Here is a 285,471-nt window from a genome sequence, read left to right on the forward strand (position 1 = left end):
ACTCTATCTTAAGCTTTCATTCTGGGAGTTTATTGTGGCTCTTTTTATTCAGCGCTGTAAACTGCCTTGCGGTTTTCAAATAAGCAACGTGTGAAACTTTCTTTAGGCACCAATCCTCACACTTCCAGGGTAATCCTCCTCAGACGTGTAACCTGCAAGGCATAGGCACCACCATAAGAAGCTGCAAGCTGATCTTTGACGAAGAGGTGGGTGACCTAATTAGAAAGAATCAGCTAATGAGGAAGCCTGTTACATTTTAATCATTCTCAATGTTATTATGGGATAAAGCTAGAGCACATGATGAAATAAGCTTCTGCTCTAATAAATGAGTTAGTCTCTAAGTAGGTTCTCCGTTGGGTTGCTACAACAGATTAACAAGCCTATTCTTTGCAAATATCTCTGATACAAAGATTTTAGTGGTGCACCACAACAGCAGAGAAAAATTAATTGGGTTTTTGTTGGCATGGAGAAACCACAAATGTTTCTGTTTACTGCCCTTCTCTGTGTCATTTTGGTTTACTCCCTTTCTCTGGGCAAGGAAAAAGGATATTGTGGCAGGACCCTTCAAGCAACTAACTTCTTTTAACAAATGTAATCAACAGATATTTATTTATTTATTTATTTATTTATTTATTTATTTATTTATTTATTTACCATTTATATCCTGCCTTTCTTTATAGAATCATAGAGTTGGAAGTGGCCATACAAGTCATCTAGTCCAACCCCCTGCTCAATGCAGGATCAGCTTAAAGCATCTAGGACCAGAATCTGTCCAGCTGCTGCTTGAAGACTGCCAGTGACAGGGAGCTCACCACCTCCTTAAGCAGCCGATTCCACTGCTGAACTACTGAACTATGGGTCAAGGAAGCTTGTAATATATAATGGAGGCATCATATATCAATTAAAACCCCAATTCCTTTCCCGGTTATGTTGAACACACAATAAGATGTCTTAATGAACCTATACTTCATTAAGAGTTTTAGCAAACTCTGCAAACTCTGTAGACCAAAAGTTCCTAAAAGTTTCCAAGGCCAGAGCCCCTCCCCTGTTCAGGTAGCCTGCCCCATAAAGTGGAAGCAACCACAGGGGAAGCACAGATGCTTCAGGATACTATGCATTGCCAAATCAAAACAGTGTTAACAGACCATATACCAGACATGCTCAAACTATGTGCTACAGTGCCTCAATGGGACTTGAGAGCACAAAGCACACTTTTCTTTTAACAATGAAAGATCTCTATGATGCTCAAGTTATGCTAGCCAGATTCCAATGAGGGCTAGGTTGAGGGACTTGGGAATGTTCAGCCTGGAGAAAAGGAGGTTGAGAGGGGACATGATAGCCATCTTTGTATTTGAAAGGTTGTCATTTGGAGGAGGGCAGGATGCTGTTCCCATTGGCTGCAGAGGAAAGGACACGCAATAATGGGTTTAAACTACAACGATATAGGCTAAATATCAGGAAAAAAGATTTTCACAGTCAGAGTAGTTCAGCCGTGGAATAGGCTGCCTAAGGAGGTGGTGAGCTCCCCCTCACTGGCAGTCTTCAAGCAAAGGTTGGATTTTCTTCGATGCTTTAGGATGCTTTGGGCTGATCCTGCGTTGAGCAGGGGGTTGGACTAGATGGCCTGTATGGCCCCTTCCAACTCTATGATTCTATGATTCTGTGTACCTCTGAGACAGTCATGCTCCAAATGTGCCTGCTGCTAATTGGGAGTCAAAGAGAAGTGTCCCCTTCCTCCTTTAATTCAGAAAAACAAACCAAATGCCTTGTTTATCAGAAGTCTGGAAAATAGTGGGCCCGTGGATGGTCATTAGGGCAGCGTCTTTCTTTTGTGATGAAAATAATTGATTACAATCACCATAATGTTTGGTTTGTCTGCAGACGTACGCCTTGACTGTTACAGACTCCATCCGCCTAGTTGTGCCTTGTCACACGGGAGAGAACGAGAGAAGAGAGTCGAGTTACATGAAGCCTTTTGAGAACCGTGAGTGGGAAACACTAGGGTCATAGTGCTTGAGGATGGGCTGACATCTAAATTGGATTTCTGTGGAACTTTGAAATGGAGTCACAGAGACTTGCTGCTACAGTATGACTGCCAGTCTCCATTGGGAACCCATGTAAAATGTAAGGTGTAGTTAGTCCATAGGTAGCAAGTACCCTATTGCCTTGCGAATACTGAGAATAAAACCCACTGCCATGCAAGGCTGCCAATAGAGTGAACTAGATCCAATTCTATACGCTTAGGTCTGATCCTGTAGAGCAGGGGTGACCTGATTGTGGTTCTCCAGATGTCCATGGACTACAATTCCCATGAGCCCCTGTCAGCAGCTGGAAGGGGCTCATGGGAACTGTAGTCCATGGACATCTGGAGAGCCACAATTTGGCCACTCCTGGTATAGAAGGAAACTCTTGTTTCTTCCCCTCCTCTTCAAAAGGAGGCTGAGCAATTTGTCTCAGTAAAAATTCTGTCAGTTGATTGGGCTGCTCCTTTTTGAGCCAGATACTTATACAGTGTGAAGGACTAAAATCTGGCCATTTATGGTTGATTTATACTCGCTGGGTCTTTGGAAGAAAAAGTCTCATTCGATTATGAGGTATCACCATCATGCAATTGCTGCTGTTACTTATTTATGGTCTCTAAAGAAAACAAGAAAGCTGGGGCCCATTGTGCAAAGATGCATCAAGGCAGCCATAAATGATGCTCCCTGCTGCTTTTCCATTTAGGAAAAAAATCCATTTCCCTCTCTCATATCTCTTTATTTCATAATATCGCAAGTCTTTTGTCACGGATACTACAGGAGCTTGCTTTTCCACGTCCCCGGAGATTACAAGTCTCAGATCAGGATGGAATGCAAGATGAGAGTGATCAAAAAGTTCTGACCGACAAGGTCTACGTGTCCTAATTAGAAATGTGGTCATTTCTAATTACTATTATGCCACCTACTAGGGTTTCCAAACTCCAGGTGGTAAGCAGAGATCTCCCAGAATTACAACAGATCTCCAGGCAACAGAGATCAGTTCATCACTCCCAAAATCTCCAGGTGTTTTGAAACCCAGAGCTGGCAACCCTGCCATCTACCCACCAGCCCGCAGATCAACTTCTGCAGTACTAACCACAGTGCACTAAGGACAGGTTCAATGCAGAAATCTGCTAACAGAGAAAACACACAGGGAATGGGTAAATTGGGGAAGGTGTCCCGAGAGAAAAATGTATGAACTTTAATGAGAGAACCTCCTAACAGGAGAGTGCCAATTTCCAAGACTATTTTCAACAAACAAGTCCTGCTGAATTACCCTTGTTCTGATATACTTCCTCAGCATATAATATAACAATCAATGGACGAAATGTGATACAGTTAGCAAATGCTCTGTGTTCTCTCTGTCTCCGGAAACTTGCAGTGACTATAGCTCATGCCGTTCCAGTGGGGATCGCCTGTTATTACAATTGATGATGGAAATAATTTCCCCTGGAGAAAATGGCTGCCATGAAAGGTAGACCCTGTGGCACTGTGCCCTGGTGAGACCTCTCGCTTCCCCAAAGCCTCCTCTCCTCAGGCTCCACCTCCCAAACCTCCAGGTATCTTCCCATCATAGCTATGTCAGTGTAAAGTGTGTGAGTCTTAGGTAGCCAGCTGTAGGTTGGGAAATAGCTGGAGATTTGGGGGGTGGAGCCTGAGGAAGGCAGAGGTTGGGGAGGAGAGGTTCTTCAAAAGGGTTTTATGCCATGGGGCCACCTTCCAAAGCAGCCAGTTTCTCGAGGTGAACTGATCTCTGTTGCCCAGAGACTGGTTGTAATGGAGGGTGATCTCCAGCCACCACCTGGAGGATGGCAACCCTAATGTGTGGGGGAATTAGTTTTTAAATATATAGGAACACATGAAGATGCTTTCTGCTGAGGTAGACCACTGGTCTATTAAGGGCACTAATGTTTATTCTGACTGGCTCTCTCCAGGGTCCCCTGTAGCAGCCATTCAGATCACCTACAACAAGATCCTTTAAAGTGGAGATGACACAGTAGGAATGCCAGTCTCTTGGAATGACAGCTCATCTACATATGACAGAGATAATTCCCCTGGAAAAAATGGCTGCTTTGGAGAATGGACCACTGAGGTCTCTCCCGGCCCCAAATCCCACCCACTCCCAGCTCCGTCCTCCAAGTGCCCAGGTATTTCTCAACCCAGAACTGGCAATCCTATGCCATGGATTGACCCTGGGGCTTCAGTACACCAAAGAGATGCTGTGACATTGATCCATGGTCCCTCCTGAGCCAAGGGCTTCTATTCATTATGCGTGAGATTCCAGTTACAGGCCATCATGAAACATCACCTTTGGTCAGGACACTCTTCTACCTAATTGGTTATGTTCAAATACCTTTTGCAAAATTGCAAATCAGAAACTAGGGAGGGACTGCTAACAGTTCAGAAACGTCATGTGAGTCCCCTTCCTTCCAAAGGTGTATGCTATCAAAACGTCCCTTTGAACCATTTATGAGGCCCAATGGCTAGGCCTGCTAAATTGAAGTTTTGATTCATGCTGCATGCAGGGCACTCAACGGATCAGAAAACAGTTTGGTGGGACACAGTAATGCTTACAAATAGGCCCTACAAATATTGCTCAGCACACAAGTTTCGATGACTTTTCAACTCATTAGGGAAGCGAGTGGAATTTCCATCTCTCCCAAACTGGCTGGAAGCTTCTTGAACAGGCTATTTCACTACGACTGTAATGTGAGTGTGATGTTCCACCGAAGCATAAAAGCTCTGTTTTAAACAATCTGAACAAATTGTGTGAGTTATCTGCATGAAAAGAAATTCATTACACTTACGCATTTAAACAGCTGATAGGTCTTCTTTTTAAAAGCCGGCTTCAAGATAGGCTTAATGAGCAAAGTAAAATTTCTGTTCTTGCCAACTGCTACTGGAGTTAAGAAATCACATAATGCCCTAAAATGCTAATCTGAAAGAGGATTTTGGAAGGATTTTTGTTGCTTTGACACTTTCCCTGCTTGCTTAAACCAAGACAGGGACTGTGTTCAGCCGAGGGCCACTGCTCTTTTGGATGAGATCAGCAGTGTAAGGATGCTCTCTGTGCTCCAAGTAGGGTAACTGTTTCTCTTACCATGGTGTTGTGCTAAGTCCACCAACCTCCAGGTGGTGGCTGGAGATCTTCTGGGATTACAACTGAAAGAGATGGCAGAGATGAGTTTTCCTGGAGGAAATGGCAGCTTCAGAAGGTGGGTTCTATAGCCCCAACCCCCACTGAAGTCCCTCCTCTCCCCAAACTCCTCCACAGGCTCCACCTCCAAAATCTCCAGCTATTTCCCGACCCAGAGCTGGCATCCCTAGTTGGGACAACGCTGACCCTGCAATCCAGGCCAGTGTTACAGACTGCTTGAGTCCACTCCTAACCACTTGGAGTGTGCAGGAAGGAGGAGAAAGGAGGCATTTTCCCCAGGAGCTCCAGACAGAGAAAGAACTGGATTGATCAAACCGTGCTCCTGTTGGAAACCTTGCTGCCTGCTTATTCTTATACAAAGCATTAAGGACGGGGCATGTATGAAAATAGCAGGGCACGTAGTCCTACTTCTAGCCACATGAGAATGTACAACGTTGGAGGGCGCACCAGCAGCAGGCACACACCAGCCTCCACAGAGCTTGACTTCCTGTGTTCAGCAGTCAGTCTCCTTGGGGCAGGAAATTACTTCTTGTACTCACCGAGCTCTGTAAATCACAGTCTAAATCACTGTCACTGGCCCTGCTCGTGCTGCCATATCAATCAATCCGTCTTCCCCACCATTGTCATCCAGTCGTCTGGAGAATATATTCAACATGGATACCCCAAACCACCCAGGAGTTTGGGCAGGAGGCCTCTTTGCATTCAGCTTCTGGAAGGCAACTAGATGGAGAGCAGTAGGGCAAGGTGGCCTCATTCTATTAGGTGCACAGCTGCAGAGCTCCACCCGGTTTTGGGGAGGATGGGGACTTCAATAGAGTCCACCCTCCAAAGCAGCCATTTTTTCTAGGGGCACCAATTTCTGTCACCTGGAGAGGATCTGTAAACTGGGGGAACTGGCATCCCTAGGGCCTAGGTACAAGTGGAACAAAAGGGAGGATAGGACAGATGGCCACTGAAGTTGAAGAAGGAGTGGTTCTCTCGTTCTGCATTATGCTCCTGTCCTATCCATGACAGCCATCAAATGCAAACCACAGGTGTGGAGGGGGTGCATCTTTTTCTATGTCGCATAAAGCAGGGGTAGTCAACCTGTGGTCCTCCAGATGTCCATGGACTACAATTCCCATGAGCCCCTGCCAGCATTTGCTGGCAGGGAATCATGGGAATTGTAGTCCTTGAACATCTGAAGGATAAAGGACAAGATGAAGGCCTGTCCAGAAAAGGCCCTTGTTAGAATGGGGAGGGTTGCTGTGGGGTCCCAGGGCTTAACAGATTTGCTTCTGTTGCTGCTAGTGATGGATACGGTTCCTCGCTTGCTCTCTTCCCTTCCAGTCCAGCTCAGGCCTCCTCACAGTGTCCAAATGGAAAGTGACAGGAAGCCTTCTTACAATTTGACGTGGCAGCTCCACAAAGTCTCTCATTACCTAGAAGGGCAGCTGGAGTATGAAGTAGCTTACAAGAAGCTGGGGAGTCCCGATAAGGTGAGTGTGAGGCAGCATCCCTACAAAGGGCAAAGACCTGGGAAGAATTGTTGTTTCTGAGAAGTATAGCAGCAAAGTCATGTCTCAAGATGGGAAGGGGAGAGAGATTTTCAGAATTTGGGTTTCTCATCAGATATGTAAATTTGGTGATATTCTGCATAGTTCCAGGTGGCTTAGAGGGTTTAGGCCTCCAAACATTTTGGCACTACCAAAATTTTCAGAAGCTGTCTCAGGAGAGTGTGCAGAAACTACAGTTTGGTACAAAGGACGTCTGTCATAGTCTGGGCTGCAGCTTGTCTTACAACAACTCTATTGTACCAACTCCTTTGGCTTCTAGTAGGGTTACCTAGTTACCTAGTCTGGGTTTGGCTGCTACTAGAGATTTGGGTTAGAGCATGAAGGGAGGGTGGTTTGGGGAAGGGGGCCTAAGCAGAGTATACAGAGTCCACCCTCCAAAGCAACCAGAACTGATCTCTGAAATATGAATATCGGCTGCAATTTTGGGAGCTCTTCAGGCTCCACCTGAAAGTTGATGACTCTTGTTCTTAGTAGAGTTGCCCACCGCCAGGTAGTGGCTGGAGATCTTTTGTCATTATAATTGACCCTTAGGCAATAGAGATCAGTTCTTCTGGAAAAAATGGCTGGTTTGGAAGGTGGAATCTGTGGCATGATACCTTGCGAGTTTCCTCTCCTCTCCAAACCCCACCCTCCCCAGGCTCCACCTCCAAAATCTCCAGGAATTTCCCAACCCAGAGTTGGCAACCACATTTCCTAGTGCTCTGCAGACTGCTGGAGTTTTATTTATAAAAGCCTAACAATTTTGGGCCCAGGTTATTTTTCCTGTCTGAACCTAGCAGAACATTCTTGGGCTCAGCAGAGGTCCTGCTGAGATATGGAGGGGGAGAGGCAGGGTCTTTTCAGCAGTGACAAGCAAATTCTGGAATTCTTCACCTTGGGAGGCCCATCTACCTCCTTCCATGGCTGCCTTTAAGTTCTGAGTCATGGGGTGCTTATGACGGCGGGCCTTTGATCTGATATGGTATCCTGTTTGGCTTCCCTGCTGTTGTTTATGTTGATGAGCCTCAGTGAACACTGTTGCTTGTTGGACATGCTATTGTTTTCATATTATTTCATTTTCCTCTTTCATTGTTTTTATTGTCTATGTTGGCCAACTAGAAGGTATAGAAAGGAAAAGGTGGGAAAGATGTGGATAAAATATGGCTAAATCAATAAAAGCAAAAAGCATCTGTAAAAGTGTTCAAATCCCATCAACCAACTGGTGAGCCCCAATGGAGAACACGGCAAATTAGATGAGGGTTCATAGAACCTCAGGACTGCGGCTGGGAGCTCTTAGCAGATGTCAGGACTGTCAAAGAGCTGCTTAGGAAGCCAGCCAGCCACATAACAGGGAAACAGAAGCCTGATGTTTCACCCACTGGACCAAGGGAGTCAGGATGGGGTGCGGGTGCCACAGTCCCTATATAGAAGATTGCTCCGCAGATCCCCATCTCCTTAATCTAGATGTGAAAAGTCAGGCTTTCATTATCAGCACATAAAACAAATAGAGCAGTTTGAAATTATATTTATAAAACTGTCCTTGGCCTCAGAACAGACTACAAAACAGCTTTAAAAAAGATGAGCCCCTTCATCACCACCACCGCCATCATCATTATTATTAATATAGTTCGTCTTCCTCCTGCAACTCAAGATCGATTACATGATAATATCCCATAAAAAACCATTAAACCCTCAAAATCTTAAGATGGTTAAAAAAAGACCCTCCTACCTCCCCACAGTCATCAAGCAAAGGGTTTGCCCATTAGTACAGCATAGCCTGAGGGGGACCCATTGGTCTTAGGGGTACAGAGACACAGCCAAAATACTTGGACTCAGAGGAGATGGACCCAGGGCTGTGAGTCCTACAGGAACACAGAGATTAAGTCTTCCAAATACAGGTACATCATGAACTCTCTCAGGTTTGAGTCCAGTGGGCCCTTGAAGACCAACATGCCCACAAAAGCTTATATCCAGAATTAAATTTTGTTCTATTGCGTCAGACCAACATGGTTGCCCAGCAGAATATACTCCCAAGTCTATCCTTTTCAGCATACCTATTGAATGCCTCAGCTGTCAGACGTTTTGCAGAAAAGAGATAGAAATGGCACATATAAAATCTAAATAGGAAGAGAACCCACACAGCTGACTTGCTATAGGATATTTGCTTTATTGAGATGCTACCAAATTTTGTGGTCTGCACTTTTCTGTCTGCCTGTTGGTTTCCTCTCTGCAAACAGCACCCAAGAGTTTTCCCTTTTGTTGCACTTCCTGGATCTTTATGCAGAAATTGTCCTGTGAAATATGTTTACTATTCAACATAATTCTGGTAACAATTGGGTATAAAATGTGCATGATGTATAAATGGCTTTGAAATGCTCTAAGAATGCCGTTGGGGAGAGAAAAAGGAATGAATTTGGAACGACAACAATAAAATGAGCTAAAATGAAGAAAGTTGACAATGACAAGCTATGCTGAAAAGAAATGGAAAAGTGGTTCTATATTAAGGTGACCAGATTGTCCCACTTTTAGAGGGACATTTTGGGGGTACCTGGCAAATTGTACTTATGTTGAAATTATATATATATAACTATATATATATATATATAACAATAGTATTTTTGCATTCTAAGCATTCTATGAAACTTTTTGTTGCTCCATATAGACCATTTTTTTTATTAAGAACGCCCCCTCCCTGGTCAATGGTGTCCTGCTTTACCAATGTTAAAATCTGGTCACCTTATGCTATATGCAATTGTTGGAGAACCAGATGCTTAGATGGAAGAAGTCAACTAAATTCTGAGATACCCTGAAGCCTTAGAACAGTGGTCCCCAACCTTTTTATCACCGGGGACCAGTGAACGCTTGACAATTTTACTGAGGCCCGGGGGGGTAGTCTTTTGCCGAGGGACATTGCCCCTGTTTTGCTTGTTTTCCTGCCGGCTTCCCGCTGCCTGTTGGGGGGTGCAGCCAGCAGCAGCTGTGCAGTACCATGCCAAGGGCGAGCCCCAGCCATGGTGGCTGCCAGAGAGCACCAAAGGTGAGCCAGCGGCAGAGTGGCAGGGCAGCTGGGGAGGAGGACGAGGAGCCACGGCCCGGTACTGACTGATTCATGGACCGGTACTGGTCCCCGGACCAGGGGTTAGGGACAGCTGCCTTAGAAGGCAACAAGGTGTAAAAATATTGAACAGTGACTGCCCCCAGTCCTTACTCTCCTTTCAACTCCACCACAGGCTGCCACAATCTTGCCCATTATGTATGATCAGCAGTGGATAGAAATTGAGAACCTTTCTCCTGATTCAGAGTATGAGGCGGCTGTTCGTGTCAAGGTGCAAGATTACAGCGGTTTCAAGAGCTTATGGAGCCGCTGGAGTACCCCGTTAAAGTGGAGGACTCACCCAAAAGGTAGATCTCATAGTTTGTCTTTGAAATTAACAACCCCTTTCTAACATTGCAATCATACTGAAAGCTGGGTTTGCAAGGAGGACTGTGTATCATTATACTGTGCTGAGGTCCCTGCCCTCCCCAGGCTCTACCCCCAAAATCTCCAGGTATTTCCCAACCCAGAGCTCCCAAGCCTACTTGTGGTCCTCCCAACATGCATGGCTGCCATGTAGTGTGAACAGGGCCGGGTGTATCTACCAGGTGTGTACAGCCATGGTGTGCGTGAACACAAACCCAGAAGCTAGTAGTCACTTCATACACCCCAAAACTGTATGTGCATGATACTGCCCCTGAAATCCCTCTTCCATTAATTTCTGCTTTGTTTTTTTCCTAATTATTCCTGAAGAACGACCTTCGCTTAGCCTCCGCCCAGTTCTTCTAGGCTTTGGCATCAGCTCGATCTTCATCTTGCTCATTGCCGCTGTCTTGGTCAAAACACGGATACCAAAGTGGTAAGAGAGTACTGAAATCTCATTTTCACTTTTCTCTTCTGGGATATTTTGGGTGCCCTTTCAGACAGCTGTCTACCACACTGACCCTTTCCAAGAGCCCCCATCTCTCCAGAGTAGATGTAGATCCTCACCTGATTTGCAAGCACTGTGTTTTTCCAGTGGAAACTCAAATTATCAGGAATTGTTGAGATTTTGACCACTGTGTTCACAGTACAGAAGAGAGCATAGGGGTATCTCCCTGTTGCAAACTGATAATTCCTGTGGAATGCCATGACTACGACTTTGCTTTTCTCAAGCTCTATTCAGATTATCTAAGTGCATAAAACATCTTAGGGCATAGAACACAGAAGAAGAAGAAGAAGAAGGACGAAGAAGAAAAAAGAAAGAAGAGTTGGTTTTAATTCCTGAAGGAGTCTTAAAGCAGCTTACAACCATGTAAGAGAGCCCTGACAGAACTGCTCTGTGAGAACAGCTCCAACAGGACTGTGACTAGCCCAAGGTCACCCAGCTGGCTGCATGTGGAGGAGCAAAGAATCAAACCCGACTTGCCCAATTAGAAGCCACCACTCTTAACCACCACACCACTAATTATAGCCACAAACTCTGCCTTGACTTATATGGAACACAGGCACAGCACCTACATGTGCATCCTTCAAAACCCTGAAAAAGTTGAGTTCTCAATCATGCAGAGAGAGCCATACTAGCAGAGAGTTTATGCAACTGTTATACAAACAGAGTATAAATATGGCAGAATTTGCCACTACGATCCCAATCGTACTCCTGCCTCGGTCTACATCCATCATACATATACTGTTTGAAAGGGGTGTAAGAAAAGGTATGACAAGTCTGCTGGAAATGAAACGAGGGTTTTGGCTGAGCCTTACAGCGGCTACAGATGCTTGGTCTGTATGGTAGTTCCCTCCTCACTGCTGTCAGCTGTCAGGGCAAATGGAGGCTGCCAGATGGCCGGTCAAACAGAAGCAGCATGCCTTTGAAAGCTGTATGCTGGGGACAAATGGTACAGTGTGGTTATTCCACCAAACCCTGCCAGTGAGCTTCATAAGGCATCTGTCTGGTTACAGTTAGAAACTGCGGAGTTACTGGATTTGATGGGCTTTTGTTCTGACCAGATACTCAGACCAAGTATGGTCCCTCCCTCTACCCCAAATACATGATGAAATCATTGGAAGAAGTCTGAATTATACACTTCCCCCACCCACCCACACATACAAATTGCACTCAAATCCCAGCCAGCCCTAAAAACTGTGCATCCAAAAAACAAGAAACTAACTCTGCGCACCAAAGACCAATGCATCCCCATCACAAAATTAAGAGTTTTCCACCTGCTTAATTTATTGTCTGACTCCAGAACCCAGGAGTGTTCATTCAGCATTCTAGATTTGATGTCGTAATATTTGCAACAGGATGGTGTGATGGCAGCTCTCAGTGTGGATTTTAACACACATGTGGTGGAACAAAATGCTCAAATCTCAACTTCCTCTTCTCCAGGCTGAATATCCCAAAGTCCCTCAGCCTTTCCTCCTAGGGCTTGATCCCCCAGGCCCTGAATTATCCTTGTTGCTGTCCTCTGCACCCTCTCAATTTTGTCCACATCTTTTTTGAAGTGAGGCCTCCAGAACTGTGCCCAGTACTCCAGATGGGGTTTGACCAGTGCGGTATTCAGTGGGACTATGACATCTTGCAATTTTGACGTGAGGCCTCTGTTGATACAGCCTAAAACTGCATTTGCCTTCTTTATCGCCACATCACACTGTCTGCTCATATTTAGCTTACAGTCCACAAGTACCCCAAGATCACGTTCACACCCACACACTGCTCCTCAGAAGTATACCTCCCATCCGGTATGCATGTTTCTCATTTTTGTGACCCAGATGTAGAACTCTGCACTTCTCCTTACTGAATAGTATCTTGTCCTCATTGGCCCGCTTTTCCAGCCTAAAAGTGGCTCTTTTAACTCTTTATCACAACAGCTGTCATAATGGTGCTGTCTTCTGTTGGACGATCCTTCTGAGTGTGCTTGTCGGTGGTTGTTGTTTTTGTAATGCTTGGTGGCTGTTGTTCTTCAGAGCTATATTCATTCCCTAACCTTCTCTGCTCTAGGCTTCAGAAGGTGCTCAAGTTCCATTTGCCAGACCCAGTCATGTTCTTCCCATCTCTCACTGCTGTCCATGAAGGAGATGTTCAGGTAAGGAGGCTGGCTGATTAAGGAAATGAGGATAAGAGACCTAACCCAGAAGAGGACCGGGAGAGCAGAGACAACTGGGAGCCTCTCTTCCATTGCAGGCTACGGCAGGAATGCTTGCAGGACAGTGTTACCAAGCCTGCATCTAACTGGGGTCTCTGTTTAAACTTAGTTTGCCATGGCCCGCTATGCGTAGCTAAGTTGCTTTTACAAAAATAGAGTCCAGTGGCACCTTTAAGACCAACAAAGATTTATTCAAGGTGTGAGCTTTCGAGTGCAGGCATCCTGCCTCAGACTACTTTTAGTTGTAGAAGCCGGCATTTCTTCTCTGTGTTTGGCTTTGTGGTGAGGAAGTTGCAGAGTAGCAGGCCAATCAGTCATAAACTAACCTACACATTGTATGGGAAATCCAGGCTCAGATTCCCTGCCATACCTTTAATTTTATATAGCACCTCTGGGCGGAAGAGGAGGAAGAAAGGTTTATCCATCCTTTTCCCATTTTCCTGAAAAAGGCTCAGGAGCACAGGGCTTGATCTTTTTTGGGGAGGGGGGCATGTGACCCCATGTGGCTGCTTTGAAGACCAGGGCCCCAGCAGATGTTCCGAGTCGGTCAGCCTTAGGCAAATGCCTGGTGGAGGCTTGCAGGCCCTGCGGAATTGTGGAAGTTCGGGCAGGGCTCTGATCTCCTCAGGGAGCTCCTTTCACCAGGTGGGGGCCAGGACCGAGAAGGCTCTGGCCCTTGTTGAGGTCCAGCGTGCTTCTCTGGGGCCAGGAATCTGCAGCCAGTTGGAGGTGGCAGAGCGTAAGACTCTTTTGGGGGTATAGGCAAGGAGACGGTCTCTCAGGTAAACTGGGTTCAAACTGCATGTGGCCTTAAAAGTGGTTACCATAACCTTAAACTTAATCCGGAATTCAACCATTTAGTGGTTGATTACTTTCTTTATTAATCCCAGATTCAATAAAAATTTAGCTTTTTAAAGCAATAATGGAATTATAAGAAACTGGGGATAAGTTAGCTTGAGTTAGAAGTCAGCTTTTTGTTGCGGTAATGACAACCAGGCATACCCCAATTTTGATTTGCTTACTGCAACACTGTATGTTATAGATTAAATCATTATAATGTTCCATATAAATATTTCATAATGTTCCACGTAAACCACCCGGAGCTGTAAAGAATGGGCGGTATGAAAATCCAAACAAACAAACAAACAAACAAAGTAGTGTTAATAAAATTACAACAAACCATGAAGAGATTAGGACTAAGTTCTGTGGTAGCAATAATTTGGACATACGATCATTAAAAAAACAAAACCTTGACAGCTGAAGAATAACCCAGGGTTCCATATTCTGGACTGGTTTCCAGCACCAAAGAAAACTTGTCAAGGCCTGCCATAGAGGCATTTCATGCAGCAATGTTATGGATCCACTTATTATGGGAGTGGACAGAGAGTTCCTAAGTCTGAGCACCACTCTTGAGATGTTCTGAAGATCATTCTTTGTATTTTGTCTATGTTTCCCCCTTAAACTGGACAGAAGTGGCTGTCTTCCCCATCATCCATGGATTCCTTCCACATCACTGCTACATCCCCAGAAGTCTCTGTGCTTGAGGTACTGCAGAAGGGCAGCCAGGATCCTTGCCTCCTCCTCCCCAAGGATTGTCTTACACCTACAGAGGCTCCGGAGACCAGTGGGCATTCCTTATCCAGCTGTTTTATCAACCACGGCTACTTTTTCTTCCACCACCATCATTCCCTTGAGGTTGAGCCCTGCAAGGTGTACTTCACATATGACCCCTTTGCTCAAGAAAACAGCAGCAGTGAGGATGATGACTCCTACCAAGCACTCCACACAGCAGGTGATCACCCATCACTGCCTTCTGACAGCCTGGTTGGGATCAAGGAGGATGTTTTACTGCTGCCAGAAATGAAGGAACCAACTCAGAAGGTTCATCAGACCATCAGCCCACCATCCATGGAGAGATCCCCACCTGTATTAGCAACAGAACAGGCTGAGACCCAAAAAGAGAGTGAAGCCATCTTTCCAGTCTCCATTTATCTGTATCAGTCTTCCACGGGCACTTCAAACATCCACAAACAGCCTGCCAGCAATGTTAATGAAATGGAAGCAGTTACGGATGTAGCATCTCACATCTCTACAGAAGACAATGCAGCTTCATTTCTCCAGCCCGTGATTCCGTATCCAGGCAAAGCCAGTGATGTCTGCCAAACCACATCCTGTAGCCAGGTCCCTAACTCTGAGGCCTACTTGTCCTTGAGGGAGCTTCAGAGCCAATACAGCCATCAGTCTGCCTGAGTTCTGTTGGAGGAATACTTGGCCGCTTCATGGCCAGATCATCTGTGAACAAATTAAGTAGTCGTAACACCAGTTCACAGTTTGTGGTTGTCATAGATGAACTGCAAATAATTGTTTGTTTTCTTTCCATTTGGTTTGTGCCTTGGTCAAGAAGGATTCTTGCTCTGGCCTAGATGGCCTAGGCTAACCCAGTCTCTTCAGATCTTGGAAGCTAAGGAGAGTCAGCCCTGATTAGTACTGGGATGAGAGCCCACCTGAGGCAGGCTATATCAACCCACCTCTTCCCTTGGAAACCCTACAGGGTTGCCATACATTGACTGCAACCTGACAGTGCTTTCCGCTACCACCACAAGGAACCTTCCTTGTACAAAGGCTTATTTTGACCCCAAGGGACAGATCACGCAAACGGTGCAACAATATATTGTGGACACAGATGGACAACTTAATTATCTGTGCACTTGATCTGGCCCAACCAGGACCCTTGGGGGGTTGATTTTCCTTACTACACAAGTGCGAAAGCAGCTGCAACATGGAAAGAAACCAAACCTACCCAACATGGCTACTGTGCAGCCACATAGCTGACTGCCTCAGGGCTCCAGTCAGACAGCAAAGTGCAGGGACAAAATGAACTGATCTGAGGCTTGGCTCACAGGTAAGGAGCAGCTGCTAATGAAAATATTTCACAGGATAAAAAGTGTTTGGACAGAACCTTCTCAGCAGGTCTGCCTGTAACCTCGCGGCTTCCTTCAGTCCTCTGCAAATATGCTGCCGTTACTCCCACTTAGTGCTTCTTGTTGTTTCACCAGCTTCTGATCCAAAAGAGAATCACTTATCCCAGGATTGCTAAATTGATTTGGGGGGTCTTGGAAAAAGGTATTTGGAAGGCAAGGTATGTCATGATTCCCCTTTAATGACATGCATGTTAACACTCCTGAAAAACTCCAAAACGGATGGTGAGGCAGGATTTCCCTTTGCAGAAGTCATGCTGATCCATTGTTTCTACGAGTGCTTAATCATCCTGTCTTTCACCATGGGTCCTATTGATTAGCCAAGAACAGGCATTAGGATAACTAGCCTGTATATTTTCTCGCCACCTATGAATCCCCTTTTAAAAATCTGTGTCATGTTTGCCACTCTCTGATCCTCTGATATGGATCCTGATTTTTAGTGCCAAATTGCAGATTATTGTTAGTAGATTAACATCATTGCACCAGAATTCTTTACGAATCTTTAAGACATGGCAAAAATGAACATATTGTCCTGTTATTTGTGATTTGTCCACTAGTCCCAGAGCATCATCTTTCATCATCTGTAATCAGCAGTTTTCTTGTAACTAGCAGAAGTTCTTATAACTCTCTTGCTATCTTTAAGAGGTTTTATATACTTAGATGTGAATAATTCTCCCCCCCCACACACACACACACATCGAAAACCTGCATACTAAATACAAGCAGGTATTCAAATACATAAGCTATGTACACATATAACAAAATCTTTTCTTAAATAGAAAGAAGTGACTTATTAAGTAACCCTTTCACTACTTAAGTATAAAGATAACAGGGACATGGAAAAATGCATTCTGAGCCAGGGAGAGCCCTGGATAGGTAGAGAAGAACTGATGAGATGGATGGAGTTACAGTGCAATTCTATGTCTCAGGTAGATGGTTTACCACTGAACACATGAAACTGCCTTCTGCTGAACTGGACCCTTGGTCCACCAAAGTCAGAATAGCCTACTCAGGCTGCTAGTGGCTCCCCAAGGTCTTCAGTGGAGGTCTTTCCCATCACCTACAGCTTGATCCTTTGAGCAGAAAACGGCAGCAGTGGAACCTGGAACCTTCTACGTGCCAGGCATACGCAAGCTTGCTTGGCCAGGGTGCCCATCACCCCTGAAATTTCTATCCTAGAAAGCAGCTCTAACTAATTTCATGCAATTGATTACTTTAATTAAATTGATACTAATTATAAAGTCCTTTAAAAAAATTTTAACGGGTGAATCTGCACCCCAGGTGGGGTGCTGCTGTGTGTGGCTGTCCTGGAGGAGCCACCGCCGGGTGACTCTTTGCAGAAGAGCAAGTGGGCAGCGGGAGAAGCATTTTGCTAAGCAGATATTGATGCTAGATGTGGAGATGTAAAGGCTTGGGGAAATTCAGGAGAAAATTGGGTCCCCTTCCCCCATTTTCCCCAAGGCTGTTTTTCCCATGGAACATAGGAAACTCCCTTATACTATGTCATTATACTGCTCCCTTATAGTCCCCTTATATGAGGTTAGTATTGTCTACTCTGTCTGGTAGCAGTTATCTAGGGCAGGGGTAGTCAAACTGCGGCCCTCCAGATGTCCATGGACTACAATTCCCAGGAGCCCCTGCCAGCATTAGCTGGCAGGGGCTCCTGGGAATTGTAGTCCATGGACATCTGGAAGGCCGCAGTTTGACTACCCCTGATCTAGGGTCTCCAATAGATGTCTTTCACATCGCTTTCTACCTGATGCTTTCCACTGGAAATTCTGGAATTTGAAACTGCTGCCTTCAGTATGCCGGGCAAATGCTCTAAACTGGAAAATTCAGAACTTAAACAAACAAATAAAGCTCCTGCCAAGCAATATCCCTTTTAGAACCCATAAAATGCTTCTTAAAGAAGTCCTCAGACTTAAAGAAAAGTCCAATTAAAACACTGGGAAATTTGGGGGGGAAGCCGGAAAAAAATACCCTCCTCGGAAATATTTTCCTTTTTGTGAGAAAAATCTTGTCAAAAAAGCATTTCCAGAGCTAAAATTGGGAAATTTGGGGAACACTAAAAAAACAAAACTCCCCTTCCCCCCTTTGGGCTGGACCGAGTGAAATAAAAGGCAAAGGGGGGTGGGGTTCCCTTATTAGTTCTGTCCCCAAAATGCTTTTGTTGATCGCATTGTTTCCCCACGTTCTCTTCAGCTAACAGTTTTCACTTTGCTCTTTCCCCCCTAGTTCTTTTGAGACTACTATTCCTAATTACTGATTTTGAGCCACATGTATTCATTTGTAATGGGTTTTTTTGGGGGGGGATTTGTGTTGGTTCTTCCCACTTCTCATGCATTTTCTGAAGACTGGACTGTGACTGTGGGACAATCCCACCTGTACTCCCCGCCCCCCGTAATATTTTTTATATTTTATTTTATTTAGTTATACTTTGATTTATACCCCGCCACTCTCAACAATGTCATCTCGTAGCGGCTTACAACATAAAATCAGAATACAGAATACCCATAAAACTCGCCTTAAAACATTTAAACAGTAAGAGATCAAATATCAATAATCTCTAGATGGCGGTATAACTTTAACAGGCCCAGAGACCCAACTCCACTGTTCCAGCCAAGCCAAGAGCTCCATCTTCTAGGCCCTGTGGAACCTAGATAACTCGTCAGGTCCCTCAGCTCTTCTGGGAGCTCATTCTATCAGGTTGGGCCCAAAGTCGAAAAAGCCCTGGCCCTGGTTGAAGCCAAACTAAATAATATGCCTAAGAAGGCCCAAAATCACTTGCTGCTCTATTCAGCCACGCAGCCATCATGCCTTGCCTTTGTTCCTGGCTTTCTTGATACACGCCTGACTTCACTTTGCCTCTCAAAGAAATAAGGAATTTTTTGCCTTATGGAGGCAAATATCTGTGTGTTTTTTTCTATTGTGTAAAAACAAACCATTAACTGATCAAGATATATCACTATAAGATGTGCCTGTTCCTTGACATTCACCTTTACTATCTTTCTTTTTTTGGTGAGAATTTGATATCATATGGGTTTAGAGGGGAGTATTTATTATTATTTTAGATCCTGGTGGAGACTGTCACAGGTTGGCCTGCTGGCCTGTTTCATTACTCTTGGCCTGACAAAGACATTTGTATAACTAAACATTAAGTACTTCTTGCAGGCTAGATGGGAGAGCCATTGACTCCCCTCCACTTGCTGTTTGTCGACCATAAAACTTGCTAAAATCTGTTTGCAACCCCAAATGCATTGGAGGGAGGGATTCATTTCTTTGCAGGGGCAATATAGCTATTCTCATGGATGATCTGGGAGGTGAAAGGAAGGGCCTAGCCCCATTTCTAATGGGAGGTTGACTTAAACATGGGCATGTTCATTAAAGGAGCAAAAAGGGGTGGTTCTGTGGCACCGCTGATGATGACAGCAGCCTTGCACAAACCCAAACAAACTTCGGAACAAGAAAATAAACAGAAGAGGGATGGAGACACCGCTCTCAACACAATTTGGCTGCTATCAGATGGACGGCGAAAGAAAATGTAGAACTAGGGCTGTCGTGTGGAAAACCCAAAGTTTTTATTCAGAATGTATAGTATTTTAAAGACAATCTGCATTCTTTTATAACTGTAATGCCTGTGTTTACATGCATTTTTGATATTTTTTAAAATTATAAATAAGTTTAGCAACAGTGTTTTTAATGCTGGCTGGTTGAGGGGATAAATTGATGTATTAGTGCTGCCATCTTTTAATTTAATAATTTTAACAATGTAATCGGGGTATTTTAGGGGGTTTATTGTATTTTTACTCTTTTATTTTGTAAACCACTGTGAGCCTGAATGGGAACGGTGGTATATAAATTCAAGTAATGAATGAATGAATGAATGAATGAATGAATGAATGAATGAATGAATGAATGATATAACATTGAAGAGTTCAGTGTTTTCAACTCTATTAAGTTCAGCTGAATATCTAGACCTGCTGGCAGTCCTATCAGTTGTGGCTGTCCCAGTCTTTAACATTGATATTTTCTTAAGACTCAGATGGCAAAAAAATGATGCCCAATGAGACAGATATGCGGGTAGCATAGGGTATAGCAGTTTGGAGCTTCCATTCAAGTGGGTATCTTTGCCTTTATTCTTAGATGCCATGTAGGCTTTTGTCCTTTTACATTTCATAAATATGAAAATAGAACAATTATGCATACTAAGTTATCATTGTTGTTAAATCAATAAAAGAAGTTTCAGTTTGACATGAAAATAAGTATATTACATATCTTTTCATTCACCTCACCAATTTTTACTTCCCACCCCACACTCCTGAAAGGGTGGGGGGGGGGGGGTAAACAGGCTTCATAATTTCCAGAAATGTCACATCTGTAGCTTGATATCATCTTCACATTAATGCATGAACTAACTATTGGATATTTGCCTGAGGATCTAAATTTTGGATGCAATTATTGACAGACTAAGGAATTTATTTCATTGATTGATGAGCTAATTAATGTACATATTTCTTGACAGATTGACTCAGGTGAACTAGTTCCTGGGCAGGCCTTCTGAGAAATTACCTTGTCATAAATCACTCACTCAGAAGTAACATTTAAACTTACTTAACATTCTGGAACCTATAGAGATTATATATTAGAGCATTCTGTACATGTTAGATAATGCAATTTCAATGCACTCTAGATGCAGATTTTCTTGTTCTGCGCAGGGAACTCCATCTGCAAAAGCTCACTGAAAGTGCATTATCCTATATGTGGGGTAATGAACTTACTTATCAATTAATTATGCTTGTAGAAACTTTTAATGGTTTGACCTATTCTTTAAACTACATTTTAGATTAATTATTAAAACATTGGATTGAGGAAGTAAGTGACAAATCAAGTATTGGTATGAAATTTAAGTGATATGCCCTTGATTTTATTTTAATCAAGTACAGCAAGTCACTATGTGCAAACAAATAGAGAATTCAATTATGAATACACTGACATGATGTAGATCTAGGACTTTAATCAGCAGCTTATTACTTTTTGATGAACTGGTTTTCAGTGCTGCTCAACTTGCTATGTTTTAAATCAAGTTTAATGAGTTCTGAAGACAAAGCCACATAAGGAGAACTGCATCTTCCTTAGGAAAAATAGGGCCCAGAAGAGGGAATAAAAACTAAGATCAAAGAGTTGAGCACACTTACATCGGATATGGTCACAGAAGTGTTGAAATGAAAATTTACCAGATTTAAGGAAAGCAGCTTCTAGGTCAGAAGACAGAAAAGTCATATACAGTTTTAAAAAGAGAAAGGAGAGAAATTAGAAGAAAAGTGGACAATAAAATTAGATAAGGGAATGATAGGACTCATGGGGAAAATTCCTTTTGGATTAGGTAAGATTGAAGCTTGGGCTCAGAAGTTCTTGAGAAAGAGTAAGGTGAGGATTAGGGGACAAGCCAATCCTTGGCATCTATGACTCCGCAGCAGTGGACCTCCCAGTAACAGCCAACTTTACCGAAAGGCTGAGGAGAGTGTTGTGATGTACAATAGATTCAAAAGGGTAGCCGTGTTGGTCTGAAGTAGCACAATAAAATCAGAGTCAAGTAGCACCTTAAAGGTGGTCTTAAAGATGCTACTGGACTCTGATTTTATTGTGATGTACAGTGCTTCACTCAGCCCAGGTTTTGGCAGCAGCCATAGCCCAAGCCCCTGATTCCCAGGTACTCATTTTGGAGTGTTACCTAATTGCCAAAGCTCTCTAGGCTGAGATCCCTCCCGTGATAAATGAAATCCCCAGAAATAAAAGCCTTGTGATTTATAAAACTTTTAATTTAAAAAACCTCTCTACCAGCAGTTAAACCTACGCTGAATATCTTTCCACACTCGAGTTCAAGAAAAGGTTTTTGCAATAAAAAGTAACCTAATTTCCCACTTTGACTGGAATAGCATAGTGATGCCTACCGGCTCTTTGCCTCGCAGAACAAAAATAACCCGCGATTTGATTATGATATGATTGCTGAGTAGTGCAGCTCATAGCCTTTGCTAATGGAAAATTGTCTAATTGATACTGCCTGTAGCTTCCCTCATTTGAGGAGATCATCACCTAATTAGCAGCAAGGATGGATGAATGAGCTCATCCAAGTCACTATCGTTGCCAAAAATTAATTTTCAAACTATTTATTCCAATCCAATAAAAGTTCAATTAATATCTGTGCCGCTTCTTCCTTGGTTGAGGCTGATATACTCTGACTGCGGGTTAGGCAGTATGGAAGTACTCCGCTTGTGATGCAGCAAAGTTCAGGCAAATGGCAAGAAATAGTTCACATATCTATTCTGTCTCCCAATAGCTTTCTTTCTTAGTTGTCCACACTCATCTTCAGACACAGAAAATCCCAATGCTAATCCCTTCCATTAAAGGTTTTCAAAAAGATAAGAGCAGGGGACAAAGTTCTGAGAATCTTTTGCAGTCTTTTGGGGGCATGTCTTCCAGTTTTCAGAAATCTTCACCACTTACATCAGCAAAATTTTCACTTACATCAGCTAAAGGGAGGGGGTAGGTGTGGGTGGTGGAGAAGGAACAATTGTAGATTCTGAAACAGAGAGAGAGAAGTAGATAGACGCTGCTGTGAGTTGGCCAAAGCATTTTCAGCATGCAGGCTCTCCCTCTAGGATCTGATATACAGTAAGAGATCTGCTGCTCTCTTGGAGTCCTTCCTTGCCTCCACCTCTTTTCCACTTATATAAAGATAAAGGTATCCCCTGTGCAAGCACCAGGTCATGTCTGACCCTTAGGGTGATGTCCTCTAGTGTTTTCATGGCAGACTCAATACAGGGTGGTTTGCCAGTGCCTTCCCCAGTCATTACCATTATATAGTTTGTCAATAAAAGCAAATATTGTAAAGTGTAGAATAAAAGAAATGTCAAGCCCTTTCCCCTCCAAAGAAAAGCAGCCCTTGGAACGTCTCACAACTTGGAGAAATGATGAGGGTCTCAGTTCTTCCAGCTCATGTCCTAGGGACTTATCTGAAGCTAGCAGGCAACAGGAGGGCCAGGTTTTCCACCAAAGGAGGAGAGGATAGTATGCAAGGAATCTAGAGGACTCATAGGCTGAATCTGCACAGAGCTTTTATTTCAACCCCTGCCATCTATACTGAATGTGATTTCCATTTTGATTTGGGGTGATTTAAATTTTTCATCTGCAACAAGCATGATTGATCCGGAGTGACCATACCTTTTCCCTGCAATATCCTAGAGTGGATATAACCCTCACTATTTGAAAAACCAGCATGAGAAAGCATGCAGCTGTCTGCTTGTCTCGAACTCACTTGCTGCTGAGTCTCCGATGCTATAGAAAAGCCATGATTGGCCAGGGCATCAGTTCAAAGGGATCCTTGTTCCTAGGTTGCAAGCTTCCCTTAAAGAGGAAGCCCTAACTTCTCTCAGCAGAAGCTGCAGAAGCCCTAACTTCTCTCGGCAGAGATTTTCCTCTTGGATTTATTTCCCCTCCTCTGCTGTCTCCAATCCTCTCCCCCACCCTTCAAGAAAAGAAACAAAGAGGCTCCTGCTGTGCTTGGCTCCCCGCCCCCCTTCTGAGCTTCTCTAATCATGTGCAGAACACTGTTTCAATGGGAAGGGGGAGGATAGAGGACGACCCAAGTTCAAATCGATCTGAATTCAACAGGATCCACAATGGAATAAACAAAGTAAGTGTAGAATCAGCCACAGTGAAGGATGACGTAGGAAACTATGGTTCTAAGTGTGTCCATTGATCCAACTAGCCCTTTACTCTTTATTCTGATTGGCAGCAACTTTCCAGACCTTCTACCTGAGACTTTAAAATCCCAGAGATTGGACTGTATCTGTGATCTGTGATCTTCTGCATGCCAAGCTTGCATTCTGTCGTTGAGCTATGCCCCCTCCTTGGCATTCTAGAAAGCGAAGCCCCTGAAATCTGGGGAGGATGCCAGCGCGAAAAGCCAAAGACTTTAGTGTCTGCATACTGCCATTTATGACATATGGAAGTTTCATGCAGAAAGGCCCCAATGACTCTGGACCTGTCAGGATGCAATGCAAAGAGGAAAACTGCAAAGGATAGGACTGTAGCACAACACCTCACTGTCGTTGTTGCCTTTTTTTTCAACCCAACTATAGCATAGAACAATCGTTCCTCTCTTCATCTTGGGCACAAGTGCAGTCCAGGCAGAGGCAGTACAGCCTTCCCGTTTAGCAACACCTTGACATCTTTGCCAATGTCCCTTGCTGGTGGTGTAAGTAGTGACGTGCAACGTCCCCATGGAAACATGGCTGTTGAGAACCAAATTCAGTTCCAGTGGGTGGGTGGAACTCCTTTGCAACCAGCTCTAATTTTGGCCTGCTGTGTCCTTGTCTTATTCAGATGCTCGGATGCCATGGTGATGATGATGAATTTGGTATGAATGTTTAAATGAATTCATTTTTCTTCCCTTCGTCAAGTAGCAAAACCCCAGAAAGAATAAATTCCATGAGAAAAATCATGTCTTCTGGGGATTTGGCACACGTGCCCAGCAGCACAGAGGCCAATGTCTTCTTCGCTCTACTGCCTAGGCAAGGTCCTTTCACATGGGCCCATTCTGTTAGACGGGGCTAGTAAGTATAAGCTCCCAGCCAATATATTTTTATTTATTTAAAATATTTTCCACCTATCTTTCTACCCAATTAGGGCTCTCAAGACAGTGGACAGTTAAAAAGACATTAAGAAAAAGTTTAAAGGCAATACCTGCATGTACTAATATCTGTCTATCATCTTTCTATCTAAACATTAAAAGAGCCAGGCAGGTCAGAATAATGAGCCACCTAGTCTATCATCCTATCTCACACAGTGGCCAACCAGTTCCCCTGGACAGCCAACAACAGGGCACAGAGGCCAGGACTTTGCCCAATCCCAGGCTCTGGGATTCAGAGGTTTAGTGCCTCTGAATGTATAGATCCCCCTGATACACTAGGGCTAGTAGCCAGCCACTGATAGACGGATCCTCTAATAATCTACTTGATCCCCTTGATCCCCTTTGTTTGTCTGCCTGGAAATCTGTCTCTGTCTCTCTGTCTCTCAAAACAACAGTTTAAAAAGAAGCAGGAAGGAGGAGCCAGCTTGGTGTAGTGGTTATCACACGTCAGACTGTAATCTGGAGAGCTAGCTTTGATTCCCCACTCCTCTATATGCAGCCAGGTGGGTGACCTTGGGCTTGTCACAATTTTCTTAGGGCTGTTCTTGGAGTGCTGTTCTGTTAGAGTTCTCTGAACCCCACCTACCTAACAGGATGCCTGTTGTGGGGAGAGGATGGTGATTGAGTATTAAAAAAGGCAGAGTATTAAAAAAACTCTTCTTCTTCTTCTTCTTCTTCTTCTTCTTCTTCTTCTTCTTCTTCTTCTTCTTCTTCTTCTTCTTCTTCTTCTTCTTCTTCTTCTTCTTCAAGAACCCCATGGAGAGTACACATTACACCTGTGCTCTCCCAGCTCCACCGGCTGCAGATCGGAGACTGAATCAAGGATTCAAGGTTTTGACTCTTACGTTCAGTGGTCTGGGACCACTTTATCCATGGGACTACCTATTCCTCTATACCCTTCAAAGAACATTAAGATCAAGCAATCAAATATACTTAGTGTCTCTGGCCCCAAAGAGATAAAACTGGCTTCAACAAGGGCCAGGGCTTTTTGGGCCCTAGTCCCAGCCTGGTCAAATGCTCTTTCTGAAGAGATCAGGGCCCAGCAGGATCTTAAACAATTCCATAGGGCCTGCAAAACAGTGCTGTTCTCCCAGGCCGGTAGCCTTTCTGCTCGCAAACTCATCCACGGACGGGAAACCCCTCCAAACTCCCCTCATTCCTCATAGGAACTGCAAGTGAATTGCAATCAGGAGATGGTTTTATGAATGATATACTGTTTTTATTATTGTTAGTTGGGATTGGTTTTTTAAATGTTGTTAACCGCCCTGAGTCAACAAGGATAGGGCAATATACACATTATTTATTTGTTTATTATTAAAGGAATGCCAGTTATTGTTGTTATTATTTTAAAAGAAACTTCATCCATTCATGGAAGGCTCACCTAATTTCTCCCATAGATCCAGCTGGCTTCCGTGGCCATTCATATTTAAACAGCAATAAAGGCAGAGTCCAAGATCGTTTTCCACCGACAGAACACTGGAGCGAAACGGTGCCCAAATTAGAGATGTAAAAAGAACACACTGCTGAGGTCTCCCACGGGATGTAGGGCCAATTAAGATAAGCTTGTGACTCTTGTTCAACTGAACTGGAGAAGCCTTCGACAGAGATTTGCACGGCAGATAATCAAAGAGCTGGAAACCGAGATGGCCCCAGCGGCAGCGCTCCAGGGACTCCGGCCCTGAAACAGACACCTTATTTGTTGCAGAACTGCTAGATCTGACTCCAGCTGCATCTTTGAGCCCAGCAAGAGTTTCGGGATTTGAGCTGTTGAGAGCCACAGCTCTTTGGAACTTTTACTCTGGGAAACTCGTATCTGCCCCCAAAATCTTGTTAGGCTTGAAGGCACTGCCAAACACAAGCCTAGCTACTCCACTGCAGACCAGCAGTGCTACCCCCTGACTTGTATTTGTTGTGACCCCTGGCTGGAGGAGGGAGTGGCTTGCCTGCACTGTCTCAGCAGGTGCAGGTGGCCAGAGAAAGGGATTGCAGCTGTCGCCTCAGGGTCAGGTGATGTCCCTTGTGTCCACTGAGAAATCTGCAGTAACCAGCTGAAAAGAGCCCTGCTGAGTCAGTCCTATCTAGTCTGGCATCTGGTGTTGCCAGCTTCGGGTTGGGAAACACCTGGACACTTTGGGGATTGAGCCAGGAGTGGGCAGGATTTGGGGCAAGGAGGGACCTCAGCAGGATCTAACGCCATAGAGTTCACCCTCCAAAGCAGTCATTTTCTCTAGGGGAACTTATCCTGTTTGTCTGGAGATCAGAAGAAGAGTAGGTTTTTTGTGCCCTGCTTGTCACTACTTAAAGGAGCCTCAAAGTGGCTTACAGTCACCTTCCCTCAGGTGGGGCTGAGAGAGCTCTGAGAATAATTGGGGCTGGCCCATGTGGAAGGGCAGGGAATCAAACTAGGATCTCCAGATGAGAGTCCATCATGCTTATGCTGGCTCTCAGGTAGAATAGAGGGAGATTCCCCAGGTGCCATCTGGAGGTTGCCTACCCTATGCAGTATCCAATTCCTGCAGTATCCAGCCAGATGCATTCTGGAAGCCTGAAAGCGTGACCTCTGATAGCAACAACCTTCTCTTGCTACTCTCTGTCTCAGCAACAGCCGCTTGAGGCATGCTGCCACTCACCATGGAGGTTCTCATTTCCTTACTGTGGTGAGTGGTCATCGAGAGGTCTCCATGAATGTGCCTAAGCCCTTGTAAAGCCATCAAGGTTTCACACCAGAGATGTTGCAGGGAGATCTGTGAGTGGATCTCCCCAGCATGTTCAAAAGGGGAATAACAGCTGAAAGGGGTCTCAGCTCAGAGTAGCTATAGTCTGCAAGGAAAGAAGGATTAAGCTTCTGCCCCAAAGCAGTTTTACCAGTCAGTGTTTTGTTTAATGGGGTTGGGGTTTTAATGGGTTTTATGTCTGATATAACCCGCCTCATGTCTTTAAAAGAGAGATGGGCTAAAAATCGAATGAATGAATGAATGAATGTGTCACCCTGTCAAGCTCTCACTAGCCCTGAAAGGGACAGAAGACAGACACTGCCTCTTCCCCCCTCCCTTCCAGAGATAACAGCCTTTGGGGAAGGGTGCAATTGAATTTGATCCATGAAACCACAAGGGGGAAAAGCTTGTCCCCTTCTCCCCTCCCCAAATAATGCAGCTCTTACCTGAATTGAGGCCCTGCCAAACTGCTGTTCTTTCTGAAATTGCTGGAAGACACTTCCTTGGGTCTCTCAGCATCACAGTTTGGACCTAAGCCACATCCTGTGGCCATGAATCCCACCAATTAATGGCGTGCCGCATAGAAGTTTATTCTTTCATCTAATTTGTTGCCATAACAAAGCACATTGTTTTGCAAGCCAACAGAGACTTCATGTGGCTTAAGAGCATAGTCTGAAACCTGTTTCGTTGACTGGCAATAGTTCACTGTGTTGGACCAGTCGAGTCCACTTCCTTCCAATCTGCCTTTAGATGAAGAATATAGTTAGACTGCTTATAGGTAGCTGGTGCTGTACTACTTTGCACAATTAAACTCTGCCAACACACTAGTGGTCCCTTTCTAGTGATAAAGGAGCTACTATTCAATTTAGGGTGGTCAACTGTTTTTGTCAAAAAGCTCTTGTGTCTTTAGTAGCTGCTTAAAAACCAGAAATTCCATATATGCCACCTGCCTGGCATGCAGATACGTGTAGGGCAGCCACTCTCCAGGTTGGGGTTGGGGATCTCCCCAAATTACAACTAAGTTCTAGGCCACAGAAATAGTTTCCCTGGAGAAAATGGCAGATTTGGAGAGTGGACTCCAGGGCACGATACCCTGCTGAGATCTCTCCCCTCAGCAAACTTGGCTGTCCCCAGGCTTGGCCCCAAATATCCAGGAACTTCCCAACTTGGGAGTTGGTATACCTGTATCTTCTAAGGCAGGGGTAGTCAACCTGTGGTCCTCCAGATGTCCATGGACTACAATTCCCATGAGCCCCTGTTCTAAGGTGCACCTTTATCTGCTGAATTGCTGCCAGCAAAAGAAGTTTATCAGACCATCTGGCAATTTCCAAAGGCCTCTGGGATAATTACGCCATTGCAGGCAGCCCATAAATCTCCTGGGGATCACATGGGACTCCTGGCGATGACCAGGTTATTTGGGTGCCCTCACTCAGGCCGCATCTTTGAGCTGAATAAGAAATGAAGAACCACAAAGAGGCCCCGTGTGTGATTACTATATCCATATGTTTTCTGCAGAATGGAAAAGAAGGAAGCTCCTCTCTTATCAGTTTTGTCTGTTCAGAGTCTGCCGCACAACATTCCCCACTTGCAAGTTTGCCACCCCATCCCTGCCTCTCGTGTGGATCAGGGCTGCCAGCTCTGGGTAGGGAAATACCTGGAGATTTGGGGGACTGAGCCTGAGAAGGGCAGGCTTTGGGGAGGAGTTTCATAGTGCTATAAGCCCATACAGTCCACCTCCCAAAGCAGCTGTTTTCTTCAAGTGATTTCTGTCCCCTAAAGGTCAGTCGGACTCTCAGGAGAGCTCTGGACACCTCCTGGAAGATGGTAAACCTACATATGGAAAGGCAGATATTGTAGAGGCAAAGTCTTTCCCATCCCACGACCTCCATGCTGGGGGAAGTGGCATCTGTTGACTTTCCATCTAAGTGTGTCGCTTTTCTAGCAACAGGAATTTCTGTGACATGCCCAGCTAAAGAGGTGGCCTCAGACCCCTTTGTTTGAGAGGGAGGGTATGGAAACAAGCAAATCTTTTCCTGGCATAGAGACACACATTTTTTGCACAAGAGGGCTTTTTTCCCCATCCATTCCAATTTGGGCTTTATTCCCCTGGAACCAACAGGTGTAACTAAGGCAGGGAAAAGTTGCCGGGCAACTCCACAGCCCTTGAGGTGGGGGGACCACAGGGAGGAGGGGGAGGGCGGCAGAGGCAAGCGCTATGTCGTCCTTGCTTTTCCTTGCATCCTCCACATCCTGCCGGCCAATTCCCTTCACTCCAAGCCCTCCCCTCTTGACCGCTTCCATTTGGAAAAGGATGCCTTTCCTGTTTGGCCCGGAGAACTGCAGCAATGTTTTCACCAACTCTAAATAGGTAAGGGAACGAACGCCTTTCAGTGGCCCCGTTTCGGGAACTTTTATGCAGCCATCAAGCTACACAGAGGTCTTCTTTAGGCTGACCAGACCAGGAGATCCCATCTGGGACATGCAAAGCTTTCTGTGTAGAGCTGCAAAGGGGCAAAGGCCAACAGAAGAGGCCGGAGCTTTGAATTATTGATTGCAGGGCAAACTTTAGGCCTGAGTAAATAGTCCTGGCCCAGTATTTGCATGTGGTTATGTGTCTGTGTGTGTGGCTGCATGAGCCCACCAGGCCCGGAGACAAAGGCAGCAGAGGAATCAAAGGTAGGCCTGCCGTTACCACCTTCCAGATTTTTCCCAGTCTAAAGAGGGAAGGTGTTTGGCGGATATACTATTTGTGTGGTATTTGGGGTGACTGTACAGAAGAGCCCAGCTTCTTTCTTATGACCCTGTTGGATACCGGGGTGGTGTTCAAGGGTTGCCAGCTCCAGGTTGGGAAATACCTGGAGATTTTGGAGGTGGAGTCTGAAAGGGGTGGGGACTGGGGATGGGAGTGATTTCACTGGGGTATAATGCCATATAGAGTCCACCTTCCAAAGTGGCCGTTTTTTCCAAGTGGACTGATCAGTTGTAATAGTGGAAGATCACCAGGCATTGCCTGGAGGCTGGCAACCCCAGCTAGGGATGAGAAGGTAACCGTGTAGTGGGTTCTTCCTGGGAGCAACAGCACTGCTGCTTCAGGCTTCTGCTTCTCTCAAATTCTTTTAAGTGGAAACTCCTGGTGAGTTAATGATTTTCTGACTTTGCAAAGAACTGACTGGGTATCATGAAGTCTCCGATGGGAGAGTGGCTGACAGATATTTCTGCCTTTTGTTGCTTTGGCTCTCCCCCATTTTGCATTTATCCATTACACTTCTGTCCTGTGTAAATCAGGCTGCCAACTCTATGCTGGAAAATTCCTGGAAATTTTGGAGCCTGGGGATGGGAGGGGATGTTTGAGGAGGTGGGGAGCTCAGCAGTGGTATGACGCCAACCCATCCAGTCCCTCTCCAGGGCAATAGGTCTCTGTAGTCTGTAATCCCAGGAGGACTCCATGCTGAGAGACAAGACCCCACCATGCATCTGAGCAGGGACTTGAACCTGTTTATCTCTCCACACCACACAGCACTGGCTAGAAGTCAGAGGCCTTGGCATTCACGCACTGGCACGTGTACTCCAGCCAATTCTCATTCAGTCACCTGATCACAGGAACCACAATAGGCCTACTGATTCTAGGAATGCCCGCTCTGGGTTGGGAAATCCTGGGAACTTGGGGGAAGTTGGAGTTGGCAGAGGGGAGAAAGCTCAGTGGTAGGGTTGTCAGCTTCCAGCTGATGGCCTGAGGTCTCCCAGACTTATAACTGATCCCCAGGTGGCAGAGATCACTCACCCAGGAGAAAATGGCCTTTTGGAAGGTGGACTCTATGGTATCAGAAACCATCGTACTCTCTCTTCTCCCCCAACCCCATCCTCCTCAGGCTCTATTCCCGAAATCTCCAGATATTTCCCAGCCCAGAGCTGGTAACCCTACTCCACTTGGGTGTGAGGCCATAGATTCCACCTTCCCAAGCTGCCAGTTTCTCTATCGAAATCTCATCTCTCTACTACAGTCTGGAGATTGGTTGTAATTCTGGGGAACTCCAGCCTCCACTTGGCAGCCCTAAAGGACACATGTCCCCACAAAACAGTGCAGTACAACTTCCCGTGGTATCTGTCTAGTTGCTTTCTCCCCAGCGGTGTCCCAAAATGGCTGACAACATTCTCCCCTTCTCCATTTTTTCCACACAACGATCTTGTGAGGTAGATGCTTAAAGTGTTTGTCTGTCCCACAGTCAACTCAGCATGCTTCCATGGAGGCTGGAGGTTCAGATCTGAGACCTGCAGATTCTAGTCCAACACTCTGAGCACTAGCTACTCCATAATGGTTGTTCCATTAGGGTGCAGCCAAACTTGCAGTTTAAGAAGTTCAAACAACTCCAGTGCCGTGTCACAGTCTATAGTGATGCTCTCTCAGGATTAGTGCTAATATACTCTGCTTCTTACTGCCTGATGATGTTGAGTTCATGACGCTGACTGCTGAAGGAGTTGGTTTGTTGCCATGGTCTCTGTGTCATCTCCATAGGTTCAGGCCAGCCCCAAGACCTTGGCAAGGAGTATTTTGCTAAGCTGTTCAACAAAAGACATCCTTCCTACCACCACCACCCCCACACCCACACCCACGCATTCAGTTATGAGGTTCAAAGGGAGTGACACTGAGTTCCAGCACTGGTCTGCCATGGTCAGTTCTGGCTATTTAAAGATACAAATAGCATTTGTTACATGGCGTAGTGGTTAAGAGTGCGAACGTCTAATCTGGCAAGCCGGGTTTGATTCCCCGCTCCCCCACATGCAGCCAGCTGGGTGACCTTGGGCTCACCACAGCACTGATAAAACTGTTCTGACCGGGCAGTGATATCAGGGCTCTCTCAGCCTCACCCACCTCACAGGGTGTCTGTTGTGGGGAGAGGAAAGGGAAGGCGATTGTGAGTCACTTTGAGATTCCTTCGGATAGTGAAAAGTGGGGTATACAAAACAACTCTTGTCCTTCATATGGCCAGAGGCCATTACAATTACAATCAGAGCGTAAAACAGAAGTCCTGAATAATAACGCTAAAATAATTGAATCTAAATAGGCTCATTTTTCAGATTTTCCTGAGCAGATAAACGCTCTTGATTCAGACTAGCAACAACTCTCCAAGGCGTTGGATAGATACGGTTGACAACTCTGGATAAGCAAGTTCCTGGTGTGTCAGGATGACAGACTCGAAAACAACAGCTTCTTTCAAAAGCAAGCGTTTATTTCAAAGCAGTTCTATCCAAGAAGTTCAAAGCCGAATCTGGCTTGTCAATTCGAAATGCAGTTCTTATCCCCCAACCTTTCCTGCCAAAGATGTTCACCCACAAACACATACACAATAAGCTTTTCATGTCCAGGTATCGTCTGGGGAAACGGCCAACAATGATAAGATGCCCAGCATTGGCCTTGGAGCGTCCAGTGTTACTACTTTCAGTGATAACAGCACTTGTAAATGTACTGAATGCTTAGCAGACAGTTCAGGGTTAGAGAATAGACAGGCAACATGGCTACACAAAGGCTAAGACAGATTAAATCATGCCCGTAATCAGTGGATTCTGACAGGGTGGAGCCTGGGAAGATACCTTGGCAGGACAAAATATGACCTGATGTGATCATGTTGATCTGCCCCCTGCTCTCAAAATGGCCACAGATGGGCCTGGAGGGGGTGGGAAGGGGAGGGGCCTTGAGTGGGCATGGACACATGTATGCTTCTGAGCCATATTCTGCATCATTGTGCCACTTCTGGGGTTTCTTGAAGCCTGAAGAATATTTCAGGGGGTTCTCTATGGTAAGAAAGTTGAGAAGGGCTGGTCTAGAAGGTACTTTTCTTTTCTTCTGCCCAGCTTCCAGTCACGCACTGTTAGCTTAGCTCTTTTGTCTCTATGATACCTCAATCTGAATTTACTTAATTGTTTGGGTTAGGGAAAGATTCCCACAAGGCACACCTCAGGCTGCCCAGGGGAGGGAGAGAAGGAAAGCTGGAGAGGAGATAAAAGTAGGTTGGCTGGAAGAAGAAGAGGAAGCAGGAGAGGGGGAGAGTCTGTGGAGGGCTGCCATGAAAGGAAAGAGGATGTGCAGAGAGATGGGACACAGGGGTAAAAGTGGCCTGCAGATCCTCTGGTTGTTTATTAACATTACTGTGCTTTTATCACACCTCCCTCAAAGGAGCTCCAGGCCATGTACACCGTTTCCCCTTCCTCCATTTTATCCTCACAATGAGGTTGGGTTGACTGTGAGAAAATGACTGGTGGTGGGTTACTCAGGGACCTTTGTGGCAGGATGGGAACTAGGCCTCAGTCCAGCATCCTGCCTGGTCTTTACACTGCACTGCCTCCTCTTGAATGAGCGCGGCTTATTCAGAATCAGGTTGTAAGTGATGTGAAAAGGCCTCTGCCAAGGACCTTGGGGAGCTGAGTAGACAACAGTGACCTACCTGGATGGACCAAGAATCTGGCTCACTGAAAGGCAGCTTCATGAGAAGAGAAACCTTTTGTGTGTACACATTCTACGAGGGGTGACATGAGCATTTTGCACCTCATGATTTGATCAAAATGGGCCATGAAATGGCATCCCAGCTCTAGAGAAGAGTCCCTGTTCTTGGATCCCTGTTTAACTAGATTCCCATGATGGAGGGTGAGGACCAGGAGGAGGACCCAAATGAACCATCTCAAGATGAACACATCTACAGACGGCGCAGCTGCCCACGCTACCTCTTGTTCTTGGCTGTCTTGGTGTTGTTGGGAGGAGCTGGAGCAATGACCTGGTATTTCTTTGGTAATTATTACAATGATTTGCTTTTTCTTCTTCTTGTAATGTTTTGACTGTGGGGAAACAAGGTCAGGATCACCAGGCTGCTAATAATCTGGTTGTTCCCGGAGAATTGATTCACTGCATTTGTATTTTGTGCCATCAAGTCACAGCTGACTTGCAGGGACCCAGTGAGGGCCTGCCTCTGTGTCGCGACCCTGGATGGCCCTCCATCCAAATACTACAGGGCCCATTCCGCACACATTGGATAATGCCCTTTCAATGTGCTTTGGCAGCTGGATTTTCCTGGGCAGAACAAGAAAACCTACTTCTAAACTGCACTGAAAGTGCATTATCTATTGTGTGCAGAATAGGCCCAGGATTGACCTGGCTTAGCTTCTGAGATAGGATAATATCGGGCCAGCCTGGTCTGAGAGAGAACCAGCAGACCCCTGGGTCATTGACTGGTTCAGTGTCTTCCCCTTGTGAAGAAGGCGATGAACATCAGATGCAGAAAAAGTATATCAATCCCTTTTTTGTTGACAGGCAACATGAGTCTATTGATATGAGACAATCCACAAGACTACAGAAAAGCTCTCCAGGGTTTCTGCCAGAGGAATTCCTCCCTCCCCAATATAAATTGCAACCCTGTGCAAAGTCTGATGAAGTCGCAGCTGACTTTGCACAGACACAGACACACGCACACAAACACACACACACACATTACCAACTATCAGAACTTGCAGTGCAAGTGCCAGTGGACTCTACCGTGCATTCTGTACACTCAACATGTTTCCCTAGGTTTTGAGATCATGTGACTTCCCCGTTTTTCACAGTAGCTCATAACACAGCAGAGAATCCCCAGTGCTCAGCAATATGGAAAATGGGGCTTCACAGCTGCTTGTCACTTACAAAAGTCTTTCAAAAGTTTTCATATCCCCCCCTTTGCCTGCATTTCTTTCTGTTCACTTTCATTCCATGCACTGATGCTAAAATGCATGTGTAAAAGATTTAAATGGAAGGTGCTTGCCAGATGCTACTGCGCAGCTGTGATAGGGCAATTTGGTGTAGTGGTTAGGAGTGCGGACTTCTAATCTGGCATGCCGGGTTCGATTCTGCGCTCCCCCACATGCAACCAGCTGGGTGACCTTGGGCTTGCCAGGGCACTGATAAAACTGTTCTGACCAGGCAGTGATATCAGGGCTCTCCCAGCCTCACCCACCCCACAGGGTGCCTGTTGTGAGGAGAAGAATGGGAAGGCGAATGTAAGCCGCTTTGAGCCTCCTTCGGGTAGGGAAAAGCGGCATATAAGAACCAACTCTTCTTCAATTGTGTAATTAAAAAAAAAACCCCTCAGATGCTATCCCCACATTTCACAAGTAATATTCCAGCCCAATTCAGAAAAGTTTTATATAGATATAATATACTGTAGCTGCAGGATAAATACACCGGAGGAAAAAGAATGGTGCATAAGACAGAGTCAAGATGAAAGGCTTACTGCTCTGAAAATCTGCAGTAAAATGTGTGTGTGTAATGGGCCAATGAAGGGTGTTAGCTCTGTTTAGGAATACTCTGTTAATTATTTAGGACACATTTTCATTCAGATCAGTGGAACTGCCTCTCTTTTTTGTTTTGTTTTTTGAGGTGCATTCTACATTTTCTCTACATTTTCCTACCTTTGTTGTCTCTTGTCAGATTATAAACCACGTTTTTGGGAGTCAACTTCCCTACATTTTTACTCTGGCAGTTTGAGGATCCTCAATCGACAGTATTCCCTGGACCATGGACGGATGGAATCCAGAACCTTTTGGATGGAGACGGCCAAGTCCCAGAAGATGGTGGGGCACTGCTTCATGAGTTGCAGGGGGTATTCAACGTGAGGATTATGGGGGCTAGCATTTCTACTGACCCATCTCCTGTGTCTTGCTCAGCAACCAAAAGCATAGAAATAAAACAGATATCCCATATTTTGAATTTCCCTTCCAGGAAAAGCTCTCCTTGCTAAATTTCTGGATGCCAAGCTATGATAAAGGCATGGAAGTACAGCCAGTCAAAAACACGACAACCTTGGTGGAATGAAAGTGATTCTTTGTTCTGAACGGTATAGCTAGAAGAGCAGGGAGGGATTTCATTCTGTGATGCTGCTGCTGGTAATTACCGAATTGCCTTTTCTTTATAGCTGAAAGAACTCATCCACGCCACTGAGCTGGCTCCATACTACAACTCCAGTGCAGTCTATGCCTTTGGGTGAGTATTACTTTCACACCAGTTTACTCTGATTAATTATTCAGCTATTTGAAAGTTCCCTTAGATGTTGCAACATGTTCATCTAAAAACACTAGAAAGAATCCCTCTGTTAGATTGGCAGTGACTCTGGGTTACACTCTTGTTGATAGAAATGTTTCACTACTCCTATTAGCACTTGCAGGATACAGAGATTAAAATAGGCAAGTGACAATAAGGATGGTTGTTTGTCTCCATAACAGGGAGGGATCTCTGACCTGCTTCTTCTGGTTTGCTCTTCAAGTCCCAAAAAGTTGGAGCAAAGAGATGACTGCTGAGAAGGTGAACGCCATGTTGTATAGGAAACTGCTTGCCAGCACTAATCAAACAAGCCACCTTGCTTATTGGACTGAGTACAAGATTGAGCCTAAATCTTTGGTTCTCCTAGGTAAGAACTAGCCATTATGCACTGGGGAACTTCGTCAGAGTTATTCTAGACAGATTGAAAAGCTGGGGCCATCTGCTATTAAGGGAGGTGATCAGTCAAAGAACTACATTTGGCTCTCTGTACATAGACTGCAAACCTCTGTTGAAAGGGATGACTTCTGACTAGTCTTGATTAATCGATACAGAACATTGTAAGATGTGTTTGTTTAAATAAACACATAAATAAAACACATGTTCATGGGGCAAGATTAGTACATGGGGCACGATTCAATCAAATTCTTTTAAGATCCATTGGTTTCAAGGGGAAAGTTAAGTATGTAGTCCTGTTGATGTGAACATTGTTTATCCATCCTGGAAGCTCTGTGGGTTTAGATAAAAGAGGATGTATCATCTTTCACAAGGAGATCAGGGTTGCATTCCTGGTTCTCTATTCTCTCATTTTCTCTTCACTTTAACACTGTGAGGAAGGTTCGCTAAGGGAATGACTGGCGTATAGTCAGCCAGTGAGCTTCACTGAGCAAGATTTTGTTAGACTTTGTCTTTTTAACAAGAGTCAACCACTGACGGTCAGTTAAAGGGTTAAACTGTTTGTTTACACTTGTTGCTAGTGGGAATGGGCAATGTGGGTCATATAACTTGTATATTGAAGTGTAAATTGTTGACTCCATTCTGTACATACCTGTTCTCATGTCGCAAATGTAACAGGAAGAGAGGTTTCTCCTTCCTCCCTTGATTTGAGAAGAGATCTGCTTCAGGCAGTAGAAGTCCCATCTTGAATCTTCACCATGTAAACAGCTTAGGTGCAGAGCTCCTGATTAAGCTCTTAGGAGGCAATGTATTTTTATTGTTTTATCCTCCAGTTTCCCCTAACCTGTTAGCTAGTAAAATAGTCTTTTTAATATACTTTAATACTGCCTTGTCTGGTCTCATCATTTATATAATAACTGTGCTACTTTTACACAAAATATATTGTGCTATGCAACCTTAAGTGATGGGCCCAGATGTTTTTGCTGTGAACATCTGATTTTTGTGAGACCTGGCAGTTAAAATACTAGAACAGAGTAGGAAGCTTTTTGAATGCAAAAGTATTTCTTGCATTTTTCCTTTTATTTAAAACTGTGTACTGGAATAAAACTCTAACCTGTATCCCACACTAGCTATAATATGAATCTGTATTAAATCAGGTGTCCTCTCTGCGTTTTGTGGTGGTGTTTGCCTTCTATGGGTATTTGTATGAAAGGATATAAATGCACATGCACTCACACATACGAAAGGTGGCCAACACAGGATACAGTTTTCGGCAGTGCAGATTCTCTGTTGGATTAAATCCTTTCCCCCAACAAATGCTGAATGTTGTCAGCTCTGACTGAGAATACATTAGGGGATGCTCACTGGGCCCTGATCTACCATCAGACAAAAGCTTATATGCCCAACAGCTTGTCAGTCACCAAGGTGCTATTGGACTCAAATCTATCAGATATATGATGTCACCAATTATTCGTTAAAACATTTAAACATTCCTCTGACAAAGGGATTAGATCCAGCGCAAAACTTCCACTAGTGCTAGGGCTCTTGAGCAAGTGAAAATGCAAGAAAATGGTCACAGGATCTGCTTCCACTAAGCCAGACTTTTACTCTTGGACATTAGACATACTGTTTTTTTCTCTTGTAGAAGGACTTGTCCAGCAATTTGTGGGCACTGTACTATAAAGGGCGGAAAGCACTGGGTGCTGCATGAGATCTCATGCTCTGTGGCACCATGAATCACATACATGGGCAGATCACACACGAGTATCTTTTGGGAAAAAAATACCAGTCTGTGCAACATTCTGCTCTGGTGCTTGTTTCTGGATGGGGATTACACTGTGGGTGCATGTAGATAATCTAAAGAACTATTAAAAGAATCCTTTTGCAGCACAGGTTTCCCCTAAAGTTTTGCACCATCTCATGTCCGAGTTGGCAGCCTTGCTCATAGGATTGCCGTTGTTAGCTTTTTGTCTATTAGATGTTTGTTTCCTTGACTGGTCTCACTGTCAGCAAATGATTTGTGGGGGTTTAATTTCTCTCTCTCTGAGCACTGATGAAAGTGCTACATGAGACTGAATTGATCGTGCTACTCAAAGTCTCTCATGGCTAATAGGCTGTCAATCAGTTATCTTTTATTTAGAGCCTCCCCCCCATTTCTGATGTCGTCTGCCTGACAGTGCTATGCGCTAACTAATTTGTTCATTACAGTGTTGCAGATCAACCTTGACAAAAACTAGAAGAGAACATTTTGAACTGATCAAAATGGCAAAAGCTGTGCATTGACATGGGGGGGCATATAATTAAGTCCCAGTGTGATTACAATGGATTGCAATCACCAATGCATGTAAATAGTCTTCAGGGGTAGCCCCATATAAAATTCGATGCAGTAGTCAAACTTGGTCTTAAAATTGTGTTAGACATTATAGTGACAAAATCTGAGGACCCATGTTCTTTTTTTAAAGCATAGATCTTTGTATGTATTAGAATCTTTCATTTTAGCATTTAGCTCCTAGGCTATGTATGTGGGTGAAAACAGGAGCATGCAAAGGTGCCTTATAAGAGATCACAGTTTAACAACGTCAGTACTATTAACTACGTCTTAATAGGACAGTAATGTGGGTCCCATTAGGAGATATGTAACTGATAGGGAAGTTTAGCAACCAGCAGAGTTAAACCAATCTTGCCACAGAAAAAAAAAGATTGTGTTGATAGGTCTGTTGTTTCAAAGACTCTTATTCATATTGGTAGTTTATAGTTTGAGAAAGACTGCTTCCTAGCTTGAGTTAGTGCTGTATGGGTTAGGTACGGAGCAAACATTATGTTTACTTTCCTTGGCCTATAGGCAGCACTGCTGATTGGGGGGAGATGGAATACAGGCAAATGTACTCCCCCCACCCTACCCCGTGCAGTGCTGCAGGTAGGGTAGATAAACAGTTTGCTTGCATCCTCTGGAAGTCTGCCCCCTTCCCTGGATAGCAGGTAACATTTGCCATCTTTTCACAATATGTATTCACTGCAGCCAGTAAGCCGCAGAGAGACTGCATCACTCCAATGGGGAGAGCTCCATTCAGTTAAAAAGAACACAGTTTGTTGAGATCACAGAACTATAAACAATGTGTAGTTCTGCTCTTGAGCGTGTCAAGTGCCATGAAGTTGCAACTGATTCAGGATGACCTCAGCAAGCAGCGTTTAAGGCAAGGCAAGTAGAGTTGGTCTGCCAATGCCTGCCTTGGTGGTCTCCCATTCTAGTACTGTCCCTGCTTGGCTTCCCAGATCTGATGAGATTGGGTGACACAGCCTGCCATCCCGTCCACAGTCCTGCTCGAAATGATGCCATGGAGCAGGGCGTGGGGCTATGTGATGTCTCTGTCCTCACACAATGCCCAGGGCAGAGACGGCCCTACCTTACTGCTTAGTATGGAGCTCAGCAGCATTTCATGTATTATTGGCACCAACTGCTAGACTACCGACTTCCCTGTTGCTTTTCCAGATCCCTCTGCCTATACAGGAGGGATGTGGATCTGAAATCTGGCAGAGGGGACAAGGGAAGGGGACAATCCCTATGCAGGTTCGTTCCATTTGGATGTTGGCTTGCCACCTTCCAGGTGGGGCCTGGAGATCTCCTGGAGTTACAAGTGATCTTCAGACTACAGGGGAATAGGCTGCTTTGGAGAGCCCAGTGTACAGCATTATCCCCTGCTGAGTTTCCTCCCAATCCCCCCCTCCCCCCCGAGCTCCATCCCCAAATCTCCAGGGATTTACCAACCTGGAGTTGGTAACCCTATTTGGATGGCTGTAGGAGCCAAAATGACAGGTAGGAAACTGAAATCCATGGAAATGAAGAATGAATTGAGTGTACAAAACGACACAAGCAACAAAAGAGAACTGTAGCAGGGAAAGTGTTTTGCTTCCCATCTTTTGCTCCCCGTATTCAACCAGTTGCATTATTCTTTGCTACATTAAGTGCCGTGCGCCTTAGTGATGCCACATAAATTACCATACTGCTGTCTAAAATGCTGATGAACACGATAATAAATGCTTTCCTCCACGAGTGGGTGTAGAGCGGTTTGAAACATTAACTGGAGAAGGATTTTGTATCTCCTGTGGCAGGTGGCACAGAAAACTAATTTCAGACAGCAAATACTCTTAATGCCCTAAGGGCTTCTGATCAGGGGAGATTTGTCCCACATTAACTCTCCTTATTTTGATTTTTAAATCAGAAACACACATTTCCGGGAAAACACATTTTAAAAGGACAAAGGAATCCAGATTCAGGTCTTATGCATGTTCTAATCGCATACGGTTGTTGCAAATCCAAGTTGCTTCCTAAGAATTCTGACTCCGTGGGCACATTCCGAACCACCCAGGGATTACTACAGATAAAAGACAGGGGTAGATTCAGGCCCAGATCAGAAATTGTCCTAATCATGTGGCCACTGCAGAACAAAAGAACAACAGCCTGTGTCTTCATGAGGCTGCCTCTATCCCATGATCACGGCACCATCACGGCATTGCAAATCGAACTCGGATCTCAGCTAAGCAGGGTTGTCTTCGATTACTATTTAGATGGGAGACCACCAAGGAGGTTCAGAGTCACTAAGCTGAGGCAGGCAGTGGCAGGCCACTTTCACTGGTCCCTTGCCTTGAAAGCCATACAGGGTGCCAGAAGTTAGCTGTGAGTCGACAGCACTTAACACACACACAGCATCCAGGGCATTGGTTGCCATCCTCTGGGTCAGGGGAATTTGCAGCATCACTCATTTTGTAATACTAGCAGGCCAGCTTGGTGTAGTGGTTAGGAGTGCGGACTTCTAAGCTAGCATGCTGGGTTCGATTCTGCACTCCCCCACATGCAGCCAGCTGGGTGACCTTGGGCTCCTAACGCAGCACTGATAAGGCTGTTCTGACCGAGCAGTGATATCAGGGCTCTCTCAGCCTCACCCACCTCACAGGGTGTCTGTTGTGGGGAGGGGAAAGGCGACTGTAAGCTGCTTTGAGACTCCTTCGGGTAGAGAAAAGCGGCATATAAGAACCAACTCTTCTTCTTCTTAATGGAGAGGGAGGACAAAAGTTATACAAGACTGCTGTTTTCGGTGGCAGCCATGTATCCCAAAGTGTTTTTGTACTGGCATAAAGGTGACCTGATGCAAAGGAGGCTGAGCTTCAGTGCCATATGTTTTCCAGATAATGGGACAAAGTAAAATAACAGGCCAGGGAATGCAACTACGGTTTCCAGGGAAGACTGGCAATCTGCAGGAGGGTAGCCTGCATTGGCCATGCCATGACATCAGCAGTGGCAAGTCTAGCAACAGCTGTTTGCCCCTGATAATGTATGGATTTCCAGGTTCTGAGGCAGTCCACTTCCATTGGCTAGTGCCTGGGGATGCTCACCACACCCACTTTATGCTGCAATCTGAAAGTTTAGTCCCACTGAACTTGATGGAAGTTATTTCTGAAGAAGCGTGTGCAGGGTCAGGCTATCAGGTCCATACACTGACAATGGGATGAGACAAGGTTCCCAGTGCCTGGGGGAAGATGAAAAAAGGAGATGGGCAGGGAGCATTTTAGGTTTCAGCTCTTGCATCAGCTCTTATGTTTGTTTTTCTTTATGTATTTTCTTTTCTGACAGAATCCAGTGTGAAAGACATAATAGTGCTGAAATCCACTTTGGGTAGGCTATTTGTTTCCCACTTATTTTATTTTTTTTAAGTTTGTTACATGGCGTGTTGTTCGAAGCATCTAGGACATAGAAAGCACATAAATGAATGGGGAGGTCAGGAGCCAATCGGAGCTCTTCAGAACCTTCATGCTTGCTGATATGACCACCATGCAGCCAGCTGGCTTAATGCAGAACTTCCAACTTCACTGCATCCTTTTGCCTCTTGTACTGATGGGGAGAGTGCCCAGAGAAAAATCAGAGTCCTTTCCTCCAAATCACTCTTTTTGATATTTTTATATCAAAGAGAACCAGTTCGGTGTGGTAGTTTGGAGTGCAGACTTCAAATCTGGTGAGCCAGGTTTGATTTCGTACTCCTCTTCCACATGCAACCATCTGGGTGACCTTGGGCTTGCCACAGCACTGATAAAGCTGTTCTGAACGAGCAGTGATATCTGAGCTCTCTCACCCACATCACAGGGTGTCTGTTGTGGGGAGAGGAAAGGGAAGGCGGATGTAAGTCGCTTTGAGAGTCCTTCGGGTAGAGAAAAATGGCATATAAGAACCAACTCTTCTTCCTGTATGTACTTCAGCAGAGCTGTGTGTAACTCAGTTTGTCTTGTCTGGTCAGGTTGCTACAGATACAGTTACATCATGCCAGACAAAGCCCTACGGCTGAAGCGCCCCGATTACCTGGCCTCCAGTTGCCTGTGGCATCTACATGCTCCCCAAGGTCACATGATCAAGGTGCGCCTGGAGTGGACCCTCTCGGAATGCAGGGACCGGCTAGCCATGTACGACGTCGCTGGGCCCCTGGAGAAGCAGCTCATCACTTCGTAGGTAGCCTTGATATTGGGGGGGGAGGCCTTCCTGGCGACAGGCAGTCTAGTCCCAAGCACCTCCTCTCTGGTTTGCCACTCAGATGTAGAGTGCAAAGCTGGAACTATACACAGAGGCCGGTATGCATGTTAAAAGCTCCTCTACTCCCCAGTGATGTTTCCCTGGAAATTATTGGCCTAAGAGTCGTAATCTAGAACGAGGTGTCACCCTTTAACTCTAAATTAGGCTAGTTCAGGCCTGATTGAAATGGGATCTTGCCAGGACAGAAGGAGCCATGCAGATGGCCAGCAGCCTGTTTATATTGGGCATATTGAAATATAGCTTCAAGCTTGTATCAGGTGGATGTTGCTAATATTGCACACACTTTTTCTGACATGACACATGTGAATGCACTATTGAATGAGAACCGGGCAAATGCAGAGAATGGTGGTCATCGGAATTATATTTTAAACTCTGGGCTCCAAACCAGACATTTTTTATATTTCACATAATTTAGTTGCAGCAGCACCATGCAAACTTTCTTTACCACCCAGCAAGGCCCAACATTTTGTGTATTATCACAGAACCACAGAATCATAGAGTTGGAAGGGGCCATACAGGCTATCTAGTCCAATCCCCTGCTCAACGCAGGATCAGCCCAAAGCATCCTAAAGCATCCAAGAAAAGTGTGTATCCAGCCTTTGCTTGAAGACTGCCAGTGAGGGGGAGCTCTCCACCTCCTTAGCCAACCTATTCCAGCCTATTAGTGCATTTTAAAACAACCTGACGACTGAGGAAGACCTTTTGGGCCCAAACGCGTTTGGTCTCAGTTCCATGGATAGTTGTGAAATAATATGCAGTATACAATTGTGGTTTACTGACATTTTTAATTTTTAACTGGTGCATTATATTGTGATAAATATTTGCATTTTTAAATTATAATTGTAGCTTAGACTTGTGGTCCCTAATTTCAGTCTAATCAAGGCCACGTTCTTTAGGTCCACATTAATAACTGGGTTTAATCCTTAGCAGAAGAAATTCCAAATAAAAAACCCAGTGGGATTCTGTGTGGAGTATTTCCATATCTGCTTGATTAATACTTTAATTCCAGTGCAGACATTTGCTGTTGCAACACCGTATAATTTAAGCATTTCTCCTAAATGGCTAACAATTGGTAGTGTTATTTATTTCATTATTTAAAACATTTATGTACCTCCTGTTTCAGTAATTTTCAATCAAATAGTTTAAAAGACTTCACACTTCAGTAATTTTTGGTCAAATAATTGAAAAGGCCTCACACTTGAGTAATTTTCAATCAAATAGCTAAAAAGGCAAAACAGTAAAGATTACTTAAAAATAAAATTACAGGCTATAAAACCAGCTCTAAAATTTCACAGTTCATGGCCTTTATAAGTAGTTGTGACTGTAACTAAATAAGACTATGCTTTGCGAAGGACTAGCTCTTTGTCCTACATGCAGGCTCTGCAAAGAATGTGAAAGAACCTGACGATGAAGCAGAATCCTAAGAATCTCAACTTAAAAACAGAATTCTAGCCTTTAATGCTTGAATTAAGAATTGGAACTTCCATATCTTGTATGACTACTTGCCCCTCTTGCATAGTTAAATTGTTTGTATTTATAGAGTGCCTTTCAAGCCCCCAAGATGGTTTACAATATAATTTAAAAAAAAACAGTAAAATAGAATAACATTTCATTTAATTGTTTTAATTATTGTTTGTATGCCTTTATATGTTTTTAAGCTCTGGTTTTAATTGTTTTAATGATAATGCTGCCGGGTTCTTGTTGTTGTTGTTGGCTTTGTTGGTTTTGGTTGGCTTTAATGATTTTTACAATGGAATTTTATATTTTAATTGGTTAAGCTGCCTTGGTGGGTGTTGTGAAGGCAGAAAGGTGAGATAGAAATGTTGTAGACTAAACATGTCAATTCATTTGAAGTGCAGTAAAAATCAAGACAATTCCCTTTCCAGTTGTGCCACTTCATCTCTTACTAATCCAGTTCAGAGGTTCTCTAAGAAAGGCTTCAGCCCCACCGAGAACAGGTGGCTGTTCTCAGCTTCTTTGTGGGAGAGTTCCCAAGTTGGGAGATGATACCTGAAAAAGCTCTTCCTTCTGCTAAGGCTGCTTCCTGAAGAAAGGCCCTTGAGTAGGGCTCCTAACCTTTAAGAAGGCCTGGAGTCCTCCTGGAATTACCAGATCAGTTCCTCTACAGAAAATGGTTCATTTGTAGAGTAGACTAACACTTCCAAGTCCCCTTCGTCTTCTCTCTAAATCTTTCCAGCTTGTCAATACAAATGCTGGTGTATTTTTTTCTATGTGTTCTGCCTCAGGCTGTATGGCTGTAGTCGTCAGGAACCCGTGGTGGAAGTCCTCTCCTCAGGACCCATCATATCTGTGGTCTGGAAGAAGGGGATGTACAGCTACGATGATCCCTTCATACTCTCAGCCCAGGCCGTGCCCTTTAAAGGTAAGATCACAGCAACAAAAGGGCATGGGCATGTAGAGATGGCCCGAAGGAAGCATTTATACGGCTGTTAGCTCCCATTGCAAATTGTTGTATATATTTTTACAATCTGTTTTTCAGAGACCAGTCTTATAGCTGAGATTTTGCAAACTGATATTTAGTGCAGTGCAGCAATGCTGCACAGGGACTCACTCTTCCCTGGAAGATTACACTGAGAGAGGGACAGCCATTCAATGGGAAGATAGGGCATCCAGTGACCGTATACTAAATCAATGAGCAAGACGAGAGGGACTTTCAGTGCTGTGCACGCTCAGGGCTTTGCATTTCATGTATCGTTCTGTCATCGCAGCAGGGAGAACGCCATGAGTCTCGAGTTCTGTGACAAGTTCTTACCGTTCCAAACCGGCATGAAGATACACATTTGCTGAAAGGAAAATAAATGGACGTCAGGCCATTCCTTCATTCCTTAGTGGCTTGCTTCGTTCCTGTATGCCGGAAGAGAACACGGCTTCCCTTTTGGCTGTACTGATAAGGAGGGTTGCCAGCATTTAAGTTAAGGGTCCCTCTAGCTGTCCTGACATCAGTGTGGGAACTTTATGCTGCAAAAAGCTTCAGCCGCCCATTTTGATGCATTAAACTGCGCTTAAAGGGACGGGACATTTTTCTTCCGGCCCTGTCGGAAGGACAGCTCTCCTCACCTCCTGCTGGCTGGGAAATCAGGGTGCCAAAACAACCACCACATTTCTGTGGATGTTCTAGCTGACTGTCGATAGCACGTTATTCCTTGATCTCTGCAAAGAGACACACGCCTCTTTGCCTTTCAGCTGAAGGTGTGCTACTCATGACAAATATCGATGGAAGCAGCCTCTCGCTGTAAATCAGGAGAATAAACACCAGCAATATGTTTCCTGCAGTTTGTCTGGCGTGAGAACATTTCTGTCTTTTCAGCCTGCCAGATGAATCTGACGCTGCGGGAAAGCCTGGAACTTCAAGGGAACATCAAGACTCCCTGCTACCCCAGCTACTATGCGCCCAACACGCAGTGCACTTGGCACATGATGGTGAGATCTCCTTGTCCCTTTCCCACGCAAAAACAGGCTGTGTGTGAGCTTAAAAAAATAATTCTGTACCAAGGAAATTGTCATTTCGTGAACAGTATACATTGTGTGCTTTAAGAAAGGTGCATGTGCTTTCTTGGTTTGCCCCGTTTCCTTGGCATATGAGGGCGCCTTATGTGGACTGACTGTTTGTTCCTTGGGTCCAAAAATGTCCATTCTGGCTTGTCGGGGTCTTTCCAGACCGGCTGTCGCAGAGATGCGGAAGACTGAACTCGGGGCTCTTTAGACCTGCTAGACAAGTGCACAAGAAAGGCCAGGATTGCCTGGAGTGGATCCTGGACCCAGAGAGTCGGACCAGAACCAATGGGATGCAATTAGTTCAAAAGAATTTTTGGCTAAACATCTGGAAGAAGTTCCTGACAGTTAGAGCAGTTCCTCAGCGGAACAGGCTTCCTCGGGAGGCGGTGGGTTTTCCTTCTTTGGAAGTGTTTAAGCAAAGGCTAGAGAGCCATCTGACAGAAATGCTGATTTTATGAACTTAGGAAGATTGTAAGTGGGTGGGCAGGAAGGGATTGTGTTGGTGCTTGGCTCTTGTAGCTATTTCCTGCATTTTTAGGGTGTTGGACTAGATGACCCTAGAGGTCCCTTCCAGCTCTACGATTCTGGCAACCGCTGGCTTGAATTGTGTCTCTGCGTTCAGACTTCACAACAAACTGAGCTCAAACTGCAATTAGACGTGGATGGAGCTTGTTCCCACATGCTCCCCTCACTCTCCCCCCCACTTCTCTCTGCCTGGGTGAACTGGAGTTTGTGTCCCCACCCACCCTCATTCCCAAGTGGAAGCCCCACTGATGGGAGAGAATACAAACTGTTGTTCACTCAGGCATCTGCGTTCAGACATCAGAGCAAGCTTGATTCCTGGATGTCCAAACCCAGAAGCCTTCAGTAGTACTTCGTGATGGGAGGGAAGAGTACGAGAACCTCTGTCAGTCAAGTTGCCCGAATGGTGTCACACACACAAACCCTGCATCTCTCCCTTTTGTGTTCTTATTTCTCTGTTTGAGAACAGTGGGCTGAATGCAGAACACTGTTCTTGGGCACCGGGATACAAACTCCATTTTTGGACATTTCCATTTCTGCAGGTTCCATCTCTGGAATATGGTGTTGTCCTGTGGTTTGATGCTTACACTCTTAGAAGACAGAGAAGTGATCAGCCATGTACTCAAGGACAGTGGACCATCCAGAACAGAAGGTATACCAATATCACTTCAGCATGTGCACTTCATGGACCTTCAATGAAATGGCCTTCTTCTGCTCACATCTCGTTGGTTCTGAATTCTCTCCCAGGCTTCAATATTTCTTTTATTTTTATTAACTATCTTTCAGGACAGCAGCTGCTAGGAAATGTTTTCTCCATCTGCCTCTACTGTGTCATCTCCTGGGTGTTTCCCTTTCTGACTTTGTTCTGCATGGCAGGCAGACATTCAAGAGATGCAGCTTGCCCTTTCCTTGTTCAAAGAAATCTGCATTTGGTTGGATTTTTGCTGACAGTGCTGCTTTTTTTTTAGAGGCACCAGGCCACAGTTGGGAGAAGTAGCATCCCGGGTTGCCTGACGATCTGTGAAAGGGAAGTGAAAATTCTTGAAAGCTTTTGAGGTTCCCATCTGATGGTTTTAAAAAACAAGCCAGGCAGTGCAATCCTCCAGTCTAAGATTACTGAAATCATTTAATTGCTTCCAGATTGGCAGTTTCCACTCCCCATTGCTGACACCCTTCCCATCCTGGTCATTCCTCCAAGCTCCTCACCTCCCAGGAGAAGCATTCCATGGAGATCAGGGGACTGCAGTGGGAAGGGGCAGAAAAGTTCCCTCCTGCCAGGGGAAAATTTTGTCTAGATCCAACCCAGTGTGTTTAGACCAACTCTGCACTGGACAAAACTCTAAATCTCTTTACATGTGAATCAGTCCCGAGAGAGATCCAAATTGGCATCCAGTTCCCAGTAGACCTGGACTCATTCCTGCTCCCTTTCCAGAGATACCCTCCCAATACCAGAAGGCTGTTCATCCTCTTTCAGGGAAAGTTTCAAGCCCCAGCTCCTGTTTTTCGAATCTAAGGTCCCTGCTATGCAGGAGACCGTGATGGGATAATTTAGAGCCACAAATGAGAACAGTGCTGGAATCCATATCTTTCAAGCTCACATGAGCAGCCATTCACAAAAGCTCATGCCCTGCTACAAAGTTTGTTGAGGTCTTTCAAGTGCTACTGGACTCTTGATCTTTTCTGCTGCTACAAACAGATTAACGCGACTGCCCGTCTCCAGCCTGTTCATCATCTCCAGCACTATGCATTGCTCGGCTCTTAACCTCACTTTTAAACAACCAGCCCGTCTTCAGGGGCATGTTAGATTCTAGTCCAGTTGCTCCTTAAAGACCAGCAAGATTCTCAAGTGTATAAGATTCTGATAGTTGAAGCCCCTTGACCCGGAAGGCAGCTATGACTTTTGGAAGCTTAAACCCTGAAAATCTTGTGGGTCTTTAAGGTGCTGCTGAACCTGAGTCTAGCTCAGGCATTTTCAGCCAGGGTTTTGTGAAACTCGGGGGTTTCTTGATGGCCCTGGCAGGGTTTCCTGAATGGACGGGAGTTAATTTTTAAATATATTTTTAAAATTTGTGAAACATTTATTGGGTGATATGACCATATGTGGTCATGTTGACCCCCTCCCCCCATGGCCAATGATGAGCCAAAGAAGGGCTGGGATGGGGAGGGGCCCCGGGTGAGCATGTTCACAGCTATGCTTCCCAGTCATATCTGATCATGCCACTTCTGGGGTTTCTCAAAGCCTGAAGAGGTTAAAAAAAGTTGAGAAAGGCTGTTCTAGCTTCTCTACTGCAGACTTACACAGCGACCTACGTGAAACAAACTTCCTAAAATATGTTGAAGAAGAAGAGTAGGTTTTTATACACTGCTTTTTCCCCCTACCTTAAGAAGTCTCAAAGCAGCTTACAATCTTATTCCCTCCTCTTCTCACGGCAGGCACTTTGTGAGGTAGGTGGGGCTGGGAGAGCTCTGCGAGAACTGTGACTGGCCCAAAGTCGCCACCTTGCAGGCTTCACGAGGAGGAGCAGGGAATCAAACTCATTTCTCCAGATTAGAGTCCGCCACTCTTCCCCACTCTTCCCATGAGACCAGAAGGCAACAACCACTGAAAAACTCAGGGGCATTTCCCCGCCTTTTGTTTTAAAAACCAGGCTGTGCGGCCTGCGGAGCTTGCAAGCCTTTGCGGAAAGGATCCCTGTCGTGTCCAGTGCCGGCATCACCATCAACTTCACCTCTCAGATAACCCTGACTGGGCCTGGAGTGCAGGCTGCTTACAGCCTGTATAATCAATCAGACCGTGAGTACTATCTCCTAAAAAATGCAATTCAGCTCAGTTCGGTGAAATATTACAGAGCAGTTAAATCACACCCTGTGGTTAGGAGTTTGGCTGCCGATTAGTATGAATCAGGGGCCTGTTGCCGTGGTTGCACCTGACAGACTAATGGGTAGTAAGGGACTGAAGAGAACATTAATATTCCTTAATGACGAAGGACGCCTTCTTTAATGGCCTGGAAAGCTCTTTCCCCGATGTTCGGAATGTGACTTTCCCGAGAGCGATTGAGACAGGCTCTCTGGTGCAAGTCAGACTCAAGGGACGGGGAGTGCAGCAGAGCTGTGGGTTCAGCTGAGCTGGGAACAACTGGGAGGGCCACAGGCAGTCTGCTCTGTTGCTTTGGGAAGCAGTTGTGAGACCGGTCGCTTTCCTGCCTGTGGTTATTTGCTTTCATTTTTCTCTGCTTATACATGCATTGCACGATGCTGTAAGACTCCTGCCTTGTCTCGTCTAACTAAAGTAAACCATGTAGTGCTACCCTCACACCAGGGGTCACTAGCAGACCATTCCATCCGAGCAGTTTCTGAGTCATGAAAAATGCTCCCTCCCATGCGCACACAGGCCTGCCAGCGTGTTATCACGTCTTTACAGAAGACGGGCTAAGGAAAGCACCGGCTATCAGCTAAGCCGCACAGAGAAAAATCTAATGAAAAAGAAGCTTTTTAAAACCCCTGCAGCAGATCTTTTTGTAAAGCCCTCCTGGGCCTTGGGATTTGTGGACGATTCTGCAGCAGCTGGTGAGTTACTAGCAACTCATGACCAACCTCGTGGTGATCCCATAGGGATGCCAATCCCCAGGTGAGATCTGGGGAGCTCCTGGAATTATAGCTCATGTCCAGATGAAAGAGATCAGTTCCTCTGGAGGAAATGGTTGCTTTGGAGGGTGGACTCCGTAGCATTATACTCCACTGAGGTCACTCCCCGCCCCACGTCGTGCCCACCCCCCAAAGTCTCCTGGTGTTTCCCAAACCAGAGCTGGCAACCCTACTGCCACAGCTTTTTCAGCACTTAGAACTGGAGGGGGAAGAGGAGTGGTTAACCCAGGTGAGAGGTTTTGCTATCTGTGACATGATTGAATGTTTGAGGAGGGTGGAGGCTTTTTATCCCTACTTGGTGTGCTGATTCAGCATTTCAGATTATATTTACAAGAAGTGAGCAATGTTGACGTAATATTGACCAATGGCTTATTCTAAAGTGCCAGGTTGAGCCATGATCTGTTCAGGGACATCACTGCTACTCAGTAACTACAGTCCCCAAGGATAACAAGTACCTTTATTTGAGGTACTGCCAGGTTTAGAAGAAGAGTTGGTTCTTATATGCCGCTTTTCTCTACCCAAAGGTGTTTCAAAGCGGCTTACAGTCGCCTTGCCTTTCATCTCCCCACAACAGACCCTGTGAATTGGGTGAGGCTGAGAGAGCCCTGATATCACTGCTCGGTCAGAACAGCCTTATCAGTGCTACGTGACAAGCCCAAGGTCACCCAGCTGGCTGCATGTGGGGGAGTGCAGAGTCGAACCCAACATGCTAGCTTAGAAGTCCGCACTCCTAACCACTACACCAAGCTGGCCTGCTAGTATTACAAAATGAGTGATGCTGCAAATTCCCCTGACCCAGAGGATGGCAACCAATGCCCTGGATGCTGTGTGTGTGTTAAGTGCTGTCGACTCACAGCTAACTTCTGGCACCCTGTATGGCTTTCAAGGCAAGGGACCAGTGAAAGTGGCCTGCCACTGCCTGCCTCAGCTTAGTGACTCTGAACCTCCTTGGTGGTCTCCCATCTAAATAGTAATCGAAGACAACCCTGCTTAGCATCTGAGATCCAAGTTCGATTTGCAATGCCGTGATGGTGCCGTGATCATGGGATAGAGGCAGCCTCATGAAGACACAGGCTGTTGTTCTTTTGTTCTGCAGTGGCCACATGATTACTACAATTTCTGATCTGGGCCTGAATCTACCCCTGTCTTTTATCTGTAGTAATCCCTGGGTGTACCCCACTTTTCACTACCCAAAGGAGGCTCAAAGCGGCTTACAGTCACCTTCCCATTCTCCTCCCCACAACAGACACCCTGTGAGGTGGGTGAGGCTGAGAGAGCCCTGATATCACTGCTCAGTCAGAACACCTTTATCAGTTTTATCAGTGCTGTGGCGAGCCCAAGGTCACCCAGCTGGCTGCATGTGGGGAAGTGCAGAATTGAACGTCACATGCCAGATTAGAAGTCCGCACTCCTAACCACTACACCAAACTGGCTGTTCCTGGGAAACCTGAGGGCTAAAGTAGCTCTTTGTATCATCTAAAGTTGATTGAGGGTCCACTTCCCAGTTCCCCTAAAAATGCAAAGTATGGTTTTGACTATGTACTGTAATGGTTATATAGTCCTCCCTGCCAGTAGGTAGTGCTGTTACACAATTAAGGCCTTGGATAATGCATTTTCAACACACTGCAAAGGCCCATTTAAAGTGCGTTATCAGGGTGTTGTTCTGTGTTCCGAGGGAGTTGACTGCTTACCAGTCGTAGCAGTCTTAAGACCTGTGCTGGGGATGAGGTTATCAACTCTGGAGTTGGAAATTCCTAGAGATTTAGTGGTGGTACTGGGGGTTGGCGTGGGATTTCGGAAGGGACAGGAGTATAGCAAGAATATGATACCACACAGGCCACTCTCCAAAGCTGCCATTTTCACCAGGGGATTCTGGGAGTTTTCAGGCCCCACCTGGAGACTGGCCATTCTAGATGTGCACGTTTTATTAAATGCCACCCAGGAGCTCTTGCAGTGTTCTCTCAGCGGTATACCTAAGTTTGTGAGCATTGTGAAAAGGCTCCAAGGGTAAAATGAGTCCTCCTATCCACAACTGGCTCTCCCATGGCATTTTCAGCCGTCTCAGTGAGAACGATTGGCTATAAATGAAGTAAATAAATGAAGAGGCATCAGAGGAGCCGGAATGAGTCTGACAAAGTGCCATTGTGACTCTAGGACAAGGGTGGCCTAACTGTGGCTCTCCAGATTTCCATGGACTACAATTCCATGAGCCCCTGCCAGGACATCTGGAAAGCCATGGTTGGGCCACCCCTGCTCTAGGATAAACGCAATAGAATGGGAATGAGGATTTCCAGTGGGAGTGTAGCCGTCTTGAGGTTCATTTGCAAAGACTGAACAAACAGCCATGTAAGCACTCCAGCTTGGATTTGCTTGTGTCCCTGCTGATTTAAGGCTATGTGTCTGTGGAGGGCAGTATGTGGAGGACATAATCCATTATCTATTACACTGTCCTCTTTACACTGATCCTAGATCTAAATTTTTGGGAAGTTTTCTTCTGGAGTACAATGGACTGATAGACATAGATAAAATGTACTTGCTTTTATCAGATACTGCCCCTCATGTCACTCATAAGGTGTCCCTTTTCGCAATGACTACAGAGAAAATCAGGGCAAGATTAATGTTTTGGAGGTGGGTTCCCCACTACAATATAATTCCAATGACCACCATTTTCTGCATTTGCCCAGCTCTCATTCAACAGTGCATTCACATGTGTCATGTCAGAAAAATATTATAGTTGGGACAACATGCTGACCCCCATATATGCTTCCTTTGCCCCTGAGGCATGGGTTGGATAGAAGGGTTGCTTGAGCTATGAGAAGTGGGTGGGGTGGATTAGTTTGGATGCCACCAGGGGTTTTAAGAGAATGGCATCTTTTATGCATTTTATTGTGGGTTTTTTAAAGCATTGTAACCCGCTTCAAGCCAGTGAGTAACTGGGAGTGGAGAGTAATAAATTGAAAAATGGATGGATGGATGGATGGATGGATGGATGGATGGATGGATGGATGGATGGATGGATGGATGGATGGGTGGGTGGATGGGTGGATGGATGGGTGGATGGATGGGTGGATGGATGGGTGGATGGATGGAAATTGAGGAAATAACTCCAAAATATATAATACCTTCCAGTCATTAAGCTGAGATGTGATTTAGCAAACTCTCTTTCGTTTTGAAGCGTGTCCCGGGGAGGCCCTTTGTTCTGTGAATGGCCTGTGTGTCCCAGCTTGTGATGGGATCAAAGACTGCCCAAATGGACTTGATGAGAGAAACTGTGGTAAGTAAACTCTTACTGGTTAGATCCAGTGATATATGAGCAGAAACATAAATAGACTTGGCTCAGTCCCACTGCCGCATCATCTAACACTTTCTTCCCTCAACATTATAGTGCTGGAAAATTTGTTGCACAAGATATTGCAAAAAGCAGAAACCCAAATGGTGGACAGAGTAGCTTTGATTCAATACAAGCAGCTAGTGCCATCTTTTCCTTGCATTCCTTCTTGCTCAAGAGCTTTAGTGCAAGCCGAAAGTTTGCACGGCATCCAATGCATTATTTCTACTCCTTCCTCCATCACACTGTGGCTGCTTTCTCTAGCAAATGATTCCGTTCATCTTCAGGCAGATGTTTTGGTCTGCTAGACACAAGAATAAACTCTAGAAAAGAGAGAGGAACTTGGGAGAGGCAATCTCAGAACAAATCTTTCCCAGCTGTCCGGTTCAAGCTTTCTCCAATTAAAAGATCCCAGGCATGGGGAGCAGGTGCTGGGGAACAGATGTCTGAGATGTTGGAGACCCACCCCAGTGAGAGGATACAAAACTGAGCCAGATAGACCAATGGTATGACTTGGTATACGGCAGCTTCAGATGTTGTACATATAATTCCAAGAAGACCATCTGTTCTGTTCAGAAAGTGGCATTTGCTGTTTCCTGCATTTCATAATTAGCAGGATATTATAGTTATTCTCCTATTAAAATAATAAGAAGAAGAGCAGGTTTTTTGTATCCCACTTTTTACGACCTGAAGGAGTCTCAAAGTGGCTTACAAATGCCTTCCCTTTCCTCTTTCCACAATAGACACCCTGAGGCCCAGAGAGCTCTGAAACCACTCTGTGAGAATAGCACTATCAGGACTGTGATTAGTCCAAGGTCACCCAGCTGGCTGCAGATGGAGGAGGAAAAGTGGGGAATTAAGCCTGGTTCTGCAGATTAGAGGCTGCCACTCCTAACCACTACACCAAAAGTGAAGGAACTTGTACTCACTGATGGTTCATGCGCAGCCACTCTGGGGGTTGGTTTTGGATATGGGTGGAGAGTGTTGGTTTTGGATGCGGGTGGAGAAGCTTCTGATCTCATTCTCTGCCTAAGAGCAAACTAGGTGAGATGGCCACTGTAATTGCTGCATGTGATGACTCCTTTTGCACTGCAAGACCCACCCACTAGATCAAAAACCTTTCTCTCATTGCATCCAGAACTGCTTCCACCTATATCCTATAGCCTTTTCTTAGGCCCCCGCTTTCCCTGCCCGCATCTGCAGAGGTTATTTTCTGAGTCAGGATGCTGCTGGCATGCCTAGCACTCCTCAACTCCAGTCAAAAACACTTCTCTTCACCTAGGCCTTTAACTAAAGGGTTTCAAATTTTAAAGCTATTTTTTTCTTGTTCCAGTCGTAGCCTGAGGACTTTTTAATCCATGTTATTTTAGAGTATTCAGTTTTGCGGGTATTCATTGGCGTATTTCCATTGGAGTTGCTTTTATTTATTTGTTTCATTACCTTGTTTTTATTGACTCATTTTTATTGCCTTCATTCGTTTTTTTTTTAATTTATCAGTTGCCTGAAGCAGGTCTGGAGAGGCAGCGGCACACTCATGTTCTCAATAAATAAAAAATTCAGGCACCACTGCATGTGAGACTATCTGGGCATATTCTCTTTAATGCAGCATGATACCTTTTGACACAAAACACTGACAGAGGCATAGTTTGTGATGTTTATTGTAAGAATGCTCAGGCTCATGTTGCAAAGGTATCGTTCTCAATGAGTGCTCCTAGCTCAGAGCACAGGTCCAGTCAGTCTAGCTCACAGAAGCTGTTCATGGCCTTACACAGTGGTCTTTGAAACATGCCATGGCATTCTACTACTGCTGCCTGTGGTCTGGAGATGAAATGAGTTTGCTGCTGATAAAAGTGACCTCTCTCTAAGCAAGTTGTCCTGAATTTGCTATCTATGGTGGTATCATTGTCAAAAAAAACCCTCTTGTTTTCCCTTTGTTCCCTTTCTCATGTACTTCTCTCTTCTTGTGCTTTGAAATGTGTCAGTATGCCCTGCGAAATTCCAGTGTCACGAAGACAGCACATGCCTAGAGTTCTCCAGGGTCTGTGATAAACATCTGGACTGTATCAATGGGAGCGATGAGGAACAGTGCAATGAAGGTACATGGCACCATTTGAACCACCGCCAGGGGGGGTCAGTGAAGCTTTTCCTCAGGGCGGATTGCCTTCCATCCAGCATAGATCGCAGAATGCATTCTTCTGAATCTGTTATAGGAGAAGAATTCAAATGCTGTTACCTTGTCATGAGCAGTCCAACTGGCCATACCAGCCAGAACCAATGTCCTCCCTGAGGGTAGGCTGGACCCAAAGAAAGACTGGATGAAACCAGAAACTCAGAAACAGTTAAATGAATTCTCAGTAGGGGAAAAAATATCAGTTGCCATCAGAAGAAATCCAGGGTATGTTCACAAAACTCACATCTTTGGAGTGTGAATTAGGAAGGTGATATCCTGTAGGTGACCTGTATCTTATCTGTCCTCGAGCATCAAATCAGGAATGTCAGAAATAGGATAGTAGCCTGGTTGATGGATTTGGAATGTTTATATGGAACATAATACAGTGATTAATCAACACTAGACTTCATAATTCTCTTTGTATCTGATATCCAATCTCTGATTGTATCTGACATCCAATCCCAATTGAAGAGGGATGTTGACAAACTGGAACATGTCCAGAGGAGGGCAACAAAGATGGTGAGGGGTTTGGAGACCAAGACGTATAAAGAAAGGTTGGGGGAGCTTGGTCTGTTTAGCCTAGAGAGGAGTTCAGTTCCAGTATACTCTACAGAAAATCCATACAGTGCCTGGTTTAGTCAATACTGTGTCCGCATGTATAAGGAGGACTATGCTCCCAGTATACATGATTGTATACCCCTGAATATAGTGACCAAAAAGCCTATAAAAAGACTAGGAAATCAGGAAGACTGCACTGGGAAATTTCTTCCTGATGTGTTTGTTTTGCTCTAGAAGGACACTGTTGATTAACATGTTTGCACTACTACAATGGTCAGAACTGCTGCATAATGAACATACAGTCGTATAAACAACAAACTAACAATAACATTCCTTTATAGAATCCATCATATCAGTAACGCCCCCCCCTAAGTAATTCCACCCCCAGCTTTTAATTTTTTTTTTTAACTGACAGCTACCCTTTCCAGACAGGGAATTCCTGACTCACCATAATCATACAATCCTCTCTGAAGTGCTATAGCCTGAGGAGGGCTGTACCATATGATTTTCTTCTGAAAGTACAGGCCTTTGATACCGATTATAAGGTCTTTGGACAGTAGCTTTGTGATTTTCATATTCACAGCAACTCACACTTAGTGTTTGTTAGCAGGAACTGTTTGCAGAGTTTGAATATGAAGAGGCAGTGAAGTACCACGCTGCTTAAAGAATAAAATAGTTTTTATTCAGAAGATAAAGAGGGAGGGAGAGAGACCTGCATCTAGCTAATTGATTGTCTGCAGTCATTCTTCTGTTGCTCAACAACTGTTCTGGAGGCAAGATGGGAGGAAGTATGCTGAACAAGTAAGAAGTCTCCTGTTGGGCCAATCAGGTCACTGAAGGAGGTAATTTGAAAATATCAGGAAGTTCTTCCTATTCTAACCACACATCTCCTCCAGTGCCCCCTGCAGGACACCCATTATATTCTGCTCAATAATGCACACGGCAGATCTTGCATAGTAATTGTAATAATAATATTTTATTTTTAACCCGCCTTTCCCTGAAGTCTCAGGGCAGGTAACAGCATATAAACAACAGTATAAACATTAAACATTAAGTATAAACATTAAAATCATTGTAATGAATAATAAAATTAAAACAGATTTCCTAAGCCCCCTCCTCTCTTTTTGACGAGAGGGGTGATGCAAACATAGAGCAGAGATAAGAGGAAAGATGGTTTAGCTGGTCTCCTGAGCAGACTGGTGTTTTGAACAGGGAGTCTGGATCTCAAGCATAGGCCTGGCGGAACAGCTCTGTCTTGAAACCGTACTAGCAACAACACGCTTAGCAATTATAAGAGAATAAGTAACCCATCTCATTCCTCTCCCCCACATCTCTAGGAGTTCCCTGCAGCCCTTTCACCTACCAGTGTGCTGACAAGAGCTGTGTAAAGAAGCCCAACCCTCGGTGCGACTCTGTTCCTGACTGCCAGGATCGCTCGGATGAGATGAACTGTGGTGAGAACTTAATGAGCAGGGACGTGCTTGATTAAGAGAAAGGTCATCTCACTGCTATATCTAAGATGCAACCGAACAACTCCAAAAGGAGTGAATCCAGACCATTCACAGACCACATTGGGGAATTATGCAGAAATACAGGAAAAGGCCACTTTGTAAATGACTGAAGCAAAATGGGGGAATAGGCAGATGAGCACTGAATGTGACCTAGAACAGGGGTAGTCAACCTGTGGTCCTCCAGATGTCCATGGACTACAATTCCCAGGAGCCCCTGCCAGCAAACGCTGGCAGGGGCTCATGGGAATTGTAGTCCATGAACATCTGGAGGACCACAGGTTGACTACCCCTGATCTAGAAGATAAAGAATATGGGGAAACAAATGAGTCAGTTAAATCAAAAAGTGAGGGTGTGGTCTGAGATTTGTATGAGAGAGTTTGTACAAGCATGGAAAAAGGATTACCAAGTTGTTTTTCCCGCAGAGCTCCTCATAGGCCTCCAGCCTGTAAGCAGTTAACAGCGCAGTCCCAAGGAGAGTTAAACTCTGCAAAGTCCACCGAAGTGAGCTTAAGAACTAAGGGTGTAATTCTGCGTAGGATTGCACTGTGAAACAAAGAAATTCAAGGTGGTGGCTGGAAATCTCTTACTATGACAACTAACCTCCACGTGACAGAGATCCATTCTCCTGGAGAAAATGGCCTCTTTGGATGGTAGACTGTATGGCATTATACCCCACTGAAATCTCCCCGTTGCCCAAACCGTGTCTTCATTAAGCTCCATCCCCCAAATGTTCAGGTATTTACCAACCTGGAACTGGCAACCCTAAGAGGTTTCCATTTCTCTTGGTAGAAGAGCAGGATTGAAAAGCTCACTCAGTCGGTCCTAGGCTGCCGGCATCTGACTCCTAAGCAGTGATTGGTAGATGGTGGGGGTGAGTCTTTCAGGACAGCTGAGGTCCTTCAGGGAGGCCACACTGACCCACATGCTGTCGCCCTTTTGTTGCTATTTTTTGGAAGGAGTTGTCCCCAGGGCCATTTTTTATGGGGCACCATATCTCCTGGGCTCTTTTTGCATGGTAGATGAGACTAGTAACCGGACTCAGTGGTGCAGCGCCCCTGGGGTTGCCAGCCTCCAGGTGGGGCTTCGGTCTCTCCCAGATTTCCAACTTATTTCCAGATGACAGAGATTAATTAGTTCCCCTGGAGAAAATGACTGCATTTATGGCAGATTCTACAGTATCTCATCACTGCTATGGTCCCCCCTTTCTTCATACCCTGCCCCTCCACCCCCAGCCTGGAGCTGGCAACCCTAGCCTCTTGTTTTTCTGTCACGTGACTCTGAGCCAGCTTGGTGTAGTGGTTAGGAGTGCGGATTTCTAATATGGATTTCTAATCTGGCGAGCCAGGTTTGATTTCCCAATCTCCCACGTGCAGCCAGCTGGTGACCTTGGGCTCGCCACGTGCTGATAAAGCAGTTCTGACCAAGCAGTGATATCAGGGATCTCTCAGCCCCACCTACCTCACAGGGTGTCTGTTGTGGGGAGGAAAATGAAGGCGACTGTAAGCCGCTTTGCGCCTCCTTTGGGTAGAGAAAAGCGTCATATAAGAACCAACTCTATTTCTTGTTCCTGTTCCTGTTCTTCTTCTTCTCCTTCTTTTCCTTCTTCTTCTTGATATCACAAGGTGTGATGTCATTTTACTTCCTGTCACTTCCAGTTCAGTGGTCTCAAGGTGCTGCCTGGGGTTTAAAGGCGGGCCTTGGGTCTGGAATGGTGGAAGGCCACTCTTCTAGGAGATATAAAATCCAATTCTCATGGTGAAAGGGATTCAAACGTAATGCTAAAGTTCATCATTATTCTCCCCAAGGTATAACTGATGCCAAAAGTCTAGGCAATAATGTACTTTGGCATCTTCTGTGAGCAAAATATACAGGGATCATGACCTGATATATAATTATGAACTGGCTCACAAAAGAGAGCTTTCATTCTCCATTTTAGTGCATGAGTAGGCAGCTGTTTGGGGCCTGAAAGCTGTAAAATACAACAGTGGTATGCAGAGAAACAAAACACAAGTGCCTTTTAAAATACTTAACATTTTATAGGAGGTCCATTTTCACTTCAGGAACAGGACTTCTGAAATCAGGGAAGGGGATCTCTGCATACAATGAAGAAAGTTTTTTTTTTAGAGAACATAAGAAAGGCAGTGAGAAATGATAGCATGTAGTTTCTGCTCTTTTGCAGCGGTTGAACCTTGTTCCCTGCACACTCCTCACTGTGAACTCATGATGTGTCCCATTAGTCATAAGTAGAAAGAGAATGCCATGTCATCCATCCTTGGCAAAATACTACTGTGCTTTTTCAGAGGACCCAAAGCCAGGGCTTCGCCTCCTTTCGTCTAAGTAGTCCACACAGTATTCCTCTGAGAACATGCCAGTGTTATGATCTCCACGTAATAGAAGTGACACTGAGGGCTAGTAGCTTGCCGAAAGTTTCCCAGTGAGTTCATGGCTGAGGTGAATTTTGAGTTGGGGGTGGGAATTCTTAATTCACAGGCTGTTTCAGCCAACTCGTTTTACCTTGCACTGCTCAAAATCTGTCAACAAGTTGCTACTCTTAAACCACACCCGAAATCTGCCATTGGTGGCAGGGTCCTTGGTCTACGTTACATCTAGTAACTACTAATTTTTTAAAATAAAGTCGCAAAGGAAAACTTGCACAAGATTTCTCACTAGCTTTGGAGTCCCAAATTGCTTCTGTTACAAAGGTCCAAGAAACAGATGTCAAGCAATTTTTAAAAAGATCTGGCATTGTATCCTGTTCCTTTCATACTTCCTTCTGGAGAACTTTCCTATCTTCTAGGGTGTCTTTCTGTTTCCTCAGATTGTGGACTGCAGGGACCAATTGATCGGATTGTGGGGGGTGTTGCTTCACTAGAAGAGGAGTGGCCCTGGCAAGCCAGCCTGCAGGTTCGGGGGCACCATGTTTGTGGGGGAACACTGATTGCAGACCGCTGGGTGATCACTGCTGCGCACTGCTTCCAGGAAGACAGGTGACCATGGGAAGGTGGGCTGAGGGAATGTATTTGCTTATTTACTTCATTTACACCCTGCCTTTCTCCCCAAAGTAGCTCACATCCTCCTCCATTTTATCCTCACTACAACTTGGGCAGTTAGGCTGAGAATGTGTGTCAGGCCTCAGCTTCCATGGCATGAGTGAGGAATTTGAACCTGGGTCTCCCAGATCCATTATGCACAGGCCAGAACTCCTGCACTGGCGGCGGCAATACATCAGGGGAAATCCCTGATAATGCACGCCGTGTCCCGGCCCAGGCCCTTAGAAGACCCGTTAATGAAACACAGGTTCTTCCGGAGTCCCAGGAAGGAGCCTAGCAGTAACCACACTTGGAAAGCCAGTGTTGATTCCATGGAGAGGGGAATACTGCAGGAGGGACAGTTCTAAGAGTAGCAGAGGACTATATCATTGTGTATCATGCACCACTTGTCTTTACAGGTGTTTTCCTAGTATTTCATGCAGTCATCCCCCCTCACCCCCCTGGGAACTCTGAGAAGTGCCAGTTCTGGGACCTTTCTCCTGTGGAGACATAGAGACCATCAGGTCACAGGGCAAAATAGTGCCAAGCAGTCTTACAGCTTCTCCTAAAAGTCAATGGGCTTAGAAAGGCTTCACTATGGTTTGGATTGCACTGTTAGCTGGTTTTGAGAGCTTTCTGTGGGGGGAGGGGGGAGGGCACAAGATCCAACACATTCATGGATGCTAGGCCTATTAGTGACAAGTAACCTTAATACTTTTCAAGTGTACCAGATTCTGGAACAAACAGCTAGTAAGGTCTATCCCCGTCCTGCCAACCATCTTCCCAGGGATAGATCACAAGCTGCCACTGAATACACAATCCTTGGTTCACTGGACCTTTAGCTCTGATTCCACAAGGCAATTGGGCCCTATAACCTTCCATGCCACAGAACCTCAGCGATGGAGGTAAGCTGGATATCATCTGTGGTAAGGCATTCGTACGAGGTGGTCTCACATGACAGATTACACAAGTTGGGGCTGGATCCCCGCCCTGCGTCTTTAACTCAATCACCTGTGAGTTGTGGGCTCTTTTTAATTCCTAGGTGTAGAGGGCCCCATTTGGTGCAGGGCTGTAGTCCATATGACGAAGGGGGGCACTGTTGGGCTTGTTGGGAAAATATGTATCCTAGGGCATATAGGTTTCCCCAAATATTGTCCCCTCCCCCTCCAGGTTGTTTTAGGTTGACAAGGTGGACATCTGAAGCCCGTTGTCCACAAGCACTGCAGTTCTAGTTTTCATCAGGCACTGCACATGCAGGAATTGATGAGAATCTGCAATTCCCATGGGATTGGGTTACATCTGAGATGGGCTGGGGACCCCTAACCTACCCTGTGTGTTCTGAAAGGTATGATATGCTCAGAAAAAAGCAATCACAAGGCAAAGTATTGTAATAGTCCTCTCTGTATTATTAGTAAAAGTCCAAATAAGGAGTCAGTCATAAAGAGTCAACCAAAACGGGATCCTGGTTAACCTGCTTTCTGTCTATCTTCATCAGTGGTTGCTCTTCCAATGTAGTTATGTTATAATAATAGTAATATGTATCACATTGGCAAATGCTCATCACAGTCTAAGGATTTCATAAAGTGCCCCAAAGGTATGATATGTTATCACATGGTCCTGTATTTCCCCAGGCACCCTATAGGAAGATCATGTTGAAATCTTAGCATCCACATTGTACCTTGCAGACTGGCTTCTCCAACTGCCTGGACAGTCTACCTGGGCAAGTATTTCCTGAATGTCACCAGCCACAACGAGGTGTCCTTCAAGGTGAGTCGCATCCTGCAGCATCCTTACTACGAGGAGGACAGCCATGACTACGACGTGGCCCTGCTGCAGCTCGACCATCCAGTGGTCTATTCCTCCTCCATTCAACCCATCTGCCTGCCTGCCAGCTCCCATCTCTTCAAGCCTGGCCTCTTCTGCTGGATCACTGGCTGGGGTGCAGTCAAGGAAGGAGGTATTTGCAACGTGTGTCCCATTCTGTTAAGGAGCCCCAGCCAAATGTCCTTGTCTGAAACTAACCTGTCTGAAGATGCTGTGTCAATCTAAGCTTTACAGACCACGGAGTCTAGTAGCGATGCTGTATTGCCTGTTGAACCCAAAATTAATTCAGCAGCATCATAAGGTAGTCTATCATAAGGTAGTCTATAAAACCAGAATGTGGAGGCTTGTTCTTTGCAGCAAAGTGCTCTTTTGCTCCCCTTAGTGGATAAATGGCAAAAATACCCAGTAAGAATGTTTGCTTCAGTTATCAAGCTATTTCACTGTCAAAGTATTTGAGCCTGTGAATCTAAAGGTCTTAATCTGAGCACTCTGCCATGCAGTTTTTCAAAAGAAAGTTATAATCTTAAACACAGGTTTGAGAACGTTATTATTTATTTTTTTAAAAACCTACAAAACTTACCAATAGCTTAACTTTTGAAGATAAAAAGCCATTTAGGGCATTTTAAGTTGAAACACTAGGAACGTCAAAGCCAAAAAAAAAAAGGGGGGGGGGGATGTGAACGCTAACCCATGACCTCCCTTGGAGGTATTCCCCTTCCACTCTGGGGAATACCATGACTGCTACTTTTAAGTCTCTTCCTTTTCCCTGAGGCAGGAGCAGGCATTCTAGTGTCCTCCAGAGCCGAGTGACAGATACCAGTCTGGGAATATACTGGGCAGGCCTTATATCAAAGTATCCTAAGAGATGACAGCCACATAATGTGTTCTTTGAATGAAGCATGCGTGGAGGGGGCAATCCAGAGGAGATTTGTGCTGAGCAGGCCTACTGAATATGCAGAAAAATGTGTGCTGCGGGGAACTTCATAGGAAGAGGACATTTCGTTGTCAATCTCCAAGCAGTTACTGGCAATCTCCTGGGATTACAATGGATCTCCAGATGACCAAGATCAATTCATCAGGAGAAAATGGCTGCTTTGAAAGGCGGCCTCTATGGCAGGGGTAGTCAGCCTGTGGTCTTCCAGAAGTTTGTGGACTACAATTCCCATATTGGACTACATTTGCTGCATTTGCTGGCAGGGGCACATGGGAATTGTAGTCCATGACCATCTGGAGGACCACAGGTTGACTACCCCTGCTCTATGGCATTAGATCTCATTGAAGTCCCTCCTTCTCCAAACCCTGCCCAACCCAGGTTCTCCCCCCACCCCCCAAAAAAAATCTCCAGGAATTTCCCAACCCAGAGCTGGCAACTCTAAAAGGAGAGAAGGATTTACGCTGTGCTTTTTCACTCCAAATCTTGTGGCCCCACCCAGGTCCCACCAGTAAGATCTTGCAAAAGGCAAATATATCCCTAGTGCAACAGGATATCTGCAACGAAGTCTATCATTACCGGGTCACACCCAGAATGCTTTGTGCCGGCTACCATGATGGAAAGAAGGATTCTTGTCAGGTAACTTGAAGCCCCTGCCCCTCTTCTCCTATATTGCTCCTCGGGTCCTCCTCAATTGCATGTGACCTCAGCAGAGGGCAAAGTATAAATAAATGCTTCTTTCCACTTGCCTCCGGAAAAATCTTCCCTTCAAACTAGATGATGGTTGTTTTGCTCCTTTTCTAGGGTGACTCTGGAGGACCTCTTGCCTGCCAGGAGCCCAGTGGCAGGTGGTTTCTGGCTGGTCTGGTGAGCTGGGGCATAGGATGTGCTCGCCCCAATTATTATGGAGTCTACACCAGAATAACCTCTGTGATAGGCTGGATGAAGCAGACCATGATGGGCTAAACAATATCTCATCCCCACCCTGTCTTTAACCTGTGAGACAACATAGGCTGCATGGAGGCACCACCTCTAGGCCTCAGCATCCCTTTCAACGTTCTGGACTGCAGGGACATTCCACATCGGACCAAATCCCATTTGATTTTCAAGGGTTGAACATCAAGGCAGTTTCAGTGCAGGAGCACAAGAGGCCTTATGAGGCCAGGAAGGGTAGATTTGTTGTTGTTAACATCCAAAAAGTGGGCAGTCCTTACAGTGAGGAACAATTGTGAGGTACAGTTGTCTATCATTATCCACCATCCCTCATTTTGCTACCAAAACGTTGCAATCAGGGCTTGTTTATAAGGTAGTCAGGACTGAATAACCGAAAGATCTTGGAGGGGAGATATCTTCTGGAAGGGAAAGTGGAAGTCATAACTAGAAGCCCTTCTAGCCTCCCTTGTAGAAATTATTTGTGTGTGTTTTCTGTTCAAGTTGCTTTTATGACATGTAGTTAATAATTGGTACACTGGGAGATGAGAGTAAGGAATTCCCCTGAGCAGATACTGTTGGGGGTACGTGGAAGAAATGAACTTCATGTGAATTGTCTTGCGATGATTCAATTTAAACACACCCACATCATAGGGCTGCCTAAAGACCAGGTGGCAGCCTTTAAAGGACCTCGTGCTCCTCAGCTGAAGACTTTCTGAAGGTTCTTTCTCACACACATACCTGAAGCTGAGTAAAACTGAGTCAGACCAGTATTGTTTATTTAGACTGGCATCAGCTCTCCAGAGTCTGAAGTCTGCCACTTTACCTGCTACCTGATCCTTTTAGCTAGAGATGCTGGGGATTGAATCTTGGACCTTCCTCATAAAAAGCAGATGATCTGAGCCATAGCCCTTTCCCCTAACTTCTGCTACTCCGAATCTTTTTCTGGCTTATGTCTCCATCCATCATCAATGCACCCGTATCATCTCCACCCAGCCAACTTGAATATAGGTTCTCACAGTCATTTTGGGGTACAAGTGACTTGCTGCCATTACCTGATCATGGAGATACATACCCGTATTGGATCACGCTTTGAGATTTATTCTAAATACCCAAACTTCTTACTTATAGGACGTAGCATTAAGAGCAACTTAGTGTCAGCCTATGAAAACCACTTTGCACAAAAATGGTACCACTTGTTCCTTGTAACACAGGCTGACCTTGCCTCTTTGTCATAGTACTGAAGATGAAAATCCATTTCTACAGCCTGACTCCATCGTGTTTACTCACAGCGTTCAATAGAGTTTGTATTCAAGGGCAAGTGGGTATTTAGGACTGCCGCCTACTTCATTGCTTGGAAATGTGATGAAATAAAAGGTTCATCAACATATGGAGTTATAAAATATCATTGTACTGTAGCGATTGTTCTAGGAAATGTGAAACATTCTTTTTCTGTGAAAAGTCCATGTTTTACATTTGTTTTACTGTCATGAACAAGGAACATACGAGGTATGTAGTTCCATGAAAGAGCCCCAGAAAAATCACACTATCCTTCATTTCCTCATCCCCAAACACACGTAATCATTTTCAAGGCCTCTGTCAGAAACCACTGCCATTAAGCCAGTCAGAACCTGGGACAAGTGTATACTGACTGTGTGGACAAAGAACTTTTTGTCATCACAGTGTTAGTCTACTGCTCCCAAGAGGCTATCTTGTTGTACATTAAAAATAAAATTAAAAGCTCCCCAAAATATTGTGTAGTCTGAGCAACATCCGCAGCATCTGTCTTCCACATGCCACTCCAACATGAAATTTGACCCTGGGTGCAAGCAGGTGAGATTACAGTAATTTGCATTAAGTGGGGCTGCCTTTAAAAATGGCCCCGAAGCTTCAGATTCTACAAAATGCAGCCCGCAGGCTATTGGAAGGCTCAAGAAACAATGATCACCCATGTACTAGAAAATCTGCCTCTAATTTGTTTCCAGGCATAATTCAAAAGTACCATTCTGACCTTTAAAGCCTGGCTCAGAGCCCAGTTAATATCTGCTTCACAAGCCCTGCTCTGTGTCCCCACCTTCAGAGGTGAGGTGAATGACAACCAGAGACTGGGCTTTTTCAGTAGTGGCACCTTGCTTAGTTTATGGAATTCCTTCAGGGAAATGTTTTCTGTTCCGCAGGTAATAGGCAGATTAAGGGATTCATCATTTGATACTATTTTAGACTAGAAATCTGTTTAAGCCAGGCTTTCTCAACCAGGGTTTTGTGATCCCTGGGATTTCCTGGCAGCCCTGGAAGGATTTCCTGAATGGGAACCATATTCTGCATGACTGCACCACTTCTAGGGTTTCTGAAAGCCTGAAGAATGGTTCAGTGATCTCTCAAAAGTAAAAAAGTTGAGACAGGTTGGTTTAAACTATCAGTTTCTCTTTTTTTGGTCTGTGTCTTTATGCTGTGCTGGGTTTTCGATACTGGATTTTCATTACTATTTTAAAAATATTTTTGTTGTTTTTCGATTGTAAGCCCCATCAGGCAAATTCCTGGGAAGGCAGCATAGACAATTTTCTAAATAAACAGATACATAACACAATCTGTCGAGATGAGGAAACTGGACAGAAAGTCAGCTCTGGGTTTCCGGGCCAGAAGTGGGTGGGCCCAGATTCCTGATCTGGTTTAGCCAGGCTGTGATTTCTAAACCAGAAGAAATTCCTCAGTGGGTACAAAAATCTGTGCAAGGCAGACAAACTTCTCTGCCTCCGTCTGAGAAAGCGGTGATGACCAGAAGTTCCTAGAAGCAACAGCACAAGCTGAGGTGACCTAATCAATCAGGGGTCCACTCCCAGGACCTTCTGAGACACAGAAGGAAAGGGTAGCCTTTGTTGATTGGAGACACATGTATCTTGTGGGGCTGATGATTTTAATATAATCCGGCTTTAGCCAGTCCTGCTGTGTGAATGAAGCATACTGGGATGCAGAATTTGTGTCCTGCATAAAAACCAAGATGGTTGTCGAGGTTCACATTGTTTTATGGAATCAACTATTCTCAGGCCAACCCCTGCCCTCCCACCTTTGCCCACAAAACTGCCATAGCCAAGAAGACAATGAGACATTGATAATGATCTGTGAAATTTATTCACTACTTCTTACATGGAATCCTCAGGCACAATTTTATGGGTATGTCATCCCAATACCAAAACCGTCAGCAGACATCACCTTCCTAAATTGTAGGGCATTAGTGTTGTCTTCACTGCTGGAGACCACAGAAACATCTTTTCCTCTTTTCTAATGTTTGGAATAAAGCCTCCTCAATGGAAGTTGTGTGGGTTTGTTTTCAGGCTTCCAAGAGACCCCTCCCCCACTTTGCAAAGGGATGCTTCTGGCCCAGGGATAAGAAAAAGGATGGCTGCTTCCATGCAACAGTTGCACAGAGAAAGTAAAGGAGCAAACAACATCGCTGTTTGTTCCTACAGCCAGAGATTATTTTCATATTATGCTCCTGTGCTCTGATGTTTCCAAAAATCTGTTTGGGCATGACCTTTACAAGTGAGTTTCCATGTCATGTGGTTAGGAAGGTGCACATTTTTTTTAATGACTGGTGTCATTTTCGGGCTGTTCTCTCCTCACAGCCATCCCCCACATACCATTGCGAGGCTTTTTTAAAAAAATCAATAGTTGTTAATAAGGTGATAGCGAAATGCAGCAGCTACCAATTGTTTTTTCAGCTGGCAAGGAGCCCTTCAGTGGTGGTGGTGAGGACCCTGGTGGATGCTCTGCTGCCTCTGCGAAAGCCTCTGCATTCGTGGCAGCAGTGACTGCCTGCCAGAAAATTATCATCATGTCAAAGCGATCTCGGATGGACTCACGGATCAGTTTAGGCATGGCTGCAGCCTGCCAAACCCCACAATAAGGATCCACTTCTCCCTGACTTCTGATACAAGGGCCGATTGGGTAAGATACTTTGGCTCTGCATAGCTGCTGGCTAGAATGAACTCCACACCAAACTACAAGATGAAGACCACTGTGGGATGGTAGGTGAATTTCCTCCAAGCCAGGCTGGATTCTGGTAATTTTTGGGGGGGGGAATCACTTGGGCATGAATTTGGGTTCACTGTGGGTGGGCAGGTAGTTGTGAGTCTCCTACATTATGCAGACTAGATGACCCTGGAGGTCCTTTGCAACTTGATGAATCTATGACTTCAGTCTACAAGCACATCTCCCAAAGAGTGTGCACCCCAGCCTATTCCTTCATGTGTTGGAATGCCAGCTCAATTCGTGTATGGTGCTAACTGTGAATTCTAGGCAGCGGCAGCCAAGTATTCTGGGAGAAGGAGGAAATAGCTTATCCCTCCTCTCCCAGAACACTTAGTACATTCCTACATTCTGGGACATACAACTGAAATGGCATTCCCCATGTGCGCCCCCAGAAAAGACCCTGGGAATGGTGGATTATGGGACACTACACAAAAATCTTTAATCCCCTTTGCAGAACTACAGTTCCTACGGTAGTATGACTGGGAACCATGACAGCCAACCTGGTCTGAAAGAGGTTTAAAGCAGGCAAGCCTTTAGCTCTACTGATTAGGAGACTCCCTCCAACTCAGCAAGCATGGCAGAGAAAGTAAAAGCAAAACTGCAGCTGGTATGCTTTATTCTCCCTATTCAAAGTTGCTGGGGCAATTCGGAAGGCCAGATCTCGGGGGGGGGGGGGATAAAGAAACAATACACATTCTGTATTCTGTCTGCTTCAAAGGGGATGCCTGGTGACTGTAAACATGAGGACTATTTCGTCCAAACCCAAAATGTTACAGGTGGAGGGGAAAGGGCTGAGTCAACATGACAACTTGCAACATTACCCAAACTCCAGCCCCAGCCATATTTTTATTATTTTTCTTTCAAACACACAATATAAAAAATGAAGATATTTTAAAAAATTAAACACACACACACGCACAAATTGATCATCAGCATTACGTCCTGAGATTTCTGGTTTGTAACAGCTTGAATCGACAAGAACGATCAGAGCCGGAAGACTGAGTGAAGTCAAGTAAAAAGGAAAAAGCAAGACTGAGATAAATTTAAAAGGATGCAGAAAAGGAACACACAGTGGGTGGGAGGACAGACGCGAAAGAGGAGGCAAGAGAGAGGGAGGGAGGGAGAAAGGAGGAGAAAAAAGAACACTTCTGTGAATACCGAGCATTGAAATTCTATAGTGCTATATTATATTCAGGCTCCAGCTGAGAGCACAAAAGTACCTGCGCAGGAGGAGAAAGGTCAGCCGCCTATAGCGTATCTTCCACTCTTGTTCAGTAGGAGACAGCAAGTACCTTTACAGGCTCCCCCCTTATGTAGGACCCCAGAAGAAAGCCTCACCTGTGCCCCAGTTCCACAGAAGTGGCCAGCATGTCTGTAGGGCATGCTTCACAAGGCCAGTGAGCTACAACTCCTTACGTTAGCTCTGCCAGGCAATCTGTTTTTGCATAGAGAAAGGGGAGTGGAGGCAGAATTGTAGCCATTTCTAGCAGTCTCTTACTTGGCAGCCATTTCCAGGAAAGGCCTTTTGTCCTGGGTATGCTGGCAAGGACTGCTCTGCTCGCCCTTCTGCTTTGGACATCCCACGCAAATCAATCGTCTTAAGTGCACTTAATCCTGTCCTGGACAGGGGCCAGCATCTGGACTCGCTGCAACACCTGGCCGATTGAGAACCCCAGTTCTGAGACTTACATAAGAGGATAGGCAATACCCACGGGGGGGGGGGGGGGGGAGACCTTCTGCCATGTTCTACATAGCTTCCCCCATCCCCTTTAATTTGTCCCCAGTTCACATGATTTGCCCTCTGCCAATCACTCTTACGAATCCCAACCACAAAAATTATGCAGATACAAGCAAAATGCAGATCTGCATAATTTAGTCTAAATGAAGCAGTTGGGGGGTACAGAACTTGGGTTTGTTGGGTTTTTGTTTTTTGCTTTTCATCACACTATAAATTAGCCCTCTTTGCCGTCTTGGGGAAAGGCCATTGCAACTGAACGTTGAGCCCGTGCTTGGCATGCAAGCTGAGCTTCCAGCCCTAGTTTCCCCAGCTTAAAAAAAAAGGACCTTGGGTAGATAAAGATGGGAATGGGCTAGACGGACCACCGGTCCGCCTCACTAGAAAAGAAGCACAGTACATTGGTTTTAGTCCTGTACCAGCTGCTTCCCCCACCCTCCCTTTCTAGGGGGGTTTACCCTGGAAGACTAATTCAGTACAAGGAGTCAGTCCAAATAGTAATACCTCTCTAGAAGAGTCAATGAGAAGGAAGTAGGAGATCTATTACGTGAGCCTGAGAATGCAAACAGGAGTGGCACCTGAGTAGAAGAAGAGGGAAGAGGAGGAGGAGGAGGACGAGGAGGAGGAGGAGATTTTGACGAGGGAAGAATACAGGATTCTAGGCACGGGAGTGAGAGGAGACAGGAGCTCAGGCTTTTCAGAAGGTGAGGAAACAGGCATCGCGGAGCAAAGGAAAGAGTGCAGAGCAGAGAGAGTGCAAGCCAGGTAAAAGGAACTCCAAAAACAGCCGGAGGAGACAAACAGCAGAACCCTGGTTAGATGACCTTGCGACACACTGAAAAGTAAACGCCTGTTTGCACCAAAAAGCAGCAGCTGCCCAAAGGAAGCTTTCCTCCCCGGTCTCTCCCTGAGTCTTTGGCCCCAGCGTTCTGCGCGTGCCCTGCAGAGGCCTTCCCAGAGCCCCCTCCCAGAATGCTTCCCTGCCACCGGCTCTCACCCAAAGGGAGCAGATGGCATTCGGCTTGTGTTTGTCTGGGTCATGTCTTTCCTCAGGGATTTGCTGCACCTTTCTCCTCCGCTGTGTCTGCCTCAGCCTCCGCTTCTGTCTCCTCCTCCTGTTCCTGTTCTTCCTCCTCTGGGGGTTCTTCCTCCTCCTTTTGTTCTGGATCCTCCTCCTCCTCGTCCTCCACGCTCTGCATCCCAGCATGCAGTACAAAAGGAAGAGAGGGCAGGAAAAGTTGGCAAGCTGGCCTTGGTGCCTCTAGCTCCTCCTGACAAGTGGGGGCACAACATGGGGCAATTGCTGTCCTGAGGAGAGCTTCACCCTCCTAAAGCCCACTGAAGTCAATGGACTTAAAAACAGCATTAAGTGTACTTGGGCTGCAGCATCAATTGGTTAAAATCATGATCCTAATTGATTGGGCAGATTATTCCTTTTTAAAATAAAAATCCTGTTTTCAACCATTGCTTACATTACCTGTAGGTTGTAGGCACCATTTAAAAAATCATTCCCACCCACGCTCCTCTCAAACTGGAAGGGAATGATACTACACAATAGTAAAGTATTAAATATCTATATGAAGTTATGCACAACATTTATTTTCTCCTTATTCATAAACTGAAATGCATGCTGATTTAACAGATGAAAGCAGATACAATTAACTGACTGGAATTTGTTGATTCTGCAGCAGCTGTTAAAACAAATAGGAAGACCTGCACTTGGAAAAAGGTTTCAGTGCCGTTTTTAATTGAACGAAAGCTTTAAAAGAAAATTTGCTGCGTCCTGGAACACCAGCAAATCTATCCTACATAGAAATACAGGAGATACTTGCTTGCCAATCAGGCTGAGGGTGGGGGGGGGTTAGTCCACATCTTTCCAAACAGGTAGCTCTGCCTTTCTCCCAATTTCTCCTGTCGTAAGGTGACCACAACCTTGCTTCCAATGACCAAACCTCAGGTGCTCTTCATGCTCTCCAGAAGTCAAAAGGAGAACATGAACAGAGCTATCAAAGAGATATTCAAAATATTTATGGCACCTGTGTACCAATGGGACTGCAGGTGGAGAATGGAGTAAGGAGCCAAGCAGAAAAACTGCAGGTGCAACATGACGACCTTCAGAACACAAGGGCCTCCAGGTCTGGTCAAATCAGAGGTGTATCTGTCCTAGCACCCTGGCTCAGAGACTGACCACAGGACACAAAGAAAGCCCAGTGTGTATTCGTCAGTCATGCCTGATGCCCACCTTCTGTCCCAAACCGTAGAACAGGGGTAGTCAAACTGCGGCATTTGCTGGCAGGAGCTCATGGGAATTGTAGTCCATGGACATCTGGAGGGCCGCAGTTCGACTACCCCTGCCGTAGAACATCACCTGAATCCCTCTCAACTTCGCCCTTCCCCACTAGATTTGACATATGCTATTACAACTGCGTTAAACAACATACAGCCTCCTTCATCTCAAACTAGGGACAGATCCCCAAACGCTGCAGCCCGGAGGCATCGCATTACTGGAAACATACACAAGGCATGTTCAGAACACTTCCAATGCAATCAGGGCTCTTTTCTTCCCAACCTTAGAGCAGCCTCCAACCATTGGGTGGCCAACAATAAGCCGTCCAAAAGGACAACACAATGACAGAGTGAATCCATGTTCAGCTCCAGGTTTTGGCAGCTGGCGGCTCCAATATCTCCTGAAAATGGGATTGGACTCTTAATTAACAATCACACTAGCCCAGTTCTATATTGGGCTAGCGTTTATCAAATTATATTCCATACCTATCTGAGAGGAAAAGGTGCCTTAGCAGCCAGAAGTAAAGTCACGTGACTTTACATGTCCGCTTGACAAGTAAGCAGTTCAGGAGAGAAGGATGCCGAGAATGGCTCTCACCTTGGCTTTTCGACTTGGCTCGCAACCCAGCCCATTGGGCGAACTGCACAGTTCCTTGGAGACCACACACAGGAACTCTGACTGGTCCTCATTCCCGTAATTATAGGTTGACCCAATATTCACCAGCTGGGAAGCAAAAAGGAAGGGATTCATTCACCTGTTTTCATTGCATTTCTATCCTGCCTCTCAAAAAACAGTTCAGGGAGGTATACAATGCAAAGTAAAGAAACGAAAAGCAAAGGGCAAGAGAAACAATATAAGTTTTTAGTTCCTGCTTGTGAACACTCATTTCCCCTTCTTCTATTGAATACACATATGCCAAATATAATATGCCTGAAATCAAGAACATTTGGCTCAAATGCCAGTATGCAAATGCAGCATGTACTTGCACATAATTAATGATGCAGTACTAAAAATTCCACAGAACATGATGGGGAAATTTTAACACATTGATAGTATGGCACCCAGTTCTTCTTGGCCAGCAAAGAAACACTCTTGATTGTACAATGACATAAAATTATCTGTACTTAAATAGTGACCGTTTATCTGTTTTCTGTGGAATTTCTACTTCCCCTTCCCCTCTTAATTAGATTACAATGGAGAGAAATGGTTAGGAGTGCAGACTTCTAATTTGACAAGCTGGGTTTGATTCCCCGCTCCCCCACATGCAGCCAGCTGAGTGACCTTGGGATCATCACAGCCCTGATACTGCTGCTCTGACCAAGCAATCCTGTCGGAGGTCTCTCAGCCTCACCTACCTCACAGGATGTCTGTTGTGGGGAGAGGAAAGGGAAGGCGATTGTAAATCGCTTAGAGCAGGGGTAGTCAAACTGCGGCCCTCCAGATATCCATGGACTACAATTCCCATAAGCCCCTGCCAGTGTAGCTGACTAGATGGGGCCAGTGGTCTGATCCAGCAGGTTTTGCTTGTAAAATACATTTCACTATTTCTAATGGTATTGTGTAATGTTTGTACTTTATATATGTAAAAGCTATTAGTTGCAAGAATTTGTTTGTTTTTTGACAAATCTGGGGGAATTGAACCAATAGGAGAAAGTTACAGTACACGTACAGGTAAGCCACCTTGACCTTTTGCTCATTGAAAGGCAGTGGTGAAAAGTGTTAAAATAAATACTCTTCCTGTCATTGTTTGTCACTAAATCTATGGCCTATTTCTGTTCCATGACCAAATACAGACGACTCTATTTAAATGTCCACTAACAGGAATCTAAATCTGTCGTATTACTTTTGTCTAGAACTTTAGGTCTATGTAGTTTTCACTATTTTTTATATATGGCAAGTGGCGTGCGTGCAAAACCTTAAAATCCTGATGATAATAAATCTTTCTACAGCAGCTAGTTCCCTGTGAGTCATCTGACAGTTGCTCTCAGATGATTCAACTACCACATGAGTGGAGTGACTGTAGTTCCCTGTTTCAACACAGATGACAGTTATGGATAAACTTGAAGAAGACTTGATGTTTTGTACCCCACTTTTCACTACCCAAAGGAGTCTCAAAGTGTCTTACAATCACCTACCCTTCTTCTCCCCACAACAGACACCCTGTGAGGTAGGTGAGGCTGAGAGAGCCCTGATATTACTGCTCAATCAGAACAGAAGAAAAAGAAGAGCTGGTTCCTATATGCCACTTTTCTCTACACAAAGGAGTCTCAAAGTGGCTTACATTCATCTACCCTTCTTCTCCCAACAACAGACACCCTGTGAGGTAGGTGAGGCTGAGAGAACGCTGACAGATCTGTGACCAGCCCAAGTCCCCACAGCTGACTGCATATGGAAAATGAGTGGGGAATTAACCCCAGTACTTCATATTAGAAGCCACCACTCTTAACCATTACACCAAGCTGGCTCTCCACTACAGTCTAGGTGCACAACTGATAACGCAGTGTTAATCAGAATCTGCTCACCATATGTTTTCCGGTTCCATTGCGCAACTCAGGAGGGTAAGGTTAAAAAAACAAAGCATAAATCTAATAAACTTGAGATTCTGTGATTTTGCCATCTACAATGTTTCGCCTCCCAGAGACAAGTCAGAATCTTGCCTTGGTTGTTACACCATCCATTTGAAACTGTTACAACTCATGGCCTTGTAAAATAGAGGGACTAGTTCTGCAGGTCTCATAGCAGCCCACATAAGGACAAGCCGCTGGTGGAAAAAGGAGGGCAGAAATATCTAAATGCACAAACAAGAAGCAGAGACACTGGAAAGCTAGAAGGAAGGAATTATGCTCCCCATAATTATGCTCTTCTCCTCTTGGCTCTGCCACTATAACAAGAAAAAAGATGGTGTTTCTATTACTAATTACTCTGGATTTCAGCCAATCAAAAGGTGAGGCATAAACCTTTAAAAACAAATGATAGGGAAACAATATTCAAGATATCCCCTGCATTGGTTTGCACTGGCCACCATTTCTTGCATACCTGTTCAAAGCGCCATCCATCAGACATGGTGGAGACCATTTGGGTGAGTTCCTCCTCTTGACACTGAAGAACTCGGTACACGTGCTTTGGAGGCACCTAGGAGGAATAGAAACAGCAGTTTGTGTAATACATGAGCCTTCCTCCCAGGAAGACTTTCCGGGTTTGAAGCATCATCCTAAACAGAATTATGCCTTTCTGAGTCCAAAAGTCAGAAGACTCACAGTCTGCTTAAGAGGACATTGTCCTTTCACAACCACAGCATCAGGGGAAATTACTGCAGGTCTTCAAATAAAGATGAGAGGTTGCTGGCTGCAATGGCCATGGCTATACACTTAAAGAGCAAGACATCATCTATTGGATGTTTCTAGCCAATTCATGAGACTGCCAGCTGCAGCCTCTGGGATGTCACAGCACAATTAAAAGCTCAAGCACCCTTTCCAAAGGCATGAGTACATTCACATATTTCCCCATCATGATATTTTTCTCTTCCCCACTCCCCCAGACTTACATGGCCAGGACTCCTTAGGCATATTGACCAAGCAATTGTCTTTTCTACTTTGAGCCTAGGTAAAGGTAAAGGTATCCCCTGTGCAAGTACTGGGTCATGTCTGACCCTTGAGGTGACGCCCTCTAGCGTTTTCATGGCAGACTCAATATGGGCTGGTTTGCCAGTGCCCTCCCCAGTCATTACCGTTTACAAGCTGGGTACTCATTTTACCGACCTCGGAAGGATGGAAGGCTGAGTCAACCTTGAGCCGGCTGCTGGGATTGAACTCCCAGCCTCATGGGCAGAGCTTTCAGACTGCATGTCTGCTGCCTTACCACTCTGCGCCACAAGAGGATCTGAGCCTACCCATAAAAACTGTAATCCATGATAACAAATACTCAGAAACTCAAACCATCTGGGGGACAACCCCCACACCTGTTTCCTCCTACTTTTGCAAGACTGCCCATAGATCCCCACCACCATGGAATTAATCATTTTCAATGCCACCAGGGAGCATACCATCCTTGAACCTCCATCTTATACCCCATGTCTTTCTGCAGCTTTCCCATTTTTCAAGTAGGCCTTCTGTAGCCACATCCCATCACACCTGTGTTACAGTGTAGTCCTTCTCCTCCAGCCTGTCCTTTATTAATCTGATTAGAGACCCGATGTTGTAGAATTCAGCTTCTTCCAGAACTCCTAGAAATACAGGCAGAAGACATATGAGAGACTGTAAGGAGCAACTCTGCCTTGCAAGCTAGCGAGCTATCTCACTGTTGACTGGTAACAAGGTGAGCACCAACATCAGTTCTATATATCTTTGAGGTTTGTATGCTCATACTACTAGGAATGGTATGAAGATACTTTCAAGGCCAGTTTTGGAATTTGATCTGTATTAACAGAATCTCGAAGGATCTGTAACCCTCTAATCCACTTAGTCAGGAATACATTGCACTGAGCTTAATAGGATTTACTTAGTGGCACGGGTACTATCTAGGAGACCCAGGTTCAAATCTTCCCTCAGCCACAAGGCTTGCTGCTTGATCTTGAGCAAGTCACCCTCAACCTAACCTATCTCTTAGAGGTATTGTGAGGAAAAATATGGGCAAAGAACTATGCGCACCGCCACAAACTCCTCAGAAAGAGGGCAGGATTTTTTTTAAAGAATATTATTATTATTATTATTATTATTATTATTATTATTATTTAGATTTATTTCCCGCCACTCCCCGTAGGCTCGTGGCGGGTCACAACAGTCCTATACCCATTAAAATACCCATAATAAAAGATATGCCATAATATCAGAGGAGAAGAGAGGAAAGGCATAATGTGGCTCTTATCATAAGGTGACCAGATCGTAACATTGGTAAAGCAGGACACCATTGATCGGGGGGGGGGGGGGGGGTCTTGATTAAAAATTTGATCTATATGGAGCAACAAAAAATTTCATAAAATGCAAAAATAGTATTGTAATATATTTTTTTTTACTTTCAACATAAGTACAATTTGCCAGGTGCCCCCAGATGTCCCTCCAGAAGTGGGACAATCTGGTCACCTTATCTTATCAGGAAATTTAGGCTCATGAGAATGGCACCCCCACCCCCACCCCCTCCCCTCCCTTACCAGGCTGGAAAATGCTGTCATGTGTGTGCAGGAGAAATGCCATGCAGACATGGTACTTGAGGGCAGCAGAGTAGGGCCAGATCTCCCAGGTCCTGACTTCAACCAAACGCCTGGCAGAAGAGCTCCATCTTGCAGGCCCTGTGGAACTAAGGAAGTTCCATCAGGGCCCTCAGCTCTTCCGGAAGCTCATTTCACCCTGGCCCTGGTCAAAGCCAAAGCCTGGATCTCTCAAGGGCTAGGGATCTCCAGCCTATTTGTGCCAGCAGACTGCAAAACCCTGCTGGGGGCACAGGGGTTAAATGGTCCCTCGTATACATGTGTATGGCCTTAAAGGCTAATACCAAAAACTTGATCCGGTATTCAACTGGAAGCCAATGTAGCTGCCTCAGCACTGGCTCGATGTGGGCCCTCCATGATGCTCCAATGAGAATCCTAGAAGCTGCATTCTGCACCGGTTGGAGTCTAGCATCCCCTGAGCTATATAATTTGCTGAAGGCCATAGTCTCACAGCTTGATGGAGTTCAAGGCACAAAAGAAATTTCTCTACATTCTGGAAGAACACAACTGCAGACAGCATGATCAGCCATGCAATGCCACCTACAAGAACTTAAGTAGATAACAAATGGAAAACTGGAAAAATGGAGAAGAATACGATCTTGTGGAGGCTACACAGAGTTGATTTTGCCCACAAAGCAGAAAACAGTGTGTGTAGTTAAGAGGAAAATGTAGAGAGGGGAGAAAGAAAGAGGAAGGAAAAAGAATTTAACACGCGGCTGCAGACAGCAAGGACTGCAGTGTGGAGAAGTCCATACCAAAAGGACAATTAACGGCATCAGAGAAAAGTTCAGAGATAGAAACCTGAAGCCCAGAAAAACAACTGAAAAATGTAGGTGGGGAAATCTACCCCACACCCCCCTGTGTTAAATTTTTCTAATGGAAAATGCATTGAAATGTGGGGAAGCACTTTAAAAAACTCAAAATACTTTGGCCACCTCATGAGAAGGAAGGACTCCCTGGAGAAGAGCCTAATGCTGGGAGCGATCGAGGGCAAAAGAAGAAGGGGGCAACAGAGAATGAGGTGGCCGGATGGAGTCACTGAAGCAGTTGGTGTGAGCTTAAATGGACTCCAGGGAATGGTAGAGGACAGGAAGGCCTGGAGGATCATTTGTCCATGGGGGTTGTGATGGGTCGGACACGACTTCGCACCTAACAACAACAACTTTTTAAAAAACCTATGGAATATTTTTACAATGGGTGAAATGTTTAAAGAAATTATTTACTCAAAACATGTAGTATGAACATTTATGTTTGACAGTCTACAGCATTATCCAATGGTAATACCTATGCCTATAGATAACTCCTGAAGTGGATGGCCTGGGCTAGTCCGACCTTGTCATATCTCAAAAGCTAAGCAGGGTCGGCCCTGGTCAGTATTTGAAAAGGAGACCACTAATGAATACCAGGTCCTGGCACAAAGGCAGGTAACGGCAAACCATCTCTGGGAATCTTTTGCCTTGAATATCCCACAGGATTGTCAGAAATTGACTGCAACTTGATGGTACCATATTAAAGGCAAACATTTGGAAAAACACCTTTCTCATCTACATATTCTATTAAGCCAAAATTTTGACCCAATCCACTGGATCAACATTGTTTCTGTATCCGTGGTTTAATTACAATTGTTGTCAGACCCTTATGCTTCATTTCCCTATTTGCAATAACTTTATATTACAAAGTAATACTGTATATAGCCCATTTATTTAAAACTCTGGTATTTAAAAATGTCATAGTTTGGGGGGAGGTGTCAGTATTAAGTCTGAAACCAGATGTGGATGTTTTGAGAACAAATACTGAAGAAAGCAAAACTCATCCTGCGTGAAAAAGAAACCAACACATGCTCCCGTTTCCATGTTCACTTAACAAATGAGAGCCAGTTTGGTGCAGTGGAGCAGGAGCTTGGACTTCTAATCTGGAGACCCGAGTTTGATTCTGCACTCCCCCACATGCAGCCAGCTGGGTGACCTTGGGCTCACCGAGAAAGCTGTTCCAACAGAGCAGTAATACCAGGGCTCTCTCAGCCTCACTCACCTCACAGGGTGTCTGTTGTGGGGAGAGGAAAGAGAAGGCAATTGTAAGCCGCTTTGAGACTCTTCCAGGAATAGAAAAGCAGCATATAAGAACCAACTCTTCTTCTTCTTAACACAGCCTCATACTGAAATACGATTTCAACTTTATTAATATAGACCAATTTGATGTGACAAGACAGAGCCATAAAAATGTTACAGAAGACAGCACGTAAAACAGAAGCTCTGGTAGCAAGGAATTCTTTAAATACATCCATTTAAATCGAAACGCTACCTCATCACTCAAAAATTGAAAGTGTTGCCACGTACAGTAAGAAAAATTATTTAAAGTCAGCCTAGACACCTGAATATTCATAAAATCCATTTCATTTTAATGATATGACAGGTGGGTCTGAGGGTCATCCAGTATCTTTGAATAAATAACAAATGGGAAAGGGGTGAAAGCATCAAAATGGAATGCCTAGTAGTGAAACAAACTGGTACAGAGAGAAATAATTCTATCAATATATCAAGACTGATGAACAACACATGACAAACAAGGAAGGGATGCAAGAAACAGCACATGTTTCAAAACACATGCAGAACATTCCAAATTCAGTTCCTGCTGCCTGCACTTAGTTAAAAGGTACCAGCTCTGGGGGGAAACATCCTAGCCTGAGAAAAGCAGATGGAACAGATCATGCCCACTAAGTCTGTGACCCACCAAGCTGATCACAGTCTTCCTCTCCTAACCACATATGGCAGCGCACCAGAAAAGCTATAGACTTCTAGCTTGCCTGGGGCTGCAACAAGGATCTGATAAGATTGAGTTTAGCTTGGTGAATCACTAAACAGGATTAGATGGGGTTAGGCTATCAGAGAAGGAAAAGGAATCCACATGGTTGAACCATGATAGCATTGTGAGCTGTAGATCCGGGGTCACTAATGCAGTGCTATCAGCGGAGGGGTAAATGGGTCTAGGGGGGTGATTAGAAGGTACAAGATATAAGCATCTGGAGGCCCTTGCAGAAGCTAAGCTCTAGGCTTGGTTAGCACCCGTCTGGCAGCCTTCATGAAAACTCTATGTACAAATGTCCCACTCTGCCTGCCCACTCCCCCCCCCCCCCCTGAGAGAAAGGCACTATAAATGCGAATAAAAACCAATAAATCCATTCCTGGATGTGTTTTTAGGAGAATGCACACATAGAAGGGGAACATTAGTATCACTGCAGAAGACAACTTTTTAAGACTGTATCCATATTTAGTCATTCTGTTTAAAGCCGATGAAGAACACAACGAGACCTATTTGAATAAACAACGGAATGGGATGGATCGAGCTATTTAGAAGAACATGAGATGTGCAGGAGCAGCCAAATGATGCAAAGGGAGAAGAAATTACAGTGTTTGAACACACATTATGCAGGAACTAATATTGGAGGAGGCGATCCATTGCGGTTAAATGAGAACAAGGGAATGTACAAACGTCCCATTATTAGATTCTGGATTAATGAGAAAATGGCTTCCATGTATCTGTGGAATGAAATGCTGCAACAGTTTCTGCCCTCCCTGGGGCAATCAAAATATTGAGGCACTCAATCTGTCAGCACATTTAATTCTTTCAAATGCAGAGGAGTCTTATTGGAGTGCAGGAAGCTGTTTCCCCTGCTGAAAGGTTTTCTATCACAGAAGAGGAAAAGCTTGAAAACACGGAAACGAGATGTCAAGCACGACGGAACAGTTCGCCTTGGCTGGCTGAGAAGTACAAACAGTGTGGTCCCCATATATTGTGGAAAGAGGGCCCCTCCTTTCCTCACCCTATAAAACACAGCCTGGGGACCTGGATAGGGGCTGTGAGGAGGCATCCCCTGGTACTGTTAAAAGCATCCTTCAGTTACGTAATCCTCATGGATGTATTTTTGTTAAGCTTATTCTTCAGGGATAGCCACTGTTCGGCTCCAGCTCCCCCCTCCTGCCTCATCCTCAGTGCTCAAATACCATCTGGATGATCCAGAAAGGTGCCCTTGTATTCCACAGGCATAAAAAGGTAAAGGTAAAGGTATCCCCTGTGCAAGCACCAGGTCATGTCTGACCCTTGGGGTGACACCCTCTAGCGTTTTCATGGCAGACTCAATACAGGGTGGTTTGCCACAGGTATATTTGGTAACAAATGAACTTCAGCTGCGTTCAATACTTTAGGACCGGGGTAGTCAAACTGCGGCCCTCCAGATGTCCACGAACTACAATTCCCATGAGCCCCTGCCAGCGTTTGCTGGCAGGGGCTCATGGGGATTGTAGCCCATGGACATCTGGAGGGCCGCAGTTTGACTACCCCTGCTTTAGGAGGAGGCATATGGTTCGTTGGAAGGTCTGCCTTTGACCTCCTAAGGTTACTTCTGACAGTATGGGGGCTGAAATTAAGGGGTCTCATTCTGTTTTTAAGGAAGGTTCACTCCCTTTAGCACAAACTCAATAACGCAGCTGTAGCAACAAAGCTCCCCCTCCAGTTACATTCCAGTAACAGCTATCAGGATGCTGCTGCTGCCTTCGAAGTAGGTTTGCCCGCTCCTTTTGCTGATTTGCATCCTGCTTGTCCCCAGAGGCACACGTGACCCTCTTTGCTAGCAAGCAACAAGGGAAGGCAATTAATGAACTCACCGAGGAATCTGAGTGCCTAGGAACCAGCGTTCAGTTACTATCCAGAGCCAACTTGGGCTTGATCTGGAATTTTGCCCTCAACACATCTCAGTCAACTGAATGAGTAAGCAACAAAGGCCACTATGAGTTTGAATCCCACCAATGGAGTGGGAAAGAGAGAAATGAAGCAGGCTTCTATATTCTGACCCTCCACAATGGCCTTTCTGTTCTCTCTGCAACCCCCCTCCCCCCAACAGCATTCCAGCTCCCAAACATAGACGGAGATCACTCAAACCAAGGAGACCACATTCGGAAAACTAGGTGACCCTTTAGTCCAAGCATCATTTCCCCACAAATCTTGTTTTGTGATACAGAAGGTGAAATAAAAGCAAAAGGTTCCCGATGGAACACTTTGTGAGGAAGGGAAATGGTGTCATTTCTGTAAAAAACCCGGATCCCATGTGCAATATTAAAAACAAGGGATGCCACAAAGATCTTCCATCTGTAGACTATGAAGCTATTGTGCTTTGGAATAGGGGGCATTCTTTCTGGCATCCTTCTCACTGTGGCATTTGGGGGTAAAAAGATAGAGCTTCCTACCAAGAGGAGAGAACTTTAAACATTCAAGACATCCAATTTTTAAATTTATTTTCCTTCATTTGTACCATGTCTTTCTCCCCAATGGTGAGCCAAAATGGCCAATCTCATGCCCCTCACTTCCCTGTTTCCTAAAAACCCTGTGACAGGTTAGCCTGAGAGACTGTGGCAGGCCCAGGGTTAATCACCAAGCTTCCATGGCAAAGCAGGAAATAGACCCTGGGTCATCAAGATCCTAGTTCACCACACTAGCTCCTACACCACACTGGGTCTCATGGGTAGTCCTCAAGGATCAAGATAGGATATTGCCTCTAGATAGTGGTACCATTCCTTGGTCTTCCCTTCCTATCTATCTCTCTTAGCACATAAAGCCAGTGTTGTATTATTTATTTAATTCTATTTGTATTTATTATCTGCCCTCTCTCTGGGGACTCAGGGGCGGGTTACAATGAAACAAAATACATACAGGATACAAAGGAATATAACATTTAGTTAAATTTGTTAATTAAAAACATTCACTGATTAAACTGTTACAAACTTAAATGCTTAATTTTCTGTATTCTGCAAGGGGCAGGGGGAGGGTCATAAGACCCTTTAGCTAGAGTAAATTTAGTTTAATTTGGTGGGTTTCCAGCAGGGAGACCAGCACTTTCAGATGCTTTTTCAGCCTTAACCATAAGCCCAGCAAAAGAGCTCCAGTTTACAAGCCCTGCAAAACTGATTTAAGTCCTGCAGGGCTCTAATTTCATGTGGTAGGGCGATTCCAGGCTGGGGCCCTAACTCTAGTTGTGGCCAATATGATCTCCATGGGGTTGGAGATCCTGAGCAGCTTTTGGCCTGCAGATCTTAACGTTCTTTGGGGGAGTTACAGGAAGAATCAGTCCTGCAAGTTTGATGGCCCCAGACCATTTAGGGCTTTAAAGGTTATGACCAAAACCTTGAATCTCATTCGGTCTTCAATTTGGAGCCAGTACAGCTGTGAGAGGACAGTCAAGTATGAGCCCTCCACTGGGTCCTGGTAAGGACCTGTGCAGCTGCATTCTGGACCAGTTGATGTCTCCAGAGCAGGTTCAAGGGTAGCCTTGCACATTTAGCATTCCAAGACAATCTTTATTTCTCTGTGGAAATGCCACAGCCAGCTGGCTTTCAGAACCAACCCAATTCACAGCTCTGGGTATTTTAGACATTTTGCTGCCATCCTAGCCAGCTGTCCATTCCCAAATCCATTGAAGCCTCACCTTCTTCAGCCATATCTTTATCTAATACCAGCTTTCCATGTCGGAGGAAATTCAGGATGGGTCCAAAGTAAGTGGGGTCCCGATCGATGAGGTAGGCACCGGTCTCATCCTAGCCAGAAAGCAAAGAACAAAGAAGGAATGAGGATGAGTACCCTTTTGACCAACCACAGTATTCAAATCACCAAACTGAAAATCACCATTCTCTTGCCCCTGGGGAATCACTTCTCCCGTCTGACTCTGCGGACACAGAATATGTGTGACCAGCCTGGCAAATGAAAAGAAGACGAGTCATGGAATGTTACTGTGGAGAAGGAAATAAAAATGTTGGTCTGGATCAGATAAGAGCTTCCCACAGGGTTTAGGATCAAGCAATGTGTATGTGTGTGCAGTGGGGGGGGGAGTTAATTTGGAACCTAAAAGGAAGAAGATAAACAAATATCTTTTGGGTGATTTAAGAATATGGGCTCAATGTTGCTGATAGGAAAAGATGGGGGAAGTAAAGGCAGCTGAATTCTGTATATCAGATCAAAGCAAACCAGCTAAATCCTCAGCTGCAATGTGAGTTTCGCTCTTTTTAAAGTCTGGGCCTCCCAGACACCACCATGAAGGTGATGACCCCCGAGCATGGAGTACCTAATTCCAGACTGCTGGTGGGACCAGCCATTTCCTTAAAAAAAAAAAAAAACACCACACACAGTAGGCTTCCAAGAACAGAGTGTTTTTTTTTTAATGAGCTGGACTCGGTTTCTTCCCTCCAAGCACTCACAACTGAGGAAGCACTTTGCAAAACGTAAGACCTCGAATTATTAAGGAAGCTGCTCTTTCTTTTTAGGCCCTCAATTTCTATAAGCGCGAGATAAATTCCCTGATTCCCAAAGTGCAAATCCCAGGTTAGACTTATTATTTATTGTTATTTTATTAATCATATTTATATACCGCCCTCTCCAGAGGCTCAGGGCGGTTTACATAAAACATAGAAACAATACTAGAAACAATCCATAACTTAGATAACCTCAGCTGTGACACAGTTTACTAATGTAACAGGATTAACTTTTGCTTATGTATTCCTACTGTCATGATGGTCAGCTCATAGTCTGAGGAAGAGTGCTTGCACTCGAAAGCTCACGCCTTGAATAAATCTTTGTTGGTCTTAAAGGTGCTACTGGACTCTGATTTTATTATAGACAGCCATAACCATAACTTGGGAGTGGCCTTGTAGATGAGAAAGTTCCCTTCCATCTTGACAAGGGTACGTGACCGGGCCAGGGCTTTGTAGGGGAAGAAGGGCCTTGACTCATGGGGCAGAGCAGCTGCTTGGCTGGCAGCCATTCCCAGGTGCAGTCTTGTTTCAGCAGGAGCTATTCAAAGCAGGGGATGCAAAACACCTTTACCTGCCACCCAAGGTCAGCGAGTCCTTGGAGGGGGGTTGGCAACGACTCTGAAGATAAACAAGCACCACGGGGGTGGGGGGGGGAGAGAAGGGGGCGTTGCATCTTTCCCCTAAGACTCTCTTTCTGCTCACAAGCCTCCTCGGGAAGTCGCGAGCCACTGAGAGAAGGAGGAAACAAGCAGCCACAGCGCTCCCCCCGGGGCAACTGGGCGCCCTCGCCCTGGCCAAAGCAGCGCTGCTGTTGCAGCCGTCCCCGAAGTCATGCCCTTCGCGCAAAAAGGCCAGGATGGGCCCGGCAGACCCCATCCAGAAGCAGGAGGAGGCTTCTTAGCCCTCGGCTTCTCGCCCACCCTGCCGGCCCCTTCCCCCAAGGGAAGCGAGGGGGCGGGCGACGCCGCGGGCCCGGCAAGGAGGCGTCGCGCTGCCGAAGCCCCTCGGCGGCCCCCCGAAAAGGGCGGCTCCGCCAGCGCTTTGTTCTCTCCCCGCCCGCACAGGCCTGCCCGGCGCCGGGATGCGAGCCCGCGGCTTACCCGGTCCGATTGCAGCTCCTCCCCCTGGCACAGGCGGCAAAGGAAGGACTTCTGCTCGCGGCACAGCGTCTGCCGGGTGGTCAAGAACACGGTCCCGCCGACGTTCAGCCGCACCCATTTGCCGCGGTTGCTGGCGGGCAGCGGCGCCGGGCAGCTCTCCCACGCGCAAGCCGCCCTCTGCCTCGCCTCCGCGCGCTCCATCCTCGCCGCGCTGCGCCGCGTCCCTCCTACTTTGGCAGGCAGGCAGACTGGCAGGCAGGCAGGCGGCCCTCCGCTCGCAGGTGCGGCGCGGGCGGCCGGGCGGGCGGGAGGATTCTGGGACTTGTATTTCCCCCGGAATCCTCCTCGGGAGGGGTGTTTGGGCGCGCGGCGGCGCTGCGTGGCCGAGGCGGCAGCCCGCAAGCCCCAAGTAGCATTGGGTTTTGCTGGGCCCCCGTTTCCGCACGGCGCCCTATCAGAGGCGGTAATCCGCGAGGGGGAGTCCCACTAGCAGGTCGGGAACAAAAGGCAGCGGAGGTCCACAGGCACCCTCGAGACAAAATGTAGTCCCGCATCGTTTTGTATGACTGGGAGCGCATTCCGTCACCTGCATGCTCACCTACTTTAAGCACGTTGAATAATGCGTTTTCAGTGTGCTTCTTGCAGCTCTGCGTGCATTATAGAAGTTTGGTCCAATTTACGAAAGCTGATACTAGAATAAATTTTGTCTGGAAGAAACCGTGTTCCTGTTGGTGAACGAGGCGCGTTCATTTGTTTGCCACGTTGACTGCAATGCAATGTGGCCACAAGTGATCTCTGATGTCAACATCACCCTTTTTTTTAATAGGCATATCAAAATTAAACATCTTCCCACGAGACTGGGGTCTGCAAACTTTATGCCTAAGAACCAAAACTAGTCATAGCTTCTCAATGCAAGTGTATATGGCGGCAAACGTATGTGACAACCAGAGAATCTGCCATTTTCCACTCACTGCATTTTGCATTGCACCAGGCATTAGGAGCGGCAGGACCCCAGAAATCAAGGTAGTAGACTTGCATAGTTTTTATCTGAGTTGTTTGCTTTCCTTTTTATCATTCCTGATGTCTTTCTTCCAGTGCTTTCAACACCTACAAAGAGACAGTTAATCCTTTTGGGACTGCAGTAGAGAGACCTGTCCATTGCCAAACCTTCGTGTCCACATAGGAGCACTACTTATGCAATTGTTATCAAATGACAAAGACTCATGTCTTCTGAAGGAATTTGAAGGACAAAAGAGAACACAATAGTGATTTACTGACTCCTAAAGCAGGAAGGAATTGGCTAGGTCAGTTACATAAACAGGGACACTATCCTAACTCAAAGATTCCCCGCCACAAATGTATGCTCTGTCTAAAGTTCCCCAAACACTAACAAATCTCCACTCTGGTAGACAGCAGCAGGGCACTGTTAGTTTAGTTTGGTGCTTTTTAAAGCCGAAGAATAAACAGACCTTTCTTGGGAGGGTCAAGCATTTATTAACAAGGCTGAAATTTCTTCCTGGTCCTTGCCTGTTAAATATTGCAGCAAAGGCTTCAAAGAAGTCAACTTGCTCTGAGAAGAACATCCACCACATGCAAAGCTTCTCTTGAGGATTAAGATGGGGTGGGTTTCCTCAGGATTATGTGCTAAAATGCTGACCTTAGTTTGCAAGCCTTGGCTTGTTTTGCCGTGACATGCTTGTTTTCTTTGCCTCCCCTTTCAAGGGGAGGCAGCGTTCCCAGAGGCAACTCCCCCTATACACTTGGGTGAAATTCTCCCAGGCCACCCCCACCCCAGTTTTTATCACCATCTAACCTCAGGTAGGTGCAAACTTAAATGGACTCCGAGGAATGGTAGAGGACAGGAAGGCCTGGAGGATCATTGTTCATGAGGTCACAATGGGTCGGACACGACTTCGCACCTAACAACAACAACGAACCTCAGGCAGATAGGAGAAAGTGGTCCAGTGAACAGGACATTTAAACAACTCCTGCATTCAGAATAAGAACAGGGAGTTTCCTTGCAATCCAGGAAGGCAAATAGGAAAGTACGCTGCAATAAAATATAAATTGTTAAATATCCTGTACTGTCGGTATATAAATATTAACACAATGAACAGTAATATCAGAAGGTCCATTGCTAAAAAGGCAAGCATTTGTACACAATGATAATCTGGGGGGCGGTATTTCTGTGAGTATTCGACCTACATTTAAAGTGAAGGCTGTTTTAAGTATAAAAGAGCATAAGAGAGGAGCATTAAACCGTACGCACCTACCTATGTGGGACAACAATGCTCCCTATCCAGCTGAGGCCCTGGATAGTAATTGCATGGGGAAAACCAATGCTAAAAGGAACAGATCAGCGAGGTCAGACATGGGAGGAGACAGAGGTGAGGTCTCCCTCATGTACACAACATTATTGTTTAAAAGCAGACCCCCTCCCCACTTTAGACATGAACTGGAAGATAGTTGAAAAAAATAGATTCCTAACCCACCCGCACCCCCAATTTGAGCATGGGCATGCATATCCAGCATTGCCTATTAGAGGTAACTCGTAACTTTTAAGGAAGATTAGAGACAGCTCATGGCTGTCCAGCCATGCATCTGTGACTTTTAGGTTTGAATGCTGCAATGTGTTACTTTTTAAGGTGACTAGATAGCTGCCTCTGTTGTATGATGATAGAAAGGAATCTCATATATTGCACCTGATTTAATTCAAGATCCTGGTTGAAAACTTGAAAGTCCTTAAAACATCTATAACAGTGTACCAGAGGGATCGTTTCTTCCAACTATGCCGATGTGCCAACTGAGATGAGGTTTACAACCCTTGTACCGCCTTTAAAAAGAGCAGTTGCAACAATCAATGGTTTTTCTGGGGGTGGGTGGACTTTCTCCTTGGAACCCCCCACCTGAGAAAGTGTCACATAGATCTTGATGTGGCACAAGATCTGCAGCTCTTTTGTATTTCGCTTGGCACAGTAGTGAACACGCTGGCTGATCTGTAACCCAAGGCTTTATAATCCTTTGTACCTTGGATGAAAATGCTTTTTAAGGTATTTGTGATTTTATGATACTTGCGACTCGTTTTGCAATTGATTTATCGTGAAACTGCTTTGGAATGAAGGGAAGGCGAGATTTAATTTCAACTGTGCAATTTTAATATGAGAAATGCCAAAACAATCTCAAAGTATGTCCAAGAAAGGTTCTGAGAGCTTTGTGAAGCTTTAAAGGTAGTACACTTTATCCAGCACAACTCAATGAGAAGCTTACAAGTTAGGAGGGCGAGTGCCACTTCTCCCCTTAGGCTTTTTATCATTTACTGGCCTTTCCAATAACCAGAAGACACCATGGAGACAGCTAAGGTTCTCCTTTGTTGCATAATTCATCACACACACAAACACACACACTCCCTATCTTGGACGCCACCTTGTCCCTCTCTTGCTAGCCAAAGTGCAGCCTTGCACTCCTGAACTTCATACTCTGACCTGGGTGTACCAGACATAATATCAGTGCAGCCTAAGCAGTTATACACCATTCTAAACCTTCAGGAAGTTTAATTTTTTTTTACATGCCACCTTTCTCCCTAATGGGGACCCAAAGCAGCTAATGTTGTGTTCCTCTCCTCCATTTTACCTTACACCAACCCTATGAGGTAGGCTAGGCTGAGTGTGTGTGACTGGCCCAGCAAGCTTCATTGCTGCATGTGGGGATTCAAACCAGGGGCTCCCATATCCTAGTCTCATTCCACCACAGTGGCTCGCAATACATTTGCTTCGGGGGTACTTCTGCTTAGGACGGTATTGCATCAATTGGGCCATTTTGTTTCCACAGAGCAGTGCTGAACTGGGTGAACTTATGCTGTGGTCTATCTGGAGCTTCGGGACAATATGGCTCAAGGTCTGATCTACTTAGAAATGTGATTTCAGTTGCTGGAGGACAATACTGTAGGAGGTCAGATTGGCACAACTTGAATAAGTGCAAAATTAATCTCATGTTCACCCCTGCCCTGCTTACACCCAATGTGGTGGGACCCCTTGATTCTATCTATAGCCTGAAATTTCATACACCATCCTGTGACCCAGTGGGCTTCCCCCCAACCCACAATAAACTGCTGTAGAAAGAGAAAAAAACATCATTAATACCCAACGAAGAAGACCCCACCTAGATTCAATGTCAAAGACACTTCACTGGACCACAATAGCATCTTCTGACACCTTCTGACATCTTCGTGGCAGGAGGATGCCCCTTACTGGTTCTTCCCCTTTCTCTCTGAGATGATGTGTTCCGGCCGTGCCCGCATAAACCATTCCATCCAAGCTCCGTCATAAACGGCCACGTCAGGCTTGCCACAGAGATATGCCCCCAGTGCCACATGGCAAGCAGTGACTCCGGAGCCACAAGTGGCCACAAGGGGCTTCCTGAGATCCACTTTCTTCTCCTGAAATAAGCGTTGGATGTCCTCTGGACTCTTCTCCATGCCAGCCTCAGTAAGGAATTCTGTGAACGGCATGTTCACTGTTCCAGGGATATGGCCAGGTTCAATTCCTGAAAGAAATAGAGAGAAGAGAGGAAAAATAAGAGCTAGAGTTCAGGATGTAATAATACCAACAACCCTGCCTATACTCCCAGAAGAGCTCTATGCTCCGCCACCTCCAACATGCTGCGGATCCCTGGCCCTAAAGAGGCACGTTGGACCTCAACAAGGGCCAGGGCCTTTTCAGTCCTGGCCTCCACCTGGTGAAACAAGCTCCCCGAGGACATCAGGGCTCTGCCTGAACTTCCACAATTCTGCAGGGCCTACAAAAGGGAGCTTTTCCTCTAGGCATCTGCTTGAGGCAGACTGACCCAAAACATCTACATGACTGCCCCCCCCCCCCCGCCCCGGTCAGACTGAGAGGTCGAACCTACCGAGGGAGTGTCAAAGTTATTGTTGTTGAAATGTTGTTCTAGTTCTAGTTGGTATGTTATTGTTATATTGATATTGTTTTATGTAAATGTTCTAAAATGTGTTATGTAAACCACCCAGAGCCGTAGGGAAGGGCGATATAAAAATCTAACTAAAAAATAAAATGAAAATAAGCCCACTACCTACCTACTGGCTTGGGACCCCTGGTGTTTTGATGGTGGAAAGGCACAGCTGACTTATGGCTGGGTTTTCAAGGCAAGAGACATTCAGAGGTGCTTTGCCATGGCCTCCTTTCACATCAAACCATTGCTATTCCTCAGAGGTCTCCCATTCAAGGGCCATTTCTGCTTGGCTTCCATGATCTGATGAGATCAGGTTAGCCTGAGCCCCTGGTGTTTTTTCAGGACAGAAAGCTAATGTTTAAGGTAGCCTTTCCCAAGTTTCTAACTGTTGAGAAACCCCTCAAACATTTTTCAGGCTTCGAGAACCCCCAGAGGTAGTGTGACCAAGCAGAATATGGTCAGGAAGCATGGCCATGTACATGCCCACCCAGGGCCCTTCCCCTTCCTATCCCATCTAGGCCCATCAGTGGCCATTTAGGGAGTGGTAGGTGAGTCAACATCAGATCACCCAATAAATGGTCAGATCACCCAATGGTCAGATCACCCATGGTATATGGTCAGATCACCCAACAGATGTTTAACAAAATTTAAAGTGTATTAAAAATTAACTCCCACCCATTCGGGAAACCTTTCCAGGGCTGTCAAGAAACTCCAGGTTTTCACGAGGGCCTGGTTGAGAAAGCCTGGTTTAAGGCCTACCTCACAGAAATGGCAGATGAAGGGGCAAGATCTTTTCATTACCTCACTCTTTCAAATTGCAGGAAGGACATGAATTGGCTGAATGGCAATGCTTCCAAAGAGAAGTGGCTGAGATTCCCTATTTAAACGAGGTGCTAGATGGGCAAGAGATTACGTGGGCACTGTCTTCTTGCCTGCCACATCCCATTCATTGCAGCAACATAAAGACAACTCTTGGGGTACCTTTATACAAACTGCTAAATTAGAGTTCATCTATCAGTGTGACAGCATTTCTCAAGAGCCAAACAAGGACCTGAGATGCCTTCGCCATTACAAGGGTTAATCAGGTTAGCAAAACAAGGGAAATTGCGTTATCGCCCGTTATTGTTGTGGTGAATTATTTCCAGCAATTTTCTTGATTACTTGTAATTTTGCATAATCACATCCCGACCTGTTCTTGCTTGCACTCCATGGCCTTCCAAGCCTGCTGCTGCCAATTTGTTTCCATAGCTTTCTATATGCATCCGTCAAGTGATGACAGACTTCAAGTGAATTTTAGTCCATTAAAGTTTATGCTAGGACATAGTCTATAATAAGATGTCACTAGACTAGGGGTAGTCAAACTGCGGCCCTCCAGATGTCCATGGACTACAATTCCCAGAAGCCCCTGCCAGCAAATGCTGGCAGGGACTTCTGGGAATTGTAGTCCATGGACATCTGGAGGGCCGCAGTTTGACTGCCCCTAGTTTACAGTATCATGTATTGTGGGTCTATAAGGCATCCCAGGCAGTAAGATCAAGGATGTGCCATTCTGTACATTAGCAGAGGCCATATGGGGAATCTTCTACTCTTCTTTAAGTGAAAGACCTGATCTCTGCAACAGATATTGAGGACTCTGATCAAATTGCAATTAATTGAGAAACAGTTCTGTCAAGTAATCCTATCAAGTAGTCCTATCTTCTGGACAGCCACAGCTTCTCCTAATTATTTTTGCTTGGGAAGAAGTCGATTAGGTGCAGTGGTTAGGAGTGCGGACCTGGTGAGCCAGGTTTGATTCTGCACTCCTCTGCATGCAGCCAGCTGGGTGACCTTGGGCTCGCCATGGCGCTGATAAAGCTGTTCTGACCGAGCAGTGATATCAGGACTCTCTCTGCCTCCCCACCTCACAGGGTGTCTGTTGTGGGGAGAGGAAAGGGAAGGCGAATGTAAGCCGCTTTGAGACTCATACAAAGCGGCATATAAAAACCAACTCTTCTTCTTCCTCCAGGAGACTGGCTTCCAAAGGAGTATGACTAAGCTACAGCCTTGGCCTTCAGGAAGTGATTATGCTGAGTACCTGTGCACAGTTAGAATGTTCTGCATTTTCTTCTCTAAGCAAACTGTGTGAAAGGTACTTGGGTTTCCAAAGGCTTTGGGTAATGCTCCTATGACACATAAAGCAGTGGTCCCCAACCTTTTTTAGGCTGGGGACCGGCAGGGCATTGGGCCGCGCCCGCAGGGACCGCGCCCGCGCGGGCCACGCCCACGCTTCGGGCCGCGCCCGCGGCCGCGCCCGCAGATCGGCCGCACCCGCGAGCCGCGCCCGGCCGCGCCCGCCGGCCGCACCCGCGAGCCGCGCCCGGCCGCGCCCGTCGGCCGCACCCGCGGGCCGCGCCCGTGGATCGGGCCGCGCCGGCGCGGCCTGCACGGGCGCGGCCCGGCCCTGATTCCTCCTCCCCGCCCTCCCGCAGTAAGTAGCTTCCCGGGCCGCAAGCTTGCGGCCTGGGAAGTTTTTTACTGCGGGGGTGGGGGGGGGCGGGGAGAGGGAGCCGCGGCCCGGCGCCATGGCCTTTGCGGCCCGGCGCCGGGCCGCGGCCCGCAGGTTGGGGACCACTGACATAAAGGATCTAGTTAGTTGCAAACAGAGGTATTTGAACTGTTATAGCAGCCAGTTAGTACCTGTGCCTGTTCAAGAAACATATATGAATTTAAGAATAGGGAGAATGGTTTAAACATATTGCTTTCCTTGGGGATTTTCAATCAGATGTATTGGCCTCAACTTTAAATGGGTCCACTTGGGGCACCAATGGGGTACAAGGTACCATCTGAAGTACTCATTATCTGTGGGACTATAATCAGGATTCAAATCTTACATATGAAATTGAGTCTTACCTGAAAACCAAGGGCCTGAGAAAACCATGAGCTGTAGATATCTAATCTAAGGTTGTCTCCGGGCTGTGCGAAATCCACGTGGCCTTGGCACCGGCCTGGTAGAATGAGCTCCCAGAAGAGCTGAAGGCCCTGCAGAAGCTTGTAAAGTTCTGCAGGGCCTGGAAGATGGAGCTCTTGCGCCAGGCCTTAGGCTGAGGCCAGGTGGGACCAGAAGATCTTCCCCTCCTCCAATGTGCTGTTAGACCAACACCCTGGAGCCAGTGTACAGTGAGGTGGGATGGGGGGGGGAGAGTTGTCAGGACTGATGGGGGGTTGGGATTGGGCTGGAATTTTGGTTTTATTTATGAATATTTATTGTTGTGAGCTGCCACGAGCCAGCTGTGGTGGGATTTGGTGGCATACAAATATAATTAATAAATAAAGAATTTTTCGGCTCTGGGAGTCAGAACAGGTAATTACCTTCCCGGGGCTCTTCCTCTATCCCTTGGAACCGGCCCACTGACCGGGCATCCACCACCTGGAAGCGACATGATTCAATGTTCTCCTTAATGTCCTCGTGGGTCTTGACAAAGGATTTGTCTAGAGTGGCATGGAAGTCTGCAGGCACAGGCTTGCTCTTCTGGGAAGTCACCGGAAACCCCTCCCGCATCCAGTTCTTCAGCCCTCCATCCAAGAGAGACACAGCTTCGTGGCCAAAGGCTCGGAACATCCACCAGACCCGAGGGGCAGAGAACAACCCTTGGTCACTGGCATCGTACACCACGACGTGGGAATTGCGGTCCACGCCCAGCTTGCCCACATACTCTGCAAAGTCCTTTGCACTGGGTAGCATGTGTTCATACGGCGAAGTGCGATCGCTGCACTGGTCAATGTCAAAGAAGGTGGCTCCAGGGATGTGGCGCTCCTCAAACTCATTCCGAGGATCGCGTTTCATTTTGGGGAGGTACCAGGATGCATCCAGGATCCGTACAGCCAACCCGGTTTGAGAAGGCTTGATAGCTTCGGCGACCCATTTTGCAGACACCAAAGCCCGGTAGAGTAGTTGTTGAGACATAGCGCCTGTGTCCTGTCCCGATTTGGATCTGACCGTGAACAGAAATGTCATGTTTACCCAAGAATAAGGATTTCAGGATTTCCCTCCTCCCCACCCCACCCGAGCAAATTCACATATTCAGTTATTACCCAGTGAGCGAACAATGCACATGCTTGTGTGAACCACCCCATAGTTAAGATACTATACCTGACAATAACTAAGCACTAAGCCACTGTTAATCCCATGTTACAAAAGTACACTGTTACTTGTGCACAGTATATCCTGGAATTGCCTGCAGAAACTGGAAGAATCACTCTGAAATTATGTGAGTGCTTTTTTAGGTCGTTACACCAAGGAAAGAGCAATATGCTATTTAGCTAACACATTAAAAAAAGTTTAGATGTGTGTCAATGCTTCTCAATGATCTATATTTTTAAAAAAATCCCTGATAGAGAACAGTGTACACAGAACAGTGTACACAGAACCAGTGAGAAGCCACATTTGGTTCCAAAAGTGATGTCATGGACCAGCCAGCTCCAGCAGAACCCAATGACACAAATGACTCTGAGGAAGAGGCAGCCTGCTGGCCTGACCAAACCCACAGCCAGTAACAGAGTCACTGCAGGAGGGAGTCTCTGAAGAGCCAGACTTGGATGCACAGGGATCCCTGAGTGGGCACCAGAGAGCCAGCTACCAGCCAATTCACCTTCCCTGTCTCCAGAACCCTGGGAAGCGTGTAGAAGGAAGGATAGGAGGGAGCTGCAAAACAGAAGGTGCAGTGCCAGATTGGCAGCACAGCACCGACTCCCCATTAGCCATGAGGATGAGTGTTTGCAAGAGTAAGGCCAAAATGGCTGGCAGATGTTTAACCTGCTGTATAAAAGCAGCAAACAAAGGAGTGGCTGCCAGGAAGCAAGGTGCAGTTTAGTTCCTTACCCTGCAATCTATATTCCTGATTGACTCTCTGGACTCTCACCCAGTGTGCTAGAACTCTGCTTTTGAATTTCCCTTTGGACTTAGAGCTACGAGTGTTTCTTAACTGGTATCTGAATTTGTAATGGGATTTGGACAGGGCAGGTGCTCTTCTAAAAAGGAACTGGATTTTTTTTGTAAAGTTTGAAACGTATGAGTTTTAACCTGCACCAGTTTGTACAATGAATACTTTCACTTCCTTCCCTTGGAAATCTTTGGAAAATGCCCACTCAAGCCACACGCTGGAACCAACCCTAGAAAAAACACTTCTTCTGGTACATGAGGGACATCTCTTCAAAAATGGCAACTGTGATTTCTATAACTACTGGAAAGTCATTACAGCTAGATTCTGCAGGGCAACTGATTAAGAATGAGGTGACAAAAGAGCTCAGGTACTTGAATGGACTCTACTACTTCAGATAGCAAGTGGGGCCCAAGCTTGATGCATAAAATCAAAATATCGAAATAAAACCTGTACAACGGGGATAAAGGTTGGCTTTCTATTTGCAGAAAGTTTATTGTCCTATAAAAAGGGAGCATTTAAAAAAGGTGATCCTCCACTTACATTCTGCAGGGACAAGGCCTCAGCATTCTTCCAGCTGAGGCCCACCCTGAACATGACACTGCAGGGACTCTAAAACATACCCTCATAACTTTGCAAGCGCCAAACATCACGCTGAACCTGGGTACCAATGGTAGGATGCCGGAGCTCTGCAACCCAGTTGAGTGCTGCCCCGGGCACACTACTGTGGCCCTGTTTAAAGGAGAGGACAGACACCTACAAAATCATGCAGGGAAAGTGTCTTTCTGCCCCAACAGCACCCTTTTAGGCAGGGGTAGTCAAACTGCGGCCCTTCAGATGTCCGTGGACTACAATTCCCAGGAGCCCCTGCCAGCATTCGCTGGCAGGGGCTCCTGGGAATTGTAGTCCACGGACATCTGGAGGGCCGCAGTTTGACTACCCCTGCTTTTAGGCATCACATTGCTTCACGTGGGACACAGGACTTCAGGGACATATGGCTCCTGCCAGATTTTTCTTTGAGAGGGCTTTGGTCGTGGGATTGGGCCTTTTCGGCAAGCAAAATGCATGCTCTTCCCGAAGGCATTTGTACTCCTCGGCCTCAGAGAGAAAAACACCGCCGGGAGGGCTGGGCCCTTGGCCTGATCCAACATGGCTTCCCTTACGCCCCCCAGGGTGCTGTGGGCAGTGGCAAGAGACACATGCTCCGCGCCTTGTAGGGCGACCTAACAGCTGCACCCACTGGCACGCTCAGGACAGCGGGCTGCGGCGTCCGCCACCGTCTGGCTGCCTCTCCTCGCCTGTAGCGCTGGCCGGGCGACCCGCGAGCACCTGGGCGGCAGGCCCTGCAAACCCCGCCCCGTGACGCTCCCACGACCCCCCCCCCCGCCTCGACCAGAGGATCCCCCGCGGCACGATACCTGTGCGCCCTCCCTGCGAGTCACTCGGGATCACCGCGGCGCGCCCGGGCCGGCTCCTTCCTCGGCCATGACCGGCCGCCCACCGGCCCCTTGCGCCGACTCCTGGGAGGAGCCCGGCGTCCCACCCCCCTCCGTCAGCCAGCGGCTCGCCGGGCCAAACCAACGCGCGGCCGGAGCGCAGGGGAGGCGAGAGGGCAGCTGCCCCGCCTGGGTTTGCCTTTGGCCTGCGGAGCGGGTGGGGAGGAGGCGCGACGGCGGGCCTCTCCCGCGAGGGTCTCCCTTGCGGATAAAGGAGACCCTCGCCCCCCCCCCCCCGCTTCGCTTCGCTTCGCTTCCTGCCGAGCCGGGTGGGGCTGCGTGGGGTCGGGGTCTATGAGGAATGGAAAGACCTCGCGCTATGGCGCGCCGGCGCTGTGGCTCCAGCCGCCGCCTTCGCCCAAAGGCAGCTTTTTCTGTCCATGCCGAGACCGGTCTGGGGAACTAGTGAGGGAGTCCAAGGCGGGCCCCTCCTCCCCCCCCCCCTGTTCAAAAAAGTACCAATCCTGAAGTGGCCAACAAAGTGCGGAAAGTTGGTCCGCTGAGCTAAAGCGGAGGGGGAGCGGCCCCGGGATGGCGCTCCACGGTAAGGCTGAAGGCGAGAGGGCTGGCCGCGGACGGGGCTGGGGGCGGCCTGCCGCGAGCGGAAGCCACAGGTGCGCGCCGGGCTCTGCCACAGACCTCCTCTGCCGGCGGGTTTCATACCGTGGCGGGGTCGGGGGCCAGGCGCCCCGGGCTGAACGCGAGCCGGCTGTTTCGCAACTCCGGAGAGCGGGAGGGGAACCCGGCCGGGTTTGGTGGACTTAGCCCTCAGCGGACTCTCGTCCTGGGCAGCGTCCCCCGGCTTGGCCGTCATGGATGCTGTGGTGTTCCCCTTGGACTGGAGATTGAAGATTCTAGACACATACCTATGCTCGGGGCCTGTTAGGAATTTGGGGTGGGAGGAGACCATTTTTAGAGTCCCTGAGTCTGCAGAGCCCTCTGGTTTTTCTGCAGCGTCCATCATCTGCATACAGGGCAGCCGGCTTATGATTAGATAGAATTGTTGATGCCTGTTTTCTTTCTTTACTTCATGTATAATTTCAGTGAGAAATTGTAGACTTAAGCGAATTACATTTTGAACAATGCAAGAAAAAGCAGCGTAAGATAATGCAATCAGCTGTGTCATAAAACTACCCTTTCCCTTTTAATGGGCATTGAAAATCTACAACCTGATTCATGCACACAGGCCCATTCATCCAGAGAGAGAGAGAGGAATTGTTGTACAGGAGGAAAACTTATAGGAGGAATTTGCTGTAGTGACTCCTAATCCCTTTGGAGGCCGATGTACCCTGTGAGGTAACTGTTGTTGCCGGTACATGGAAGCACATACAGACGAAGGGTTCTTCTACTGCTGCGGTGCTCAGCAAGACCTGCACAGTACTATTGATTATTTATTGAATTTATATAATGCCCTCCTGTGTATTGATGGCTCAGGGAGGTGAACATCATAATCAAAGCAATACACGTACAAAGCGGAATCAAAAATAAAACATATTCTCATTAAAATTACAATTTCTCATATACAATATTAAAAAATGATATATTAAAACACTAGCAGGCCTTTTCAGAAACAATATTAGCGATATCCATGCATTGGCAGTACCCCATGAGGAACCTTGGCTTTACAGCAGATCAGAATATGTCCTTAAGTTACCAGGGTGCTATCCTGGCTCCTCTATAATGTTTCCTCCTATGGTTTCTTGGTACTCCCCCCTGTTTGGCTCCACATTCTCAGCCTTCCTGGGACTCATCTTGCGGTTTCCACTTTCAGGTTTGCACTCACCCCCTTGGGGACAAGCCAAGTACGTTACTGTTGCACCATGACTTACTGCGGAGCCCGAAACATTTAGACTGGTAGCAGCACGTCTTCCAACAGCTGTCTCGGAGAGGTAGAGAGGCAAGAGAAAAGGATACCGAAGGTTTGGAAGAAACTTGGAGAGACTTTTGTTCTCTCTGGACGCCTCTGGTTCAGGTTGTCGAAACCTATCAAGTGACAGGGAAGGGGGGAGTATTCTGGGGTTGGCTGTGTGTTGAGGGAGGACCTGTGACAGTCCAAAGTACAGTCCGGAAGACAGGCACATGCAGTCTCCTCCCCAAGTTAGTTGATTGGTGGAGAACCAGACACCAGAGCTTGGCTGCCAGCTGTATATTTCATCCTGCTGCAAAGGTCTCAGTCAAAAGACTCCTGGCTACTATGGTGCAGCAGATCCTATACAGAGCTCTGGTCTCCAACCGGTGGCTTGCAGAATGTATCCGGGCCAATAAAATTGGACCCGATTTGCGTGTGCTGGATACATCTTGGTATGAACCAGAGCAGAGGGATGCCAAGAAGGAGTTCAGAGAACGGCATATCCCTGGCGCCTCCTTTTTTGATATTGAGGAGTGCAGAGACAAGTCCTCTCCTTATGAGTTCATGTTGCCCAGTGAGAAACACTTTGCTGACTATGTTGGACACCTGGGCATCAGCAATCACACACACGTGGTGGTGTATGACGGAGATCACCTGGGCAGCTTCTATGCACCACGAGCCTGGTGGATGTTCCGGGTTTTTGGGCATCGAACTGTCTCTGTCTTGAATGGGGGCTTCAAGAACTGGGTGAAGGAAGGTCACCCTGTGACGTCGGAAATCACCCAGCCAGAGCCAGGCGTGTTTAAAGCCACCCTGGATCAATCTCTCCTGAAGACCTACGAAGACATGGTGGCCAACATGACCTCCAAGCGGTTCCAAATGGTGGACTCCAGATCTGAAGGAAGGTTCGAAGGAACAGAACCTGAGCCAGGGACAGAAGGTAGGATTGGTGCCTGGGACAGCAGTCAGCAACAAGAGCTTTTTACTGGCATTGTTTAAAAGGTTAGATTCAAGTGGGTAGCCGTGTTCGTCTGAAGTAGCACAACAAAATCAGAGTCCGGTAGCATCTTCAAGACCAACAAAGATTTATTCAGGGCGTGAGCTTTCGAGTGCAAGCACTCTTCATCAGACTAAATGAAAAACCATCATAACTGTGGAGATAAAGGGCAAAAGCAATTATGGCAAATTAGTAAGCTCCAATTAAACCATATGATGCCAGTTTACTAATTTGTCATTATTTGCTTTTGCCCCATATCTCCACAGTTATGTTTTTTATTTATTCTGAGGAAGAAGAGTTGGTTCTTATATGCCGCTTTTCACTACCCGAAGGAGTCTCCGAGCGGCTTACAATTGCCTTCCCTTGCCTCTCCCCACAACAGACACCCTGTGAGGTGGGTGAGGCTGAGAGAGCCCTGATATTCCTGCTCAGAGGAGTTTTATCAGTGCTGTGGCTAGCCCAAGGTCACCCAGCTGGCTGCATGTGGGGGAGTGCAGAATCGAACCTGGCTCGCCAGATTAGGTATCCGCACTCCTAACCACTACACCAAGCTGGCTCTTGCACTCAAAAGCTCACCCCTTGAATAAATCTTTGTTGGTCTTAACGGTGAAATTGGACTCTATTTTTGTTGTAAAAACATGTTGTATGGGAAATCTAATATCATGTCTCAAAACTTAAAGTAAAATGTTAAGCAGCTGCTGCGGGCCGCAAGTTCAATGGAAACAGAGAAGTGGTTCTGAACCTTCTTAATGCTGCAACCCTTTAATACAGTTCCTCATGTTGTGGTGACTTCCAACCATAAAATTATGCAAGTGTTCTTTCACAGAAATTAAGCCCTAACTGACCAATGGCATGAAGATCTATTGTTCATGATTGTATATTAATTGTTTTTTACTGGGGTTTCTCAGTTCAGTTCTGCCTCTTGTCGTACCATGCTGATCTCGCTCTTTTCCACTACTCCAGACAGATGAACGCTTTATCTCACCCCCCCCCCCAGCCAAGCAGCTCACCTTGCCACGATCCTCTGAAAGGGTTATTCGACCCCCAGGTTGAGAACCACTGCACCGGAGGAAGGATATTCAAACCTGTGTCTTTTCCCCAATCTAAATCTACCCTCCCTCCCCATGGGACTGCTGGTAGCTCCCCAAGGCCAAAATGACAGAAACATTCTTTGACCTAATTAGCAGGTTTTAAATAAAATCAAAAGTTGTCAGACTTATTTGTAAATCTCCCAAGTTCAGACTGTTCTGGACTAGTCCTCTGATGTAGCCACTTTATCGTCTTGTGCTGCTTCCTTTATAGTGTTATCGAAAGCAGAGTTACTTTCTCATAAGCCCAATTTCCCAAAATAAAATCATGATTTGAAAGCGTATTAAACAACAGTCCCAACCCTAATTATATATGAAACTGTCACCAGCATCCAGTGCATTTAATATATTCTCCATTCATAACACAGTGGGTCTCCAAATACTCTCAAATCTCTACATCAATAGATTTAGAATGGTCTGGCTCCCTTTAGGATGGCACTATTACAGTGCAATCGGGCAGTTCTGACCGGACAGTGATATCAGGGCTCTCTCAGCCTCACCCACCCCACAGGGTGTCTGTTGTGGGGAGAGGAATGGGAAGGCAACTGTAAGCCGCTTTGAGCCTCCTTCAGGTAGGAAAAAGCAGCATATAAGAACCAACTCTTCTTCTTCTTCTTCCTCTTCTTCTTCTATCGTACAAACTCTCTTGAGTAAGCCCCATTGGATTGACCTGGCTAAGTTTCTTAGTTGACCTGCTTAGGGTTTGTTTCCTTTATGCCTTTTGCATGATTTGGGGTGTAGGGCAGAGTTGGAGTGCTTAGCTGTAGGTAATTTTTCTCAGCTTGTGGGTGCCTTTAAACCACACTTTGGAAGACTATTTCAGCCCTTTACACTTTTCTCTTCTCTTTGCTTTATATGTCATAATTAGATAGTTACATACATTTATTGTCAGGGGGCAAAGGTTCCATCTTCCCCCAGGCCCATGTCTGGTACTTCTGCCTAGCGGGGATTGCTGCTAGCAGATGCGAGGGTTGTGGACAGTCGTGCTTGCCAGTAGCACACTGCAAGAAACTGAAGAACAGTTGAAACAGTTTGCTAGTAACTTGATCATTAAGCTTCTTTTTCAGACAGTGCAACTATCCTTTTTTTTTTTTTAACAAGAACCAGATTGACTGGTTTTGAAACCTGCCTTGTTTGCAACCCCCATAAGTTGCTCCAAAATTCTATCTCATCTTCCATCTCATCTCATCTACCACCACCCCAACTCTCTTAGTAATGTCTATGAAAGTACACCGCTATGACTTTTGCTCAATCTGTACAAAGGACTAGAGCCAGAATAGTGAGGAGAGGAGGAAAATTGCTCAAGTGTCAGGGAGGATTTGCAGTCTGACATAGCAGAATTCAGATAAGCCCCAAGAGTGCCTTCCCTAAGCAAAGTCTTACCTCTCTAATCGCATCCTTATCTTAGAAGGGTGTAGCTGTTTAAGAATTTCACCACCCAGCCAGAGGAATTCCTCATTCCCAACAGAAATCTTAGGTCAAGGGTCTCTAATCTCTTTGGACACATTCTGACATTGCATTGTGGATGCCACAAAATGGCTGCCGGAGCTTACCTTCCGTCACACAGAGAAGGTGTTTTTTCTGTTGTGGCAGCTGCTGCCAAAGCAACATTCTAAAAAATCTCTGTGGCCAATGAAATCTCCACTGGCTAAGTAAAGACACTGATGGTAAGCCACAACAGCCATTTTGTGGCAACCGTCCTATGGCTGTGTCCACAGTTGGGGACCTCTGCCTTAGGTGAAGAGACTGCTTCACTGCTTAGATAGCTTTTGTCTTAAAAGGAGAGAATTTCAATGTCAGGAGAAGGCTTAAAAAGACGTGTTGCCACACGATGGTAATGCCTGCATCTGTTTTGTCACACACATGGCAGTCTGCATGTATTTATTTTATTTATATACCGCCTTCCCCGAGGGCTCAGGGCGGTTAACAGAAAACAGGAGGAGACACATCTTCCTTAATGTGTACCTACCTGCACAGAACCAATCTGCCTCTACAAGTTTCCCTTTGTTTTTCACTGATTTTTGCACTAAAGAATACTGAGAACTCTGTTTTACTGAGTGCTGAAAATTCTCAGGTATCAAGAGGGTTGCCCAGCTCTCTGAAGTGCAAACCAGCCATGTCCCTCTGATAGAAGCTTAATGAAATGTTATTTACCAGGCAGCTTTATTACCCTTACCATAAAACAATTCATCTGCCCATGTCTACACCTGATGCCCCTATTAAAGAGGCAGGACATTTTACCCCAGGCATGTTGGTAACCTCAAGTATAGGTCCCTTGTTTCTCACGTAAAGCTGCAGATGACAAAGTGGTGAAGGAATGGATGCAAAACACATAGGCACACACACAACATGAATGTAGCTTGTAATGCCAGTGTCCATGGCCTTCTGAACACTCGACATGTTCCCCCAGATCATGAGATCATGTAGCTCTTTTTTTCTTTCTTTTTTTAACAGTGGGCAGTAACACAGCAGAGAATCCCCTAATACTTGGCAATATGGGAAAGGGTTTTTTTTTACCAGCTGCTTGTTGATTTCAAAAACAAGACTGGTCAGTTTCAACATCAGGTTTCCCCTCTTTGCGTGGGTTCCTTTTCACTTTCATAGCACTAAGATGCATGTAGAAAACCTGAACCAGGAGGATTTAAATGACTCTCATTGTTCTCAACCATGATAGCTTTGCTCAGAGTTGCCATGACTCTGAATGCCAGTTGCTAAGAGGACAAACGGTGAGGGAGGAGTGGCCTTGCTGCCCGATTTGTGCCCTCCCCAGCGGTGTCTGGCCGGCCGCTGATCAAAACAGGTCACTAGAAAAGATAGATCAGCCTTTTTCAACCTTTCGGTTGTGGAGGTACCCCTGAACTATTTTTCAGGCTTTAAGGCACCCCAGAAGTGATGTCAGCTGGCCAGGCCTACCTGCCACATCTCCAAAGTGATGTCACCCATACACTCCCACAAACCAGCTTTAGTAAGGTCCAGTAGGACAAAAACAATGGTGAATGATTTAGGTCTGCTCTGAGTAGGACCTGTAGACCAATGGGGGAAATGGGCTGCTGTCGTCAGCAGCCACCTGAACTTTCAGGAAAGGTCACAGAGCCGCTGGTGAACTTTCAGGAACCCCTGAGTTGGACTCTTGGTCTGACCTAGCAGGACTTCTAGAGAAGCTGGCTGGGCTGGGAGTTAGTGGTTCCACTCTTAGGTGACTGCCAGATTCCAGAAGGTGGTGCTGGGGGACTGTGGCTTTATTCTGAGGCATTTATGCTGTGGGGTTTTGTGGGGTTCCATCTTCCCCTCTGCTGTTTTGCCTCTTAATGAAACCACTGGGAGAGATCGTGAGGGACTCTGCAGTCAGGTGCCACCGATACACAGATGACGTTCAGTTCTACTTTAATATGTGAGTTAGTTGAGTTTGTGGGATTCCTGAACGGTGCCTTGAGACAGTAACGACATGGGAGAGGGCCAAAAAACAGAAGGTCAATCAAGCAGAGGTACTCTTGATCAGTGGAGAAACTGCTTGGGAACTATGAAGTGATCATCTCCTGGGGGATGTTGCATTCCTCCTGAAGGAGCAAGTTCATAGCTTGGGGATCCTACCTAATGATGGCCAACAGCTGGAGGCTCAGGTTTTCTTTGTGCCACATAGCAGCTGTAACTGCTTTGGAAGCTATGATGGTTCTTCAGAAAGTGATCGGGCCACAGAGATTCATGATCTGATCACATCCAAGTTAGATTAATGCCTTTGAAAATAGTTTGGAAACTTCAGTTGGTTCAAAATGGCGGCAGCTAGGCTGCTGCCAGGGGTTGATTACAGGGACTGTTTGACTTTGGTGCTTAAAGATCTGTACTGGTTATCTCTCTCAGATGGGGCTAAGAGAGCTCTGACAGGACTTCTCTGTGAGAACAGCTCTAACAGGACTGTGACTAGGCCAAGGTCATGCAGCTGGCTGCATGAAGAGGAGCAGGGAATCAAACCCAGTGTTCCAGATTAGAGGCCAGCATTCTTCTCCACTATACCACACTAGCTCTTAAAGACCCTAAGCAGCTCGGGGGGCACGGTATTTTGAAAGCCCTTCTCTCCATGTTATCCAGCCTGCCAGTTAATATCTGCCTCTCAAGCCCTACGTCTTTGGAGAAGAAGTGGGTGATGGCTAAAGACAGGCCATTTTTGATGGTGTTGCCTAGCTTTTGGAATGCCCTCCCCCTTGAAGCTCATCTGGCACTTACATGACTGTCTTTTTGGTGCCAGGCCAAAACACTTATTTTTATCCAGGCTTTTAGTCATGGTTTTTAAACATCTTACCAGCTTTTTTAATGACCTGTTTTTGGTTTATGGGTGGTTTTTATGATGTGTATGTTAATATCGGGAAGATTGAGAGCAAAACTGGTACAGCTTATTAAAATACATTATTTCTAATTGTCTTTGGACTCTAGCTCTCCCTTTTGATGAAATGAGCCTGGGCTACCTTCTAAAAGTAGTGTATTGCTGAAATAAAGAGCCATCGTGGTGTAATGGGTTAAGAATGGTGGGCTGTAATCTGGAGAACCGAGTTTGATTTCCTACTCCTTCACCTGAAGCCTGCTAGGTGACCTTGGGCCAGTCACAGTTCCCTCAGAACTCTCTCCCGCCCCACCTCGCCAGGTGCCTGCTATGGGGAGAGGAAAGGGAGGCTACCTTGAGACTCTTTAAAGCAAAAGAAAACAGAGTATAAAAACCAACTGTTCTGAAATCACAGTCTTTGCACAGCTGCTTGAGGCCAGCCATGCTGGCAATAAGCATTCTGCTTTGATGGGTGAAGGAAGGTGTTGCAGGAAAAAGTGATGGGCTGGATGCCTCTGTGGTTTGCAAGTCAGCCATTCCTGCATTAAAGTGGTGTGTCTGTTTTTTAATCCCTTCATTTTAGTCTTCCTTGATCATCTTGCTACACTCACCACAGGTGTATGACTAAAGGGTGAATTTTTTCTAGTTCATTCAAGGAGAATAGTGATCACCCAGGATTCTTGCATACCGTTAACCTCCTTAATTCTTATGAAACAAAAACGACACCTGCCATTTAGGTCAAGATGTTTGTAACTAGTTTTCTGTTCCACTTGATTTCCACAGAGTGTGCATAAGCTTATCTGAATGATTTAAGGCAAGTGTTTCTTGTAAACTGGGATAAAGCTTCTGAATTAACAATTGTTGATTCCTCACACATTTCTGGCACTATCACACTATCAATCCACAGATACACCTAGATAGCTTGGAGCTGGCAATGGGGTTTTCTAGACTATGAAAAAAATCTCTGTTTTCGTTTCTTTAAAGCCCTGTCTGACAAAACAGCAGCTACACACAGTTTGGGAGGACGGGGACTCCTGAGTGTAACATTTATCCATATAATCTGGCTTTTAGCATCTCTTACAGTGCCCATCCTCAGTGGAGTCACCCCTTTCTGAACATCCAAGATATAAAGATTTGGAGATCTCCATTTCTACTTGTGTCTGAGAAAGGGAGTTTGTACTCTTGAAAGCTTCTATCCTGGAAATCTTATTGGTCTCTGAGGTGCCGCTGGATTCAAATCTAACTAAATCCTTTGACTTCAAGGGATTTAGAATAGGGTACTTCTGCTAAGGATTGTATTGTTAACTTGTTTTGTAAAAATTGAAAGCTGTTTAACTTAAAGCAGGCTTTCTCAACGAGGGTTTTGGATATCCTGGGGATGCTTCATGGCACTGGAAGGTTTCCTGAATGGGTGGGAACTAATTAATTTTTAAATATATTTAAAACATTTGTTGAACATTTATCGCATGATATGACCATATATGGTCATGTTGACCCCACCCCTCCAGAAATGGCCAATGATGGTCCTGGAGGAGGTGGAAAGGGGCGGGACCCCAGGTGGTCATGTATACAGCTATGCTTCCCAACAATATTCTGCACAATCACAGCACTTCTGGGGTTTCTTGAAGCCTGAAGAATGTTTCAGGGGTTTCTCCATTGTAAAAAAGTTCAGAAAGGCTGGCTTAAAGGGAAACTAGTGCTGGTTGTCACAGTTGAGCTTTATAAACTGTTGCTTTTCTAGTTCTCTTTAATGAGGGGGGACGTGGCATTGTTGTGCAATTCCAAGCTAGTCAAAAGGATAGCATAAATACTGTTCTCTGTTCCAAACTGTTGTCCCTGGGTGGCTGAGGCAGTGTCCAGAGGAAGCAGAGCCAGGTCCCGAGGAGCACAGAGGAAGCAAATCAGCACTCAAATGAGATGAAAAATGTCCAGCTGGAATAGTGGGAGAGCGACAGTGGCAGGGTTCCAGTCCAGCTTTTGGCAGTGCTAGCTGCAGAGTCAGCATCCCAGTGTGAGGAGGAAGCCCAAGATGCTGCTGGTCTTTGGAGCATTTTCATTGTGATGCAATCCACGCTTTGGCATAATGCAGCAGAGCCGTGGCTGAGGTCACAATGGAGTGTCCTGGCAAGACAGAGCAGAATGTTTGGCAGAACAAAGAAGTACTCGGCTCAGATGAACGGCTGAGCTCCCACAGGGTAAAGGCTTTGATACGCTAGTTTGAATGTTATGAAATGTCACACACACACACCCTTTATAATTAAAAGAGTGAAACTACATCAAAATTCAGAGCAAGAGGTCAACCAAAAGACAATAAAAGAAATAATTTGCAGAATTGAAACTGTACCGCTTAATAATCTTTAACCCGCTCCTAGCAGAGCGGATTAAATAATTCGGTAAGGGCCCTGAGGGCGGGCCCTGTTCGTGATGAGGAAGGGTGCCAATAGGCCCCTTCCCCCGTCCTGACAATCAGGGGGCCCAATCGGCAGGCGCTTTGTGCCTGCCAATTGGGCCCTTTGATTGTCAGTCCGTCGCGGTTCGCAATTGCGGACAGACTGGCTAATCGGTCCTTGCCGACAGACTGGCTTATCGGGAGGCGCTTTGTGCCTCCCCATCTGCCCCCATTCCACCTTGGCCGAATGCGCCCACACGCCGCCATTATGTCCTTTGCCTTCCGGGCGGCCGGTCGCTGTAGCGCCGCCCACCCAGGAAGGCCCGGCCACCATCGTCCTCGCACTGACTTGCACCACCTCCAGATTGAGAAAGGCCGAGGAAGGGCCGCCCGCTGTCGTCCTCGCGCCGCCTCCAGCCCCGCCTGCCTCTAAAACACCTGGCCCCAGCCCACACGGCCCGCGCTGCCACCCGCCGTCGCTGCACAGCCCGCCCATCCTCGGAGCGTCAAGAACATGGCGCCTTGGAGCTTCCGGGCCTATGCCCAACGCCAAACAATGGGCCCCTCGCCTGTGCCATCGCCTGCTCCGCCAACGCCAAGTAAGGCCATGCCGCGCCACGGGAGAGCACAGGAAAAGCCGCCGCGCACTCGCTTCCCGCCCCTCGCCCACCCTCACCTCCCGGCCCTGTCCCGCCACGCCCCGCAAGACTCCCTCGCCCCGCTAGCGCCCGCTGCATTCAGCCTGCAGCGAGCTTATTTACTAGTACTAAAATAATTGACATACTGATTCCTTATCCATAATGTTTCTTCAGCCTAAATGTGATTCCTTTATTAAGAACTGATACAAACAAGGTATCATAGTAAGTAATAAATATACACAGGAACACCCTGCACAATAGCTTTAGTGCACTGGCATAAATCCATGCATGGTTTGCACTTGAATTACTGGCAGCTGTTCATATCTCTAATTCCCCTTTCAGCAAAGCAACTCTAAGAAGCCCTTGAGTCCTATAACACTCTCTGCTTGCCATTCCTTGGCACATATTAGTTATTCTAGCATCCCACCAAATATACCTAGCATTCCAGTTTCTTTTTGAAAGAGCCAGGCTCTGTTCCATATTAAGCCACATTTGGTTCGAACCATAGTCTCCTGACTCCTGCCCTAGGAACAATTTGTCTCCTGGTGAACCCCTCAGGCCATGTATTTAGTCCCATGCTTGACAGGTTTATTGCCATCCTAGGCAGGCAGCAAAACCAGACTTGATAGAAGCAGGTCATTCATGGTTAGTGGGTTCAAAAGAATGGTCAGCATACACACATTTTATTTTTTGTTATTTATTATGTCTATTTGTACACCACCTTTCTCAGGCTAGCCATCTCAGGGCAGTGAACACTTTAAATATACAATAACAATGAAAGAATAAAAGTGACATTATTAATAAAACAATGAAGAACATCTTAAAATATTAAAACCATAAATTAGACATCTATCAGCACCAATAGAAAACTACTGTGATTATAAAGATGGTAATGTTGCTAGCAAGATATTAGTAGGAAGCAGAAGTCAAAGGGGGGACAAGGGACAGAGAGAGAGGCTGGCTCATTAATATACGGTGACTTCAAGTATAAGACCGACAGAAGAGCTCTGTCATGTATGCCCTGTGGAACTGGACAACTTCTATCAGGGCCCTGATCTCCTTGGGAAGGCATTCCACCAGGAAGGAGGCCATACATATTTCTCTAGGACCAGGAATCCTTAGATGATTGATATGGAGTGCTCTCTGGAGAATAAATGCAGAGAGCAGTTCCTCAGGTAGGCAGGGCCCAGATCACATAAGGCCTAGAAGGTTAAAACTAAAACCTTGAAGCAAATCCGGAACTCACCTGGGAGCCAATGCAGCTTCCATAACAAAGGTTATATGTGAGCTCTCCACAGCATTTGTGTGAGAACCTGGGCAACAGCATTTTGAACCAGCTATAACTTCCGGGTCAAGGATAAGGCAGGCCAGCAAAGACTGAGTTATAGAAGTCTAGCCTGTTGATGACCATTGTATGGATCACAGTGGCTAGGTGTTCCGGGGCCAGGTCGGGCACAAGTAGCTTTGCTTGGCATAGCCGGAAGAATGCCAAGTGTGCTATTGTTACTTGAGCCTCCATCGATAAAAAGGCATCAAAAATTACTCCCAGGTTCCTGACTGACTGTACTCCGTCCACTCTGGGAAAGCATGCTTCCTGATCTGGTCTCTTCCTTCCCAGCCAGACAACCTCTGTTGCCTGAATCTACCCTAAATCTGTGGCATTCAGATATATTTCCCTGTCTTCAGTGTGCTTTTCCCAAACCAGCTTCACATCCCCATCTCTTTGGAAGAAAACACAATCCAAGTATGCCATCTAGAAGGAACACTGTGCATTTCCTTGCTCCAACCCATATCGATGCCATTTTCTCACCATTAACCCCTCGTCCCATTTTCCTAGCATTTTCTCTTGCATGCCTCTAGAGCAGGCATTCTCAGCGAGGGCCATATGGCCCCCTGAGGGGCCCTGGCACCTTTGAAGGGGGCCACTTTTAGTTAAAAATTAAATAACATCTTAAAAATTAGGGAAGAGTCTTGGGATTTCTTAAATAATAACTGATCTCTAGTGTCATAAGCTGTTAAGGGCTAGAACCCATCTTATCAGGAGGCCCTAGTCCACAAAAGCTTATGAATCTTTTAGTCATTCATGTGTCATAAGAGTCGTTTAAATATTTGCGGTCTACTACACTGAAGTAAGGAGCTGTGGCTCAGTGGAAGAAGTCTCTGCTTGGCAAGCAGAAGGTCCCAAATTCAATCCCTGGTATCTCTACTTAAAAGGACCAGACAATAGGTGATGTGGAAGACTTCTGCCTGAGACCCAAAGAACTGCTGCTAGTCTGAACAGTCAATACTGACCTTGATGGATCAGTGGTCTCATTCAGTATACGTGTTATATATGTTCAGTGTGGCTTCTTCAGGTCAGACGTGTTCACATTGGTTTATTTTATAAGCTTGACTGCATGGAGTTTCTCTGGAAACCATTTTCTCTCCTCTCTTCTAGTGCTTGAACCAGGCCATATTCCAGGATGCGTGAACATGCCTTTTTTCGATTTCTTAACCAAGGAAGGGTTTGAAAAAGACACAGAAGAGATTCGAAACATGTTCAGGGAGAAGAAGGTGGACCTCTCAAAACCACTGCTAGCCACCTGCCGCAAGGGGGTCACAGCCTGCCACATTGCCCTGGCAGCCTACCTGTGTGGCAAACCAGATGTGCCTATCTACGATGGCTCCTGGTCAGAATGGTTTCGTCGTGCCCCAAAAGAACATAGAGTTTCGAAGTGGAATCGCAACAAAGCATTATAAGTGGGGTTAATCTGCAGTGATTCTTCTCCTTCATGATCTGAAGTTGAGTTTCTTAATCTTTTGTAACTAAGCAGAGGAAGGGGAAGTATGTGAAACCTGTAGTCCTTCATCATTCTTCCCCTTCAAGTTTTCTAATCCACTTGGTGTTTTTTTTCTCCCCATCTCCTTTTTTAATCAGGTAAATGAATAAACAAGAATTTCAAATTAAGTGGCCTTTTGTTTGCTTTTGTTGGTGTGCACTGCGAGTGTCAGAACACACAACTTGCTGCCAGGCTACCCCAGACGGCCTGCAAGTGAGGCATGGGACCAGTGATCCACACCTGGAATTTGGGATTCTACACATTTAGAGTGCTTCAATTTATGGTTTGCAGCAGCATTGCCAGCTCTGGGTTGGGAAATGCCTGGAGATTTGGGGGTTGGAACCTCAGGAGGATATAATATAGAGTCCACCTTCCAAAGCAGCCATTTTCTCCAGAGGACCTGATCTCAGTCACTTGGAGATCTTAGTGAGAGATCTCCAGGTTACCACTAGGAGGCTTTTGGTTTTCAGAAACATCTGATTTAGTTTTAACCTGTTTTCAGATTAAAAATCTCAAAAATGTTAAAAGTCCCAATCTGTGTTCAGGCATGGCACTGTCTCCCCCTATCAGAGATCAAGTGGTATCACAATCGAAAACAGCACCCAAGGCTGTGGCAGTTGTCATCACCAACTCCTGGAGAGCTGAATCCAGGAGGGAGTGGAGGCAGAGTGACAGTGCAAAAAGGAGTGAGGGGAAAGAAAATTATTTCCCCTCCCACAAGTCCTTGCAAATCTCCCCCCTGTTACAGATCAATGCTACTATCCTAGGCACACTTGTGGAGAAATTAGTGCTACTCTGACCCAGTTGGACTCACCTATAAATAATTGTGCAAAGGATGTGCACGGTTATGTTTAAAGCTCCTGTTCTCAAGTATCATTATCTATATGGCAAGGAATTGTGATAGGCTGCAGCTTCCCAACAAATGTACATGGAATGAAATAAAGATATGTAAACCTTCAGCTTTCTCCATTGGCAAATTCAAGAGCTTCCGGTGGTTTCCCGTACACATATTACACACATTGAAGTTGCCTTGTAGCAAATTAGATAATTGGGTCCTCGGGGTCAACATTGCCTATTCAGGCAGGCAGCAGCCCTCTAGGACAAGGGTAGTCAAAGTGCGGCCCTCCAGATGTCCATGGAATACAATACCCATGAGCCCCTGCCAGCAAATGCTGGCAGGGGCTCATGGGAATTGTAGTTCATTGACATCTGGCCGCACTTTGACTGCCCCTGCTCTAGGATGTCAAGGGGGAGGTCTGTCATATCACTACTCAGAAGTTGCATCTGGGACCTGCATGAAAAGCAGAGGCTCTGCCACTAAGCCACACACGCTCCCTATTTATCTGGTGAACAACCATGTATTAATTTTCACTTCCCTCTTCAGATGAATGTCCTACTCCCACAGCTTTTGTGTGGGCCTCAAAAGAGCTGAATAGCCACACCGTGTGCAAACTGGATGGCATCAAAATGTACCTGTAGACTGAAATTGCTGCCACTGCTGTCACATTCCTTCCAGGAAACAAAAAAAAAAAAAGAAACATACATAATATGTAAAACCAGGTATGGGTTGGTTTAATTCCTACTCACCTTTCTCATGTGTCAATCAACTGGTGGTAAAAAAGCATACATTTGAGCCCTCCAGAAAATATGAAACAGAAGATGCCCTACTTGTGAATGTAGTAACGACAATCCAACATGGAGTCAAGTGTGCTTATGTACATTGATTTCCAGTGGACTTAGGCATGCTTATCTACATGATGGGTAGTGGAAATAAATCTGATGGTCCCCAAGTACTTCCATCTAGTGTTATTAGGACTCAAGAACAAAACAAGGCAACAAAGTAGTTCAAAGTACTTGAAAAGAAGTGGTCAAAGAAGTTCTAAACAACTTATTGTATTAGGTGGGCCAGAATGCCAAGATTTGTACCGTTTGAACTCTTTTGACTCTACAGAAGAAGATAATTATCAACTGTTACCTATGTTTACTAGGGTTCCTATAGCAACTACAGCTCATAGATGGGGATGCTTGTTACTAAGCAACCATCCTTGGTGGCTCCTCACAGTTCCAACTCTTTATCTCCACTTCTACAAGGACCTGCTTGATTCACCAAGAACTACTTTGGCACCTCAGCTGAGACCATGGAAGAGGTGAGATACGCATTTATGTGGCAGACTTAACTTCTGAGGTAAAAATAACCCTCCCAGGCAGCTATGTACAAACAAAGATGTTGAGGTAGTATGACCTACACAAAGGGTGTGTGATTTTTAGGCACGAGTCAGTGCTGTGAGCCTTTGCTGCTGTCTTGATGCTAGTCCAGGCCACATGCGGCAGGCATGCTGGGTTCTCCTTGGCCAGCTCTGGCAACTGATTTGGAGCCATATCTGGCTGGCAACCCTAGGACATGCACGGCATGTCTACAGTTCATATATTATCATCGTCGTGCTGTTTGCAGCCAGTGGTTTTCTGAAAATGGCCAGGCAATATCTGTACAAGCATAAGGAGACAAGAAACTTGTTTGAGTGTCAGCAGGAGCTTGAGGAGGTGAGTTCCTCGCTCCAGGGCCAACCAGAACAAAAGATGGTCCAGCCTTTACCCCAGTACCTACAAGAGCTTGAGGAGGTTAGTCCTGTGCTACGATATCTGCAGCACCCTGAAGAATTTGCTGCCTTCTGTCAACAACTATCACAGCTAGAAGAAGAGGATGACACCTCAGTCCAGCAGTTTGAGGAAATCAGTCCTGTACTCCTGTATCTACAACATCTGGAGGAGACTGGTAGCCACCTCATCCAAAGGGACAGCTGCCTCATGGTCCCATGCCTGGGAAATAACAACGAAGTGGAGAATGTGAGTCAGGTGAAAAAATGTGGGACCCATGAAGCTATATCAGGATCTTCAGGGGAACATCAAAGATGTTACATGGGAGAGGGGAGCTGTTTCTGGTCATTCATAGTTATCACCCAATTCTGGTAATGATTGGAATTCGCCAGTATCTTTGAGGTTTCACCTGTACCAAACTAGACGCTGGAACTGACTGGAGTCTAGAAGGTTTCAACTCATATCCAAAAGGCTGCCTTAATACTATGGATTATTTGTTTGTTTGTTTGTTTGTTTAGAAGCATGTGGTCTATAAGTATGTTCCACCAATGAGTCATGGAAGCCTCTGGAGTCTGAAAGATTCCAGAGGGGAAGACAGAATTTCAGCCGACCCCTGGAACAATAATTAGCTTATTTTAATGGTATATATGGAACAGGGGCTGAGGGAACTGTCAGCACTAGTGAAAAGCCATGAGCTAGAGCAGGGGTAGTCAAACTGTGCCCCTCCAGATGTCCATGGACTACAATTCCCAGGAGCCCCTGCCAGCGAATGCTGGCAGGGGCTCCTGGGAATTGTAGTCCATGGACATCTGGAGGGCCGCAGTGTGACTACCCCTGAGCTAGAGGATCACAACTGATTTGCTAATCGTATTGTCATAATCTTAAAGGTTGTTATCTGTGAGGAGCTGTCAGTCATCAGCTGTTCTGCGGAAAGTTAAGGCGATCAAAGACCATCATATCGACATCCCCTTATATTAAAATTTTAGATGCAGACCTCCGAAACTGACTTTAAATAGAAACACTTGATATATGCGGGGGAGAATGCCGGGTTACATTTTTGGATAATGTAGTGGAAAGAATTCTAAGCAACCATGAAGGCTACACTTGATTGCATTGAGTTCATAATAAATTATAATCTCTAGGTTCTAATCCCCACTCTGCTATGAAGCTTACTTGGGTGACTTTGAGCCAGCAACTATCTCTCTGCTAAAACTTTACCTCACAGAGGCTTTATGAGGACAAAATGGAGGAGAGGCACTAGTGCAGTGGTTGGGCAAGGACAGCCCTATCTGATGGGGTTCTTGTGAAGATAAAATAGCATGGGGAGAATTATATATTCTAAGGTCCCTGGAGGAAGGGCGGGGTGTAAATGTGATAAAAGGAATCTGAGATAAGGAATATGAAGTATTGTTGAATAAGAGCCCTACTACTGAGAATATCCAAAGTGATGAACAGATGTGGATAATTATCAATGAAAATACCATAAACTAACAATGAATGCAGCTTGATTCAACTTAAAGTGAGAAGAATCTGTTTTAGAGACACATGAAGGTCTGTATTGTAACACAATTTGAAGCAATGTCACAATCATATGGTTGCTCCTAAAAGAAAGTAAGGCCATGTTCCACACTGACTGATACACCGTTTTCTGAAACTTCTCACTCAAGCTCAATGGAAGAATATTTCAGCCTTAATTCAAGGGTGGTTCATAAGATCCAGAATTTAGCCTAAACAATGCGATGGTAGAAAGCATACAGAGAGCAATGAAGAAAAGAGATGAGAGCCATCTTGATGCTGACAGCCAGCTTCGTGTAGTGGTTAGGAGTGCGGACTTCTAATCTGGCGATTCAGGTTTGATTTTGCGCTTCCACACATACAGCCAGCTGGGCGACCTTGGTCTCACCTCAGCACTGATCAAGCGGTTCTGATAGATTTATTTCATCAAGGGCTCTCTTTCGTTACAGAAACCACTTATAGAGTGGAGGGTGAAAGTAATGAGCGATTATGTAATCATTTTCTTCCAAACTATTGGTCTATTTAAAATTGCCATCCCATTCCTGCCTAGTTAACTACCATCAACAGTATATCTAATTCTCAACACAGGTATCTGAGGATACCTAAAACCAAAGACTGGGACTATAAATAGATAAGACAGCTCCTTAAGCAATCTGGAAAAATGCCCAGGTTTGCTGAAAAATCTAAAGATTTTTTTAATGCAATTATAGGGTTAAAATACTCCAAAATAGTAGAATAAAGCTTGTAGCTTTAAGAAGTGAATGCCCTCTCAGTGGCCATTGCTAGGCAACCACAACAGCAATTATAGTCTTTAAGCCAGTAAAAGGCAGGGGGAAGAAGTAGGGCCCATTCCAGAGCTAATTTGGGGGAGGATTGATCTGGCCCATCTGACTTGCATGACCAAGTTTCATGACTTGCCACCATTTAACAGCAGCAACCCCACAAAAATTAGTGTGGTGTAGTTGTTAGAGCAGCCTTTCTCACCTTTTTTTTACCATTGAGAAACCCCTGAAATTTTCTTCAGGCTTCAAGAAACCCCAGAAGTGACAGGATCATGCAGAATATGGCTGGGAAGCATAGTTGTGTACATGCCCACCTGGAGCTCGTCCCTTTCCCACCCCCTCCAGGCCCATCACTGGCCATTTTGGGAGAGTGATCAACATGACCATATATGTTGACCATATATGGTCATGTCACCTGATAAATGTTTAACACATTTAAAAATATATTACAAATTCATTAATTCCCACCCATTCATAAAACCCTTCCAGTACCCTCAAGAAACCCCAGGGTTTCATAAAACCCTGGTTGAGAAAGTCTGTGTTAGAGACTGAGGCTAGGATTTGGGAGACCCAGATTTGAATCCCCACTGTGTCATGGAAGTTGAGTGACTTTGGGGCCAATGATGCATTGTCAAATAATTTAACTCACAGAGTTGTTATGAGAATAACATGGAGGAGATCAGAATAACATAAACTGCTTTGGTCTCCATTGTACAGAAAGGTCAGGTATAACTGAAGAAAATAAATAATTGTAATCCAAGATGGAAGATCAGAGTTGGTGTGGGGAGGTGGATGGGTGGGAAGAAGAAAAGAAAGCAGGGACAGGTGAGGATATGGGGCTGCTAGAAAGAGGAAATGGTTGGGGATACAAGGGAAAGCAATACAGCATGTCCCCCATTGTGAAACAGGATCCAGCCTGCAAATTTTTGCCAGGGAGAAGCTGCCAAGTGGAGGGGAAAGAAGACAAGGGAACAGACAGAAGGAGAGAAGGAAGCTGAAAAGGGAGAGGCTACAGTGGAATTCAAGGAAGGGAAAGAGGAAATAGTGAGGGAGGTAACAAAGAGATGTCCCCAAATTCTTGTGATTTCCCATCTTGTAATTGCATAATTTAAACTTCAGTACTTTCATGTATCATGTATGGAAACAGAAACTGTGATTCCATGCACATCAGAAAGAAATGGCAGCCACATATATCAAAATTGTTGTGGGTAGCATTTCTTCCTGGTTTGTACGGTTGAATTACTCCCAAATGTAAAAAATGGAAAGAGCTACAGGCTCATTTTTATTCTGCTCTGATGGGAAGTATTTTATTTCCCCCGATGGAGTACTTATTCATTGCTTTCATTTGGTATGCATGTTAATTTGGCTTCTGCTTATTCTTCCTCAATTAAACTTAGCAGGAAAGGAATGAGGAAGCTTAAAAATTATATCCATCCATGGCAGAATTAATTAAGAGTTATTTTTTTGTTGTTCAATGTAGCAAGTTGTTCAGGGTGTGTATTTGAAATCTGTTCAGGTAGTTCCTTTTGGCTTGCTAGCCTAGGGATGACAGGGCACCCCCGGTTCCTGGGGGGGGCATGGGGGCAGGATTGCCAGATGCAGTGTAGGAAATGCCTGGAGGCTTGGCCCAGTCTCCAGCATTACAGGCTGTTGCAAGGGGTGAGAGAATGCAGTGGTTCTCACCCTGTGGTTCACAACTCACAGTTCAGAAGGGAAGAAGAATGGGGCATAATGATATAAGAGAGCAGAATCTGAGTCAGAGGCTCTGGGACAAATGTGGGATGGCCTGTGTGTGTATGGAATAGCCTGGTGCTCACAAACACTATCCTTATCCAATGTTGTTCCTCTATATATTTGTGAAACAGCCTAGGGGGTGGGACGTGTCTGGCTGTCCAAGTTGGAATAGGGCCAATCAGGGTACAGCCAGCTTGGCCCTGCCCCTGCAGCTCCCACCCTCTGTCCCTGGACTCTAGCCTCTTTGCTCTCAGATGCCAATGCCTGGAGCCAGCAGCGGGTAAAGGGAGAGGGCCCTGGGCAAAGGGTCATGGTGGAGGCCTTGCTAACGAGGGCCTCTTGGCCTGCTAGGCTGGGCTTGCTAACAAGGGCCTCCCGGCCTGCTAGTCTGGGCCTCTTGAAGAGGGCCTCCCGGCCTGTTGACTGCCTGCTAAGGAGCTCTGTCCTGGCCCTGCTAACAAGCTGGCCAACCCCCAGCCGCCCTACTTGATCTGGCTGCGAGCTGCAGCCCAAGGCCACCTTAAGCTGCCTGGCCAGGGGCCAGGGGAGGTGACCCTTTCAAGGTCCATTCTTAGGAATGGGCTTTGAAGCTAGTATATTGTCAGTCAGTCAGTCAGTAAGTAACCTTTTATTGGCATAAAATATATATAAGACATATAAAAATAGGGTTTAAAATTTCAACAAAATAATAAAATAGGCCATGGGGTTACATAAACAAACAGATCTTAAAATGATTAAATAAACTATAAAAGATAAAATACAAGGTAGGCAGCATATTATAAAAGCATCTTAGTTAAAACTCTGGCAACTAAAATGGTTACCTCTGGGTCTTTGTCAGAGAGCAGAAATTGCAAGGTCATAGATTTACTTACAGAAGGCTTGTTTCCCAGCAAAGCAACAAAGCTGTCATCCCGACACTGCTCATATAAGGGGCAATCTAACAAAATGTGTGAGACAGAGTCAGGGTAGCCAGAACCACACGGACAGAGTCTTGCATGGTATGGGATATGGTGGAATCTTCCCTCTAAGACCTTTGAGGGGAAAGCATTCATTCGTGCCAGGAGAAAAGCGCTTCACAGGGGTGGGACATCAAGAAGATACAAATATGTAGGCATAATATTTCTCTGCATAGTGATGCCAAAGAATGCTGGTGAGCAGACTCGAGGCTGGGTAGGTATGAGTTCCTGCTGCTCATGGTCTAATATTCTCTGTTTAATAATCTGGAAGATACATTTTTCTTCCAGAGGTAGAAGGGAATTCAGATCGATGCCAATGGAGACTAATTTTTGTTCAATAGCCTGGAACCATCGAAATTTAAGAGGGTCACTTTTTAGACAAGTTAAAAGGCTGCCAGTTTCTATTCTAAAAAATAGTCTGACCCAAAAATTAAAAGTAGCTATCCAGGCCCTTGTCTCTACCCTAATTTGGCCAAATTCTGAGCAAATGGCATGGTAGGAGACACAATTGGGAACCCCTGCAATTTGCCTATAGAAAGCAGATTGAACACCCTCAATAGATTTATTAAAGGCAGGAACCCATAAGGGGCATCCAAACAGGAGCTGGGACATTACTTTGGCATTAAAAAATTTAATTGCTGCAGGAATAAATTGGTTACCTTTCGCAGAGAAAAAGAACTGTTTCATCAAGGAAGATGAGGATTTGGCCAGATTGATAGCTCGTTGGCAGTGGGAGCACCATTTCTGGTTATATTGGAAGGTAACACCTAGCTACTTAAATGTTTTGACTTGTTCTATTGAAGTGCCTCCAATAGACCAAGTCATTGCATGCCAGCTCTTAGAGAAAACCAAAACTTTTGTTTTACCATAGTTAATTACTAACGTATTATCTTGGCAATATTGGTAAAAGGTGGATAAGTATCGTTGTAAGCCAACCCTTGTTGGTATTCTGGTATCATCGACATACAACAACAAAGGAATATGCTGGGAACCAAGTTTTGGGGGATGACCATTAATAGGTTCCAGTTTTTGCGCTAAATCATTAATGAATAAATTTAACAACAAGGGGGCCAGAATACAGCCTTGCTTAACTCCAATGGTCGTTGAGATCTTAGAGGTTAAGTCTCCCTTTGAAGAATACTGGACTTGACAGCTAGTATATTTATAAACACTAAAGTTGTGTGCATGTGAGATTCCTGCACTTTATACAGGAGATAGTGGGACAGAGTTATTTGGTAAGTGGTTCCCAAAACGTAAATGTAAAAGGGTTCCTGCTTTGAAAAGTTTAAGATAATGCAAACTTTGTTTCTCTTTATAGCAGGTGCCCATGGATTCGGCCTTCCAATATCCTGCCAGCATACATCACGAAACCAGGATGGCCGACAAAGCAACAGGTTGGAAATCTAATTCGGAGAAAAGGGGGTCTTTAATTTCACCAGAATTCTTTTTCTTGTGAAGGCTAATGTAGACTCTCTCCACATTCCCACACACTCTCAGTCTCGGCCTATATTGTGACAGGGATGGAACATACGCAGAAACAGCTTCTGTAGCCACATTTCAGCTCCCCCCCCCCTTCCCATGATCTTTGTCGCTTGACAGATAGTAGAAGAAGAAGAATTGGTTCTTATATGCCGCTTTTCTCTACCCGAAGGAGGCTCAAGGCGGCTTACAGTCGCCTTCCCATTCCTCTCCCCACAACAGACACCCTGTGAGGGAGGTGAGGCTGAGAGAGCCCTGATATTGCTGCTCGCTCAGAACAGCTTTATCAGTGCCGTGGCAAGTCCAAGGTCACCCAGTTGGCTGTATGTGAGGGAGTGCAGAATCGAACCCAGCATGCCATATTAGAAGTCCACACTTAACCACTACACTAAACTGGTAGAAGTCCATTTTCTGATCCTGAACTATTAATTCAGTAGACTAGATAGATGGAAATAGTAACCATTTGTCAGAATAGGTTTGCACTTTGTTTGTGCATGGGTACACAATATATATGGAGAAATGTTAATGTGTATTTGTTCTTGAATTCTGCTCTCCCCAGAACATAGGAAAGGCCATTTTTCTTTATTGCTGTGACTGAACTTTCTTGTAGTCTCTGATTAGATGACACCATCTTGTTGAGGTATTTGGAAGCAGAAGTAGCGGTTAGTGGATGTTCTCTTAACTGGTTCAAATAATTCCTCGCAGATTGAACTCAAAAGTGTTGGCATCGGAGACCAGTTGTCATCAGTGTGGGTCCTGTCTTGTGGTCCGACATGGCACACCCTTGTTTGCCCATTTTATTCAAACCACGTAAAGCCCTTAGAACAAATCTTTCATCATTTTGACATTGGGGTTGGGTGTCATCATTATGCGGAAGACACCCAGATTTTTCCCCCATTAGAAGACATACCTTGTTTGAGCCTCACTTTGGATTTTGATTGCATGCTGCGAGTTGAAATTTGCTTTCCGCATTTGGGCTTTCCTCCCCTAATTTTCCTGGCTGTAATTCACCATATGTTTTCCACATTGTTGGAAGGAGGCAGCCTCCCATGATGCTTTGCTCCCTAAGGAACCGTTTCCTCAGGTGGGGGAGGAAGGCAGGAGGGAGAAGGAGGAGGAGGAGGAGGAGGAAAGAGGTGTGCCCAAACTACTCAAAATGGCTGGTACAGGGGAAAAGCCCAATTGCACACATTTCCACATTGGGCAGCCTCGAATTAAACCCCGCTTGGAAAGATAAAATCATTTTTTTGGGAATTTCTTTGCTGCATGGCAAATGAGGGGGCAATTTGGACCTGCACCCAAAGAAGCAGATTTTAGTGCAGTCTACCAGAACCGTATGCTAGGGCGGAACTAATCCCAGGCCAACTCTATATCTCCACATCCAGTCTCCAGATAATGAGGCAGATGTCCTACCTGGTCTCTGTAGTTAAATCACTAAGCTAAACCTTGACATAATGATGGTGGTAGGGAAGGCAGAGCTCATGACGGCCATTTTGCTCCAGCTTTTGCTGGGGTTCTGATGATCCTTGCTGAAGCAATCAGGAGCTGAAGGGTTATAATGGATCCACCCGTAGTGCTAGTGAACTAAGCTCCTACACCTGCAACATACAAACAAACAAAAAAACCCAAAACAGCCCCTCTGATTTCTATCAACCTAGTTTAACCTGAAAGATTGCCCCCATCTTGACTCAGCCAATTTGGCCACTTGGTAACATTGAGAGTAGACTGTAATGTGAATAATAATCTTTAAACCGCCCGTGGCGCCGCGGGTGCCACGGACTAAATAAATGGGTAAGCGGTTCTAAGGCGGGATGTGTCCATGATGAGGACAGACAATGTCAATGATCAGGACAGCCCAAGCTACTGCGAGCCGCGCGCAGGGCGGCTCGCAGTTGCTCCCAGCCTGATGCGGTGAGAGGCGCGAAGCACCTCTCTCCGCATCAGGCTGCTGCCTGACGAAGACCCCGGCAGTCGCGCGGAGCGTGGCTGCTGGGCCCTCCCTGCCTTCCCCGCCGCCGCCGCCACTTAGACACGACGCCACAGGGAGGGAGCCGCCGCGGAGAGCCGTCGCCGCGGGACACAACAAACTGTAAGTGCCTAGCGCCCGCTGTCTCCCTTATACAGCGGGCTATATTTCTAGTAATAGTAATAATAAGAAGGAGAAGGAAAAGAGGAAGCAGCAGCTATACATGGCTTGATCCTGCCTACCTGCAGAACCGCTTGCCTTTTTATGCCTCCCACAGGGCACTTTGCTCTGTGGGTATGAATTAGCTGATGATCCCAGGACCTGGGAAGCACCTGGCCTAGACCAAGGTCAGGGCCTACCTGGTGGAATGATCTCCCTGAAGAGCTGCAGGCCCTAATGGACCTCTTGGGGTTTTGGAGGGCCTGCAAAATGGAGCTCTTCCACCAGGCATTTGGTTGAGGTGGAGTAGAACTCTCAGGGGTTATAGGAGTGGGTCTCCCCCTCCCTCCAGGCTCAGGACTGAGTATTAGACTTTCCTGAGCTGCTAGGCAACCTGTCCTTTTTTGTCATCTCTGGTCATTAACATTTAATCTGTCACCAACAACCAGAAATGATGAAGGGACAGTTTTCTACAATATATTGATTGTATTGTACTCCATGTATGTATTTATCATTAATGTTTAATTATTGGAGTTTTAAGGGGTATTATTAATTGAAGATGTTTTATTGCTGTGGTATTTTTATGAAACATTTGTGAACCACTGCGAGGCGGCTACACTGGGAGCGGCAGTATAGAAATGCAATAAATAAATAAACAGACAAGAATTGGTTCTTATATGCCACTTTTCTCTACCAGAAGGAGTCTCAAAGCGGCTTATAATCACCTTCCCTTTCCTCTCCCCACAACAGATACCCTGTGAGGTAGGTGAAGCTGAAAGAACACTGATATTACTGCTTGGTCAGAAGAGCAGCTTTATCAGTGCTGTGATGAGCCCCAGGTCACCCAGCTGGCTGCATGTGAGGAGGAGCGGGGAATCAAACCCAGCTCACCAGATTAGAAGTCCACGCTCCTAACCACTACACCAAGCTGGTTTTCACATAGGTCTCTCCTCAGAGTCAACTCAGACTTGGTGCAGAATGCCACAGTTCAGTTATTATCGGGATCTAAGGAGAGTATAAATATTAGTCCCATCCTGCAGTCACTCCACTGGCTGCCCATCAGTTATCACCTTCAATTCGAGAGATCAGCTATCACATACCAAGCCCTTCATGGCCTGAGATCCTCATATGTGCAGGATGGCCTTTCCCCCCATGCTCTGCCCTGATAGCAACACTCATCAGGGCCTTCTGCAGGTGCCACCCTGCCAAATGGGCAACAGTCCATATATATGCATCCCCCCCCCCTACATATTATGGAATGGCCTGCCTGATGAGGTCAGGACGACACCCAGGCTGGTTCTACAGTTACTTTTTTCCCCTGTTGTCAATCGTGCTGAATTCAGATCAATCTGAATGAACCCTGGTCCTTCCGCCTTCGTTTTTAGTGAATTGAAACAGACATTGCATTCTACACTTAATTGTGTGGCTGCTCTCTCCTTCACGCTTGGTTGGGGAAGCTAAGAGGGGGGAGGGGAGTGGTGGGCAGCAAGCTCCAGCCAGCATTGAAGTAGCACAAGGCTGGAGAGGGGTTTATTTTTTGCTTTTTGTCTCCTGAGTCTACAGCCAAAGCAAGTGGAGGGGGGGGGGGATGACAAGGCAGCTTGTTTATTTTTCTTTTCCTGAACAAGCAATTGGGGGGGGTGATGGGGGAAACACAATCCAAAATGCAAATCTCAGCACATAGAAGTGTAGGGTTTTGGACAAGAGCACAGTCAATTAAAAATGAGTTCAGTAATGAACCATAGATTCCTCCCATGAAATGAGCAAAGAAACCAAGGAAATCTGAGGCTGTGAATAAAAGGTAAAGGTAAAGTTAACTCCTGTGCAAGCACTGGGTCATGTCTGACCCTTGGGGTGATGCCCTCTAGCGTTTTCATGGCAGACTCAATATGGGGTGGTTTGCCAGTGCCTTCCCCAGTCATTACCATTTACCCCCCAGCAAGCTGTGAATAAATGGTTCCAAATCCATATATTGTCCAATTATTTATTTTCAAAAACTTCAGTATTCAGTAACTTTGGCAAACAGGATCCTAGATATTTCATTCACCCATTTCCCCTTCTGCCTCAGTGATTGCTATTATTGGTTTTCTCAATGCGGAGATAGCTTTTCCAAAGTCAAGTGTATAGGATATCACATTGGGTATCACGTGCATGTCTTAGAATGACCCCATAATGGACAAGGATATGCCAGTGTGATATCCTGTGCTGTGTAGCGTGGTGGAGATTCCTGAGGTGCTTTTTATTATTTTTAAGAATGTAGTATTGCATTGGTATGTAAGGCCACACTTTAAAAAATAAAAACCAAACAGGCCCACATCACCCCGCAGCATGGCAGAACCCCACTGCCCCAGCTCAGGTGTGGGAGCACAAATCTGAGGCGGACAAGGTGCGCAACAGGCCAAATGCTCCCCCATGAAGGAGCAGGAAGAGGCGGGTCAACCTGCCCAGGCTCAAATATAAAGAGGCAGCCTGGCGCAGACCCTCCTGTGTGGTAAAAGTCATCGAGAAAGGACTATGAGTAATGTCGATAAATAAATGAAATCTTTCTGTAAACTGCCATGGGCCGGCATGGTTTGGGAGTATTGGTCAATAAATTGAAATATAAATTAAAAAACAATAAATAAATCTTATTCTGTTTCCGATAAACACAGACTAAGGCAACGTGTGATTAGGTACTTTGTTTTGTCTTCCAGTGGTACCTGGCTATGGAAACAAGGAGCAGGTCACATATCACATGGCTGGGGAATGGGCCAAGAACAAGAGACCCCCCTCACGGAGTTCCAGCAGCACTGTGTGCAAGAACCCCTCGAGCCCAATAGAGAACAGACCAACTATGGGGGCTCCCTTCGCCATGCCTCAGCCATCATCTTCCATGCAGCATTTCCAAACCAGAAACCCCAGCAAACAGGCCCTCAAATCCAAAACTCCCTCTGCATTATGCATTCATACTGGATCGCCCAAAACAGCGGTGAGCAGGAAGGAAAGTCTAGTGAACGCCACGTCCAAGGGAATAGGGAATCACCAAAAAGGGAGGTCCGGAAATCCCCGACAGTCAGCCAAGTCCAGCCAAGAAGAGTTGGAAGATAGCTACACTAACACAGAGGAACTGATGGGCAGGCAGTATCGACCAGTAGGGACCCGATTGCTGGGATCTCCTCGGAAGGCCGGGAAGGGCAGCCGTGAAGACATGAAAGACGCCCAGGATGTTTCAAGTGCCAAAGAATCACTGGCGTCAAGTGGACAAGATGTTAAAGCAGAAGGAAAGCCCCTCCAAGAGAAGAAAAGTAGTCTAATACCCAACAATATCAAGGCCAAGTATGGCACAGCAGTGGTGGAAAAACTGGTCTCCGAGGAGCAGGTGAAGAAAATAATTCTCATTTTTCAAGAATATTAATAGCCTAAGCCTGAAATGGCCCTTGTTGGCCAGATTAAAAGGGGGTAACCCTGACTGCAAAATGCATCCACAGGACAAAATGAACAGCACATTAAGGAGCTTATTGTAACCACAGTATAATCATGTGTATTTTTAAAATTAACTAAGGAGCTGCAAAATAGGACACTATTACCTAATCGTCATTATAGCCTAGAAACATCCCCACGTTTTGCATTTCTACTGTTGTTAAAGAGAGATGACCTTTGCACCAAAGCAGCAAACCCTTAGATGTGTGGTGAGCTTCCAATTCTGGATTAATAAATGGCTCCACTAGAGGCCAGCCTTTGGGGGGCCTAGCCTACCCAACCCTTCACTAGCAGCTATTTCAGGGATAGGCAATCATCTTGGCCAAGGTCCCCCTATCTACATGCAAAGACGTTAGTGGGTCAACAAACAGAATGGAGGGGAGTGATACAGATTGGTTAAGACCACTCCATATGTTATATTTGGATATTTTTTCATCATGGGAGTAAGATACTATAGTGCAGGGCTAGTCAACCTGTGGTCCTCCAGATGCTCATGGACTACAATTCCCATGAGCCCCTGCCAGCAAATGCTGGCAGGGGCTCATGGGAATTGTAGTGCATGGACATCTGGAGGACCACAGGTTGACTACCCCTGTGAGAATGCTTGATAATTCTCAGTACAAAACACCAGTGATTTAGCCTTGAGACCTGTGTTTAGAAACATGATTGGACTGGATATAAACAAATAACTGCTTTCATGCCTGGTCCTGAATGAAGCTTCAGGGTCCTGGTGGGTCAGGAGGGCGGAAGGCAGCAGGTGGAGCCTTCACACTGTATTTTTCACTTTCAAATTGACCACTCTCCAAAATCTGGTTTTAAATCATTGCTGGCTGCTCTGGGGACCCAGCCTCCAAACCTGGCAGGCTCCTAGGCTCCCCTTTCACCTCCCAGCTGTGACCTGAACTTGGCCAGCTGAGCCACAGCCCTGCTTTGGGGGTGGAGCACGAGACCCGTTATGTGGAGAAAGATAACCTGGGGTGCAAACAAGCATATAAATATGAATGGCCCATAACATTTCTGAAAATGTGTCAACCTTGGATCCCACCATAGTGGTAAAAAGCGCCATCAAGTCACAGCAAACTTAGGGTTTTCAAGGGGTGAGGTGAACGGAGGTGGCTTGCCCTTGCCTGCCTCTGCATAGCAACCCTAGACGTCCTCTGTGGACTCCCACCCGAGTGCTAACCAGGGCCAGTCCTGCTTCGTTTCTGAGATCTGATGAGGATGGACTAGCCTGTTCCCACCATAGTTGCACTGGATTAGAGGAGGCACCCTAAAAGTCACATGAACCTCTGGGAGTCATCAAGCACGGAAAGATCTGGGATAGACTTTGACCTGACTGCATTTGTGTTTTCTAGGCTCGCCGGACTCTCTGTGAAGCTGGACTGATTCATGGGCAGAAGCGACTCAGCGACTGGACATTTAAGCCACTAGAGAACCCGATGGCAGCTTCACCTTATGCTGATTATTATGAACTAGGCTACAACTTGAGGTCCAACATTTTCCAAGGTGAAGGACCTTCTTACACCTACCTTCATATTTCCTGTTCTGACTCTGAACCAATTGTCTAGTTCCGAGCGTACATAAATCCCACCACTTTTTCCATTCTCCATTTTCCATTTCCCAGTGGTGGAAAACATATCGCATCTTTCACAGGTTCCGTTTCCTTTCAAGAGGAGCCTTATGTCTCTGTAGTAGTGTGGGCCCTGACTTGATTTGCATGCAGAAGATCCCAGGTTCATTCCCTGGCATCCTCAGTTGTGAGGACCAGGTAGGAGGTGATGTGAAAGATCTCTACATGAGACTCTGGATCCAGCTGCTGCCAGGTGGAGTAGGCCAGGGGTAGTCAACCTGTGGTCCTCCCGATGTTCATGGACTATAATTCCCACGAGCCCCTGCCAGCATTTGCTGGCAGGGGCTCATGGGAATGGTAGTCCATGAACATCGGGAGGACCACAGGTTGACTACCCCTGGAGTAGGCGATACTGGCTTTGAGGAAATGATGGCGTGGTTCAGTGAAAGGCAGGTTCAGATGTTCACAGGCACTTACAAGCATAGAGTCAGAGCTACTCAAGCCAGAAAGCCGCCTAGCTTTCTCTTGTGGCTTTAACGGAAACTTCATATGCGGCAGCCAACAGGCGTGAAATTAAAGTATCATCTGTTAATTGCTGCGGGGCAAATAGCTATTACAGGCATAGCACTAAAGAGGTCAGTTGAAAAGTTGGCAGCAAATGATTCTCTGTCAACATTACCAATTCACTCCTTCCCCAGTCTCTCATCAGAGGATAAAATCTTACTTCCTTTATTCACTTTCCATCACGTTGAGACTTTCCTGGCTGGCAGAGAAACAACTGAAGTAGGCACCTGCCCCTTTCATCAGCTTTATCAGTGGTCTCCATCAGCTATGGAGTTGTCACCTTTCAGCTGGTTCTTTTAACTATTTGTTAACAATAATTTTATCAGCAAGAATTAGGAAGGGATTACATATAGGGATATACATTCAGGCATCACACCACATGGAAAAGCCAGTGTAGTATAGTGGGCAGAGGGGTGGACTTAGGGCCCTGGGTGACCTGGGTTCAACTCCCAACTTCTGCCATGGAAGGTCAGTGGATAGCCTTGGGCCATCACAAACTGTCAGCCTGCCCTACCTCACAGGGTTGTTGTGAGAAAAATGGAAGGAAATGATGTTCTAAGTCACTTTGAATCCTAAAAGGAGAGAAAAGTGGGATTATAAATAAATGCAAATGCAACATTAAAAGATCCAAGAACTAAATTCCGATGTACATGCAAATGTTTATAATTTTGCATTTTGTTGAATTGTTTTAATATGGAAGAGTTTTAATATTGATTGTTTGCTGCCTTTGGAACCCTACATTAGATGGAAAGGCAGCATCAATATGTTATAAATAAAATGTAAAATGAATAAAATCAAGTTTTAAAAATGAAATTTGATAATATTAATATGATTAGTTAATATGCTGACCTGTTTGTTATTTGGGCTCCTGGCTACTGAGCTTAGAGTCTATGGAAACCAGGGTGAGATGAAATATTGTGACAGGTGTACCAACTTGATTCTTTCCAGCACTTCCTCTGAGAGCTGGCAAGCACGGGCCAGGCAGAGAACTTTTCCCCCATCGTGCCCACAGTCCCTCTTGGAGCCTTAGATCTTATTTCTCTTGTTCCTGAGCGGTTCTGCTTTGGTACACCCTCAGAAATTCAGTGGCAAGGACTCTAACCTTGCCACTAACAGCATTAGGCATCCTGGGATTATATTTCCCACAGTACACTAATGCACAATGCCCTGGATACAATGGAAAGAATATACGAGGTACCAGTGAATAGAGGGCAATTCTCTATGTGACCCACTTTGGCTTCTTTTCAGGCTGGGTCAGCAACATCTATTGTGAGTGAAAATCATGCATCTCTGTTCAGATGGCAGGAACGCACCTTTTTAAAATTCTTGTTGCTAACGTGGATATCCCACTAGAATTTGTACTTGATCGTACAGGCATGGGGTAATGGATCGTACAGGCATGGGGTACTCTATGCATTTCTTTCATTGTGTCCTACTTCAGGATCAGTCACAAGGGTTTATCTGGAACCTTCTACAACTGTTTTTTGGTACAGAAGTCCTCTCCCCTCTGAGATGCACTTCAGAATCAGAGTATCATTTAGGTCCCTTTTTCTTGCAATCTACTTGAAAGTAGGTTACAAGAGTGAATTAATCTTTGCTCATAAATCTTATGAAGCTGTCTTATACTAGTCCCAACCAGACCACCCCCCCCTCCTCAGTATAGTTCATTCCAACCAGCAGTGGCACTCTAGGTGCTTTAGGATGCTTTGGCCTGATCCTGCGTTGAGCAGGGGGTTGGACTAGATGGCCTGTATGGCCCCTTCCAACTCTATGATTCTATGATTCTGTTCACAGACAGGAAAATCTTTTCTGACATCAGAAACATCTGGATTTGAACTTGGGATTTACTGTACCCATAATACGTGCTTTATTTCTGAGTCACAAGCCCCCAATCCTTTCCAAAAGAAACCTCCATTTAAGCCTCGTTGAATTTCATGCGCTAAATCCCAAATAAATATGCTTAGAACTACAACCTTAAATGTGAGGTATACGTATGGGTAAAGAAGGAGGATTCCTAACCTTGAGACTACACTCTTCAAAGCCTTCAGACCCCCAATAGCCCTATGACCACCTCTCCCTTCAGCCCCTTCACTCAGTTTTGATCTGTTTTAAAAATATGAATGTGTGTATATTTGGGTATATACACAACATTGATGGGGGAGCTCAAATACAGGAAAGTGCTCCTAGAAAATTAGATTTCCTTTCCTTCCTTTTCACCTTAGAATGAATGACTAGGGCGTCCAAAAAGAAAAACCTGGGTGAAGTTCATAACAAAATCACTGCGCAAAAGTGTGTGGTTAAATACCATTGGGTCCTCTCCCTGCATAAACAAACTGTGTGTGAGGCGCTGATTAAGGATGAAAGTCTTAAGAAACCAACTCTTCAGTTTCTCTTGCTTTCAGCCTCAACAACCCCTTACTCTAGGGATCTCCAATATGGTTGAACTTTTGTGGATACTTTGCAAAGAAAACATTGAGCACTACCACAAAATGGCTGCCATGGGGGCTGGCCAGTCACACAACCATGGAATGTTTCAAGCTGAGTATCCTCTTACAATGGAGACCCCCCCCCCCACTTCCAAAGGGGTGCTCCTTGAAGACTCAAAGATGCTACTTCCTTGGTTCTTCTGCATCATTTTCCCCTTCAAGGTGATAGAGAAAAGCCAGGATGGGGAGTGGGCAGGGCACCATAGCATCCAAGAACACCATATGATCACCTTCTAACTTGTTCCCTTCTTATCCCATAAGGTAAATATATTGGCAATGATTATCAAAAAAAGTGTCCTTAAGAGTTCTCCAAATGTTCTTTCTTGCAGGGGGCCCACTAGAAAGCAAGAGCTTGATGAAGGATTCCTATACCCCAGATGTGATAAAGAGAGCGGTTCGGGACCCCAAGCACTGGCACGGAAGGAAAACGGACGATCTAGGTAAGGAGTTCCTGGGTTTCAAGAGCCTGGGAGAAACATAGGAAGTAACCAACAATGAAATCCTCAGAACCCTTCTCAGGAGTAAGCCTCACTGAATAGACCTGAGGATGATTTTGTGTAAACCTGTTTAGGATTGGTCTCTTGGAGATGCTAAGAAGTACTATGTCATTCAGTCCCCAGCCCCACAAAACTATCTTTAGGGTGGTCAACAGAAAAAGCGATGCCTTGTCCCTTTAATAAAGGCCTAATGAGTAGAAATGGGCAGCTGACGTTTTTCATGGCAAGTAGCTAAATAACTTCAGCTAGTACATGCCATCTCATTAAGCCTCTGTTCAAGGGGTAAGACACGTTTTTCTCCAGGAAGTTGTTTGCTCTGTCTGTAACATGGGCAATAACAAGTCCAGCCTGTTTTCTAGACGATGGATTATAGAGATAATGCCTGCGGAGTACTTAAACAAGGCCGCTAGATATAGAAATACTAAGTATTATCATCATCTAAACCTTTAGATTTTTACCGGATTTATAGCCTGCAAAGCTCATGTCCCATGACTGAACATTAAATTGGGAACATGTGCTGCTGTGTTTATATGACTGCAGATGATAAAAGTTTCCTCCCATCTCTGTGTTTTAATGGCTACTGTTAGCAATGTGTTATCAAATAACCTCACTTGCTGGTACCCAGAAGCCTTGGTTTTCTGGCTGCCCTTTCAGACCTTTATTGTTAATGTCTTTCTCTAATACATCTCTTTAACATTCAGTGTTCACTGAAGGATCAATAGTAAACATGAACCGTATTTTGCTTCTCAACAGGGAGATGGTTCCAGAAAAATGCCCTAAACCTTAACCTGCAAAAAGCTCTGGAGGTAAAATATGGGGAGAAGAACAAAGGCAGCAAATCCTAAGAACGCATAAAAGAGGGATGAGAGCCTTCTGGGAAAGTTATCTGCCTCTCCAGAACGATGGAATAAACCTCCATGCAGCCTCTGTTGTGGTGTGTGCTAAATATTGATGGGCCGGCCAGCAAAGTTGCCAGCTAGCCAGGAGAATTAACAGCCTGGCTTGCTCTTGTGCTCCGCAAGCATTATCTCCATTGGAGGTGCAGAAATGATCAGGTGACTTTTTCAAGGAACTCCGTTGTTACTTGCTGTGATCAAATGACTGTTAAAGGAGCCCACACAAAAGCTGGCAGCCTTAAGTGAAGAATAGCAATCGAAACTGGGGCACTGGGAATATAACTGGGAATATAATCTGGGGCACAAGTGAAATTATTTGGGTGTTGGGGTGCCAACTTTTAAATTACCCCCTCTAGCTGTCCCTTTAACATGCTTGAACTGAAATAAATATCAGGTGATATTGTTAACTTCCATCCTGTGAAAAAGCTTTGACTGTCCATTTCCAGACATTTAAGTCATCTGTTAAAGGGACAGGACATTTTTCTCCTGGCCGGTGGGCAACCAGAGTAGTTGGCTTGCCAGAAAAGCGGGCAGTTCCAGTGCTGTTAATGTCAGCAGAGCCAGCCATCACCAAGCGGTGACGACATTTACTTCAATGGCATGGAAACCCTCCATAAGGATAGATTCAAATGAGTATCCGTGTTGGCCTGAAGTAGCACAATAAAATCAGAGTCCATTAGCACCTTTAAGACCAACAAAGATTTATTCAAGGCGTGAGCTTTCGAGTGCTTGCACTCGAAAGCTCACACCTTGAATAAATCTTTGTTGGTCTTAAGGTGCTACTGGACTCTGATTCTTTAATGAAAATCCAGACCAAGCTGCTTTTTCTTCTTCTAGGGAGATGAGGTGGGTGGCACTAATGACCCTAATGGAGGGCACTAATCTCTTCGCTATAACTGTACCCTCTTCCACTAGAAATCCTCAGTGTCGTTTCCTACAGAGTTAAATGTATGGGAGCTCCCTAGCTTTACGTTGTTATCTACCACTTGCAGTAACATTTTGAGAGGGCAACTTAAGGTGTTCTTCATCAGATGTTCCATCATATTGATTTAGGTTGGCCAGCTCTGGAATGGGAAATACCTATAGATTTTGGGGGTAGAGCCAAGAATGGGTGGGATTTCAGTCAGGGAGAAGAAGAAGAAGAGAAGAGAGAAGAGTTGGTTCTTATATGCCGCTTTTCCCTACCCGAAGGAGGCTCAAAGCAGCTTACAGTCGCCTTCCCATTCCTCTCCCCACAACAGGCACCCTGTGAGGTGGGTGAAGCTGAGAGAGCCCTGATATCACTGCCCGGTCAGAACAGTTTTATCAGTGCCATGGCGAGCCCAAGGTCACCCAGCTGGCTGCATGTGGGGGAGCGCAGAATCGAACCCGGCATGCCAGATTAGAAGTCCGCACTCCTAACCACTACACCAAACTGGCTCTCAGTGAGGGAGGGACCTCAGTGGAGTATAATGCTATAGCATCCACCCTTCAAATCAGCCATTCTCTCCAGGGGATCTGGTCTCTTTAGTCTGGGGATGACTTGTAATTCCAGGGGTCTGTCATTCCTATCAAGAAGACACTCCTGCACAGAAGAAGAGTGTTATATTTTCCTTTGTGCCATCCTCATGAGAAACTCCGTGCTAATTCATTTTCCTGCAGATTAGTATTTCTACCAAAACAAATTCTAAGTAGGTTTAAGTGACATCTAACTCCTACTATGTATTAAGTGACATCTACTACTAGGACTACTAACTCCTAATTCCTACTATGTATTAAGTGACATCTAACTCCTCCAAAAATAATGGGAAAGATGTTTGTTTGTTTCTTGGGGCTTTCCCTGAACCAGGAAGTAAGGAGGCTCTTCCTGGCAGCAGAGCCTTCTGGTAAAGAATAGAAACCAACTATGAAGTGCAGCTAAGAAAAGTGGAGGAACTGGCAGGCAGAGACCTGAAGGGGAGTCTTTGTTATATTACTCAAAGTGAACTCTTCTTTTAGCTAGATGGCAATGTGACCCACTAATGGTCAGGAGCAGGACACTTTCTACACAATGCAGAGTCATTTTCGAAAATATCCCAAGCAATAGAGTTCTTATATCCACTACATTTCCTATAGTTGTGGAACTTTTTACACATCCACTCAATAGATTATGAATCCCTTGTGTGTCTCCCACAGAATCCCGATATACTGTAGAGAAGTCTGGGGCATAGCGATGCCAGCCTCCAGGTGGACCTGAGGAACCCCCAGAATTACAGTTCCTCTCCAGGCAACAAATCAGTTCCCCTGCAGAAAGTGGCCATTTTGAAAGTGGACTTTATGGCATTATACCCCATTGAAATCCCTCCCCCCTCCTCCCCAAATCCCACCCTCTGCAGGCTCATTCTCCAAATTCTCCAGGTTTTTACCAACTCAGAGCTGGCAACCATATTGGAGCACTTTCTGTGGTGAACTCTTAAGTTGGCATGAGGCAGTGATGAGGCCTGTTAGACATCATAGTCTTACAAACAGTGCACCTGAGAACATTTTGATGGCTCCTCTGTGGCTTCTGGGCAGCTCATCTGCCACTGCTGATCTTCTCACGGTGACTAGCTGACAACAAGGCCAGTCAGGAAATTTAGAAAGAGGCAGGCATTGTCTGTGGCCACACTAGAAGGTGGCTTTGATTGATTGTCAGGATCTTTGCTTTCACTCAGAGCTCCTACAAAGATGATAGATCTAGAGAAGATTTGCTGTACTTCCAGCAGACTCTGCCACACCTGGATGTTTATAACTTGATCGGGGCGGGGGGGGGGGGTTGTCTCATTGTGGATATATTGCAAACAGGGTCTCAGACTGGAATTCCTTGTTTGTTCTGGGCTATTTATGTTCTCCCACGAAAATGGCTCTGAGATGATCTCTGCATCCTGATTGATGGGAATGAGGTTGGACCAGCCTTGGGACAGGTGGGTTTAGTATGGGCTGCAGCATATGGTTTGTTTCAAATGTACAGTCCCTGCAATTCAAGGGTGTGTTCGCAGATTATCAAGATGATTTCACACAGCACCATGGAAGTATCCCAGAGCCAGCTGATCCAGGCTGCCCAATGCCATTTTGAATATTTAAGAATCTCCCAGCAGTGTGAGTATTGTTTGCAATGGCAGCAGCTGGTGAAGGTTCATTCCAGGCCACGCATTATCTCCTAGCTGAGCCAGAATGAATTAGGTCATCCGCCCTTTTTGAATAACTCCCAAGCAGCCAGCCTGTTAGTCTGGAGCCTGTACCAATTTGACTTGAGTTGCAATAGTGACATTGTACCAGGTGCTATGTGGATGCCAGGGACTGAGGCAGTTGTGTGTATTGGATTCAAAGGGACTACAGCCAGGTTGGGTTTTTGCAAGCTTCTACGAGCATTTGAAGAACCAACTCTTGCAGTAATCGCCAGACTTCAATTATGGCTTGTTTTATACAGTGCTGCCAGCATGTATGCCACCTGAATATGCATAATAAGACCCAAATAGTGTCTTCGAAGATGATGGTTTGATAGTTTAGGTGGCTTGATTTTAATCCATACACTACCTGAGGCCAAACTCAGTGAGCAAATTAAAGATTTTGCAGAGAGAGAATGGAACTGGGCCAACAAATTAGGGGTGGGATATTATTGTTTTTATTATTATGCATTTAATAAAAAAGCAAATGTCAGCTGAAATATATCATAACATCCTGTATATAACAATATCTTGTAGAACTAGCTAAATGTATACTTTAAAAAACCCATATCTATAGAATCTTCAAGTACGCTAATAATTATTCAAGCTCACAACATCAAGATGACTCCTGATGCTGGGTGGAGAGAAGTTCCCTTTATCAGAAGTACAGAAATATATTATAATGTGTTCCTTACATAAACTATATGAAAATGAGATATTTGGAAGGGGAGAGAGGCCAGATGGCCCAAGTAGGCTAAGTAACTTCCTCATTCCCATTCGGGCAGAAATGAAGGCATGCAAGTCCCAGCACCTTACATCAGCATTGTACATTTAATTCAGAATCTGTCTTCACTGCTTCTAATCTGAGCCTCAGCAATGTGAAAAAACAATGTGAAAAGCCATTTCCATCCAAGATTGTTGGATCCAACAATGCTGACGTCATTCTCATTGAGGATTACTAAAGGGAATAAATTCCAGGCCCCCAGAACCTTCTGGAACTCCGCATAGTATTCCTGAATATGAGAAACAATAGGGGTACAGAAGTGTAATTCTAAACAGAGTTATACCCTTGTTAGTCCAGTACAACACTTTTGCTTTCTACTTAGCTATTCAAAATATTAGAGCTCTCTCATGGAGGCCACAATATATTAGAGCTCTCTTGTGGAGGTCAGCTGAGAATGTTTGTGCATTGTGACCATTGTTTATGGTCCAAATACATGAGCATATGTAGCACTAGCACTCTGGGATATGGCATGAAAATTATGCATTTTAAAATATAGCAGTTGTCACATGAATCTTTGCCACGTTAAGTGTTTTTTCTGAAGTATAACACCCAATGAGGATCTTAGCTAAAGGTAAAGTTAAAGGTATCACCTGTGCAAGCACCGAGTCATGTCTAACCCTTGGGGTGACGCCCTCTAGCGTTTTCATGGCAGACTCAATACGGAGTGGTTTGCCATTCCTTTCCCCAGTCATTACCGTTTACCCCCCAGCAAGCTGGGTACTCATTTTACCGACCTCAGAAGGATGGAAGGCTGAGTCAACCTTGAGCCGGCTGCTGGGATTGAGCTCCCAGCCTCATGGGCAGAGCTTTCAGACTGCATGTCTGCTGCCTTACCACTCTGCGCAACAAGAGGCTCGAGGATCTTAGCTACTGGTGGCAAAAATGAGATTATGCTCATACACTAACAGTGCTTTTAGTGACGAATGCCCCGTCTCTTACTTGGCAGATGTGAGATATGGCCTTTGGCTCACTCTGAACAAATTTGGTTTCACAGGGTTGCTTTGTGAGTGAGTGACTGTCTTCTCCAAGCCGGTGTCCCATGCATCCTTCCTGGGTTTCTGTGACAGGCTTGGTGCTAGGGAAGAAGCAATAGTCACCCACCTGGCTTAAAAAAATAGGGCTTTTGCCATCAGGGCTGAACACAAGAAAGCTCTGTCCAGGGTCCTTTGTGAATGAAGCCTGTCTTTCCTTTGGCATAGATTTTAAAGTACCAGGAAGAGTAATAAAGTATTGGCCAAACACATCCTGGGATGTTTCTGAAGGAATAGCTAGTGCTTGGTCCTCAGGTGGAAGCACAGTGTTTGTTGTCTTCTGGTATGACTCTGAGCTGGAAGGATCATTTATTGTTTGGGTCAACTGTGAGGCACATGTTTCTATAGTAGCACAGGTGAACATCTCTTCCTTTAAGGCCACTATGGGTGACAGAAGTGATGAACCTCTCTCTGTTTTCCTTGATAGTTCTTCAGTGGTAAAATAATCCAGTATCCCATTTCGTAAATTGTTATTGTTGGTAGGATTTGGCGGCCTCTGACCTTTGCTTTCCACTTTTTCCAATACACAACTTGGCAATTGTCCTTCAGATACTTCCTGTTTTCTTCCAGAAAGTGGTAACTTCTCCTCTCCCTCAGAGTGGATGGTACAGAATGGTGGAATTATCCCTTTCCCTTTTCCCATTGGAAAAACCTGGAAACATGATCCATGGGGCAGTTCTACATACTGCATAAGCACTGGTTTCTCCCTCATTTCTGAAGTGGCAACAACTTCCTGAACATCAGGCACAGCCGACTCTTGACAGGACATTAAGTATGGACCATTAAGTGCTGGTGTCTCCCTCATTTCTAAGGGGGCAACAACTTGCTGAACATCACCCACAGCTGACTCTTGACAGGACATTAAGTATGGACCATTAAAATCGAACACTGGCTGAGCTAGACCCACCTCTGCATTGTGACTATGGGCAAGTGTGGAAGATGATTCAGCGTGCCTCAAACTTTGATCAAGTTTGACTTTAGGAAACTCTGTTCTTTCTGTATTCTGAAAGACATCTGAAGGTCTTTTTCCTGACCTGGTCCCAAAAGAGTTTGAACATGTAACCAGTATGGGCCTGCAGAAGGGAGAATAAGAAAAGAACATTAATCAGGAAAAAAAACCTCAGGTTGCTTCCCTAACTACTTCTCTGAAGGGCATGAACTGAAGACCTTGCTGTAAGTCAGCACCTCACAATAAAATGTAAGCTAGTTGCCTGATTGCATCTCATAGAAGATGCATGCTATAAATCAGATAGAAAGACAGACAGACAGACAGACAGATAATACAATGGCCCAAACAATCTGCCTTCTAGCTTTTTAAATTTTGTAATATCCAGCCTGATTAAGAGATCTGGAGAGCTCAAAAGCTGCACAGAGCCAGTTTGGTGTAGTGGTTTAGGAGTTCTGACTTCTAATCTGGCGAGCCGGGTTTGATTCCCCGTTCCTCCTCCACATGCAGCCAGCTGGAGGACCTTGGGCCAGTCACAGCACTGATAAAGCTGTTCTGACCCAGCAGTAATATCAGGGCTCTCTTGGCCTCACCTACCTCACAGGGTGTCTGTTGTGGGGAGAGGAAGGGGAAGGTGATTGTAAGACTTCATTGAGACTCTTTCAGATAGAGAAAAGCAGCATACAAGAACCAACTCTTCTTCTTCCAATAAAATAGTATTAAATGGAGTTTGTTCTTGCTTCCATACTAGAGTAATTTTGCGCTGCCTAGTCGTTCCATTTCTTCAGTCCTTGACAAGCAGAACTGAAACTTGGACTCCTCTCTGCACCCGAACAGCACTGCATTCCCCAGAAAAATCCAACAGTGCTCAGCGTAATATATTTACCTGTCCAATGCATTGTTGCTGTCAACCTCTTTTTCTAAAGAGCTGCTTCCTTCAAAGCTGTCCGGCAGCTGTACTTTCTGGGAAGAAAACAAACATCAGTTTCCCATAAATTAGTGGCATTTAGGAACTTGCCTAGAAGGCTGGTACAACTGGCCTCTCTGCATTTGGCTCGCCCCAGATGTCTCATATGCTCAGTAGTTATGCAGAGCACGTCTGTGCTTTTACTGCAAGTGGTTGTTTTTTCTCCTATGTACCTATGTGTATAGAGTTGTTAGGTTTACCCTGGCCACCAGTGGAGGTTACCAGATCCATTTTGGAAAACTCCTGGAGATCTGGAGATGGAGACTGGGAAGGACAGGGACCTCCATGGGGTATAGTGCCATAGAGTCTGCCATCCATGTTCTCCAGGGGAACTGATCGCTGTAGTCTGGAGATGAGCTGTAATTCCAAGGGAACCCCAGGTCCCACTCAGAAGCTGGCGCCCCTACCCATGTGTACCCTGCATGGCATATACATCTGCACGTACTTCTATATCTGCATTTAGCTTGTTTGGGACTTGTGAAGAAAGATGGGAATTTAGAAGTCTTTACAGTGAATGTAGTGGCAGCAACTCCTTGATTTCAAAAGAATGGTCCAAGATGCCTGAACAGGTGATTCTATCTCAGGCTAAACACACTTTGGCATGCTTTCATCTTTCCAAGGCTGTTTTGATCTCCCCTACCTGCCTGTCCCAAAGGAGGAACCTTGTAGTGTTCCAGTGCTTACATGCTGGATATGCACATAAAATACAAACAATATAAATCTCCTAATACACAGCCCTTGGGACCTTGGAGAATTGGAATGCTCCATTCATAATTATATTCTAATAGCTCACAATGAAACCAGAAGCAAACTGAAAATAAGGACCACAGAGGGGCTGCAAGGAGCTGCTTGGAAAGCTGGAGAAAATCTGATATAGCTAGGACTAAAGGTCTCTTTTGCTACTTTTGTAGAATGTTTGCCTGCATTGTAGTTTTGTCCAGGAAGGTCACAGGGCACTTGCAGATAGGAGAAAACAGGGTGATGCAACTTTAGACATATAAATATAGCATGCCAGGTGCACTTCGTTGACTTATGCTTTTATTTTGAAAAGGCTCTCTTGAGTAGATCTCTTGCAAAAACACAGCCAAGGTTAAAGGCACAGAACTATGCTTGTAGGGTCCAAAACAGCTATGTCTGCATCTGACCAGTAGAAGGAGTTCTAGAACTGGCCCTGGAAGCAAACTTTCTTCCCACACGGGCACAAAGGCCAAACTGTAGCCTCTGCCATCACTGCTACCCTCCAGGTGCCTCTTTCTCAATGCCACTATAGGACTTCAGAGGGCCCCACAAGACCCTTCCGGGAGCAGAATGGTAGAACTGCAAGACAAATGACAAGGGTCCTTTCCTACCTTCCAGTATAGACCCTATGGGCTTCTTTACCCCATGGAAACTGCAGACATTAGCTCAACAGTGAACTAGTCCTAGAAAGACAGATTCAGGTAAGTAGCCATGTTGGTCTGAAGCAGCAGAACCAGTTCTGAGTCCAGTGCCATCGTTAAGATCAATAAAGCAGGAAGCAAACTTTGTTCTAGTCCTAAGAAGGAAACTGATGGCGGTTTCCTAAAAACTGGGGTGGAATAACTGCCTTATTTATCTGCAGTGTGATGTGCTCACATGCCCTGGATGTTGTAAAACTTGCTTTCTTTCTTACCTACTGGCCATCATTTAGTGGATGGTTTTGTGGCTAAGAAAGTCCAGCACAAGGTCAGGGCAAAAACCTATGCAGATGAGAGACTTCTGGCAGGGGCAGCTAATCTTGCAAAAGCCCCAACCTGAATCATCCAGGCTAGCCTGATCTCAATCAGACCTCAGAAAATGAGCGGAGTCAGACCTAGTTAGTATTTGGATGGGAGACCTCCAAGGAACACCAGGGTCATGATGCAGAGGAAGGCCATGGCAAACCACCTCTGAAACCTTTAAAATCATACCAAGTCACCAGAAGGCAGCTGTGATTTGACAGCAAGAAAAGAAGAAGAAAAAGAGCAGGTCGGTTTTATACCCCACTTTTCATTAGCCAAAGGAATCTCAAAGCAGCTTACAATCGCCTTCCTTTCCTTACTCTGCAACATAAACTCTGTGAGGTAGTTTATTATATTTATTTATTTATTTTATTTAGTTGGGGTTGAGAGAACTCACAGGGTCATTCCGCATGTTGCAAATTGTTTGTCGAACGAAAAATCGCCATTTTAAATAGTGGAATTCGTCATTATGCACACCTGCCTTTGTAGTGGAATCCAGTTGCGTTTCTATCATTTCCCACAGGTTTCCGGTCCCGGCAAAAATCGCTATCCAGGAAGTGATATTGCTGAGCTGTGTCCCGCCCCTGGCCGTCAAGCAGCCAATGGACGGCCATTATCATGCTCCCAAACAGCCCCTTTCCCTTTAAGGAAGGTTTAAAACACACACACACACACACACACACACAAACACGTTGCAACGAATCTGCGTTGATTCATTGCAACGGAGAGACCCATCCAGCTAGCAGGTGGTGTTTGAGCTGCCGTTTCATCGTTGCCACGCTCCCACCGAGTGAAAAAAAAAATCCCCCCCCCTCACGGGCGCGATTTTCGGCCGAAAATAGTGTGAAAAATAAAGGGAAAATAAACCAGCAAACGGGCCTCTGTGTTGCTTGTGCTTGGTGACTTTAAACAGAGGGACTGCAGCCGGGGAAGCCTCGCTGGGTAAACGAAGGCTTGCTGGTGCGTTGATCTCCACTCGCTCGGAGAAAAAAAAATGTTGATCGCTTCGCCGGAAGATCAGAGGAGAGAGCCAGGGGGAGGGACTTTGCAGAAACCGCAACAATGGTAATTCACAGAACTTTTCCGCTAGTGTTGCAGATTGGTTGCAGGAGTGTAGTGCTTTCCGGAGGGTGAATCCACTTCTTGGGATTTCCCTGAAAGCGCTACAACAAAGCGCTTTTTGCGGATCGGTTTCAGGAGTGTTGCAGATTGTCAACGACGTTGTGCATAACGGCAAAACTGTAGCGATTTCAATTAGTAACCATTGTGCTATTTTGGACGAATGCGGAACGGCCCTGAGAGAAACTGCTCTGTGAAAACAGCTCTTGAAAGGTACAAGAGCCTTGTCGCCTTCTGCAGTTGCTGAGTCAAAGTACTTAAGAGAGATGTGATTTTACTCTCTGCATTGATCCCCAGTGCAACCCACACCTCTTGCGAGGCAAGAAGGGAAACAATCTTCTGAGACATGGAAGGCTAGGAAAAGTTGCTTCTTCTTACAATCCCTTCCCGAGTTCAAATGCGTAGTGCCGAAATGTAGGACAGTTCCTATCTCATGGACAAGGGTTCATTCAGTTGTAGGCAAAGGTAAGTGATAAAAACACCATCTTCAAATGGAGCGTCTCAAGGACCATTTATGCACTGGAGGTTTCATGCCAGGCTGCAGGCTGGAGTTTTAGTCATGGCAGGTGGCCCCACCTCTTCCTGCACCCACATGGGGGAGCATTTGGCCCAGTACACCTCATCTGCCCCCGATTTGTGCTCCTGCATGAGAGCTGCGGCAGTGAAGTTCCCAGTGCATAAACGGTCAAGGAGAAAACATCAAGAAGTCACTTACCTGAAAATAACCTGGGAGTAGAAATGTATTAGGAGGTCTCGGAATGCTTTTCTCCCATTCCTTTTTCTTCCTGTGGTAGGACCATAAGAATTTCTTTAACATATCAGACCATTCAGTTCCACCAGCCTCAGAACCCTGTGGCCAGCAAGGAGCAAGATACACATTTTAAATGCCACATGGAAACCTGCAAAAACAGTCTCCATGTGGAAACTGCCACTGCAGGACATCCATAATTCATGTGAACTGGCTCTGTCACACTCTGTGTGAGTCACCACACCCCTGTTAGATGTTCCTCAGATTCAGTGTTAATACTCTCTCTGGGGATGTGGTGAAGGGTTTTTGCAGGGGACTGTGTGAATTTGCTCTACTGATTACCACATCCACCTGAAAGCTGTTTCCAAGTGGCATATCCAAGTAAGAGCTTGGAGGAGGAGCATGTCTAATGGCTTAAGTGCCATCAGCACTTAACACCCACTCAGGGTGACTGTCCCACCCAAGTGTCTCCTCCTCCAACCGGCTTGCCTGTCTGTCCAGCGGCCGGCCAATCACCTTCTGTCCCCCACCACTGACTACCCCTCCTCCTTCTACTTCCCTCCGAGGCTTGGAGGCTTCATATCCCTGCCACATGAGAGCTGCCCCTGCTGGTGAGTTCCCTGCTCGGGGGCCTCCAGCCTCTGGGTCTTGGGGCTCCCCAGGAGCCTGGGAAAAAGGCCTGTAGCCTTTCCAGGTCCTGTGGGGAAGGGGAGGCTGTCTGCAGAGTTCTTCCATTCCCCCCCCCCCAAATCTAGCATCCATAGTATTCCTTAATGCAATGGGCTTGACTCCTAGTCTAATACATAATTGGCATAAAATGGCATTAAAATAGTATCTGTGTAAAATGGCTACAAACAACACAAAGAGAAATAGAAATTTGCCAAAGAAAATAGGAGGGACAGTTAATACTTTGACAACTATGCATGGAAACTGAAATAAATAAAATAAAAACATGCTTGTACAAACCAAAAACCAGGTTCAATAGTGGCTATAATCTGCCTAAATTCAGGCTTCCAATCAAGGTAACACAGCTCCTCCCTTCTGGTCCACACATTCACCCCTCCATCATTGCACCAGAGCATCCAGGAGTCTATCCTATTCACAACACTGGCATACCTGAGTAGACACCTTCTGATGCAATACATGCCCGCAATTGCCAAAATGATAAAGACAGGCACAGCAAGGGCAAAACCCCAGAAAGGCAAATCTGAAACAGAAAAAATCACAACAGGAAATGGTGAGAAACCAAAATGAAGGTCAAAACGATCCTCAAACAAGCCTAGAATGGGATGTGGAAATGTAAAATGCTAAGGAATTATGGAACATAAAGTCTGTGCACCAGCAGCTGTTTGAACTTCTGAGCAAGAAGCATGTTTATAAACATTCCATAACACCCCGGCAACTTAGCCAACTCAGTGAATAATTGACACTATATTTTGCTTAATGAATCAGCTGCTCTCTGCAGATCTATACCGTTTGTGTTTACAGAGACATCTCATTAATCTCTCTTTACAATAAGATTGTCCAATACTGACTTTACTTGACAAGAGTAATGCATGTATGCATCAGTAGATAAGTAGATAAACAGTTGATTAGTCTATCAATTGATTAAAGCATTCTATAAAATTAAATTTTAAAAATCATTACAAGTACTTATCGAAAACCATCATTACAAGTACTTATCGAAAAGATTAGAGGAATATCATGTTTTTGAGTGCCAGAGCAGAAATCTTCTGAGAAGAGGCACTCCCCATCACTCACATGAAGGAGTGGAATGCCTCTTCCAAGATGATACCGTATGCATGCATCATTTCAAAAAATATCTATAGAACATTTTTTTTCTCCTATGCAAAAGTGTGCATAGGTTTGGCCAAGAACTCAACGGGTCAATTAAAGCTCAGCCAATGAAAATTTCTTTAATGGAATGGTCTCCCTCTTTTTCTCTGACAGCCAAGAACCCACAGAAAAATTAACTGCAAGGCCCTTTCTGTTTCTCTCCATTCCTGGCTGGGAGACAGTTCTGTTGCTGTGTTGGCCAGCCAATCAGCCAAGCTTTTGACCTGCCTAGGGGCAAGGGGCAAAGGAAAGGTTTTTAATGGTTGATTAAATCTGTAGATGAAACAGACTCTAGGAGCACACAGTTCTTCACTGAAGTCCAGTAAGTGAAACACCAAGTGTTGAAAATGTTCTTGGTCTCAGAGTTGCATTCGTATTGGTCATTGGTACTGTGTTTGGAGGAAACAGATTTCAGACTGCAACAAAGGGGTTTTCCACCTTCTCATTTTTACTTTCTTGCAAGTTCCTGTTTCTTAGTGGGTGGTGCTGTCCTCTTCTCCGTGTATTTTTACTCCCTCTAACAGCCCTGGTTTAAGGATTCATGGGGCTTGTACCACCAGAGCCAGTTTAAAGCTCTGGGGAAGGGGGGGGGGGGCTAAGCAGAACATAACTGCTGCTGTTATAATAAATAATAACAATAACAATGATAAAATAATCATAAATTTGTATTTCTAACCCCCCCCCCCCTTCCCTGAAGACTCAGGTCAGGTGACAACATCTATAAAAACGATAATCAAATAACAGCAATTGATACTTTAAAAATTCTATATCCCCATTAATAATAAAATTACTTTCTCTGTAACAGTGGGACACCATTCCCAGAGCTTTAGGATGCTTAGGGCTGATCCTGCGTTGAGCAGCGGGTTGGACTAGATGGCCTGTCTGGCCCCTTCCAACTCTATGATTCTGTGATTCTGAGACCGCTGGAACTTTGGAATCAACTGACAGCTGCTGCTTTCTTCCATTCTTGCAGTCCACAAGCCCCATGAGTATGAGGACCCCCTAACAATCACGGTGTGGAGGCCCATTAACTGCACAGCACCGTGGGGCCAAGAACCATGAGGCCCATCACAAGTGCTACATAAACTGCTAGGATAAACCACTTCTGCCTTCTACTGGTCAATTCAGTATTACACCAATTTATGTCTGGCATATCTCCAAGCTGATTCAAACTGCATGTTTTTATGCCAGTTTAATACTGAATCAACCACTAAAGGGGGCAAAACAGACACACACACACACCCCTGCCCAAGAAATAGGAAGTTACACCTGATGGATATGAGAATACAGAGAAGCATGTCATTCTTGTCAGTGCTGCTCTTTCCCCTTCCACATGTGAGGTCCAGGACAAACATCCCCACTCCTTCCCTCCCACTAAAAATGGGCCAGAGTACCCTCATTCAGAAATCTCCGTTACTTACCACTTTCCGTCTCCCATTCATATTCTTCACTCCACTCGCTCCATGGGCCATCGTAAGCACCAGTATGCGCTTTTGCCCGTATCTTTGCCTTGTAACGGCTTCCTGGTTCCAGTGACTGGAAGTCAAAGGTAAACTGTGGGACATCTTCACTGATGTTCTGACAATGGACCTGGGAAGAGAAAGAGGTAAATTACTACTACTACTACTACTACTACTACTACTACTACTACTACTACTACTACTACTACTACTACTACTACTACTACTACTACTACTACTACTACTATTTTAAAGTACCAGGTCTTGTTTGTGTGGATCTGTGGATTTGGTCAGACACAGATGCCATTTCTTCAGAAACAGCTGATCTCTATTGATTCCAACTCCGGACAGAAATACCAAACAGCACACAAGAGAATACTAGGAACTTATATACATTCAGGGGTGCCCACCAAGGAACCTGATTGGCTCTCCGGGGGCAGGGGAGGGTCTTGGGATTGGTCCATTCTCAGAGTCCAAGTATGGTTAGCCATTGGCTGACTTGCATGCCTTCATTTGCATATAGTCTGCCCAAGTCTCATTGTCTACATACATAAAATCTGAGTCCAGGAGCACCTTTAAGACCAACAAAGATTTATTCAAGGCGTACCTGGAATAAATCTTTGTTGGTCTTAAAGGTGCTACTGGACTCGGATTTTATTGTGCTACTTCAGACCAACACGGCTACCCATTTGAATCTGTCTACATACATAACATTGTTTGCCTGCTGGGATGCCACCAACTACTGCTTACCCTCTCAGGCATTTTGCCAACTGCCCAGTATAAGACTTGATTCATCCTTGGACACTTGTGTTCTTTCTCTTTCCATTGCAGTTTGTACAGCCAGTTTTTCAGCTTTGTCACAGAGAGTTCATAAGGAGGCTCCAACTTGACTAGAAAACAGAAACTGTATCAGGCTGTAGATCCACAATTACTTTCCTGCCCTGACTTCTCTAGCATTTCCCCAAGAGGTACCAATACAAGTACAGAGCATCCTTCGGTGCGCATGAGGGACACATGTATCAGAGAACAAGAACCAGTTCCTTTTACAATGTGGATCGGAACCAGCTAAAGGATTATTGCCAACCCTGTCAGACCCAGGGCAAGATAAACCCAAATGAAGTCAAAATGCAGCTCAAAACTAGTTATTTCACTAATGTTTGTTATTATCTGGTCCAGTGTATGAATGTTTCCAACTTGTATATAGGCTGTATTCCATACAGAGTACAACATTGCTGAGGATGTGAAGTGAGCTGGCACCAGTTAGCCAGTAACTCTGGAACATATAGCTTTCCAGGTGCCTCATTACTCAGCAGAGATCTCTGGCACCTGGAGACTGCAAATCTCTGTGCTAGTTCTAGGGATGCTGTTGTGAGCTTGCTCAATAGCATCACTGTAAGTACAAGGAATTTCTTGATGAGTACTTTCCAGAATGCCTGATACCTGAGAAATCAGACCCTGCGAAACTACATTTCCCAGGTTCCTTAGCAGATGCAAAGCTGCCATTTCAGAGAGGTGGATGCTAAGGAAGAAAAAGATGTCATGGTCCCATTGTATACTGCATTGTATGGGCCAACTCTAGTATTCTGTGATTCATTACAACTGCTGCAAGCAGCAAAGATGGCAGAGAAAAGCTCATCGGCTCACAGATGAAAGGACTGGGGGAGGTGATGTAGAGTTTGGAGGCTTACAGGGCACAACATTTGAGTCTTATCCTAATTCCTAAGGCATCATCAGTTGCAAGAGGGGCTTTTTGAGTGGATGCAGAAAAATGAGGTACTTCAGCCCAGTGGTCCCCAACCCCCGGTCCGGGGACCGGGACCGGTCCGTAGATCAGTTGGTACCGGGCCGCAGCTCCTCCTCATCCTCCTCCATGGCTGCTGCCTTGGGGGCTGCCCTGCCACTCTGGTAGCACCCCCCAGTGGGTGGCAGGAAGTCAGGGGCACTGGCAGAAAAGCGAGTGGAGCAGGGGCTTAGGCGGCGGTGGCGAATCCTTCGGCAAAAGGCTACACCCCCCCCCCCGGCCTCAGTAAAATTGTCAAGCGTTGACCGGTCCCTGGTGATAAAAAGGTTGGGGACCACTGCTTCAGCCCATTCTGAACTGAGCAGAGGGGAATTCACTCATCACCCTCCAGAACACCTGAGACTTTGAGGAGAGTTCTAGGACATGCAGCCAGCTTACACAGAGAAGTGATCATCATGGCAAAAGCCCTGTCATGGGATCTGTTACTTCTTCAGGAAGAGAACCTCTCTTGAATTGGGCCACTCCCAGCTGGCTGCTTAGTCTGCCCTTTGGCCGAGGCTGCCAAAGCTCTGGCCACGCAGTCTCTTCACATTTGTTTCTTTGATGGGAGCCATCAAATCAAGGGTTCTAGACCCCTGCACCATCCCCTGTGAATCAATGCAAGTATTTTCCAAAAGAGGCTCACTGTTGTACACGGGCGCAATGATTTTCTCATCTTCCTTGGGCCGCACAGTTACGAGGTATTGGCTCAACCTCTTGGGGTCGGTGACTAGGATCTTGCAGCTTTGCAAGACATGAGGGGTGCCCGGCAGTTCCTCTTCCTCAGCCGGAGAGCATTGTGTCTCTCTGAGGAACAAAAACAACAGGACAAGAAAAAGTGAAGTTGAAGGCAAGCAAAATAAGTTAACGAACACAAAGGTTGAGCTGCAATAATGATAAAAAAAAATTTTTTTTACAAATATCTATTTTATAAAGTACACTAATTCAACGTATTAAAAACCTAGTCATCATAATTTTTAAACATCAAATTATTGTGAAGAATGCACTCATGTATAAAATCAGAATCAAAAAGCTCGCTGTGGCAAAGAAAAATCTCTTATTTGCTGCTTCAAATAGTCTTTCTAAGGTATAAATATGCACTTCCTGAGGCCACCACTGTCTGCTTTTGTCCAGCTGTCAAATAAGAGTTCATTCCCACATGTGTCTGAAAAAATATGACCACTGAGGAAGACCCCTCGGGGTCGAAACGCATTTGGTCCATTCTGTTGGTCTGTTTCATGTGCAGTTGGAAATGCGTTGTTTTTAAATTATGATGACTATGTTTTTAATATGCTGAACTAGTGCACTTTATGAAACAAATATTTGTAAAAAAAAAACATTTTTACAGCTCAACCTTCAGGTTCCTAACTTTTCTGGTTAGGTTGGGTTTCGGTTTCCCTTTTTGGCTTTGCATGGCAAATGAATCAGGAAGCCAGGGGCACTAACAACATTTATTCCAGCATAAGCTTCCCTGAGTCAAAGATCACTTCATCAGATGCACTGTGGTGTAGAATTCAAAGGCCAATTTATATATACTACACAAAGTGGGTGGAGGTGCAAGCAGTCTCGGGGCTCAAAGAAAGCTCACTTACGAGGATCCTGGGCTGGTTTTGTAGAAGAGCGCAAACGAAACAGAACCAGTGAGCTCTCGCCTCACCTCCCAGCTGCAGGTCAGCAGATCTAGACCATTAAATAGGCAGCGAAGGTTCTTGGGCTGAGCTTCATCACCTGGCAAAGAAACCAATGGTATTTATTTATTTAAAAATACTTATACCCCACCCCTTCCCATCACTGAGGGGCGGCTTGCAAACAGCTTAAAAACAGCTTTATGCAACAAAATAAAACCCTATAATCCACCCCCCCCCCGGCGGGGTGGAGAGAACATAAGAAGAATCAGACTGTCCATAAATGATAAATGCCATCAAAATCCGCTCAGCCAAATGCTGTCACAAATAGAAATCTATTTGCACCCCTTCCTAAAGGCCTTCCTCATTCTTGCGTTCTGTGGGGTCATGGAGAAGGCCCTTGCATGTGTAGATGTTGGACAAGCATACTGCACTGTGGGAGCTGATAAGAGCACTGCCTCAAACAAACAGAGCTGGAACAGGGTACCATATCTGAAGCTCTGGTGTGGGACATCTGGAACTTAGCCAACAGAGTGGCCTTCCCCTTTTCTGTACTTCTATTGTCGTTTCTGTGCTGCAATATCAACCTCTTCCATTTTACTTTACCCAGAAGAGTGTCTGAAAATAGTTCCTGGGTCATGCGTAACGCAATGTATTTACATTTCCCCACCCCCGTGGTACACACCAATGCACAGTAATAAAACACTGCAAAATAGCACCTTTAAAGTAACTGCGAACACAGCAAACAAGTATTATCAATAGGGAACGGCAGGGCCCTTATACTACCAAGCTTACAGCACATATCTCTGTTCAGCACTGGACCCAGCTGCCATATTATGCCTTCTTGCTAGGCCCAGCCTAGCAAGCACATAGGGCAGAGACCAATGGACTGCTCAAAGAAAGCTCAATGCCTTTGTGACTTTAGTATTTCTATCCCTGTGCATGTCCCCAAGCTCCACATTTAAGCCATGCCTTGTTTCTCAAAGCTATTTGTCATTAAAAAGGTAAAGGTATCCCCTGTGCAAGCACCGAGTCATGCCTGACCCTTGGGGTGATGCCCTCTAGCGTTTTTTGGCAGACTCAATACAGGGTGATTTGCCATTCCTTTCCCCAGTCAAAGCAAGCTGGGTACTCATTTTACCGACCTCGGAAGGATGGAAGGGTGAGTCAACCTTGCGCCGGGTGCTGGGATCGAACTCCCAGCCTCATGGTTAGAGCTTTAGACAGCATGTTGGCTGCCTTACCACCCTGCGCCACAAGAGGCTCTATTTGTCATTAGCGGTCCTCATTCTTCTTTCTTGATGTTTTTGAGCCATAATTGGACAGAACTTGTTTATGCCCATTTGCCTACTGAAGTCTTTCACTGGCTCTGATGTCCTGCACAGCCAGTGTCCGCTGTTGTCATGCCCTCACAAGCATTCATGGGCACAAGGGCTTTTACCTTCCTGTGCTGTCCAATTCACAGCGGAGCTCCAGTCACTGTAACCACCTGAAAGACGACTGCTTTGGTGTGGTTTGCTTCGCACACGAGCAACATATGTACTCCCAGGTACCAGTTGATCCCGATGGATAAGACAGCGCGAAAAGTTTGAGGCAAACACAGAGGTAGATCTCTGTCGAGAGAGAGAGAGAGAGAGAGAGAGAGATTGTCATGGAAAGGGAATAAATGAAGGGACTGTAGGAAGACTTTCTTTCATGAGAGAAACACACCAACTTTGCCTGTAAAGAACCACATGTTCGATCCTTGTTAAGTGCACATAAAGGATCTGAGTTAGCAGATATTGGCAAACAACCTGTCTGTCTACTTGAGAATGTGGAGAGAATCATTACTCACAACTGTAGACAGTCCTAAAGTATGTGAACTGTATATGGCCTCGAAAAAACATAGTCTGTTCTTATACTATTTATGTTTCCCCATGTAATGTAAGAATATCAAATATTTTATTCTTTCAGCATCAAACATTTCCAGAAACTATTCAGAAAGTGGTGGAACATAAATCCTGTTGCGCAGAGAGGAAAAGATAAGACACACCTAAGCCTTTGTAGGAAATGTGTCTCCCTTAGGAACAAACTCAAGAAGAAGAAGAAGAAGAAGAAGAAGAAGAAGAAGAAGAAGAAGAAGAAGAAGAAGAAGAAGAAGAAGAAGAGTTGGTTCCTATATGCCGCTTTTCTCTACCCAAAGGGGACTCAAAGCGGCTTACATTTGCCTTCCCTTTCCTCTCCCCACAACAGACACCCTGTGAGGTAGGTAAGGCTGAGAGAGATCTGATATTACTGCTCGGTTAGGACAACTCTATCAATACTGTGGCGAGTGCAAGGTCACCCAGCTGGCTAAATGTGGGGGAGCAGGGAATCAAGAAGAAGAAGAGTTGGTTCTTATATGCTGTTTTTCTCAGTGCTGGGGTGAGCCCAAGGTCACCCAGCTGATGGTATGTGGGGGAGTGTGGTATCGAACCCGGCTCGCCAGATTAGAAGTCCGCACTCCTAACTGCTACACCAAGCTGGCTCAGGTTCTGAATGCGACAGCAAGTTTTTCATGAGCCTCATGAAGCCATCTTAGAGTCATGTTTGCAAAGGGGTGGCCATGTCAGTCTTTTGTAGCAAAAGAAAACAAAGATCCCGTGGCACCTAAAGGACTAACACAATTCCTTTCAACAGGAGCTTTTGCTTATGGAAGAGGTGAGCCGTGGCGCATGAAAGCTCATATTGAAATAAATGTCGTCAGTCTTTAATGTGCCAATGGACTTTCTTTTGGCATTGATACGCAATTGATCCTGATTGATCCTAAGTGGTGACATCATTGCTCAGCAACCTGCATTTTTCCCCACATGGGGTGAGCAGCAGAAGGGAAAGAGATCTCATTTGGATTGGGGGAAAATGGCACCAGGAAAAGGTTTGACACCTTTCACCTGACTGCTGCTCTGATCGAATTCATACTGGCCTCCTTTCAGCTGAATTCATGGATTTTCTACATAGCTTATAGTTCAGCCCAGGGATCAAATGTTCCCGTTATCATGAACGAAAGCAGAAACATTCTCTTTCTCTAGCAGACATCTAGGGCAATTCTGTGCAGAGGTTCCTCGGCCTAAGCCCATTGATTTTGGTGGGTTTAGCCTGGGATAACTGTGCAGCTTCATCCACTGACGTATTACCAGGAACAGCCTAGTGGAAACTTATGCAGTTTTACCTGATCTGAAGCACTCCCATTAATATCATCTATGGAGGCACTCCCAAAAAAAGGATTCTTTGGTCTATATGAAGCCAAAGGCATGGGGCAGCCTCCTACACAAGATCTCTGGACTTAAAAGGATCAGAAATACAGGAACACAAAGCCCCAAGAACATTTGGCCTCCTGGTGTCAGTTTGGGGAGAAACACCTATTTTTTTCTGTTCCCATCAAAGTAAGCACTCTTTATCAAAGCACAGAACTGATTAAAGGCATTCTGTACATGGGAATAGTCTAATAGCCCAGACTCTCCTGAGACACATAGATCAAAGCCCTCTTTTAATCCTCAGAGGTTCCTAATGCCTCGACAATGATCATCTATGACACTGGTTTTGCAAGATAAATAGTCAAAGCTAGTAAGATATTCTTTGCAAATATAGTTCATGGACTAATATAATCTGTCCAGGAAAGGTTGTTTGATCATTTCTCTGATACCTTCAGCATATCCATATCAATCCCAACACCTGCCCAAGGTGGACTTTCTATGCATATTCTAGTACTCCCCTTTCTATAGGACAGGTACATTATCCTGTCGTAGCCCAAACCTTTCAGTACATACCAGTAAAGTCTCAGAATTGGGGCTGCACCAATCAGGATTGAGGCCCAAACCCTCCAATGGCACATAATGTCCTGGTCCAATAGCAGAAGAGACCATGATATTGGGCAAATAGGAATGTTTAAGGGCCTAACAGAGGCCTTCTGTTTTTGGTAGTTGGCTTCCATTAAATCCCATCTTTCAGTATCAGACCGTTTCTCTTCAAGGCAGATGGGCATGATTTCTCATCGTCTTTTTTGCTTTCTTTTCCCAATGTAACCTTTCACATCCTCTTTTTCATTCCGCCTCTCTTCGTTCTTCTATTTTCTGTTGTAGAATGTTTTTTTTTCTACCACAGCTGGTTCCTTCCCAGTGAAGAGCCAGTGTGTAGCGGTTAAGCGCGGCAGCCTCTAATCTGGCAAGATGGGTTTGATTCCCCACTCCTCCCCCACATGCAGCCAGCTGGGTGACCTGGGGCTTGTCACAGTCCAGTTGGAGCTGTTCTCACAAACTAACATGGGTATACCTCTGGAAGCCGATTCCAATCTCTTCTGTCTGTTCTGCTACTTTAAAAAAAAAAAGACTGTTTTAAGATGATAAAGAATTGGTGGCCGAGCAGGCAGCACAAGTTGAATGTAGATAACTGACCAGAGACAGGCTCTTATGGTGCCATCCATTCCATTCCACACAGTGACTTATCCTCTGACAGAACAGCTGTTCCATTTGTGGAGGAGGGGTGGCCATTTCTCCCAATTCCCCCCTTCTGCTGCAGCCTCCCAATCCCACTCCCCCCCCCCGCCACTGATCCCTTGAAGACACCAACCCCAAATAGCATGATTTCAGGAGGTAAAGAAGGCTACAGTGGTGGTGTTGCAGAGGGGAGAGGCAGGAAAGTTTCCGTCCTTGAGTAATACCTCACTTGGACCGTTTATGCACTGGAGGTTTCACGCCGGGCTGCAGGCTGGAGTTTTAGTCATGGCAGATTGCCCTGCCTCTTCCTGCATCCACATGGGGGAGCATTTGGCCTGGTGTGCCTCATCCATCCCTGATTTGTGCTCCTTCATGGGAGTTGGGACAGTGAAGTTCCCAGTGCATAAACGGTCTTACAGATGTCAGCCTCCAAGTGGAACCTGGGGGCCCCCTGGAATTACAACTCAACTCCAGCCTACAGAGATCAGTTTCCCTGAAGAAAATGCCTGCTTTGGAGGGTGGACTATATGGCCCAATGAAGTCCCTGCCCCCCCCCCAGACCCCCATCTTCAAATCTCCAGCAGTCTTCCAACCTGGATTTGGCAACCCTATCCCTCATCCCCCACCAGTGGCTTAACTCCAGTCATGCTGTTTAGGATCCAAGGCCAACCGAGGTACACAGCACATGAGGAATCAGTGCTTAGAGTCTAAGATTCCTGCCTTGCAACTAGGAGACCCAGGTTCAAATCCCGCCTCTGCTGTGAAGTTTTTGGATTCCCATGGGCTAGTTTGTTTTCACAGTGCCTAATCCAGCTCACAGGGTTGTGGTGACAATGAAGTGGAAAGGAGAAACAGAAGGATGCCAGTTGAGTTATTCCTTTTCTTTCTCTCCCATTTTCTCCACGATGTCTCTTGCTGTACTGGCTAGGGATGCCAGTTCTGGGGTGGGAAATTCCTGGAGAGTCTGGGGATGGATCATATGGAAGAGTGGGGTTGGGAAGGGGAGAAACCTCAGCAGGGTATAATGCCTTACAATACACACCCCAAAGCAGCCATTTTCTCCAGGTGACCTAATCTCCGTAAACTTGAGATCAGATGCTGGCAAACCTACATGCACTCAACATCCATCTCCATTTGGGGGCGCTCTGCTCCAACCATTCTCCAACCAATCGTGGTACCAGTACCTCCTGTATCTAAACAGAATATTGTATCCTGAGGATAAAACAGATTTAGGGTAAAAAGTGGGAGGCATACAAGTTAGCAAAACCAAAAATGACATCTATAGCTCTCTGCCATTTCCTATGGAAACTGGATGCTGACATTAGCGTGAAATGATGATGACTGTATCAATGATAATTTGTTACATGCACAATATATTGTTAGTTGCAAAGCTGAGATAGGATTCACCACCATTCCTCCTGCAATAAACCAATATGACTGCTCTTCTGGAATCTAAACAAACCTTCTGACTGTAAGAAATCAGACCAAATCCTCTGTTTGGTTTTTGTTGAATGCTATATAAAATAGTTGTTATCCATATAAGACACAACCAGCAACTGGAATGCAAATACCTCCCAGGGTTCCCATTCCCTTTTGTAGGCCACTTGGTACTCCAGTTCTTCATCCAGCCAATGGCTCCCATTTGCTCCACCACCTGCTTTCCATGTCAGCAAGAAGTCACCTTCTTCTGTGAGGCTGATGTCTAGCTCCTCTGGTGGAGGAAGTTGGACTAAAATGAGAAAGAAGTGCACAGATCAGACTTGCTATTAAATCAACCACAAATGTTCGGTGGATGTTCAAATCCCTGAATTCTGTCTACAAAGGTGTATGTAGAAGGGCTGAGCTACACAACTCTGACCCCCTGCAGGTTTTTACAAACTGCCTCTGGAGGTTATCACAAATAATTGGGGCCAGGGAGCCTGACTCCCTGTAAGTCATGCACTGAGTAAGTCCCAGGAGTGGGAATGACTGACTGATGATTATGGCCTGTTATACGAAGGAGATTCCCCCCCACTTTCACTGTGCGTGTTGGTTGAGTTTTCTTTTTTGTTCTGCATTGCCACTCACTTTCATTGTGCATGTCTGCTGGGTTTTCTTCTTCCTTCTGCATTGATTTTCCTCCCTTCAGAACTTTCTGGTCACTGTTTCTCTGTGTTTTCTGAGAGTGGTTTTCTGGCAGGTTTCCCCCTTGCTTCATTCCCAAACTGGAAGTAATTCAAGAGTATGCACGTTCCCCCCTCTGCCCTTTTCTCACCCCTGCTCCACTAAGCACATTGAAGTCGTTCCTCCCGATCTGCACCTTCTGCTATACTCTCCCCTGTATTGGTGTTTCCTTTTCCATCATGTGATTTTTTTTTGGGGGGGGGGTTGTTTTTACAAGCATGATAAGTCTAGCAAAATGAATCCATCACTAAACTTTGAGCTCTAGTCTAAACAGTTATTGACAGGGAAAGCTTTAAGAGGGAGCACTGTCCTGTGCTTCAGCTCTCCAAAGTGCTTCTTCAGGACCTCTGAAAAGGTGGATGGTGGAGAAAGGGAGGGGCTCAGTTATGGAACCCGACTCAGCATGCAGATGGGGCCTGGCCTCTACACACACTGAGGCCCATTATGCACGGAGTGGAAAGTCTGCATTCGGAGTGGAATGGCAGTGGCTAAAATCACCAATTATGCACGCTGCAGGCGGCAACCATGTGCAGAATCAACGTATGCCGCTGAAAAAGCTGCATTAGAGAGATGCGGAAGAAAGTGGAGCTTCCCGGGACCAGGGCGCAACCAGAAGCGGCTCCGGAGTATCCGTGTGCATAATCGGATACTCTGGGTTTTGCCGCCGTTGTGTTCCATCCCGCTTCGCTTCTTCCTCCTCCTCGTTCTCCATGCCACCGTTTCAGCGGCCGTGCATAATAGGCCACACACACACACACCAGTGCCAGCAGGAGTGGGCACTAGCAGAGTACCAGGCATTGGCAGCTTCCTTCCTTCACAGGGGAGTCACAAAAGGAGATGCTAGAGCTGAGGCTTTTCTCATTTTATGATTTTAAACTTACCTTGATTTATATTTCTCACATTCCATATTCCTAATATGTGTGTGGCACAGTTTGTACTTTCCTTTGGCATCAAGTCAGCCAAATGTGAGACAGGGAAGGGTACTCCAGGTGCTTTAGTTGAATAGATTTGGACCGAATCTGAAACAGTCTGTTGTTGTTGTTGTTGATTTTTTTGGGGGGGGCTGCACATGCCTGCTAAACACTACTAAGTAACATCTATAAGATGAGTGTCCATATGTCTACCATAAGCTGTGTACAAAAGGTAATGATCTTGTGGAAATACAGTTGTGTGTCAACAAATCCTATAATGTTCTGGAAAACTTGAATACAAACCATTATCAAAGAGGCTGATGTTCATTTGCACTTCCAGGTTCCGATCTGGTTTGAAAGTGTAGTATTCTTTAATCAAAGCACCGAAAAAGGACTGGTTTCTGTAGCAGCTCCACTTCCAGCTTTGAGAGTCCATATTTGGGGAGACACAGTTCATCCGTTTGAAGCCCCTGTAAGCATCAGAAGGGACTAATTTCAAGGATGTCTCAAAGGATTAGCTAGTGCTCCTCCCAAAGACTTCCTTCTTCCTTCTCACTTTCAGTAACAGTAATGGTAAGCTCCTTTGGTGTGAATCCAACACCTGTAAACCTCATTTATTCACCTTCTTCCTCCACCTAAGCAGCAAGCAGAAGTCTTTGGTGGTGTTCTGTCCAGGTCAGGCTAACACACCTGCTGTCTCTTCCTAGCCAGGAGAAGGACTGGGAGCATCCATCTGAGATTCCCACCCCAAAAAAAGTTCTTTGAGCTAGTGTCAATCCCCAGCAATTCATTGACTCACAGTTCCATCCTAGGTAGTGTTACAGCTTGACTACAATGAACTTAGAAGGTTGTAACTCTGCTTAGAAGGCACCATTGACCAAGCAGTAGTGGAGCTGCAGAATTGAGAGTTAACAGGAGAGAGAGAGAGAGCTTATTTTTCTAGGAAGCCTAATTTTCTGGGCTCTCATCACCTTGAATAAGGTAACAAAATAATATGAATGATTAATCAGTAAAGGGAAGAAATTAGATGAAGTGCAATTGAGATTAACATTGCAATTGGATTATGATTTTATGGCAATGTCTTTTAGGCTGCAATTTATGATCAAGCTACTGTACTGTACAATCAGTTGGAACTGAATTCCTTCTGCAAGGGAAGTATGGGAAGAAGAGGAAGGAAATGGAAGTATCCCACAGCTTGGAGAATCAGAAGATAGTTTGAACCCAGCTCACTACAAACCTTGGAAGTCAGAAACAGATAATTGAACTCAGTGAACCTATCAGGACTTTTCCCCCTTATCATTCCACAACCAAAGGGCTATAGACATTTTGAAATGGAAGGTGAAAACCAGTACATTTCTGTGATAGATCACTATAATGTTATAGCAATCTAGCAATTTTAGAATGTGGCACTGTTTGAAGTAACCATAGTGCTTCAGAGACAGCTCAGAAGGAAACTCGCTGTATGACACCCCCATCCCTGTATTGCTTTACTCAGAATCGGGCCAACAGCAAGTAACATCTGGTTTAGAATGGTAATGTGAAAATGGCCACAGTTAGACTGGGGTCAATGGGAATTTTGAGGAGAAGTACAAGAAGGAGTCCTGTCTCTGGAAACCGCCATTCCCCATGACTACAACAGCCTTATTTGTCGTTATTTTGGATAGCCTAGACTAGTCCGACTGAATCAGTCCTTGAAACCTATGCATGGCTGGCCTTGGCTAGTATTTAGATAGGACACCTCCAGCGAGTACCAGGTCCTGACATGGAGGCAGGCAATGACAAGTCATCTTGAAAGTCCCAAGGGATCCCCATAAATCAGCTGAGACTTGACAGTAAAACAACCACCACAATGAAAACAGATGAGCCACTCACTTCCTCCAATGATCGTTGTACAAAAGGTTCATCTTGATAAGCTTTTGTACATCTTGGCTCTCAGACCAGGTGCAGGATACAAATGATTTGTAGTCATTGATACATTGGAGGGATTCCAGGAGCTGAGTCTCTGAAAAGCAAAACAAAAACAAAAAAAAAACCTTTCCTCAAAAATTAGATTTTAATTGATGTTTTGTAGTGAAAGGGGACATTAGTAGAGAATTAATAGATAATAGGACACAAAGGCAAACCAGACCTAAGTGAAGTGCAGTCAACAGCGTGGCAGTTTGGCTCTGGAGGTAGGTGGGAACCCAGGGGATTTGGAGGCTCGTGGGACACATTTGGCTGTCCTAGCTGTTTCCTAGGTTGGACCCAACCTTATCCTATCAGCCTCTGCTGATGGTAGGTTAGAAATGTTGTAATCATTATTTCATTTCATTAAACATAATAAAGCTCAAGTTGACAACTCACCCCCTACCTGATTGGCCCTCCCTGGGGGTGCGCTGCTAATAGGAAGAGAGCATCATGCCAATGAGGGCCAATCAATTCAAATTGTACTCTGCCAATGAGGGCCAATTGGCTCAAATTGCATGCAGACCATTTACTCCTTATCTGATTGGTCTCCTCAGAAATATTCCCACAATAGGAGATGGCCCTCAGTCAGGAATGGCCCTGGTAGTTTAGCCCCAATCAGGAGGAAATCCTCAGCCAGGAAGGGCTAATAAATAATCAGCTCTTGGCCTCTAACTTCCAGCTGGTTTCAGAAGTTTGCTGGGTGGAAGAGAAAGCAGCTTCACAGCATGCCCTGCTGCCAGTAAGTTGCTCTGGCCTCCTGGCCTTTTTCAACTCAGCAGATGGTGGGGTGGGGGAAGTGAGCTGCTTCCTGGTACAGCCTGACTTCTGGAGAGGGGGGGGGGATTATCGGAGGCCCAGAAATAGCCCCCTGCAGCCAGGAAAAGCCTCTGCCCTGGGAATGTTTACTCGTGAGTAGTCCGGTTGCACTTAAGAGTCCAACAAGAGTTCTAAGGGGCTTTACGCACCGGGATCTTTGTTGCAAATTGGTCACTGAATGAAAAATCGCCATTTAAAGTAGTGGAATTCGTCGTTATGCATACCTGCCTTTGTAGTAGAATCCAGTTGCGTTTTGTAGCGTTTCCCACAGGCTTCCGGTCTCGGCAGAAATCGCTAGAAAGGAAGCGCTATTGCCAAGCTCGTCCCGCCCCTGGCCGTCAAGCAGCCAATGGGCAGCCGTTAGCATGCTCCCAAACAGCCCCTTTCCCTTTAAGAAAGGTTTAAAAAAAAAAAAAAAAAACAGACCCATAGCAGCGAATCTGGGTAGATTCGTTGCAACGGAGAGACCCATCCAGCTGCCTGGTGTGTTTGAGCTGTCGTTTGATCGTTTGATCGTTGCCACGCTTCCTCCGAGTGAACCCCCCCCCCCTCACAGGCCCGATTTTCGGCTGAATTAATGTGTAAAAAATAAAGGGACTTTATTTCAGCAAACGTGCTTTTCTGTGGTTTGTGCTTAGTGACTAAAGGGGAGGGACTGAAGCCAGGGAAGCCTCTAAACAGAAAGAGGCTCGCTGGTGCGTTTATCCCCGCTCGCTCGGAGAAAAAAAAATGGTGATCGCTTCGCCGGAAGATCAGAGGAGAGAGCCAGGGGGAGGGACTTTGTAGAAACCGCAACAATGTTAACGCACAGGTCTTTTTCGCTAGTGTTGCAGATTGGTTGCAGGAGCATATCGCTTTCCGGAGGGTGAATCCACTTTTGGGGATTTCCCTGAAAGCGCTACAAGAAAGCGCTTTTGGCAGATTGGTTTCAGGTGTGTGGCAGATTGTCGACGACGTTGTGCAAAACGGCAAATCAGTAGCGTTTTCAATTGGCAACCATTGTGCTATTTTGAAGGCGTGCAAAAAGCCCCTGGGTTATAAACTTTTGATGATGGATACTCTAGAATCATAGAAGTTGGTGAGAGCCGATAAGACTTGAGCCATCTTCTATTCTTTGCATGTGTGTCTCTTCCTGGTTTCCATTTCTTGGAGCAACACTAGGCTGAACTCTATGAGCCAGTCTGAGTATCTTATGGATAATCGTACACCTAACAGTACAGCCAAAGAGATGGACGCTGGACAACATTCTAAAACAGCGAATGGAAGGAAGGAGTAGGAAATGAGAGGACAGGGAAGAAACTAAATGCAAAACTCACGTTTAGCTTCATTACTATGCAAGATAAAGCTCAAAGCCAGGAGGCCACTGAAGAAAGTCATATTCTTCTCAATGTTGTTTTTCCTCCGGATATATGGGATTGAAGAGCTTTTCTCATATTGCGCAATGACAGCTGTTTACTTTGCCAGTCTTTCTGTTTCACCTACTGGATATGGGAGCAAAGTGTTCACTGTGAGAAACACTGATCCAAAAGTGTCTCCTCTCTCAAAGCAGTGGCTTTCAAATGTTCTAGGTTATGGGCTGGCAAACTATGGCCCTCCAGATGTTCACGAACTACAATTCTCATGAGCTCCTGCCAGCGAATGCTGGCAGGAGCTCATGGGAATTGTAGTCCGTGGACATCTGGAGGGCCACAGTTTGCTCGCCCCTGTTCTAGGTGGAGGAAGCCCTTATCACATTGACTTTTGCTGCTATGGGAAACCAAGGAACTGCTACTTGTTGGGGAGCATCTGGTGATACACACACAGCCAGTTCATGGGGGCCTGCTAGAAATCTCCATCACCACATGTGAACTGAAAGCACCACTGTGCTGAAAAACCTCAGAGGAAGACTTGGAGGAGAGGACAAGCTGTCTGCCAGGGAATTTAGTTTCCCACTAAGACACGTCTGCTGAGTTTCCAACATTGACCAGGAATCCCAGAACACACTCTGAAAACCACCTACAATTTTGACACGTACTGAAATGGTTTCCAGCAAGGCCAGAGCAAAGGAAGGGCCAAATTTCCACCTCTGCACTGATGGCGTGCATAATCTGCACTCTGCTTTTGCTTCACAGTACATACATTGTTCACCTTTTATATGCAGAAGTGAGAAGGAGAGACGGGATGATTCTACTGAGACAGGGTTATTTTGAAAAGCAAAAAAAGAGGACATATGTCACAAGCTGACTACTTCCAAGGAGTGGCCACTATGACAAATCACATTGTAAATACGCCTACTGTTTAAGCTGTGATGGTTGACTGGCAGGAGGGCATCTTGTGCTCAAAGAGGATGTGCACACATGTTCATTGGCTTAAACTCCCACAAAAGTGTTGGCATAGCATGGGAGAGAGAGCCTGAACCAGTGGTCAGCAGACCACTTTAGTCCAGACCACAGAAGCACCCTGGGGAGTCTCCACCCCCTGTTTCCTAGCTTCCAACATGGGTCCCCTTGTTTCTATGGGAGGTCACACACCACCTTTGGTCCACCTCAGGCCACCTGGCAGTGCAAGCTCAATGCCTCCCTTGCCGGGTTGGCACCCACTCACAACCCTGCCACCTCTTATGGAAGCCCCTAACTTGGGGAAATCTGATACGCAAACTGAACTCCCCCAAAACCGGCTCCATTCCATGCAAAACTGCAAGCTGTGATTAATTCACTGAGCGCCTCAACATAGGCCATCAGAAACATAACTTATAAACCAACATGGGTAGGAAGGAAACTGTTCTTCTGTAGCAATCGAGATGAAAGAGGCTGAGCCTGCCCACCTGGCACCCCCACCCCTCACCAGTGTGCTGAGTCCTTGTGCCATGTCATCCTTGCATGCTGCTGAGCACATCACGCCAGATGCATCCTGTCGCCTGCTTCAACCTGTGACTTTGATAAGTCAGAGCCACGATTGCTACTAACTAGAAATATTCCTAACCTTCTAACCTCAAAAGAGTACATTTTCATCCATTTTTTAAAAAAAGAACTCAAAAGAGGAAGGACACAAAAAAAAGGACAACTGGTAACCATAACTGAACAAAACTAGGGACTCCCACCTACCAAATCTGCTCATTGTGGAATTTCCTTAGACTCAGTTCAAAGGACAAAATTCTATAATCAGATTCCAGCAGATAAATCCTCGCTGCCTTCTCTTTCACCCCATGTAGCTCCTGTACTGTGTCTTGTATATTCTATTTTCATATGTATACTCTATTGTGTTATTACTGAATTTTAGCAACTATGCCAATAAAGGTATTCTGATCTTCCAATTCTGTGCAATCCTAACAGTTACATCTTTTTAGCTTTTCACTATCTGAAGGTGTCTCAAAGGTGTCTTAACATGGTACCTTTAATATGAACCATAACCTACCCATGTTCCATTTTATGCAAACAAGTTCTGCCTAGGAGAAGCTATGCGTTGTTATTGTTTATGGTAGTGCATAAAAAGAGGCGACTTTCATACAAAACTATAGGCACGAATCTTGAATAACACTAAATTTTGCACAGAAAGTCGAGCCCATCACTGTCAAGCAGAGGCCGTGCACAATGAAATGAAGCCCAAAGCAGATGTTAAGTAGCCTTCACTCAGTGCTGGGGTCTTCGTAGGAATCTACTGTGTGTATGTAAATAATCAGGTCAGTTTTATTCCACTGTGAGCTCCATCCAATGATCCTTTTCTTCTTTTCTTCACTTTTCTGATCTCTGCCGTGGAGCTCACTGGATGGCCTTGAGCCAGGCAGTTTCTTTCAGTCTAACCTACCTCAACGGGGTTGTTGGGAGGGTAACAAACAGGGAAGAGCCACGAAGACTACCCAGCAATTGTTGAAGGGAAAACATAACTTTAAAAACATGTGACAGAAAAAGAAATGGTAGATTTACAGGGAGTTGTCTGAGGAGACAAGCAAATGTGAGAGATGAGGGAGGACTTCTGCCGTCTCTCGTACCCTGGTGGCCACCCATTTTCTACCCCGCTCTTTCAGGTTTCTGTGAAGAACTGCTCTGGGAAGATTTGGCAAGAGGCTCTGTAGCTGTGATTTGAGCTAGTCTTAATCTGATCTCAAGTGTCCCTTGGCCAATTGGTACAAGTGTAGAATGGCTCCAGAGCCCAGACTCATTGGACAGGAGAAGCTCAAGTTTGGAAACTTGGGGAAACTCCGCCTGCTGTTTCACTGAAGAAACTGGGCAGGAAAGAGCTGTGTTGAGGACCAGGGATCCAATACTGTGCCTTCCTCAGAACCCAGAGTTTCTTCCAAAACGCCTGTATTAACACTTCCCTCCCCATTTCTGCCTTCTTTCACTCACTGGCTCTGGAAGGCTGAGGTAAAGAGGTTGCTATTTTGGGATTAGTATAAGATGAAGAAGAGTTGGTTTTTGTACCTTGCTTTTCACTACCTGAAGGAGTCTCAAAGCGGTTTACAATTGCCTTCCCTTTCCTCTCCCGACAACAGACACCCTGTGAGGTAGGCGGGGCTGAGAGAGCTCTGACAGAACTGCTCTCTGAGAATAGCTCTAACAGAACTGTGACTAGCCCAAGGTCACCCAGCTGGCTGCATGTGGAGGAGTGAAGAATCTCCAGATTAGAGGCCCTTGCTTTTAACCACTACACCAAGCTGCAAACGTTTGTGTAACTTTCTGAGCACAACTTAAGTTCTACAACTAGCTTTTTGGTATTTCTGAATTTTAGATTTTAATTATTTAGATTTGTATTATAATGACAAAAGAAGTAATACAGTGATGAATGCAAATACATAATAACATTTTATTCTCATTGTTTAGCAAAACAATTCTCATAGTGTTGGTATGCATGGTCTCTATATGAAAAGGAGTTCTTGAGTCCATATAATATCTTTATAGGAAGTTTTAAAAAATGGTTGAATATTATCTTGAAATCTCATGTTCCCCTAATCAGCAAAATACATTTTCCTACAAACTTGTTGGATGATTATTTTTCTTAACTGATTATTTAAGTTATGTCAAGTTAGACATAAATTAAAAGACCAGTCTCTTCTAAGATACTCTGATTTTTTCCAGAAGACAGTGAAAGACAACTTAGCAGTAGATAATAAATTCCTCATGAATTCCCTGTCAGAGACTCTCTTATGTTTCTGATTGCACCTAAAATGTCTTGTCCAAAAGATATAATCCTGGAACAAAGTGGGTTTGTCAGTCTCCAGGTTGGGTCTGGAGCTCTCCTAGAATTACAACAGATTTCCAGACCAGGGATAACAGCTCTCTGGGCAAAAGGGCTGCTTTGGAGTGTGACCTCTATAGCATTATAGTTCATTGATCCCTAAATCATGCCATTCCCAGGCACCCCTCCCACAAACCTCCCAGAATTTACCAGTCCCAACCTGACTGTCCTAAAACCAAAATAGATTTGACAAGTCTGCATGGTCATTTCCACAATGCCATTGTGGTTTCTATATTCAAATAGCAAAATGACAGCCCCAAAGATATTCAGCAATGGTATCTAGGGTTGCCAGCTCTGTGTTTGGAAATTCCTAGAGACTTTGGGGGTGGAGCTGGGACAGATTTATTAAGCAGTCATTTTCTCCAGAGGAACTGATCTCTTTAGTCCAGAGGTAGACTATAATTCCAGGGGATCCCCAGGTCCCACCCGGGGGCTGATTCACGTCAGATTCAGCAGTGGATCCTGGTTTCCCAGCTGTCACCAGAGTCCTAATGCCTGGAACCCTTCTCTACCACTAGATCTAGACATTAGATTTTAAGTGTCAGAAACGCTGATTTGTCGGCGAGCAGAAGATAAATTGCTTAGGTAGTCTATTAGCTTCTTAAATAACTCTCTATAATGGGCAGTTCACCAAACAGCTTTGGAAAAAATGCACAACCCACTGCCCCCTCCCCCCCCCCAAACAAAACCCACTGACCTTGCCATTGTCAGCGTTTCCTTAGCCGGAACGAGAGACATCTTTGGAGACATGGGCGAATCAGGGCCTTCTCTGCCTGCTGATCGTAGGATCCCACTGAATCCCCAGGCTTCCCAACCCCCCTTTCCTAAATGAAAACACTTCTTTGCATGCTTGGGTTGTTCTCTCTCTGTCTCTACTTTGGAATTTTCATTTTTCTTTCATTTCCTCTTCTGGTAAGCATGTACATCTACACATTTCAAACAGGGGAAGGAAGTTGCTTTGTTTGCACAACTTCATTCTCTGGAAAAAGGATGAACTTTGAAAATAAGTATCCTGGCAACAAAGGCCCTCTTATATCTCCTCACTGCGCATCAGAGTGTCCTGTCCTAAGTGCTTTGAAAGGAAAAACAAGATAGAAACTCAGAAATGGGCAGTTGACATTTTTTCACAGCCTGGAGGTAAATAACACCCCATTAGGTCACTATGAAAGGAATATGGCATTTTCCCTCAAGGCCTTTGGTCAGCATAATCTCTCAACTGGACTAGTCTCCAGGACTCTCACTGTACTATTGACAGCCTGTCTTTTTCCCTGTGATGTACAGCAGGAAGTTGCACTGCACATGGAACAGGCTCCAGGCTATGCTGATGGGAGGGAGCAGACAGACTGTTGTGTATGTGGACATTCAGAACCCTCGAGCTTACAGCAAAGACTGGAATCCTGAACTCTTGTCAGGGATTCTCTAGCTCCCGGGTTCTGTCCCATCAACCAACAGACTTATGGACCTATCACAGGCTCCTGTTAAGAGCCAATTGTATCTATTGGTGGGAGTCACAGGCATGTGTATTAGTGTATCAGTCATGTTTGGCTGTGTTGAGTGATTTCTGGTTCTAGTAAAGTGTTGGTTGTTTGGAGCTGAAGTGTCCATGTCTTCACTGAACCCACAAATTTAATACAGACCATGTACTCTTCCATCAATTCAACCCAAGTCCCCACTGCTTACCTTGGTGAGTATAGGATAGCTAAGTAACCCCATTAGGGTTAAAACTCTGGGGGCCATTCCGCACAACCGTCAATGTAGCTAAATCTGAGCGCTATCGAATAGCGCTGCAATTAATAGCGGCAGGTCTCGGTAACACACACAGCCGGTTTTCTCAGAAAAAAGGCTCTCCAACTAGCGCTGTTCTCCTAACGCACAAGTTTTCGGTCTCACTGGAATCACAACAAAGGAGGTGATATTTTTCTGTGCTTACTCCCGCCCCTTGCCATCAACCAAAAAGAACACCCAGTGAACTGTTGTGTTCGTGCTTCCCTTTAAAAACTGGTTTTTAAAAACCTGAAAACACCTGTAGCAACGCATATTTGTTCATTCGATGTATCAGAAAGACCTTCTTCGCTGGTGAGAGAGCTGGCGCTTAATCATTTACACGCGCTTACAGTTTTTAACCTCCCCCCCCCGGTGCAATTTATGGCCAAAATTACAGGCAGTATCGAACAGGAGGCTGTATTGTACTAGGAAACTTTACAGACAATTGCTTGTGGAGGGATTTCAGCCAAAGAATCGTCACTTATTTGTTGCTTTTGCCAATTTTGCCAGGGGGAGGAATGGTGATCGCGAGGCCGGAAGCTCGGGTACAAGAGCTTAGGGAGGGACATTCTTGCTACCGCTATATTGAGAATGCCACATGTCCTTTTTGGATGTGTTACAGGTTGTTCTCAAGAGTCTAGGGATTCCCCGAAAAGTGCTACAAGAAATGATTTTTGCGGGAGTGTTGCAGGAGTGTTGCAGATTGTGTATGAAGTCATGCATAATGTTAAAAAAGTAGCGTTACACAATGGTAAGACTTCAGCAACATTAACGCTGTGTGGAATGGCTTTGGGTTGGGAATTATCTGGAGGGTTGCTGAGTGTTGCAGAAAACTGCCATTTCCTGTTTTGTTTTTCCCCCTGAGTATCAAAAGCTCTTCTCTCTTATTTTGTAGCCTGAATGCTCACACTGGACCCACAGTTGGCAGAGATTAAATATGCAAAGGATTATAGCACCAGTTGTTTAAAGCAGGGGTCATCAACCCCCGGTCCTCAGCCCGGTGGCGGGCCGCAAAGGCCACGGTACCAGGCCGCCACCAGCCACGCCTGCCTTTCCCCACCGGCAGCAAGAAGGAAGGGAAGAAGCAGGCGCAGCCGGCGGCATGGCAGTGACGCAAACACGCATGTGCGCTGTTGCCACGCATGCACGTTAGCACCCCTAGTGGTGAAAACGCACATGCGCAGTTGCTGCGCATGTGCATTAGTGCCACCTGGTGGCGAAAACACACATGCGCGGCAATTGTGCGTGCGCGTTTTCGCAGCATCCGGGCCGTCGGCTCTTCCCTCACTCCGGAGGCAGTCCCTGACCTGAGAAAGGTTGAGGACCGCTAGTTTAAAGAATAAATAGTTTTATAAAGAAGCAAAACAAACTTTGCATAAAAAAAGAGAGACAGGCCTGTTCTGCATTCATTCTGTTCTGCTCTGGAGGCAGACAGGGAGGAAATGTTCTCAAAGGAGCTGGAAGATTCCAATGGAGCCAACCAGGATACTGGAGAAGATTATTTGAAAAAATAACAGGAATTTTCTATCTAACTATGCTAAATACACATCTCCTCTGATGCCATCTGTGGGATATTCTTCAGAAGTATTTGAGTCATGCATACTTCAGATCTTGCCTATTCCAGCCCTGCCACCATCACTTCCTGTGACATCATCACACTGTGACATCTCCCCACCCTCCAGCCAAGCTCTTCCAGGCAACCCTAGTGACTGGCAAACAGGATGTGAGTTCAGCTGAGGGCAGGTCAAGCATCCCTGTTTCTGTTTTCCAAGGGTTCAGCAGTGGATTCAAAACATGAGGACACTTGAATGCAGCTTGACCTCTCGTTCTAGTATTATAAGTGAGTTTGGCTGTACATATATTCCTTCACTGTAAAAGATTTAGTGGAACAGAGAGAGCCTCATGAAAGGCAGGCTAATTAGTTGTGGAATTAAATTTGCATGGATTATAAGGGCCAGCGGTTTTGCAATTAGGAGCAGGAAGCGTTCAGCATACTCCTGCCAGCAATGGTGCTGCTAAGCCAAAGGTTATTCAAGCAGCAAGAAACTCTCTTTCCTCTTCCATAACGCAAAAGCCATGAGGGATGATGCCTTCTCTTATACCTGAGCTCCCCCCAAATCTCCAACGTGCATAGCACTCTTGACGGCACTGTGGAAACTGAGGAGACTGCATATTGTGGGGAAGGTGCATGAGCCAGGAAAACACTTAGCCCATTTATAGCTAAGAATGTGCAATGCACAGATTTCTATAAGATCACTCATGTGACCATGCTTGGAGTTTCCTGAAACTGTCCCGTTGTGGTGCATGAAGGGAATTTTTACAGGCTACTTCTTCCCCAAAGTGCTCACTTGAGACAGAGAATCTGACATGGAAGCTAGGTTGATTGTTTTGATGCAATGCAAAAGAAAAGAAATGCATTTTTCCTTCCCAGCTAGCTGTCGAAATCCTGTGGTATTTGCCATATGTCACACTTCTGTTTTGATTTGGTTTTGCAAGCAGGCAGCCATTAAGCCCTACAAATTCCATATACCTCTCACACTTCACTCACATCCTCTAGCCTCCTGCACATTCCCCACATTCTCCCACCCAGTCACCTTTTGTAATTCATATCCCCCTCCCCTAGCCTGGCTCCTGGGATACTTCCTACGGAGAGTGACCAGCCCCCCACTGTTGCCATGTCGACCACCTGCAATCCCAGGCAAAGCAGTACCTTGTGGGGGAGAAGGAGTAGACCATTCAAAAGATATTTAAGACCTGGGCTGGGTATCTCCCCAGTTCAAGCAAGTCCCGTGTATGCTGTTGCTTCGATATTTCCCATTAAAGAATTCTGATTTCTACAAATCATTCATGAGTCTTTGCAGTGTCTATGGGGCAATCCTCACACTAGCAAGTCCAGTGCTACTGAAATGGCCATGCATGTTGTATGATTATGACATCAGCAGCTACAAGTGTCCCAGCCTCCATCTCACCATACCTGTGCACTGTTCATTTTGGGTTTTTAAGAAGCAAGCATGAGGCATGTGTCTTAATTTTTAAAATGATTTTAAAGGCTAAGTGATGTTCATGGATCTTTTATAAAGCATGAGAGCCAAAATACTTCTTTACACTGCAAACAACCTTTGGGGGAGGGGGTGTGTCTTCCTTTATAGGAGGTGTATTCTTGTAGCAAGTGACAGATGCTGTTTAACTTTGCTTCAGGGGAAGGACACTGCTAAAAAGGGCCCATTGAGTTTACCATCCATGACATTTGCTGCTTTTCTTTTCCAGCATATGGGATAATGGCAGCATAAAAACCAATAGGAGAAGAGCAGTTCTGGACCCTGCTTCGGACAGGCCATGCCCAATCTCCGCCCACCTACCCCTTAGGTTGTTATTTTAACAGTGAAGTGCTGTTAAAGATATGTAACCCGCTGTGAGCCAGCATACTGAGAGCGGCGGGAAATACATTCAAAAATAAATACAACTAAATAAAGTAATTATTATTCTCTGAATGCCAAGACTACAAGTGTTTTGCATGTGGACAGGGAATTCTCCCTTAAAAAGGTAAAGGTAAAGGTATCCCCTGTGCAAGCACAGAGTCATGTCTGACCCTTGGGGTGATGCCCTCCAGCGTTTTCATGGCAGACTCAATACGGGGTGGTTTGCCAGTGCCTTCCCCAGTCATTACCATTTACCCCCCAGCAAGCTGGGTACTCATTTTACCAACCACGGAAGGATGGAAGGCTGAGTCAACCTTGAGCCGGCTGCTGGGATTGAACTCCCAGCCTCATGGGCAAAGCTTTCAGACGGCTGCCTTACCACTCTGCGCCACAAGAGGCTCTACATTCTCCCTTACTACACTGTAAACACACCCATCTATCTACCAGACATTAAAGGATGAGTTTCTCAGTTAGAGGGATTTGCAAGCAGGCCGAATTTAGGAACTTCCTTATTTAGTCATGAGTGCATGGTCCTCTCACTCACCCCTCATCTTTCCTAAGTCTTCCACCCCACTCCACCCATCTGCAACTGATCTTGAAAGACGAACAGTGGCACCTGAATCGAATCCCCGGAGGATGGAGAATGAGGTGACCAGCGCGGCCCTTTCGCCTGGTCCGCGGGTTGTGTGCCACCTCACGGACACAAGGCTCCTTCTAAAGATTCTGTGCATGCTTCCCTTGGGTAACCACGGCATGTGCAAACTGGAGACGGGAGGGCAAGAAGATGACAATTGCATTTCACATTCAGCACACAGTTAATGACCCAAAGGAAAACGAGCATGTTGCACCGACTCAAGGTGAGTGGGACGTACTTGCAAGCTCATTTCGGGAAGCCGCTGTCACTGCACCGGATGCTACATTGTAAGAAACAAAGCAACAGTAGACCTGTGATACCTTAAGGAATAACACATTTACTGCAGCATAGGTTTTGTTGGCGTACAATGAACATGTTTGCCTGGAAGGGGTTATAGCCTTCACTGAGTGTTTGCTGCGACAGACAGACACAGCTATCCCACTGGAACGGACGTGATAAGTAGTATTACGATGACAGGAGCCAAAGGGTTTCTTTCTTTTCCAAAATAATGTACTATACTTCTATAACGTTATTTAGCAGGCCTTCCGGGAGTTCCTCCTTGTGCTATGTGGCTAAAAAGTCATGCTCAGCTCTATCTGTCTGAGGACAGGCCTTGGATTAATCCAGATCGGTGTTCTGAAGCCCAGACATCCTGCCTGTGATTTGGAGCTGGGACCGCAGGCTGTGAGAGGGTACAGGATAGTCCAGAGAGATCTAAAGAGCCACTCTACTTGCAGTGGTTGGGGGGAGTGGTTTGGTGTCATGGTTAGGAGCAGCAACTTCTAACATGGCAAGCCAGACTGGATTCCTCGCTCCTCCACGTGCAGCCAGCTGGGTGACCTTGGGCTCCTCACAGCCCTGATAGTGCTGCTCTCACAGAACAAGTAACATCAGGGCTCTCTCAGCCCCATCTACCCCACAGGGTGCCTCTTGTGGGGAGAGGGAGGGAAGGTGATTGTGAGCCACTTGAGACTCCTGGCAGTGAAAAGTGGGGTATAAAAACCAACTCTTCTTTCTTTTCACTTCCTGCATGGAAATGCGGGTGGGAGGCAGGGACTGCTAGTCATATTCTGGTTTTATGGACTGCTTGGTTTCACTTCCTTCTGCACCACTACTTTGCTTTTCGTGGTATTTATAGTCTCTCCATGCAACACAGATGTCAACATACTGCGTCAACAGTCCTTTTCTTCAGTATAAGAAATCCATTCCTGAAACAGCCTTGAATTCCTTTGAAATGTGTAGGGTTAAATTTTATACAAAAAATCTTAGTCCTTCCTTCTCTCTTGCCTCTTTCAATTATTTCTTTTCAGAACTGGGAAAGTGTCTGCCATTAATTAATTAGATTTTATAACCGCCCCTCTCAACACAGCCATCTTGGGAAGGCTTACAACAAAGTATAATAGACTAAAATCAGTAAAACCATTTATTTAATTATATAATTTATAGCCCACCAGTCCCACAAGCGGTTTGTGGCAGGTAATAACATTTCCCCCTAAAACCTCCATAAAGTCCAACGGATTGAAATAATCCAGCATACCTGGCAGTGGTAACCCACCCCCCAATCCAGTCCAGACAGCATCCTGCCTTGGGAGTTCTGAGGAGCAGCCCGGTGTCTGGGTTTTGCCTGGGAAGGGCCATCTTACCCACCTTGGCCTCAACCAAAGACCTGGAGGAAGACTTCCATTTTGCAGGTCCTGCAGAACCATGACAGCTTCGTCAAGGCCCTTAGCTCTCCTGGGAGCTCATTCCATGAGGTCGAGGCCAAGACTGAAAAGGCCCTGGCTGAGGCCACACAAATTTCCCTCAGGCCAGGGATCTCCAACAGATTAGCACCCACAAGGTGAAGAGCATTAAAACCATTAAAAATCTTTCAACTCAGTGTACCTGCTGGTTAACTGAGCAGCTCCTTTCTTAGTCCAGGTTGGGAGAGAGTTATGGAGGAGGGCCCTGTTGATATCCTTCCAGCTCATTGATCTCAACCAAATGCCTAGTGGAAGAGCTCCATTTTACAGGCCCTTCGGAATAGTGGCAGTTCCTGTAGAGGGCCAGCAGCTCTTCCGGGAGCTCTGAGAAGGCCCTGGCCCTGGTTGAGGCCAAGCTCTCAGGCCAAGGATCACCAGCCTGTTCACGTTAGCAGAGCAAAATGCTCTCTGGGGGATGTAGTCAGTTAGGCGGTCCCTCAGGTACATTGGGCCCAGACGACGGATGGCCTAAATCATCAATACCAATACTTCGAACCTCATCCAGAATTCAATCAGAGCCCAGTGCAGCTGCTTCAGTATCAGTCAAATATGAGCCATCCAAGGTGTTGTAGTGAGGATCCGTGCCACTGCACTCTGGGCTAATTGTAGTTTCTAGGTCAGGGACAAAGGCAGGCCCACATAGAGCAAGTTGAAGTAATCTAGTCTAGAGGTGACTGTCACACGGATCACTGTAACCAGGTGTTCCGGGAACAGGTAGGACGCTAGTAGCTTAGCTTGGCAGAGATGGTAGAACACCAGCTGTGCTACTCTGGCAAGTTGTGCCTCCATAGATAAAGAGGCACTGAAAATCATGCCCAAGTTCCTAGCAGATGGTGCAACTGTCTGCTGCAGACCATCTAAGCCGAGCCGCCACAACACTTCTTCTTCTACATCAACTCTGACTCCTAGTAGCTGTGACACTGTCAGACTGTTGCCATAAAACTGAGGCCTTGGGGGGCAAGGAACAGTCTCCCGAGTTTGCACATGAACGAGCAACCAGGGAGCAGAAAGATGTTTCACTTCACCTGCTTTGGGAGGCTCAGGGAAATAGTGTGTGGGGTGAATTCTCTTGTCTGCTTTCCCTTAGATCCTTAGTTCAAGACCTGGTGTGGAACTGAATCCTGAAAACACTCAACTATACCTTTCTGAAGGAGACACACAGGTCTGGTAGTGGAGACTGACCTACTGTGTCATCTTAGCACATGTCCACAGTGAGGGCCAAGCCCCACGTTACATTGTTGATCCGTGTTCAGATCTCCCAATGTGTTTTGTGACCCTAATGAGGCAACTGAAGGGTGGCATTCAGACTGGGAATGTAGGGCTGGGCATGGAGGAAGAAGAAGAAGAAGAAGAAGAGTTGGTTCTTATATGCCGCTTTTCCCTACCCAAAGGAGGCTCAAAGCGGCTTACAATCGCCTTCCCATTCCTCTCCCCACAACAGACACCCTGTGGGGTGGGTGAGGCTGAGAGAGCCCTGATATCACTGCCCGGTCAGAACAGTTTTATCAGTGCCGTGGTGAGCCCAAGGTCACCCAGCTGGCTGCATGTGGGGGAGTGCAGAATCGAACCTGGCATGCCAGATTAGAAGTCCGCATTCCTAACCACTACACCAAACTGGAGGGGCTACTTCTCTCTCTGGGTTGATTCCCCAATGAGGACCACCTCCTTGTGTGCTGCAGCTAGCCTTGATAGGCTTGGCTTCTGGTCCTGTCAGGCGAACTGCAGCCCAGAGGTGGGCAGGGTTTTTTTGGTGGGGTGGGGGGCAGAAGATTCAGAGTCTCCCTGAAGTCACTGTATTGAGTCAAAAATATTTTTGGCACACCACTGGTGCATCTCCGATAGCACCCGTCCTTCAGGATTCTCATCTACAAAGCTATTTCATTTGGCAATCCCTTCTGTTTCTGTAAGTAGGGAAGGTGCTGGATCAGCCTCAGGGTAGTCAAACTGCAGCCCTCCAGATGTCCATGGACTACAATTCCCATGAGCCCATGGGAATTGTAGTCCATGGACATCTGGAGGGCTGCAGTTTGACTACCCCTGTGTTTGTGTCTAAAGCTCAGCTCATCTTCTCAGTGACCGGATGCTGCAATTAGAGGCAGAAGTGCACTATGATCTTTCCCCCTCCACCCCATGGACATAGTATCACATGGAACACAGTAGGCCTAGTTGGAGACCCAGACCCTTGAGGCATAGGGTCATTCCCATTCAAAAAAGAGGGGGCTGCAGAGAACTGATACCTTTGGGCCACTCCACAAGCTGGTTTCAATGTACCATGAAGGAAATAGACGCATCAAGTGTCCTTCTGCCTTTCAGACTGGCTTTCTCTCTAGGCTGGACCAAATATTTTAGTTTTCATGGATTGTGGATTCTCTATCTTTGAGGTCAAGATTTCTTAGAGAAGGATTTTATATAGTACTCTAGGTAATCCAGTCACATCAACAATATTGTGCCTGGGAAAAGAAGTTTTAAGAAAAGAAACCTTATTAGATGTAACTTTATGCTCTTCGGTGCAATCCTAAGCTGAATTTCTATTGAAATAGGTTTAGAAGGATGTAAGTCTATTTAGGAAAAAGACATAAGATTGATACATGAAGAAATAATTTTTTTTCCTGGTTAATGTAACGGATGTTTGAAGAAATCAAGAATCAGCATTTTTTATATGAACACAATAAAGTATTTTTCAATTGAGCAAAATAAAATTGTTGTTAATAATATGATAGCCGCTAGGGCATTGGAAACTGAAAATGGTTGAGAGGCTTGGAAAATTATTTTGGTGGTGCAGAGAATTGCTATCAATTCTCAGGTCAGGACATTCTTTTAGTAGCCTGCCAGTTAGTCAAGAATTAAGTCAAACCTACTAAGTTACGTGAAGTTTGACCTTCTAATGGCAACTGTAGGTCCTTAAGGAAGCTATCCAGTCTCTTGCAAATACTGTGGATTCTTTTTGTTTTTAATCAGAGACAAGGTACAGGAAAATATGGAGAAGGCATCAGAAATTTGCTGTCGTTGCTGATTGTTGGATGATGATCCTTTTTGACTGAAACAGAACGAATCATGAAGATCACGGGCCTTTCTCTGTTTGCGTTGGGATGGCCTATCTTGCCGGGCTGGTGTTGTAGACGGTGTAGTCGTCCTGCTGGGTTACATGCAGTTTCCATGGGAAGATGTGTTTTGGGAAGACTGGCCTGTCCTTGCACTGCAGCACCATCAGCACAACGTCCTCATTGGAGAGTAAACGGATCAGATCCCCCTCGGCATCACGATAATTGAGGGCAATATCATCACGGCCAAATTCTCGCCTGGAAAAGGGAAAACACACCGATCCTCCTGACACTGAAAATCATGCTGTTGAGGGTCTAGCCAAATGTTACGTCCCCATCTTGCCTATCCTCTATGCCAAGAGTAGTCAATCTGTGGTCCTCCAGATGTTCATGGACTACAATTCCCATGAGCCCCTGCCAGCATTTGCTGGCAGGGGCTCATGGGAATTGTAGTCCATGAACATCTGGAGGACCACAGGCTGACTACCCCTGTAATGTACCTCCAATGGCATACGTAGCAGACATGTCGTCTTAGCCACACTTAAAAGTTGCCAATCTCCAGGTGGAACTACAGCTGATTTCCAGGCTTCACAGATTGATTCACCTGGAGAAAATGGCTGCTTTGGAAGGTGGACTCCATGACATTATGCCCTGCTGAGGTCTCCCCCCTCCCCCCAACTCTTTCCTTCCTAGGCTCTGCCACCAAACAGCCAGGAGCGTACCAGCCTGGAGTTGGCAACCCTGACCACACTTGGGGTTCTCTCTGTGTCTGCCCAGATGCTCGTCTGCATTGGACTCACTTCTGTGATGCTATCTCACGGTTCTTTTCAGTCTGGGGTTTGCTTGTTACTTCCCTCTAAATCAGTAGTACTTTTAGAACTGTGCTTCAGCATTTGGCCACAAGGTGGGGGTGTGTCAGGCTTGTCCCTGCTTTGTATCTTAAGGCCAACCTAATTTTTTTTAACCTAAACATTTATATGAAAGTATTTGGCTGAATAAATACATATACTTGCTTACATATATGCCTATTCATACATCAAAATATATTATCAACATTATTATCTTCATACATTTATATATATTTTATACACATCATTTTTACACATGGATGAAACATACAAAGGTGACATGTGATGCCTTCAGGTCATTTCCACTGTGGAATACAAGCATAATGGACAAAGGCCACAGACTGGTCAATATTAACTCCATCGTACAACCTCACTGCTGTATACACATGGGGGTGGTTCTTATATGCCGCTTTTCTCTACCCGAAGGAGTGTCAAAGTGACTTACAATCACCTTCCCTTTCCTCTCCCCATAACAGACACCCTGTGAGGCAGGTAAGGCTGAGAGAGCCCTGATATTACTGCTCGATTAGGACAGCTCTATCAATACTGTGGTGAGCCCAAGGTCACCCAGCTGGCTAAATGTGGGGGAGCAGTGAATCAAGAAGAAGAAGAGTTGGTTCTTATATGCTGCTTTTCTCTATCAGAAGGAGTCTCAAGGCGGCTTATGTGGGGGAATCCCACCTGGGGAATCCACCAGACTAGAAATCGGTGCTCCTAACCACTACACCATGGGAATTCTTGATAGAAAGCCAAGTACAGGGAGGGCATGGGGGAGAGAGAGGGGAAGGGGTCCCTTGAAGGCAGGACCCCACAGCAAGACAGACTCAGCCATTACAGCTGCACCCAGGGAATGAACTCATAAAGCTGTCCTTCCCCTGATCTATCAAGATCGTTCTACTGCATTCTTTCACTGGCAGAGGAACCTCAGGGTTTGGGGATGCAGAAGATTGGTCTTGGGACCTTCTGCATGCCAAACAGATGCTCTGCCACTGAGCCCCCACCGCTGAAATGTTGAACATCTGCCTAGGCTTTCATGAGAACATGCAAGAAGGCACCAATAGCTTGTGCAGCTGAGTCCTCTCATTTGTGGCCTTCTCAAGATCTGCAGCTTGATCATTGTTGGGTGTGGGTAGAAATCCAATACAGCAATTTTGCTCATGAGAAACTTTGTTAATGAATGTAGGACCAACAAAGAAAGGGCAGGGGGACTGTTCTGTTTAAAGTACTTGGTGAGGACAGGCAGAACTGATAGTCCCATTTTAAAAACAAACCCTGAATGTCATAAAATTAAAGACTGCAAGCTCACAGAAATGGATCGAGCCCAACAAAGATATGCACCGATATTAAAAATACTGATAAAGACAGTGGGGAAAGGGAAGGACAAAGACCAAGGGCCCCGTGGAAAGGTGATGCAATAAAAGTTAGCACTAATGAATACTTAGCGAGCAATCTGTTTAATGAAGTGCTAAGTGTGGCATTAAGAATTGGAAGTGGAGGGCAGATCAGGATAGGACATGGTATTAAGGAAGCACCAGACAAGCTAATAGCAGCGTGAGCATGACTTGCAAAGGAGGCTGCAACAGCATGACAAATTAAGGTGCTACAGACTGTTACAAGTTCCATAGGGGAGCAGAACACTCCACTTGTCAGGAGGGGGGAACCCAGCATCCTTCTTTTCATCATTTCTGTTTAAGGGAGCATGGAAACAGTTGGGCTGCTAGCAGAACAAAGCCTTTCCAGACACAATTGCAAAGGGGGATGAGCATTGGGGGGGAGGGGACCTGAAAAAAAAGGGCTTGGGAACAGGAAGACAAACACTTCCAGCATGTTCTGGAAGAGAGCTGCCACACGTGTGCTTTTACCTTATTAGCTCCATGAGATCTTGGAACAATGGGGTGCTGCTCAGATCCTCTTCCACGGAAATGTCCCTACCGAAGAAAAGAACAAGATCACCTCACTGGACACTGGATCAAGAGAGATGTTAGGAGATCGGTGACCGGATCCTCCCCATATGTTAAATATGCTAATAGAAACAATGTTTGTTGTGGGGAGGGGAGGGGAGTTGGATCCTGGGCTTATTCTGCACACAATAGATAATGCACTTTCAATGCACTTTAGAAGTAGCTGTTCCGCACAGAGAAATCCAGCTGCCAAAGCACATTGAAAGTGCATTATCCTATGGGTGCGGAATGGGCCCTGGTTGTGCTCCAGAGAAAAAGGGATGTTAACTTTTCCCCACTGTGTGGTTTTGCTGTCTAAAACTTAGACACATACACTCACACACATTCAGTGCTATGGGTTTTGTTTTGATTAGTGAAACCCGAGCTGCTCAACCTGGATCTAAATCAGTCTCTCCCCCCACAGCTTCTATTAGCATTTTAGGACCTGATCTCAGAACTCCAGTAGCTTGTCTAGCTTGACCCAAAAGTCGGGTTGACATTGTACTCTTTGAAGCGAGCCACAAAGGGCGCTGCTGGTGTTTAAAGGCCCGATATTGTCCATTTCAAATGGCTCCTGCACACTCAGATGGCCCTGGGCTTCCCCACCATAAAGACGGCAGGGGCCATTTTTAAAAGATTGGCCCCCACTTCCGTGTTTATGGTGGGTGGGGGCATTACTATAGCCTGATTTAGTCTTGTGTAATGAGAGAAAATGTACAGTCCCTTGGTGAGCCAGCTTCGTAGAACGGTAGATTCTAGGGGCTTTCCGCACCCCTTCAAAATCGCACAATGGTTGCCAATTGAAAACGCTACTGATTTGCCATTATGCACAACGTCATTGACAATCTGCCACATACCTGAAACCGATCCGCAAAAAGCGCTTCGTTGTAGCGCTTTCAGGGAAATCCCCAAAAGTGGATTCACCCTCCGGAAAGCGATACACTCCTGCAACCAATCTGCAACACTAGCGGGAAAGTTCGCCATTTTTTTTTCTCCGAGCGAGCGAGGCTCAACCCACCAGCGAGCCTCCGTTTAGAGGCTTCCCCGGCTTCAGTTCCTCCCCAGAGCTGTTTAGTCACTAAGCACAAACAACAGAGAAGCCCATTTGCTGATGTATTTTCCCTTTATTTTTCACACTGTTTTCGGCTGAAAATCACGCCCGTGGGGGAGGGGGATTTCTTTTTTCACTCGGGAGGAGCGTGGCAACAATGAAACGGCAGCTCAAACACACCTGCAAGCTGGATGGGTCTCTCCGTTGCAACGAATCAACACAAATTCGTTGCAATGGGTGTGTTTTTTTTTAACTTTCTTAAAGGGAAAGGAGCTGTTTGGGAGCATGCTAACGGCCGCCCATTGGCTGCTTGACAGCCAGAGGCAGGACGAGCTTGGCAATAGCGCTTCCTTTCTAGCGATTTTTGCCGAGACCGGAAGCCTGTGGGAAACGATACAAAACGCAACTGGATTCCACTACAAAGGCAGGTATGCATAATGACAAATTCCACTATTTTAAATGGCAATTTTTCGTTCAGCAAACAATTTGCTACAAGGATCCCGGTGCGGAAAGCCCCCTAGTCTGAAGAAACAGGTTTGATTTCCCACTCCACAGCTGGCTGACCTTGGCCTTGTCACAGTTCTCTTAGAGCTGTTACTGCAAAGCAGTTCTTTCCCAGCTCTCCCAGCCCCACCTACTTCCCCGAGTGTCTGTTGTGGGAAGAAGAAGGGAAAAGTGTTTGAGTAATGAAAATCAGGGTATAAAAACCCAGGTTTCTTCTTCCTTGGTGATGGAAAATGCTCTACAATCAGACTCTTGCAGAGGTCCTGGGGTTCACAGAGGGAGACCAACCAGGGTAGTCTGTCACTGCCTGCCTCCCTGCAGCCCCAGCCTTCCTGGTGGTCTCCCACCCAAGCACTAACCAGGGTCACCGCAACAGACTCTGGTGGAGAGAAAGACGGAGCCAGGGATTCATCAACAATTTTCACCACTCATTACCATTAGGCCCCAGAGAACTTACAGACAGAAAGGGAGTGTTTTCTTGAAGTCTCGCTGGACCTCAAAGCTTCTTCAGACTGGCAAAGAAATGAAGAAGAGCAAGAGAAAGGTCTCACTGGAGTTACCTGATGGAGCTGAAATTGTCACCATGGTGATAGCAGCGTAGCCAATTGACAGGGTCCTCTTCTTGTGGGAGGTCTTTAATGATGTCCACAAAAGCACATGGGAAAATGCCAGTGGCATCTCGGACCGTCCCCTGGGAGAAGAGATCAGATCAGAATATTGGCAAAATCACTAGATTCCCAACCTGGGAGAAGATGAATGGGTCACACATGTGGAAAAGATTTAATTTGGTGAGGGCTGTCACATGAGAACAGCAAAAAGGGCTGAGATATCGGATGGCTTGCCTTATAACATCTATACCAGTGCTACTCTCTTAAAGAGAGCTTCACAGAGATCCTCTTTTGCAATTCTCACTATTATTTCTACCCCTGGCATGAGGTCTGCCCCTCATGGAGACTTAACAGCTACCCTGATTGTTTGGCAGCAGCTGTTTGAAGGTGACAATCACTTGTCCCACCAGGCAAGGTCCTTGCCCACGTTTCTGAAATTTGGGGCAGGTGCCATATTAGGAAACTGCTCAGAAGAGCCATAGGTGACATGTCAAAGCCACATGTCTCAAGGCACTGAGTGAACATCACTGATCTACACAATGCATGATGGCAAGAACAGCACATTCCTCACAGAAGAGTAACTAATGCTTAGGATGCACCTCTATTTTGATCAGGCTGTTGAAAGAACAACTGAGTTACAAGCACCCATCTTGTATTTCATTATCATACTGAGATTCCAGACAAAATTCAGCCATTAGAATATGGAAGATCTACATTTAGCATGTGCTGTGCCTTTGTGTTTTCATCCAATAATCGCAATGAAGCTAAGCCACCCGGTGAGAAGTGGCCACCATACATTGGACAGGTTTTGCAGACTCACAATGAGATTAAACCATGACACTCACCTCAAACCAATTTTTGTCCACCTTGCTTAGTAAATAGATCACGTCTCCCTTCTTGAAGTTCAGTTCCAGCTTACTGGAGCCAGTAAAATCAAAGAGTGCCTGAAAGAAAGACATCACACCTTGGAAGATCAGGGACCTGAAGAAGTAGATCCGGTTCAAGAAAATAAAGTTTGTCTGCTTGGGAATGGAGCAGATTGGGATGTTAATGCAGCCTCAGAACCAGCTGAGCCCAACAGCCAATGCAGTGTCACAGGGACTGACGGGTTAATACCTGGGCTGGACCTGAGGACAGTGGATGTGGGCTCACCCTCTGCCATCACTGTGGCCTAGGTCTGAGCTAAGAATCCCCTGAGGCACTGCAGGGCTGCTTGGCTCAGCTCTGCAACCAAGGAGCTGTGTTTCAGCTTCATAAAGCTCACTGCAGACGATGCAAATAGTGACATCATTGCCAGGGAAGAAGGAATTTTATTAGATCCTTTATAGATTCAGGCAAGGGAGTCATGGTGGATTATGGGGCTGGGCAATAGATTTTTATTCTGGAGGCAGCAGAGCCCATCTTTCTCTTAATTCGAGTGGGACGAGAGCCCTACAGCGAAAGCCGCTAGGAAAAGACACAAGCCGTACAGTCACATGCAAGTATTTAGGGGCAGGTCTACACAATGCACACGGGCAGGGAGGCATTATGATACAACTCAGTAATGCCAGATCTTGGAAGTTATGCATGGTCTGCACTTAGATGGGAGACCACTAAGAAAGACTCTGTAGAGCAGGAGTAGCCAAATTGCGGCCCTCCAGATGTCCATGGACTACAGTTCCCATGACCGCTGGCAGGGGCTCATGGGAATTGTATTCCATGGACATTTGGAGGGCCGCAGTTTGGCTACCCCTGCTGTAGAGGAAGATGATGTAAATCACTTTTGTTTCTCAGTTTCCCTGAAAGTCTCATGCTGGGGTCACCAGTAGTCCAATGCAACTTGGTGCCATTTACATATATGCCAGGGTTTCTCAGCCAGGGTTTTATGAAACCTTCGGGTTTCTTGATGGCCCTGGAAGGGGATCCTGAATGGGTGGGAGTAGATTAATTTTTAGATATTTTAAAAATTTCTTAAACGTTTATTGGGTGATATGATCATATATGCTCATGTTGACATGCCCTTCCTTCCCAAAATGGCCAATGATGGGCCTGGAGGGGGTGGGAAGAGGAAGGGTCTTCAGGTGGGCATGTGCATGGCTCTGCTTCCCAACCATATTCTGCTCAATCGCACCACTTCTAGGGTCTCTCGAAGCCTGAAGAATGTCTCAGGGGTTTCTCAATGGTAAAATAACTGAGAACAAACTGCTGAAGCTTTACTCTGCTCTGGCTCGGCCTCACTTGGAGTCCTGTGTTCAGTTTGGGGCACTACTGTTGAAGAGGGATGTAGACAAACTGGAGCATGTCCAGAGGAGGGCAACAAAGATGGTGAGAGGTTTGGAGACCAAGATGTATGAAGAAAGGTTGGGGGAGCTTGGTCTGTTTAGCCTAGAGAGGAGACGACTGAGAGGGGATCTGATAACCATCTTCAAGTATTTAAAAGGCTGCCATATGGAGGATGGAGCAGAATTGTTCTCTCTTGCCCCAGAAGGACAGACCAGAATGAATGGGATGAAATTAATTCAAAAGAAATTCTATCTAAACATCCGGAAGAAGTTCCTGACAGAGCGGTTTCTCAGTGGAACAGGCTTCCTCGGGAGGTGGTGGGTTCCCCATCTTTGGAAATTTTTAAATAGAGGCTGGATAGCCATCTGATGGAGAGGCTGATTCTGTGAAGGCTCAAGGGGGTGGCAGGTTACAGTGTATGAGCGATAGGGTTGTGAGTGTCCTGCATAGTGCAGTGGGTTGGCCTAGATGACCCATGAGGTCCCTTCCAACTCTATTATTCTGTGATTCTAAGCTATAAGCATTCTGTTCTAAATCTTAACTTAAAGTTGAACAAGGTAATGTTCAGCTGTCCTCTACCATTTTCTGTCATCATGAGCTTTGCCAGTTCATTCATTTTAAACCAAATCAACCAGTTTCTTTTTTTGAAGGCTCCTTCCCCCACCCCTGCAAGTATTCAGCAACTTATTTCAGCAGTTCCAGCATCCAATGATATTCACACCTGAATGAATTGTGTTGTGTCTTTCTGTAGCCAAAACCTGCCTTCTTGCAAAGACCTTTGCCCGTGTGGACAGCTCCTGCAGGCATGCCCCCTCTCCCACTGCAAAACTATGCAGCTCTGCACTCACTGGGGCCACCTGAGAATGGGTACCAGGAAGAATGTGCCCATAAATTCAACTAGCAGGTACGCTCACCACTAAATTTTAAAAATGAGTCCCCAGCAGACACGGCCATATATTACAGGATGCAAAAGTGCCTTGAGAGAAGCCACGTCCTCAGCCTCCATGCTGCGCAATGGACAGTTTTAATTTGTGTGTGCCATTTAATTACCGCTACTTATTCACACAATTAAACACCCAGTTAACAATGTGGCAACTCCAGCTTCATCTTTAGTCTACACATCTGCAAAATGAAATTAAGTCTCTGCTTTGTCTGTGGCTCAGCCTAAACGATTCAGGCATCACGGGGACATTTTTCCTTTTCACGCAACATATTAGTTCATTTAAAAGATTTACTACACGCCTTTGCCACCTCAGTAATCTACCTCAATGGTTCAGGGATGGCTTCCGTGATCTTTTTAGCTCATGGCAATTAGAATGCTTGCACTGTGCTCTCGGGGAAGAAAGCTTTCAGGATCCACTGGCCTTAGAGCTCTGATTCCAGGTGATCTGAAATCATTCTGGATTATCAAGCCATCTGCATCCTCTCCTTTCAAAGACCTGGCCCCTACTACTTCCTTTAGAAAGCTTGCAGTGAGTTATGGGTTAAAACCTCAAACACCTGAATTCTAGACCATGCAATGCCAATTAATATTGGAAACCAAGCAAATCATGTAGCAAGTAATCGTGTCAGCATCTCACACGCATGAATATGATAAATCACCTTGTTTAGACTAATCAAAGAGGAGTCCAGTGGCAACTTAGAGACTAACAACATTTGTTTCAGGATGAGATTTTGTGAGTCACAGCTCACTTCTTCAGATGCTGTGGGAAGGAAATAAATTGTGTATTTCTATAAGGAAAATATCTGGAGGGAGAAAGAAGGAGGAGAAGCTGGAGAAAAGATAACTGCGTGGAGCCTGTCACATCTCTTACAAGGGTCTTTAAGGAGCCACTGAACTTCTGTTTTGTTTTGTCACAAAGAGACTATCAGGAGTACCATCTGGAATTGTCTGGAGTACACTAATGTCTATCTCCCATTTCTTCCAATGTGCATGGAATTTCCCTATATTTTCCTTACAACAACCCTGTGAGGATAGGCTGGCAGGCAGTGACTTGCCCAAGGTTACTCAGCTTCATGATTCATCTGGATTTGAACCCTGGGTTTCCAAATAGAAGGGCTCTTTTACATTCTCATTTTCCTTACTTGTGTGTTCCTATTGCTTTAGGTTTTTTCTTTTCTTTGCAGCATATGTTTTGCTCCCTCTAATGGTTGATTCGGTATTACATGACTTCATGTCCGGCATATTTCCTGCACTTTAAATCTGGAAGGAAATAAGCCAGACATGTGGCTATGTAATCGAAATAACCACTAGAGACTTTTTCAACCTTTTGAAATATTTTTCAGGATTTGAGGTACCAGGGAGTAATGTCAGCTGACCATACCTCCCTGCCATGCCCTTGGAAATGAGAGGAGCCTCAGCTGGCAAAAGTTTAAATGGCCAGGGTCGCTCCCCTCCCCCCCTCCAGGCCCATCAATGGCTACTTTCAGAGGGATGAGTCAACCTGCCAAAATAAGGGTGGAATTTTTAAACTTGGAGCTGGAAATGGCAACCATAGGGTGTGAGGCCTCTGGATCTCCCCAGCTGCCATTTTGAAAACCCCCATTGATGGGTCTTCATGGTACCATATGGTACCACAGTATTGTGGTTGGAAAACCCTGCCCTAGAGGAAGAAAACCATGTGCAGAAACATAATCACCCAAAGCCATAGGGACATATGAGCAATGAAAATGAGAATGTGGAAGAGCCCCAAGTTGATTACAGCTGCATTCCATGGCAGTTATCACATACTTCCTCAGCACTGCTCATCTTGGGAGAGGTGGATTCCTCCATAAAGCCTTCTCAGTTCCCTTCTGCTTCTAAACATCTTCACACAAGTGAAGTCTGGCCTCCCTGTTTTGAACAGATTGACTAATGCAGAGTCTTTTATCATGCAGATCTAAAACACTATGTCTTTTGTTAATAGACAAAGACAAGCTTGTGTGTTTTGTTCAGCTCTGGGTAAGATACCTACCTCAGCCCGTGGAGCTGCCAATCGATCAAAGCCCGGTTCCTGGGGAGAAATGCTTTTTCTGTGATGAAATAATAAGGAGAATAATTTTTCATCATATCCATTCAGGAAAGGTTAGGAATCAATAGGGGTAAATTAAATGAAGATATGTGGCACAGTGGTAATGCTTTCCATGCAGAAGGTCTCAGATTCAATCCTCAATATCTCCTGATCAAAGGGTCAGGGAGACCCAGTCAGATTACTGACCTTGACAGACTAATAGTCTGATTCAGCTATATGTGTAAACCAGGCTTTCTCAACCAGGGTTTCATGAAACCCTGGGGTTTCTTGATGGCCCTGGAAAGATTTTGCAAATGGGTGGGAGTTAATATATATATAATTTGTTAAGCATTTATTGAGTGATATGACAATATATACCCCCAGTGATGGGCCTGGAGGGGTAGGGAGGGGCCCCAGGTGGGCATATACACAGCTCTGCTTCCCAACCATATTCTGCACCACCTCACCACTTCTGGGGGTTCTTGAAGCCTGAAGAATGTTTCAGGAGTACCTCAATGATAAAAAAAAAGTTGAGAAAGGCAGATTATTTCTGAATAGCTTGTGTGGTTGGGAAAGGTTGAGAAATTGCACTGCCAACTGGCTAGTTTTCCACTGGCAGGACCAGTCCCCCCCCCTTTTCTGGCCAGCTGCAGCTTTTCTTCTTATAATGAAGAGAATAGGAGAGAGGCCAGTTGTAAACTCTTCATCACCATTTAGGGGGAAAGAATTTATTGTTCTGAGCCATTAAGAAGACTCACTCAGGCCTAGAACATCACACTATGGCAGGGATAGTCAACCTGTGGTCCTCCAGATGTCCATGGACTACAATTCCCATGAGCCACTGCCAGAAAATGCTGGCAGGGGCTCATGGGAATTGTAGTCCATGGACATCTGGAGGACCACAGGTTGACTACCCCTGCTCTATGGGACCTCTACCACAGAGACTGGGGAAGTCACTCAACATGGTAGTGCCCCGTTGCGCAATGCTACCCCTCACCATGATCTGCACCAACAAGACCCTCCTAGTCCCAGTCACAGAACCAGCAGCTAGGACCATACTTTGCCAGATCTGTGCCTACCATAAGATAGCAACCAAGAAAGGAAGAAAAGGAGGACACTTACACTCTTCGAGTGCGTGGTCGAAGCCTTCTCAGCCCCGAAGGTGTCTGCTCACTGTCAAAGGGTGACTGATAGAAAAACAGTCGGACATCTTCATCCATCAGAAACCAGACAGGTAGACTAAGTAGTTTCTGTATTGAGAGATGGAAACACATAAGTTTTCAACAGAAGAGCTTCTCTCTCATGACAGATTGATTGATCTAGAAAATGTTTATGCTGTCTCTCCAGAGACTTATTTGAGGTAACCTATAACTGATAAAACAAAATCATTAAAACAGAACCATTAAAAACCAAACTGTCAAAGACTCTCAAAGCACAATAAATGAAACCCAGTCACCTCACTGTCAGGATCAGGAATCTAGTCACTAGCCAGGCTGGAGAGGGACAATGGTAGACTTCCCAATACTTTGGTTCTGTGTGGCTGAGTTAGCACATCAGCTTGTAACACATTCTCTGAAGGTGTCATCTTCCAAAGTTATAAAATGAATAAATTCCTATTGCCTTCTATTTTTATTTTTATTTTTATTTTTATTTTTATTTTTATTTTTATTTTTATTTTTATTTTTATTTTTATTTTTATTTTTATTTTTATTTTTATTTTTATTTTTATTTTTATTTTTATTTTTATTTTTATTTTTATTTTTATTTTTATTTTTATTTTTATTTTTATTTTTATTTTTATTTTTATTTTGCCTTTTACTGACAGAGCAACAAAGCTGGTCTGAAATTCTACAGTGAAAAGATTCAAGAGGATCTTTCAGCAACTATGAATCACACACACCTCGGTGTGTTTTAATATATGGTAAGTAGAAGAAGGTTGGTTCTTATATGCCACTTTTCTCTACCCAAAGGAGTCTCAAAGCGGCTTACCTTCGCCTTCCCTTTCCTCCCCCCACAACAGACACCCTGTGCGGTAGGTGAGGCTGAGGGAGCCCTGATATCACTGCTCAGTCAGAAAAGCTTTATCAGTGCTGTGACTGGCCCAAGGTCACCCAGCTGGTTGCATATCGGGGAGCGGGAAATCAAACCCAGCTCACCAGATTAGAAGTCCACACTCCTAACCACTACACCAAGCTGGCTCCAAAAAGCTGACTAATGGAGGAGCCATTCTTCCTAAACTGAGTGTAAAGAGAAGGAGAATGTGGCAGATAAAATGTTAGGACCAACAATGTGATACTGAACAGTTCTATCCTCCAAAGTCCTTTGAAAATAACTCTAGGATTGCACTCTGAGTCTCTTACGAAATATCTGCACAATGGACTTCAGAATTGAGAATTTCCAGGGGATCCTAGGAATTGTAGTTCCACAGCAAACACTTTTACCAAACTATATATCCCAGGATTTTTTTAAGTGAATTGTTAAGTGAATTTATGTTATATGTAACACCAGTTCAATGGCACAGAACTTGGACATGAAGTCAAACACACGCTGCAGCCAGCAGAGGTATTGCACCCGCATTTAAACACAGTAATGTCATTATGCACAGATTCTGTGCATACAAGCTGAACCACAAGGAATAGGGGATCCCAGATTGTGTAAATTTCTTTCTTCCCCCTTCCTCTCCCTTCAGCAATTTCAGCTACTTTTCATTTTCTGTGCCTCCTTGCGCCATTGGTCAGCTTTTTGTTAAGTGAACAAAGTCATATTTTTCTGTATACTTAGGTAGCTCCCCTAGTACCTAGAGCTCTCTGTCTGCTCTGTGGATGGCCTGGTTTTGCTGCTTGCATGATCACAATGGGTAACAGCCAGTTTACTATTAAGAAACAGTGATGGCAGCCCTCTGCTGGAATAACCAACATGTCCAACATAAACCCAGCTTGAACGTGAACCTTTACCTTCATGTAGGTGTTGAGTATTGTGATCCGGCTCTCTGCAATCTCTCTCTTTGCACCAACATAAACTTTCCCTGGAAAGCACAAAATTAAGAGAACTGTTGCCCTTGAAAGGTAGCAGAAGGGAGTGAAATGGGAAATATGATTGTTAAAGGATTTGTTGGTATTAACTCAGGGCTTTCCTTGAAAATGGTCGCATCCTGACTGCTTAGAATTCTGCAAGGAAATTTTTTCTTTGCCTCATGGAATTAAAGTTCCTGGTGTTCTCTAGCTCAAACAGAGTCGTAGCCAAGTTGGCTGACCGAGAGAGGCAGTATATAAGTCTAATAATAAATAAAATTAAATAATTAAATGACAAAATTACTGTTAAAACAGTTTTAATCTGTAGCGTGGCTATTGCTTAAAAAAATATAATAATAATAATACATTTTGATTTGTATCCTGCCCTTCCAAATGCTCAGGGTGGGTAACAACATTAAGACATATGCAAAGATACAAGGCAGGGATTCCTGGCATCTTGTATGAATGAATCAGAAGCACCCAGCTTTGAATAACTAATCAGCTGGATCCAGCCATCCATCTGCAACTGCAGATCGTCCCACTTCCCACTCATCCGGTAAGCCCTTTTACCCTAGAAAGTGATGCAAAGGTCAAAGAGCTGCCAACTCCAGATTAGGAAATGCATGGACAGTCCAATATCCAGAACATTTTTATGGGGAGGGCAAATAAGTACATTGGTGGTGAGCACAGCATTATTAATTTACTTTCTTATGAATGAGCCACGGTGTAGTGCAAAGTTTCTACATGGGATCATTCTACAAAAAGGTCAAGCAATAATCTATTTTGGTTAGAACCAAGTATCTCAATTCCTTCATTTACACATGATGAACACAATCTTGTAAATGCATGAAGATCCCCACCCCCCTGTTATCCCACTTACACTTTCATGGGCCAAATGGCAATCTCCCCTCCCCCAATGTATCTCCATAGAAGTGTCTGTTTCTTCCTCTTGAGCATGAAATGAAGCTTTGCTAACAGAGATCACAGAAGAAGGTTCATGTTTTTTATGGATCAGAATCACACAGAGCTGGAAGAGACCAGAAAGGGCCATCCAGTCCAGCCACCCACCTCAGAGATTTAGGGCATTTATGCACATCAGTAAAAATAATGTTTTTTCAGCTGAATGGCAAAGCGCTAAATGTTATCTCACTTCCCAGCTATTGCTCACCTTTTCTGCTCTCTCGCCTTGTCTGCTGCCATTTCACGTTTCTTACACTCCACATGTGGTGTTGAAATGGCAGAAGAGAGCAATGTGCCTTATACACGACTTTCTTCCACCTGTCAATCAATCCAGGCAGCCAATCCCCTTCTTCCATATTCTATAATGGGAATTTCACCATTCCCACATTTCCTGGGGCCTAGGGGCTGTTAGGGTTTGAGGTAAAGTCTCCAAACTTTCAGGGTAGCTCTGGGAGGCTCTTCTATGTCTCCTCTCCAAATTTCAGAATGATTGGTCCAAGGGGTCCACATATAGGGGCTCCTGAAGAGGGTGCTCCCATCCCTCCATTATATCTTATGGAACGGGTTTGTATTCAGTACAATATTATCCTCTGCTTACATACTGCTCTGTTCCAAAACCTTTCCAGAGATTGATGTTAAATTGACTAGGTGGTAGTTGTTGGGGACTTTCCCTCCTCCCTTTAAATATGGGGACCCCACTGAACCTCCTCCAGTCCACTGGATCTTCCTGTGCTCTCCAGGACATCTAAAGGTTCTGAGATTTCCTCTGCCAATTGTTTCAACACTCTTGGATATAATTCATCAGGCCCTGGAGATTTTAAAGTAGCCAAATATTTCTGCACAACCTCTATCAATTCTATAATTTATCCCTTATTCTGTACTCCATTTTACCCTAGTTGAATATCTTTCTCCTTATGAGAAAACATCAAAACAAAGAAAGTATTAGATACTACTGCCTTGACATGTCCTGTTAGCATGACACCATCATTTCCACACAGCAAACCTACCACTTCCTTATTTTTCCTTTTGCTACAGACAGCCCAGGAGGGAAATGAACTCATTCTAGGCCTTAGTTTTTTTTAACCATCTGTCTACGTTTCTTGGCTATTTTTAAATTACTCCTTGGTGATTTCCTCCTTTTTCCATTTCATGTAAATACCCCTTTTAGATCTTAACTCATATAGTCATTCCTCTTGCAGTCTTCTGACATCTTCCATTCCTCTAGTTCATTGAAACTGAATGGCCCCTTTGAATCACATCATCATCCATTGAACTCACACACATACACACATCTCTGGTTGGGCTCCAAATAACTTGCTATAAGAATTTAAGAATAAATTTAGGCAATCAGATTGGAATGCAATAGGGTTATCAACCTCCAGGTGGTCCTTGGAGATTTCCAAGAATTTTGTTATTCCAGGATAGAGAGATCTCCTGGAGAAAATGACAACTTCAGGGGATAGTGTATATTCTATTATACCTGATTAATGTCCCTCTCTCACCAGGCTCCATCACCGAAATCTCCAAAAATTTCCCAACATAGAGTTGGCAACCCTAGTAAGGCAACCCTTTTCTTTTGCAGCTGCAATCTGCCCGGCATGTAGGGAAAGGGCACCATTTTTGCTTCACACAGATGGGAAGAGAAACTGGGAAACTACAGATATGGAGATTGACTGACCATCCTCCCTGAGCCCAGTTAAAAGAAAAGGCAAAACTGCTTGTGGTGCAAAACTCTTTTCCCTCACCTCAAGTGTTTTCAAGGGCCAAAACAGCTGCATGGGCACCAGCGCACACTGTAAAATGGTCATGAGTTCACTTGTGAAAGGCTGCTTCTGCCACCCACCCCCTCTGAATCCAACCACCTTTGAACACTCTCCATTTGGGCTAAAATAGAGCAAACACCCCCCCCCCCCCCCAAAAAAAACAACCTTTCCACCATAATGTTACTGGTTACCGGTTAGCTTCCAGATCAGGTTTAAGATTTGGGTTCTTAACATTAAGGCCATCTGTGGCCTGGGCCCTGCATATCTGAGAGACCACTTGTCTCCTCATGCCTCCTGCAGGGCTCTTCGCTCTGCGGATTTGAAACTGTTGGTGGTCCCTGCCCACCCCACCCCACCCCGGAGGCAGACCTGGCCTCAATGAGGGCCAGGGCCTTTTTGGTCCTGGCCCAAACCTGGTGGAATGAGCTCCCAGAAGAGTTCTGCAGGGCCTGTAAGAGGGAACTCTTCTTCCAGGCATTTGTTTGAGGCTGGGCTAAAAAGATCAGATCCTTCCGTATATAGGCCCTATTTGCTGGTTATCTGGGCAGGAGTTTCCTCTGGAGACAGTGGTTGGGGGCTGTGGGTGGCTGCGGTCAGGTATGCAAAGAAGGGAGAGGAGTTTTAGACTAGTTTTATCACCAGTGCGTGGGATTGTATATTTTTCTTCTGTTTTATGTGATTTTATCATTTTACTGTAAACCGCCGCAAGCCGGCATAGCCTGGGAGTGGCGGTCAACAAATATAATTAATTAATTAATGTGCTATAGTGCTGCAAATCAGAGGAATCTATAACTGGTATGAGTCAACAAACTAAGGCAGAAAGAGGACTGCAGCACATGCTTCAGAGCAGTGGTCCCCAACCTTTTTATCACCGGGGACCGGTCAATGCTTGACACTTTTACTGAGGCCCGGCGGGGTTGTAGTCTTTTGCCGAGGGATGTCGCTGCCACTGCCTGAGCCCCTGCTCCACTTGCTTTCCCACTGTGCCCCTGACTTCCCGCTGCCCGCTGGGGGGCACTGCCAGCAGTAGCTGCCGAGAGGAAGCCCCACCCATGGTGGCCTCTGGAGAGCACCAAAGGTGAGCCAGCAGTAGAGTGGCAGGGCAGCCCCTGAGGCAGCAGCCGGGGAGGAGGACAAAGAGGAGCCACGGACCGGTACTGACTGATCCACGGACCGGCACCGGTCCCCAGACCGGGGGTTGGGGACCACTGCTTCAGAGCACAGCAAGAAGCAAAAGACAAAGGGAAAGTCTGGGAGGGAGAACAAGGGAATGAGAATCTCTCCCTCATTGGCAAAGTCAGGGAGGGAGACAGGAGGAGGAAAGGAAACACCATCTCTCATTGGCAGAAAACCCCCACTGCTGATTGGAGAGTCATGACCAATAATTAGTGGGGCCACCTTCCAAAGTAGCCGTTTTATTCAGGAGAATTGATCTCTGTCTGGAGTCCACTTGTAATTTTGGTAGATCTCCAACCACCACCTGGAGACTGGCAGTCCTAGGTGTTGGTCTTCGCTTTGGATGGAGGTCTTTATTGCAGCTTGAAGTTATAGGTGTTTAGGGAGCTAAAGATAACTCTTCTGCATCACAAAAATGATGTGACATAAAATAAATATCCTAATGATAAATATCATAATGGGTAGTATATCTTATTACAGAGAAATGTGGCTAACATTCCCTCACTCCTGATAACTGTACTTCTGTGAGTGAAACGTTATCAAATGAAGAGTGGCCGTACTGAGAGAGGAGGTTTCTGTTGCACCTTATGAAAAGGAAGACCCAGCGCTGAATATTTTTTGCTATCTGCAATAAGCTTTTGCACGTATGATTTTAAGCTTATGCTGATCCTTGATTTGCAGTTTCCTGGGTTTGATCTGAGTATTAGCTCTTTGGGGAAAATAGATGCCCAATGGTTAGTGCGCTATAAGAGAATGCTCGGGTGCCAGTGGCTCATGCTCCTATTTTTGAATTACAGGCCCCAACCAGGAACAAATATTATGGGGAACAAGCACTCCACACTTCTGCGCAGTTGGGCTAGAACACTGAATTAACACACCCGCTTCCCCAAATTAGGCCTATCTCATCCTGTCCGTCATTTAAAATCCAACTTTAAGAAACATCAGACATTGGTGCAGGAAATCCAAAGTGGAAACTTACCGCAACCTTCCAAGTTTGCAGAAGTAATAAACAGAAAGATATTGTTTTGAAGTGACAATCATATAAAGGGTATCTTCCATCAAAGTGGAGTACCAAAGATGATTATTACTCATTTTACTTGCCCTTTGTGCTATTGCCCTATTGACTACCCTGCTTGGAAAGGCAGTTTTAAGGGAGGCCAAACTGCACATTGCATTAATTTAACCAGTTGGGTCTGGATTTTATGAACTCAACTTGCTTTCTCTGTAGACACTCACACATGGAGCCATCTTATACTGGAGCAGACCATTGGTTCACCAACCCAGAATGACATATGATTAGGCTATCTAGAAAGCAAACTTGAGCATGGGATCTTAGAGCCCCTGCTGCTTACCTGGCAGGATGGGAAGTGTACAGGTGAAAAGGTTGGTTTTGCTTCCAGCACCATATCTTTCCTCTAGCTTGCCATGCAGGTTGTAGAACTGGCGGTAACGGCGGAAGATCATGTACCTTCCCCCACCTTTTGTCTTCACCTCAATCACAAACACCTGGAAGGGAAGAAGTCCTGAGAACTAAATTCATTCATAAGGAACTCTCGGAGAAAGGGCCACAGCTCTATATTGCATGTAGAAAGAGACACATTCAGTCCTTGACATCTTCAGTTCAAGATCCCTGGCAACAGGAACAGGAAAGATCTCCCTCAGCCTGAGATTCTAGAGCAGTCAACCTGTGGTCCTCCAGATGTTCATGGACTACAATTCCCATGAGCCCCTGTGAGCAACCGCTGGCAGGGGCTCCTGGGAATTGTAGTTCATGAACATCTGGAGGACCACAGGTTGACTACCCCTGCTCTAGAGAACTGATCTCAGAGTAGATACTGGAGGGCCAGAAGGGCAGGGATCCTAGTCTGGTACAAGGCATCTTCTTATATTCTAAACATGGGCCAGAAAAAAGAAGACACATAACTGTTTTATGTTTCCCCCCCCCCCTAGAGATTGTTTTAATGTCTCCTCTCCAGAGTTTCCTTGTGGCAGCTTACATTTAAGGAGATAAAAAGGCCAAGGTTGGTGGCGCAAAATCAGGTACAAAAAAACATTTTATTACTCAGTTAAATATCCCGTAAAATTCCCTACATGTTTTGCCAATACATTTCATCAGAGGAATCTGTTTGTCTTTCAAAAGTTCTTTTTAAAATAGTATAGGGTCAGTAGGTAATTGTAACTGAACAGCTTTACTATAACCACTCAGAGCCGTATGGAAGGGCGGTAAAAAGGTAAAGGTAAAGGTAAAGGTAAAGGTAAAGGTAAAGGTAAAGGTAAAGGTAAAGGTATCCCCTGTGCAAGCACCGAGTCATGTCTGACCCTTGGGGTGACGCCCTCCAGCATTTTCATGGCAGACTCAATACGTTTAGAAGAAGAAGAAGAAGAAGAGTTGGTTCTTATATGCCGCTTTTCCCTACCCGAAGGAGGCTCAAAGCGGCTTACAGTCGCCTTCACATTCCTCTCCCCACAACAGACACCCTGTGGGGTGGGTGGGGCTGAGAGAGCCCTGATATCATTGCTCGGTCAGAACAATTTTATCAGTGCCGTGGCGAGCCCAAGGTCACCCAGCTGGATGCATGTGGGGGAGCGCAGAATCGAACCCGGCATGCCAGATTAGAAGTCCGCACTCCTAACCACTACACCAAACTGGCTGGTTTACCCCCCAGCAAGCTGGGTACTCATTTTACCGACCTCGGAAGGATGGAAGGCTGAGTCAACCTTGAGCCGGCTGCTGGGATTGAACTCCCAGCCTCATGGGCAGAGTTTCAGACAGCACGTTGCTGCCTTACCACCTTGCACAAGAGGTGCATGGAAGGGCGGAATAAAAATAATAAATAAATAAATAAAAATTTTAAAATCCTAACGCCCAACTGACTTAATCTCTCATTTAAACCAGGATTTCCTTACTTATTACACATTAACTAGTTTGGAAAGATGAGAGAGACTCTCAGTTCATGCTTTTTTTCCTTCCATTCAAAGTATTGCACAATATCATCTCTTTAGGGTCAGGGCGGCTAGCAAAGTGACAAGTTGTGAATCTATAAAGTACAATAGAACAATCCATCAGCAGGATAAAACCAGGCTGATCTTCTCAAAACACATTGCCCCTTGTCAAAGAGACTTTGAATTAGGCCCATTTTATCTCAATGCAGGAAATGAAGACACACTCTGTGCCACTTCTGGCAAACCATTTCAAATGACTAGTCCCACCACAGGAAATAGCGGCCGCGAATGAATGCGGCCGCCGTTGACGCGGCGGTGGAGCCCAGGAGCCGGCGCGGACCCAGTGACGTCAGCGGGCCGCGCCACGGCGCAGGAGGGAAGGGCGGGGCTGCTGGCCTTAAATAGGCCGTGAGCAGGCAGCCCGCTCTCTTTTCCCTCATCCACGCGTCCGGACAGCTACCCTCCCGTCCCTCCCATACGTTTTTCCGTTTTCGTCGCAGTCGCGGGTCATGCAAGGTAGGGAGCCCGTTGGCAGGGAGCCCGTCTGCGTACGGGACTCTCTGGGGTAGGGGGTCTCGTTAAGGAGACCAGCCATGACCGGGCGCGGCCTACCCGGCTGGGAGGCCAGGGGCCCGGGGCCAAGCGAAGGAGGGGCCCCATGGAGGCAGACGCCCGTGGGGTCCTCGACGGTCGCTTCCCAGGGATCCCACGGCGGAAGGAATCCCATCCTCCCGGCTGGGAGTGAGGTGCGGAGCTGGAACGCCGCGGTAGTAGTGGTCAGCCAGCCGGCTGGCAAGGCATGGGCTCCCTTACCTGCATGCGGGCCAACCCTCCGGTTGGAGGGGCCTGGGTTAATAAACGGCTGCGGCCAATTTGTTGCCAAACATGGGTCTGCGTCGTTACTGGGTTAGTCGACACCTGCTAGTCAAAAGCCTGTAGCAAAACAGACAGTACCTCTGACACAGGGGAGTGCACCAGGATAGATATTGAATAGGTATGAGGGCCATAGGCAAGAAAAGGGTTTAAAGGTAGCAGCTGACACTTTGTTTGGACCCAGAAGCACATAGGTAGTCAGCTGAGTACATGAAACCCTGGAATTACACATTCCAAACAGCTGACCCCAGGCCCATTTTGTACCAACACAGCTCTGGACATAAAGGGTTTTATCCCAAATATTAATTATAGTTGATCCACCAAAATATCACAGTCAGCCCTATCAAGACATGCTGATAGATAATCGCAACCAACAGATATTGATTGCCTTTCTCTGAGCCTGTGATGGATTGCCCTGTTATGAACTGTGTACTTTCCCTGATTACAGTTAAAGTTTACATGTTTCCATCTCATTCTCATAGAATCATTAAATCATAGAGTTGGGAGGGGCCATACGGGCCATCTAGTCCAACCCACTGCTCAGTGCAGAATCAGCCTAAAGCTTCCAGGATAAACCTACATCTCAACCTGCATTTCCACACACCATGGCCATCTGACTTGTTGCATGTGTTGATATGTGATTTTGCAGATGACCTGCCATATGTATCTGATGCATAAAATGTGATCTATAGCTCACATTTTATGCTAGAATAAAAACCTGGGTTGTTGTTTTTTAAGATGCTGCTTCCCTCTTCTCCTATCTATCCTTCAGTTTGTGGCTTTCCCCATGCGTGCTGAATAGAAATCACGGTTAGCTCTTCCTTTGACCATGAATGTCAGAATAATGACTCTCTGAACTACTTGCTTGCATCCCAACAAATCTAACTATAAGGGTGCGCTTGCTTTAAACAGTCACAGCAAATGTCAGTGTTTATTGTGAAATCTAGCCAATGCTGTAATTTCCCATTTGGAACATCCCTTTTCTGGAACCAGTGAACAAACATCATTAACCCTTAAGGGAGGCATCCCTTGCAGGGCCAGCTTCCCTTCCCCTCTGAGTGGAAACAAAGCAGCAGGTGTGGGAAGAAAAGTCCTTCTCTTACATAGTAACTGGAGAAGCCTCTCTTTTCCTCGATGTCTGCAATAGTAGCAGAAACCGCAACATCATCTGGGAGCTGGTCGTAGTCACTGAAAGGCAAGGGAGAAGATTAGCACTGCCCTCAAATGCACTGTAGTGATGGTCAAACAGCATTTGGATCTGCCCACCTTTAAGTTACCATCAAAACTTATTTTATGGAACCAAGATGGAATCCAGTGGCACCTTTAAGACCAACAAAGTTTTATTCAAGATATAAGCTTTTGTGTACATGCACACGAAAGCATATACCTTGAATAAAACTTAGCTGGTCTTAAAGGAGCCACTGGACTCAAACTTCAGTCTGCCGCTTCAGACCAACCTGTGGCTACGCATCTGAATCTTATGTCTTTGACTTAATTAAAACATTTGTAGGCCTCCTTGCCACTCAGGGTCTACTAAGCAGACAAAAATCAAAAACACTGAAACAAGCTTTACAATACATAGTATAAAAACAATTAGAAGCAAGAATTAAATGAAACAGGGATAGAGTTAAAATGCATACAGAGGAAGATGGCTTACAGATGTTCAATATAGGCTCCCTGCCATTGTTGTGTTCTGTCCTGTTTGTGTGAACCAGAAGCCCACCAGCCACACATTGTGGGATTATAATGCACACCATTATAATCTTGCGTCAACTGGACAATTTGTGGATATTCCATGTAGGTGGCGCATCTGTTCACATGACTCAGTCCATGAGTGGAAGCTGTACCTGCACAAAAAAATCTATGCCTTGCCTAATTCACAATAAAACAACTATGCATACTGAGTGAATTGTGGGGACCCAGGAACTCCTGATATGCATGGCTGACAGGGTGGGATGCCAGGTTCCAGGTGGGACCTGGGGATCCCCCAGAATTACAGCTCATCTCCAGAGTCCAAGAGATTAATTTCTATGGAGAAAACGGATGCACGGACTCTCTGGCGTTGTACCCTACTGAGATCCCAATCCTCCCCAGCCTGCATCCCCAAATATCCTGGAGCTTCCCAGCTTGGATCTTACAACTTTAGTCCCCTTCCTCCACTGGTGGCTAGTGGGGACCTGGCAACCCTACTCCACCACTAACTCTCCAGGGATTTCCCAACCCACTGTTGGCAAGTGAGTGAAAGAGAGAGGAAGAAAGAGTCTGGAAAGGAAAAGAATGGTGCAATCTTTTTAAAAAGTAAGCTCCGTGCAGATGTGTCTATATGCCTAAGAGCCATGCAGCAACCAGAGCAGTTTTTCATAAAAGTACCCTGCCCTTCAAGGAGGCTTTGCTTTCTAGACAATAGCAGGGAATAAATAACCAGGCAGAAGATTTTAAGGGACTCACCTCTCACTTCTCAGCTGCCTAGGAAGAGACATTCCTCCAGTTCCTCACAGCTGAGGAGAAAAACTGGGACAGAGAGTAGACCTTCCCCTGATCCTGTCGGCAGCACACCAGAAGGAGAGTTTTCAGAGCTCTTTCTCTCTGCTCCGAAACAGAAACACGCACCATGAATTCTCTGCAAGGCTTCAGTGGTTTCCAGCCTGCTGAATGCTTTTGTGTTCTGCCAATGGCCCTCCCTCCTCCGATTGAGGAAGTGCTGCTGAAAGAAAGGCCTTTTGAAACAGAGAGCAAGATTGCATGACAGGCGCCTGAGATGAAAGCGCCTTGCTCCACTTGAGAACCAACCAACCAAAACAGCAGCGGGGGGGGGGGGAGGGAGGGGAGGGTTGAGATCGAGGCACCCCAAAGTCCAAAAGTCAGTCCCAGCTGTCCATTTCTGCACACACATAAAACGGTACAGCAGTGTCAGACAGGGAGCAGAAACAGATCTCGAGTAAAGACAATTTGAAGTCACCTCCATCATTCCAATGATGAGCCTGAATGGAATGTAGCCGGGGCAGATGGGAGTATTTCAGACGGGGATGAAGAACTAAAATTCTGAAGTACCAAATGGGCATAAAGGGAGGAACGATATTCCATCTCCCAAACAGCTGACACACTGGAGACTCGTTCAAGTGAGGAAGAGTGTAGCAGTTCAACAGTTGTTTTTCTGCCCTTAGGTTAAAATAGCAGAGTTAGGTGTGCTGAAAACAACATCTATTTATTAGAACAGGGGTAGTTAAACTGCGGCCCTCCAGATGTCTATGGACTACAATTCCCAGCGTTCGCTGGCAGGGGCTCATGGGAATTGTAGTCCATGGACATCTGAAGGGCCGCAGTTTGACCATCACCCCTGTATTAGAAGATCCAGGGATGTCAGAAACCAGTTTCATGTCAAGGGAATTTATGCAGTCTACAATTCTGGCTAACAGAACTATGCAGGGACATTAACCCATGAGGCTCAACCAACAAATGGAATATCAGAGGGGAAAAATAGGATTGCCAGCTTCCAGGTGGAGCCTGGAGATCTCCCAGAATTCCAATTGATCTTCAGACAAAAGAGATCAATTCCCCTGAAGAAAATGCCTACTTTTGAGGGTGAATGCTATGACTTTACTCAAACTGGATAGCCCAGATTTAATTGGGTAGCCGTGTTGGTCTGAAGTAGCACAACAAAATCAGAGTCCAGTGGCACCTTTAAGACCAACAAAGATTTATTCCAGGCATGAGCTTTCAGATGCAAGCACTATCATGTGTAGCCCAGGCAAGCCCTGCCAGGTCTTGGAAGCTAAGCAGGGTTGACCTTGGCTTGCACTTGGAATGGAGACCTCCCAGGAATACCAGAGCCATGATGTGGGGGCAGGCAATGGCAAACCACCTCTGAATCTCTTGCCTGGCTGCCAGAGAATCTTAGGATCTCCTGGCTACATTACACACATGCCATATGATAAATAAATAAATCCATGGCTTTCTCTGAGGGCTAGCGTGCAGGGTTAGGAGCAGCAGGGTCTAATCTGGAGAATTGGGTTTGATTCTCTACTCATCCACATGAAGCCTGATAGGTGACCTTGAGCAAATCACAGTTCTCCCAGAACTCTCTCCATGCAGTGTTTGGCTCCTCTGTAAAGTGCACTCATTAAGTAAATGGTCATCCCTAAGGCCACAGAGATGCAGCAGGCAGGATGTCTTCAAAACCCTTCTTAAATGTGCAGGACAGCAAGGCAGGGAACTATTGGGCTATCTGGTTAATCTAGCAAGTTTTTGCCCAATCATAGAGTGCAGTAAATAAATCTCCCAAAAAGCATATAGCAGAAAGGTAAACTTATATTAAGAGCCTCTTGTGGCGCAGAGTGGTAAGGCATCCGTCTGAAAGCTTTGCCCATGAGGCTGGGAGTTCAATCCCAGCAGCCGGATCAAGGTTGACTCAGCCTTCCATCCTTCCGAGGTCGGTAAAATGAGGACCCAGCTTGCTGGGGGGTAAACGGTAATGACTGGGGAAGGCACTGGCAAACCACCCCGTATTGAGTCTGCCATGAAAACGCTAGAGGGCGTCACCCCAAGGGTCAGACATGACTCGGTGCTTGCACAGGGGATACCTTTACCTTTACCTTTACCTTAAACTTATATTGATACAAACTTATAATCAAACAAGCATTTCTGTTCTGCTCAGCCTTGTCAATCTATATAGCTATTATAGCCTATGACGCTCCCCCTCCCCTCCACTTTCTTCCCTCAGATTTTCCCTCCATTTTTCTTTCATTTTTCTGACTGAGTCACCCTAGTAAGGTGTTTTTTGTTTTTGTTTTATTTTTTGCTGAAGAACTCTGGCTGTCCCACTCTGTCTCAGTATATTTTGGCTGTTGGCTCAGCCCAGGAACCCAAGAAATGGATCAGGAGCCCACTTTAACTTAAGCAATTTAAAATTGCACTCAAGCTGTTTTGAAATTCAAAAATAACAACATATTTTATTTATTATAGTGGGGAAAGGTCAGGTGAAATCAGGAGCTGAAATTTCTGGGGTAAAACTAGTCCATACACAGACTTTAATCCTTCTATTTAATGCTAATGGTAGTTTCTTACATTTTTGAGAAGGACTTAAACCTTTATGTTCAATACCCATTCTCAGTATCCTTTGATTCTTGAAGGCTAGTACACTCTTCCCAGTACCCAACCCCCTTGACTTGTAACACCAGTACTCATCTTGAGTATTTAACTGACTCCTAATGTCTCCAAAGGCAGTTTCTAACTACACCAGACTCAGGATCTCTACACTCCTCAGAGCTAAGTCTGTGTTTGACTGGGTAGGAAAATTCACTAGAAGATCTGTCCTCTTTCTTTGGCCCAAATGGGAATCTCCGTCTAACTATCCACTTATCCTTGCCAACTTTCTCCTGCCTGTGTGAAACTGCTGTCAGTTGGGGCTGAATTCTGAATGAATTCTCCTTGTCACTATTAAGGATCTCTTACAACAGCCTGTCACTCAAGGTGCTCAGTTTCTGTGAAGATTTAACCTTTCACCATCCTTTAGCTGTTTGTACAGCACTTCTAATCTTTTAAAAGTACAGTCCCTCACAGGGAGCAATACAGACTTCCTGTCCCTGCCTTATTGTGGCAGCCACTGAGCAATGAAATGACTTCCTCAGAGCATGATCATACAGAGGGTAAGAGAAGGGAGTGATGGGCAGGTTGCCCTTCGTTAATACTGTAGCCACAATACAGCATAACATGGCTTGATCTCCACACAGATAACTGTCACTGTTTCATCCTTCCTGCGCTTTTCAGTCTCCTTCCTTCCTTCCTTCCTTCCTTCCTTCCTTCCTTCCTTCCTTCCTTCCTTCCTTCCTTCCTTCCTTCCTTCCTTCCTTCCTTCCTAAATGCACAGAAACATTCCAAAAGTCATTGTGGCCTCACAGAGACACCAAAATAGACATATTCACCTTTACCCCTTTTAACCAAAAGATTCTTAGCTCCAGTGCAAAGAATGTTATATTGATCCCAGGGGAGAAAGCATTACAGACAAAGACTAGCATGGAGCTATCAAAGGAAAGCACAGAACCAAGGGATTAACCTTGAGGGCCTGCCCCAAGCAGAAATATGAGATAAAGTCTTAAGAAGCACAGAGTCACTTCTGGATCATCAATGAGAATCAGATTTCGTAACAAAGTTCTTTCAGGTTCTCTTTTTGCTGATCAGAGCAAGTAGAGGGTGCCCACCAATCCTTTTTCTGTGCTCATGTTTCCCATTCATACACAGTGATGCAGTGATAAATAAGTAATTATATTATAATGGCAGTTTTTCAGCCCATTCTGTGTTGATGAAATATTAAAGATTACACTGTTGGATTCCTATGTTGATGACAGGCTCAGCTTTGCAGGAAAAAATATGCCATGGACAAAACAAGAACTTCTCCTCAGTCAATTGACTGATGGCCCCAAGGTTGCCAGATGCCAGGTGGAGGGTGGAGTTCTACAAATATTATCTCCAAACTGCAGCTTCCGTACAAAAAATGGCTGCTTCCAATGGTGGACTTCATGGCAGCACATGCCTTCTGAGCTCCCTTCCCTCCACAAACTCTGTTCTCCCCACCAAATCTCTAAGAATTTTCCAACGGAGAGTTAGCCATCCTAGATCACTGCCCTTGTGGGTGGCATGGGAGAGAGGCATGGCCATTCAGTGAGGAAAGAGGTGTGTGGTCTGCTGTTTAAAGATCACAAGCAGAGCTTGCATCAGGGTGCTCTTAAGGCCCAGATCTCAATAAGGAGCCCCAGCTAGATGCTTCTGTTGCTTCATGGCTTCTGTTGCTTGCCTACTTTCTTCAACTGAGTGAGCAGTGACAGAGGCAAGCAGCAAGAACTGCTGCAACTGTTGACTTCACCCTTTCATTCTCAACGGCAGGAAGACATGGCCCAGTGACAAACGGTCAGCCCATTAATGGAGGGGGGGGGACCACTGAGGACATCTTGCAAAAGATCACTTAAGACCTGGCTACAGAACTGAGCTCTCAGACTCCAGGCTTTTCCTCAGTACAACTCTACATATGAAATAATCAGCCCTGAGTGAGATTTTTGTGCAATATGTTCTCCAGAATTTCAGAAGCATGTGATCATTGCAAACCAAAAGAACTAACCACTTTGACCACTACTTTTTCAGTTTGCCAGAAGTGAGACACTAGCCCCAACATAGTCTCTGCCTGCAGAGCAGAAGGAAGAAGAGATCCAGTGAGATTTGTAGGTTGCAGGATCAGATCCATTTGGTCCGATAATCTGTTCACACAGTAGCTGATCAGTTACCCTGGAGATCCAACAAACAAGGCTTAGAGGCCTAGGCCTTCCTCTGAATGTTGCCTCCTAGCATTGTGTCAGATATTTGTTGCCTCTGAAAATGGTGTTTCCCTTCAGTCACCACAAGTGTCCCTCATCCATGAATTTGTCTTGCCCCCCTTTAAAGCCATCCCTTGCTTATGGCCAACACTGCATCCACTAGCCATGAATTCTATGACTGAATTACTCATTGAGCTGTTAGCGTGAACTGGATCCAGAAAAGTGTAAGAGTATTCCAGAAAGGAATAATGCAAGACCATATACCAGAGTGGATCTCCGTATGGGTTCCCCAAAATAATTTTATGAGGAAAGAAAGTGATTGAAAATACAAACAAATAAAAAATGTAGAGAACCTACACTAAGTACCTGAAAATTCATTCCCTAAGTACACACACACAATCCATTAAGAAGATGCATTTGCAAAAGAGGGAAAGGACTCCACATGCAGTCAGCTGATGACCTTGGACTTGTCACAGCCCTGATAGTGCTGTTCTGACTGAGCAGTCCTGTCAGATCAATATCAGCCCCACCTACCTTACAAGATGTCTGTTGTAGGGAGAGGAAGGGAAGATGATTGTAACCTCCTTTGAGACTCCTTCGGGCAGTGAAAAACAGAGTATAAAAACCAGCTCTTCTACTTCTTCATAGCTAGAAATGGGAACCCTCTTTCCCAGGAACATGATTGGCCCACGCCATGAAGCTTGAATTTTACTGGGCAGTTTGAAAGTAGTTGCTGTCAGAATATGGTAGGAAGTTCAGTAGTGAAACATCTCACATTCCAAGGTTGAATGCTCTTTGGACATTTTTAGGATATTGACAGTGTGAATGATGGCTTTAAACGTCCTCCTGATGGCTCATCCTGGGTGGGTTGGCTGTTAGACACTAAAATATCAATGTAGTGTTGTAATGATGATTTTAGCAGGTTCTCTGAGTTTCCACTCAGCTTTCATTTGTTGAAAAAGAAAGTCTCTAGCTTCTTCCCTAGCAGAGATTTCCCTTTCCCCTTATATTTATGTAATGGGAGATGCTAGAAACTTACCTTTAAAAATTAAATCTGGGAACTCTGAGAACCTGCTTAAAATATCATTGCAATACTATATCTATATCTTTTAGTGTCTTAAAAACCAAAACAAAATCACTCTTCTTTAGCATGGGAGGGGAGCAGAGGAAATGATTTGGTGACGACAGTCCAATCATAGAAAAATGGTCAGGAAGCAGGTGGGAGTGGGCTGGGCGTAGAAAACTGACAGAAACTTTACTCACAAATAAAAAGCTGGCTCAAGAAAAGATGGGGATAAAAGTGGTCTCAAAAGAACCAGAAAAAAAAAACGGGGGAAGAAAAATGGAAGCAATACCTGAAGGGATAAAAAGGCCTGCAGAACCAGAACCCACCACAACAAAGCATGTGGAAAGCCCTTATTTGGTCTTGGTAGAGCAAGGGTCTGATTCAGTATAAAGCAACTTAAGCTGATTCGTACCTATGAGGCCCAAGTACTTTCAACCCTTAGCCTTTCACTGGGCTTTGCTAATGTGAGAGAGGCTCAACTCTTTCCTCTGCCCCTGCTACTAGGACAGAATGATGCTGGATGCAAGGATCACCATGGAACTTAGTGAGTGGTGTTTGTTTTGTTTTCTCCTTCCTGAAGTGGTGCTGATTGCACGTTCCTTGTTTAAACTGAGGGGGCCGAATCAGCACTGCCTTTCCTTTCACTGGGGTATCCGTTAACAGAACTTCCTGTCCGTGGCCTTCTCACTCTGACCTCAGAAGCTCCAAGTGATGTGATGCCAAATCACCTTGAAAAATGCTGTGCCCAGCAGAAATTGTTCCACAGGAAGAACAGAGAACATTTTGGCACATGCTTCCCAGCCAAACTCCCTTCCAGAAGGCTTGTGTGACGCCTCCTTGTTCCCCTCCTTCAAATCCGTCTTTGACACCGTTCTATGAGGCATGATGATGGGAGAACCCCAGAGAGCCACAAAGATGGAAGAATCACAGTGCTTCATTTTTTGAAAGGAAAATAGCCCCACTTTGGATTTGGATGAGGTCTGGAGCATGGGAGCTCAAGGGACTAACAATTTCTTCTTTGTCCTTTGTGCTGTCAGTCATTGACATCTCTGGTGAAAAACACCTGGTAATAGCAGGTGATCATATGAAAGAACTCTAGCAGAGTTCCTAGACAGGCCCCATCAGGCAAGCTGGTCAATACTATTTATTTTATCATATTCATATGGTGTGTGTTGTGTAGCCAGGAGATCTGAGGATTGTCTGGCATCCAGGCAAGGAACGTTCAGAGTTGGTTTGCAATTTCCTGCCTCGTCATTATGACCCCTAGAACTACCACCCACATCCTTGGTGGTCTCCTGTAGGGATGTACATGGGGCGGGGGAGAATTGGTACTTTACAGATTCAGGGTTTTCTAATTCAGTACGACTAGAATCAACCGAATCACTGATTTGGTATATCGATTCGAGTTTGGCCTATTCAGTAACCTGAACACAAGACAACTGATCTGAACACAAGAAAACTGATCTCCAGGAACACCTATTTGGTGGCTCTCCCCCCCCCCTCAGCCTGGGGGGGGAGGAAAAGAGGCATTTAAAGAGCTGCTAAACAACTCCCCCCACACATACACACAAACTTCCTTTTGGTGTACTAGTTAGGAGAGCGGACTTCTAATCTGGCATGCCAGGTTCAATTCTACACTCCCCCACATGCAGCCAGCTGGGTGACCTTGGGCTCACCACAGCACTGATAAAGCTGTTTTGAAAGAGCAGTGATATCAGGGCTCTCTCAGCCTCACCCACCTCACAGGGTGTCTGTTCTGGGGAGAGGAAAGGGAAGGCGACTGTAAGCCACTTTGAATCTCCTTCAGGTAGAGAAAAGCGGCATATAAGAACTAATTCTTCTCCTTCTAAAGTTTAATTGCTTGAATCATGATTTGGATATAGTTGTTTAGACCAGTTTAAATTACAGGTATCTGCAGTTTTGCTCAGATATGCTGATTCAGGTACTTTCAAGCTTTTCTAAGCCGAATCGTCCATTCATAGACTCTCCCATCCAAATACTAGCCAGGGTTGGCCCTGTTTAGATTCCAAGATCTGATGGGATCAGACTTGCCTTGACTAAACAGGTCAGGTTTGGTCAATACTGATCTTAATAGACCAGTGACATGACATCTCTGTCTAAGGCAGCTTCATTTGTCCATCTTGTTCAGCCTTCTGTCTCCCACAAAAAGACAAAATGCTCTAGGAGATCTACAGTGGAAGGCTGAAGGATCCTTGTAAGCATCGTCCTGGCTGGTAGTCTACCCCATCCTATATGACTATCTGATCCCTCTTTTATGTCTGCTTCATCCAAACAGTGAGCATGAGAAAGGGCATAGGGAGATAAATGATAATGGGAGAATATATAGGCACAAAAAGCCTTTAACTTTCTTGAAAATCAAAGACAGTGCATGCTTTATGTTGAAAACTCTTTCCTGCCTTTGAATAAGACAAGACTGAATAAAACCATATTACAGGACATAACAGGACAGCTGACTCTGCTTCTCACTACCTGTGGCAGTTCTGTGCTTTTGAAGAACAATTTGTGGGCTCCTGGCCCTCACTTCAAAGGAAGGCATTAGGACATGGTGACAGAGAACTAAGGGTTCCTTCCCATCAGATCCTGTCATGTTAGCTTTCAAACTCGTCACTGGTGAATTTTCTGAAGGAACAATGTGGATTCCTGAGGGGGAGAGCTAATACCTGAGCATAACTGATCACGGTGCTGTTTTCAAGGCCCACTCGGTCTAATTTTTCTCTCTCCCAAGTATTTTATGTCTAGGGAGGAAGTGGCAACATGGCTGTTAAGAGGGTCAAGGGATAACAAGGTAGCTGGTACAAAACAATGCTAACTCATCCAGTTAGCATTTCCCACTTTTCCCTTCCCGCTGAATGTGACATTTTCTCCAAAAACTCTGTTGCTAATTTTACACCCAGAGCTCTGATACTGTAATTTGAGTCTAGCAGCTCCTCTAAGCAGCCTGACAGCCAGGCTGCAGATCCTCTCTGGCACAGATGAGATATAAGGGGAGGGAGGGAGGAAAAGATATGAGGCAGATGTCTAAGCTTTCAGGAGGATGTTCAGGTGACTTCTTCCCCTGCCCTGCACCTGTCCCCACCCCCACTCTGCCATCCAACTATGTCAACAAACTGGGATCAACAGCGAAGCCAGCCTCACTAGCCCTGCCTTCTGTGTCGATCTGAAGCCTAAAGATGCTTTCAGGATGAGTGGCATTCTCCCCATCCCTAGGATGAGGAAACGAAAGCCGCCCTGCCCTCAAGCATCAAGACAATCGTTGCAATTGTTTTGGGAAAGGAATCACTTCCCATGGTGCAGGTACATATTTATGCTTTCCAACTCCAGGTTGGGAAATCCCTAAAGATTTAGGGGATGGAGCCTGTGGAGGATATAATGCAGGATATAATGCCACAGAGACCTTTTCCACACCAGGAATTTGTCCTAACTCACTGCTCATCTGGTGTGTGTGTGGGGGGGTATTTTCAGTTCCGCATGATGTTGGCACCCGTCGGAGGCCATCCTAGGCCTGGCCCAACTCAGGTCCTCATTTGCCCCACGGCAACGGAATGCGGATAAATCCACAATCCCTATTTTGTCCCAGGTGTCAATGGGGCCTATTTTGGGCTTGGGCCGTGCACCTGTGGAAGAGTCAGGCCATACTAGGCCATCTCCTCCCCACCCACATCCAGGTATGGCCTCCTGGAAGGGACAAAAATGCTGCAGCACGGCAGAGCCACCTGGGTCATCTTTTTAAAGAATGAGGTATTGTGTAACTCTTAAAAAAACAAACCAAAGACCTACGGTGCCCTGCAGCACGGAGGAACCTCACTGCCCCAATTGCCTGTGCAGGAGCACAAATCCAGAGCAGACATAGTGCAACGGTTCAAACACTCCCCCGTGCAGACCCTGGAAGAGGTGAGGCAACCTGCCCTCAGGCAAACCCCAGGTGGCAGCCCAGCACAACGTCCTCCTCCGTGTGATAAAGGTCAGAGTCCACCCTCCAAAGAACCCATTTTCTTCAGGGAAACTGATCTCTGTTGTCCGAAGATCATTTGCAATTCTGAGAAATCTTCAGACCCCACCTGGATTTTGGCAACCAGCAAGGTTCTTTCATCCCACTCTGTCACCTGTCTGATCAAGCAAGGTTTCACCATTTCTAAGCACTTCTCAATGCAAAGCGCCTCACTAAATCTTTTTACTTACAATGGAATTGGGACAAGTGTGCATGCTATGGGGTATCCTACGTTTGGATGACACTTCGGTCTCTGATAAAGCGATCCCTTGTTCCAAGCTGAAAAGAGATGCATTGCTGGAAATAAATGGAGGGTTCTATCCTCTCTCCAAATTAATCCAACCAATAAATTGCAAATCAACTTCCATTTGCAAAGTGCATTACTACGGTCTTTCTTTTGCTTGCCCTGTGTAACACTGTGCAAAATAAGGGTGCTGCTGAGGCTGAACTATTAGGAATTGTCTCAGGTCATTGAAGGAGTCAGAGGGAGAGGCAAGGATTAAACCCACTTTTCCTAAGCCCAAGCAATTTATTAGCTCATGATCCGAAGACTGAACAAAGCCCTGCACATTTTTTCTCAAAAGTGGTATTTCCCTGCATACAAATTGGCTTCACTGAAACCACCACCACCATTTAAAAGGAAGAGAAGCAATCACTCACCATTAACAGATGACAGTTATCAGAGCTGGGCAGAACCTGTCCACAATTTAATCAAAATTCTGCACCAAAAATACTTAAATTGCATGAACTTGTTTTTCATCACCATCCTGCCCTGAATAATGGTTCTTTCTTAATCAGTCTCTTTTGATTTAGTTGAATAGGACTGAAAGCCCTGCTGGTTAAGAGGCTGGAATGAGCTAATCAACATGTGCAGAAGTCCTACCTGCTACTGAGTTGACATTCTGACTTGAATTCTTCTCACGCATCCTGAAGGTCTTTGAGTGTGGGCAGGTACAACTGGAAGTTCCCATGTAGCAAAGGCCAGGCTACTAAAGGCCTAAAGAGGAGCTAGGCCATATCTCAGATCCCTGGGGTCAAGGGTGATTGATGCCTACAGTAAGAGAACACAGTCTGAGTCCAGTGGCATCTTTAAGACCAACAAGGTTTTGTTCAAGGTGTGAGCTTTTGTGTGCATGCACACTTCTTCAGACAATGAAATGGAAATCACTAGACTACATATATATAAGGAGAGAGTAAATTAGCAGTAAGTTAGTAAACAGCATCATGCAAATATCCAACAAATAAAATGAAGATGTTTAGCCAATTCAAGAGCCTTTCTAGAATAACAAGCTGAGTTTATAAGGTTATCTGGTTATCAGACCCTGGGTTCAACTCCAGTTTGAAAAGCTAGTAGAGAGAATTAAAATGTTGAGTTTAGTGATTAATGGCAGATGCATTACCAGCTGTAGAGCAGAGTAATTAAAAGAGACTCGTTACTAGCCCCATCCGTCTCCATCCAAGCACTGAGAGTAAGGGAATGCTTGTATTTGCAAGACTGGGGATTACTGAGGTTCGGTCCTCTTAATGAAGACTCATGTGACTAGGGGAGGAGCCCCTAGAATACCTAACGTGTCCCCAGAGATTCATCATCTCCTCTCCAAACATGACATTGCTTCTCCAACCTGTCCTAACCTGGTCCTGCCATCTCACCTGCAATGATCCACACACCAAGAGTCCTGCTTAGCCCAACAGGTGGGGAAGGGGGATGGAACTCAGGCAGATAAACAGAACAGAAAGAACTGATGGGGAAATCTCCTGCTGCCCATCTCCAGAGAATGCAAAGCTATGGTGCAAATCTCCAGGTTGCAAGTTAGCAATGCTGCTGGATTTAGGATATCTAGTAACCTAGGGAAATAATCATTTATGAAAGGGCTACTTGTTCATTCCACTTCCTGCCCTGAGGAATGCAGTGATGATCACAGTAAAAGAACAGATACTGTATGGGAAGCAGGAGAGAGCAATAGTCAAGGAGCACCTTAAAGACTAACAAAATGTGTGGCAGGGGATGAGCTTTTGTGAAGCATCACATCCAGCTGAATCCAAATTGAGCTGTACCAGAAGACACAAAACAAACCAGTCAGTCTGAGCTGGTCTTTTTTGTATTCTCCCTGCTTAGGAGCTGGAGGAAGCAAAAGGGACCACACAGCAGACAGGCATGTGCACCTGACTGTAAGGCTCATGAGCAGATATTTCCATTAGGGATGGGCACGAACTGGCTCATGACCTTCAATGCGCCATGAATTTTGCTTCCAAGCAGGGCTTCTGAGTCTTACAAGTGGGAGGGAGAAAAATGGATCACTAAAATTGCGACCCCAACTGTGGCGGTGGTGGCAGGGGTGGCATGCGCATGCATGTGCAAGCATGTCCATGCACATGCGCAGGTGCACAACAGTTGGGGCGGTGTAGAGGTGGCCATTGACATGGCTCCTCCGCTGCCCACCGCTGCTGCCACCTGCTGCCACCAGCTGCCACCTGCTACTGCTGCCTGCCGCCGCTCGCGGTCAACACCGCCTCTGGCTTCCACTTGTGACCGGCCACCACAGCGGCACCAACCAACCTGGGGACCCCACAGAAGGGGTCAGGTGGTCCCAAATGGGGTTGGGACCCCAGGGTTGAAAACCACTGCTCTAGATGAATGGGAATCACTGTGGAGTGAAATATACGAAATGTCAGTTGTTAAGGGAAAATTGGTATAAATTAAATTTCCTCTTTATCCTGATTATATGTTATTAAGTGTGATACCAGATAATATTCCTCGAAAGGCTGACATTTTAAAATAGAGGAGGGGGAGTGAGTGATATTGTAAGTGGCTTTGGTCCCCTTTCGAGAGAAAAGTGGAGCATAGATATCTACAAATACATATCACAGTTAGCATATAAAACATGCTTGTTCTTGTTGCGCTAGAATTATATATACTCCACCTAGTACAGCCATTAAAGCAACCCTATTTTTTTCATCATTTCCCAAAAAAAGTAGAGTATCGTGTGCCCAAAATTAGTATGTAGCGCTTCCTGATCTATAGTCAATTTACAAATGTTCAGAAATTGCCATGCACATTTTCTCCGTTTTGCAACTAATGAGTTTGTTTATGTCAGTTGACCTGCCAGTAATCAGTTCATCAAGCACATTTCACTGCACTATTTCCATGTAATGGATTGAAATATTAAGGCAATTTTTGCTCTGAGTTGCTAAAAGCATCCCAAACAACCAAATAAGTTCATTTTGAACATTATAGGCCTCCTGGAGGGGGTGGCAATTTTACCTGATTGCCCCACGTGTCTATACAACTCTATTTAAATCACAGAGTGTTTAACAACCTCTGCTAGTTTCCACCAGGAAAGGAACCAACCAAGGTGGTGCACAAAACATGATTCATCCAAGTTTTGCTTTTTGTCTGCCTCAAAGTAGGAAGAACATCCTCCTTATACTACCATCTTTGTGGACAGGCAGCTTCAAGGGGGAGGGGGTGTTAATAGAGTGGCCAACACCCTGGAAATAATCATTTTTTGCTAGTAATAAAAGCTTTGTGGGGCGTTATTTGCCAGGAGATGTTACCTCCAGGAAAATCTACTTCTAAAGTGCATTGTTGGATAATACACTTTCAATGTACTTTAAAAGCCAGCTGCAAAATACATTGAAGGTACATTATCCAAAGTGAGCAGAACAGGCTCCTCATCTCTACATGTCAAGCCTCCATTAAACTAAGGTGACAGGATTTTAACACTGGTAAAGTGGGACACCATTGACCAAGGGGGGTTTTGATTAAAATTTTAGTCTATATGGAGCAACAAAAAGTTTCATAGAACCCATGGGATGCAAAAATAGTGCTGTAATATATATATATATATATATATTTAATTTCAATATAAGTACAATTTGCCAGGTACCCCCAGATGTCCCTCCAAAAGTGGGACAATCTGGTCACCTTACATTAAAGGGACAGGGCATTTTTCTCCAGGCCAAAAGGCAGTCCTAGCAAGGAGTGGCTATTCAGTTTGGTGTAGTGGTTAGGAGTGCGGACTTCTAATCTGGCATGCCGGGTTCGATTCTGCACTCCCCCACATGCAACCAGCTGGGTGACCTTGGGCTCGCCATGGCACTGATAAAGCTGTTCTGACCGGGCAGTGATATCAGCGCTCTCTCGGCCTCACCCACCCCACAGGGTGTCTGTTGTGGGGAGAGGAATGGGAAGGCGACTGTAAGCCGCTTTGAGCCTCCTTCGGGTAGGGAAAAGCGGCATATAAGAACTAACTCTTCTAACTCTTCTTCTTCTTCTGTCTCGGTTATTATCCTTGCCATGCTCCAGCTGGCACTGCCCTTCCTTCAAGCATTTAGGGGGGAAAGAGTGTTCTCAGAACTCCAGATGGACTCACTGCAAGGCACCTTGCAGATATTTTAGTCTGTACAAAGTTCACTTTCTATTTTTCTGATGGCAGAATGCTTTGCAGGAGGGAAAACCATAATGGTCACTGCGTCAGGAGGAATCTCAGTGGAATATAATGGCATACCTCCAAGTCGGGGCTGAAGATCTCCTCAAATTTAATCCCCAGATGGCAGAGATCAGCTCCTCTGGAGGAGATGGCTGCTCTGAATGGTGGAGTGCCTGGCATCACATCTCCACTGAACTCCTGCCCCGAATTTTGTCCTTTCCGGATATTGCCTCCAAGAATTTCTCAAGATGCCCTTGGCAGCCTTCACCAACATTCCTACTGAAATGCTATATGATGCTGTCAGTGACAGAGTTGTACTGGAAAACAAGGAGTGGGGAGAAGAGAAACAAAGCGTAGGACATCTTTGAGCCACTGTCTTAAAATTCCTTCACAGCAATTCCCTCAAGTTCTGGGAAGGGCTGGAATAAGTGCCTTTAATCAAGTTCTTAGCAGCTTCACCAACCACAGCTTCTCTCCACACGAAGCTCTCACACGGCTGCTTCAGTCAGGGATCAGTTCCTTTGGTTAGTGCCCCTACATTAATTGACTTGTTTCTTATCAACTTGTCTAGGGATCTTCTTTGTTGCTGCTGTTCCTTTCATCATCCCGTCTTTTGGAATAGTCTTCCTGAAAGGGTAAAGAAGTCTCCAACACTGTCAGCCCTTAGAAAATCCTGTAAGGTATCCCTTTTTGACAGGCCATTTTCCTCACACTAGAAAGCCTGGGGAAAAATTCTGCCTCAGAGGAGAGAAAGACGCCTTAAGTCTCCAAACAATAACTGCCAGATAAATACCCAGGGTCTTTGTATAGATGCATTTCATAAGATTCAGCTGGCATGGTGTTAGATTTGCCTTCACATCCTAACACCTGTCTGAATGTGGCCACAAGAGATATGAGGAAAGGGTTTTTAAATCCATGATTGGCAGCTTAACAGGTGCGAAGTACAACAACTGTAAGATAACCATCTTCTTTAACCCAGTGCCACACAAATCCCTCAGCGATTTTGGAAGGAAGGCAGACTTAAGTCTGTATTGTCCAAGGAAAACAGTTTACTACATCAAGCCTGCTGCATTCGAGTGTTCCCATTCCAGTGTTTAGATTTGCAAAAGAAATCACCAGCTGGAATCACCCTGTTATGTATCTTTTACCATCCTCTTGTAAAGTGCAAGTAATCCCTGGCGGCCTAAAAAAAAGCCCTGTCACTGGTATTTGAAGCATTTTGCATCAGCTTTTCAAGGTGAGTTTTGCTGGATTTTGCTGCCTCTCAGCTTCAGGCTCCTTTTAAGGAGTTATTAATCCCCCCAACTACATTTGCCAGCTGTCGATTGCACAAGAGTTAAGCTAAATTAAACTTTGGAACCCCATGTAGCGTGAATCAGATGCATTCAAGTTAAGGGCCGGGGGACAATAAAGGCCACAGCCACTTCTGAGACACTGGGATCCCACTGGCAAAAACCAACCAACCAACCTGGATACCATTACATTTCCCCCTACTGTTTATTTTCTGACATAGATATCCAGACACTAGAGGGCATAGTGGGAGTAGCAGGTAGGGTTACTGGAGAGTAAGAACACACAAATCTAATTTTTGACTCACCTTTCCCCTAAGGAGTTCAGAACCACAAACAGGTGTCACTCCACAAGGAACCACTGAGGTAGGTGTGTATGAGAAAGCGGCACTGACCCAAGACACCCAATGAACCGCCTCGAAGAAGAGTTGATTTTTATACCCCACTTTTCTCTACTCTAGAGCCTCTTGTGGCGCAGAGTAGTAAGGCAGCAGACATGCAGTTTGAAAGTTCTGCCCATGAGGCTGGGAGCTCAATCCCGGCAGCTGGCTCAAGGTTGACTCAGCCTTCCATCCTTCTGAGGTCGGTAAAATGAGTACCCAGCTTGCTGGGGGGTAAACGGTAATGACTGGGGAAGGCACTGGCAAACCACCCCGTATTGAGTCTGCCATGAAAACGCTGGAGGGCGTCACCCCAAGGGTCAGACATGACCCGGTGCTTGCACAGGGAATACCTTTACCTTTCTCTACTCTAATAAGGAGCCTCACAATTGCCTTCCCCTCCTATTAACACAACAGCCGCCTTGTGAGATAGTGAGGTGGAGAGACTTTGAGAGAACTGTGACTGTCAGGCTTCATGTGGAGGCAGAGTGGGGAAATCAAACTCGCTTCCCCAGATCAGATTCTGCCGCTCTTGACCACTGCATCATGCTCTCTCTCTACTCAAGTGGGGCTACAAACCTATTGCTTGTATCCTATCGTCATTATGGAGTATACCAATAGTTGCCTAGTCCCTGAGGCCACTCCAGAAAATGGTATAGTAATAGTTATAATAGCAGTCAAAATACTAGTTCTGGTTGTTATTACTGTTCTTATTTATAAGAAAGCTGGCTCTAGGGGGGGGGGAACTGATGCCATCCTAAGTAGATCATGGCATCCTAAGTAGAATTATTCCCTTCCAAGTCCATTGAATTAAACAGGCCTGGAAGAGTACAATGTTGTTTAGCATCACACTGTAACTTACCCACATAAAATGGGAAATATCATCAAAACAATTGCTTTTAATGGACCAGGTATTCTTGTTACGAATGCAAAATTGCATGTTGTAACAAGGCAGACTGGGGGGGGGGGAGTGAAGGGATCAAATATCTTATTTTAATAACAGACGTTCCAAAAGTACAGAGGTGTGTAACACCAGAGGAACAGCCTGCCAGTGCTTTTTGCCAGGAGAACTGTAGATAATTCACCATCACGAAATATACAGAAGAACAGAGTAGATCAAAGTATCATTACTGTAATGCAAAAAGCAGTGATATTCCAAACCTGACATTCTGCCAAAGGATTTATTTTTTTTGAATCAGCATTATATAATGCCCTTTTCTCTGCCTGTTATTTAAAAGGTAGATCACAGTGAGCCTATTTTACATCACCTATTCTCTCCCTCACAATGGTTTCATTGACCCACTGGTACTAAAAAAGAGAAGAATGTCTGACAATCTCAGTCCTTTGTATTTCCTGGCAGGAATTTTCTCCTACATCTTGTTACTGAGGGAGATGTAACCTGCTCCTCTCCAACAAGGCCAGAGAGATTTCAATCCAATTAGCACTGACTCCAAACTTGCCGCTTTTTGAAGAGCACTCGGTGCTACCCATCGAACGCCGCTAGTAATTTAACACCGTCCTTTATTTTGAACATCTTCATCTGAAGAGGAGTTCTGAGTAAATTGAGAGATCTCACATTTCCACCAATTGCAGCATTACGTGGTCCAGTAAAAGGAAATGTCACTTGTTCTGTGTTTCTCATAAGCTAAAACCTCACATGTTTCCATGTTAATTAATAAACTGAAGTCACTGATTAGGAAACTATTTTAATTAACTGGAAAACTAATAAGAGAGACTGAGAAGTGAACCCAAACGCCAGTGATTCATATCGTGTCTCTGCCCTGAACTCACTAGATCTTGGAGCTGCCAAATCTAGCTTGTGAACTACCCCAGAGATTTGGGGGATGGAGCCTAGGAAGTCTGGATATTCAGAAGGAGAAGGATTCAGTGGGATATAATGTCATGGACGATCTTCCCAAGCAGCCTTTTTTCCCAAGGGAACTGACCTTTATCACTTGGGGAACAATTGTAATTTTGGGAGATCTCTAAACCCTACCTGGAAGTTGGCAACTCAGTCAACCTATCTTAGAGGTTGTCGTGAGGAACACTGAACTATGTACGTAAAGTAGTTTGAACACTCCTTAGCGCTGTAAAGAAGAATAAAAAGAAGAGAAAAGCTGGTACTTTGTACCCCACTTTTTTTACTACCCAAAGGTGTCTCAAAGTCGCTTACAATCATCTTTGTTTCCTCTCCCTACAGCTCTGAGAGAAACTGCTTTGCAAGAACAGCTTTTAACAGGACTGTGACTAGCCCAAAGTCACCCGGCTGGCTGCATGTGGAAGAATGGGAAATCAAACCTTTCTTGCCAAATTAGAAGCCACTACTCTTAACCAAGTTGACCGATGAAATCTTGTTAGATAGCTGATGGAATCCTCACTCATTGCCTGATGCTAGTTATAGATTTCTTAGGCAACACTTTTTTGCCTGGGAAATCCCCAGTGATGTTCTCCTCAGCCCAGCTCCAGCCAACCCTAAAGGTAAAGGTAAAGGTATCCCCTGTGCAAGCACCAAGTCATGTCTGACCCTTGGGGTGACGCCTTCTAGCGTTTTCATGGCAGACTCAATATGGGGTGGTTTGCCAGTGCCTTCCCCAGTCATTACCGTTTACCCCCCAGCAAGCTGGGTACTCATTTTACCGACCTCGGAAGGATGGAAGGCTGAGTCAACCTTGAGCCGGCTGCTGGGATTGAACTCCCAGCCTCATGGGCAGAGTTTTCAGACTGCGTGTCTGCTGCCTTACCACTCTGTGCCACAAGAGGCGCATCACCCAGCCAACCCTATTACAGCATTAAAAATCCAAGGACAGAAATCTCTTCTGATACATGTGAACACTTGAAAGTTTTTGAAAATGGTTGAACTCATATCTGTGTAAACCATTATTAATGTGAAATTTTTGTGAACATCTATGGCCAATGCATTTTTTTTTCTAGTTTAAATATTATACAAAATCAAACTAACATAAAATTTGTGCACCGTGTTTTGCATCATTAGGGGGGGCATGTTAAAGTCATTCAATTCTTGCACATTTGCAAACTCTTATTATGCTGTATTCTAATTGGCCGCTATTCACAGATTTATCTATTCCCTTAATCCAATTTTAGTCTAATTGGGCTTTCCTGTCAACATCCTCTTCATCCGCTCCCTACGGGTAATGGTGAGTGACTCTGTTTTAAGGTAGCTAAAGAAGTGTGCATGTCCAGAACAAAACTTTTTGGGTGCCATGGACTCAAATTTTGCTCTTTTCCTATAGACCAACATAGCTACCCACCTGAATCTACTTTGGTAAAGGCAGGTCCAATAGCCTCCTTTCAGCAAACCCAAGCGTTTGGTGACAAACAGTTTCCCATCTTCTATCACCTTAAGTAAGCCCCTCACCAGTCAATTATTCTATGCTCTGCAGCGTATGTGTTTTATCTAACAAAGTATGACCGATATTAATCAGCTATAGAGGATTACAGAAAAGTTGTGGTTGAGCATCTACATTCCCTTCATTGACCATTTACGCACTGGGAAATTCACTGCCCCAGCTCCCGTACAGGAACACAAATTAGGGGTATATGAGGTGCACCAGGTCATATGCTCTCCCATGTGGGTGCAGGAAGTGGTGGGGCAACCTGCAGCCTGGCATGAAACCTCCAGTGCATAAATTCATATCCAGTTTGAACTGGTCAGATGAAACATAAGGTAAAGGTAAAGGTATCCCCTGTGCAAGCGCTGAGTCATGTCTGACCCTTGGGGTGACACCCTCTAGAGGCTCTAGAGACACAAGGTATTTTGATTATTTTCCCGGCATATATTGAGTGGTTACTAAAATTGGGAGACTCTGCAATATTGCTCTTGACAGTTCTCAAAATTTTTAATTTGGTTTTTAATTATTTGAATGCTTTTATAGCCCTGCTTTTACAGTTTATTACACTGTAGAGGCTTATTCAGACTGCTTTATATGATGCTTACTACAAAACAGAGATAATAGACCTTTATAGATGTTACAGTGCACAAGTACTGGCAATCACACCTGTCAGGAACATGAGCTGTACATGATGTTCCCAATACTTGTAATCACCATATTGTCTAAACAATAGATGTATTTTGCTTTGCACACATATGTCCTTCCCACACATATTTCAGTATATGCAAACTCTGAAAACTCCAGTGGCCAATTCTCACATACTGAAGGTGTTCAAGGTTCTGGTTTGGACTTTCAAGGCCATTAGCAGTCTGGGTCTAATATATTTGAGGGACTGTTTAACACCCGATGCCCCTTGCTGGGCTTTGTGCTCTGCAGGTGCAAAGAGGTTAGAGGTCTCTGTCCCTCGTGAGGTTTGCCTGGCCTTGGCCATTCCACCTGCCTGGTGGAATGAGCTCCCAGGACATCTGGGGGCTCTGATGGAACTTTTAAAGTTCTGCAGGGCCTGCAAGATGGAGCTCTTCTGCCAGGTGTTCGGCTGAGGACGGATTACGGAAGATCTGTCCCCTCCTCCAGCACGTCTTCTTCCGGTGCCTGCCACTGATGCCTGCCTTGTTACACCTTCCTGAGTGCATATGGCAGTTGTTGCTGGCTTGGCTTGGGGTTTATATTGGGACTGGGGTGGGATGGTTAGGGAGAGTGGGAGAGTTGTTATAAGGTCATCATTGTGTTTTCTTGCTTTTTAACTGTATTTTATACCTGTTGTAAGCTGCTGTGCACTGGCTAGACTGGGAGTGGCAGCATAAAAGTGGAACTAATAAATAATAATACACATCTGCAAACTATGTGTTTTTGTGCCTATTGGCAGGATCCATGTGTGGTTAGGAGGCTACAGATACATATGGGTATAACACCTGAAAAGGACTACTGAATGAAGCCAACACTTGGGACGGCAGGGGTCAGGACGTTCTTTTAATCTGCAAAGCCAACCAGGTCTTCAATAGCCAATCAGAAGCTATGGCAGGCAAAAGCCTCACCTGGCTCTACCCACTACCTGAAAACACAAGTACCAGATAGGGTTGCCAACTTCAGATTGGGAAATACCTGGAAATTTTGGGGGTGAAGCCTGAGGAGGGGAGGGGAGGGACTACAATGCCATAAAGCCTACCTTCCAAAGGTGTTATTTATTATCTTATTTATAATTTAATTTATATCCTGCCTCTCTTGACTTAAGTCCTCTGAAGGCGGCTTACAACAATAAAAACATACCCTGTAAAAACATTTAACGTACAATTCCCTACACTGAAATTATCAAGAGCAAGAATTCACATATGGCAGCAAAAACCTATGATTGGCCTATAAATCAATCAGTGGTTATAATCTTCCGATGCATCTACTAGCTTAACTCCTTATCCCATGAGATCTCCAGCCACTACCAGGAGGCTGGCAACCCTAGCATCAGATAAGGTGCCAGCAGCTACCAGAGGCAGCACAGCGGAGGGCCCTGCTTTGGAGTCTCTGTTAGGAGTTCACCATCTTTTACAGCATTTTCGTTTTGAACCCAGGTGAGTGACTGCGAAAAAGCCATCACAAGGAAAACTGTAGTTGCTTTGCAAATTGCTAGTATGAGTTCGGCATAATTTGCATGATTGGGTTGGAGACAGAAGCCAAAGTCCTCTACTAGATCTTTGTGAGGAAAAGAAAGAAGGGAAGAAAGCAGGAGACAAGCTTTTCCTTCATGCAGAAAACTGTGATGGGAGCTGGGGAAAATTGGAAGCTGTGTGTCTATCAGGCCTTTGTGATAATTGCTACTCTAGCGTTACTCACACCAGGCTGGAAAAGCCCATGTAATTATTCCTGCAGGAGGCTCTATGCTAGGATAAACTAACAGTCAAACAGCAGTCCTGCTCCTTAATCCCTTTCCACTGCAGACTCAGGATTTAAAGGATTTAAATCAGGGGCGAGGGACAGGGGGAAATAGTGCGGGGAGGCTAGACTCCTATTAAAAATGACCTTTGGCCTAGTACAATATGAGACATTCAGTCACTATGCTCTGGCTCTTTACGCAGCAAAGGTTCTTAAGCACAGGGTAAACATTTTACGCTTTCCCAACATACTCTTTATGTTACCCTACTAATTCACTGGACTTGGGCTTTCTCTGGGTGTTACTGTGGCTTCGTCTCCCACAGCCATTCTGTGATTGTGTCCATTAAACCTACTGCAGAATTCCAAGTCAGACTGCAAAAATTTGGGGGCTTCTGCTCCACCATCTCACCCAGAAACTTTACAGTCATGTTGCTGCCGATTACATGATCCTTCCAGACATTGAGAGAGAGGGAATGCGGCCACTAGGCCTAAATAAGGATGGACATCATGTGGGAGGTAAGCCATTTAACTCTCTGCCATTGTGCAGTTTTCCTGCCCAAAATTGCTACTCTCCAATACGGTTACCTGTAAGTTATCCTGTCCCCCAGGGAAGGAGTAAAATTACTTAGAATTGCCATTTTGGGTAGGAAATCTAAAAGGAGAATGAGCCCCTGTACTATCTCTGCAACCCAATAACTGTATTCTGTCAGGATAAATAGAGCTGCACTCGCAGTTCTAAATTTACTGGTATAAAGAATTCCAGCAGGCTGGGGATCTACTATTACAATAAACAGATTGACCCTTACTTAGGAGAGCTACTACTGAGCAGCTGGGAGACCAAGTTGTATGAGGAAAGGTTGAGGGAGCTTGGTCTGTTTAGCCTGGAGAGAAGATGACTAAGAGGTGGTACGATAGCCATCTTCAAATACTTGAAGAGCTGTTATATGGAAGATGGAGCAGAGTTGTTTTCTGTTGCCCAAGGGGGTCAGACCAGAACCAATAGGTTCAAATTAATTCAAAAAAACATTTGCAGAAGAAATTCCTGACAGAGCATTTCCTCAGTGCAACAGGCTTCAGTGGAAGGTGGTGGGTTCTTCTTTGGAAATTTTTAAGCAGAGGCTAGATAGTCATCTGACAGAAATGCTGGTTTTATGATTGTGAGTGGGTGGGCAGGAAGGGATGTGCCAGTGTTTGTCCCTTGTGGCCCTTCCTTGCATACCCAGGGAATTGCTGATCACCACTGTGGGATGGTAGGTGAATTCCCTCCAGGCCAGGCTGAATTCTGGAGATTTTTGGTGTGTGGGGGGGATCACTTGGACATAAAATTGGGGTCCCTGTGGGTGAGCAGGTAGTTGTGAGTGTCCTGCATAGTGCAGGGGGTTGGACTAGGTGATCCTGAAGGTCCCTTCCAACTCTATGATTCTATGACATAGTGTTCTCAGCCCAAGTAAGGAAACGTTGCAGAGCAAAGATGCTGATATGTAATAGGATAAAGAGTAGTTATGACTGAAAATATGTGATGATATGGAAAGTTCATAAATATTTCAACTTCTCAAGGAAAGGATCAATGTCAATAGTCATATACAGAAATTTTCACACATGGAGGAATGGGATATAGAAATGGGGAGGATTGATTTTCACCTGCTGGGTGAAAGTTATCTACCTTTTCTTTTTTGCCCTTGCTTGTAATTTTTTTTAAAATTATGAAAAGAAGGAAACAAATATCCCATCACAGTAGTGACCCACTGAGACCTTCTCTGTACTGCCACATTTCATTATCCTATTCTGAGTCCAGTCCCAGAAAAGTAATAAAATGAATAGACCTTTCAGAATATAAAAGAGGAAATAAGTGGCTAGGAAGATGTATGAGAGGTTATAGTGGATCATAAATCAAGAGGCTGGCAAGACCATATTCTCACTGGGAAAAGCGTGTTTGGAATAGAGTGTTGACTGCTGTACTGAACACACTTCAGGAAGGATGTGGGCAAGATGGGACACATCTGAGGAGAGCTGCAAAGACCATGAAGAGTCTCATACAGAAGGCTAACAACATGTCCTGTCCCTTTTAAAAAGGCCTAGTTTGCGGAAATGGGCAGCTGAAGCTTTTCATGGCATGGTATAAATAACATCCCATTAAGTCTTGGTTAAAAGGGACAGGGCTTCCCACTCGAGGCAGTTGGCAACTTTATAAAAGTCAAACCACCCTATATTGAGTCTGCCAAGAAAACACTAGCGGGCGTCACCCCAAGGGTCAGACATGACTCGGTGCTTGCACAGGGGATACCTTTTCCTTTACCTCTCGGTTAAAAGGGACAGGGTTTCCCACTCCAGGCAGTTGGCAACTTTATAGAAATCCTAACAAGACAAACTGATGGAACTGGGATAGACATATTCCGGCCAAAGAAAATTTAGAGGTGGATGGTGTTAAGAGCTTAGAAACAATCCTGTGCATATTTACTCTGAAGTAAGTCCTCATCTATTCAAGAGGATTTTCTAGGTAAATACAGGGATGCCAGTTCCCAGGTGGGACTCAGGGATCTGCTGGTTAACAGCTCATATCCAGGTGACAGAGGTCAGTTCCCCTGGAGAAAATGGCTGCTTTGGAGGGGGGACTCCCTAGCATTATACATCATTGAAGTCCTTCCCTGCCCCAGATCCCACTAACTCCCAGCTCCACCCCCAAAGTCTCCAGAGCTGGCAACCCTTGGTAAATACCAAGGGACCAAGGGACCAAGCCCTATGAAAATAGGTTGAGGGACTTGGGAATGTTCAGCCTGGAGAAAAGGAGGTTGAGAGGGGACATGATAGCCCTCTTTAAGTATTTGAAAGGTTGTCACTTGGAGGAGGGCAGGATGCTGTTTCTGTTGGCTGCAGAGGAGAGGACACACAGTAATGGGTTTAAACTTCAAGTACAACGATATAGGCTAGATATCAGGAAAAAAAATTTCACAGAGTAGTTCAGCAGTGGAATAGGCTGCCTAAGGAGGTGGTGAGCTCCCCCTCACTGGCAGTCTTCAAGCAAAGGTTGGATACACACTTTTCTTGGATGCTTTAGGATGCTTAGGGCTGATCCTGCGTTGAGCAGGGGGTTGGACTAGATGGCCTGTATGGCCCCTTCCAACTCTATGATTCTATGATTCTAATATCTCTAGGGTTTTATTCTTAAAAGAACATCAGACCAATGCAATCGCTGAAACATAACAAGAAACTTTTGAAATGCCAGAGTAGGAACTCCCAAGTCTTCACTTCTACAACCAATGGCTCTAAATGAGGGGCCAGGCTACTTATTTATTTATTTAGATTTCTATACCGCCCATTTCTTTGCAGCTCTGGGCGGTTTACACAGAACATTATAACTTACATGAAACTTTATGCAGACTATAACACCAAAACAACTTTCAATAAAACATCAAAAGATTGCAAAACCACAATTATAATATAATAACATATAATAATAATAGAATAGAATAACTTGGAAAGCTTGGCTCTTTCAGGTCACCTGACAACTGCTGAGAACTAGAAGCAGAAGTACAAGCCTCTGACCACCTGCAGGGAGGGCACCAAGGCAAAGCCCCTTCTCCTAGTTACAGCGTCAAGTAGATTAATGTCTCATTGCTGGAGATCATGGCATGAAACCTGAGAAAGTAAATTTAGTTTACATCTGTTAAAATTAAGCAAAGAGCAACCCAGGGATGGAATAAGATGCCTAGTGAGATTTTTCTCCTTGTGGGCTTTTAAGCAGGCCCTGGAAGATCAGCTCAAGATGTCAATAGTCAGAATGCACTGCTTCAAGAAGGAGGGTTGGACTAGATGCTTGGTCTCACTGTAATCCAAAACTAGGGCTGATTTTAACACTGATTCCTTTGTGTAAAGGCCTAAGAAGTTGTGGTTTGGAGCTGCTCTGGGAGGCATCCCTGCAGTTTGGGAAGTGTGGATAGCACTGGAAAACAAGCAAGGATTTGTTTATTATTATTGGCTTTCTAGTCTGCCCTTCCCTAGAGACTCAAGGCAGGACACCTGAACATCTTGCAGAACTATAGCTAGGAGCAACTGTGGTTAATAAACCAACTTCAGACCCTAGTTTCAGATACATGTTGTAAATGTTACCAGAGTGGTCTATGTTCAGACACACCATAGTTATTTTAATTAATAGTAGCTATGTGACATCTGACCCAAGCCACGGACTCTTAATAATTAAATCAATCCTCATTTGCAAAGGTCAGTGATCTTCAGTATTGCATTCTTACTTAAGAGTGTCACGTATGCCTTGCTGACACATGCATTCTTGCAAGAATTTTGGCGACCACAAGGCTCCACATGTCCCACCAGAAATTCACAACAATCTGTTTTCTGCCTGCCTCATTCTATCTCAGTACCAAAGTGGAGAGGATAACAAAAAGATTGGGGGGAAATCCTGCAATTGGCAACTAGAGGGAGACATAGAGAGTGATTTATGGAAAAGCGTTCACAATCTATTACACTCCGCTTAGCTAAACAAGATGAGAGATGAGAAATATAATCCTTTAAAAAGGCTATCATGCTATGAACAGATTCAGGTGGGCAGCCGTGTTGGTCTGAAGCAGCAGAAGAAAGCCTGAATGGTAGCCAGAGCAAACCTGTTGGAAGAGAGGCCTGAAAGAGACAATAACACACCACCACTAGTGGTCACATAAAGTGGTCACAACTCAAAACAATTCAGTGCATCATTAGCAACTTACAACCTCTACTGCTGCCTTTTTCAACATTTTGACTGTGGAAAAGCCCCTGAAATAATTTTTCAGACTTCGAGGAGCCCCAGAAGTCATGTCAGCTGGCTATGCCCCCCACCACACCCCTGAATTGATGTCACTACCTACACCATATGAGCCTCTTGTGGCACAGAGTGGTAAGGCAGCAGATATGCAGTCTGAAAGTTCTGACCATGAGGCTGGGAGTTCAATCCCAGCAGCCGGCTTAAGGTTGACTCAAGCCTTCCATCCTTCCGAAGTCAGTAAAATGAGGACCCAGCTTGCTGGGGGGTAAAATGCTAATGACTGGGGAAGGCACTGGCAAACCACCCTGTATTGAGTCTGCCAAGAAAATGCTGGAGGGCGTCACCCCAAGGGTCAGACATGACTCGGTGCTTGCACAGGGGATGCACCTTTACCTTACCTATTGCATTAGCCCTTGTTTTCTCCCCCCCCCCTCCTTTACTACTCCTCTGGTGGCTCTGCCTCATGTAGGCTGGAAAGAAGAGTAGGAGCTGAGAAGACAGCCCAGACCCTCTCCCCATACCATACACTTCAGAGCTCCTGTGGACCCCCAGGGAATCCCTGCTCTACTGGATTATGATAGTTCTCTTTCACAAGTGCTTTTCTTGCACACAGACAGCCCCTCAATCTCAAACTACTCAGGTGGAACACAAAGATCTCACAAGTGACACTAGGAATTTAAAGGAGGGATTTTATGAACACTTGTCACGAATCTGGGGCCAACAGACTATGCGGTGCAATTGGTAGCAGACATGAGGACCTCCATTTGGACAGCAGACCTGGGCAACTGTAAATTAATACATAGAACGAAATAGGATTTGCTGCAAGCTACTATAATAATAATAATCATAACAATAAAATATTCATAACCCACCCTTTTCCAAAGGCTCACGGTGGGTAACATTATTATTATTTATTACAATTATAGTCTGCCTGCCTCCTTGGGGAAGTAATTAACACAGCGAGCTTGGCCAAGACGGTTCCACCTCCTTTCCTCTGGTGAGAGGGGTTTTGTAACATGCATTCCACAATCCCGCGATTGTTTCTCTGATGTTTTAAGCAGGGGGGGCCCAGAAATTCACTATTGTTTTCTGCCTCAGTCGTATGCCTTGTGAAGCAACTCTGTTTTGTGGGCCCGGAGGAACTGTCCTAGGTCCTGCAGGGGTGTGATCTCAGCGGGTGGAGCATTCCAATTGGTTCAGGCCAATTTGACATCTTTGGAGCAATATCTTAAGCAAATATTGCTCACTAAGTCTTAGTCTCCTTCGGGGGACGTAGGGAAGGAGGCAGTCCCTACTTCTTTCATTTATATGCCACTTTTCTCCTCAAACCAGCACACCCAAACTGTCTCTTTTCCTCTACTTTATTCTTACAAACACCCTGTGGGGAAGGTCAGGCAGAGAGTGTGTCACTGGCTCCAAGTCATCCAGTGAGCTTCCATGGCAGAAGGAGAATCCAAGCTCCCAGGTATGGCTGTGACACCTGAACTAGGGCATAACACTGGCCCTAAGAATTCCTGATTCTCTCTTAACTTCTCTGAACTGGTCTTAATTGCTGCTGTTATAGAAAATAAGCAACTGCATATATAAGCATGAAAGCAGCAGTCTAAAAATAATGTTACTTATGAGATCCAGCTTGGTGTAGCAGTCAGAAGCGCCGACTTCTAATCTGGCAAGTCGGGTTTGATTCCCTGCTTCTCCTCCACACGCAGCCAGCTGGGTGACCTTGGGCTCGCCACAGCACTGAGAAAGCGGTTCTGACTAATATCAGGGCTCTCTCAGCCTCACCTACCTCACAGGGTGTCTGTTGTGGGGAGAGGAAAGGGAAGGCAATTGTAAGCCTCTTTGAGACTCCTTTGGGTAGAGAAAAATGGCATATAAGAACCACAGCACTTGTAAAACTGTTCTGACCAAGCAGCAATATCTGGCCTTTCTCAGCCTCACCCACCTCACAGGGTTTGTTTCTCTTCTATTAAAAAAAACTCTTTATTCTTTTAAGCAGCTGGTGCTTTGCACCTTTGCCTATTTAAACTCTGCCAGCCCAAATTTTACTCGCAACCCCTCATGACTTCCTTTCCATGAAGCATACCTCCATCACTTGCAGAGTTCCTTATCTTCCATGTGGCCCCAAAGATGGCCGCAATGCTTCCCACTCTAGTACTATTAACAATGGCCCAACACCTGCCTGACTTAGCTGTACCATCTGTGTCCATAATATTGTCTCATCAAGTACTGGGTAGAAAACAAGGGAGCCAGCAGAGTAAAAAAGAGCATATCTTCCTTTGCAAATCTGGGCCAACTGATACCCTTTGCTCAGTTTTCTCCCTAATGCTGCCTCCATGTTGATATGTGTTCCAGAAACCGGCTGAGAGAGCTGTACATGTGGTGATAAGCCTTTTACCAAGTCCGCTGCTGAGCTGCTGACGGCAGAAATCCCCTTTCATCACCGCTGGAGTGGCCTCCTGGTTGATCCCTCTGTGCTGCTACCTTTAAGACAAAGGGGCTTAGCAGGTTACATGTACATTTCCCTCTATAGCAAACACATTCATCACAGAGATTATTTAGATCAGGAAGAGCTCAAGAAGAAGAGGTCCCAAGCACCCTTGGGACCTCTCAGTTCTCAGTTCTCCCTGCCTCTCTTGTGGGACTTCAAACCTAAATCTTCCACATGCAGCCACCTGGGTGACTTTGGGCTAGTCACAGTCCTGTTTCACGGACCAGTTCTATCAGAGCTATTTCATGGGGTGTCTCATGTCGGGAGAGGAAAGGAAGGCAATTGTAAGCCACTTTGATATTCCTTTGGGTAGTGAAAAGCGGGGTAAGAAACCAACTCTTCTTCATCTATAGAAAGGAGAAGGGGAGAACTATGACAAAATTTATGTCTGGAATCGGAGCACTCAGGGTACTAGAATGAGGTTACAGCAGAGGTGTTAAGTATAATGTCAGCCTGAGGCATCACTTCCACTCACTGGACAAATCACTGAACCACCTTTGGAGCAAACAATCAGATACTCTTAGTGGAGCAAAGAAGCTGACTCACCAGAATGGTTCTTACCCAGCCTACTCCTTTCTGTGCTAGTTTTCTAGTTGCAAGGAGATTTCTTTCTGGCTTTCAAAAAGATGATGCCCTACCTACAGTCTGGAATTCATTTTGCACATGTTAAGAACCAGTCAGATTCAACCAGGACCAAAGCAAGGGAATAGCACTCCCTTGTGGGACTAGGCTGGTATTCTCACTGTTTCCTACTGGAACCTGGCAGCCTCTCCCAACATTTGGCCCAGCTGCTCTGAAGAGGTGGCAATCTAGCCAAAAGCAGGTGCTGCAAGAGATTTTGGTTCACGTTTAAAGCAGCTCTCACAAACTAGATGTCAGAGAAGGGGCCACATACTAGCAATACACTTGAGACCAGTGGTGGAAGAGCTCAGGCAGGATTTGCAGTTTTTAGAGGGGAAAACTTCTGGGAAACCTAGGCTTCTGCAGGGTGGGCAGCCTGGTGCACCAGACAATTTGACAAGTGTCAAACTAGTTCCTGTAGTGTGTCCCCAAGGCTGAAAAAACTTGGAGCATTGCTAGGCTTTCAATCACACAGCAACACCCTGCCCCCCTCCCCCCAGATGTCAGCCAGGGTTTGCCGTGACTCCTAACTACAGCAGGAATCATGCGAATGACCTAGAGGTGTCAAGCTCTGCATCTCATTTCCAGACCCACCAGGTGGAAAAAATGCTTGCTGGCTCATGAAACATTGCCAGGTAAATTAGCATTTGACAAAGTCCTTTCCCTCTCTCCCTGGCTGATGAGGGCTATAGATTTTCCTTCCTTTCCTTACAGCTACTCTGCCAGTAAGCCTCACTTAAAGGACAGCTTTGAATAGCTGAATGTGAGAATTGATTTCAGGCTGTTCCTCACATTGCCAGTTACTTTTCGTAGTAATGTACCTTGCCACGAAAATCTCATTCGGTAATGCTGCTTTCTGATAGGCAGAGAGCTTTCTGTCCCAGCTCCTTGCTAGGAAAGACTTTTCCCCTCGTTTACCAGCTGCCAGAAGTACCTGCCCTTTGCAGCTGCTTAAAGCAGCAAGGAGCACTTGATTTCTGCAGATGCAGCAAAAGGGAAACTGGAGATGTCACCTAAATGCTTATGACAACACTCTGCAGATTAGTGTGATGAGCAATCTTTTAGGAAGGTCTCAAACTTCTGTTCTAATAGCAGAGTCAGACAAATCTCTGGATACTTAAATCCACTGACTGGAGCTGTGAATGGGTCAGACAAATCTTTCTACAAACCTGAAGAGGGCCCAAGGTTTGCAGAAAAATGTGAAATCTAAAAAGCAAACATTTTAGAAACTCAAAAATAGTAAAAGGACTGCCTGTAGTTTAGGGGGGGGGGGATATTCCCTCATTTGCTAGGCAATCACTGCATTCCAGGCTTCACTTTCTGTGAGTAAAAGGCAAGGGGAGGTGTTATCCAAATTGGAGATCTCCTGATTTTAACTGGGGAAATTAGCTTTAGGAGACAAAGTGAGAAAGGATAACATCAGGAGAAGATATATGTCTCTGCCAACATGGACAGGGATTATCCCCTCTTAAGAAATTCCAAATAAACCAGTCATATGAATTAGAAATGATCTTTATTAGAAAGAATGTACAGGAGGTACAACAAACAAATGAAACACACAAACAAGATTCTCTAAGGAAAATTAATGGGGAAGAGGGATTGTGTTCAGGTGGAAAAGACAATATTTACCATCATAATGTGGAGTGAGGTCCATGGATTAACAGTGCATCATGGAAAGAAAGAGGAAGAAAACCTACATGTAAATAGGCAATGTATGTAAGGCATCCAGAACACACACAGAGAAGAGGAAAGGCTAAGCCAATCTAATGTGTTTCTTCTTTGCAGATGAACTCTGGCTGTCCCACCTTGTCACAATATGTCACAAGGGAAAGCTGAGCTGGCTTTAACTTAAACAATTTAAATGGCACTGAAAGCATCTGAAATTCAAAAACAGCAAAACATTTTATTTAATTGAGAGGAAAATATAGAGGTCAGGTGAAATCGGGAGTTGAAAGTTCTGAGGTAAAACCAGTACATGCACAGACTTTTGTTCTTACATTTCAGGCTAATGAGAGTTTCTTAAGCTTTTCACAGGGACTTAAATCTTTATGCTGAGAGGCTTTTGTTCCACTGTTTTCCCCAAACACTCCAGTACACTTTTGTCAAGTATTCTTGGACCTGTTCAGTTTCCAGAAAGTTGATATACTCTTTCCAATACCCAAACTCCTTTTCTTGAAACACCACTAGTTGGCTTGAGTTTTTAATTGTCTCCTAAGGTATCTAAAAGCAGTTTCTAACCATGCCAGAAAGCTAGTTCACTCAGGAGAGAACACAGTATAGTGGACTTATAATAAAGCTCTATGTCCAAAGGACAACACTGTGAAAATAAAAATTACAACCATATAATATATAAAAATCAAGAATCATTCTATGATTCTATGAATCTTATGAATAAGAAAAGTTGACAAAATTGCAAAGACCATTTGCATGCGTAATAAGAAAGGCTGACAAAATACAAAGACCTTTTATATAAATACTAGGGGCAAAGCCCGTTGTCTCCAAGAATACAACGGGCGCTAGAGCTTGGCAGTGGGAAGAGGAAGGGGAGGAGTTGTCCAGTCTGTAAGGACATGGGGTTGAATGTGTGTGTTGTGTGGGAGGTTGTGGTGGCATGGTGGCAAATGAGGCCATGGGTGTGGAGATATGGGGGTCAAGAACCTGTGGTGTGGAATGTTCGCTGAGTGTGGGAGAAGACTGACCTTTGGGAATTGTGGCATAGTGGTTACAGATGAGCTTTCCAGAGCCATGTCTTCAGATATGTGAAGGGAAAATCAGACTGGAGATTCTTCTTAGGGGAAGATTACATGGCAACCAATTCCTCCCAGTTCTGCGTCATTTCCCTTCTTGTGTGAATTAGGCCACATTCACCGAAATGCCCCTCTGCCGTAATACACATGGGGTAGTCACAGTACACAGGTGTCCACTCTGTTCCTTCTGTCTCCCATGTTTTCACTGTTGGTAAAATGTTATGTGGCCACATGCTTCTTTCATGGTTGCTCATTAGAAGAATGGATTTTTGTACCATTTTTGTATTTTTGTGGTAGAGAAGAAACATTTAAGGCTTCCCACACAGGTTGTTGTTGAATTGAAAGACTTGAGGCCTACTGCAGAGGGTTGTTGTGCAGATGAAACAGGAGACAAAAGAGCCAGTTTCTTCTGAGAATAATGCTGTGCAGTGGCCTCAAATCTGCAGAGAGTTGCAAAGAAGAAAGACACATGTCTTGGCTGTGTCTAACCTCCGGGCAGAGCAGTATTTTAAGTGAGAAGGGGCTTTTCTGTGGCCTCCCTGTCAGCCAACTGTTTGGCAGATGGGGTAAGTCCCCCCCTCCTCAAAAGGAAGGCCCTCAGGCTCCCCTGCGTTGCTCTTGGAAAGGCCTCCTTCCCTCAGTTAGGGCCTGTCAGAGGCTCCTTCGCAGCAGGCCTGAAGGGGGGGAGGGGGAGCACTCTGCAGCCTCCTGCCAGCTCTATCAGGGTTCTGAGGCAATTTACAGTTGGACATGGCAGTTAGGACAGCCTTGGGATGAAAAGGGCTGGCACAGCCTGTCCAAGCCTCTGTTCTCATCCCCCTTGGCAGCCCTACTGACCTCCTCTCCCTGTGGTGGTCAGGAGCAGACTGGCAGCCAGACTGGGCTGGGTGAATGGAATTTTGATCTGTCCTGGTGAGGGGCCAATAGGAAGGCGCTTTGCGCGCCTCCCCATTGGCTGCTTGGCCCTGGATGGACACTCGGAGGGCCCAATCAGGAGCCGCTTCGTGGCTCCTGGTTGGGCCCTCTGAGTTTTTATCCTGGACAGGGCCCGCCCTAACTCCTCCCCAGGTGGCCTTACCCTTTTATTTAACTGCAGGAGCGTTTAAAGATAATCTGAGAGAAATACACACTCTCCAATGTTATGTATGCTATGTGATTTTCAGAAACAGCAATTACAAAGAGATTTCAGGTATACAATACAGACTACAAAATCTTTCTTTGAAGTTCCAAGATTAGTGTAGCATCGTACTGGAGATTGCTCCTCCTTCAGGTGCTACGATAAACAAACTGGCAAGGTGTCTTCTGCTGATCAACAAAAGTTGATCAGACTTTGCCCCTAAGTTAGAAAAAGGAAGCATAGCAGTAATTTCTGGCATGTTTCAAAAAAGGCTCTACTTTTGTCAAGGTCATGCACAAGGGACTTTTTTTGAGGGTGGGATTAACCCCTCAAAAAGATTAAATAAAATAATACAAAAAGCTACTCATTGACTCAATGAAAACTTATTAACATTGGTACAAGATAGAAAATTAATGGAAAAAGATTTAAAAATTCAAGAAAAAGTGAGAAATAACAAATTAAGAAGTTTCACAAAGGTTCTGGAATGTATTGTAAGCCCTCCACCATTTTAAAATCCTGTGACTTTTGTTTATAAGCTTACTGACAGTAGATGCCTCATAGCATCTGAAGCAGGAGAAAATTCCAATATGATGTTCAAATTTTTAGAAATCTCAGTTTAATAATTACAGAAGTGAAAGTAGCATTCTACTGAGAATCTGAAGTGATATCTCCCTGAAGAAACTTGCTGCGAAATGTGCTGGGGTTTGCAATTGCTTTTAAAATCTATTTTCTACATTACACATATGCCATACAAATAATAAATCTAAGCACGCTGATTTGCTACCAACAGCTGTGAGAGAGCTATGTGCAATTTGCTGGAGGGAAGTTATTCCAATTCAGATTTTGACAGAACATGTGTCTAGAGAAGATCTTTCTGTGCCTTAGTTATATAACATCTACTCTGAAGAGATACTTAGAGAAAATGTTCTTGACAAATAGGCTGAATTCAACCCTTTTACACAATTCAGAGAACTGGGATATATATTTGGCAGTGTTTTGGGAAGCAGTAAGACTCCCAGTTGAGACCAAAGGAAGTGGGAGAAATCTTCTAGGAAGAGAAGAAGGATCCTTGCCTGGTTAAAAGGGGAAAATTAGGTGTGAGGATTTCTCAGACTTGTGTGAGAAGAAACTTGTTTTAGACACCTCAGAAATTAAAGGGAAACTGGTCAGAAGAAGAAGAAGAAGAGTTGGTTCTTATAGGCTGTTTTTCTCTACCCGATGGAGTCTCAGAGCGGCTTACAATCTCCTTCCCTTTCCTCTCCCCACAACAGACACCGTGTGAGGTAGGTGAGGCTGAGAGAGCCCTGATATTATTGTTTGGTTAGGACAGCTTTATCAATCTGCGGTGAGCCCAAGGTCACCTAGCTGGTTGCATGTGGGGGAGTGCGGAATCGAACCTGGCAAGCCAGATTAGAAGTCCGCACTCCTAACCACTACACCAAGCTGGCTCTCTTGGAAGAGACATTGGGGGTACTGGCAAAGGGTACTTGCCTTCTAGAAACCAGAGCCTCTCAAAAGACAAAAGAAAAGTCGGAAGATTATGGATAAACACAAAAACAATAGCCTATCAGTGAAAAGAACTTTAACATTGTCTCAGTGCCATTCTGAAAAGGTTTAAGAAAAGAGGGCTCTTGCACCTTCTCATATAATTCCAGGGCTGAGTTACAGCCAAATCTTCAAACAGAGACAGGGCAGGACAGCCAGCTTTATCTTTTACAACAAATAAAGCAGGCTACAAGGGCAGCTTAAGTCTATGAGGGAACATTTTCTTTTTGAAGGGAAAATTTCAACTCAGAGGGGGAAAGGGGGCTGTGATATCACAGCAGAGGGCTTCAAAGCTGTAGGTGGAACCATGTAGGGGTCCAAATGAATTTGATTCATGTTAAGTGGCAGAGGCAGTCCAGATGTCAACTTTTCTGCCAGTCCTCCTGCTCTTGCCTCACTTCCTGCTTCCCTGCCAACGCGGAGGGGAGGCTCGCCCAACCCATCACATCCTTCATATATTTGGCATGCCTTTGAAAGATGCCACTGTGACTCCTGGACCAATCTGTGGAAGTTGCACCACAGGACTAGGCTTGGGGAGGAAGTGGAGGGGGCTGCCAAGGCTGATTAAGAGGGCCGCTTGTTTAGGGGGTACAGGTAAATGTGACACCCGTGAGGAGGGGCAGGGTAGGGCAGAGCAGCCTCGCCTTCCTGAAATCGAAGAGGCATCGGAGTGCCTCTGCATCCCTGGCAGCCTTTCCTGGAGCACTTTGGCCAGGTAAGTCGTCTGTGGGGAAAGGCAGGTGGGGAAGAACTCCTCTCCAGTCAGGCTGCAATGGGCTCTTGTGACTGGCGAGATGGCCACCGCACCGTTTAGGGAGCCTTGAGGCAGCAGGACCCATCAAAGACAAGTGAGGGCATTTGCAGGTCCCCTGCATGCGGGTTCCTTTAGGCTGGAGGGTGAGGAAGTGCCCTCCCCCAAAGCATGCAAGGTTTGGGGTTTATTTCACAAGAAGCAGACTGGATAAGGGCGCAGAGAAGAGAACAAACGGCGGCGACCCTTCCGTCAAGAGAGGTGGGTGGGGAACGGAGTGGGTGACCGGCAAGCTTGCGAACCCTGCCTCTAGGGGGCCGAAGAAGAGGGGGTGGAGCGGGGAGCTCAGAGGAGAAGCTTGTCAGAGGGTTTTGTCCTCCTGTCGCCCAGCCCGGGGCTTTTTCTCTCGCTGCGTCCAATTCAAAAAAGCTAGAGAGTCCCTCAAAGAGTTTGCCCTCTGGGCTTCAAAAAGCATTAGGATCCAAAGAGGCACTTTGGATCGGCTTATTGGTATCCAGCCTAAACAGGATCACTGCGCAACTCCCATGTCTGCCGCCCTAAGGTCCCCAGGGGAGTCAGCCACGCCCCAATTGAACCTGGTTCAGCCTGGAGAAAAGGAGGTTGAGAGGGGACATGATAGCCCTCTTTAAGTATTTGAAAGGTTGTCACTTGGAGGAGGGCAGGATGCTGTTCCGGTTGGCTGCAGAGGAGAGGACACGCAGTAATGGGTTTAAACTTCAAAAACAACGATATAGGCTAGATTTCAGGAAAAAAATGTTCACAGTCAGAGTAGTTCAGCAGTGGAATAGGCTGCCTAAGGAGGTGGTGAGCTCCGCCTCACAGGCAGTCTTCAAACAAAGGTTGGATACACACTTTTCTTGGATGCTTTAGGATGCTTAGGGCTGATCCTGCGTAGAGGCCTGTATGGCCTCTTCCAACTCTATGATTCTGTGAACCTGGTCTTAAAAGGTGGTGCAGCTGGACTCTCAGACCTTCGCCTACGGGAGTCCATAGCTGTGTTGGTCCGAAGCATCAGACTAAGTCCGGTGGTGCCTTTAACGTCAACTTTCGGAGCATGCACACTCACGGCTTTTTCAGCGTGGCCAAAGTGTCCCTGCCCAGGACAGATTATGCCCAGAATTAGACCCTGCTGGTCCGAAGGGAGCCTCTGTACTCCAACTTTGGTCTGCAGGAGTTGCTTTCTCATCGTGCTTTCCCTCTTTCTACCCCGCTGTTTGAAGACGCTTTAGGATGCTTTGGGCTGATCCTGCGTTGAGCAGGGGGTTAGACTAGATGGCCTGTATGGCCCTTTCCAACTCTATGATTCTATGATTCTAGGACGTCTGAGCGAGGAAGTGAGATGGGGGTGGGGGGACACTAAAGTCACCCCTCCTTCTCGGCCACTGACTGCCAGCTTGTCCTCGCTGCGGTTCGCGGGGTCTCTGGGTACAGAAGGGCTGGCCAGCTAAGGGTCCTCGACCGGGCGGTGGGGGCGGTTGGGAGGATCCTCCCTGGCTGGTTGCTGCGCTGCGTTTACTCAGAGGGAAAGCAGCGCCCCGCCAGCAGCGTCTCCCGCCTCTCAGGTCCGGCCACGGGTCAGAGAAGGGCCTGGGGATGGGCCAGGAGCAGAAGGTATCCGAGGAAGGGGAGCGGGGGGGGGGGGGCTCCCGGTTCCTCCGCCCGGCTCTCTCCGGGAGTTTGCGCTTGAGAAAGGAAGGCGGAAGCTCACCCGCTCAACCTGTTGGCTCAAACGCGATGGTTGCCAATTGTCCGGGAGGGGGGAATGCCATCCCCCTTGAATACACGCACTTAGGCAGATGGTGAGTAGATGGGCAGGAAGGAATGTGCCAGTGCTTGTCTCCTGTGGCCCTTCCATGCCTACCCAAGGAATTGCTAATTGCAGCTGTGGGATGGTAGGTGAATCCCCTCCAGGCCAGGCTGGATTCTGGAGATTTTTGGTGTGCGTGGGGTATCACTTGGGCATGAATGAAATTGGGGTCCCTGTGGGTGGGCAGGTTGTTGTGAGTTCCTGCAGTGGGCAGAGGGTTGGACTAGATGACCCTTCCAACTCTATGATTCTATGATTCTCTATGATCCTATTATATAATTGGAAATGGGCAGTTGAAGCTGGGAGGTAAAGAAGAGGACCAGCCAGGAGATGACATTCCAACCCAACCTCCATAGAAGGAGAAGGACTGTTGCTCAGGTTAAGTAAGGCAGCATACCCACCCTCAGTCCAAAGAGGATTCTGATTTATAGATTGCCTGCCAGGGTAGAAGATCTGACCTGACCTCCTGCTGAGCCTTTGTTCACAGGCTGTCAACCAGAGGGGTGTGGTGAGGGGGGCAAATTGGACAAGAGGGGAATGTTTCACTGGGTGTTGTTGTTAAGCATACTATGCAGGGGTGGCCAAAAAGTGGCTCTCCAGTTGACTAGACTACAATTACCGTGAGCTGCTGGTGACTCTGTGCACTTCCTAATGCTTTCTTTATCTTTCCTGCAAACTTCCCAAACCTACTTTGCACCAATGTTTTGGCAAAGATTGCACCAAAGCTAAGGTGGCACCCTATTGGCTGGGAAAGTCTGGGTCGTTCTGGTCCCACCCACATGGGTGCCGTTTTCCTTGCCACAATTCCCATGCAGTGGCCATTTTCTTGCCTGAGGGGGCTCTTTTTAACTCTCAGGTGAAGATCATTATACAGTTATAACAATCTGCCTGTCTAGTGCTCCAGATTTAATTACAAAGAAAGCTTCTTTTATTGCAGAGATACATCTGCAATATCTTATTTATCTGGAGACTACACTCAGCTCAAAAGGAAAGCTGGAAGTTCAGGCAACCAGATAGACAGGTTGCGATATTACAATTATATTTAATTGCTGATTTTATTATTTTTTAAAACAAAATCTGAAAAGTTCCCGCTGAGTGTTGTGTATCGGGATTTGTCCACAAAACCTGAAAAAGGCCTTGATGTGTGTTGTGGGCGGGGCAATGGCCAAAAGCCTGTCCTCATTCGGAAAACACGTGTTTCATATTTTTAAGAAGGCAAGAATTCCATAAAATCATAGAATCATAGAGTTGGAAGGGGCCATACAAGCCATCTAGTCCAACCCCCTGCCCAGTGCAAGATCAGCCTAAAGCATCCAGGATAAGTATCTGTCCAGCCACTGCTTGAAGACTGCCAGTGAGGGGGAGCTCACCACTTCCCTAGGCAGTCAATTCCACTGCTGAACTACTCTGACTGTGAACCTTTCCCTGCCCTCCCCTAAGTGACAACCTCTCAAATACTTAAAGACAGCGATCCTGTGCTCTCTCAACCTCCTCTTCTCCAGGCTGAACATTCCCAAGTCCCTCAGCCTTTTCTCACAGGGCTTGGTCCCCAGGCCCGGGATCATTCTTGTCACTCTCCTCTGCACCCTCTCAATTTTGTCCATGTCCATTTTAAAGTGAGGCCTCCAGAACTGCACATAGTACTCTAGGTGTGGACTATCCAATACGGGATACAGTGGAATTATGACATCTTGCGATTTTAATGTGATGCCTCTTTTGATACAGTCCAAGACTGCATTCACCTTCTTTACTGCCGCATCACACTGTGTGCTCATATTTAGCTTACAGTCCACAAGTACCCCAAGATCTCATTCACACACACTGCTTTGGCCTCTCTGATGGCTGACCGGCTGTGCTTAGTAACCTGCAGATACTCTTTTTTAGAAGTTTGACCTTCCCTCCATTTCTTGAACATTTCCTTTATCTTCCTTAGCTCCTCCTGAAGTTCTCTGTTCATCCAGATAGGCTTCTTGGATGTTTCTGTCCTGCTGGAATAGTCATGGCTTGAGCATGCAGTAGCTTTTCAAGTAGCTTGAATAGAGCCTACTGGTCACTTGCTCCCTTGTCTTCCAGCATTCTGGTCCATGGGATGATTCTCATCAAGTCTCTGTATTTATTAAAGTCTGCCCTACGAAAGTCTAACAGACACATCTAACTATGCACTTTCTTGGCTTCCATCTTATAAGAAATTCTAGGAGGACAAGAGTCACTCCCCCACAGGGGCCCCACCTCCTTCACCCTATCCACCAGCTCTTGCCTGTTGGTCAGTATTAAGTTGAGTATGGCCGAGCCTCTCGTGAATTCTTCCACCATTTGATAAATGTCCCTTGGATAGGGTCTGCTGCCTTTTAAAGTTCGTGCCCATAATAAAGGGTGTCCCAGCATCCTATGCATCTGAAGAAACGGGGCATCGAAAAGGATGCCCCGGTCTGGCATCCTCACCACTACCCCAACAGTGGCAAATAAGAGTTCATGTACATGCTTACCAGTGCAAAATGAGATCATAACAAATCTCAGCTTTGCCTATACTTTGCTGGAATCTGAACCAGAGGTGACTGAAAAGGAAAGCGGTTGTATAATTTAATGAAAGCTCCAACCTGGAAGGTCCAGGCTAGTTCAATTGTATAAGGTTTCAGGAGCTAAGCAAGGCTGGCCCTCGTGAGTACTTGGATCGAAGATCACCAAAGAAGTCTAGAGTTGCTGTGCAGAGGCAGGCAATGGCAAACCACCTCTGTTGACCTCTTGCCATGAAAACCCTACAGCAGGGGTAGGCAAACTGCGGCCCTCCAGATGTCCATGGACTACAATTCCCAGGAGCCCCTGCCAGCAAATGCTTAAGGACAGCGATCCTGTCTTCTCTCAACCTCTCTAAGCAAATGCTGGCAGTGGCTCATGGGAATTGTAGTCCATGGACATCGGGAGGGCCACAGTTTGCCTACCCCTGCCCTAGAGAGAGTAAATTGGGTGCAATGTGGTGGCAACTTCCACCACCAGCTTAATGAGAATACCAGCTGTGTGTGTAGCAGTGACAAGGCAAATTCTATAAGAAAGCATACCAAATAAGAATCAGTATCAAAAGACCCTTGTATAAATCTAAGTGGTTCAGCCACATTGGTAACGCCACTATATGGGTTTCTGCGCCTCCCACTTCAAAAAAGGATATCATACAACTGGAAAACCTGTGAAGAAAGAGCAACGAAATGATTAAAGCCTTGGTTATTCTTTTCTTCACCCTTGCTACAAGGAGAGGGAAAGACATTTGGGACTTCTCTGGGAAGAAAGATTACCTAGCTGAGAATGAACAAAGATTACGCAACTGAGATTTATAAAGCTATGAACGACACGAAGAAGCAGACCGAGATTTGTTCTCTCCCTCTCTAATAATATAGGACGCAAAATGGATTGTCAGTAAATTCAGGAGAGATTAATACAGAATTAACACATGGTGTTTCTTGCTACAAGGTGTGGTTTGGAACAGAGGAGAAGGGACTGCCAGTGATTATTAGCCAAGATAAATAGCTCTGAATGGGGGGGGGGGGGGGGGGCTTCCTGGGAATGTTTAGCTGGTCCCTGTGAAAAACAGGGTGCTATGATGGCCAGTCCTTTGGTCTGTCTTCTTCACTATTCAGCCTCTGCATGGAAGCTATCCCCATGTGTTCTGTGTTTACCCCCAAGTAAAAACGCAAAGGCTGCAGCTTAATCTCCAGGCAGGCAGCAGCTTGGATTTGAGCTTATTTAGATATTTATATCTCACTTTCACCCCAATGAGAACCCAGAGCAGCTTCCAACATCATTCTCTCCCCCCCTCCATTTTCTCATCCTTCATTTCATCCTCACGACTACCCTGTTAGAATGACCCAAAGTCACCCAGCAATCATCCAAGGCCCAGTGCAGAGCAGATCCTGAGTCTCCCAAATCCTAGTCCAATGCAAATCACTAGAGCAGTGGTTCTCAACCTTCCTGATGCTGTGACCCTTTAATACAGTTCCTCCTGTTGTGGTGACCTCCAATCATAAAGTTATGCAAGTGTTCTTTCACAGAAATTAAACTAAAACTGACCAATGGCGTGAAGACCCATTGTTCATGATTGCATATAAATTGGTTTTTCCCCCCGGGGTTTCTCAGTTCAGTTCTGCCTCTTGTCCCATCATGCTGATCTTGCTCTTTCCATTGCTCCAGACAGACTAAAGCTCTGTCTCGATCTACACTGCAAGGCTGTTGTGTGGGTGGCACCCCCCCCCCCCCAGCCAAGCTGCTTGCCCTGCCATGACCCCTGTGAAAGGGTTGTTCAACCCCCAAAGGGGTCCTGACCCCAGTTTGAGAACCATTGCACTGACTAGACCATACTGACTCGCATGGCTCCATCACATATTGCACTTGTTGACAGAGTGTCAATATGCAAAGGAGTCGAACACCAGTACTTTCAGAATAGCTTTATTGAGAATCGAAGCAACTTTGAAAAGAAAAGAGGGGCAAGATAGTCCTAACAGTCTAACTGACTAACTATTCTTCTGGAGGCAATCAAGGAGGAAGTGTGCTCAAAGGCACAGGAAGTCCCTAACTGAGCCAATCAGGACACAGGAGGGGATCCTTTGAAAAATATCAGGAAGTGCCTCTCCTAACGATGCTAAATAACACATCTCCTCTGATGCCCCCTGCAGGACATTCTTCATATGCTCTTGAATCAGGCACACTACAGATTTTGTATCTTGGATGTGTCTGTTTTGGGAAAGGCCTCAAAGTCTGAGCACGAGCCAAGATGGCCAAGTGGGCACCAGGCAGGGGAAAAGCACTTGGGCGAAGGCGGTTTCGGCACGGAGGGGCCCAAAGACAACCGGTGGAGAAATCCGCCTCCCAGCCAACCCTGAAGCGTTGGGCTCTGCGGCCCCAAGCCTGCCAGGGCGCTCATTGGCTGACCTTGAGCCCGCTCCGCCGCACTAAAGTAGTTGGGCGAGAAAATAAACGCGGGAGAAATCCGCCTCCCTCGGCCGGAGCTTTTGCGAAGCGGGGGGGATTAGCGCGATCGCTGGCTCAGTCTCCGCGGCCCGTCCTCCCTTGCCCCTCGGCCGCGCGACCTTGGCCTGACCCGCTCCGTGCCAAGCTCTGCCCACCCGGCGCCCGAACCACTCTCGCCCCGATCCCGACTCCAGACGGGGCTCCTCTGCGCAGGGATGCTCGGGCTCGGCACGAGAGAAAGGGCGAGCGAGCGAGGCGCCGGGCGGCTGGGGGCTGCGGGGGGGCTGGCGGCGCTCCAGCCCTCTCCCGGCGTGCCATCCCCGCCCGGCACTGCAGCTTTGGTCATATGAGCAGCAATGATAAGGGCACTTTCCCCTCCCTCCCTGCCTCCGCCCGCCCCTCCCTCGCCCTCCCTCGCCCTCCCGCCTCCTTCGCCTGCATGTGCTTCGGGGGCCGCACTTTGCCTGCCGCTCCTTCGCGCTCGCTCCCTCGCTCGCTCCTCCCGGCAGCCGCAAGGATGGCGATGACGGACCTCCTCGACGCCGACGATCTCCTGAAGGCGGTGGGAGCCTTCGCAGGTGAGCCGGCCAGGTGGAGGGGGGGGGGGCTCGGCCAACTTCCCTGGGAAGACGCGACCGGGACGAGACGCCCCGTCGACTGCACAGGCGAGGGCGGAGGCTCCGCGGCAGCCAGGTTGGGTCCCGCGGCTCGCGGAGAAGTTCCGCGCTTTGGACAGTCCGGCGCAGGGGAGTCCCGCGTCCGCTCCGCTTCTGCCATCGCCCTTCAGCCCAGGCTCTGTCCCTACCAGTATTCCCTCCCTCTTTCCAAGAACTCGCGCTCCTTGTCCCGAGGCTGCGGGGCTTGCGGGGCTGCTTGTGCATTTCAGGTTTAGAAGGCTTTTAAAAAAAATTAGAAATCTGCAGGCTTTAATTTAAGACAAAATAGACATCTGCGGGCTTTAATTAACTGGGGCTACCGGAGAAGATGCGGCGGCGGGCAGAGGTCCAAACTTTACCTGCAGGGCTTTTGAGCATCCAGGCAGGGCTGGACATTCAAAGTGGGGAAGGATGATAAGGTGGGATCAGGTGAGGGCGCAAGGGACATTGGACAGCTCTTCTCCATGCACACAACACAACTCCAAGGATGTAGCCCCCCCCCTCCTCCCCCAATGCCCTGTTCCTCACTTCATCAAGAAACTTGCCCTTGGAGGCTGTACTGCTTTGAACTGAAAAAAGATTGCTCTATTCCACCCCCTTCTTCAAGGCACCCTCACTCTTCTCCCCAGATTAGCCTGCATAACCCACCCCCAAAGCCGAGAGCACAATTAAGCCCAGGTGCCGCCAAAAGCCCCTACCACTCCGCCCGAGACACCTGCATTGTCCCAGTCGCCCTCTTTGGTCTCTAGAATGTATGTCGGTCCACCAGTGGCCATGGAGCCAAATATTCTCCCCACCTCTTGAAACCTGCTAATGGGGGGGGGGGGGTGACCTTGCTAATACCACACAGAGGGCTAAACTGACAGCCAAGCAGCCCCATGAACTGCAGGCAAAAAAAGGCATCCCTCTAAATTGCTGTAATCCTTGGCTCTTCTTTTCTCTAGCTCTAGCATCACTGGCAAAGAGGATCCTTTAGGAATGAACAGATTGATACTCCCCCCCCCCCCCCCCTTCCTCCACGTTTCATTCGTTGATTCTCTCTGGAGTTGCCGGCAGGGCAGGGCTGGAGGGAGGCTGCTGCCCAAATAGAGAAGAGGCAAAGCATTCCGCCCTAACTAATCAGGGCACTTTCCTGGAGGTCATTCTCTGCGTTAGATTTCCCTGGTGCCTCTCCTGGATTCAAAGCCATTGGCAGAGGAATCTTTAATTTCAGGCACTTTGAAGTGTCTGAGACATCTTTTTTTAATCGATTCTAAAAAGAGGTCTGCAATGTAGCAGTCCCTGGGTACCTGCCCTACATGGATAGGCAGATGGATAGGAAGCCAGTGTGGTGGTTTGGTGGTAGTCACTAGGTTCTGGGAGACCCAGGTTCGAATCCCCACTGTACCACGGAAGCTCAGTGGACAGCTTTGGGTCAGTCGCTCTCCCTCAGCCTAACCAACCTCAGAAGGTGCTAGTTGTGAGAATAACATGGAGGATCAAAGCAAGGGGTAAATGCAGATGTGTGCATGCCCTGACAAAGCACATCTGACTTATGGCAACCCCGTGGTGTGGTTCTCAAGGCAAGAGGCAGTCAGAGGCGGATGGCCACGGCCTGCCTCTCATCCAGGGCTGACCCTGGTTAGCTCCAAGAAGTGATGAGGTTGAGCTAGCCTGGGCTATCTGGGTCAGGGCATGCATACCTGCCGAATTATGGTGCTCTTTATTACCCTTGGTCCGTTTCTAGTTTGCCCTATTCCTTTGGGGGGCACAGAGTAGATCAAAATTGAGAAAGTAGCCCAGTTTGTGCTTCCTGGAGAAGTTCCAGGTTCTCTTGCTGTTGCAAGCAAATTAAAAAGCTGTGCTCCTACCGACCCCCAACTCGGTGCCTTTTCATATGCTGAGCTGATCATGATAGTCCTTGTTAATGACTGTCACATCTTTACTTCTCCACTTTGCAACCTATGCCTATGCCCTGGTGGGATGATAGAGATCAGAATGTTCTCAGTCTTGTGTTGCCTGGGAGTTTGGGATGGGACAGGGTAGCTATCACCCAGCCAATAAGCTGCTAAGCTACTTTTGTTTGTCATCTCCATCTCCACATAGGCACATGTGGAGCCACATAGACTGTTTATGCACTGGAAACTTCACTGCCCCACCCCACTGTCAGGAGCACAGATCAGGGGTGGATAAGACGCACCAGGCCAAATGCTCCCCCATGTGAATGCAGGAAGAGATGGGGCAACCTGCCACGACTAAAGCTCCAGCCTGCAGCCCGGTATGAAACCTCCAGTGCATAAACAGTCATACTTTTGTTTGTCATCTCCTGGGACATATTCAGGGATATTTTGGCACACTGTGCCATTGTCTAGTGTGCATTGATGGGTTGAGCCAGTTGTGCATAATAGGAAGGCCCACTGAAGACTCCTAAATGCACAGGATTGCATTATGCAAGGGGATGAAAGTCACTTCCCCATGTAGGGATTTCCCTATTCCCTCCTGAAATACAATTTCTTCCTCCCTTTACACCAGCCTTTCTCAACTTTTTTTTCCATTGAGAGACCCCGGAAGTATTTTTCAGGCTTTGAGGATTCCCAAAGAGGTGCAATCGTACAGAATATGGTTGGGAAGCATAGCTGTGTACACGCCCACCCAAGGCCCCTCCCCTTGCCATTCCCTCCAGGCCCATGATTGGCCATTTTGGGGGTGGGTGGAGTGACATGACCATATAAGGTCATATCGCAAATAAAATTATCACATTTAAAAAAATATAAACATTATTTATTATGTATTGTTTATCAATTATACTTTTATGCCCCCACTCCCAGTACCAGCTGGCCCATGGTGGCAGCTCACAAGTATAAAACTCAATAAAACAGTACATTCACTCCTACCCATTTGGGAAGCTCTTCCAGTGCCATGGAGAAACCCCAGGATTTCACAAAACCCCGGTTGAGAAAGCCTGATCTACACTCTAGAATGTTTCTTAAATGAGCATACATTTTTTTCCGAAGCTTAAAATGTTCCAATTGCTTAAACGCTTGTATAAAGCAATCACAAAAACCTTTGTTCATTTAAATCATGTTCAAGGAAATTAAAGTGCTTTGCTCTTGGTAAAAGCTTCTAAAAGTTCTGAGAAGTGGTTTTCCTTTTTTTTTTCAAAAAAAAAGGGGGGGGGACTTTGAAAGCTTCTCCACTGCTGTTAATCTTTGTCCGTTTAGATTTTACTTTCTCTGAGGACAAAGTATGTCCCTGTTTCTGCAGTGCCAAAGTCCATGGATAGCAGCAGTAATCTCCAATGGCTGATTAATGGTTGGAATTGTTCGGCAGGTCCCCAAGAAAAGCCCACTGGTGGTAGCCGAACTGGTGGAATTCAGCTCTTAGCAGGCAATATGTGACTTAGAAAGGAGAGGGAATATCCACCAATGAAGAATTTATTAAATGTTTCCCTCCTAGTTCTCTGCATATGCTTTCTGTGCCTTACATTCTTGAAATGAAGTCCACGGATATGTTTACTAGGACCCCTGTTTATACATTCCTGTGTTGGCCAGGTCTGGGTTACACATGTGGCAGAATGAACTGGAAACATCCTCAGATGACAGAATCAGGTTACTTATGTATTGCTTTATCTCTATCCCGCCTTTGTCCCCTGTGGAGACCCACAGCTGCTTACATTGTTGTCCTGTCCTTCTAATCCTCACAACAGCCCTGTGCGGTGGGTTAGGCTGAGATTGTGTCACCCAGCAAGCTTCCATGGCAGAGTGGGGATTCAGCCCCAGATCTCCCAGACCCCGGGTAGTCTAGCCACTGCACCACACTGGGCAGTGTCACATCAATTACAGGTGGGGGACACCACTATTTAAATACTCCTTTAAAAACCTGAAAGTGGAAAGTTAACACAACATGGAGCAGGCTGGCAATAACTATTTTCAGTGAGGCGGCAGAGAGAACGTGGTACCTCAAGACAGCATCCCCTCTTGGAGGGCAAAATGGAACGGTCCTTTCCACCACCTCCGAGTTCTGTCACCTCATTCCCACCTCGTTCTGCAGCAAGTGCAGCTGAAGCCTCAGAGGTGGCACATGGACAGCTTGGGCAGGGATCCCTGGGAAAGAGTGATGCGGATCAGTTACCTTCCAGATAACCAAACAGTTTTTAACTGAATATTTGGCCCATACTTCGGACCGAATTGGACATGATGGTGTTCACTGGTCTGACCTGTGGGTACTGCCACCATTTTAAAGTGATTTTTAAAAACTGTGAGGGCACAATCCTGACTGGGTCCACAGGCTAAGGTGCCCTTGTCCGTTGACCCCCCCCCACACACACACAGTTTTTCAAGCACCAAAATGGTCACACACATCCAACCTGGCTCCTTCAGCAGTTGAAAAGGTGTGTGTATGTGTGTGGAATGACACAAGAATGCCTCTGCCTGCTGCTCTGTGGCCCCATCAGGATCAGGTCCTACCAGTATTTAAACATCTCTTTAAAATGGAGGCAAAATCCATTGATAGGACTATGGATACTGTCACATCCAGTTTGGCCCTTGGTCTACACCAGGGGTAGTCAAACTGCGGCCCTCCAGATGTCCATGGACCACAATTCCCAGAAGCCCCTGCCAGCGAATGCTGGCAGGGGCTTCTGGGAATTGTAGTCCATGGACATCTTGAGGGCCGCAGTTTGACTACCCCTGGTCTACCCTGACCACAAGAAACCAAGACATTTATAAGCCTTCATCTTTCTACTTTTCAATCTTCTTGTTCTTCCTTATCCCATCTGCCTATTCTAAAATACTGTATTTTGTTGATTTCTTCCCCACCCTCAGTGAATCCTTTCTATCACATGTAGGCTTTGCAAGATTTAATTGCTTTCCCATCATACATGCAAATAATATATATTTAATATTTATTAGTTGATGTATAGCCACTTTTCTCACTGAGATTTCAGGGGGATTACAAAATTTAAAAGCAATGCCGGATTAACAGTAGAAGACATACAACCAATAATGTAATAAAATGGAGCCACAGACTTGGGAAACAATAAAATAAAAATAGCATAGGACATGAAATATCAAACAATACAAACACCGCATTAAAGGAATTAGAAAGCAATGCAGGGAGAAGATGCATTTGGTAGAGAGCCTCATTAACTACAGCCCTAAGGCTGTAGCCCTTTATAAAATGATTCTATTTTGCTACAACAACAATTCTCCTTTACTGCTACATTTTATTACGGTTAATCACTGTACTCATGATCACTTGTGGCTAAAAGCGTGAAGAGAGTCCCCTGGAACGCATTGTCCTTGATCTGAGATTTTATCCCCAGTACTAGATACTAGATTAGATTTATAATGAAGAAGAGACGGTTCCTATAACCTGCTTTTCTCTACTCTAAGGAGTCTCAGAGTGGCTGACAATCACCTTCCCTTCACCTCCCCACAACAGGCAATTTGTGAGGCAGGTGAGACTGAGAGAGCTCTGAGAGAAACTGTGACTGGCCCCCAAATCACCCAGCTGTCTTCATGGGTGAAGAGTGGGGAATCAAGCCCTGTTCTCCAGATTAGAGTCTGTTGCTCTTAACCACTACACCACACCAGCTCTCAATGAATGATGGCTCATCCATACATTCAGGCCAGACCTGATGTTGTCGTTCTAAGTAATTAACAACTGGTTGGCAAAGCAGCCTTTTGCTTTCTACCACCTAACTGCTAACATGCCTTAGCTAGTCTCACCAGTGATCTCTGCTCTATTCTCCTTGCAGCTCCCGACTCTTTTAACCACAAGAAGTTCTTTGAAATGACGGGGATGAAGAAGAAAAACCAAGAAGACATGAAGAGAATTTTCCACATTCTGGACAAAGATCGGAGTGGCTTTCTTGAGCAGGATGAACTAAAGTAAGCAAAATCCATATTCCTCTTATGTTAGATGAAAAGGGAACTGTAATAATATGCAACAGAGCCTGATCGTACACAGGGCAACAGTTATATGTAAACAGATGGACACATAGGCTGTAAATTACCATTGTATGATGGATGGAATGGCCTCCAGATGGCACAGAAACCACTGAGAAATTAATAGATCTGTTTTTTATATTTCTTTTATTATTTATGTTTCCATTGGAGAGTTCAGTTGTAATATTTGCTGAAAATGTTCCATGGCTTGTACTAATTTTGTGGTGGAGGAGCTTGACACTGAGGAAGGGCCCTCCTCAATCAATGCAAAAACCTACCAGCAAAAGCCTATTAAAAAAACCTGGAGTCTTGTGGCAGTCTGTCTGAAATTCTGTACTGTGCCATCCTAAACTGAGATACATCCTTCAATGGAATAAGAAGGGCATAACTCTGCTTGGGAAGTCACTATAAGGCAGAAACGTTAAACAAGTCCATTCAGAATCCTTCTCAAATCTCAATCTATCAGACTGTGTCCTGGGAAAGTGTTTTTAGGATTGCTGTCCTAATCATGTTATTAACGTAACATTTAATTTTAATAAAGACATTTTAATATGGCTATGGCCACTTAGCAAGCAATTGGGTAGAATACTGCCTGCATGTTTTGTTCCCCTGTATCTCTCTGTTAATAAAAGGGCTTTGAAAAAGACAATTCACGGTATAACCTCATGCAGCCCCGTGACCCCTGCCCCCTCCAGGTGACAGCTCTGGCTGCATTCGCTGTACACATGAAGAAAGCGCTTCAAAGGAGAGAATTCTCAAAAGAGCGGCTGGATGGAGTCTGTACCTTTGCCCAAAATAACTGCCGAAGCATCTGAAATGGAGCTTTCCCTAGTGAGACTTTCTTCTCCCTGAAGTAGCTTCATGTGTCCGTTTCATCCCCACCCACCCCCCAATGACTTTACTAAGGTCACTCTTACAAAAATGACTTTACTAAGGTTTACTAAGGCCAGGCTGTGCTTAAGCTTAGTGACGGAGATAGGTGAAGGTGAGTCAACAGAACTCTCAGTGAAGGCAAGAAGGAGACAGGTAGTCCTGTAGAAAGAATGCTGGCTTTTACTGGGGGAGGGGGTGTCACACTCCCCCTCAAACTGACCACTTGCAGTTTGAGAGGGTTTCTTCATATAGCCTGGCTTTTCGATACTCAGAGGGCAGTCATGGCCCAAAGAACATTCCACCCACTATGGTTGATCGTAGGGGTAGACTGGCCATTTGACTTGCAGGTGAAGTTGAAGAAGAAGGGATGATCCTGCGTTGAGCAGGAGGTTGGACTAGATGGCCTGTATGGCCCCTTCCAACTCTATGATTCTATGATTCTAAGAAGAAGAGTTGGTTCTTATATGCCGCTTTTCCCTACCTGAAGGAGGCTCAAAGCGGCTTACAGTCACCTTCCCATTCTCCTCCCCACAACAGACACTCTGTGGGGTGGGTGAGGCTGAGAGCCCTGATATCACTGCCCGATCAGAACAGTTTTATCAGTGCCGTGGCGAGGTTCCAAGGTCACCCAGCTGGTTGCATGTGGGGGAGTGCAGAATCGAACCTGGCATGCCAGATTAGAAGTCCGCACTCCTAACCACTCCACCAAACTGGCTCTCTTGTTGGTAGGCCACTGCCCTGACAGGCCACTGGCATCTTGGAGCAAGCAGAGCCAGTAATTCTGCTGGCACTGCAGGTGACACCCTGATCTAACCTGGTTGACAGTGCCAATGGAAGTGAAGGAAGAAGAAGAAGAGTTGGTTCTTATATGCCGCTTTTCCCTAGCCGAAGGAGGCTCAAAGCGGCTTACAGTCGCCTTCCCATTCCTCCCCCCACAACAGACACCCTGTGGGGTGGGTGAGGCTGAGAGAGCCCTGATATCACTGCTCGGTCAGAACAGTTTTATCAGTGCCATGGCGAGCCCAAGGTCACCCAGCTGGTTGCATGTGGCGGAGCGCAGAATCGAACCCGGCATGCCAGATTAGAAGTCCGCACTCCTAACCACTACACCAAACTGGCTACACCAAACAATGGACGAGCCAGTGCCCATCACTGGTACACCTGGCCAAGTCTGAACAGAGTGGCCCTCGGAGCGCTGTCTTGTAGCACCACAGGAGACATTCAGCCCAACTTGTGGTTGGGCATTTTAACTGCTCAGTCCACTCCAGTTGATCTGCCAGCTGTGCCTTTTCTTGGTTACTAAGAATCTGGCATCTATCATAGAAGCCTCTTAACTTGGCCAGTCTACTAGTATTATACATGGGATGGCTAATTATGCAAAGGGAGTGATACCAAGCCTGATACCAAATTGATCCAGTTGCCAGTTTCTTTCCAGGTTAAATTCAAGGCTTATATGACTTGAGATATTTCTAGGTGCTCCTTCTCCCGTATAAACTTTCCTCTCCCAGAATATTTGGGACCAGCAGAATAGATGTCCCAGGTTCTACTGCCAAAACTATATCAACTAGATTGTACTGCCTGCTACTGCACAGTCAGTGGCATCTGGGTTCATGGGCAGACAATAAAGGCAACTAGAAATTCTTGCAATAAATCTCAGTTCAAAAATCTCAAATTGGATTATTCTTGTCCTTTTAAATGTGTACCTCTTAAAACTGGGGGTGGCAGCACACTAGACTAGTGGAGGGGGAAGCTTCTAGGAAAAAGCACTGCAATTGTGGAAGGACACTGTCATCATGTAAAACAAATGCAGCAGATTAATTCAGCCATTATCCAAACACCTCACCAAATTATCCCAATATCTTCCTGAGCAAGATATCAGCCACACCAGCAGGGACTTGAGCACACGCCTAATTTTAATATGCAGTGCTTTTCCAGGCTGCCTTGTGATCCTTCCATTCTCTTGTAATCCGCTATGCAAACTTTTTACAAGAGAATACATATGAAAAGCCACTCTCTAAATATAAACACCCAATCCAATAAATAAATAAAACTGTAATTCAATATGAGCTCTCCTGGATCAGTTTCCTACTTTCCCTTCTCTCTTCATTTCTGCAGATTTTTATTGCAGGGCTTCTTGCCCCAAGGCAGAGTCTTGACTGGTAAGGAAGTCCAAATACTCTTGACTGCTGGAGATAAAGATGGAGATGGCAAAATCGGTGTTGATGGTAAGGTGCCCTGTTGGGGAGTTCAAGTCTGGTACTGGGAAAGCAGATTTCAACAACCAGCACCATGAATAGTCACAAAGTTGTCACTCTGTCAGGGTGGTGGTAGTAACACCATGCCCCTTCCTTCTCAGCCCCAACGGAGTCAAGCCTGGCATCTTCCAGGCCCAAAAGACAGAGTGATACACCTTATCAGAGCTGCACACTAGCCAGCTTATCAATGTCAGCTGGCCCTTTAAGAGTTAGATGCCCACTGACAATGTACTCTGAGTGGGTGTCTTATTCTTAAAGGGCCGGCTGCCATCAATAAGCTGGCTGGCGTGCAACTCTGATAAGGTGCATCATCCAGTTGTCTGGCAATCATCTGCTGGGAAGCTCCTCCTGGGGTGGGGAAGGGCAGTAAAGAGAAAGAAACTACTCAGGAGGTGCTATTGGTTCCTTACAGGCAGAGTCATACCCCCATGAGATTTCTAGGTAGAGCAGTATTTCCTAACTGGGGTTATGCATACCCCAGGGTTGTGCCACAGCCCCAGAGGGGTTTTGTTGTTGGTGGGGTGTTAATTTTTTAATGTATTTTAAGCAATTTTTAAATTTACCCAGGGAGTCAATTTACTCTTTTTGGGGATTGGTCAACTCACCCCCTCCCATAATGGCCAATGATGGGTCTGGAGGGGGTGGGAAGGGAAGAAACCAGTACCTAGCTTCTGCCCACCATTGCTGGGCAACTTTAGCCTTCAGGCTGGATTTTCTTGTTATAACCACCTGAACAGCCAATATCAATTAAGTCTGTCCCATCCCTCTTCATCTAGGAAACAATAAATTATATTGGCAAATCTGCATGTGCGGGTGGCTGCAAAGGAATATAAAATTTAAACATATGTCACTTCTGGGGGTGTGGCAGGAAGGTTTGGCCTAGTGACCTCACTTCCAGGGTTCCTCAAAGCCCAAAGGATATTTCAGGGGCTGCTCATCAGTAAATACTCGGATAGAGAGACACCCCTGGGCCTGCCTGATACTCTGGAAGTTGCTGTCTGTCAAAGTAGATAATACTGACAATAATGGTAGTCAATATTGATAGTCTGGTGGTCTGACCCCCTATAACGCATGTGCCTGAGAGAGAATCAGAGCAGTTTATAAAAACAGATATCAAACAAGCAAGAGCCTGTGGGTAACTTTGGAACTGTGACACAGAGTAAAGGTAAAGGTAAAGGTATCCCCTGTGCAAGCACCGAGTCATGTCTGACCCTTGGGGTGATGCCCTCCAGCGTTTTCATGGCAGACTCAATACGGGGTGGTTTGCCAGTGCCTTCCCCAGTCATGACCGTTTACCCCCCAGCAAGCTGGGTACTCATTTTACCGACCTCGGAGGGATGGAAGGCTGAGTCAACCTTGAGCCGGCTGCTGGGATTGAACCCCCAGCCTCATGGGCAAAGCTTTCAGATGGCTGCCTTACCACTCTGCGCCACAAGAGGCTCATGTGACACAGGGTAGGGGGCACAATTACAAAATAGCTACTAGGGCTGGCTGAGGCACAGAGAGGAAACCCAAGAGGCATAATTTTATTTTTTTTTAAATACACTGGGGAGGGGAAAGCTTGGGAGAGCGAAAAACCAACACCTTGGTGGCAGCTGCCATTGAAACCATGTTATTTTAGTCTGTACAACCCATTAGATGTCCAGTGCACTTAGAGTGTACTTAGCAGGCACCAAGAAGGATGTCAGCAGGCACTAGAATGCCCTGCTCTAGATTATTGGTGTGACAGAGAATATCCAGAGAACGAAGGGCTCAGACGGAACTTGCCAGCTTCCGCAGTGCCTGCACGACAGAGCTCTTCCACCAGGCCTATGGCTGAAGCTCTGGGCCGCCCCAGCTGGCTAATTAAGCTTAGTAACCACTATCCTGCTGATTGCAGTTTTATTGTTTCTTGTTGTTTTAAAGTGCATTGGTCTGTTTTTTACTGTTAAATCAAGTGTATTCTTTTTATTACTCTGTTATTTAATATGTTGTTCACTGCCCTCAAGATGGTAGATTCCAAGAGGGGCAGTATATCAACTGACCAATAAATACATACCTACATACATACATACATACATACATACATACATACATACATACATACATACATAAAGATGTAAGGGGCTTTCTATAAGGAATCAGGGAAGGCCAGTCAGTTAGGAAAACCCCTGACCGTGATGCAGTAGCATGACACTCTTGAACTCTGGGGCAGGCTACTGGGGCTTAGGGCAAGGTGGCTAGGAAGGGGCTTCTCTTCGCCTTAGCCTCAGGGATACATTGCAAGAACACAGTTTAACCTCTCCTGCTTTTTAACCTCTCCTGTTTTGTATGGAAGAGGTGTATGTTTAGGGAGAAAGACTTAGAGGGTGCACCCCTCCTGGCATACATGCCATGATCCTAATTTCAACCAATTATCCCCATATTACAGATTGTCAGGGGCTGCAGTATACTAGAATAACACTGCATGGAATTGCACAGTTTAATTGGTAGGGATAGCAGAGAATTAGGATTTGGGGGGGGGGGGGTATGATATCACATACCGTCCCCCCAGACTTTATGTGCTTTGAAGTTCTGTTGGGTGCAAAGTTGGTATAAAAATGTTTTCAATAAATAAAGTTAGGCAAAGAGACAACAGCTGGCCAATAGGAAGCGTTATGTTTGATTTGAATCCAAGTCTTGCTAGTTCAAATCCACACTCCAGTTCCCACACCAAACTGGTACCTTTAGTGGGTATATGCGGTGTGGGGGGGGGGTTCTGCTGATTTTCTGACCCTCTGTATACCAAACTGTATGGGTTAAGAGTGCCTTTTCTGAATACAAGTATTTAAGGCATTAAACTCCCTTATTGGACAGTTAGCATCAGAGAAATCAGAGATGTGTCCGAGTCGGAGAGGAATTCACAAAGGCAACCTTTTTGTTTTAAAATTTTGTAATCTGTCTTGAGTTTCAGTGAGAAAAGTGGATAAGAAATGAAGTTCAATGAACAAACAGGGAGAACAGTCCTGTTCTCACAGCCTCCACCGGGGCACTTCCTCTCTCCCAACTGGCCTTCCTCCTCAATTTTCTCTCTCTCTCTCTCTGTCCTCCAGAATTCACAGCCATGGTGGCTGAATCATAAAAGCCTTGGCCCATCAGGACCGTTCATCCACCCTTTGCTGCCTGACTCCAACAGTTCTCTGCTGACCTCCATAGTTCCTCTTCTTTATTTATGTTGTTTTATACTTCAGCTCTGTTCTCTGCAGCCCTGTAACGCTGTAACTATGCTGAAAGATGCTCTAAAAACAATAAAGGTCTCATCAATCCAGACGCCATTCTCCCTGTCTTTCAGATGCAATGTTTTTAAAAATCAGTTTGGAAAGGACAATGGCAGGAAATCGAATGGGACCCCTCTCCTTTTCTCTAGCGCAACACAGTAACTGAGACAGAAAGCATTTACCAAAATAGTTGTAGCAGGAATATGCCGATAGTATATAATTTCATCTCCTCTTCCTGCCTTATGGCATGACCGATTTACTCCTCCTTCTCCTCCTCCTCCTCCTCTTCCTCAGATTTCTGGATAGATGACGTGCATCTACTCCTAGCCTTGACAGATCTCTAGGGAGAGCAATTACACAACTTCATTGATCAGCCACTTTCTTTGATTTAGCAGCTCCGGAGGCTGTAAAACATTCCCTAACAGCTAACCTCAGAATTTCCCCAAAACACTTCTTTAAAGCCTAATAAATCTTTCTCTGTATACCTGGCCCACTTTGTTTATCAAATGCAATGTGATATTTCAACAAAAAAAAGCAATAAACTACACTAGCTTGTATCACTCAGACTCAATTCCACCCCCTGACACACACAAGTGTCTGTAATACAGTCATTTCTAACATTGACAATGGTATATATTTTACCAACAACACTAGTCAATAGTTTTATTCATGCAATAAAATGACTCACAGGCAGAAGTTTAGATGACAGGAAGGTAAATCACCTCTCTGGTATCTTCATGCAGCTTTTTAACACTTCTGCTCCATGAAAATGATTGTGGGTCTTTCTTAGGGTTGCCAGCTCGCTCCTGGTCATTGACGGGGGAATGCCAGATCCAGGTTGGGAAACTCCTAGAGATTTGGGGATGGAGCCTGAGAAGGATAAGGACCTCAGTGGGGCGCAATGCAATAGAGTCCACCCTCCCACATCCATTTTTACCAAGGGAACTGGTCTCTGTGATCTGGAGAAGAACTGTAATTCCAGGTCCCACTCAGAGGCTGGCATCCCTAGTCTTTCTATATTTGAAAACAGCCTGGCTTTACATCACTTTACATCTCACCCGATTCAGAGATGGCTTCTCCAGCCAAGAAGATGGCCTTGGCTTCCTCCTGTGCCTTTATTTGCTGAAGTTCTGCAACATGCTATAAGTGTGGGAACTGTTGCCCTAATCGTCCTTCAAGGTGGAGCTTTATTTATTTATTTTATTGTTTCATTCCTTTAGATTTATAGACTGCCCTCTCCACTAGAGTGACAAGGGAACTAAACCGACTGCTGCCTCACCAACTACTTGAGGGTCCGCATACCCAATTCAAGAGAAATCAGCCTGGGGGAGGGGTGGCAGGATATATAGGTTTACAGTGTTTTGGGAGTTTCCCAGCACAGAGCAGGTTCCCTTTTGGTATCCCTTTTCCCTAAAATCATCCAGGCTGCTCAGAATGTTACAGCTGCTCCTCCGACACAGCAGCAGAAGTCCAGGAAAGATTCACTCATAGACCGATCATTGTGAAGAGGTGGGAACAAACAGGGTACATTCTGGAGAAGATAAAGAGCAACAGAGAGGAGGCTCTCTGTGTATGGCTGCCCTTGAGTCGAACAGTTCCTGAGCCCAGGCTAATCCAAGTTCATCAGACCTCAGAAGCTAAGCAGGGTTGGCCCTGGTTAGTATTTGGGTGGGAGACCACCAAAGGTTAGCAGAGTTGCTACACAGAGGCAGGCAACAGAAAATCACCTCTGCATGTCTCTTGCCTTGAAAACCCTATGGGATTGCCATATGTCAGCTATGATTTGATGGCTAAAAATGCCCTTGAGTATGAGAGGGAAAGTGAAGGAAGCACTGTGAATGACCAGAGACCATTAGGTTGTCAGAATCATCATGGTCATCATATTCTTCAGTCTGGTCCTCGCCTTTCAGATGTCAGCTTTAACAACATTATGAGTGTTACATCTGTGAATAAACGAAGAGACATTACATATAACAAAATTATGTCAACTCAATCACAAACTGCTTTATGTCTACTTAGCATCATGGTGGTCTCTTCTAATAACTTGTTTCCCTGGCATTCTTTTTTTCCAGCTACATACCTATTATTTCATTTTCTAGAGCTTCAAGCAAATGCTATTTCTGGTTACCTAGAGAGCTTCCATGCTAAACATTCAAACTTGGCCTCCGGGTTCTGGTTCAAGAGTCCAACCACTGCCTATGCTGGCTCTACCCCAGCCTAAGCCACAGAGCAATAAGGGACTGGGGAGACACTGGTTTAAATTCTTGTTCAATCATAAACCCCACTAACTTTCTCTGGGCCTAGCTTTTCTATAGGGCTGTTGTGGTCATAAAAATGGGTTGAATGGGTAAACACGACCCTGAGTTCCCTGGAAGAATGGCAAATACAAATGTGGCAAGTAAAATTCAAAGACGCCTTCAATATTTTCTGTAAGGCATGTAACCCTGTTTATTATGCATACTTGAGAAACTTCTAGCTTATGGAGGCAGAAGTCATTTTTCATGCCTTCCAAGTTTTCACCTGTTTTTTGTAGAAATGCAAAAGAGTAATGATTGATGCCAAAGAGATATTAGTGCATTCTTACAGTAGCTTCCTGCCTAAAGATGCACTCAAGGCAGCTTATATATTTGTTCATGAGTCCTTTCAAACTGACTAAGAGTGCCCACAGTGCAGCTACCTTAACTTATTTTATTAACTAGGGACAAAGCCCACTGCATTCAGGAATACAAGAAGTTGGGTTGGGTGGAAGAACTCTGCAGATCCCCCCCCCCCAATTGCATTCCCCCCCTAGAAAGGCTGCAGGCAGGGAACTCACCGGCAGGGGGAGCTCTCACACAGCAGGGAACTGCAGACTCTGAGCCTCCGACAGAAGTGGAAGAAGGAAAGGGCGGTCAGGGGTGAGGGACAGAAGGCAATTGGCTGTCTGCTGGACCAACAGGAGGAGGCACTCAGGGGTGAGACAATCTCCCTGAGTGGGTGTTAAGCACTGAGTGGCACTTAAGCCATGAGACCAGCTCCTCCTCCAAGGCCTTACTAGAAATATTAAGTAAAACAGATTATATTTGTTTAAATTTTATTTACAGTATTTATAGTCTGCCTTTCTCACTGATACTCCTGTCATGTTGTATCATGTAATTCTGTGTGATCAATAGAATAAGCAAAGTAATAAGCTTAGAATGACAGAAATCTAAGCAAAGCAGAAGAATGTTGACAATGCCCCCGAAGTGGAATGACATAGGTAGAAAATGATGTGGTTACCCAAATTGGAGGTCTCCTAGTATTAATTTGGGAGATTTAGCTTAAGGAGACCTAGCAAGAGGGGATAACTTGGGGTCTCCACCAACGCATATGGGGATTGTTCCCTAAGAGAAACTCAAAATAAGCAGTCAGCTGTAAAAACTAGAATGCTTTTGATTAAAAGGGATACAGAAAACACACACAAAAACCTCCCCCCCCCCACACACACACACAGAGGGCTGGCTAAGAAAATAAGGAAAGGAAAGGGAGAGAGAATTTGGGAAAGGTAATATTTACCAATAACGTTGTAAAGAGAAGTCTACAAATTCAGCAGCAGGACAATCAGCATTTCACGGAGGGAGGACGATTTACATGAAAGAATGGATGAATATACGGATCCAAATACACACACACACACATCACTGGGGCAAGATAACCATGTCTTATAGGGTAAAATCCTACCCAAGCTATACTGACATGTTCGTTTTAAAAACAATGAGTTGACGAGATCTCTGTTGTTTGACAATGACTATGGGAGCCATATGACGAGCTTTTCCAGAGAAGAATAATGATACAGAAGAAATCTCAACAGGTTCCCAGGACTCAGACAATGGCTAAAAGATGTGCCATCATCCCTCCTCTTAATTCAATGCTTTTCATCTTCCTGCCAGATGCAGCTACACAAAGAAGCTCTGAGATGGTCTCTGTGACCGTAGACATTCTTTGGCAGGGAACTGAAATTTAAAAGTTACTGAAACAACAGTCTCCCCTTAGAAGGAGGGATAAGAGGAGGGGCTGGGTGCTGTGAGTGTAGTAACAGACTATGGCTTAGTGGCTTTAACCAACTGTATTCTTTGACTAGCTCTAACAAATTGTATTTTTATAGACTGTCTCTATGTTATGATATATAACCCAATATACAGGCTTCATACAGTGCTCTGCTCTTTATGATGTGTCTTTATTCTGCAAAATAAATCTTGTCTATCTTTCCACGCTGGTGATTGAATTCAGTTGGGACTTGACTGGCACCAGGCTTGAACCTGAGACCTCAAAATACTTGACTTCATAGTCTCATTCCTTTTATTAAAGCACCTTTGCATTGTAATACACCCCTAATGCTCTCCTGAACCATTCTGTTTTGCAGTGTTTGCAGAATGCCCAAAGCGTAGGGTCCTTCCTGAGCATCTCAGGCCTACCATTCCACAAGATGGGGGCCTCAACAGAGAAGGCACACATGTATGGTCATTGTTGATCTCCCCCATTTGGAAGCTGGTACCTGCAGAATACCCTGTTTGGGTGAGGGTAACTGTTATGGTGGGGGATAGGAGGGGAGCAGTCCTGCAGCTGGGAGGTGCACAAAGTACGTGATAGCTGGTGGTAAGAAGGTCCATGTCTGTCCAGTGTCTCTATGGCAGGCCTCCTGAGAACTATGCACTGCCTTCTGTGATTATTATAATTTATTATATTTCTGTACTGCCACTCCCAGACCAGCCGGCTCATGGCGGTTTACAATAAGGCATAGCAATGCGATCTGAAGAGAAAGCAGCTCCATATCTCACAAGCATCTCCATAGTAAAATACCGATGGGCCTTCTCAAGAGCACGTTTTAACTCATTCCCCCCAGCCTCCCTCGAGGGCAGGTTTGCCATTGGGCAGTGGGGATTGGCAGGATCAATCCAATGAAAAGAATGGGAAGCACCTTTGAAGGTCCCTTGGGACTGGGAATACCATTGCAGGTGTGCCATGTGATGCTATGTTGTCTTGATCTGAGAGAAATGGCGCATCACAGGATTACATAAATGAACACCAACTTGACTTCAGTGCAAACACAGACTCTGACATCACTGATCAAACCCTTGACATACCCAATTCTATGGAGCAATTTCACCAGAAGATCGCTCTTAAGTTACCGCGGGTACAGCCTAATGAGAAGCCGGCATGAAAAGTAGAAACTGCTCTGCCAAGGAAAGCTGTTCCTGTGGTGTAGTGGCAGGGGGACCACGTTGTAACCGAGCGGCCCTGGGATCATCCTTCATTTTGCAATTTGAGTGGCTGCCTCCCCCCCTCCTCCCCCCCTCCTCTACCCCCAGACCAGTGGGCCTACACCAAATGGTCCAGGGAAAAGTTCAAGTGGCATGCAATTTCAGCATCCTCTTGGAGGGCTCCCTTCCTGTGTTAACCTGCATATTGCTAAACCAAAGCTGGCACCACCAAATCCAATGCTTGAGGTGCCTAATTTACCACACCTCCTGCTTAGGCTGCTTCACATTAATGTTTCTCTTTCTGTCACGTGGGCAGGAGGATGGGCAAGACTGCACAGGCCAGAGAACTGAGCCTCACAGAACGAATGTCAATGTACCTCTGACTCCTACCCCAATCGGCACTAGAAATGGGAAAGGAAGGAGAGATCCAGAGAGCATTTGCTCCAGACGTCCTTTCCCCTCAGCAGCCACTGGCCTCCTGTGGCAATAAGGTGCCATTACACTGTCTATGTAATTGGCAGGTACCAAATGGCTTGTAGGCAGCGGAGCAATGCCAGTGAACCAGCCTCCGTTGCTCAGCTCCTTCGCAGGCTGCCTTTCTCTCCACGGGAATAAAAAGACTACGCTTGATTCCAGGCACAACACTCTTGACTCCATGACGGCTCATGATTCACCCGTTATTCTCCACGGGAGAACTGAAAAGAACCTCTTACCGAGTCATCCCAATGTTCGCCCTAAGACCAGCACCTTCAATCACAACCAACAGTGAATTTGGGGGGGGGGGGGGAGGGACGATTCCCAGTCCGGATGGCTGAGTTTCAAGGAGAGCTAATTAGGGTTATCAAAGCATCCATAGTCTGCAGGGTAGAACGTTGCTGTTTTCTTCTCCCACTGAAGATCCCACGCCCATTCTTTCCCCTGGGGACCAGCAGGAATCGTACTGGGGGCGAAGATGGAGTCAACAATGGGAGGGGGTGAAAATCACTGGCCCCTCTTCCAAAGGCTTAAGTGTGATTCGCTTTTTGGAATTGTGGGGTTGGATGCCTGCCGCTATGTCAGGCGTGTTCATAATCTGGAGTTGAAAGGAACTTCTGATGTCAGGTATCAATTTACCAGACTTAATATTTATCCTTTTAAAATTCTAAACGTAGTATAGGAGTTCTGTGCAGGTATGGAAGTGGCAGAACTGTTAGGCATCCAAGGTGGCACGATACAGCCATGTCAACCGCCAGTAACACCAGCATAGAATCATAGTATAATACAGTTGGAAGGGACCTCCTGGGTCATCTAGTCCAACCCCCAACACAACGCAGGGCACTCACAAACCTATTGCTCATCCATCCACTGTAACCTGCCACCCCCTTGAATCTTCACAGAATCAGCCTCTCCCTCAGCAGACTCTAATCTGGAGAAATAGGTGTGATTCCCCCCTTCTTCCACACAGTCCCCACATAAAGCTATGTGTGCAGTTCTTTTCATCACGGTCCCCTCCCTGGGGAATGAGGTGGTAGGACTTTCCCTATTTCAACTCTGATGCTATGCAGTGATAGGGCTGTATTGGAACAATCTCTCTTTATTGCAGGATTAGCCGTGCAGTCCTACAGAGAGCTACTCCAATCAAACCTGTTGGTTTCAAGCAGCTTGGACTGGAATAGCTCTGCATAAGATTGCAGGGTCTGTGGTAGTATAGAAGATGGGCCAGGCATGGTTGATTCAAAGTACCTTTTTACACAGTGGATGGGAAGGCGTGCATTTTGCCAGTCCCACCCGCAGCCCCTGCAGTCACCCCCCACAACACACACACCACTGAAAGGAGAAGAACAGAAGGTTTCTGTAGTCCACTTATCTCTACCCTAAGGGGTCTCAAAGTGGTTGACAATCAAATTCTCTTCCTCTCCCCACAACGGGCATCTTGTGAGGTAGGTGGGGCTGAGAGAGTTCTGAGAGAACTGTGACTGGCTCAAGGCTGCATGTGGAGGAGCAGGAAATCAAACCCAGTTCTCCACATTAGAGTCTGTGGCTCTTAACTACTACATCCTGCTGGTGGTATTGGCTGTTGACATTAAGTTATATGGGCATGTCAATTGCCAATGTTAAGGGATAGCAATATATCTACCCCACCCAGCCCAGCTGGCCAAAGGAGAGCTTGGATCAGGGGTGGGCAAACTGTGGCCCTCCAGATGTCCATGGACTACAATTCCCATGAGCCCCTGCTAGCAGGGGCTCATGGGAATTGTAATTCATGGACATCTGGAGGGCCACAGTTTGCCCACCCCTGGCTTGGATACTGACATAATGTGACAGTTTCAATTAACATGGGTAATGGGCCTATGACAATAATTAAAAGTTGGGAATGGACAGCTGACTGAAGTGAAAGCTGTGAGCACATGAGGCCAGGAGAGTGTGGAGGAAGCCACTATGCATACAATGTTATTGTCAAGGCCACGGCAACAGCTGAAGGGATGTGTCGATGCACCCTAATGAGAAAATGAAGCATACCTGGGACAGGAAACACAAAATTTAATTAAGATAGCAAATCCTTATAAGCAAATTCAAGGCAGGAGAATTTCCTAGAGAACTGATTCACTGAATCCATTTCTATTCTAATTTGCTTCTTTGTACTTGAAGGCAGTTAGGATCAAAACTATAGCTTCTATATGATTATACCTGCCATTTGAAAACAGTGCATTTTTGCTCGCATTGCTCACAGATAGCCCTGTTAAACAATTGGCAAACGTGCCAAATAGCAGTCTTGCACAGAGAAAGGTGTGGTGACTGAATCCAGAACACCCTCTCCCCCAAAACTGATTAGTCTACTATCAGTGCTTTAGTCAAATGACTTAAGACACCTTTATTGGCATAATTAGTCGGGTGATGGTTATATAAGCCATGACAGCCGGATTTCTGGAAGTATCATGTATACAACAACCTTTCATATATCTGATTCCTCATCCACCTAGTAATATGCATGTGGGAAGCTAGATTCTACATTGTTGGGGCCAATGTGCAGCAGTTCTCTTTTTCAAAGCTATTGCAGGACTCCTAGTTCCTGCTGAGTGGAATCATAGAATCACAGAGCTGTAAGAGGCCATGAGGCCGTCTAGTCCAACCCCCTGCTCAATGCAGGATCAGGCTAAATCATCCAGGATAAGTATTTGACCAGTTGCTGTTAAATATACCTCTCCAATGCCCCTTGAAGGATATTTGCCATATGATTCTGAATCATGCACACTAGAAATCTTGCATATTCTGACCCAGGTAACAGGCATGACTGTGAGAAACAGCCCTGCATGCCTTTCATTTGGTCTGAAAGGACAACCAAGCTGTCAACAATGGCTTATTCTTCATTGCCCAACTGAAAATTTACTTTGCCAGTTTGGAGTCTAAATTGGGGTCCACAAGGCTGCTGAGGAAAGAGCTGCAGATGTCATAAAGCCACAAGGCAAGGCAAGGAGGAAGTAGATTGTGAGTGCTTTAAAAAGGCAGTGGATTTTGTCTTTTTGTTTTGAAAAGTTTGCCTACTGCTGACTCTGTTCAGATGTACCTCGGGCGGGGGGGGGGGGAGGTGGCATGATGCAGCCCAATCTTGTCCAATCTCAGAAACTAAGCAGGGTCAGGACTCAGAAGAGACACCAAGAAGGAAGACTCAGCAGAGGAAGGCAGTGGCAAACCATCTCTGCTCCATCACTTACCTTGGAAGCCCCTGCCTGGGGTCACCCTAAATTGCCTGCAGCTTGACGTCGCTTTACCTACACAAGATGCACCTCCAGGATGTTACTGGAAAGGAATGCTGCATGTGGGTTCCCTGAGCAGTTGCTTAAGGATAGTGCTGTCTTGATGGACGGCCTTAGCGCTACAGTTACCAGAGTAGGAGATTGATCTGGTGCAGTCATGTATCAAAACACCGCAGCTGTCACTGATAAATAGGATCTGAGCAGGGGACAGGGAGGAGGGACCGAAGAAAAGACCGGGGAGGGGAATAACCACACTTAGCTCCTGCTAACAGAGCAGAGCAGACAAAATGGATGGGGTTGTTCCACTTTCAAAATGATAGAGCACATTGATGCAACGTAGTAAATGTATTGCAAGAGAAATGGGCGGGGGCGGGGGGTAGAGAAGGATTGGGATAGTGCTCAGGGAGCAGGAGACCTTCCAGACCAATGAAACACAATTCGGCATTTCTGTGCACAATATTTTACATGACAAACACACACACACGCAAGAAAGGGAGTATAAGCAGTGGTATATTCGAAAACTGTATGCCCAGTTTACAAGATATCCATTTTTTTTATTTAACAGGGGGAGGACATTCAGCTGCCTTTCTGAGCACCTGTCCTAGGTGACCAAAGCACTGTAGCAGTGCAAGGATGCTGGCAACACCCCTGGGGCTCTTGCTTTACATATCCGAGTCCCCGTTTTCTCCTTTCCTACCGGCAGAGCGATCATCTGTTGACACAGTGTACCATGCCGCCATGAATTTCCCATAAAATATCTACTGCACAGTGAAAATTTACATTGGGAGATCATAACTAAAACTCATTTTTTTTCCTGAGTAAATAATGGAAGGGGATGTCATGATTCCATTTTTCAGTATAATATTTAATTCATTACCATTTTCCATTTCTCGAATGCATCTCAGGCGATAGCTGGATCTCTAGTCAGCTGCACTGGAGAATGTGGAAAGTTTCCAAGAGAATTTAGGTCAATCTTGCAGTTGTGTGCTCAGGGCTTCAGTTATTCTACGACTGTTATACACACAAATGAGGCACATGATTTGACGTTGTGTGATTATTTATTGAAAGAACCAACTGCTGGGCTTTTGGCCTGGGAATGATACCCCTGAATTCGTAAATTACGGTGTGTGTAAAAACAGGAGCTTCTTTCTGAATATTGTTTTCAGTCCTCTTCCAACTGTGATAAATAGCACACAGGACCGCAGAGAATGAAAACCCAGGGAAATGCAAACTGCTCAGTAAATTGTCCAGAGAGCCTGTGTGGTGTGGTTAAGAGCAATGGCCTCTAATCTGGAAAACTGGGTTTGATTCCCTACTTCTCTTTCACATACAGCCAGCCAGGTGACCTTGGGCTAATCAAGGCTCTGTTAGAACTGTCCTTGCAGAGCAGTTCTATTAAGGTTGTCATCCCCACCTACCTCACAGGGTGTCTGTTGTAGGGAGAGGAAGGGAAAGGTGTTTCTAAGCTGCTTTGGGACTCCTTTGGGATATAAAAAACAAGTCTTCTTCTTAAACAAAAGCTGCTTCATGACTGCTTCTGCATGGAGGCTTTGCAATATGGAAAACACTCCTCCAGTCACTCTGAAAGCTGGCTGATGCCACATCAGCTTCTGGTGAGATGAGACTGCTGCCCTTCTAAATTTGTGCAGCTTCAAGTCTGTGGATTGTAAACATTCCTTTCTTCACATGTATTTTCTTCATACTTGCAACTTGAAGAAGAAGAAGAGTTGGTTCTTATATGCCACTTTTCTCCACCCAAAGGAGTTTCAAAACTGTTTATAGTCACCTTCCCTTTCCTCTCCCCACAACAGACACCCTGTAGGGTGGGTGAGGCTGAGAGAGCGCTGATATCACTGCTCGGTCAGAATAGCTTTATCAGTGCCATTCTGAGCCCAAGGTCACCCAGCTGGTTGCATGTGGGGGAGTGCAGAATCGAACCCGGCATGCCAGATTAGAAGTCCGCACTCCTAACCACTACACCAAACTGGCTCTCAGTTTAAGGGCTGGAAAATCAGCACAGGTATGTTTTTATGCCCCAGGTGCACCTTGTGTAACACTGGAGCTTCAAGCCAGTATCTGCCTCCCAGTATTTACACTGTTTTCATACCTTATGCCACGATGGACAGATGGGTGGATAAAGACCTGGTGGATTTTTTTAAACCCTCAAACTGAAGTATTGTATTTGCTAATACAGTAGAGCAGATTAATGGGACCATCGCCGAAAGTGAAGCATTTTTTTCTGAATGTCCCTCTCGCCCTTAACACCAGATATTAAATCCAGAACATTTGCTGGAAATAATGACTTTTAAAATCCACTCCCTAAAGTGGATCTTGCCTCTGAGAGAATCTCACCATTAACATCACTGCAGTTTGCGTTTCTAATGGCCGGGACATTGGCTTGAATGCAGCGGTGTGCAAATGGGAATATAAATGGGATTAGCAGAGTTCTGCTTGTGCAAGACCCTTTTCCATACTCAGTGCTTCCATCCCTGTGCATTATAGCAGCCATAAGAGCTTGCGGAAATGGAAATGAAACAGGGGACACAAGTTCCATTTAGCACAAGTAGCCGCTGTAGTTCCACTTGCACAACATTTCCACTCGTGCAACAGCACTAGGGCAAGATGTCACTACCTACACCCTTAGCCCTCCTTTTCTTCCCTCCACACACCTTTACTACTACTAGGTGGCTCTGTCTCATGAAGGCTGAGGAGTAGGAGCTGAGAAGACAGCCCGGACCCCCCCCCCATATCACATCACTTCAGAGCTCCTGTGGACCCCCATCAGAGCTCCTGCAGATCCCCAGGGTTCACGGACCCCTGGTTGGAATCTCTGGGGGAGAGGAAAGCAGGGTATAAGAATGCATCCCCATTTTCCACCCGACACAAATCCTACTAACTGGAAATGAATGATAATATCATTTGCTAATTTAGGGACATTTAGACCTCCAGCAGTTGTTTATGACTCTGCTCTGCCAGATACTGTTCAAAAACCAAACAAGGGAAAATTAGCCTGCCCCGCTGCTAAATCATTCTGAGCAAGCCTAGCATTGATAATTTCCAATTAAAACCTCCCTCATGAGTCAAACATGCACTGCATCCCATTGAACCGAACCTGCATGCAGCTGAAACCACAACATGCCTCATTAAGCATGTTTCTCACCAGTGTTTATCAACGTGGGTTCCAGGGGATCCTGGGGTCCTGCCGAAGCTTATCGGGAGTTGTCAGTCTGGAGAGCCAGAACGGTAGACAAATTTCCCCCAAAGAGCACCTGCCGACTGCTACCGTCCTACCAAGCGGCAGGAGAGGGTTTTTACCTGGCTCTCTCAATACGCACCTGCAACTCCTCACCTTAGCAAAGTGCAACCAGGGGAAGCAGAAGGCTTTCCCCAGGGATTCTGTACGGATGTGACTGTTGCCAAAGCAGGGTCCAATGCACATTCACAGGAACATATTCATAGACTCTACACACTGTGGTCTCTATGTGATCAAGGCCCAGAGATGCCAGTTTCCAGGTGGGACTTGGGGATCTCCCAGTTTTACAGGTGACAGAGTTCAGTTCTCCTAGAGAAAATGGCTGCTTGGGAGGGTGGATTCCTTGGCATTATACTCCACTAAGATCCCTCCCAGCCCTACATTCCGCCCACTCCTGGCTCCACCCCCAAAGTCTACAGTTATTTTCTAACCCAGAGCTGACAAACCTATCAAGACCCTGCTTTTTCAAGGTTTCCAGTCACCTGTGTTGCAGCGATTGTATGTGGATCAGTGGCAGATCTTGCTGCTGCAATCTCCCTAGCAAAACATCTGAAAAGGAGAGTGGCTAATTTACTGGTTGTCTTGGTGGACACACAGTGACCACGAAGCCCAGCGTACCTGGCCAATGTCCTCTATGAATTGACTGTGCTTCCCAGAATATGCTCCAGAAGTGCTTAGCTGACTGCATGTGAAGGAATGGAGAATCAACCTTGGTTCTCTAGATTAAAGTCCACCACTCTTAACCACTATATCACACAGGACAGGAGTCCCCCTGCAAGATCATTAGCAGAAATTTCATTTCATGAATGAGTGAGTCTTCACTGGCAGTCTTCAAGCAAAGGCTGGATACATACTTTTCTTGGATGCTTTAGGATGCTTAGGGCTGATCCTGCGTAGAGCAGGGGGTTGGACTAGATGGCCTGTATGGCCCCTTCCGACTCTATGATTCTAGTGAGGCATATAACAACACACTCTCCAAATCTACCATTTTCTCCAGGGTTACTGATCCCTCTACTCTAGAGATCTGTTGTAATTCTATGACCTCTATTCGGTTTACAAAAGCCTTTGTGCTCTGTTTGAATTTAATTTTTTTGATTGCCTACAATTATTACAAAACTGAAGAAGTTTCACAATAAAACTACCTAGTACCCAGGAACTTAGTCTGATGATATTAAAGACTCCGAACTCAAGAACATCTCTTCATGCTTAACTTCTAGCAGGAAGATAGGAATTCTTCTGTTAACTGTATGATTTGTTGAGCCAGACATTTCCCCTCCTGCTTGTAATCATCCTCCAGTGTATATTTCCACCTTGTTATCCCATCTGACATTTGGCAACCTCAGTAGAAGGTGTTCATTCAAGAGTGAAAGTTTTCAGCATCTGACATTTATCCTGTTGAAGTGTCTAATGATATGGCAGAAAGGGCTTTCAGTTTTAACGAAAGTTTCCATGCTTCTGAAGGGTAAGGAGATGCACCATGGCACAACAGGGGGTTGTCTTAAGAAACAACTGTGAAGGCTTCCCTGCTTCTCAGAACTATGTAAGAAATATATTTGGTTTTGTACATCCTCATGTAACAAGACAAGCTAGTCATACATGCCTGAGACCCTGCTGCTTTCAGGCATCCCCAACCTCATCCATCCCTGGCCAAGAGATTGTTTTTATGTAGGGCCGGTGAATAATTAAAGGCTGGTCTCTAAAAACTGACCTGATTAGAGTGTTTCATCTGGCTGGTTGAAAAGAGTTTTTAATTTGTTGAATGTGTGCTTTCCTGTATTTCTAAAATAATGTTTTCTCCTCACTGATGGCTTGATTTAGGGTTGCCAACTGCCTGGACAAAAAAAGTCTCATTCATTCAATAGAAACGCAATGAGCTGTCACTTAACAGGTGATGTCATGTTCTTCCATGCCACAAAAAGCATCAGCTGCTCATGGCCACTGATTGAGGCTCTGTTAAAAGAACAAGGCATTTCCCTTACTCCAGATCAGTTGGAAGTCCTCACTGGGCTTAAATGCATCTTGCTTTTGGTGGAGGCTTCTTCCTGAGGTTGAAAGACCAAGGAGACCAAGTCCTATGAGGAGAGATTGAGGGAGCTTGGTCTGTTTAGCCGGGAGAGAAGTTGACTAAGAGGTGATATGATAACCATCTTCAAATACTTGAAGGGCTGTCATAGAGAAGATGGAGCAGAGTTGTTTTCTGTTGCCACAGAGCCAGACCAGAACCAGTGGGTTGAAATTAATTCAAAAGAATTTTCGGCTAAACATCCAGAAGAAGTTCTTGACAGTTAGACTGGTTCCTCAGTGGAACAGGCTTCTTCGGGAGGTGGTGGGTTCTCCTTTGGAAGTTTTAAAGCAGAGGCTAGATAGTAATTTGACAGAAATGCTGATTTTATGAACCTAGGCAGATTGTGAGTGGGTGGGCAGGTAGTTGCAAGTTCCCGCATTATGCAGGGGGTTGGACTAGATGACCCTGGATATCCTTTCCAACTCTATGATTCTGTGACTCAGGGGGGCTATATCACTTCACAGCATAGGGAGCAGCTTCCATTACTGAATTCTCTTTAATCCCCCTCCCCCTCCAAACCTTCCACCTATAAAATTAGACAGAAAGGAAAGGTCTTGTATAGCTTTCCTGACATGCTAGTTTTTCATATTTAGGGAGTTTAATGTTTGGATGAGCATTCTGATGCATTACCCCACTTGCAATCTACAATTAGTCTGCAATCAGTCTACAATAAGCTCCACCCCTTTAATGGGTGTTAAACCATGTTTGCATAAAGAAATGAAAACTATTCTATAATGTTATCAAGTTACTGCAGTAGCATAATGCAGTTCATGTAAATGCTGGTTTCGGGCATCATTGCAGTAATTCTTATGCATCAGAGAGGTATGTTTCGTATCCCCTTTAAAATAACCCACAGCATTGTTGCATCTGTTTGCACAGCTGCTAAAGTGTTCAAAGTGACCTATCCTCCTGCCACTTGACCTGCACCAAACCACTAAGCATGAGCCACAGGATTTGTGCCATTGTTATCCAGGTCTTTCTACTTTTGTGCCTTTTACACTTCATTGCCTCCCTTAACATTCACCATATACTCCATCCTTCAGAGCCCAATGTTCTCATTAAGTAGAACCCCCTTGGTAGACATGAGACCTATGCAGGATTCCCTTTGGCCCACAGAACTAATCCTCAAATATTCTTCACAAATTCAGAATTTGGAGCAGCAGAGGATACCTACCCCATTTATGCAATGTGAGGAAGATTGTCCTTGCCCTTTAACGCTCTGTATCAAGAAGAGATCATCAGAAAATGCTACCTTGCAGCTCCCATTTTATTCAAAACCTCCACATGAATATGATGACTTAAAGCTTCCTGATCTTGGTGTCTGTTTGCAATATTAAAATGATGAAATGTGTGTCTACTTTTGTCATCCATCCATCTTTCTTCATTAACCTGATGGAGGGAGAGTTTGCACATCTGACTGTGGATAAGTGGAAGGCATTAACATTCTGGGGGTAAACTGGTAGAGACGGTCGGAAGAGCATCCCTACTTTCAGCATGTGCTTTCCGCCAACTGAGTGCAGTCAAAACAGTGGAACATGTGTTATTATATTGCCTATTTTACAAAGACATTCATTCCCTGTCTGTCATACAGTGGAAGAGCATGCAGATGGTCTCAGGTTCAGTCCCTGTCATCTCCAGTTGAAAGGACCAGATAGCATGAAAGACCTTTGCCTGAGATCCTGGGGAGCCACTGCCAGTCTGAGTAGACAATAATTGACCTTCACGGACCCAAGATCTGATTCAGAATAAGGCAACTTCATACGTGTTGAAGAAGAGTTGTTTTTATAACCCACTTTTCACTACCCAAAGGAGTCTTAAAGCAGTTTACAATTACCCTGTGAGGTAGGTAGGCTACAGAGAGATCTGACAGAACTACTCTGTGAGAACAGCTCTAACAGGACTGTGAGTAGCCCAAGGTCACCCAACTGGCTCCATGTGAAGGAGTGGGGAATCAACTCAGGCTCTCTAGATTTCAAGCTGCTTTTCTTAATCATTACACCTAGCTGGCTCTCTATGTATCTTCATGTCCTATCGAATTCTCCAGAAAGTTCTGGTAAATCCTATGAATGCCTCCTCCTTGCAGAACAATCTAAGACCATTTATGAAGTGGCCAAATTTTATGCTGGGCCTTGTAGGTATGAATTCCAAATCTTTTATAATTTTCTGTATGACTGATCACACCTAGAAAGCTATGAATTTTAATATTAATTTTACATTTGTATGTAAACTCTTAAACTGTGGGCTGATCTTCTAATTGTAATAAATTTATTTTTTGAAGGGAAACGCAAGTCATTAATACTTCCTGCCCTTCCTCCATTTAAATATCCAAAACTGCTGTTGGGTTTCAAGATTCAAATAGTCATAGCCAAGGTCATGTGCAATCTATTGTCACTCACAATTGCAACAGTGGTACTTTGCATGGCCTTTTACAAATTGAGACTCTTAAATATATTTTCCTAGATTTCAGGTCTATGAATACAAGCTTGAACCAGAGTGGACATTCCTGTCCGGTCTATGTATTTTATTTGTTTATTTATTTGATTTCTATACCACCCTTCCATATGGCTCAGGGCAGTTTATATACAACATGGGGGATAAATGGTACAAATTAATATATAACATACTCAAATACAACAACAATAATCTAAATAACACAATTGCAGTGATCTTAAACACAATATAACAGGAACAGGAACTTAGCTAAGGCCCTTAGAGAGGACAGACTGATTCAGGCCATCGAGGGGATGTCTGACGGGAGACCTGTTGTCGGTCTTAGGCAAATGCCTGGGGGAGGAGCTCCCTTTTGCAGGCCCTGCAGAATGGATTCAATGGAACTTCCTTCCAGGTACGTGTAGGATCAGGCTGAAAACTATTATTTGACAAATGCCAGTAGTATCCCTTCTTCAGTATCTATAAGGAGATGCCACATGGCCATAGCCTTCTTACAGGAGTTTGCTCAAGCATCTATGCTGGTTGCTAACACCATATTTCCAGGGGGGGGGGGATTAAAAAATGAATGAAAACCAATGATTATGTCTTCTATAATCTTGAACCCAGCGTTTGCATGCATTTTTAAATTCCTTGTGCCATAAATTCATTCATTGGGTACAGCCAGTAACTTTCAGAGGTTGAGGAAAGTTTGCCTACTTATAAAGAACACCACATCCTTTACTTTCTTGAAGGATCCTGCCATGCCTACAGTCATTACCACCTGGGGGGAGAGATGCAATAAGGGTGCCATTGGTCTTGTGAACCCACTCCTGAGTCATGGACAGTTTTGGATGGACGGCACTGAGAAGCTTGTGTGAATGGAGCTTGAAATACCTTGGTTTTGAAGGGTATCAGCTGCCATTGACTTGTTTCCTTGTATCAAACTTCACTCTACAAAAATGACCATTCTATTGTAGAAGCTTTCAGGTCAGAAATGAAAAAGACTTCCCTTTAAAAATGTTGAGGTAGGGCAAACCAGGGTCTCTGGTGGGGAAGGGCATCCCTTGGCCCCCATCTTGACTACAGCCCTGCATTTGCACCATAAGATTACAAAATGTATAAACTTACCATGGATGCTTTAGGCTGATCCTGCATTGAGAAGGAACTTGGACCAGAGGGCTCGTATGGTCTCTTCCAACTTTATGAACTTCTATCAACTCTATGATTCTATGAACTTAGTCTGCTCCATGGTATTGTGGCTTTGTGATTTTTCCTTAATAGCTGTGACAAACAGTTGCTTTCTTTCTCCTGCATGGTGAGGAAGGATATTTGAAAATTGCCAGTATGTCTCCTTTAATTTTGTTTTCTCTTTAGCTAGACATACCAAACCAATTATTGGACTGTGGGTAGCACTCTTACAGGCATCAATGGACTTAAAATACAGGAAGGTGTAACTCTCTATAGAATGGGACTGTCAAATATCAAAAGGCTTGTGACAATTTTTAAAATCTTAGGCGTCATGTTTTTTTCCCCATCTTGTTTCCTGTGGTTTTGTCCCCTTCTATTTTGCTATTTTTCTCTTCCCAAATACATTTTAGTTTCTTATTTGTTTCTTCTTCCTCCTGCGTCTGCTTCTGCCAAAGGCCCACATTTCCATAGAGCAGGTCAACCCAGAGCTACAATTGTACAGCTTGTTTGTTTAGAACACAGCGAGGCAACCACTGTAGCTCTTATTTTCAGCCTCTCGCTAGCTCTGTCTCCCACCGTGTCTGACCGTCTCACTGTTTAAAAACAGAAACGACCGCTAACCTCTGCAGACAGAAAGCTAAACTATAGTGTGAATTGGATCTTAAGAAAATGAATACAGAGGGGAACTGAACCCACACCTCCTAAGTCCCGAGTGGATATCATAAGCAACTTTCCTCTCACTTGCGTCAAAAGCTTTCCCCTTCCTTATTTGAAGGCTACTACCCAGACTCCCTCAGGAAGTCAGGAGCTAGTTTCTCTTCCTTTGGTGCATCAAGTTTTTAAGCTGTTTACTAAGGCAGAGGTTTGTCACAGCTGGAATTAGGGATCACCCATTATTGGACTTGCCAGGTCACAACCAGGAGACGCCACACATCTTCTGGATTGCTTAGGCAAGGAAGGGATGCGATTACAGAATGCAGCACAATATCCTTCTACACCAAGCAAGATTCAAGTGTTGCCCCAAGGTACTGGGAACAGTGGATAAAAGGACAGAAGAAGAAATGGGGCAAGTACTAGCAGAATGCTTCATCTTCCTATTTTATATAGGAGTCCTCAAATAATCCACTACAGTCCTATCCTCACTTACTTGGGAGTAAGCATTTATGGTTGAGCAAACATGAAAGGCTGAGTCAAAAGACCCATACCGTTGCTTGGTATGTATTGGAAAACTTAGCCTAAATCAGGGGTAGTCAAACTGCGGCCCTCCATGGACTACAATTCCCATGAGCCCCTGCCAGCATTTGCCAGCAGGGGCCTAAATCCTTCAAATATCTGCTAGCACTACAGTTGAATAGCCTAAAGCAGAAGGCCATGGCGCCGGGCCGCGGTTCCCTCTCCCCGCCCCCCCCCCGCAGTAAAAAACTTCCCAGGCCGCAAGCTTGCGGGGGGTAGAGGGGGGTAGAGGGGGGTAGAGGGAATCAGTGCACATGTGTGGCCGGGCCGCACATGCGCGGGCGGGGCGGTTGCCCTGCCGGTCCCCAGCCTAAAAAAGTGATTGGGGACCACTGGCCTAAAGGTCAAAACTAGATAACACATCAGAAATACATGGCCTGGGTCATATCTAAGGGACCGCTTATCTCCTGATGCCCTCCCCCCACAGTGCTCTCCACTCTGTGGGTATGAATTTGCTGGCTTTTCCCAGGCCCCCTGAGAAATTTGCCTGGCCTCGACCAGGGACAAGGCATTTTCTGCCCTGGCCCCGACCTGGTGGAATGAATTCCCGGAAGAGCTGAGGGCCCTGACGGGACTCTCTGCAAGGCCTATAAGACAGAGCTCTTCTGCAAAGCGTTTGGTTGAGACCGAGACTGAGAGGAGGGTTACAAGATCTTTGGGCCTCTCCCTCCTTTTTCGTAATCTGGGCTCCCCCCCCCCCCAGGTTTAAACATTGGCAGGGTCATCTGCTGGAGTAATGACGATTGCGAGCAGCTGAGTTGAGGGTCTGCAGGGGAGTCTACACTGTCGACTGTGCCACTATTGATTGTATCGGGGGTTTTATATGGTGGTGGTCTATAAATCCAACAATAAATAAATACATAAAATGTAGGTTTTTCTGCTTGGTGACTAGAAAAAGCATTTCCAAGATACATTTTAATGTAACTACAAAGATCATATCATGCCTTTCTAATAAAGGAGAGCACTACAGAAGATATTGGACAAAGACTTTTCTGATCCTGCGTTGAGCAAGACTAGATGTCCTGTATGGCCCCTTCCAACTCTATGATTCTATGATTCTGCATGTCTTATCTTTCTCCTGTTCCTGTTCACTGCTCTTTCTACGGCCCAGTTTCTATCTATTTGCCATTCTTAATCCCATCCAGTAGTTATGCATTTTAAGTTATTTAGTGTAATTTAATTTTATTCTCATGATTTTAAATGATCATCCTGGGCAAACTTGTCCATTCTTTTTAATATGCGTTAAAATTATCCTCCAACTCTCAAATAATTCAGTTTAATACATTCTTTTAAAAGGAAGGAACAAATATAGTGTTACATCTCTTTTAAAAGGCACATGGTCCCAAACTTACCTGGAAGATCTACCCTCAAAGCCCAAGTATAGTTAATTGAAAGTGAGGGAAATTGATTCTTGCAGATGTTCCTTAATTACACCACTTAAAAAAATAACTTCACATCTTGGTAGGCCTCTTAATTCCAACTAGAGTCTGTGGCCAAGGATAACAGTTTAACTGAGGTAAGACTCCAGATAGATTCAAGTGGGTAGTTATGTTGATTTGAAGCAGCAGAACAAATTTAGAGTCCCATGACACCTTTAAAGTTTTATTTAAGGTACTAACCAACCACGCCCGCTGCAGGCTGAAATGCAGCGGGCACTAGCAAGGCAAAGGGTGGGGTGAGGAGGCAGGTCTGGCGAGGCACAGACCAGCTTCCTGACCTGTGGCTACCTCCCCCTTCCCAGGTGGTGGGGCAAGCGCACCAGCCAGTCTACCTTTCCCCCACCCTTCCCTAACTAAGTAAAAAGGCATAGTGGCCTGGAGCCAACTCAGCCAGCCGGCAAACCCTACACCTCCCAATTGGGCCAAAGTCCTGAGTGGGTGGGTACTGCTTTGCATCGCCCAATTGGGCCATGCCTCGGACAGGACCCACCCACCCTCGGCCCACCTAGCCCTTACTCTTTTATTTATGCAGTGAAGCACAGCTATATAATGATGAGCTTTCATGTGCACTCAGACTCCCTCATATACAATGTCATGGAATGGAAGTAATCAGTTCATACTTATAGGCAAAGAGTAAGAGTGAATTAACACACAGCATAATGAAAATGGTTAACATATTCCAGAGATAGATAGGGAAAAAAACAGCAATTTGGATTTGTTTGTATTCACTTGAGATTGAATTGCATGGGAAACATCTTGGGTTCAATAAATGTCTACATTATAAAAGAATAATGGATGACTAGATAATCAGTTGCTGACAGCAGTTAGCTGAGACATTGCCCTTCTTCCCCCTCCTGTCCACTGAAGCATGGGTGCATCTTGGGGCATCATCTTCTTTGAAGTAGAGTATTTGGTCGCAATATGGTTTGGAATGGTATATATATGGCCTGCAAACAGAGACAGCCAAATGGACTCTAAATTTGTTCTTAAGACACCAGATGTTAACCCCATCCTCTGTTAGCAGCTGCCATTCCTGAGGGCAGAGGGAGGAGCATCCAGGCACCCCTCCATGATGCCAGAATCCAGCTCCAACTGAGCGTTCCTCCTTTTCCTTGCTACTAGATGCTATTAGCAAAATCAAAGGGAAAGAATGGAAAAGCCACAAATTCCTCCATATCTGGTTCTGCTTCCAGTGAGAGGCTCTTTCTCCCAGTCCATGACACCACCAGGTAGGTTTGACAGCTCTGGCACGGGAAAATACCTGGAGATTTATAGGGAAGAGCATGAGGAAGGTGGGGTTTGGTGAAGGGAGGGTCTTCAATGGGGGCCCATGCCATAGGGACCACCTTTCAAAGCAACCATTTTCTTCAGGTGAGCTGATCGCTATAACCTGGAGATCAGTTGTAAAAGTAGGAGATCTCCAATTACCATCTGGAGGAAAGAGACATATCTTGATCCAGACCTGACTAAGATCTGCTTTCCCAAAAACTTGCTCTATAGTATTTTGTTTCTATCTGTTTTTCACACTGCCATGAATTACCTCGGGAGCCAATTTTTGGGTGACAAGCATGGAATAAATAACATCTGATGGAGATTGGATGATCAGTATTTTGTTATCCAACCAGAGTCTTTATGACAGAGTGGTTTATAAACAGAATAAAACTGGAGCTGCAAAATGTAATCAATGTATTGATTAATCAATGAAAATTAATTTGATTCCTCAAGTAAGAAAGTAGATAATTAAAAATGCTAACTACTTTTCATACAAAATCTGCAGGTATTCCTAATTCTGTTCTACATAGGAAGGCATGCTTCTTTAACAGGTGGTGCTCTCTGACCCATGCAAATTATCGGCATGCTTTCTTTTTCATATTATTTCACTCCAAGTAAATTTAATCAATTGATCAAATCAACTAAACACAATTTAAGAGACTGGGATTTCATCTTCCCAGTGCCACCCCCAAGTCAAAAGTCCTAGGACTGAGATTGAAAAATGGAATTGCCCTTTCCAACCTGGGAGCACTATGAGTTTCCAGGAACATTTCAGAGGGGTGTCTGTCTGTCCCAGCAAAAGGACTGTGGAATGGAGTAGGGGCTTCTTCCGCCCTTCTATTTTCTTTCTTCTTTCTTTTCTTGCTTGATATTTTTGATGGTGAAGAGAGTGAATGCTTTCAAGAATTCATTTTTCTTGGATTAAAAATTGATGAGACTGGTGATTGCAGCATGGAAATAAAACGTCGAATTGCTCTGGGTCGCTCAGCAATGAAGAGCTTGAACCGAACATGGAAGAGCAAGGACATAAACCTGACTACCAAATGTAGATTAGTTTGATCTATAATATTTCCAATAGCCACTCACGGCTGTGGAAGTTGGACGATGAAAAAATCGGACGATGAAAAAATCGGACAAGAGAAGAATCGATTTGTTTGAACTCTGGTGCTGGAGAAGGCTTCTGCAGGTTCCATGGACAGCAAAAGTCACAAACAAGGAAATACTACAGCGCATAAAGCCTGATATATCACTGGTAGGCAAAATCACAAAACTCCAATTACTTTGGCCATATCATGCGATCCAAAACTTTGGAGAAAGTAATTATGCTAGGATTGGTCAGTGGGAAAAGGAAAACAAGTCGACCGAAAACACGGTGATTAGACACAATCAAAATGGACACCAGCCAGAACATTACACAACTAAAAGAAGTGGTGCGAGGTTGGAAATCATGGCAGCAGTTGTGCCATAGGATCACCAAGAGTCGCATTTGACTGAATTGCTGACATCATCATCATTTCTTTTTATTTTAATGATTTTATTTATATAAAACTGCTGCATTAGAATTACAGGTTAATGAGAACTACAAATATGAAAAGAAAGAAAAAAGGAAAAGGCAGATAACATATAATTTACAAATGAATTCCAGCTTTCCTTACAGAGAAGTTCTTAACTTTTGTCTTGTAGACCGTCTTCTATTAAATCATATTAATATTCTAGAGGCCATAGAACCAACCTTACCAAATATTCATAATCATATTTTTGTTTTGAATCTATGTTGAGCATGTATCTTCCACAATCTTGTAAACTGCCGTGAGCCTAAAGGAACGGCAGTATAAAAGTTCGTTTAATAAATAAATAAATAAAATCTCCACTCCATTTTCTTGAAGCACTGTTACAGGTGATGAGGATAACACCAGACCCGTCTTTAAGAGTTACCTAAGGTGACCAGATTGTCCCACTTTTGGAGGGACATCTGGGGGTACCTGGCAAATTGTACGTATGTTGAAATGAAAAATTATATATTACAATACTATTTTTGCATTCTATGCATTCTATGAAACTTTTTGTTGCTCCATATAGACCAGATTTTTAATCAAGAAGCCCCCCCCCCCGGTCAATGGTGTCCCGCTTTACCAAATTTAAAATCTGGTCACCTTAGAGTTACCACCTCCAGAATGGGAAATACCTAAAGACCTTGTGGATGGAATCTCAGGAAGGTGATTCTGAGATTGCTGTGGTCCTTCATTAGGGTTGGCCATACACCCCTAGGGCTTCTGGGCAGAGGAAGGCCACTGGGCATGGCCCAGGATTGGCTTTGGGTTTTAAACACCTTGATAAGGAAAGCCAAGGTAGACACAACAGCTCTGGTTCCTGACAGATATCCCCCTGGGATGTCATCACCATTTTACTACTGGCATTCTCTCACTTTATAAATTCTGTGGTGGGCTAGTCCTGCCTAAGATGATGGTAGGGTAGGGATGCCAGTCCCCAGGTGGGACCTGGAGATCCCCTGGTTTTGCAGTTCATCTCCAGGAAACAGAACAAATCCCCTGGATAAAATGGTTGCTTTGGAGGGTAGATTCCATAGCATTCTATTCCACAGAAGTCTATCACTGCCCCAAATCCTGCCGACTCACAGCTCCAGCCCAAAATCTCCAGGTATTTCCTAACACAGAGCCGGCAATCATATAGTATGGGAAGGAAAAGAGATTTCTCTCCCCTTTCCCGGCAGTTTCCAAGAACCCAAATGACCCAAGTAAGATACAGTTTAGGAAATTATGAGGGGCCTGTAAGGACTAAAATATTAGTGAATTACCATTTAGGTAGTTTAGAGCCTCATCATGTCTTAATTCATCTGTGGTCCCCAAGACTTTTTTGCTTTATCAATTTTCCATCTTTTTGCACTCTTCAGAGTAGGAATCAGCCCCCCCCCCCCCATTTCTTAAGACTATCAAATAAGAGTTTATTCTTATAGGCCACTTTTCTCTACCAGGAGTCTCAAAGCAGCTTACAATCACCTTCCCTTTCTCTCCCCACAACAGACACCCTGTGAGTCTGAGAGAGCTCTGCGAGAACAGCTTAGAGGACTGTGACTAGCCCAATGTCACACAGCTGGCTACATGTGGAGGAGCAGGGAACCAAACCCGGTCCCCTAGATTAGTTTTTTCCTCATCTAACCACTATACAAGTGAGAGTCATACTCCACCAGCCCTTTTTCTTGTGGTGTTTCTTTCTGCATGCCCTAGAGCCCACTGACCTTGTATTTCTAAAAAAATTAGCTATGTTTTATACGGCCAGGGTTTTTTTTTTTTTTTTGCGTTTCCATATTGAATTTATTTGCAGCTTGACTGTATTTTATTGTGTTTATGTTCATCGTCCCGTTAACCTGCGGGTGGCGGGAGTGACATGCAAATCTAGGACAGACAATCGGAGACAACACAGGACCCCACTGTTCCTTCTCCGCGGCCTTTTGCCGCTGGGCGAAGCAAACGGAGAAAGCTGGCCATCGCTTTGCGCAAGCGCAAAAACTCGATTAACCTCGCGTGAAACCACCTCCGACGTAAGAAAGTAAACGGAAGCTATATAACGGCGGGAGGGGAGCAGTTTCCCGAAAAGTGATCTTCGCCCTTTTTTGCCCCGCACAGAGCCCCCTCCAGAAACCATGGCAAACTGTTACAGACTGTTCTAGTGCGGAACAGCTCTTCCTAGACAATTCTTCTCAAACACGTGCATGAAGATCATTTAATCCACATGGTACAGTCCACTTTTGCTTCACCAATCATAAAATAGACTCTGTCGTTCATCACCAGTTACCGGGTAAAAGAAGATACCTCCCCCCGCCTCCCTGGAAATAGCGGCTTTGAATGACTTCATGGCTAGCCGCGTGGGCGGGGCGGACTTGGTTTCCGCGACGGGCGCAGACAAATTGGATGAGATTTGTAGCAAATCCAGTCAATCGCGGGTAAGCGATCCCGCGATGGGCATATGCTGCAACCAATGACCTGTGGACAAATAACGACGGCGTCCTGGGAGAAAAAAGGGGAGGGCGGAGCCAATGGAAACCGAGGCAGGAGTCCATTTTAACCAATCGCGTCTTAAGATCTGGGCCCCTCCCCCACAAGAGGGTTGCCAATGGAGGTGGGGGGAGAGAAAGATGCTCAGTTGCCCTGTTGCTAGGGCAGCCTTGGGTGCGAGTGGGCCGCTTTCCTGGGCCTTGTTCGCTGCGCTCGACTAGTGCAGTGCGCCCTTTTGGGTGCATGCACCCTCGCCTTCCTCCCATTAGGAGCCCCTGCCCAACTGCGCCCCCTCCCGAGTCTGGACAACGCCCTTCTCCTTTGGCTGAGCTCCCAACTGGACACCCCAAACAGTCACTGTTTCCCGTCAGCTTCCCCCACCCCCAGCCCTCATTCATCCCGAAGGTCAGTGCAGACCATGGTGAAGCTGGCTGCTAAATGCATCGTGGCAGGTGAGTTCTCAGTCTGGGCGCCTTGGCAGCATCCTTCGGAATCAGCCTAGGGCCAAGACATGGCCCCCTGCGCCAGAGACATTCCCCGGGCCAAGAGAATGTGTGCTCCTTAGAAACAGCCGGTAGTCTAAAGCTTCAGTCGACAAGCATACCTCTTGGCTGGCTATTCCTGTGGCACTCTGGGAGAATGTCTAATAAGGGGACACAATCAGAATTGGGCTGTATAAGGGTATTGCGCCAGTTAATTCCATGGCCCGTGAAAGCAGGAACATATGTGTGCATCAGATAGTAGCTGTCTTTCAGACGCCCGCACAAGGAGCAAAAAATTCTTATCGGTCTGCGTTGAGGTTAGGTCCTGAGTCAGACTTGACTTTCCACTTCCAGATTTAAACTCCTCGTTCCAGATGCTGCTTTATGCCAATCTCATCTTTAGCTTTGTATTTGTGGTTTTGGATTTTGGTGGTATGCTGTTGTCATGTTAAATAGCTTTGAGGCCCTTTGAAGAAGAGTTGGTTCTTATATGCCGCTTTTCTCTACCCAAAGGAGTCCCAAAGCAGCTTAAAATCACTTTCCCTTCTCCCCACAACAGATGCCCTGTGAGGTAGGTGAGGCTGAGAGAGCCCTGATATCACTGCTCGGTCAGAACAGCTTTACCAGTGCTGTGGCAAACCCAAGGTCACCCAGCTGGCTGCATATGGGGGAGTGCAGAATCGAACCCGGCATGCAGTCCAAAGTTTCCCTCAAAATCAACAGACAGGAATCCCAGGCATACTGGAGATCTTGAAGGTACATCAAGAAGCATAGCAGAGAGTCAGAACACAGGCACCAAAGGACTGTTGAAGACACATTACTAAGGAGGGCTAGAGTAAGATAAAGGCTTGGGACTCTACCCCCCACCCCCCATGCAAGTGCAAATAAATCTTGATATATTTTTGTTTATAATTTATTTAAAAGTGACAGGGTGTGCTTAACTGGCTACAGATGAAAGTATTATTTGGTTACTTTACACAATGTTGTTGCTTTATTATAGACAACAATTGCAACCACTGAAGAAGAAACAGAAAGTGGGATTGAATACCTGGGACCCCGTTCTGGTTGCAAAAACATTTAAATAACCTGGGACTGCATTTAATAGATTTCAAAAAGATACCATTTTTTGCCTATTGGTTTTGTTTGTTTTCAGGTCTTAAAGGTGACACTGGACACAAACTTTGTTCTGCAGCTTTAGAGCTATGTACCAGCCTTTATCTAATTTGAGCCTTTGATACTTACAGATTCCCTCCCCCCTTGCAAAATGCTGATGCCTAAAATCCTTAAAATAAGGATTAAGTGATAGGAACCAGCAATGTAAAAATTTGAGAACTGTGTGAATCCTTGTCTTATTCAGAACTCAGTGGGTTCATTTGTAATATTTCTGGGGATAGAATGAGAAATGGCTTGTTTCAATATAAAGGGCATGTTAAATATCTTGTACAGCAATCTCTAAATCTTGTTCTCAAACTAAGTAAGAAAGATCAAGAAGGGAACAAAAACCCAACCTGAAAAATCAAGCCAGGAGCCTGAAGGTTGAGCAAACAATAAAATTAAAATAAAATACAATTATTTATTGTCTAATGTGCATATTTAATGCAAAGATATCATTAAAAACATAACATTTGTAGCAACTGGTAAAATGTTGCATGTACAATTCCCAAGAATAACATCAATGGCTACACATGCTAAAACTAAATGCATCTCGATCCAGTCAAGGTAATATTACAAACATAAACTATATCAATATATGATATCTCATTAAAGTCCAGCAGATATTGTATAATTGATAAAAATGAAGCCTCAAGCAATGTAGATAGTTCAGTTCTCATAGAATATGGAACTCAGAGTCAAAAATCATACAATTCCGTCTGAGGCCGAAGTTAAATTCCCTGTATGTGTTCTTGTGTAGTCTCAAAGTGAAGTGCCCAAAGTGAAGTGAGATGGGCATCTATAAGAATCACTAGGAACTCTGTATTGAGAACTTTCTGCAAATGGAAGAGTTCTTATTTTTCTTTATAATTTATCTCTCCAGAATGATCATACCCCTTTTCCCAGTGAGCATCAGCAGGCAGGGGCCTCAATTACCTGTAGGTCTCTTGCCATAAGTAGGAAGATGGGAATCTTCTCATCAGACTATTTTTAATTGTTTTCATTCTTTTGGGTAGTTAGTTTTATTTTATGCATACCCGGAGAGTTCCCTGAATAAGCACTTATCTTCTCTATAAATGAAACACTGTGTGGCTTTCATCTTCTGCTCAAGGGCTAGTTAGTTTTCTATTAGATACAGCAACTAGCAGTTGAATTGGAAAGCAAAAGTAGTATAGTCAAAGGTGTTTTTTTTTCTGTTGTAATGCAGGTGATCCAGCAGTAGGAAAGAGTGCCCTGGTACAGATGTTCTGCAATGATGGGGCTCATTTCCAGAAAAACTACACATTGGTGAGCTGGGATTTTCAGTAACCTGGAAATTGACCAGAGGGAACTTTACCACTACATAACTATGTACAGTAGCGATCCCCAACCTGTGGGCCGCGGACCACATGTGGTCCTTCGACTAATTGGAGGTGGGCCCCAAAGGACATCTTCTCCCCCCCCCCCCCCCGGCCCTTTACAACACACATTGTTGTGGCGTGTCTGTATTTTATTTTGAAGGGATGTTTAAACATTACCATAGAGATCAGAGAGCGTTAGGGCAGTGGTTGAGAGTAGAGGAGTAAACTACCCCCCCCACCGGGCCTCAGTAAAAGGCGTTGAGTGATCCCCGGTGATAAAAAGGTTGGGGACCACTGATGTACAGCACTCTTATCATGAGCCTGTATAAGCAGTACCAAGTATCCAGGAGCATATTTTAGAGGAACTAATAAGAATAGTTATAAGCGTCTTCTTCTAGGCCAGAATAGAGTTCGAGTCCAATGGCACCTTTATGACCAGCAAAGTTGTATTTAAGGTTTGTCTTGAGGGGCTTTTGTGTGCAAGCACACTTTTTCAAATCTGCATCTGAAGATGTGTGCTGGCACATGAAATCTTATACCTTGAATACAACTTTGTTGGTCTTAAAGTGCAACTTTGTTGGACTCATACCTTGTTCTGCTGCTTCAGACCAACTCACCTGAATCTATCTTAATCTAAGGCCAGTTTGCACATTTACCTGGACAATGATTTTTGTATGTGATGATGAAAAACTGAATTGTCTCTCCCCATTGCTGATGTTGGGCAACATATGCAAAAGCCTGATTGGCAATATTATGGGGGCATTTTAAGGAGGAAGAGGCATGCCTTAGGAAGAGTGTTTATTAAAGAGAGTAGTCACCCAAATAAACATGTCTGTCAGACCCTAAAAAAATCTCAAGCCTGCGCTAGTGAACAGATCACATTTACTGTGAACCAAATCTTTTTATTTCCCAGCCAAGTTTTTTTTTTTTTTTCAGGTTAGTCCCTGACATCCAATTTTCAGATCTTGAGAGTTTCTATGACACAAGAAAATCTGTCAGTTGGAGGTGTTATAAGGGTGATTTGAAAGACCTGAAAGGGCTCTGTTGTCCTCAGGCAAGCACAGTATGAAAAAAAGTGGTTTTTTCTGAAACTTGCTGACATGTTTTCCTTATTTTGGGCTGACAGACAACAGGAGTGGAACTGCTGGTGAAGACAGTACCTGTTCCAGAAACAGGTGATAGTGTGGTAAGCTCAGCTGTGATTTAAACAGAGGACAAACAAGATTGTCTTGAGGGGATTTTTTCATTTGCTTTGCAGGAATAAACCTCATTCAGTTAGATGAGTATGGCTTGAATTATATGTGAAATCTTAGTGTTGACAATGTGGGAAAATAGAACATCTGATGTTTTTTTTCCAGCTCCTTTATAATCTATAAGCGATTCTCCATT

The 285,471-nt window shown here is 45.5% G+C and overlaps 11 protein-coding genes and 1 long non-coding RNA gene across 25 annotated transcripts in view; 7 read left to right on the forward strand and 5 right to left on the reverse strand.

Moving 5' to 3' along the window:
* The window catches only part of LOC143839120 (interleukin-2 receptor subunit beta-like), an 18,799-nt gene extending 15,343 nt beyond the window's left edge, over positions 1-3,456 (forward strand). The window contains exons 4-6 of the mRNA XM_077340955.1: positions 107-206; positions 1,882-1,984; positions 3,400-3,456. Coding sequence (XP_077197070.1) covers positions 107-206; positions 1,882-1,984; positions 3,400-3,449 — 253 coding nt within the window. The 3' untranslated portion in view covers positions 3,450-3,456. The remainder of the gene's footprint in view (positions 1-106; positions 207-1,881; positions 1,985-3,399) is intronic.
* A 3,063-nt stretch (positions 3,457-6,519) lies between these two features.
* On the forward strand, positions 6,520-17,441 carry LOC143839122 (interleukin-2 receptor subunit beta-like). The gene is made up of 5 exons (XM_077340956.1): positions 6,520-6,653; positions 9,941-10,112; positions 10,498-10,603; positions 12,725-12,809; positions 14,340-17,441. The coding sequence occupies exons 1-5, from the start codon at positions 6,534-6,536 to the stop codon at positions 15,117-15,119; spliced, it is 1,263 nt and encodes a 420-aa protein (XP_077197071.1). The 5' UTR covers positions 6,520-6,533; the 3' UTR covers positions 15,120-17,441.
* A 12,053-nt stretch (positions 17,442-29,494) lies between these two features.
* Positions 29,495-66,635, forward strand: TMPRSS6 (transmembrane serine protease 6). 3 transcript variants are annotated; one of them, XM_077339605.1, is made up of 18 exons: positions 29,495-29,621; positions 33,878-34,034; positions 35,703-35,845; positions 36,187-36,254; positions 36,494-36,678; positions 42,334-42,375; positions 42,992-43,196; positions 45,528-45,664; positions 46,610-46,722; positions 47,862-47,971; positions 49,968-50,113; positions 54,140-54,238; positions 56,275-56,388; positions 58,358-58,474; positions 61,350-61,518; positions 63,246-63,517; positions 64,818-64,954; positions 65,120-66,635. In XM_077339605.1, exons 2-18 carry the CDS (start codon positions 33,884-33,886, stop codon positions 65,279-65,281), a joined length of 2,370 nt encoding a protein of 789 aa, XP_077195720.1. In that variant the 5' UTR covers positions 29,495-29,621; positions 33,878-33,883; the 3' UTR covers positions 65,282-66,635. The 3 variants fall into 3 exon arrangements, with proteins under 3 accessions (XP_077195720.1, XP_077195718.1, XP_077195719.1); XM_077339603.1 differs by lacking the exon at positions 29,495-29,621 and adding an exon at positions 29,837-29,929; XM_077339604.1 differs by lacking the exon at positions 29,495-29,621 and adding an exon at positions 30,198-30,386.
* A 1,720-nt stretch (positions 66,636-68,355) lies between these two features.
* Positions 68,356-87,210, reverse strand: KCTD17 (potassium channel tetramerization domain containing 17). 5 transcript variants are annotated; one of them, XR_013231377.1, is made up of 7 exons: positions 86,895-87,207; positions 84,975-85,083; positions 77,427-77,518; positions 76,333-76,428; positions 73,894-74,019; positions 72,007-72,202; positions 68,924-69,058 (listed from the first exon to the last, which is right to left on the reverse strand). XR_013231377.1 is itself a non-coding variant. In XM_077339607.1 (6 exons), the coding sequence occupies exons 1-6, from the start codon at positions 87,093-87,095 to the stop codon at positions 68,918-68,920; spliced, it is 765 nt and encodes a 254-aa protein (XP_077195722.1). In that variant the 5' UTR covers positions 87,096-87,210; the 3' UTR covers positions 68,356-68,917. The 5 variants fall into 5 exon arrangements, 4 of the variants coding, with proteins under 4 accessions (XP_077195722.1, XP_077195724.1, XP_077195721.1 ...); XM_077339607.1 differs by lacking the exon at positions 72,007-72,202 and having other exon boundaries at positions 68,356-69,058; positions 86,895-87,210; XM_077339609.1 differs by lacking the exon at positions 72,007-72,202 and having other exon boundaries at positions 68,356-70,306; positions 86,895-87,208.
* A 2,816-nt stretch (positions 87,211-90,026) lies between these two features.
* On the reverse strand, positions 90,027-100,280 carry MPST (mercaptopyruvate sulfurtransferase). 2 transcript variants are annotated; one of them, XM_077339615.1, is made up of 3 exons: positions 100,101-100,280; positions 95,208-95,830; positions 90,027-91,436 (listed from the first exon to the last, which is right to left on the reverse strand). In XM_077339615.1, the coding sequence occupies exons 1-3, from the start codon at positions 100,115-100,117 to the stop codon at positions 91,138-91,140; spliced, it is 939 nt and encodes a 312-aa protein (XP_077195730.1). In that variant the 5' UTR covers positions 100,118-100,280; the 3' UTR covers positions 90,027-91,137. The 2 variants fall into 2 exon arrangements, with proteins under 2 accessions (XP_077195730.1, XP_077195732.1); XM_077339617.1 differs by lacking the exon at positions 100,101-100,280 and adding an exon at positions 98,194-98,378.
* Positions 100,281-100,425: 145 nt separating this feature from the next.
* TST (thiosulfate sulfurtransferase) lies at positions 100,426-112,494 on the forward strand. The gene is made up of 2 exons (XM_077339618.1): positions 100,426-101,060; positions 111,985-112,494. The coding sequence occupies exons 1-2, from the start codon at positions 100,466-100,468 to the stop codon at positions 112,284-112,286; spliced, it is 897 nt and encodes a 298-aa protein (XP_077195733.1). The 5' UTR covers positions 100,426-100,465; the 3' UTR covers positions 112,287-112,494.
* LOC143838391 (uncharacterized) lies at positions 108,250-114,246 on the reverse strand. Its single transcript, XR_013231378.1, has 2 exons — positions 113,954-114,246; positions 108,250-108,641 (listed from the first exon to the last, which is right to left on the reverse strand). It is a non-coding gene; the product is annotated as an uncharacterized LOC143838391 (long non-coding RNA).
* Positions 114,247-114,398: 152 nt separating this feature from the next.
* Positions 114,399-133,055, forward strand: CIMIP4 (ciliary microtubule inner protein 4). Of its 5 annotated transcripts, none has more exons than XM_077339612.1 (6): positions 114,399-114,513; positions 121,267-121,342; positions 126,246-126,910; positions 128,367-128,517; positions 131,961-132,071; positions 132,882-133,055. In XM_077339612.1, exons 1-6 carry the CDS (start codon positions 114,505-114,507, stop codon positions 132,971-132,973), a joined length of 1,104 nt encoding a protein of 367 aa, XP_077195727.1. In that variant the 5' UTR covers positions 114,399-114,504; the 3' UTR covers positions 132,974-133,055. The 5 variants fall into 5 exon arrangements, with proteins under 5 accessions (XP_077195727.1, XP_077195728.1, XP_077195729.1 ...); XM_077339613.1 differs by having other exon boundaries at positions 114,402-114,513; positions 121,270-121,342; XM_077339614.1 differs by having other exon boundaries at positions 114,458-114,551.
* Positions 133,056-137,057: 4,002 nt separating this feature from the next.
* On the reverse strand, positions 137,058-166,685 carry CSF2RB (colony stimulating factor 2 receptor subunit beta). Its single transcript, XM_077339621.1, has 14 exons — positions 166,423-166,685; positions 161,828-161,992; positions 159,621-159,750; positions 158,052-158,218; positions 156,246-156,403; positions 151,665-151,836; positions 150,191-150,326; positions 149,245-149,405; positions 147,569-147,708; positions 146,780-146,948; positions 144,639-144,729; positions 143,490-143,559; positions 139,836-139,912; positions 137,058-139,076 (listed from the first exon to the last, which is right to left on the reverse strand). Exons 2-14 carry the CDS (start codon positions 161,886-161,888, stop codon positions 137,867-137,869), a joined length of 2,742 nt encoding a protein of 913 aa, XP_077195736.1. The 5' UTR covers positions 161,889-161,992; positions 166,423-166,685; the 3' UTR covers positions 137,058-137,866.
* Positions 166,686-176,216: 9,531 nt separating this feature from the next.
* NCF4 (neutrophil cytosolic factor 4) lies at positions 176,217-199,996 on the reverse strand. Its single transcript, XM_077339619.1, has 10 exons — positions 199,703-199,996; positions 198,358-198,442; positions 194,791-194,944; positions 189,483-189,553; positions 187,651-187,778; positions 186,493-186,550; positions 182,122-182,220; positions 181,229-181,359; positions 179,036-179,101; positions 176,217-176,583 (listed from the first exon to the last, which is right to left on the reverse strand). Exons 1-10 carry the CDS (start codon positions 199,732-199,734, stop codon positions 176,379-176,381), a joined length of 1,029 nt encoding a protein of 342 aa, XP_077195734.1. The 5' UTR covers positions 199,735-199,996; the 3' UTR covers positions 176,217-176,378.
* Positions 199,997-242,715: 42,719 nt separating this feature from the next.
* On the forward strand, positions 242,716-255,314 carry PVALB (parvalbumin). Its single transcript, XM_077339620.1, has 4 exons — positions 242,716-242,893; positions 248,709-248,841; positions 251,887-251,996; positions 255,098-255,314. Exons 1-4 carry the CDS (start codon positions 242,755-242,757, stop codon positions 255,124-255,126), a joined length of 411 nt encoding a protein of 136 aa, XP_077195735.1. The 5' UTR covers positions 242,716-242,754; the 3' UTR covers positions 255,127-255,314.
* A 25,597-nt stretch (positions 255,315-280,911) lies between these two features.
* IFT27 (intraflagellar transport 27) overlaps positions 280,912-285,471 on the forward strand; it is a 15,177-nt gene continuing 10,617 nt past the window's right edge. The window contains exons 1-4 of one of the 3 annotated variants that reach the window (XM_077339626.1): positions 281,173-281,560; positions 282,150-282,346; positions 283,950-284,029; positions 285,209-285,268. In XM_077339626.1, the coding sequence (XP_077195741.1) occupies positions 283,985-284,029; positions 285,209-285,268 (105 nt within the window). In that variant the 5' untranslated portion in view covers positions 281,173-281,560; positions 282,150-282,346; positions 283,950-283,984. Of the gene's footprint in view, positions 281,057-281,172; positions 281,561-282,149; positions 282,347-283,949; positions 284,030-285,208; positions 285,269-285,471 lie in introns of those variants that run through there. The other 2 variants (XM_077339625.1, XM_077339624.1) reach the window with 2 other exon arrangements.

The sequence above is a fragment of the Paroedura picta genome, chromosome 5 (assembly GCF_049243985.1).
Source record: "Paroedura picta isolate Pp20150507F chromosome 5, Ppicta_v3.0, whole genome shotgun sequence".
Taxonomy (NCBI): Eukaryota; Metazoa; Chordata; class Lepidosauria; order Squamata; family Gekkonidae; genus Paroedura; species Paroedura picta.

Excerpts from the sequence above, each read along its gene's own strand:
- KCTD17 (XM_077339606.1), bottom strand. The coding sequence starts at position 87,095 with ATGGAGCGCGCGGAGGCGAGGCAGAGGGCGGCTTGCGCGTGGGAGAGC. Across the intron at positions 77,519-84,974 it reads TAAAGATATGGCTGAAGAAG|GAGTTCTGGAAGAAGCTGAA; the intron begins GTGAGGCTTCAA and ends CTGTATTTCTAG. Across the intron at positions 74,020-76,332 it reads ATGGATGGCGCTTTGAACAG|CTGGTGAATATTGGGTCAAC; the intron begins GTATGCAAGAAA and ends TTTGCTTCCCAG.
- TST (XM_077339618.1), top strand. The coding sequence starts at position 100,466 with ATGGTGCAGCAGATCCTATACAGAGCTCTGGTCTCCAACCGGTGGCTT. Across the intron at positions 101,061-111,984 it reads ACCTGAGCCAGGGACAGAAG|TGCTTGAACCAGGCCATATT; the intron begins GTAGGATTGGTG and ends CCTCTCTTCTAG.
- MPST (XM_077339615.1), bottom strand. Across the intron at positions 91,437-95,207 it reads AGAGGAAGAGCCCCGGGAAG|GAATTGAACCTGGCCATATC; the intron begins GTAATTACCTGT and ends TATTTCTTTCAG.
- CSF2RB (XM_077339621.1), bottom strand. The coding sequence starts at position 161,888 with ATGACTTTCTTCAGTGGCCTCCTGGCTTTGAGCTTTATCTTGCATAGT. Across the intron at positions 151,837-156,245 it reads GGGAATGGGAACCCTGGGAG|AGATCTACCTCTGTGTTTGC; the intron begins GTATTTGCATTC and ends CTCTCTCGACAG. Across the intron at positions 147,709-149,244 it reads CATTGCGCCCGTGTACAACA|TCAAGTTGGAGCCTCCTTAT; the intron begins GTGAGCCTCTTT and ends TCTGTTTTCTAG.
- TMPRSS6 (XM_077339603.1), top strand. The coding sequence starts at position 29,855 with ATGTGGTTATGTGTCTGTGTGTGTGGCTGCATGAGCCCACCAGGCCCG. Across the intron at positions 34,035-35,702 it reads AATGACCTGGTATTTCTTTG|ATTATAAACCACGTTTTTGG; the intron begins GTAATTATTACA and ends GTCTCTTGTCAG. Across the intron at positions 46,723-47,861 it reads AGTGCACTTGGCACATGATG|GTTCCATCTCTGGAATATGG; the intron begins GTGAGATCTCCT and ends CCATTTCTGCAG.
- PVALB (XM_077339620.1), top strand. The coding sequence starts at position 242,755 with ATGTGCTTCGGGGGCCGCACTTTGCCTGCCGCTCCTTCGCGCTCGCTC. Across the intron at positions 242,894-248,708 it reads GGCGGTGGGAGCCTTCGCAG|CTCCCGACTCTTTTAACCAC; the intron begins GTGAGCCGGCCA and ends TTCTCCTTGCAG. Across the intron at positions 251,997-255,097 it reads TGGCAAAATCGGTGTTGATG|AATTCACAGCCATGGTGGCT; the intron begins GTAAGGTGCCCT and ends TCTGTCCTCCAG.
- LOC143839122 (XM_077340956.1), top strand. The coding sequence starts at position 6,534 with ATGGAAAGTGACAGGAAGCCTTCTTACAATTTGACGTGGCAGCTCCAC. Across the intron at positions 10,113-10,497 it reads GTGGAGGACTCACCCAAAAG|AACGACCTTCGCTTAGCCTC; the intron begins GTAGATCTCATA and ends TTATTCCTGAAG. Across the intron at positions 12,810-14,339 it reads TCCATGAAGGAGATGTTCAG|AAGTGGCTGTCTTCCCCATC; the intron begins GTAAGGAGGCTG and ends TAAACTGGACAG.
- NCF4 (XM_077339619.1), bottom strand. The coding sequence starts at position 199,734 with ATGTCTCTTCCTAGGCAGCTGAGAAGTGAGAG. Across the intron at positions 194,945-198,357 it reads GAGGCTTCTCCAGTTACTAT|GTGTTTGTGATTGAGGTGAA; the intron begins GTAAGAGAAGGA and ends CTTCCCTTCCAG. Across the intron at positions 187,779-189,482 it reads TACTCAACACCTACATGAAG|AAACTACTTAGTCTACCTGT; the intron begins GTAAAGGTTCAC and ends CTCTCAATACAG.
- CIMIP4 (XM_077339610.1), top strand. The coding sequence starts at position 114,689 with ATGCGGCAGGCATGCTGGGTTCTCCTTGGCCAGCTCTGGCAACTGATT. Across the intron at positions 115,211-121,266 it reads ATAACAACGAAGTGGAGAAT|CAGGTGCCCATGGATTCGGC; the intron begins GTGAGTCAGGTG and ends TTCTCTTTATAG. Across the intron at positions 128,518-131,960 it reads GAGGTCCAACATTTTCCAAG|GGGGCCCACTAGAAAGCAAG; the intron begins GTGAAGGACCTT and ends TCTTTCTTGCAG.